At 33.4% G+C, this 279,101-nt stretch overlaps 3 protein-coding genes across 3 annotated transcripts; all 3 read right to left on the reverse strand.

Annotated features, from left to right (window-relative positions):
* Nucleotides 1–21,275: 21,275 nt before the first annotated feature.
* LOC145321684 (uncharacterized) lies at nt 21,276–187,228 on the reverse strand. Its single transcript, XM_080163205.1, has 34 exons — nt 187,197–187,228; nt 183,146–183,214; nt 182,718–182,777; nt 169,096–169,169; nt 165,750–165,840; nt 164,821–164,924; nt 152,911–152,961; nt 151,307–151,421; nt 130,442–130,539; nt 128,716–128,835; nt 123,221–123,309; nt 120,163–120,235; nt 119,435–119,484; nt 118,473–118,526; nt 100,986–101,182; nt 99,631–99,721; nt 92,475–92,514; nt 84,575–84,721; nt 72,765–73,042; nt 72,191–72,274; nt 71,325–71,383; nt 70,629–70,716; nt 68,885–69,030; nt 62,465–62,610; nt 48,499–48,604; nt 47,892–47,937; nt 47,235–47,279; nt 43,589–43,704; nt 42,859–42,904; nt 33,912–34,002; nt 31,365–31,458; nt 26,326–26,392; nt 25,902–25,990; nt 21,276–23,376 (listed from the first exon to the last, which is right to left on the reverse strand). The coding sequence occupies exons 5-34, from the start codon at nt 165,794–165,796 to the stop codon at nt 23,115–23,117; spliced, it is 3,039 nt and encodes a 1,012-aa protein (XP_080019331.1). The 5' UTR covers nt 165,797–165,840; nt 169,096–169,169; nt 182,718–182,777; nt 183,146–183,214; nt 187,197–187,228; the 3' UTR covers nt 21,276–23,114.
* Nucleotides 187,229–187,973: 745 nt separating this feature from the next.
* Nucleotides 187,974–204,966, reverse strand: LOC145321678 (uncharacterized). Its single transcript, XM_080163199.1, has 7 exons — nt 204,901–204,966; nt 195,818–195,852; nt 195,430–195,502; nt 194,981–195,018; nt 189,047–189,134; nt 188,374–188,440; nt 187,974–188,035 (listed from the first exon to the last, which is right to left on the reverse strand). Exons 1-7 carry the CDS (start codon nt 204,964–204,966, stop codon nt 187,974–187,976), a joined length of 429 nt encoding a protein of 142 aa, XP_080019325.1.
* Nucleotides 204,967–205,662: 696 nt separating this feature from the next.
* Nucleotides 205,663–235,514, reverse strand: LOC145321685 (uncharacterized). The gene is made up of 9 exons (XM_080163206.1): nt 235,435–235,514; nt 233,669–233,755; nt 232,234–232,412; nt 221,925–221,958; nt 215,001–215,068; nt 212,970–213,040; nt 212,508–212,594; nt 206,317–206,459; nt 205,663–205,704 (listed from the first exon to the last, which is right to left on the reverse strand). Exons 4-9 carry the CDS (start codon nt 221,940–221,942, stop codon nt 205,663–205,665), a joined length of 429 nt encoding a protein of 142 aa, XP_080019332.1. The 5' UTR covers nt 221,943–221,958; nt 232,234–232,412; nt 233,669–233,755; nt 235,435–235,514.
* Between the last annotated feature and the right edge of the window lie 43,587 nt (nt 235,515–279,101).

A 279,101-nucleotide genomic window follows, 5' to 3' on the forward strand; every position in this document is an offset into this window, starting at 1 on the left:
TTTTTATGTAAGTGTTTTTGAAGGGATCGACTTTTTAGTCGACGTATATTGCATATAGTTGGTCTCCCCTGCTGAAGAGAAAAGATGTATATTTTACCACTGGATATATAACCTTGAGTGGGAAAATTTACATGAATATGATAACTTAGTTATCAGATTAGAATAACATATTATCATATTGTTCACAAGTTTACAGGGTAAATGGAAATGTAAATTATGGTTGTGAACTTGTGCCATTCCGAAATCTGACATGTCTATCATTTATTTTCCTAAGTCGTCGACCTCCGGTAATAAATACGGAATCGAGTGTCATGTCCTCATCGGCACTTGAGTCCTCTATGTCCGAATCAGAGTCTAATGGTTTCTTATTTTGTGACGCTTGTTTTCGTGTTTCTAAGGGTGAGTGTGCGCGTATTCCTGGTTGTGGATCCTTTGAATCAACCGGGAATATAAGCGGAAGTGTGTCATTTTTAACTAATGTGGCTATCTCTTGATTTGTGAGTTTATTATAAGGCTTTGTAATAATTCCCCTTATTTCCTCTGGGAGGGTGTCAAAATGTTCGTCCATAGGCTTGAACTTTTTGATTTCGTTGAAAGAGTATTTAAATATTTCAGTTCTTTTGTCTGAAATTCTTTCAAGCTTGCAACTGTTAGGGCTTACATCCAAAACTCTATAGGGTGAAATATGATAGATAGGAGTAAGATTGGGGTTAACACCAGGTGTAATAGTGTTATTTCTAACCAAGACAAGATCTCCTATATCAAATTGTTTGTGTATGCGGGTTTTGTTAATATACTTTAGTCTTGCCTCCCTTCCCTTTTCAATAGCTTTTGCTGAAATGTCCAAGTTTTCTTGTATACCGTCCGAGAGGTCTTGCACATAGGCTTCTGTGCGAGCTATTTCAGGGTGATATTCATCCGGCTTTATTGCTCCAAAGAACAATTTAGACAGGGAGCTACGTGTCCCGAATAATAATTCCATGGGTGAAAATCCAGTTTTTGGTATTTTAGTGCAATTATATTGTCGGACTATTAACGGTAGTAGATATACCCATGAGGTTTTTGAGTCTTGCGCCAAAATTTTAATGATTGGCCATTTTATTACTTTGTTGCTAGCTTCCACCAATCCTTTAGAGGGTGAAAAGTACGCAGTAGAATACAAAACTCGGATGCCAATAGAAGCAAAGAATATCAAATTTTGCTTTTCTAAAAATGATTTTGCATTGTCGCACAATATTTGTTTGGGGGAGAAATTAGGATAGAAATAAAACATGAATTTGTTTATAAATTCACGGGATGTGAGTGATTTCATGGGATATGCAAGAATCATTCCTGTTAGTTGGCAGACTATAGTGAGGATATGATTGTAACTACGATATGGGGGCAAGGATTGTATATAGTCAATACTTACACATTCAAAAGGTCTTGAAATTGTACTATAAGTTCCTACTTGTTCTAGTTTTGTAGATGAATTTTGAAGTTGACAATTTAAACAAGATCTAGTGTAATTTCTAACATATTTCTTAAGGTTAGGGTGGAAGAAATTTTGCATATTCAAAAGCATTTTAATTTCTCCACTATGTACTAACAAAAGATGAGTATAGCATACTAATACTGGTAATAGTTTGGTTGGGAGATAAACCTTTAAATCTCCTTTTATTTTTGTAAACAGAATCGTGTCTTTAAGTTCGTAGTTCTGTCTTTTATAAGTGTAGGTGTTTGATTTAGAGGTTAGACAACGTGTGTAAATATCAGAGTATTCCTCTTTTTGGTTTGCAATTATATTTTCTATGCTAATCCTTTCTTTTAGGATTTCCAAGGGTCTTAGTACTTTGCCTATAACTCTATGTTCTGCGGCAAGTGAATTTATGGTGATTTTGGGTTTTTGTTGCTTTGGCTGTGGGGGTTGTTCATCATAACCCAAATAGTCGGGGTTATCCATAATGAACTGTGTCCATTCTTCAATAGTCCAAACTTTATATTGGGGTAAGTTATCTTCAAACCCAGATTTAACAAATTTAGGTAGGGCTACCTTTTTAATGCTTGGTAAAGTAGCCTTATATGCCCTTGTTAAGAAATCTGCCAAATTGTCTTCTCCTCTCAAGAAAGACATTGTTAGCTTCGGTATTAGAGTTAACAGAGTGGTATTCCACCTCTTCAGTTTATTAACGGCTGTTAATGCTTTAGGATTGAAGAGATAATAAGCACACTTTGCGTCTGTTAACAAAGTACATTCACAGCTTGGACCTATTAGAGTTCTAAACGAGTTTGCTGCATAAATAATTCCTAGGATTTCAATGTCTATGATATGTAATCTTGACTCAGCAACGGTAATTTTCTTTGAGGTGTATGCGATAATTTCAAACATAGACGCTAAAGATTTTAAATTAAAGCTATTGGTTGATGAAACCATTGCGGGTCTTACTATGTGTTGCTCTTTGTGTCCATATAGTAAAAATACAAAAGGGGGTTTTGTTTTGTCTGAACAGTGTTGAGTGACAGGTTTGGCACCCTCTATATTTGTGATAACTATCACAGGACGGTACATAGCTACACTAAGAGCTTCAAATATGAGTTGTTGCGGATCTAGATATACATATCCATGCTCTAGTTTGCGAATAAATTCTAAGAATTTATCCCTATCATTATTAAATACAAATTGAATATACTTTTGTCTCAACATCGTAGAACGTATAATTTTTGATGCTCTTTGCAGGATGGTGGTCAAAGGTGTTTGAACTTTATTTAGTTCTAAAAGCAATTGTAAAGATATCCCAAGACTATTGTGTACAGTGTCTTCAGGATAGCCCAAAGTTTTACTAGCCAAATATTCAAACTCGGGTGGTCCATCTTCAGACATACGCTTAGCATAATCCTTAATGTTTTCACCTTCATTCTGCAAAGGTAGGGGTAAAATTGGTAACCTATTATCATAAATAACATGGTGTACAGGATCATCGAAGTTTAGCCCAGGGGGTAGGGTTTTAGCCTGTAATTCTGGTGTCACTATTTGCGCTAAGACTGCTGAATATGAGCCAGTTGAGGTGCCGGCTGCATCTGACAAGATAATCTTAGGTGCCGATAAGTTAACTAATTTGCTAAAAATTGGTCCTGAAGCTAAAGCTTTCTTAATGTCTTCGAATGCTTGTCTTTGTTCTGGAGTTGGGACAAAAGTTTTACCTAATCTAGTAGATGTAAGTGAAGTTAGAATATGTGTAGGAGCCATAATATCAAATCTTAAATGTTTATGCATACTTTGTAGTACTCCCATAAAAGATCTCATTATAGTAATATCAGTAGGCATGGGAATATTTAGAAGTTTTTGTACTCGCCTTTGATCTACACAGCAATAATTATGTGAAATGAAGAACCCAAAGAAATTTACCCTACTTTTAAAAAGTTGTGATTTCTTTAAGCTAATCTTTCCTTTATGCGTGTGTATTCTCCCCATAACTTTCTTCAAAATCTTAAAATGTATATTCAATGATTCTGATCTAGTTTTAGCTAGTTCAGTTGAGACAATGAAATCATCATAAATGTGTTGGACTTCTGGGATAGGTGAGTATATCATTTTGGCTAAATCACCGTCCATTACAACATTACCATTATCATCATAAACCAATTCCCAGTGTAATATCTTTTCCATAAAGCGTGATAGACTTTCAGGTGAAGTCTTAATGCCAGTGGGTAAGGATGCGTGTCTAAAAGCTCCTAATGGGGTTGCAAACAATGTTAGGTCTCTGCAAGAAGGTTCTAGCGTTATACTATGAAAAGCGTTAGCCATATCACTACTACTATGCACAAATTTATCCCTTAGTGACTGAATCAAATTTTCTGCTGTGGGTAGCAGTGCAGGTTCAGACTGCAGACAAGGATTCAATTGTTGAAAATTTACAATTAAACGAGGACAGCTCCCCTGATCCGACTTTGGAATCAGATAAGCTGGGCTTGCATAGTTGTTATAGGAATCCCCATCCAAATTAGCTCTTTCAATGGTGCCGTTCTTTAACAAAAACTCTAAGATAGATTGCATTTGCATTTTCTCTACGGGTGATAAATAATATAATTTCTTATGCTGGGGTAAAGTTTGACCAGGTTTCAGCCTAATTGTATAATTGCCCAGATATTTACTCATGTTACCTCTATCGGTAGAATGTGTGGATATGATATCGGGGTAAGATTTTAGGAATATGTCTTCTATATAATGTCTTACCTCTGGTGGATAGTCTGACAGCACCACAAGATCCTCTGGTTTAACAAACTGGTCCTTTGGCACACTATAGCCAGTAGGTTCTGTTACATAGTCCATGAGGTTATCAGATTCAGCTATATGTTTTAAGCCAAGTTCAATAACGTCATCACTATTCTCAAAGAGTTTATTCTTTTCAGGATCTGGTGTAGTTAGAATTTCATCAATATTAGAACGGTAGTCAGATAAGGCTACTCCTGGTACTGGAGTGTCATTGTTTATAGCTGTAGGATTCGGTATATATCCATCAGCTAAAGGAAAAGATCGTTCTACCAGATTGATGGCGCTGTATTTTGGTAGCTATAAGAGTTGAACTGAGTGGTTTCTGGTGTCTAGTGAGATCTGATTGATGGCTGGAGCCGTAGCTTTTTTTGCGTGTCGCTCCAGGGCTTGTACAATCTCATCTAGCTCAGTTGTCACAGATACATTGTGTAAGAATGATTGCGTAAAATCAAAGTCTGTGGTGATCTCCTTGACTACAAATTGGTTGCTTGGTTCCAAGTATCCGGTGATAACAGTGTTAGTGATTGCATGTTCAGTGACATTTGTTATCATTGCTCTTCCACTAAGTTGTCCTCGGTTGTTGACAGTCAGTTGCGTTTGTCCAGGTTGAATTTTAATTCCTCCATTTCTATCATTGGCAATGTGGTCATCGCTGAGAATGACTTTTGTTCCAGGAGCTAAGTTGAAGAAATGGTTGATGTTCATTTCTATAGTCTGAGTTTCATTAGGGTCAATTTTGTCTATTGTCCCTGTGCAGAGTTGTAACTCATAATCAGAACAGAACAGGCTATCTAGTACTCTCCCAGGATGGAACATAGAGTATAGATATGGTGCTGGCGGGTGGTTGTCCGCAACGAAAGTCAACCCTAATTGGAGATCTCTAATGCCATTCATTCCGATGATCATAGGTGTGACATTCTTGTGTTCCTCAGGTACAATCATAAATGGTACTGGTCTATAGATGCCTGAGAATTGTGTGAGACGAATCATGAGAGTTATTTCTCCAGCTACTGGGATTTTGTGTCCAGAATAGCTGACAAGAACCATGTCACTCTTTTCCAGATGGTTCTTAACCTCATTTTGTTGTACTCCAAATAACATACCAAAATAGCTGGTTGACATGATATTTCTGTCTGCTGCTGAGTCAAACAAAGCTGTCATGTATACATCGTAGTTTCCATTTGACATACAGCCGGAGCAGTTCAGGTACATTTTCCTATTTTCATCCATGATAGCTGCAGAACTATCTACCGCTAAAATCTTGGGGTCATTAGGATCCATTCGAACGGTGATGGCGTTAACCCTACTTGTTCTGCCACGCTCTTTGGATTGTCCATTAGCTTTGGCTTCAACCCATTCTTCATATGCCTGTTTAAACACACCACCAGGTCTTACTTTACCACTATGGTACAGTTCCATCATCGCTGGTCGTCCAGGGCATAGGTGTTGAGCGTGGTATAGGTCTTTGCCATACTTCTTGTGACAGCTTGGGCAGTATCCGGATGTTAGTGCTGTTTGATATTGTCGTCCTTGGTCATCGCACAGTAGTCTGCATCCATCTGATATTTTGTGTGAATTTTGACCACATGCACCGCAGTAGCGCTTATTGGATGTTCCATAGGAGATATGATAATCTTGTTTAGTGTTCTTTTGTGGTTGTCTATCTCTGTTATCCCTGTTTTCTCTGTTGTAGGTTTTAGGATAGGCTGGTTTAGCAGTAACTTCCCTAACTGTTGGCCTTTTATAATAGCTCGACGTAGCGGCAACTTTAGCAGGCTGTTTGTCTCTATTCATTCTTGTATCCCTGTCATGTGAGTAGTTAGTGTTGTTTGTCTTTGAAGCAATGCTTGAGAGGGAAGGTTCCATTGGCTAACTTAAGCTTTTGATCGTTGCTTAGGGTGCTCTTGCTTGCATAGCTGCTTGGTGGTTTAATTCCAGTTTGGTTGGTGAAGTTACTGAAGTGTCGTTGAGTGCGTTTGTCATTCTCCTCCTGTACAATACGCTGGGCTTCTAACTCAACTTCACGCCTTTGTTCCTCTTTGTATTCCCTCATACTCTGTGTGTAGTTGGTACAGAAGTTCCTCATCATTTCTGAGTCCACACGTAGGTTGGGGTTACAAAGTCTTATTGTATCCAGGAATTGTGGGAACAGGAAATTTCCAAGAGGGTCTGATAGTGTTGCTCTAACATATCGATCTCTGATCAGTGCATCTGGTGAGTCCTCGCGCATGGGTATGGATCTTACTGATTCCGTGTCTGGTTCTGGCGTCTTGGTTCTCTCACCATTCTGTTCTGGTTCCTCCTGGTTGGGCATTGGTTCCTCTCTTCGTGTATCATCTCCTGCAGAAGCTGCATCAGCTGACGGAGTTCTTCTTCCAGGCGTCGTCGAGCGTCCTCGACGTGGAGTGTTCGCCTTTTCAGCGTTGTCATCTTTCTTTCTTTTATTAAATAATGGCATTACAGCTAGCTTAAAGCTTTTAAACTTTCTATGAGTTCTTTAAAGAAGCTTATGAGATGTTGTACTATTTTAGGATTTAAATAGCAGAGGTACAAGAAGAAACTGACTAATGCGCCTAACGTTAAAACAATCAAGAATTGTTTACAATAACAAATTTTTCTTTTAAAATTGTTAAATATAGATGAGTATGTATTGTCTACTCCACCTACAGTTGTTTCTACGTCGTGAATGCTTGCGTGTGAGCTTTGAATCTTACTCTGGAGTGTGCGCTAATGCACTCTTATCCTTAATTAAGCTCAACTGTAGAAACACTTCTACTTAGATTTATTCTATATTTGCCTATAAAGCTAATGTGGGTTGTTTAGCTGTATAAATTAGCTATAAAGTTAAATAGAATGTTAAGGTTTGCAGCGAAGTTAATTTGGGTATGCTAATATACTATCACAAATTAACTGTTATTTGCTTAGGCGTCGACTTTTCCTAGCAAATGTTATTGTTGAGAAAAACAGCAATTTATAATCCTTGTTGAATTCTTACTCCACTCTAAGGATATGTAGCTTACAATCTGCTTATTCCTGTAAGGCTTTATGAATATAACTTACTAAGGTTCACTCCCAAAGGGTCGTCTATATTCTAATAGTATTGCAACGGTTTTGCCTGAATATCAAAGATCTCGCACCAAATACTTATAGTTGTATTAGGGTATGCCTACCAATCCTACTAAGTATTATTCGCGAATTATTATGGGGCTTCACTTGTGATTTCAATCCTTATAACTATGTTATTGAGACTCAATTTAGATTGTCCTATATATATATGAATATAATCAGTTTGTTTTCAAGGTTATTATAGACCGGATGTGCTCCACTTAATTAGTGAGAACACAAAATTCTATGTGTCTTACTGAAGTGTGATATCCTACGCAAGGTGATCAATCTATACGCTGGAAGTTGTCAATCAAACTCTTTAAAGTAGACTACAAGGTTGGTGTTATTATTTGGTCAAATATTATTGAAAATCAAATTAGCTGAATTAGTGCACCTTTTTTTTCTAAATGGTAACAATTTTAGATTATAAAGATTATAAACTATATGTACACACTTTATTTTACTTGGTTATAGTCTTTATGCTAATAATCCTAAGTAAAATTAAATTTTCTCAATGGTATAAAAAGAAAATGTTCTTTCTTTGTTTTAATCCGGATTTTTATAAAGACAGTAGAGTACTTCCAATATTACTTGCTACTTCTTTTAGAGACGTCCCAAGACTCCCAAGATAGGCTGCTGCAACCTTTTGCTGCGTTTGGTTACTAGAACTTTGTCTCTTATAAGTGTGCTTTTAATTACATATAGGGCTTAGGTTGTTGACTATACTTTTAAATCACTAATATTCACTATCACTAATGATTGATGGTTTATAACTCTTCTCAAGTTGTCTGTTGAATTCTGGCGGCACATGAAATAGAAATTTTAGCATTAGCAAAGCAAGTAAAAATTTAGTTTTCATGTCCTACTTATTGTTGAGTGAACTGTTTATTGTATTTATGTTTATGTTTGTAAGGAACATACAAACAAAAGAAAATTTTCTAAGTTAAGATTGAATTAAAAACTTTCTAAGTCAAAATAAAATAGAATCACTCTAAGTCCAAAGTTGGAAAATTTTGACTAAGTCTGAAAAGTTTCTAATGAAATTATTCTAAGTACAAAATCAAAAAAAATTTTTTTCTTTTTTTTGCTTAGGAAAAAAAATTCTGAAAATATCTTAAGTGCAAAATTAATAAATTTTGACTAAGTCAAAAAAAATTTCCTTTCAATGAAATTATACCAAGTACAAAATTAGTGAATTTTGACTAAGTCCAAGACTTTTCAATGAAATTATGCTAAGTACAAAAATAGTGAATTTATCTTGAGACAAAAGAAATAGAATTACTCTAAGTCCAGACGTGGAATATTTTGTCCGAGATGAAATTTCCTAACAGTTCATTCACAAAGCTACTTTAGAGATTGCCTATAAGTCAAAAGAAATAGAATCACTCTAAGTCCAATGTTGGAGTATTTTGACTAAATGCAACTCTCGCTAAGTTAAGGATTTTAGAATTATAAAGTATTAGAGTGTTAGAATTATCCTTCACCAAAAGAAATAGAATCTCTCTAAGTCCATAATTGGAATATTTTGGCTAAGACAGAAATACTCTAAAACAAAAATTTTCTTTTAAGTGTGGAAAATGAAATTTGTTAATCTAGTTGGAAAAATCGCAATTATTACAAGTCCGAATTTTGGTAAATTTCCAACCAAGTTCACAATTTCATAAAAATTACTATAAGTCCAGAAATTCAAGATTCTCTCTGTAACAAAAGAAATAGAACGGTGCTAAGTCCAAAAGTGGAATATTTTGCTCAGAGTCTCAGGAAATCTCTGGAATTATTTCTGATTTCATACAGTAATTTGTTTATACTTATATCATTCCAACCGATCGATGTTGAGAATATCTTTGAGACTTTGAAATATTTTGTTTAACTCAAAATTTTGGAGGCAATAGTTATTTTGATACATCCGCATATAAATCAGAATTGCATTAAGAATATAAGTCCTAGGCATGTATAAGTAAGTGCAAATCTCAGAAAATCGGTTCTAACGGCACCAAAGTATTAGTACAGTTTAACTTGAGTATAAATGCTACAAGTTTGTAATAATCTTTTGGCCCTTTACTACGACTCAAGAGTACTAACTGCTTTCGGCATATTGTTTCAGAAACATGGCTCCAAAGACAATATGTATCCCAACTAACAGCGTTTCCCGTGTTCTATAGGATTTGCTCCTAAGTTTTCATTTAATAAGACAGTTCAAAATGGTCCTTTACAAATAGTATTTTGATAGCTTATAAATGAAAAGTTACTCCATGCTTGATTCTTAATAAGTTCTGGTTTAAGTATCAAAGATTCAAGTATTTCAACACTTAGAGAACTTTTGAATAAGTAAAAATCATACTAAGTCCGAAGATTTATATATATACTCCGCCACCTAGCACAACTCCTAAATTTCAAAATTCTGACTAAGTCCAAAAATCAAAATTTTGCACATAGCTCAATCATAGATTATTCCAACCCAAGTGTTTTACTAAAGAGAGGCGGACATGGAGGTGCCGGTGTGCTGGTATTCTCTAGGGCCTCTAGAGTGTCAACCAGTGCGAGTGTCCTTATAGGGCGGCGACCAATGGCCACAAATATGCTAGCATTCTCTAGGGCCTCTAGAGTGTCAGCTAGTGCAAATGCTCGTACACGAGGCTCTCAATTGCATTTGTGTCGTGCCTTTCAGTCCCTATCTCTTCAAACGCCTCATAGTCCTAACCTTGCTCTCAAATAGTTTCACAGGTTTTGGTAAATCCGATTTTGCCATAACTACAATTATTCGATTTTGGTAAAAATACCTGCCTTAGGCGGTTCGGGTACGGTAAGGAAAAAAAAGAGAAAAAAAAATTTATGAAGTATAATTTTTCCAAGATACAACCGGTAAGTTGCACCATTGTGTGTGCGAATGGGGCGTTTGTCCATAGTTAGGTATGGAGACCGCTCTTCTATGAGTACTACTAAAACCTAATTTTAATGCAATACACATAGACATTCTCATCGTCGGTTCGTTTGTTTAGAATGCTTAACCCTCTATTCCCACAAGTATAATACGAATTTGGTTGAGCTGGTGGAAGCTCAACAAAAGACCCACGCGAAGTATTATGTTGCTTTAACCTAAGAATAAATGGTTGGTTTTGATATTCGATCAGAATTATATAAGTATATTAAGTATTAAGGAAGGAAAATGTTTTTATAAAGTGTATTTATATTACAAGTGCATAAGTTAAGTATGAAAATATTTACAGGATAAGTGTTAAAATTATAAGTAGAGTAGGACAGAAATGTGCCCTAAGTCCCAAGCAGTGAATTGTGCTAAGTGTTAGAGTTCTAACATAAGGCCTGAGCTCAATTCATGCTAAGTACTAAGGGGCCTAAATTTAAACTACAATGCATGCCAAACAACTAAGTCATTACCTTTTAAAGCCAGAAAGAGAAGTTGATGGTAGGAGAGTTAATAAATAACTGAATAAATTCAAGAGGTACATGCTATAACATTAGCTCTGGACCAGGATTTTAGTGTTTGTCTGTGCAATTAAATATCTGTGTGTTAATATGTGACGTAAATCAGGCATGGTTGTAGGCATACATATTTGAACTGGTTGTTTATATGATTACATTAACTATAAACATAATATCTTTAATAAACATATACTATTAGCAAATCACATACAGATTACCATGAATAGGCTAGCGTTACCCATATATGGTGTCATATAGGTAAAGATAGGCCTATGAATGCATAAATTGATACAAATAATGCCTTGGGCCTAGCTAAAGTAATTGTGTCTTGCCCCTGAGTGCTACTAGATAATTGCAGGGCACGTGTCAATCAAAGGTTCATAATATGATCTATAAAGTGTTGACTTTATATCAAGCATAGATAGATAGTTGTGGATGCGAAGCATTTCTGTAAAAGTCTCATATGTACGTTCAAAGAATTTGAAAATTGAGGATCGCATCTCCATCCTTTACACACACACATACACATACACACACATACATATATACAGGGTGCTCTGTTTCTTGGATGTACTAATACAGGGTGTTTCATACACAGTTCAATATTGAAGACAGATATATCCTTTAAACACACACACACATATATATATATACAGGGTGCTCTGTATCTTTATTTATGTACTAATACAGGGTGTTTCATACAGTTCAATATTGAAGACAGATATATCAGTTCCTTTACACACACACAAACACACATACACACATATACAGGGTGATATGTTTCTTTATGTATGTATTAATACATGGTGTTTCATACATTTCAATATTAAAGAAGTTTATCATTTTTGTCCTTTTCAAGAATCACAGGAAATCCTTCCACATATGTTTGTTTTGATCTTTGATATTTCAATACCAAGATTGTACTAAATGCGTTGCTAAAGTCTAACTGTAGTTAATTAAACAAATTTTGATAAGAACAATGTTAATTCTAAAAATGGATTTATAATGATAGGCCAGTATACATTGTGATTGTAAAATGTATAATGGCCTACCATTGGTAATTTGTATGTATTGTATGATGTCATTTTTAGGCAATATTCAATCCCTTTAATTATTCAAGACTGCTATGTCTTATTATTATTTTATTCCGTAATCACACAACTTAACTTGAATAAGCTTTAACTCAGATAACTTTAAACTTAAAAGTTGGAAAACTTTGTTTGAGAGGCACAGGGACAAAGGCAGAGGGAGAAGAAACAATAGGCTGTTTATTACACTAGTCCCAAAATTTTTATAATACAGTTTTCTTATTCGTTGCCTTAACAACTTTGGGGACTTTAGTAAATTTGATTGGTTGATTCATAAAGTTGAAATAGGCAATAAGGAGACAAAAATTATCATGTTATACTTTTTGGAAGTTCTTGTCAATAAATCACTGAAATTTATGCTTTTAGATTTTTCTAATCCATTAAGATCCATCGTAGTAGATGTTGTCAATATAGATAAACTTTAATATATCCCTCCACCCCTGTAGCTAGTTGGGGGGAAGATATATTGTAGTGGGTATTACTAATACAAATAATCTTTAATTTACATATCCCTCCACCCCTGTAGCTAGTTGGGGGGAAGATATATTGTAGTGGGTATTGCCAATACAAATAATCTTTAATTTACATATCCCTCCACTCCTGTAGCTAGTTGGGGGGAAGATATATTGTAGTGGGTATTACCAATACAAATAATCTTTAATTTACATATCCCTCCACCCCTGTAGCTAGTTGGGGGGAAGATATATTGTAGTGGGTATTGCCAATACAAATAATCTTTAATTTACATATCCCTCCACTCCTGTAGCTAGTTGGGGGGAAGATATATTGTAGTGGGTATTGCCAATACAAATAATCTTTAATTTACATATCCCTCCACTCCTGTAGCTAGTTGGGGGGAAGATATATTGTAGTGGGTATTACCAATACAAATAATCTTTAATTTACATATCCCTCCACCCCTGTAGCTAGTTGGGGGGAAGATATATTGTAGTGGGTATTGCCAATATAAATAATATTTAATTTACATATCCCTCCACCCCTATAGCTAGTTGGGGGGAAGATATATTGTAGTGGGTATTGCCAATATAAATAATATTTAATTTACATATCCCTCCACCCCTGTAGCTAGTTGGGGGGAAGATATATTGTAGTGGGTATTGCCAATACAAATAATCTTTAATTTACATATCCCTCCACTCCTGTAGCTAGTTGGGGGGAAGATATATTGTAGTGGGTATTGCCAATACAAATAATCTTTAATTTACATATCCCTCCACTCCTGTAGCTAGTTGGGGGGAAGATATATTGTAGTGGGTATTACCAATACAAATAATCTTTAATTTACATATCCCTCCACCCCTGTAGCTAGTTGGGGGGAAGATATATTGTAGTGGGTATTGCCAATATAAATAATATTTAATTTACATATCCCTCCACCCCTATAGCTAGTTGGGGGGAAGATATATTGTAGTGGGTATTGCCAATATAAATAATATTTAATTTACATATCCCTCCACCCCTGTAGCTAGTTGGGGGGAAGATATATTGTAGTGGGTATTGCCAATACAAATAATCTTTAATTTACATATCCCTCCACTCCTGTAGCTAGTTGGGGGGAAGATATATTGTAGTGGGTATTGCCAATACAAATAATCTTTAATTTACATATCCCTCCACTCCTGTAGCTAGTTGGGGGGAAGATATATTGTAGTGGGTATTACCAATACAAATAATCTTTAATTTACATATCCCTCCACCCCTGTAGCTAGTTGGGGGGAAGATATATTGTAGTGGGTATTGCCAATATAAATAATATTTAATTTACATATCCCTCCACCCCTATAGCTAGTTGGGGGGAAGATATATTGTAGTGGGTATTACCAATATAAATAATCTTTAATTTACATATCCCTCCACCCCTGTAGCTAGTTGGGGGGAAGATATATTGTAGTGGGTATTGCCAATATAAATAATATTTAATTTACATATCCCTCCACCCCTATAGCTAGTTGGGGGGGATAGCCTGATATCTAGTTGCCGAATGTGTACGCAGTTTCCTGAGTGTTTCCTCATTCTAGCTCAATATTTACTACTAGCTAAAAAAGCTTCAAACTTCAAAAAAAAAAATCAAAATTTAAAAAATTCAAATTTATAATGTATATTGTATAAATCGTTTACACATTCAAATTTTGATTTTTTTAAGGGAAGTTTGAAGATTTGTAGCTAGTAGTAAATATTGAGCGAGGATGAGGAAACACCCAGGAAACTGCGTACACATTCGGCAACTAGATATCAGGCTATCTTGGGGGGAAGATATATTGTAGTGGGTATTGCCAATATAAATTTTCAATTTTCTCGCTAAGAGTTTACAAACAAACAAATAATAGACAGCCATGTTAAACTTTAGGGTTGCTATTGGATCAGCATTAAAAAAAAACCAATTATTAGAATAGAGTTATAAAGGGATATGGATATGAACAAAAAAGTTGGCTGATTGAAATTATCAAAGCGATAGTTTAGTCTATAGTTCTCTCTCTCTCTCTCTCTCTCTCTCTTTCTCTTTCTCTCTCTCTTTCTCTCATTCTCTCTTTCTCTCTCTCTCTCTCTTTCTCTCTCTCTCTCTTTCTCTCTCTCTCTCTTTCTCTCTCTCTCTCTCTCTCTCTCTCTCTCTCTTTCTCTCTCTTTCTTTTTTTTCCGCAGTAGATATAGGGTTCTAATATTAATTTATAATGTAACCCAACGTTGACATTAAAATAGTACTTTATAATAATGTTAGCCCTGAGATCTTTTACTTAATAAACTGTTAAAATTGTATGTCAATACTATGTTTCAAGATTAACTAGGAAAATGCGGTAGGGGTTCAGTAAAGGGGGTAGAGGGGGAGGGGGGGAATAAATATGTTCATATAGAAAAGAATAAGAATTTACAATTCTCAAGCTTTCAAGCTTGAATTTGTTGAGAATCCCCCCCCCCCCCCCCTTAGATAAAAAAGTATTAAAAATTCTATTTAAAACTGATCTAAATTGAGAAATATTTTGCTAGTTTAAAATGAATGTACTGTATGTGCTAAGAAACATAAATATAGATATGTATATATCATTGAAGATATTCTAATAAGAATAAATAGGCTATATACCTTAAAATATAACTTTGGCGCATTCTACCCCCCTCACTCTCTTCTTCAACCCCTTCCCAAATGATAAATTTCCACCTTACCCTGTTAAATATTAGTATATTACTGACTAACAATTTTTATTGTATTTCGACAACTTGGTGTTTATAAAAGTAATCATAACTGACAACATGGAAATATGCTATAAATTAATAAAACAAATTGCACTATAAATAATTCATACTAATAAGTCTTTTATTAAAAATATATGATGATTATTTGTATGTGTGCAACCGCTGAACAAATAGGGTTTATTGCAAAGCTTTTAGGTTTATGGGAGGTTTATAACTATTTTGGATAAGGGTAATTCTACCCTCCTCAGAAAAAAATATCCCTAAAAAATACTTTCCCCACGATTTATTTCGCTTAATTATTATCCAAAGTGGAGATTCGAATTCTCCTCTTTCTCTTAAGTGTCACTTACGTTTAAGGGCGTAGCTGCTAGTACATCATAAATGCTTATTTTTGGTGTATAATATCGACAGAAAAGAATAACAGGGTAGCTATGCAGCTCTAACTATCTTTCATACACACCTGTCTCATAGTATATACCTTTATACAGGGTGTTTCAAGGGACTTCAAAGTTTTTATAACTTTTTTTATTGTGGCAGTTTTTTACCTCCCAAAAGTTTATACTCAGCTGGTAAAATTATTAAGGGGGTAGGGAGAATTACCTCCTATAATAAAAAAATAAAATATTGGGTAAAATCCTTTATTTTGTGTATGAAATGTAAAATTTTTTTCCCTATTTTTTAAGACTATGGACATTAAACCCCTTTACCCCTCCCCCCCTCACTGCAGTGCTCCTCAATTTTCATATATAAAATACTAACTCTAGTTATAAATAAGTCGAGAGCCTTATTTTTTTTTTTTTTTTAACTGGATTACCAACATTAGATAATTTTATGGGTTTAAAATATAATTTCAGTAAAAAGTTATATTATTCTTTTTTTTATATATATGTATTTTTACATTGTTTTCCTAAATGTCTTGGAGGTTGAGTTATTTTTCTCGAGGCCATATCTCCTTTAGGGAGGGGGTCGTAAAACAATAATTTTATTATGATATATTTTATAGTACACCCTGTACAGTAAGGCAAAAGCAATATTTCATAATTGATATCTTATAAGGGCAATGCAATTGTTTTTATTGGCGCAACTATTCTATAAAAAAGTACATATATACAAGATTTATATACAGATAACTACCTGCCTACCTTTTCGAAGAACTTTTTTCGTCTGCTACCAAATTGATTTCTGCTATTGTGCTGTGTAATATTCTTTAGTATTGGTTGATTTTCAAAGACCCAATTGAGAGTCAGCAAAAGCTCCTTGGGATGAGGACACACAGTTATTTAATTCCTTCCCCCTCTAGTGTTTTACAATAATAATTTTTAACATAGTTTTGTTATTTTGAATAAGCTGAATAAGGTTCATTCATAGAATTTATAACCTTTAATTATTACCCTCTTTTATCTAATAACTAGCTATTAGATTGAATAATATAATGTCCGAAGAAATCACCACCTACAAAAGTAATACAAAATTTGTTTTTCTATGACTTATCTCATACCCCAACATGTAAGCACTAAAGCTGGGATATAAATGGATAAGACAATGGTCAATATATTTCTGTACATCCCCAATGATTATACACAAAAGTACACAATCTGTCAGTTACAGATGGTGGTTGACACGTTTGGACACTCAACTTAATGAAACAACCAATCAAAATTCAATAAAAGTCCCCAAAGATTTTAAAGTAAACAAATAAGAAAACGTTATTATAAAACTTTTGGGACTAGTGTAATAAACAGCCCATTGCCCCTCCCCCCCTTCCTGGTACTAAAGTCAACAAAAACAAAAACAATTTTGTCAGGTTTTGAAATTTATTTCTGATAGTATGATGTCATCACAGATATGTATAAAGTTTACCAGATTCAATGCAAACAATCATATGATTTTGTACACTTTTAAAAAGTCTGATTCTTTTACATGTTACAAAAAATCTCAATTGAAGTATAATAAAAACTTAATGGTTAGAATCTCAAGCTCTTTATAGTGCTTAAAAAAATGACGTCATACAATACAAATAACCAATGATAGGTCAATAATACACTGACTAAATTACCAATGGCAGGCCAGTGTACATTTTAATTGACCGATGGTAGGCAAGTAAGACGTCATTTTGTACAGGCATTATAAAAAGCTTCCTTAAGTATTCATCAATTTCGTCCTTTTCCTTTTCCATATCTAATATTAATTCTAGTATCTAAATTTAAGATTCTTTATACCTATCATGCAGGACACCTAGCTTGAGGGCGGCCTTTGTCCTATCCTAACCTAACCTAACTTGATTCGATTGTTTAAAAACAAATTTGATGAACTTAAGGATTTGAAGGTTTGTTTTTATTGTCTCTTTCATAGTCACCGGGTTCTTCAAATAGGAACTAAAAATTCTTTTTTTGATTGGCTAAATTATTTAAAAATATTCTGAACAGGGTGTACAACAAAAGTATGATTGTTCACAATGAATCTTTTACCAATGATGCAGAAGAGACACAGGGTGCTACCACAAATGTTCCAAAATCAGAATTATAACTAATCACAATAGGAATCTTAAACAGTCAAGTTATCCCATTACACTGGGTACATTTTTGATACATTTTGCCTCTGAAGGATTTTTGGACTTAGGGATTGATTAATACTTAAACCATGGTTAACCTTATCTTCAAACTGGGGGACAAAATGTTTATTGAAATTTTTAAAATCATCACCGGGTTATCAAGAGCCAAAAATTGTAATATAGGTTACTATTGTGGTTAATTATAATTATCTTTTAAAAAAACAAACAAATGTAGTTACACCCTAAGTCAGCAGCAATAGTTTAGTCAAAGGTAATAAGCATAAAAAATTACTTTTTCTTGTTCATTACCTTTAATAGGATACAAAAGATTAAGCATCTTAAAATGAAATAATTTGTAGGTTATTAAAAATACCCCTATTAAAAATGAGAAAAAAAACAGGAAGGTGTCTTTCAGCTGAAGAAAAACTAAATTGCTTTTATATTTAATCAAATGCAAAAAAATTGTGTAGTTTTCTGTTGGGACAAATAAGTAATTTAGATTAACTTTTGGGTTATTTTAAATTTTAGTAGAAAAATCCTTTTTTCTTATTTGTATGATAAATATTTTAATTTAGACACCTAATCTTTCTTACATTATCTTATAATACATTTAAAAATGTTTCTTACCAAATAATTTATAATATTTAGGTTTAAAATGATAAATATGATACAATGTTTAGTTAAAAAATTGGGTTTATTTTTTCATCCTATTTTTATGTTTTTAAATTTTAGATAAGGCATTAACAATGAAAATTCCTTTTTTAAAATTATTTTAATACATAATTGGTTATTTAACTTCTATAACAAAAATAAAAAAGCAATGCGCACATTTTGAATAACACTAAGAAAAAGGTTAAAATAATGAAATCTTTATATGATATAATAACAATTTGCTTAAACAATATGTAAAGCATCAAATTCTAAATATAAAGAACAAATATATACAATGATAAATGATTTAATCAAAAGGATTTAATAATTCCAATCAACAATTTGATAATTTCATTGTTAACAAGTTTGCATTTATATAATTTGTATTGATCATAGATAGATTAGAACTTAAAAGAGCTTTTAGGACTAGATAGATAGACACTTTCTAGATTGATGACAGACAAAATAAAGTACCTAGATATAAAGACAGACTTGCAGACATTAGTAGACATATAATAGAATAACTTATGACAGGTTGGACAGATTGTTAGAAATATAAGGAAAATTATTAGTCACATAAGAGAATTGGTAGAAATTAAACTTGAAATAGATTGAAAAATTCAATAAAAGTTACTAGGAATATATTGAGGATAGATTGATATACATTTTAAAAAGTGGTTAAGGATAGATTACTGGATACCTAATAGGGTAGTTATTAATAGAGGGACACCTAAAGATAGACAAACAGACAAACCTTAATACTTTTAAAAACTCCTAAACAGTGGCGTGGGGCATTTTGAAGATTTTGTAAAATTTTGCCCCCCCCTAAAACAAAGTGCCCCGGGGGGGCACTTTGCTTTAGGGGGGGGCATTTTGATTATATATACTAATTTTAAATAAGGGCGTTTTAAGGGGTGGGATTATTTGATTATGGGCCTCCTAGTCCTTATCCCTTCTTCCCCATCCCTTCCCCCATCCCTATTTCCCATTTATATCCCCCACCTCTTCCCCCCCCCATCTCTTTCCCCCCATCTCTTCTCCCCCATCCCTTCTCCCCACCCTGCAATGACAGAAGGGAAGGGAGCTAGAAAGCATTTTTGAAAAAATAGTACAGAAGATAAATTAACCTTTCCCCCCCCCCCTCCACCACAACACATTTTTAATGGGTGGAAGGGGATGTTATAAAATCTCAGCAGGAAGGATGAATAACCCCATTAAAAAAAATTGGGGGGGGGAGATAAAAACACTCATTTTGGAAATGATTTACCAAAAATTAACCTAATATGAAAAAATGATATTAAATATTTCTTTATTGTATGACAACATGGATGACAACATCTTTAAGTAGCAAAGCACCAAAAATCATTAATAAGAATACAGACAAGTAGATTTAAAGAGCATCTGTTGAAATAAATATATATTTTAGTTAGAAAAAGTCACAAATCCTTTTTCCTGTATGTTGTGTGATGACAGTCAAAGTAAATTACATACTGGATGCTCGAAACAGCGAGAAATTTTATTTTTTTTAATATTATAATCCACAAAAAAATTTATCGTACCATAAAAACCAAAGATATAAAGAACTATGTAAAAAATAAAAAAAATTACTTGTCCTTTCATTGTGATAAAAAGCAGAAACCATTTGGAAGGGTGCGAAGCACAAATTTTTTTCTTCAAATATACAGGGAGGGAGGGGTTTTTGGGCTACTTATTACACTAGTCCCCAATATTTCATAGCAGAAACCATTTGGAAGGGCGCGAAGCGCAAATTTTTTTCTTCAAATATGCAGGGAGGGAGGGGTTTTTGGGCTATTTATTACACTAGTCCCCAATATTTCATATAAAATTTTCTTATTCGTTGGCTCAACAACTTAAGTCGAGTTTCCATACATTTCATCCACTAATTGTAATCTATATAAGGGGTAATTTTGTGTATCATCATTGGGGATGTACAAAATTTCTTTGGTAAAAAGTTTATATTATACAAAATAAAATACTTCCTATAACCTGGTTTGTTATGTTCAGTGAAAAAAGATTATAACGTAATTTCTACACCAATCTAAAAATTTGGTAAGGTTAAATGAATAGTAACTGTCTGTTCGGCGCGAAGCGCCAAAAATTTTTTTTTGGAGTATTTCTTGATCTTTTTTTTGGAAACTGGGATAGTTTTGCTTTTTGTAGGGTAGGGGCAAAAAGGGGCATTTTTGTTGACCAGGGGGGGGGCAAAATGGGGCATTTTTTAACATTTAGGGGGGGGCAGGGGGGGCGGTTGCTAGGGGGGGGCAGGGGGGGGCGTTTTGGTCGCTAGGGGGGGGCGATTGCCCCAAATGCCCCCTTCGGTTCGCACGCCACTGCTCCTAAATATAAATATAATAGAAGATATATAGGGTAAACTTTAAACAATATAATATTAGGATAATTTAAAACATAAAAATAATATATGATATATTTAAATTGTTGATTAATAAAGAACTAGAATTAAAACCAGGCATATTCAGGTTTATGCATAGATAGATACTTTTATAAAGGCATTTTCTTTATTTGGTCATTATAAACCTAAAATTTTTATACCAAAATATTGAATTTTGATGAGTATGAAATCTATGTTTTATATGAGAGGATATGAAATAGTCATTTACCGCATCGTGTTATAGACAGCTTTCCGCGGGTAGCAAAATGAAAAATTATAAGATTAAAACAGTTTTGTTAGCTCCGAGAGCCAGAAGGCCCGGGCTAGCAAATCTGGTATTATTTTATCAATTTGATATTTGTGGAAAATTACCATGCTATACATGATTTTTTAGCATGGCTGAGAACCAGTTCTAATGCAGTAGATATTTAACGGTTTTAGAGTATGTCTTCCACATATTTAAGTGACAGAAAACTTGTTAGATTTTAACCTAAATATAAATATTTTGGTATAAAAAATCATGTAGACTTATTGTTGATTTGACAACTTTTTAGTATTTTTTAATGTCAATTTAATTTAAAATGAAACAGATTATGCTTATAATATTGTGTATATATAATAGAAATAACTATATGATAATAATTAATGATATTAAAATAAGAGTTAAGTCGAGAAAGTACAAATTTGCCTCATTATTTCAAAGTGAAACATCGAATAGTTTCCAATAAAAAATTACGTCATGCAATTCAAATTACCAATGATAGGCCAGCATACAATTCACCATTGGTCAATTACAATGTATACTGGCCTCTCATTGGTCATTTGTTTTGTATGACGTCATTTTTTATTGGACACTATACGCTGTTTCTTTCAAATTTACCAAAGACTACATTTGTGGTCAGCTGTTTGACCGTTTGCAGCTTTTATAGCCGTGTAAAAAGACCGCACCCCGTATCTCGACTTAGTCCAATAATAATAATAATAAAAGCGCATATATAATAATACGATATATATATATATATATACAGTACATAAGAATTTTGTGCTAGTTGCGATATCAATAATATGAATATATTCAATTTCTGGACAAATTTACATTATCTCCATTTATTTTAGTAGGGGTTATCAGTACATCAGAGTTCACTGAAGCAGCTCTGTTAATATTTTTTTAAAGATATCTCTTTATGATAATTGTTACAGAGAGAGAGGTGGGGCAATGGATTGTTTACACTAGTCCCCAAAGTATTGTAATAACGTTTTCTTATTCATTTGCTGAGCAACTTTGGAGACTTTAGTAGAATTTTGATTGGTTGATGCATTTAATTGAGTGTCCAAAAATCTCAAGAAGGAGTAATTTTGTGTATCATCATTGGGAATGTATAAATTTATCCCTTTATATCAATGATTGTTTTAAGTTGTTAGTGAACAACAAATATCTAAATAAAAATGCTTTAGTGGACAAAAATGTACTGATTACCCACTCTGTGTTTATTATAGTATATTAGTGTTTGTATAATAATTTCAATACTAGATAAACAATGATAAAATGTCGTTTCTCGCAGTTGTACGCGGTCATACGCAGTTTTGAAAGAGTAACGCAAATTTCAGATCTTACTTTTTTCTATTTGATTTACTTATGTTCTCTGTATGATAAAAGCATTGCTTGCAAGATTATTTTTAATAAGATATCAAGATAATTTTTTCTCTAATCGTAAAAACTGATATCTGAAATTTGTGTCACCCTTCCAACATTGCGTATGACCGCGTACGACTTCGAAAAGCGGCATTTTATTACTGTCCATCACTAATACAATGCAGTACCAAAATTAAGTCACTATTTTTCTCAAAAAAACTTTGATATAACTAGAAACTACTTTGTGATAATATTTCATGGTAACAATTTAAAAATTTAAAAAGTGTTCCTATCTAAATTTAATAAATTCAAATTTTATACAATTTTTACTATTATTTTTAACAATATGTACAAGTTTATATGTTGTAATTTTATATAGGCAACTCAATGAAAAATAATGAGTAATGTAAATCTAGCTAAAGTATAAATTCAACTTCAAATTTGAATAATTTAAGTTTTGATTATATTTTTGTTTGTAATACTTCTAAGAAAGTATAATTTATACTTCTTTTTGGTCTCAAAATAGTTTAATAATCACTTATTATAATTGTTTTTTCTTTAACTTTTTATATCTTTCATTTTTGGAAGAATTTAATATTTTTTTTTACATTCTAAATTGGTCAAATATGATGCTTGGTCAAAATTATGTAAAACTCCTCTCATTGGTCAATTCTAATATGACGTAATCTACGCCATTTTTAATTTCAAATGTCGTATTTGTTTTAGCATAACTGATAATTTGAACATAGCCTGGTTCAGAATTATGCCCGACTATATTATCTAACAATAGTGTCACATTTAGTGCCGGTATAGCCCGGGGTACACCTACACACTGCTGTCCGAAAGTGGTGAATGCACTGGCCCCCGTTGTCGCACGTGTGCCGGTGGCAGGGAGCGCCGGAGTACACGCGCACGCCGTGCTTCTCTAGGCTGACCGACCACAGGTTGGCCAGCACCTCGCCGTTGATGATTATCCGCTGCACGGCCCCGTTCAAAGGCAACATTACTCCAGAGTTGGGGCTTAGAATGCTTGGGTCACTGAAAAAATAATCCATTATTGTAGCGTATTATAGACAGCATTCCGCGGAAATCAAAAGGAAAAAATATTAGATTAAAACCAGTTTTGCTATCCCTGAAAAGTTGAAGTCTTGGGTTAACAAAACTGGTTTTAATTCTATGATTTTCCTTTTGATATTCGTAGAAAATTGTCTGTAATGCGATGTTAAACATGATTTTAAGTTATGGCTGAGAACCGGTTTTAATCCAGCGGGAATTAATCGGTTAAGAAGCCATACTTGAAAAGTAACGGATATTTAAATCAATTTTCTTGTTAAATTGAAGAAAAGAAGGATATCTTTGGCTTGTGGCCTACAATGAACAAATAATATTGGAGATTACTTTTAAAATCCTCAGTTTATTTTCAGTCCAATGTCACCTCCCTCTATTAGAAAAGATCAGTCATTAAGATTTATTATTTCTTTGATCTTACACCAGATTATCATGTACTCTAATAAAGAAAAACTTAAGCTGCCTAAAATAACGCTCCACCCTATCAACTCCCTTTACCCCATCCACTTATATTCTTGGATGAACATTTAACAAACTGACCAACAGGTCCTTGTTAGCAACCATTAGCTATAGGCAGACCAGTTATTAAGTCCTTACCCGGTAACAAGGGTCAATATTTCGGAAGATTTTTGTGTATGAAATATTTATGAATGATTCAAGAGTTTGTGGAAATAATGCTAATAACCCCAAAAACTTTGCTCTAAAATGGAACAGTCAGTGAAATAGAAAAAGTTATACAGCCAAAATATTAAATCATAATTATTCATTATTTTTGTCTATATTATAACTGCTAAATAAAACAACTTGAGACGTTTTTTTGTGAAGTTTTAATAAGTTTAACAATATGGCGATATGCGGATTTTCTTCGACATTTTTTTGGGGTAAATTAAGTACAGATATAATTGGTTGAAGAGTAGTTTTGCAACTAATTCTAATTTGTCATCGAAACCGATTAATATCCGCTGGATTAGAGCCGGTTCTCAGCCTAACTGTAAAATCATGCTTCGTATTTGTATTATACCCAATTTTCTACGAATATTTAAATAAAAATCATATCAGTTTTGTCAGCACGGTCAATATGCCCCTCAGTACAAACAAAACTGGTTTAATTGGTTTAATCTTATAACTTTTCATTTTAACGTCCGCGGAAAGCTGTCTATAATATGATGCGATAAATAAATTAACTTGTTAACTTATCCTTCAATTTATCTCTGATAATTCCCAAACAAGTCCAAATATCAAACAAAGCAAAATTGCATGAAAAGGGGGAGAAAAGAAAAGTAAGAAGGGAGAGAAAAAGGACTAGAGAAGGAAGGATTAAAGAGAGCGAAAGGCAGGGATCTAAAGGGATAAGACGATAGCTGATAAATTGATGTACATCCCCAGTGATACACAAAATTACCCCTGCTTTAGATTAGTGATTGAAAAGTTTAGACACTCAACTTAATTAACCAACCAATAAAAATTCAATAACAGTCCATAAAAAATTGTTGAGCCAACGTAATTATAAAACTTTGGGGACTAGTTTAATAAACAGCCATATATCCCCACCCTCCCTGGACGGTAGGGCAAAGTTTTATTCTAAAACAAATCTGTACAAGGAAAGTTTGTTTTGGTGTTTGCAATAGAAGAAATCATTAAAAGCCTGTATAACGCTTCCAATTTAGGCAATATTGTAACTTTAGGATTGAACCGTGGACTAAAATTTCTTAAAACATATTCAATAACCTATGAATCATCTTGCAAAGTTTGAATTATTAATTTCTTATGTATAACAATCAAAGGAGGAAGGTGGCATTAAGCTGTTTATTATACTAGTCTCCAAATTTTTATAATAACGTTTTATAATTGTTAGCTTAACAACTTTGTAGATTGGTTGCTTCATTAAGTTGAGTGTTCAAACGTTTAAACTACTAATTTTAATCTAGTGTTTTTTTGTGTTTGAGATGTACATCAATTTAGCGGCCATTGGGGAATTTTATTGAATTTTGTATTATTGGTTCATTAAGTTGAGTGTCCACTAACATTTCAAACATTAAAATTGTAATCTACAGAAAGGGTAATTTTGTGTATCATCATTGAGATGTACATCAATTTATCGGCCATTGGGGACTTTTATTGAATTTTGAATTGTTAGTTCATTTAGTTGAGTGTCCACTAACATTTCAAACACTATAATTGTAATCTACAGAAAGGGTAATTTTGTGTATTATCATTGGGGGATGGACATCAATTTAGATCCCTGTTAATTAAGAATCTAAACAATCTGTTGCAGACTGACTTTGATGGAAACGCCTCCGTTACATTACATAAAGGATGGACTAACAGCCAGACAACATTATAGTGTTGATGCAATGCAACAAGGATGACAACATCCATAAAAGCGAAGCTCTGAAACAGTAGGACAAACGGACATTGTCATTAAGAGTTAACCGTTATGGACGTACGGACCGACCCTAATTATAGAAAAGCTTCGCTTTTGAACTTTTGCATACCTGAACCCACCCACATAGATGGTATCTCTCAAATTCAATTCAGTCATTGGGGGCGGAGATCTTCCCTCTATCAATGGGTCGTCATTAACCTAGAATTGGAAACATTAGGTTTAAACGATTATATACTTCCAAATTGAAATGAGAAATAATAACTAAGGTTAATAAGTTGGAATCAAATAGGATTCAATCTACTAACTCCACTCAAGCCCATTGCCCTTTTGGAAGCTCACCCCAGCCCTATCTGGTCTGAACCCTTGAAAACGTAACTAAACTTAACCTTTTTATTGGTAATTATATAACTTTATAAAACAGGTGTAAAATTTTCTTTTTAACCAATTTAATTATAGCTCTAAATCTATTTTTCTAATTCCAACTAAAATAATTATTATCTCGGCTATTATTTGAGATAGATGTGTAAGTTTACCTGTAAGGAACCATAGGATTCTTGTCTCCCTATTCGGACTTTGTGCCAGGTATGAAGAGTTACAGGTCTGAAAAATAACAATTTTTTTTTTTTTAAAACCAATTTTAATTCCTTAACGTTTATTTGAACTCTCGAGGTCAACATCTGTCCTTAAGAATGATATTTTCTAAATTATCAATTTTGAAAATTCATTAATGTCTACCTAATATCATGCTTAAGAAACATTAATGTAGAAACCCTTTCAATTAATTTAATTTTACAGAACCAAACTAAAAAACGGCCGATACATTGATATACATCCCCAATGGTGATACACAAAGTTACCCCTATTTCTTGATAACAATTTGTGGTTGAAACGTTTGGACACTCAACTTCATAAACCAACCAATCAAAATTCAACAAAAGTCCCAAAAGATGTAAAGTCAACAAATAAGAAAACATTATTATAAAACTTTGGGGGCTGCTGTAATAAACAGCCCTGCTTTGTTTATAATAGTTAATTAAAAATTGTACATTATTGTCTTTGTTTCAACTGTGGCTAGCCTTTCATAAAGAATATAAATATTGAAAAATATATAGATTCAAGGAAAACCTTACCAGAATATCTCGAAGGGAGGGGACATTGGGCTGTTTTTTTACTAGTCCCCAAAGTTTTATCAAAACATTTTCTTATTCTTTGGCGTAATATCTTTGGGGACTTTTATTGAATTTTGATTGATTGTTTCATTAACTTGAGTGTCCAAACGTTTCAACCGCTAATTGTTATCTACAGAAGGAGTAATTTTGTGTATCATTTGGGATATACATCAATTTATCTGCTATTGACTTATCCCTTTAGATCCCTGAGAGGAATATCCAACTAAAGACAAAATTCAAAGTTTAGCAACGATCCACCATCCAATCTAATTTAAATTTAGAATTTTCTTTAAAACAACTTTAGGCAATTTGGGGTTGAAAGAGTTTGCAAATTTGATTGATTAAAACCCAGTTTTGGAGCCTAGCCAGAAAATTTAAAACATGAATCGATATTTGCAGTCAAAGACTTTAAGAGTTGGGTTCTAAGGACCATATACACAACAACATGATGCGACGATTACAACCAATGCAATGATTTCTAAGTTTTAGAAAATGTTAGAAAATTTAATTAGACTTAAATACAGTATTATTATATATCAGTAGACATAATGCTTACATTACAATAAGTTATGTAAGTAGTAATATATGCAAAGTTGTTTAAACCTCGTATCGATCCTTATATAAAAGTAACAGGATCTGTGTCTGTCTATCTGTCTGTGATCTATCTAACCGCTGAACCGAGGGTTGTTTTTTTACTGTATATGTACAGGACTCTAGGGGCGTAGCGCTGTTACATAATCAGTATTTATAGGAAAGTAGATCAAATGTATGCAACACTAAAGGTTTAGACAATTTTGATGTCTTTTATGAATGAACATACGATCTGACTGATAAACATTCTAGTTGCTATATAATAGCTGAACTATTAAGGTTAGGTGTGATGATAGAATATACTATACCTTTAAACCCAAATTTAAAGAGCATTCAACTATTAAAGTGAACCCTGGGATAAAGGGATAAAACAATGGACAACTGATTAAGCCATACCCTCAAAAAAGGCAACTCAAAAAAGGCAATGGTGTATTCTGCATTGGGAAGCTTGAAATTATTATGGGAGAAAGAAAGTTAGGTAGATTACTATTAGTATATTGACCACAACTTCCCTGAAGTGAACCAGAGAATAAAAATTCTATTTCTCAAAATGAAATCAATTAATATCTACTTGCAGATATCCTTATATTGACCCTTAACCACCCATTCCCCACCCCCTCCCCACAAATTTGGGGAAACTTTAAATATTGTCTTCTTATAGGTTATCCTGGGTTATATTAATTATTGAATATGGCTATTGTACCAAAGATTCTGAAGGGATATTACATTGGCCGATAAATTGACGTACATTGTCAATTAATTTACACAAAATTACCTCGTCTGAAGGTTACAATTTGTGGTTAAAGCGTTTGGACACTCAACTAAATGAACAAACCAATCAAAATTTAATAAAAGTTTCCAAGGTTGTTAACTAATGAATAAGAAAACGTTGTAATAACACTTTGGGGACTAGTGTAATAAAAAGCTCTATATCCCGTCCCTCCTTATATTGTACCACTAGAGTCTTGATAAAATAAAGGAAGAAAGATCAGCTGATTGATTGTTATTAAAAAGGATTTTACCCTACCCACTCTTTAACTCGCTTCTTACATTAAAATAGATTACCAATGCACTGTACATTTAAGATAAAAATGCATTTAAAATACAAATAGACAATAATTTAAAACAAAAATTGTTAATGTTTAATATCAAGAAAAACTAACTTTAAATAAATCCATCTATTACACTATTATAAAATTGTCGATATAAAAAGCATATGTTAACACCATACTTCACAGTTCAACAGTGTACCACAAACATACATAGATGCATCTCTTGCCAGGGAGAGAGGGGACATTGGACTGTTTATTACACTAGTCCTCGAAGCTTATTAATACCATTTTCTTATTCGTTGACTCGACAATTTTGGAGAATTTTATTGAATTTTAATCTGTTGGTTTATTAAGTTGAGTGTCCAAACGTTTCATTCAACCACTAAATTTAATCTACAGAAGGGATACTATTGTGTATCACCATTGGGGCTTTACATAAATCTATCGGCCATTGTCTTATCCCGTTAGAACCCTGATCTCTAGCAATCTTGGGTAAAGATGAAAAAAGTTTCATCCACAATAAGTTTTCTCTTCAATATGCAGTTAGGGAGTTGAATCCATTTTTATAGAAGCAGAAATATAATCTATGATTATGGTTTGGACCCTCTAAAACTGTAATCTACCTTTCCACTTTACCCTCTCTTGGTGAAGATATCTTCAACGTCGATACGATTTTTGAAATGTAAGATTCTACTTTCCCTTCTCTTGGTGAAGATATCTTCAACGCCGATACGACTTTTGAAATGTAAGATTCCACTTTCCCCTCTCTTGGTGAAGATATCTTCAACGCCGATACGATTTTTGAAATTTAAGATTCCACTTTTGCCTCTCTTGGTGAAGATATCTTCAACAAGAGAGACAAAAGTGGAATCTTAAATTTCAAAAATCGTATCGGCGTTGAAGATATCTTCACCAAGAGAGGGGAAAGTGGAATCTTACATTTCAAAAGTCGTATCGGCGTTGAAGATATCTTCACCAAGAGAAGGGAAAGTAGAATCTTACATTTCAAAAATCGTATCGGCGTTGAAGATATCTTCACCAAGAGAGGGGAAAGTGGAAGGGTAGATTACAGTTTTAGAGGGTCCAAACCATAATCATAGATTATATTTCTGCTTCTATAAAAATAGATTCAACTCCCTAACTGATATGCATTTTAACTGCGAAGATTTTTATGCGCTAGTTCCGTATGTCTGTCTGTCAGATACAATACAATATTTCATGAAACTCGTGTTATGATTATTAAAGCGGAGAATGTAAATTGATAATGTACATGTCAAATGATGAAAGTCATAATTACCCCATCTTTAGACTACAATTAGTAGGTGAAACGTTTGGACACTTAACTTAATTAACCAACCAATCAATATTCAATAATGGTCCCAAAGTGTTAAGGCAACAAATAAAAAACCGTTATTATATAACTTTAGGAACACGTATAATAAACAATAAAATTAGGAAAATTTTAGACAATTTATAGCACATAATATCAGATTCTCACCTTTCTTACTTTAAAAGTAATTCAAATAATTTTAGAAGTATCTCAATTTTTAATTACTTAAAAGCATTCAAATATGAAAAAAAATAATTGAAGGTACCGAAATTAAAAATTAAATTATGATCACTGTTTTTCTTGTTTGAAAACTATTAAATTTGTAAGAGGAGGAATGAACAATTACAAAAATTTAATGGAAATTTTTCCATCACAAAAATTTAAAGGGGTTTTCCTTATTATTTGTAAACATTTTCTTTTTATTAATATTTTTAAAGTTTACTTAACAGCTTTTAAAAATACAATAATTGAATGTTTATTAAAATATTTGGATCAACTGCAGTTCACGGAAAAAATATTCCTGGTAACGAATATTTCCAAAAATCTATGAATTTTAAAGGCTGCTAGCTGCCAAACGGCTGAACGTACAGATCATACCCGCACACCATTTTAAGTGGCGTAAGAAGGCCTACAAATAATCTGGAATAAGCATAAATCAATAATGCATAATTATCTCGCAGTGCAGAGAAATGCGCGAAAAAGACCTATTTTACGAGTTATTCTCCAGTGAAGCTTTCCCTGTGCATTATTGGATATTGGCTATTCCAGATTATCTGTAGGCCTTCTTATGCCGCTTAAAACAGTGTGCAGTGCAGGTATGATCTGTACGTTCAGCCGTTTGGCAGTTAGCAGCCTTTAAAATTCATAGATTTTTTGAAATATTCGTTACCGGGAATATTTTCCCGTGAACTGCAGTTGATCCAAACTAACTAACTCTTGTAAACTGTTCAAAAAGACAAATTACTTTAAATTAGAATACTTTAAAAATACCCACAAAGAAATAGTGTAAGAGGGCGTCGACACCGCCTTAAAATTGAATTTAAAAAATGACTTATCTTTCATATAATTCATAGTTCATATAATTATATTAAAAATAAACGTAGCATATACAATAAAAAGAATACTCCAATTCACTGCTGGAAAATACTTAACACCACTTGCTTTTGTTTAGTGTCTTGACAAAAGTCAATTGTATTAATTGTTATAAAGGGTTCCAGGACAAACGAAGGATTGACAAACGTCAGAGTGGACAAATGCAGGAATGTCTAAAATATTAAGTAATATTATACAGGTTAGGTTAGGTTAAGATATGAATTTTAAAAAAAAGCCCCCAGTAGGGGTTAGCCATTTATTTAAACGATTGTTTAAAATAAGTGTCCGCTTCAACGTTTTTCACTCCTGCATTTATCCTAGGACCTTATAAAGTTTACCTATGAGTTTTAATGCTGACATATCCGCTTCCGAGATCATATCTAAAGTCTATGAATCCTTTGTCCAGGTTCAACGCGAAAAAATCACCGCCACCTATGAAATAACAAGATTAGAGTAAAGCACTAGAGGAAGAAAGGGTTAACTGTATCTCCCCATCGCTAGCACCTTGTGCATCCTTTCTATCAGGTCATTGAAAATCAACCAATATATATTACACAGCCAAGTAGCAGAAAATAATTAAGTAGCAGACGAAAGAGGTCTTTTAAAAATGAAGGGAGGTAGTTGTATGTATATACTATAGATCTGTTATAACAAGGATGAAACTACACAGTGGGAGTAAGTAGAACTATGTAAAACTATGGAAATTTTATTTTCTACAACACTAGACAGACAGAAATACTTTTAGGATAGGTTCCTCTGTAAATATATACATAGATATACAAATTAGTTTCGCCCCTAGAGGCCTCTAGATTTTAAAGAAAATTTGTTAGGGGAGGGGTGTAATTTTATCCTAGGTACGATTTCCCCACTAAACAAACATACAAAATGAATAGAATCTCCCTGAACCTATGAGAAGCTTCAAAGTTATGAAAAACCATATCAGTTTAGGGGTTAAACAGACAGACACACATCTTGTTACTTTAATATAAAGATAAAACTATATAATGCTTAACAAAAAGATGATTTATATATATTTTTATACTATGCATTTAGATCCAACATTAAAAAGATCTCAATAAAGAAAGAACATTTAATTTTCTTTAATATCTACATTTACATAAAAGGGAGAATATTCCTAGGGCACGACAGCCGCTTATTGGTTCGATCAGCTATCTCCAACTGCAGAATTTTAACAAAAAAAAGGCGGATAGACTGCAAATTGTCGAACGGGCTTGGCGGGTGCGGTTTAATTTTTGCTATTAAACGTTGTGAAACAATAGATTTAAAACAAATTACGAAATATCAATATTTTCAGAATGGCTTTGAAACCGATTCTCAGCCATACTGAAAAATTATGTATAGCATCGTATTACAGACTGTTTACCACGAATATTAAAATAAAAATAAGATTTACACTAGTTTTGTAATAACTGGCATTCGGCCAATCGGGGCTTACAAAACTGGTTTAATTTTTCATTTTAATATCCGCGGAAAGCTGCCTATAATACGATGCGATAATTGTTGGAAATCTAAAAAAACTTTTCTACCTTCGTTTTAAAATTTGACTAATTCGGTTGCCGAGCCTCTGAATATTCTGTAGTTTAAACTTTTATTTTTAAAGATTTTCAATAGCTCGAGAATATTTAGTGAAAAAATGTGTGCATTTTAGCACTCTATAAAAATCAAGTAATATTGGAAAGAATAAAAATATTGTGAATTTATAAAAATAAACTGTTGAATAAGTATATGAAATATTCTAACAATTATAAGAACTTGAATGATTTCTAGGACTATTAGACACGATTTTGATAGAATCTTAATATTATGTAACATATTAATTTATTTTCCAACAAAGATAATTTATAAGATAAAGCATTAGATTCCTTGCTATTTTATAATTGATGATAATTGTCGATTTGTGCTTATTAAAATTATTTTCCTGCCTATACATATAGTGCAAATATTCATTATCGCTTCGCTCCTAGCCTCTAGGGATGGGGGATTTCCCCATAAATAAAAATTTTAGCTGAAAACCATTTCATCAAAATTAGGTTTATTCCTTGGAAATAACAACCCATTGGTTCAGGGGTTAGCGAGATCTTTAGCTTCAGATGGAAATACAGACATCCTTCTACTTTGTGTTATAGAAAATGCTTTAAGTTTAAATTTTAACAAAATTACAAAACAAATTTAACAGGAACAAATAATTAAAATAATTTGTTTGCATTATTTTGTTTTATGAAAAATAATACAGGAAATTTAAAAATAATACATATCTAAAGCTATCTATCATCATATCTTTTTACTAGGGGCTACGCCCCAAGAGGCATCTAGGAAAAAAAAGGGGGGGGGGGAGGAGAATCCACTCTCCTCTTTCAAATTTGATTTATAAAAAAATTAAGAGACATTTGATGGTGCATTTTTTTCATAAGATGTTACTCTTTTGATGGTTGTGGTACCCTTCCTCAAAATGGTTATAATCTTTCCCTGAACTCACACACAGACAAACAGACATCTTAATACTTTTTGTAAAGGATTTATCTATCTATCTATCTATCTATCTATCTATCTATCTATCTATCTATCTATCTATCTATCTATCTATCTATCTATCTATCTATCTATCTATCTATCTATCTATCTATCTATCTATCTATCTATCTATCTATCTATCTATCTATCTATCTATCTATCTATCTATCTATCTATCTATCTATCTATCTATCTATCTATCTATCTATCTATCTATCTATCTATCTATCTATCTATCTATCTATCTATCTATCTAAATCTGACCTGTATGCGTAGCTGCGCTATAAAGAACACAACCGTCCAGTGATCTGACTATCTATCTATCAATCTATCTATCTACTTATATATCTGACCTGTATGCGTAGCTGCGCTATAAAGAACACAACCGTCCAGTGATCTGACGTACAGCCAAACTTCTATTTTAAACTCGGTTGCCATGCCACCCTGAAAAGTATAGTAGATTAGATTAAAAAATTAAAAAATGGATTTTTTATTACTTGGATGTTACACCAGATTTTCATGTTATCTAATAAAGTGAAACTCGCAGTGGGCTAAAATAACGATACACCCATCCACTCCATCTCCTCCCCTCCTTCTGAATGAGTTCCATGTTAAAAAACTAAATTGAAGACGATTTTCCACCTGGCACAATAACCATGTATATTCTATATCCATTAATTTAAACTTAAATTATAATTGTTATTGTACTACATTATACTCTTTTTTTCTATTACAAAATATTGGTAATTGAAATTATTTTACAAAGTTTCTAAGAAAAAGTTCAACTTGTACCACTTTTGCACCGCTTTTGATTCCTGTGACGTCATACAAATGAGGAAGATGAGAGGATAAGTGGGAAAGAAAATCCCTAAAAAAGAGAAGGAGAAACCCTCATTTTTATTACGTCACAGGAATCAAAAGTTGTACAGATTGGGCTTCGTCAGTTTCTAACCACTCTCTATAATTTGTTAGCCTAAAATTTTGGATTTAGGATGATTTGTGATTGGTCAGTCTACTAGTAATTAATCTAAATATGTGGTATTTTTGAACCCAGTAAAAGTGTCTGACTATGACGTCAGAAAAAATTAACAATTAACTAATGAGAGACCGCTATATATTTTACCATTGGTCAATTACAGTGAATACTGGCTTCTCATTGGTTAATTGTTATTTTTTCTGACGTCATAGTTCGACACTTTTACGAGGTTCGGTATTTTCTATAATCTGGGGTCCCTTAATTTATCATCCATTGGCCTATGATCCCCTGGTGATATCTATTAAAATGTAAAATAAAAACAAGAGATGAATGAGATTATCCCGACACCACTCGGCTTTAAATAGTTTATTCAATTTATTCTGGTTGTGGATTCAGGGATCTAAAGGGATAAGACAATGGCTGATTTATTGATGTACATCCCCAATGATATAAAATATTAACCCTGCTTTATGTTACAATGAATGGTTGAAACTTTAGGACACTCAACTAGATGAACCAACCAATCAAAATTTAATAAAAGTCCCCAAGGTTATTGGGCCAACGAATAAGAAAGCGTTATTATAAGGCATTGGGGACTACTGTAATAAACAGCTCAATGCCCCCTCCCTCCCTATAGTAGATTAAACAAAATTAGTATGGCAGTTCTCACAAATTCGCTTAGAAACTTTATTTTGATCTTAGCTAGTTCTAGGTCAGTTTAATATAATTGGCACTAGTTGTTTCAATAACAATATATGCAAAAAATAATTTAAGTTCTTGCTTTTTTTTAATATATTAGTGTTGTAACTTTGTTATTACAATTGTGAAAAAGTGCACTTTGAGCTTAATGCTTTACACATAGATGCAGAGGCGAATTATACTATCCACACCTTTCCGCAAGAATCCGCAAAGTGTGGCGATAAAATTAAGGCCTATATTTCATGTTTTCGTTTACAGTTAAATCCTTCTTTCCCCTTCTTCAGAGATATTTAATTTTTTAAAAAAAATTAAAATCCTTATCATTAAAATCACTAAGACGACTTTCAATTTTTAGGATTAATATATTGCCTATCAAAAATATATTATATTGAAATACGATTATTGACAATTAATTAGATTATCTTTCGAAATGAAAAAAATTCTAAACTTATTTTTTATATCCCTGAAAATTTTACCTTTGTAATATTGAAATCAATAATTGTCTGCTAATATGTTCATAACATTCACATAAATAACTCCCAGTGGTAAAAAAAATAATATTAATTTGTTGTAATTTATAATAGATTTTTAATGTAATAGCGTTCGTATTTGATTTTATAAGATATAATCATTTATAAAAAAGTGGTATTAGGCAATTAGCATTGGAGTTTTTTTATTACATTCATAGCAGTGCCGCATTATTTTGCGGTAATTAAGACGAAATTTAAATTATCTCCCGCAAACATGTATTCAATTTGCAAATGAAAAAATAGGGCCCAGATGCAGTAGTCAGAAAGGATAGTTTGAATTATCTAGGTTAAATGTTAAAATTTTTATAAAAGGGGGGGGCGGAGTTCTAACACTTTTACGTAAACAGTGATTATAGGCTTTGTCTTTGGGGTGAGAGGATAAATTATTTCACAAAAAAGTTTCCTTTTGGGATGTAGTTTTCCTATTCAAAAAAATTAGGATTTGCCTCCAGGTCCAGGTACTGCAGGCCTCCAGGTGGATTCTGGACAGGTAAAAAAAGTTCAAGTCAAAACAAAACTTATTTAACAAAAGTTGCTACTTTATGGGCAGTATGAACTTATTTGAAGAAAATTTTGAAATCATGCTCCAGGTTCAGGTACTGCAGGCCTCTAGGTGGATCCTGGACAGGTAAAAACTGAAATTTTTTACTTTTGAAATCAGAATAAAACTTATTTAACAAAAGTTGCTACTTTATGGGCAGTATTAACTAATTTGAAGAAAGTTTTTAAATCAGGCTCCATGTACAGGTACTGCAAGCCTCCAGGTGGACCCTGGACAGTTAAAAACTGAAAATTTTCACTATTTAAGTTAGAAAAAAACTTTTTTAACAAAAGTTGCTACTTTATGGATGGTATGAATTAACCTGAAGAAAATCTTGAAATCAGGCTCCATGTTCAGTTACTGCAGGCCTCCAGGTGGATCCTGGACAGTAAAAAACTGAAAATGTTTACTATTTAAGTTAGAACAAACCTTATTTTAAAACCTGCTACTTTTTAGCTAGTTTACCTAATAAGCTTAAGATCTCGGTAACCACTGAACCGATCGGATTCTTCTCTTCAGGGTATCTATTTTCTTTGGGCGTGGGACACCCCCAACCCCCCCAAAAATAAAAAAATTCCCCCTCATTTTTTTTGAAGATGTAGAGCCAGTGCCTCAATTTTTTTTTTTTTTTGATGATGCAAATGATGAAGATGAAGATCCACCCCATGTACTAGATTTTTTAAAATTACTTCTTGGGGCAAAGCCCCTAGAGGCTAGGGGCAAAGATGCCAGTAAATTAAATAGTAGAAATTTTAGTTTTTAACCGTCCAGGATCCACCTGGAGGCCTGCGGTACCTGAACATTGAGCCTAATTTCAAAATTTACTTAAAATTAGTTCATACCATACATAAAGTAGCAACTTTTGTTAAATAGGTTTTGTTCTGACTTCAAAAGTAAAAATTTTCAGTTTTTACCTGTCCAGGATCCACCTGGAGCCCTGCAGTACCTGAAACTGGTTTTAATTTTTTTTTCAAATCAGTTCATACTATCCATAAAGTAAGTTAAATAAGTTTTTTTCTAACTTGAATTTTTTTTACCTGTCTAAAATCCACCTGGAGGCTAGCAGTATCTAAACCTGGAGGCCAAATAGATTATTTTTTTTAAAATAGGAAAACTAAATCCCAAAAGGAAATTTTTTTGTGAAATAATCTTTCCTCTCACTCTAAAGACAAAGCTTATAATCACTGTTTACGCAAAAGTGTCAGAACTCCCCCCCCCCCTCTTAACACTAATTGAAAGGCCATAGTTTATTGAATTAAAATGTGATTATCTTCCTATTATATAAAGCAGTAAGCGTTTTTTGTCTGTATCGAAGGATCTCGCGAACCGCTGAACCGATATTGTTCTCCTTTACAGTGAAGCTTCTTATAGGTTCTGGGAAGGTTTTAAACTATTTTTGGAGAGGGTGTCTTCACCCCACTCCCCCCCCAAAAATTTTTTTTATTCTTTTGAAACTCAAATTTTATATGGGATGAGGTCGACTTTTCCCCCTCCTAAATTAAGTGCTCCTAGAGGCTTCTAGGGGCGTAGCCGCTAGTATTATTTAAAGTAGTAAGCTTCTTTTGTCTGTAGCGAAGGATATTGCTAATCGCTGACCCGATATGGTTCTTCTTTACACTGAAGATTCCTATAGGTCCTGAGGTGGTTTTAGGCTATTTTATTTTATAGATAAAGTCTGGGTATGGTGTAAGGCTATTTTCTGCCCTTATTTATCCTTTAGAATAGAGCTTCTAGATGATAGTGGCGCAGCCGCTTGTATATATCAAAGAGCGAAGCTTTTTTATCATTATTAAACTGTTTTTAAACTATTTTTGAATGGGGGGTCAAAAATATACTAGGACACCTATAGAATCAGACTGCAGAGCCCAAATTTGAATTAAGTCCACAATAAACTTTTTTTGGGGGATTTAAAAATTAATTTTTACTGTTGCTCTGGTCATTTTTACCAGATAAAAGGGTCTTTTTTTACTTCGTGTAATATTGTAACTTAGTGAACAATTTTATATAATTCACTTTATACTGATACAATAAAAAAAACATTACTCTGTTCAATGGAAATAATTTTTTTTCTAAAACAATCAATTTCATTGAAAAATCTGACATAATACAATAAAAAACATAAGGCTGAATTTAAACCAATTAGAAATTAGAATTTCCGAAAGAGTGTTTTCACAAAGTGACTTATTTCAAACGTAATTAAATAATTTTATTTAATAAAAATGAAAAGAATGAAAACCCTACTCATAAAAGATACATACTTTTTAAAAATATTTTTAAAAATATGTTTGAATAATCTTATTTTATATCATATTTGTATATGTGACAAAAATAAATTTGTTGTATTGCATAAACATTTGTTGTCATCTTAATTTATTTAACCCTTTACAGCCAATTTTTATGTGTTTTAATGTATAATAAACATGAAACATTTTTATGTTAATTCATTGATATATTGTAAAGAATTAATTTTTAATTAGTATTGATAGATAAAATCAAAAGACCTAACTTTACTGTATACTAGCATACAATATTTACGAAGCAAGACACTCTAAAAGCTGAGTATTTTACCTCCAAAGGGAAGAAACAACACGATTCAGTAAAAATTATTTAATCCATAGTAAAAAATAAACTTTAAAATCCTAATAAAAGTTGATGTGGGCAATTGTTCTCATTTTTGGCTTTGCAGTATGATTCTACAGATGTCAAAGTATATTTTTAATATACCTTTTAAAAATAGTTTAAAAACAGTTTAAAAGCGAGTTTTTCTATGATTAGGGTTGGTCAGTCTGTTCGTCTGGAACGGATAGCTCATTTCGTTAATTATGGCATGTTAGAGTTGTCCTATCAATTTGAAACTTCATATGTTGATTCCTTTCATAGTAAGGTACAATTTAGAAAGCGTATGTCCATTTTAAACATGTCGTTTTTTTACTTTTTTTAACAACAAATTTGTATGTGATGTTATTATCCGATTGATCTGATTTTTGGACAATCTACAGGTGTTAAACTTCGTTTTTCAACTGTTTCAGAGCTTCGCTTTTAAGGATGTTGTCATTCTTGTTTTTTAATTGAAATTAACAGGGTTTTGAAGCTGCGGGTAAGCCTCAGTGAAATCGTCATATTATAACTTTAAAATTTACCTGGATATCTAAACATGTTTCTTAACAGCCATTCTCCTTATTAAAATCTTTATTTTGCACACCTGCGGAATTTGAGGCTTGTGTGCGGCTGTCGATCCCTTGAAATTACTATTCTTAGCCCAACATAAGAAAACTGTATATTCTTTGATAACAGCTGATTTAGTAAACAAAACTTCCTTTTAATGAAAAATTATCTATTTTTGCAAAAATCGTGTTATAAATTTTTTTTAAAAGTTAGACAGCTTAAAAAATAAAAATAAATTATTTTTATTTCACACCTTTTTTTATTTTGCTGCCTTAATAAGGAAATATTTAATATATTTGAATCGGCTTAATGCAATTTTTTTACTTTTTTTTATGATTATTCAATACGTATGAAAAAGTGACATTTAAAAATCTCGCCACAAGAAGATTTAACAAACAAAATATTGATTTTGAGTACAATTTGATTTTTAAGTTTTAGAAAAACTATAGAAATATTCAAAGTTAAGTGTTTGTTTACATTTTGAAAAAATTATTTTGCTCTGTTCTATTTAATTAGAACTTTTCAAAAAAAACTTCATTTAATAAAAGATTAATATTTTTTAATGTTTTTTAAAACATATTACCTTAGATTGGTCAAAAGTTTATTTTTCTATGTGATTTAGGGGTTGCAATTTTTTTGCAAATTACGTTTTTTGGCTTTTCATTCAAATAAGTTGCAAAATTCTGGTTTTTACGGTTTAAATTTATTAAATGACTTCAGAAAAACATATTATAATCCTTACATTTACTTTTTTTTCTAACAATCTATTTTTTAGGAGACTTTTTATATCGCTGACAAAAATGGCATTATTCTGCAAAAAAATATTTTTTTTTGCAAATTTAAAGATATGAAAGTATTTAATAAATGGTTAACTTTAATTTTTGTTTTAGCAAAATGGATTATTGTTTCTTATAAGATAAAAATAAGGTATCGCAAATATTTGTTGCAATTTTAATGCGATTTTATTGCAAATAGGAAGACATAGGATTTTAGTTTTAACAGATTATGATTCTGGACCCAAAATTACATAGGACTGAAGTTTTCGTTTGTTGATTGCTGAAAGTTAAAGTTTCTTGCTCTAAAATCGCTATGTGTTTAGGATCTAATAATATAATAAACTCAGAAATGGCTGTCCATACATCCATGAAATTTTCGTTGAATTGACAAAACTCCCAAATTAGTTTATAATGTTCTCCAATGAGAGATTAGAGTGTTGTAAACCTGGCTTTATTTCCAGAGACAAGAGACAAGTAAACCAAGATTTATTTCTAGGGACAAGTGACAAGTAAACCGAGCTTTATTATCAGAGACAAGTGACAAGTAAACAAAGTTTTATTTCCAGGGACAAGTAACAAGTAAACTAAGCTTTATTTACAGTTACAAGTGACAAGAATAAACCAAGCTTTAATTCAAGGGTCAAGTGACAAGTAAAGCAAGCTTTATTTCCAGAGACAAGTGACAAGTAAACCATGCTTTATTTCCAAGGACAAGCAACAAGTAAACCAAGTTTTATTTCCAGGGACAAGTGAAAAGTAAACCAAGCTTTATTTCCAGAGACAAGTGACAAGTAAACCAAGCTTTATTTCCAGTTACAAGTGACAAGAGTAAACAAAGCATTATTTCCAGGGACAAGTGACAAGTAAACCTAGAGTTATTTCCAGAGACAAGTAACAAGTAAACCAAGCTTTATTTCCAGGGACAAGCGACAAGTAAACCAAGCTTTATTTCCAGAGACAAGTGACAAGTAAACCAAGCTTTATTTCCACGGACAAGTGACAAGTAAACCAAGCTTTATTTCCAGGGACAAGCGACAAGTAAACCAATCTTTATTTCCAGAGACAAGTGACAAGTAAACCAAGCTTTATTTCCACGGACAAGTGAAAAGTAAACCAAGCTTTATTTCCAGGAACAAGTGATAAGTAAACCAACCTTTATTTTCATTTTTGTTTTTATTAAATGTTCCTCTTAAAACTAATTCATGTTCTTATGTTCCTATGTCTAGACTTCGTTAAAATTAAACAATGTCTACATATAAACCTACAAATTTAACAAAATAACAAATTGTATTACAATAAAAAACACTTGCAAAAAAATTTGAGATAAGTTCAATTGACAGAAAAGGATATAACAGTTGAGGTGAATTTAATAAAAAAAAATTAAAAGGTGGAGAGGGCAATGGCCAATAATTCAATCACCTACAGTTTTCCTTAAATTACTTTTAAACTAGATTTCTCTTTAAAAGTTTTAGATTATTGGAGAAAAAAAGGTGTTTAGGATAAATTTTAGTGGTATTGAACTATCCATTTTGATTGAAACTACAGTTTAGTTAATTATTAAACCATTAAAAGGATACTCCTTAATTTAATTAAAAACTATTCCTATAGGCTTTGATTTAATAAATTACTAATTAATAAATTAAAACATTTAGGATGTACATCAATTAGTCGGCCACTGTCTTATCCCTTTAGATCTCTGATTATTTCTATTAACTAAAGATATAAAATGTGAAAACAAAATAATGAGAATCTTCATTCTCTTAGAATATCTATATAGTTGCTGAAATAGCCGACAATCTAAAGTTGAAGAAGTTCCCTTTAATTATGTAGAACTATTTAAAACAGTATAGACTTACAACGCAGTTGCAAACCCAAAATATGCCAGGGATCTGAAAGAATAAGACAATGGACAATAAATTTATGTACATCCCCAATGTTAATAAACAAAATTACCCCTTCTGTAGATAACAATAAGTGGTTGAAACGTTTGGACACTTATCTTAATGAACCAACCAATAAAAAGTTAATAAAAATCCCCAAAGTTGTTAAGCATCGAACAAGAAAGCGTTATAAAAACTCTGGGGACTAGTGCTATAAACAACCCAATGTCTTCTCCCTCCATGAAAATATGCACACAAACACACAAATTACCAGTCGACAAATGCAAAACATACACACACAAATAATACCTTTATGCATAGACAGCTTTTGACAAACACACAAGGAAAAAATATTTGTTGCTAATATCCCCTCCAAATGAGATTCACGTAAAATACGTTAACATCAAATAATTATAAAAATACAGTGTTGCGCATTGGCTTATAAATTATACTGGAACCAAAAGTTTATAACAACGTTATCTCATTCTTAGGCTAAATGAATTTTAATATTTTAACATAAGTTTTATTGCTCGGTTATAATCCAATTGTGTCCCAACTTTTCAACCAAAAGCTTGAATATAATGAAGGTGTTGTATCCCATGAAATCCATAGTTAAAATCAAAAGACAAGGGACATTGAACACTAAATTTATGCTGCACCAAATATTATCGATCTAGCAAAATCAAAATTCCAATGTCCTATTCTATCCCTTTATCAAAAGATAAAAACATACCTTCAATCTGAGCGTGAGGTAGGAATTTCCAGAAAAATCAGGTACTCTGAAATTATTAACATTGATAATGTTAAACAATTAACATTAATTTGGCATTAATGACAATGTTGACAATGTTTTACAATGCCTGATAATGTCTGACATACGCAGGAGTGACAAACCTCAAAGTAAACAAACGTCTGATTGGACAAACGCGGGAGGGACAAATGTCAGAATAGACATAACAGAAGTACAACACGTTTTCCTACTTCTACGATTGTCCTTCCTGCGTTTGTACTTTCCGACATTTGTCCAGGAACCCTTTAAATTGACTAGCAGTAGTAGTAAAAACCTTGTCATGGTTAGCAATTATTGCCAATTCTGTCTGATAATTAGCAATATTTTAGGTTACCCAAAATGCTTACTAATGCATAGATAATGCAATAATTAGCACAGCTTTGCTTACACCAATGTTCAACGAAGCTCAACAATGCTTATGAAGGCTAAACAATGTTTATCAGTTCTTGGCAATACTTTTTCCATTAAAAATGAATAATGTCAATAATTTTCAATGTATATACCTGCAATCATCTGTACATACAACACAGTGTGGTGCGCCAGAATTAATGTTTTTCGATGCTTTTCAATGCTTTTCAAATGCTTTTCAAATGCTTTTCAATGCTTTCAATGCTTTTCAATGCTTTTCAATGCTTTTCATTAAATTATTGTTATAATTTTTAAAATTATATACCTGCAATCATCTGTGCAGACAACACAGTGTGGTGCGCCAGGATTGAGCTGGCAGTAGGATGGTTGGACAGGGGACCAGCTATCAACTTCTTCACATCGGCTGCCACGGTAACCACCCTGTAACATAACATCAAATAATTTATCAGATTTTTTTCTTTTGTCTGATAAGTTCTTGTTAAATACTAAATCAATTAAGTTTTTTTTTTTATTTTAGGGAAGTTTTACATAATGGTTTTAGACTATTTTGTTTTTAAATTTATACTCTAGGAGGTGCTGCCACTCAGGTTTTAAAAATGAAGCTTATTTTAAATGCAAATAATATTATAAACTCTAAATATTTTCTATATATCCTTAAAGTATTTTAAAGTTTTTCAAACATTTTTATGCAAATGTTCAATGGTGAAATTTAATGGGTTTATTAAGAATATATTCAGAAGATTTTCACATACATAAAATAATTATCCCATCTCCAAGTTTAATTTTTTTATATATATTAAATATAATTTTGTGTTGCATGTTAGTGTTTGCTATATGTTTTTATCCTGGATAAACATTAAGCTTATACTTTTTATTAGATAAATATATTTTTTCTTGCATCATAAAATAAATAAATGTACAAAAAATAACATTCATGAATTAGCCTTACATAAAGGTAAATAGAAAAAAGTACCTCCCCCCTCCCCATTTTTTTCTTTTTTTTTGAAACTTGAATATAAAATCAAGATTGTATTATACTAAACATCAAGTTTATCAGTTTAAGATATATACTTAAATATTCTTTTTAAAAGATATTAAGGGACAGACAAATAAGTAGTTTTAGAGATCAAAAGCAGCACACTGCCACAGGGGCGTCCAAGCTTTTTTTTGGGGGGGGTAAAAATTTTTTAAGGGGGGGGTAATTCGTTTTTTTTGGGGGGGGGTAAAATAGCGCGCGAAGCGCGCCGCAAATTTTTTTTTACCCCCCCCAAAATTTTTACCCCTGGGGTAAAATTTTCTTGGGGGGGGGTAATTACCCCCCTGAAATCTGTTGGCAGGGGTAAATTTAGTTTCCCCCCCCCCAAAATTTACCCCCGGGGTAAAATTTTTGGGGGGGTAATTTAAATTTTATTAAATATATAGTATCAAAAATGCGCGTGAAGCACGCAAAACTTTTTTTTATTTGAGATTTTTTATTTTGGGGGGGTATTTATAATTCGGTGTCAAAGCTATACTGGAAAATATATTTTTAAATATCTTTTTAAGAATGAAACTCAGAAAAAAAATCCGGCTCATACAATTTCATGTTTCATAAAATTGAACTGCACCTTTGCAGAAATTTATTAGCCTCATTTTGCGAATTCATATACAGTTTTGAATTTATGTGTATATGAGCATATGCAAAAAGAATATATAAAGGTTTATCCAATTTAAGTACAGGGTGCGGCACATAAATCCGGACTTTTTTTAAACAGCCATAGCGCCAAGACTACTTGACCGATCAGGACGTTTGACCCCACTATGAAAAGCTTAGGTAATTTAGGTAAGCTTTACCCATAAAAATCTTTGGACGATGTAGGACGTGTACTACGAGCTGGCAGCGCATATGTTCAACTAGGCAAATTCGAAGTGCGCAGGTTGCTCATGAAACTTGCTAAAGGTACTGTTAGATACATAAGTTAGGTATTAGAAATTACTAGCGTTCTTTTTTCAAGTTGGCTTGGCCGTAGTACTCCGGCAAATTGACACGTGGCAGATTGTAAGATGTTAAAAACGCCAAAAATCTTGAAAATTTCACGATTCTCGTCTACAGGGGCCCATATGGAACCTTGAATCTCATTTTAGACTATGGGTTGCGCTGACAACCCTAGCTAAATCTTCATGCCATTTCCAAAAAGGTATAAAACGTTGTTCTAGCTCAACTGTGGCCCAGATAAGAACCGCCGTGTCGAAGGGTAGCTTGAAAGATGGGAATTTAGATCCTGCGGTTACTCACGTCCCTAAGGAAATATTGCCTCCTAGCAGCCCAGATCTTAATCCATTAGACTATTTGACCCAGAGCTACTTTGAAGCATGCACCAATAGACGTGCCTATACCACAAAGACCTCCCCCATTGCCACTATCAAGGAGAACTTCGCCAGCTTGTACAGGGACATGGTGACCAGGGCCTGCGGGCGGTTCAGGGGGCGGGTAGGGGTGGTAATTGAGGCTAGCGGCGGTTTTATTGAATAATCTAATAGTCATATACCTATTTTGCCTCTTAGTTTTTAAAATTCGATAAAATCTTTAAAATTGACGATTTTATGTTCATTTGTTTATAAATTAGAAAAAGTCCGGATTTATGTGCCGCACCCTGTATTTATTACCCGTTTTGTAGAGATTTTAGAAAGCTGTTTATATTGCCTATTAAAAAATGACGGCATATTTGCCTACAAAAGGTCAATCAAAATTATACTGGCCTGCCATTGGTTAATTAAAATGTCATTTGTATTTCATTTTTTAAAGGCACTTAATAGAGCTTCAGATTTTAGTGTTGATAGGCCTAACTAATTCCAGATTCATTAGAAAGGGGACAATGGACTATATTTATTGCACTAGTCCCCAAAGATTTCTTATTCGTTAGCTTAACAGCTTTGTGGACTTTCCAAACGTTTCATCTACTAATTATAATTCAGTGAATGGGTAATTTTGTGTATCACCATTGGAGATACACCTCCATTTATCAGCCCTTATCTTATCCCAAAGATTTCTAGTTTACTCTGAGCTGGATCTTTAAATAATTTTAGTGGTGAGCCAGATCGAGGTGAGCCGAATTTCAGCCAATCCCAGCGCGGCATTTCATAAAATGTTGTGCTCTCATTGGTGGAAAGTTGGCTCAGGACTAAAAGTTCCTCAAAATCACAGAGTACATAGAATATAGAATGTTTTTGTTTTTGTTTGTCAATTAAGATATCACTAACCAATGTATTATTTGAAGTCAATGAAAGTCCAGATCCTGGAATGGATGTGGGCTGTTTTTTAGTCTTTGAATCGCTTTTGTTCTTGCCTTTTTATTCTTTAATACAATACAGAGCCTTTAGATGCCAAGGGCGCACCCGCTAGTTTAAACAGAGATTTTAAGAATAACAAGGATGACAACATCCATAAAAACGAAGCACTGAAACAGTAGGACAAACGGATATTAACACTTGTTTAGTGTCAGCACTGAATAATCAGAATATAAATGTATGTACAAGAGTCGAAGCAAAATTGTACGTAAATTTGTTGAAAACTACTTGATACAGATTATTGTTTATGGACATACTAACATTTTTAGGACTTGATTATAGAGTTGCTTCGCTTATAATATTGTACTTTGTTGTCACAAGAATCAGTATACCAAAAATCAGATCAATCGGATGATTAGATCACATAATAATTCTATGTTAAAAAAGTAAAAAAATCATCATGTTTAAAATGGACGTATGGACATTCTGGTAATGATTATAGAGTTGCTACGCTTTCTAAATAGTACCTAACTACTAAAGGAATCACTATGCAAAGTTTGAAATCAATAGGACAATTATAACATGCCTAAATTAACGAAAAAAGCTATCCGTTACGGACATACGGATGGTCCGACCCTAATTATAGAAAATCTTCCCTTTTAAAAATTGCATATATAACTAACCTGACATTTACAAACAGGGCTTCCGTTAACTTCTTGACATTCTCCCTGAAAAAATATACATTACGGGTGGGGACTTTGTTTTCAGTAGTCCCCAAAGTTTTATACTAATTCTTAATTGTTGGGTAACAACTTTGGGACTTTTATTGGATTTTGATCGATGGTCCATTAAATTCAGTGTCTAAACGTTTCAACCACTTATTTTAGTCTTTATTTTGTAATTTCATACAGTTTGACTTTAGAGTGGCGTTTAAGTATATATAATGACCAAATTTATATTTGTTAAAAGAACGTGTCCTAACTTTTGTGATTTTTAAAAAGAAAATAGCTAGTCGGTGCTTTTAGTAAGTAGTAGATGTAAAATGATCCATAGAATTTAGATATACAATCGTTTTATTGTAATAATTTAAGTTTTTTTTCAGAAATTAAGTTGGTTTTAAGGTACTAACGCAACAAAAAAAAAGAAATTGATATTATGAACAAAAATAGTAAGATCTTCAATTTAACACCTTTTTTTAATTCTGTTGAGTAATTATTGAAAAAAATCTATTTTGTTGAAGCCCGGAGAATCAAAACGTTGAGCTTTGGGAGCTCGACACAAATGTGTTAAAACAAAACTACGAAACTTAGGACACGTTCTTTAAAAAAAATTATATTTACCTTATTAAGGCAAAAGTTTTCTCTACAAGCTGTTGATGAGCAGTCACTAAAAAAAAATTATTTATATCTATGATTTTAATTTAATTAAAGCAACGTTTCTTGAACTTAATTCTTAACAAGTAAAAAATATATCCTTTGCTCAAAACATTACATACAACAAAAATCATAAAGATGATTGTCTAGCCTGCTAAAAAGTGTTCATAATTTAATACAAACCCTCCACTAAACAAATTAAAATATTTTATGATAAACTAAGCTTTATTGAACATACTTTGCGTGTTAATATCAAAAGTAACTATAAAATTCTTAATTGATTGTAATTGTAAAAAACAATTTAATTAAATACATACAAAATGAGTAAACTGTAGGCTAGGTTTATAAAACATACTTTGCGTGTAAATATAAAAGGTTGTATCATGGATAGAAAACGAAGTATCAGTTTTCGTCGTATTTTCACAGTAGCTTTTCTTATATTTCTAGCCACTGCGGGGGGCTGTAACCCTACGGGGCAATCATAAACATTAATCTTACCTAACCTACCTATCAAAAGCTACCTACGACGAAACTACTTCAATTTCATTTCATGATCCAAAATATCTATTCTTACTTGACTTGATGTTTGGATAGGAAAAGACTGTCTTTGTTGGAGAATAGGAAAGTTTTGGAATTAATCTTCAACCTTCGTATACACCCATCAAAGCCATAGGTTGTCCCTAAAATAAAATAAAAATATTTACAATAAATATATCAAAACAAGGATGACAACATCCACAAAAGCAAAGCTCTAAAACTGTAGGACTTGTATCACTTGAGTGTCAGAACTGAATAATTAGAATATAAATGTATATGAGTTGAAGCAAAAATGTAAATTTGTTTAAAAATTGCTTGATGCAGGATAATGTTTAAGGACATATTCACATTTTTGGGACTTGATTCTAGAGTTGCTTTGCTTATAATATTGTACTTTGTTGTCCCAGAAATCAGTATACCAAAAATCAGATCAATCGGATAATTAGATTATATAAAAAAATGTTGTTAAAAAAGTGAAAAAATCAACATGTTGAAAATGGACGTACGGACATTCTGGTAACGATTATAGAGTTGCTACGCCTTCTAAATTGTACCTAACTACTACAGGGATTACCATGTAAAATTTGAAATCGATAAGACAATTCTAACGTGCCTAAATTAACGAAAAAAGAGATCCGTCACAGACGGACAGATCCTAATTGCAAAAAAGCTTCGCTTTTATAAAGTAAAAGAACTGGAGATTCCGAATTTATGCAGGAATCTTTAGGGATAAATTTATATATATTCCCAATTATGATTCACTAAATTACCTCTTCTGTAGATTTAAATCATTGCATTGGTTGAAAAGTTTAGACACTACTAGTTTGGAACCAACCAGTAAAAATTCAATTAAAGTACCCAAAACTTTTAATTAAAAATTTTTGGGTACCAGTGATTAAGGTTTATTGGGGTTTTATGGAGCTTAAAGTTGTATTTAAAAGCACATATTTCACCTTTTAAAGAGATTGAAAGAGAAACAAGGATGACAACATCCATAAGTAGCGAAGCACAAAAATTGTGGATGGGAATACGTAGAAGTAGATTTAAAATCAATAATAGATTTATTGGAGAAAATAAACATGAAACCTTGTTTTATTTTGTATGATGAAGATGGTTAAAGTAAATTGCATACTAGATGCACATAACAATGGGAAAAAATGTTTTGAAACTGTTAATGCAAAAAAGTTTTAAAATTGGACCAAAAATGCCAAAGATATGAGGAAGTATATCAACATATAAAAATAGCCAAAAACCTGCTAAAAGGCAGTTTGGCCGCTATTGTTTCTTTTCATAAAACGCCAGAAATTTAATTTTAATATCTTTAACTGAAAAATTTATGAAAATTGAACCATAAACACCAAAGATATGGGTAAAAATGTGAAAAATATAAAAATAGATAAAAACCTGCAAAAAGGCAGTCTGACTGTCATTGTTGTTTTCTTCAAACGACAGGAAATTTAATTTTGATATCTTTAACTGAAAAAATTTCGAAAATCGGACCATAAACACCAAAGATATGGAGAAAAATGTGAAAAATATAAAAATAGCCAAAAACCTGCGAAAAGGCAGTCTGACCGTCATTGTTGTTTTCTTCAAATGACGGGAAATTTAATTTTGATATCTTTAACTGAAAAAATTTTGAAAATGGGACCATAAACACCAAAGATATGGGGAAAATTTGGAAAATATAAAAAATAGCCTAAAACCTGCTATAAAGCAGTACGACCGCCATTGATGTTTTATAGTTAATTGTGCTCCTTAATGATGGGAATGTTGTCAAAAAATTTCAGCTCTCTATCTTTTATAGGAGCCGAGAAAATCACGTTTCCCCCAATTCATTAATTACGGACGGACGGACAGACGGACGGACAGACGGACGAACAGACAGACAGACGGACGGACGGACATTGTGAATTATAGAGTAGCTTCGCTACTAAAAAAAATAACATCTAACATACAGCAATCTAAAAGGATAAGGCAATAGCCGACAAATTGATGTACAATGTACATCCCCAATGATGATACAAAATAATTCCCCTTTTAGTGATTTAAATTAGTAGTTGAAACTTTTGAATACTCAACTTAATGAAACAATCAATCAGAATTCACTAAAGTTCCCAAAGTTTTTAAGCTGTCGAATAAGAAAACGCTATTACAAAACTTTGGGGACGAGTGTAATAAACTGCCCATTGTTCCCTTTCTCTCTGCCAAACATCTATCCTAAAATTTGTAAAGCTTACATATGTGTTCTGTAAATAGCTGTGAATGAAAGATAAACTATTCTAACTTTAACTAAAGAACATCTATCTCTGAATACAAATAAGATTACAAGCGTCATACAGATCTCTTTATAAAGAGTAGGAATTTTTTTTGAAAGCTTTTTGAAATGCGAAAGTTTTCTAAATTAAGTTATTAAACTTGTATAATATTCTTATAATAGTTATAACTGCTAGTCCTCAAAGTTTTATGATAACGTTTTCTTATTCGTTAACAACTTTGGGGATTTTTAGTGAATTTTGATTGGTTGGTTTATTAAGTTGAATGTCCAAACGCATCAACCACTTATTGTAATCTACATTAGGGGTAACTTTGTGTATTATCTTTGGGGATGTACATAAATTTAACGGCCATTGTCTTATCCATTTAGATCCTGGCTTTGTGTTTTGCATACTTTGGTAGAAAATCTCTTTGAAATGCTAAAATTATGACATACTGCCGTTGTAATGAACAGATATTATAAAAGCTTCGCTTTAAAAAAAGGCATCATTAGTTTGTATCTACGAAACTGATCCTAGCATATTTTATCTTCGGCATGGTGTAGCTAGCATAAAGTATTGGTAATCAGGTATTTAAAGGGATAAGACAATTGATGTACATCCCCGATGACGATACACAAAAGTGTACCTTGTATATAATACAATTAGTAGTTGACACCTACTGAATTGGAAATACTACTGAATGACCAACCAATAAAACTTCATTAAAAATCCCCAAAGTTGTTGAGCCAATGAATAAGAAAACTTTATTATAAAACTTTTTGGACTAGTGTAATAAACACTAAACAGCCCTATGTCCCCATCCCTCTCGGATTGGTAACCCATACATCCCTCCACACATCTACTCATTCATGACGTCATTCATTCTAACTATCTGCACTGCATAATATTAAAACAAGGATGACAACATCCATAAAAGCGAAGCACTGAAACGGTAGGACAAACGAACATTTTGTATAGTGTGACAACTAAATAATCACAATATAAATGTATGAGAGTCGAAGGAAAATTGTAAGTAAACTTGTTGAAAAACTGCTTGATACAGGATAATGTTTATGGACATACTTAAATTTTTAGGACTTGTTTGTAGAGTTGCTTCGCTTATAATATTGTACTTTGTTGTCCCAGGAATCAGAACCAAATATTATATCAATCGGATGATTAGATCACAAAAAAAATTAGTTGTTAAAAAGTAAAAAATCAACATGTTTAAAATGGACCTACGGACATCACCATGCAAAGTTTAAAATCGAAAGGACAATTCTAACATGCCTAAATTAACGAAATAAGGTATCCGTCGGTGACGAACGTACGAGCCGACCCTGATTATAGAAAAACTTTGCTTTTAAAAACACTGTAAAAAGATCTTAATCTATGCTTTGAAGTAAATAAAAGTCTTACAAGTGTAAGAATGAACATTAATTTTGAAGTGATTTTGGGCTGTGATAATTTTGAAGGGATATATGGCTGTTCATTAAATAATCCCAAAAGTTTTATAATAACGTTTTCTTTTTTGTAGGCTTATCAACTTTGGGGACTTTTTATCGAAATTTGATTGGTTGGTTCAAAGAGTTGAGTTTCAAACGTTTGAACTACTGATTGTAATCTACAGTAGGGGTATTTTTGTATCTCTTCATTGTGGTATATCAATTTATTGGCCATTGTCTTATCCCTTCAGATCGCTAAATAGTATGAAAGCTTCTCTATAATCATGGTAAACTCGTAGTACTATTAGTTGTGACTATTTCTATTACATTTGCATGTTTATCTTATAAATTTTGTATATACAGCGAATTTTTAAGCTCTTTTTAGTACCTATTAAAACAACGTCAAACATTACACATAACCAATTATAGGCCAATACACAGACAAAATTACCAATGGCGGGCTAATATACATTACATTGACCAATGGTAGGCCAGGATGAAGTCATTTTTATATTCACAAATTATTGTTATTAAATTAGTTTATAAAATGCAAATCTAAAAGTTACTTTTTTATAGTGCATATGTTTCAAGTTATACAAGGTTTAAAGTTTGAAAAATGAGCGAGGTAAGAGTAAGCTAGTGGTATCTTTTCTAACTTAAAATGCACTCAAAAATAAAGTATATAAGGGATGAAGATATATTTTATATTTATATTTGCAGACAGAAATATGTTGCACAGAAAAGATTTAAAATAACAGATGAACAATCCTATTGTTTAAGATCTATAATACTAAGTACAATGATGTATATTGGTCTTGCGATGGTTTTTGATGTATTTATATGGGCAGTGGAACAGCCACATCCTCTTAAAATATCTCCCTAGAGGTAAGGGGTGAAGCCAATAGAAAAATATAAAATATTCAGGTTTTTGTCTGAAGCCCAAGATCTCAGAAATTAAAATTCTTATTGGTTTTACTTTTCAGACTAACTAAATATACAATACAATTGGGTGGTTTTAGGCTATTTTTTAACACTACAACTTTCTATTAAAGACTTATTAAATGTTTCTTTAGAATCCTTATTCCTGTGAGTGCCTGTACTTAAATGTTTTTAAATGTTTGTATGTAAGTATCTAAGTGCATTAAACCACTTTGCATAATTACATCCTCTACAGTAAGGTCATTCAAGAATATTTCACTCAGGATTATAAACTTTTTAATCTTGTAATATCATAAAGCAGTACATTAATAATTTCTGGAAATCTTAAATGCAAATATTAAATATGTATTATAATGTTTTTCATTTTCTCAATCCATATATAATAAATATCATTGAAAAATATCAGTGAATTTTCATTTGATAATGTAGTTGGTAATGTGTTTGTCATAAAGTTCATCAAGACTTTAAAATAAATAAATATCTAATTTGAAAAATAATAGTCTATGTTAAGATCAGCTGTTTCTTATTCAGTTTTCTACTACCCTGGCGCCGTCTATCGTGGAATTTTAAATATTTTTGGGTACTTTCTGGCGAAAAAATAGTTGTTAACCTTCTCAGGACTATGAGAAGCACCCTTTTAAAGGAGAAGCATATCGGTTGAGTGGTTAGTGAGATCCTTTAATACAGACAGAGAGACATATAGAGATTCTGTTTCTTGTTATAATGATAAAGAACACAGATCTTTAGAACATTCATAAGTTGATTAGGATTAATGTTATTAAAATCATAAAAATAAAGTAAATGTAAAACTGGTACTTGAATGAAGATGATAATGTAAAGTAATATAGTATTGTGTTCTCCTAAGCATCTTGCTATTTCTTCAAACCTCTAGTAACAACAACATCACTGGATTATAAGGTTTGTCAAGGTAAATATTCAATTGTTATAAAAAAGTTTAGAGTATATCCAGGAACTGATGATGTTGGTGTACCACACAACACACTCACAAATAAATTGCTGTCACAGTGAAAACTAATTCAATATTGGATATTGTAAATTCTAATATCCTACTACACCACAACATCAGACCTTTTTATTTGAGTGTGGCTGTATTCTGGAATTTAGTTAGAGCACTAAAAGTAAGCTCAGGACTTTTTTAGAGAAAAAAACCCCTTATGAAAAGAAGGAATGTTTCTGGTAAGAACTCTAAGTCCTGAATTCAAGGATGCTTAAATACCAACTCTCTTTCAACCCTAATCTGTGTATGTGCAAGGTGTCTTTCCTTAAACCACTACACCCATAATGAATAGTACAAATATTTAGTAAGAAATATGGGAAATCTTCCCACATCAACCCCAACAAATTGTAGATAAATGACCTATCCACTAACCCTCCAAGTAGAGATACATCTGAATATTCTTACTCATTTCTCTGATATCAACTATACAGTCTTAGTCTGAATTTACTAATAAAAAATTTGTATGTTCCTGATATTTAATTGTATCTATTGATTATTTTTTGTCTGTGAACTGTTCTCTCATTCCTGATGCCTCTTCTCTGAAACTTAGAACTTTGCATCAAAACAAATCCAAGAGAAATTAGTTGAGGCTTGATCAGACTTTATATACATTATCTTAGGTAGTACTATATTTGTATTAATTTTTTACATGGTTACAACCTTTTTGTTATGATTTTCTATTAACTAATTAAATGAAGCAATTTAGAATTTTTTTTATATTGCATAGACTTAAATTTTCATATAAATTGCATAAAGCAAGATCAAAATTTCTTTCATATTAGTTTTCACCCATAATTTTGATACAAACTAACACACACATGATTCTGATAAAATATATGAAATTTGAAGAAGAACTTTCCTCGCGGAAAGTTATAAATTAAGATTGACAACATGTGGTGGAGATGGCTGGAAGATGGCTGGATGAGGATTAAAAGTGAAAGTGGTGTAGATGTGAACCAAAAATTTGTTTTGAAACAAAATTTCTATTAATTTTTCTTTTATTTTAAATAATTATCTAGTATCTTGAAATTTATATGTAATTTATTTGTAATTTGCCTAAATTAAAGATTAACACTAAGATAAAAGAAGCACATCAGCAGTTATTTTTCTTATCTCACTTCACAGTTAGTGTTTTATCGTGTGGATATATTTCATTTTAATTATCCTTTTTAAATTTTATTTTTAATATCAAATTTCATATTTTTACTTTTTTGGTAAACAGATGTTTCAGGCAAACTTATTTAAATTTCATTACAGACTTTGAAATTAGGGTTCTCTACCATTATACATAGATGGACAGCCTAAAATTAGTTTTAAAATATTCCATAAATGTTTTATATTAAATTCCTAAACAGATTAGCCTAATATACTTCTTTTATAGGATTTTTAGCATATTTTTGTTAGTATTTTATACTGCTGAATTTGTCATATTTATTCTTGCAAGTTACAAACATGTACATTTACATAATAAACATTGTTGTGTAGGCTGAACAACAAATATCTAATTTCATGGGTAAACAAATGCCAACACACAAATTTTGACCTTGTTTGTTTACACATTATTTTATGATTTGGTGGTGGGACAAGATGTGTTTACCTGATATCAAAGATTTGGCCATATTGAATTACAGCAGAACAAACATAAAGTGGCATTGAGTATACACTTTCAGGGGTACAGAGGGTAGGCAAATATTATAAAAGTTATCTATATCATCACAGCTTTCCGTGGATATTAAAATGCAAAATCATAGGATATGATGATATTCATGATTTTTGAGTAATACTGAAAACCGGTTGTAATCTACCGGATATTAATCGGTTTCGAATGAATAAGAGAAAAGATTTTAAAGTTGAATATCATTTATACGAGGAAACTTTTACTTATTAAACAAATATCTATTCCTAAATAGCTGTTTTGTTTAATATTTTTAAATTAAAAAGTTCTTAGTGTATTATCTTACTTATGGACATAATTTTCCTTGTAATTTTGGTCAAACCTTTGTATAAGGTATCCATTTCTCCCCCATGAATAGGGGACATTCACACTAACCAATTTTCCCTTGTTGACATTTTCATGAATATATAATAGTGGAAAGATATACTGGAGACAAATTTCAATGGCCACTTCTTTACAAAATATTTACCTTATTGTTTTTTGTTGTAAAGTGAAGCTACTCTATAAGTCCTCTCTTTTGAATCTTTTACTAAAATGAGTTTACCTACAGATAACAAATTAAGAAAGGAGAAAAGAAAGTAAGATTTCATAAAGAAAGTGGCATGTTGTTTCACTCTTTTTATTTCCTTCACTTCATTAGTAATATTTTCAAGCTGATTTTATTAATAAAAAAGTTTATATAAAATTTTATATATCAAATCATCTATCCCAATCATAGAATATTCTCCCCTATTTATTAAAGTTTTATCTATTTGTTTAAATTTAAATGTTAATTTTAAAATCTAAAGACAACAAACCATAGTAGGATTTTAATTTAATTTGTGTTATAAATTGTTAATCTATCTTAGTTTATTGCTTCTATTTTTCCATTGTCATTTTTAACCATATTTTGTATCTCAGACATTTACCTATTTTCTCTTTTCCTCACTTTTTAATTCAGATCACCCAACCTTACATTTTCTCTTAGATATCAATTTTATTGCAATTTTTCCATTGTATAATATTCCTTTTAATCTATTTACTTATCCATCCCTTTATCTCTAGTGTTGTTAGTTATGAATGAAGTTTTGAGACATGATACATGGGGCAATATTAGCATAATTACATTTTCAAACAAACACATGAGAGTTGGGGCTGAGAGTTAGCTGGGTGTGTTGTCCTTGTCTGGGAAGACTGTACAGTCACGAATCTTTTATAATAAAAGATTGAGAGTCAGGTGGTTGTTTCTGGTTTGCTATCATACATGAATTTAGATTAATAGTCATTTTTTTCTATTTATCCTATTATAAAGTAGTAATTTTTTTTCTGTCTGAAGCTTAAGATGTCAATAATTGCTGGAGTTCAAAATTTTAGAAATGCATCACATAGGTTCTGGAATGGTTTGAGGCTATTTTATATTGTATATAAGTCTAGGGGTAGCTTTAGTCTATTTTCTGCACTTCCCTACACCAACAAACACAGAGCCCCTAGATGCAAGGGGCGCAGTAGCTAGTAGCTAATATAGTAGAATATAGCTTTGTTGAGTCATTTACTTAATTTAGCGGGTAAATTTTGTAATGCCAAAATAGATTTTAAGATGGTAATTTTGCATAGCTTGCATTTTACAGGTGAATTTTATAGCAGAAAAAAATATTAATGGAAGACATTTTTTGACAATTATAAATTGAAGGTAAAGTAGTATATTTAAGAATTATTTTTATTTTTATGCAATACAGTAAATAAAAACAAAAACAAATGGGGAAGAGGGGGGAATGAGTATCTGTCTAATAATTAATGAATATGAAAAGTCTCATTTACCTTATCTGTGTAACTTATAACAATGTATATTATTATTTAATAATAAATAAATTCACCCTTGGTTTTAGTCAGAGAATTTATCAAATAGGAATATTGGGCTGCTTATCACACTAGTCCCCAACGGTAAATTTTCATATTAGTTAGCTTTTCAACTTTAGGGACTGTTATTGTATTTAAATTGGATGGTTCATTAAGTTACGTGTCCAGTCCAAACATTTCAACCTATAATTGCTATCTACAGAATGGTAATGTGCAGTATCATAGGGGATGTACAATGTACATTGTACCTCAATTTATTGTATATTGTCTTATCCCTTTAGATCCATGAAAAAGATCCCTTGCACGCTTAATTAATATTTATCAAACCCTTAACCTATTCAGAGCTACTATATAAGCAACTAATATTTATATGTTAAACTTTACTGAATTTGGTTTAATAAGTTTAACTTTAATTTTCAAATACACTGAGAATCAAACAGAAACCTATTGCACACAATCTTACAAACACATACAGACTTGTACACATGCATACACACACACACCCACACATACACTCACACAAACACACACACACACACACACAAACACACACACACACTCACACAAACACACACACATTTACACACACTAACGTGAGGTAGACTGCAATTTATAAATTGTAATTGGATCTTCAATAAATCAGGCGTCTATCCACCAGACGCTGCCGTTAATGGGGTCTAAATTTATCCAAGTGACTATCTACCATAAGCTTTTGTCTGAAGGCTGCTCCTCAATAAGCCAAGTGTCTATCTACAAGAGGCTGCTATTAGTCATAGCTCTTCAATAAATTTTGGCATCTATCAAGTGAGGGTTAATGATGTATTGATGTTAGCTTTTAGTTTTTGGCCATGAATCATACTAAAGCAAACCCACTGACGATAGCGCTAATACAACCCTAAGACTAATATTGCACCACCCACGGCTGCCTTTATCTAGACCTCTTAACTCTTCGTTAGACTTTCCTTTGAGAGAGACAGTTGCATTGGTTTCCTAATTACCAGTATGGCTTTGAAACAGATTAATATCTACTGAATTAGAGCCGGTTCTCATCCATACTGAAAAATAATGTATTGCATTCTTTTATTGAGAATTATCTATGACTTATAAAATAAAAATCTTTAAAATAAAACTGGTTTTAATTTTATTATGTATAGTTTTAATATCCGCGGAAAGCTGACTACAATATGGTGTAATAAATAACTATTCTTTTTCCGACGAGCAATGATCTAGTCTTACACTATATCTCAATTCGTCCGTATGTCTTTTTTTAATCATAACACTATGATTGAAATGGAATTTGTTCGACTGCTATAAGATTTGATAGTGAAAATTCCTATAAAATCTAATTTACTATGTCTGTCCATTTATGTTTCGCATCCTACGAATGCTCTCATCCTTTTTTCTATATTAATTGAATCAATTTAACTTACACAACTATCCAATAATCTATCTTTCTTTTCTATACCTATCCTTTTTATCTACTTTCTTTTTACAGTTTCTCGGTATCTTACATTATCTATCCATTTATCTTTCTTGCTATCTATCTCTTGGATGCAAATCAGGACTCAAGGGTCAAGTAATTTAACCAAAAAGGTTTCCAATCAGAAGAATAACTATATAGCCCGTCTTGATATCATGATTATCTGGTAGAAATCATACATGGTTATGGTTTACATTTTATAGACAAGTCATCATTCCAAAAAATACTATTGATATTAGTCTATCGACTATTAGAGTTTGGACCCCTAGCTTGCTATGTATATGATAGGGTAGTAGGGGGAAGAACAATATCCTAAAACCACCCCTAAGACTTAAATTTTTAAATAAAATAGCCTAAACCCATACTGGGACCTCTTTAAAGCTTCTCTAAAATGGAGAATTCAGATGCTTCATACAATAAAAACCTTACTTCTTTATAATATAGGATAAAATAAATAAAAGTGGCAAAGTTTTAATTACAATTAACATACAGAACCAATTTTTGTATTATTTTCTTATCCCTTTCCGCCTGGTGCAAACCCATTTCCATTTTGCAATTTCTCCTTTTCCTATTCTCTGTGAGATTAGCACATAACAAGAATGTATCAGCTACAAGACACCGAAGCAAAGAAAAAGTTAGTAAACAACATGATAATTCTATTTTATATTAACGTTTTCTTAGTCCTTGGCCTAACAACTTTGGGTACTTTTACTAAATTATGATTGGTTGATTTATTAATTTGAGTGCTCAAGCGTTTCAACCACTAATTTTAATCTACAGGAGGGATAATTTTGGGTGTCAACATTAAGGTAGCCATAAATTTGTCGGCCATTATCTTATCCCTTTAGATCCCTGGCGAAATACTATGTTTAACATAGGTTAGATTAGGTTAAGTTAGACGCAGGGTATTAGGAAAAAAGTTAATGAATAAGGGATACAACTCATTACAGAGATGAAACTCATATATCTTCTTGGAATGGGTGCAGGAGAATATTTCAGAGCTAGTAAACAAAATAATTCAAACTAAATTTTTCGTCTGTATCCTAATGTAACAAAGGAGCAATTAGATTTATTACAGTTTATTAGAGCTGCTTTAAAAAATATAATCAATGAAATATTTTTTCCAACTTTATCTCAAATAAAACAGTTTTTTTTTCAAAAACGTTTTGGATATTTACATTAGAACTTGAGTTCGGATTGTTCAATAGGTTGGTAAATTAAAGATAAGGGAGTTTGTAGCTTTATTGTAGTATCAAATATGGTTCTAAAATTGTTTCAGATGATTCATATGATTTATTACCATCCACTAAATATGTTACTTTCTGTTTATTTTGCTTGTTTTCTAGACATATTTTAATAATTTGTGCTTGTCTATTAAAGGAAGTTGTCATCCTTGTTAATTATGGAAATAACAAAACTTCTCTATAAATATAAGATTTTTTTTCTCTCATGGGTTTATAACCTGATACAAAATGTTTTCTTTAATAAGTTTTTTTTAATAAAGCATCAAAGAATTCGATTAAGATATTTTAGAAGATAATAAATATTGTTGTTTCAATCAATCTACATCCAATACCAACTACAAAGAATATTAAAATAAATTAAAACTGCTAGATTACTTTAATAATGAAATTACCGCAATTAATGCTTTGTTGGGGTAAATTTTGCTCATAACTTGTTTTTTAATGTGACTGAAGGGAAGAGGGTATGGAGGTGAGTATTCAGGGAAGAGGGTTGTGGGGAAATTTTTCTTAAGAATTGTTTGTCAAAATCACATTCCCTTTTCCCTGATTTAATCTTTATTGTCTTATTCCTTCATTTTTCCGGTACAACGACAAACGTCCTACTACGACAAACGTCCTAATGCGACAAACGTCCTAATGCGACAAACATCCTAATCCGACAAACCACCTAATGCGACATCTTTTAAGTAAAACCCCCTAAAAACTTTTTCAAGTGATATCACATTTATTAAGTGGGAGGTAAGGGTCGATATTTTTAATGCAAGGTTGTATCGGGTTCGAAACCATGCCGTTGGGTAGCCAATACCGACTTTGGGAAAACTGTCGGACGGATTTTTAAATTTCACCCTGTGGACAAAGTTATTCAAGAAAGAAATTTCGGTTTTGAATTTCGTCCCTGTGTGTTTTATCGCCATATTGGATTTTATTGTTCAACTTTTTTTAACAGCAGTGGTGGATTTTGTCCTTAAATTTGGAAGATTTTTTATTTAATAACTTTTGAAAAATTTTAGGACGTTTTACTTAAGAAATGTCGCATTAGGATGTTTGTCCCTTTAGTTGGTTTGTCGCATTAGGGGGTATGTCGTTTAGGAGGTTTGTCGCATTAGGATGTATGTCGCATTATGAGGTTTAGGACGTTTGTCGCATTAGGACGTTTGTCCCTTTAGGAGGTTTGTCGGTGTACCATTTTTCCAAGTAGCGTAATTAATTTATAATTCTTGTTTGTCCGTACTTATCCTCGTTTTACATATTACTAAAGACCTCTACATAGGATTTTTATTGTAAGTTTTCTAAGAAAATGAAAAAACAGTATTCTGGTTATACAAGGCTGAGAAAAAAAATATTTCGGCCTTAATCATTGTATAAACTTTAAATTCCATACTATATAAACAATCAAATACCAGACAAATATAATTGGATAAAAAAATCGAGACAAAATATATTTATATATAAATTAGGGAAAATTTAGAATTTTGTCAGTAGATTTATATAACAGAAGTTCTGTAAAAATTAGGAAAGGTTTGCTTGATGGTGGTAAAAAGGAAGTGTTAGAGAGATATGCCTACAAACTTTGGAAAAAAGAAAAAGACAGCCCTTTCAAATTTCTTGTATTAATGGGGTGAATACACACCCGTTTCTCATGCCCCTAGTATAAAATAATATGATGTTACTGAGATCATAGAAACAATTTTGCACTACCCAGAGAAGGAGGGGATATTGGGCTGTATATTACACTAGTCAACATAGTCTTTTATTCGTTGGCTTAACAACCTTGGAAACTTTTTAATAATTTTGATTGGTTGTTTCATTTAGTTCAGTGTCCAAACGTTTTCCCCACTAATTGTAATCTACAGAAGGGATAGTTTTGTGTATCATCATTTGGGATGTACATTAATGTATTGGCCATTGTCTTATCCCTTTAGATCCCAGGCTGGCAGTACCTGTATTCATGAAGACTTGATTGGAAGGATTAGGTACAGATCCCAGGTATAGAGGACTGGACAGATCTATCTACCTATCTATCTATCTATCTACCTGTATTCATGAAGACTTGATTGGAAGGATTAGGTACAGATCCCAGGTATAGAGGACTGGACAGATCTATCTACCTGTATTCATGAAGACTTGATTGGAAGGATTAGGTACAGATCCCAGGTATAGAGGACTGGAGAGGTCCAGGGACTTTAGGTAACCGTTGGTCCGTCCCTTCAGCTCCAGGTCGTCATTCAGCTTCAACATTCCATCCTGGTGCCATCTAGATAGATAGATAGACATAATATATATTTTCTACAAAGAAGTTTGTTCTTACTGTGTAGTTAGCTCTAGCCGCGCGTTTTTTTTTTGAGATTATAGATATATGGAAGGATAAATAGATGTAAACAGTTAAATTAAGTTGTTAGATAACACTAACTATGTCAGTAATTGTTATATATTGCTTATTTCGCATTATCTCAGCAAAAACTGACAATGTTTACGTAAAATAAACTTCCTGTTTGTTAGACTGGTCAGTTGATACAACTTCTATGGGGAAAAACAGTAGAATATTATTTCCAGTATGGCTTCAAAACCGATTAATATCCGCTGGATTAGAACAGGTTTTAATCCATACTGAAAAATCATGCATGGCATTGATTAAAAACAATTTCCAACTAATAATAATAAAAAGGATAAAAGTAAAACATGTTAATTAGCCCAGCCCTAAACTGGTTTTAATCTTTTAATTTTTCATATTGATATTCGCGAAAAGCTGTCTGTAATACAATGCTATAAATAACTATTAAGTTTTACAGTCTAGCAAATGCATATAGCTTATTTTTCCTTAAACGTATTTAAAACTGATATCTCAATATAGAAGAATTTAGAATTTATTTTCATTTAATAAACTTTTTCATCAAAAAGTTTCAGATATAATTAAATAGTTATTTATCGCATCGTATTATATTAGACAGCTTTAGTCTCAAGGATGAAAAAACTGGTATTAACTTTTTAACTTTTCATTTTAATATTCTTAGAAAATTGTAATACAACATGTTCAATATAGACGTACAGACATTTTGCTAATGATTTTAGAGTTGCTACGCTTTGTAAATCGTACCTAACTACTAAAGGAATCACTATGCCACATTTGAAATCGATAGGACAATTCTAACATGCCTAAATTAACGAAAAAAGCTATCCGTTACGGACGGACGGACCGACCCTAATTCGCTTAGCTTTTAAAAAAATGATGTATAATATTTATGAAAGCCATTCGTTTACTTATCAGTGATATTTAAACTCTTGTTGTAGAGTAGCTGTGCTTCTAAAAATGGTTTCAGGCAGGGGATCATGGGCTGTTTATTTCCCTAGTCCCCAAAGTTTTATAATACATTTTTCTTATTCCTTTGACAACTTTGGGGACTTCAATTGATTGGTTGGTTCATTAAGTTAAGTGTCCAAACGTTTCAACCATTAATTGTAATCTACAGAAGGGGTTATTTTGTGAATCATCAATGGAGATACACATCAATTTAACGGCCATTGTCTTATCCCTTTAGATCCCTGGGTTTAAGAGCATTGCAAGATGCATTAAATATAAATTATAGATATTATGAAAGCTAAAATCGTCGCCTGAATGCTTTTTCTGGTCGTGCATGATCTGGTTCAAATGATGGATGACACTGAAAATGCATTTTGTTGCACTTTTTTCCACATAATTTCCGTTAGGGGGGGGGGGATGCTCCAAAAAGTGTTCAGATGTTATATAACAAGGATAAAAACATTCATAAAAGCGAAGCTCTTCAACGGTAGGACAAACGAACATTAAAAGATGAAGAGCGTCAGAACTGAATAAGCATAATATAAATAAAAAGTCTAAAGGAAAATGAAGAAAGTCGCTCAAAAAAATTCTGACGTAATAAAAATGAGAGATGAGGAGAGGAGGAGTGGGAAAGAAAACCCCTAAATTTTGCGACTTAGTTTTCATTGTACCTTGTTGTATTAGGAAACAGTGTGATAAAAATCAGATGAATAGGATAACGATATTACATAAAAAATATTGAAGGTTTAAAATCAACATGTTTTACATGGCCGTACGGAATTGCTGGTAACGAATATAGTTTTGCTATGCTTTCTAAATCGTACCTAACTGTATCAGGAATCATGATGCAAAGTTTGAAATCGATAGGACAATTCTAAAAGTATAGAAAAGCTTCGCTTTTATAAAAGGCCATTGGCTAATAGGGAAGGTAAATCATATGGTATTATGTGAGAAAGAAAAGGGTAAAGGAAAAGAGAAATAAAGAGAGAGAGAGAAAAAGAGAAAGTGATCTTCTATCTTTCCCTTTCATTCATTCTTAATGTGACAAGGACAATTCTCTACCTAAGGAAACATGAAAAATAATATAAATTAAAGTAGTAAAGTTTTTGTCTGTAGCTTAAGATTTCGATAACCACTGAACCGATTAAATTCTCCATTTTATGGAAGCTTCTTAAGTTCCATGAATTGTTTATATCTAACTTTGGCTTTAAGCTATTTCTATATTTTCCTTACTCCTTCGAATACATAACTCCAAGATGCTAGGAGCGTAGGCACTAGTATACATATACTTTTTTAGTATACAAAATATTTCATGTTTTAGGTACTTTTTTCGTAGATGTTTTAATAAAGCAATGAAATTGAAAAATGCTTTTATGTTTTATCTTATATGATCAAGTAAAAGTCATGTTTTAGTAACTAATGGAATTACCCTAGTTGTATAGTAGCTGCGCTCCTAATAATAAAATCACTTTCTTCTCTAATAGAAAGTAGTAGGGGGGCATTTAATGAGATTTTATTTGAAACAGTTTTAACCAGGGATCTAAAGGGATAAGACAATGGCAGATAAATTGATGTACATCCCCAATGATGATACACAAAATTCCCACTTCTCTAGATTTCAATTATTGGCAGAAACGTTTGTACACTCAACTTAATGAATCAACCATTCAAAACTCATTGGAAGTCCCCAAAGCCAACGAGTAAGAAAACATTATTACACATTTTTAATGACTAGTGTAATAAACAGCCCAATGTCCCTTCCCTCCAAGGTTTTTACAACGAAAATATTGGGGAGGGGGAGAAGAAAATTGATATTTCTTGGGGGGGGGGGGGGGGAGTATAGATAGATAGATAGATGTAAAATAAGAGAAAATAATGGCAGAAACAAAAACCCTGAGTAATACTTTCTCAGATCTATGAAAAGTGTAGATAAGGATCAAAACAAATATTTATTCTTATATAAAAGTAACAGGATGTCTGTGTGTATGTAGGATTACTAAAGTATCTTACTGAACTGACATGAATCTCCTTTATAATGTAGCTTATCATAGGTCCTGGGACGGTTTATAACTATTTTTGGGGAAAGTATTGCCATCCTTGTAAGAAATATTTGCCTTTTTGTTAGTTTATTTTACAGAAATTTACAGAATTCAAAGGTTATGTTACTGATTTTAAACAGGTTACTTCTTGAAGCTTAATAGTAAAAATTTGGCTTTTTCATTATAATTTTTTGCTGCTATTTATGTGTCCATGATAAATAATCGTATATTATAATGGAAAATAAGGGGTTGATAATGCTTTGAATATGCTACATAATATTATTGAACATCTTGAGTGGTTTATGGTTAACCACTGAATAATCTTAATATAAGTATTCAGGTATACAAGTTGGTGAGTCTAATAGTATATTTGCCAATATTTTTCTTGATGGTTCTTTTATGAATTCACAGAAGTCAAAAAAAATGTTGGGGGCTGTCTTTAATTCCTTTTATAATTCTATTATCCGAAATAGTAAGGTTTTTTGTCTGTAGCTTAGGATTTCAATGAGTACTGAACTGATTGATTTCTTCATTATATGGAATCTTCATATTAGTCCTTGGGTGGTTTTAGGCTGTTTTATTTTATTAGATTAAAGTATTGGAAAGGTTTGAGGCTATTTTTATGCTCTTCTCTACACCTGCCAATTCATATACTTTAGATTCTAGGGGCTTAGCCGTTAGTAGAATATAAAATAGTAAGTTGCTTTTATCCTGTTTACTAATAATCTGCCAGTAAAAAAAAATCCAGTTTTCTTTAAAAACTTTTATTGCCTAATACCCATTGATCTGAAAATACATAGTTGTTGTATAGTTTATGTATAATTGTATCCCACTTCAGACATTATTAATACCAGAACCACAAACACTTAAGTTTATCTCCTTTTAGTACATATTTATGTATACAAGAAAATAAAAATCTACCATTGCAAAATAGTTTCCATAAGTATACTTATACAATTGTTAAAAGAAAATTGATGTAATTGTTAAAAATACCTAATAATAATACTAATTCATTTTATATTCAGCAACACAAAATTTGAAAAATATGCAATAAAAAGAAGCTTTTTAATATTACGTAATACTGGCCTACCATTGGTCAATTAAAATGTATAATGGCCTGCCAATAGTAATTTAGTCTGTGCATTGGTTATTTGTATTTTATGACGTCATTTTTTATAAAGACACTATAAAGAGTAAGAGTGTACTACTTCAGTGAAACAACTTTTTTTAGTTTATAAAGATATTCCAAAAATTTTTTGAAAAAAAACAAGAAAATCCGTCACAAAATTGACTTGATTTTAGCTTGGTTGTGACTTAGGTCAGCACACTTCTCAGAAATTCTTGATAAACAATTGATATGAAAAGAAAACATCTGACCATTGGTGGCTGCTGCTTGTGCCAGGGATTGACCGGGGACATTGGCCTGTTTATTACACTAGTCCCCAAAGTCTTATGATATAGTTTTCTTATTCGTTGGCTTAACAAACATGGGCAATTTTGATTGGTTGGTTCATTTAGATGAGTGTCCAAACATTTCAACCACTAATTTCAATTTACAGAACGGGTAATTTGTGTAGCATTATTGGAGTTGTTCATCAATTTTTTGGCCATTGTCTTATCCCTTTAGTTCCCTGTGTTTTGACAGTGGGAATAAAATATTAACAGTTACCAATAAGTAAAATCATTTACTTATTTTTCTGCTCATAAATATACTTAGATAGATTATCATATATCAGCTAGATAATATCAGATTAAACATGAAAGTTTTTGAACATTTACCAGCAATGGATTTATTATTACTTGGATATTATATCAGATTATCTTGTACTCTAATAAGGTGAAACTTGTAGCTGGCTAAAATAACAATCCACCCCTTTTACCCCATACCCTCTCCTCATTTTAAAAGAACGAACTGGCCAATAAATGATATCTATGTTAGCAACTTAAATTGAGAATAATTTTTCCCCTGTTATAATATCCACGTATTATACATCCATTTTTCCAGTATATAGTTCAAAATGTTTGTATTTTTGTTAGGGTATTAGGAGTGTCATGTGCATTTTAAATCAAGATAAAATAGTAAAAAAAAACTGTAAATTGCCATGACCTTAAACTTTTATTAGTGATAATCCAATATACATATTGGCAGGCTCATACATACACAATAAACAACATCCAAAAACAGTAATAGTTATTTCTCGGATCGAATTGTAAACAGCTTTCCACGGATATAAAATCTACAATTTTAAGACTAAAACCATTTTCTTTAGCCCCGAGATGCTATTAAAACTAGTTTTAATCTTATGATTGTACATTTCTATATTTGTAGAAAGATGGATATGAAACAATGCTAGATATCATTTTTTCGTATAGAAAACCGGTTCTAATCCACCGGATGTCAATCGGATTTGAATGAAATAGGATTGTGAAAAGTCTAATGAAACAAAGTATGGCAAATTCTTGTTTATATTCCCAACTGAAAAATTGCCCACGTCACCTTTGTCTTATGACAGCAAACAATAACACAACAATACAAAATAAAATCAATTCAGGATTTACTTTCTAGAAATAGAAAAGTAGGTCTTAACAAAAAGGATATTTTCGGTTTCTTTATTGTAAAACGTAAAAGGTGAAGTTTTATAAACATGATATTCATAGCCCAGTGTTAATTTTTTACTAATTTTTTTGTGGTAACTGGATAAAGTGTCTCAAAAATTAGCCATGTGACGTCATAAAAATGACGGAGATGAGAGGAGAATTAGAAAACCAAGCCCCTAAAAAAGACATGGAAATCCTTCATTTTTATGACGTCACATGACTGATTTTTGAGACACTTTTACGTTTTGTGTGTTTTAATAATCGTATTTATTGTTAGTTTGAACTTAGCAAAGTGTTTGATAATAGAAAAAAAAATGTATAACAATGCATACTGGTCTATCATTGGTAATTTATGTATGACGTTATTTTTTATACATTTTTCATAACTTGGTTAACATGAAAATTAATGGCTTCTGAACGAAAAAAAATGTTTGTTCTTTCGAGTAAAGATCTTCAAATCCATATAAATAAAGAAATTATTTAATGATACTCAAATAAATCTGATGAAATGTAGCTAAGATACGCAAAATATAATTAAAACATACAAACATACATCTCACTACTTTACAGAGAAAAATTTAAATGTTTCTTACCTTTTAATAATGATTGTATTCCATTTGCCCAGTGCAACAGGATTCATAGATTTGATGAGAACAAAGCCGTCACCAAGATTAAACTTTAGCTCAACATAGCCGTCGAGTAGGGAGATAGCGAGATAGTCGCCCAGTCCGTCTTCAGTCTTAATAAATATATAACATTAGTAGATTAGACGCGCTTCTTATAATATAAGGGCGGAATATGTCTAAATTTAAAGTAATAGGGGACGTCAAAAATTAAAAAAAACTTGCATAAATTGCAACCCAGAGGAATCTAGTAGCAATTTGAAAAGGGAAGGGGTGGTCGATGCAATTTTTCTAAAAAGATAGTGTCATGCACTGTAAAGATGAAATGAACCATAGGTTAGCCAAATTTTCGTTAAGAATATAAAGATAAACAAATAGGCACTTTTTTTTCAAATCAGAAAAATAATTAAACATAAGCATTATAAAATAACTTTGCCTAATAGTACACTTTATTCATATGCATGTAATCAAATCTCCAATCTGTTGATTACCAATTAAAAATCTTATTGCACGACTTTTGTCTCAAAGTATGGAAAGTGTTAATTCTACAATGTAATTAGTAATCTGTTAGTATTTTAGATCAGGGATATAAAGGAATAAGACAATGGGTGTTAAAATTATTTACATCCCAAATGAATATACACAATATTAGCCCTTCTGTAGATCTGCAGATTAAGTGGTAAATCGTTTAGACACTCAACCTAATTAACTAACCAATCAAAATTCAATAAAAGTCCCCAAAGTTGATAAACCAATGAATAAGGAAACGTTATTTTAAAACTTAGAGGACTAGTGTATTTAACAGCCCAATAACTCTACTATAACTCTATTATAATAATAACTCTACTATAACTCTATTATGATAATAACTCTACTATAACTCTATTTTAATAATACCTGCTGGGAATAAAGTATGGTTCCAGTATCAGAATATGGCTTCATTTCTAACTCTATTATAATAATAACTCTACTATAACTCTATTAAAATAATAACTCTACTATAACTCTATTACAATAATAACTCTACTATAACTCTATTTTAATACAAACTCTACTATAACTCTATTATAATAATAACTCTACTATAACTATATTATAATAATAACTCTACTATAACTCTATTCTAATAATACCTGTTGGGAGTAAAGTATGGTTCCAGTATCAGAATATGGCTTCATTTATAATTCTATTTTAATAATAACTCTACTATAACTCTATTATGATAATAACTTTACTATAACTCTATTATAATAATAACTCTACTATAACTCTATTATAATAATAACTCTACTATAACTCTATTATAATATTAACTCTACTATAACTCTATTCTAATAATACCTGTTGAGAGTAAAGTATGGTTCCAGTATCAGAATATGGCTTCATTTCTAACTCTATTATAATGACAACTCTACTATAACTCTATTCTAATAATACCTGTTGAGAGTAAAGTATGGTTCCAGTATCAGAATATGGCTTCATTTCTAACTATATTATAATAATAACTCTACTATAACTCTATTTTAATAATACCTGTTGGGAATAAAGTATGGTTCCCGTATCAGAATATGGCTTTATTTCTAACTCTATTATAATAATAACTCTATTCTAATAATACCTGTTGGGAGTAAAGTATGGTTCCAGTATCAGAATATGGCTTCATTTCTAACTCTATTATAATAATGACTCTACTATAACTCTATTCTAATAATACCTGTTGAGAATAAAGTATAGTTCCAGTATCAGAATATGGCTTCATTTCTAACTCTATTGTTGTTCTATGCTCAAGATGTTTCAATATCCTAAAAAATATTAAAATATTATAATTATAAGGCATAACATATGAAGCAGCTTTATAAAGTCCTTATAAAAAAAGACGTCATACTGGCCTACGATTGGTCAATTAAAATATTTATTGGCCTTCCATTGATAATTTAGTCTGCGTGTTGGCCTATGATTGGTCATATGTATTGTATGAAGTAATTTTTTTTGGCACTATAAAGAGCTTCATAACATATATTTTAGATATCAAAAAAGATAGCATTACTTTCCAATTAATCTATTGCTTATTAATAAACAAACTAGTCATTTAGATTACCAAGACATACTAAATGTATCTTAGACCTTTCTTAGACCTTTATGTTTTCGCAGAAATGGATATATTATTACTTGGATTTTACTCCATATTATCATGTTCATTAATAAAGTGAAACTCACAGCGGGATAAAATAACGATTACCCCTTGTATCGCCTTTCCTGCACTGAATGAACGAACTTACAAATAAATAAGTTCCATATTAACAAGCTAAATTTACGGCAATTTTTCCCCTGTCATAAAATCCACGTATATTTTACGTCCATTATTATAGAGTATCTCAGCTGCAAAAAGTTAGTATATATACATATTTACCTGTATTTAATAAATGAGCTCCCAGTAAAACTTGGCACCTCCAAACCATTCTCCTCCAACTAAAATTCAAAACCAATAATATTGTCTGTCTGTACTTATGGATAGCTTCATTTTTAAAGCTTTTCTATAATTAGGGTCGGTCATCAATTTAGGCATTTTTAGAATTGTCCCATCGACTTCAAACTTTGCATTATGATTCTCATAACAGTTAGGTACGATTTAGGAACTCTATAATCGTTACCAGAAAGTCCGTACTCCAAATTATTCTCCTCCAACTAAAATTTTAAATCAATAATATTGACTGTATTTCTGTCCTAATGGATAGCTTTATTTTTAAAAGCTTTTCTATAATTAGGGTCCGTAGGTCCGTTTTCAAAAGGGTTAGCTTTTTTGTTAATTTGTTAAAAATGTCCCATCGAATTCAAAATTTAAATGATTATCCCTATAACCTTTAGGTACTATTTAGGAAGTTTAGCAACTCTATAATCGTTACCAGAAAGTCCGTACATCCAAAAAAAAACATGTTGCTTTTCAATAACAATTTTTATGTAGTATAATTATCCAATTCATTTGATTTTTGGAATACTGATTCCTATTACAACAAGATAAAATGTTATAAGCGAAGCCATCTCAATAATCAAGTCCTAAAAATGTAAGTATTTCCTTAAACAGTATCCTGTAATGAACAAATTTTGTGGACAGAAACATGTAAAAGTTTGGAGTACCCTACCTTAATATCACAGAGTTGGCCGGCCCTATTTTGTGGACAGAAACATGCAAAAGTTTGGAGTACCCTACCTTAATATCACAGAGTTGGCCGGCCCTATTTTGTGGACAGAAACATGTAAAAGTTTGGAGTACCCTACCTTAATATCACAGAGTTGGCCGGCCCTATTTTGTGGACAGAAACATGTAAAAGTTCCATCATGGGCCTCACAGGTACCACCTCCCTAAAAAAGTTTTTAAAAATATTTAGGAAATCTCCAGAAACCATCATTTAAATTGTAGGTTAGCATTTGTTTTGAAACTCATATTTTAGTATTTTATATTATGGGTTTTAATTCTAAAAAAAAATATTAAACTATATCCCCGTAAGGTCAATCGCCGGTCAAAAATAGTAATATAATAATTTGCTCTCTTCTTTAGTATAGAAACCTTCTTGTAAAACTGGTATTAGTTATATGATTTTTATTTTAATAATTAATGGAAAATATATGCTTTATATGATTTTTCAGTAATGCTAAGAACCGGTTCTAATCCAGCGGATATTAATCGGGTTCGAAAGCATACTCGAAATGACTTTGATATTTAGAAGAAATTATTATTATGGTGATTTTTTTCACTTTATTTCGATTAAAGCCTGTTTTTTTTAGCAAACATCTTCTTTAGCTAAGTTCTGTCTGTATGTCAATCAGTCAGTCTGCGAACTTTAATTTTTACCTGACAGGGATTAGAGGCACAATCTCCAACATGGTACACCCCATTATTACCCTTCCCTCCCCCTGCCCCATGATGATCATCCACCTCACCCCTGTATCCCCCTCCTCCTCCTCCCCCTGAAGGGGGCTGTTGTTGTTGTGGCGTAATGATGATTGGAGGGGGCGGTGGTGTGTAGGGGGCGTGGTGAGTGGGGGCTGGCGGGGTGGTGGACCGGGGGGCGGGGGGCCGCGGCGGAGGGGGAATCACAATGGTGTAGTTAACAACAGATTTAGAAATATCTGAAATAGAAATAGATTTTTCAGAATGCTCTTCTCATTAATTTAGACATGTTAGAATTGTCCTATCGATTTCAAACTTTGCATGGTGATTCCTGCAACTCTTTAATCGTTAACATAAAGTCCGCAAGTTCATTTAAAACCAGCTTATTTTTTTTGTATATGATATCTTTATCCTATTCATCTGATTTCTGGAATAATGATGCCTAGGAAAACAGGATAAATATCATAAGCAAAGCATCTCTTTAAACAATTTCTTAAATATTTTCCTGTGACATTTATTTTAGATCTTGTAATAATTGTTTTTATGTTTGTTTCTCCTTCCCATTAGCCCCAAGAAAATCAATAAAAATCTATATAAATATAAGTAAACAAAAAAAAGAAAGAAGCAAAAAAGTATACATGGACATAATGTAGCACAACATTAATAAGCTTTAAAAAAGAAAAACGGTTATTTCACTCAAACATTTTTTGACAGACACCACAAAAAACACATTATACTATATGAATAAAGAATATTATTTATTTCTCAGTTTATAGATTCCAGGAAACTGAAACGTTTTTTAAACGACTCAAGCGGGCAGACGTACAGATATATAATTTTGAATAGCTGCGCTCCTAATAATGGTTGGGGCATGGTGGGCAAGCAATGGAATCCGGGAATGAAGGGGACATTGGGCTGTTTAATACAATAGTCCCCAAAGTTATATAATAACCTTTTCTTATTTGTTGGCATAACAACCTTTGGGGCTTTTATTGAGTTCTAATTGGTTGTTCAATTGAACTGACTGTCCAAACGTTTCAGCTACTAATTGTAATCTACAGAAGGGATAATTTTGTGTATCATAAAAGAGAATTTGCATCAATTTATCGGCCAATGTTTTATCCCTTTAGATCATTGGCATGGCATGCAGCAATTGATTGAATCGTATGCATTTATACGTACCAGTAGGTTCAATTCCAAACTTTCTTAGTTTGGGCAATAACATGGATATGAATATAACGGAGCGAAAATATGGTATTAGAAGTAGTACAACATGATACACTCTATTAGAAGTCATGTCTTATTTAGAAGTTTAGTTTTCCAAAATGTACCTTTACAACATTCATTACTATCTAAGATCTTTAATCAAGTTTGCTAAGTTTTCAAGAAAAATAAAATTTATGAAATATAAATATCTTTGTTAAATTAATCTAATTTTAAATGTAAAACTGTAGGACTTATTATTCAAGTCATAATTTCTGGATTTTGAAAAATAATATGAAAGTGATTCTAACAATTTAAATTTATTAATCAATTATGCATTTAATTTTTAACCATAAATTGTTATTTTCAACTATTGCCTAAACTCTTAAATGTATTGGTATCGGATAAAGACATAGTGTGGTATCCGCCGAGGATAAATGGCAGACACCGGAGTTCAATTAGATTACGGCAGTGTGACAGACGTGGACACCTTACTATAGAGAAGCTACGCTTCTCTAGCATTCACTAAATAATAATCAACATCTATTTCAGTTGTCACTTTATTGAAGGTCTAAAGAGTACTAAAGCTATATACAACAAACAATAACTACACAGATAGGAATAAATAATCATAACATAAAAGCATTATAATACATATACAATAGTCAGTTTGGGCAATAATGATCCCCCATCCCTGGAAAGGGTGGGGGATTTAACAATACAGTTAACCATAATAAAGCTTGTCAGATTCAATCATTAATTTTAGACATAGGGAGGGGGTCGGCAGACCCCTTCCCCAGGACTCGGGGGAGGGCCGTTGGCCCTTCCCCGAACCCCGGTCAGGGGTGCCATAGGCATGGCTCACGGTTGCCGAATACCACAACTCTCCCCTCGGAAGGCTGGGAGAGGGTTTCCATACCAGACTTCCGACAGTGGTTGAGGCCTTCGGTCCGCTCCTTAGGGCTAAGATATATACAAATGATAATGATTCAATGGAATCCTAGTGGTGAGTGTTTCTCAGGGCTGATGGGCTCCCAACGTGGGGTAGAAGGCAGAGGCTGGCTTTGGTTGGACATGTAGTTCAGCGCCGGCAGGTGTCAGGTTGGCTGGTGGCACAGTTGTTGCTGGGACGGTCAGCAGCGGGGCATTCTGGTTGTTGTTGGCCGCGGCTGGGGCACTGGCGGCTAAGGTGACCGTCTGGGTGGCAGCCTGACCTCCCGAGGGGCCGCGGGGTCTTCCAGAGGGCGGTCCTGGCCTGCCTGGGTGGTCATGCCCGCTATCGGCTGATTGCATGGACACCATTTCCTCGGCTGCTTCCCGGCCGATGGGAATGGCATCCCAGTCCACTGAAAAGTCCCGGGACTTGGCATGGGTGAGCCGGGCTCTGGCCAAGGCCTTCCTGTACAAAGTTGGATGGTACAGGAACACTTGTGACATCACATTCATGGCTGCCCGTACACCTCCTTGTGCGGCTGCCAGGGAAATGATGGTCAGGTCCCCCAGCAGTTTGAGGATTAACAACAGCAAGCACAGTATGGCTGCGCCATCTCCCCACTCGTGAATAGCTTGTCTGAATCCAGCCCAGACATCCAGGGCGGCCTCTCCTTCCTCCGCCAGTCGGTCGATGTTGTAGGACACTATCCCATGGTCCCCTGTGGCCAAACAGCTACCTTGCTGAACGCATGAGCCATAGGACAGGCCGGTCAGCATGGCGCTTTTATACGCTGGGAACGCCAGCAGTTGCTGCCAGTCGTTCAACTCTGCCTGTGAATACAAACCCCCTGAACTGAAGTCATCCAAGGGTTCTGTCAGCAGCTGCTTGGGCGTATCCAGCGGAGGTGGCCTCTTCTTAGGAGCGGGGGTTAACTCTATCCAGCCTTCCTCCGCGTGCACAGTCAGGGGGTATGTGGAGGAGCAGGGAATCTTGGTGGCGTGGCCGCTATACACTCGTGTCACGGCGTCTACAAATCCTGTGGGCTCCACTGGTACTTTGTCCCAACACTCCTTGTGTTCACGGACAACATATTTGTTGCGTTGGCAGGTAAGCTGGAGCAGGACATCTCCCCTCAGCACCGAGAACGTGCTCCCCTGGACACGCACCGGGTGGGCCGGGTCTAGTTGCTGGAGCTTCCAGCAGTTGGCCACTACTTCTTCTGCTGCTGTGCTTTTCATGCGTGTCTCCAGAGTAAATCCAATATAACCTGCATGGATCTGGGCCTGCAAGGGGACATCAACATCCCTGGCCGATACTCTGGGCAGCGCTGCCGCGGCTGGGTCAGCTGCCACGAACAATGCTGGGTGGTTGGTGGCATGGGCCTCAAAGTCGCAGTTCACTATTGAGGTGGGGTTGGTCATGGTGATGAAAAACTGGGCTTGATGGTCAACCAGGAACGCATCCATCACTAGGCTAGGCTGGAGGCTGCGGATCAGCCTCAAGGGGCAATCTCTCCCCAGGTGGTCCCACACGTAGGTTGCTTCCCCAGTGATGCAAGACAGCTCAGAATGGGGACATTCCAAGGCCAGGTGGTCAGATTTGGACTCCACCCGTCCATCCTCTACTACGTAGGTCTCTTCCTTGACCAGCAGCCGTCGCTCCTGGAGCACTAATTCATTGCGGTACAGCTGGCCCTCGAAGTGGACGTCCTCCCCTTCACAACCCACCCCCTCGGGGCTGTTGACGAGGGCGCCCACCATATCGAGGGTGAAGAACAGGGGATGGTTCAGCTGGAACGTCAGTGGCTGGGTCTTGCCTGGCAGCGTGTAGACTCGGTTCCTGGCCAGGTCTCGGCACGTTTCTGGATCTATCTTGGTTGGCCTCATGAGGGTGGGGACCGAGGTCACCTTGAGGTGACCCCATACCCCACACCTGAATGTCCACTGGGACACAGTGAGCTGGCAACTGTATCCTGTTGTTTCCCTAATCTTGACTTGCTGCAGGACGTGTACTTCATGGCCCAGGGGCACCTCCTGGTGTAGAGGTTCCGTGTTGCACATCTTTTCTTTATTGTAGGCTGTGACGTGGGTGGGGTTGGCACAGTCCCATCCCACCAGGACGTAGCTGGTTGTAGGCCACACGGCTGCCAGCAGTAGTCCCCACAGGACCATCCACCAGTGTGAGAAGCTGCCAGACAGCCATCTACCTCGCGCACGCTGCTGGGGATCTTCGGCTCGGGTCACAGCTGCTTCTCGGGGCTGGACACGGCTGGGCTGCTCCTGGCTAGATACAAGTTTCCATTGAGTGTTATCTTGGTGTGGCCGGGGCACCCCAATACCCTCCCCAATGACAGACTGGCAGGCGACTGGCGCTTGCCTGGGTGTCGGCTCCCCTAGCCCCAAGGGGTCCCTTCCCTTGTCCATGGCATGCCCAGTGGCATGGGGCTGAAGTGCGTGTGGCACAGGCTCGCCCTGACTCACGTCCCTCCCCTGCCCTAGGAACTCAGGTGCATGTGGCACAGGCAAGTCCTTATATCCCCAAATTTCAATCTCCCCAGCCTCTGGTGCAGGGGGCACAGGCAAGGCTGGGGTTTTACAATGGTTTGGATACAACACATTTGTTAAATTTAACTTATCCTGGCTCGACTGGAAGTGCTGGGCAGCTGGGTTCCTTGTGCTGGCTGGGGGCGCTGGATGGCGTGTAGTTGGGCTCTCCCTGCAGGCTGGTGGCGCTGGCTGGCTGGGGGTGACGGGTGTCACCCCTTCCTCTGGGACTGCTGGCTCGTTCCAGGATCCAGGTCTCTCGGTGGCGGCAACGGTTGTCGCCCCAGGCACCAGGTTGGAGGCTGGCTCGTTCCAGGATCCAGGTATCTCGGTGGCGGCGACGGTTGTCGCCCCAGGCACCAGGTTGGAGGCGCTGGATAGCACCCCCCAGTCATCGCAGGTGGCGGCGCCGAGTGGCGCCCCATACATCGACTCTGATGCGCTGGCTAGCGCCTCCTGCCTCTCTCGTTCAGCGGCCGCCAGGGCCTCCCCGTACACCGTCTCAGTGACGCTGGGTAGCGCCCCTCCACTCTTGCTGGGTAGGCTCGGTCGAGCAGGCTCCATCATGTTGAGGCTAAAAGGCTGGGGCCTCAGAACTTCTGGCTCGGCGATGTTGTTGGGTTGCACAAACTCCGGCCCCAGGTGGTTGAGACTGAAGCCCAGGCCAACCCGGTTGGGTTCAGCCGCGCCGCCCAGTATGTTGATCCTAGCTGGAACGGTCCCAAACTGCGGCATCCCGTCGGCTCGGCCCGCGGCGTTGGGGGCGGCTGCTTGCTGCGGTGGTGCTGGGGGCGCACTCCCTTCCATATGGGCCACTCTGCTGGGCTTCCCTGAGGGAGCACCCTTGTCTGCGGTGCGCCTGCGGCCAGCTACCTGGTCCCAGTCAGCTCTGCACTCGGCCGCCATGTGGCCGGCATAATGGCAGCGCTCGCACTTGGCAGAACGGTCACGGCGTGGCTGGGTGCGTCTCTCCTCTAGGCTGACTTCCATAGGCGTCGGGCAGTCTCGAGCTCGGTGGCCTTTCCCTTGGCAGCGGAAACAGCGGCCTGGAACCTTGTCATCTGGAGCGACCTTCCCCATCTGGTGGAGACCCGGAGCCAAGGCGCCAATCTCCATTGGCTCCGACTCGTCATATTGGGGCAACTGGATGCTGGCTGATCCTGTGAGCCCGTCGGTAGCGTCCACTAGGCACACACCCTCCTTCAGCTGCTTGGTAATCATTGTGACGGTGAACATGTCTCTCCGTGTGTACTCAGGTACACTGGTGATCTCATGACTCATCATTTCACGTTTCACATTAGCGTTACGAATGCCACGGTTTAATTCGTCCACTAACAACTCGAGATCCTCATGGCTGTAGGCGTCCCTATACAAGGCACACTTGGTTGATATGTATGCTTGTATAGGTTCTGTCGAGTGTTGCCTGTAATCCCTAAACGCTTGTTTAAGCGTCTGGGATTCAAAGGCGGGACGAAATAACATTTCACACTCGGCCTTGACCTGTTCGTAGGTCAAGGCTTGGCCTGCCTCGCCAAACAGATGAGAAGCCATTTCCACCGCTTGCCCTACCAGTGACAGTAAAAGGGCGTTGCGGCGGTTGAGGGAGTCATGGGGCGGCACGCGGTAAGCCGCCCATGACATCTCGAGTCTGCGGATGTGGGAGCTCCAAGATTGCTTGGGCGGTCCTCTATACTCCGGCAGGTTACTCAGCATCAGCTTGCGGTACTCGGCTGGAGCCGGCTGAGGGTCATCCTGGAGCCATCCTAGGGCTTGGTCGCCTCCTGGCGCTTGCGGCTGTTCCATCGGGTCAACGGTTCAACAGCGGGACACAAGGTTATAAGGCAATATTATAAATGGTTTGTCACTTGAGGCTTCTAGCCTAACAGCCAACACTGTTGTATCACTAGGTTGGTAGTTTAGTTACAAAGATATAACTTAGCTGTACTTATCACTAGTTGGATTCTGAGGTTGTAGAGTAGGCTGGTAGGGGTAGATAGGTGTTGAGGGTCTGAACTGCTGTCAGGAACTGATTTGGTTTTCCTTTTATCACACTATAGATAGGAGGAAGAAGCTTGTAATTCTTTGTTTTCTAAAAATACCTCTGTTAGATGCTATGGAATAGCTCCGCTCCGGTGTGTGTGTGTGTGCGTGAAATCTCCTGTCCTTACAACGCGCTTACGCACCGTCAAATCCGCGCACACAGGTAAAACGCGCACTTATCCCTCAACTCGCTCTCTCATTGGTCCGCTTTGTCCGTTGAATTTTATGATATTTCCGCACTCCGTTGCGCTACCCGTAAATGGCGCTCTGTGTTCCTGGTCACTAGCTCCACACCGTGGGCGGACTTAGTCAAGTGTGGGTAGGAGGGGGGAAGCGCGTGAGGGGACGGGGTAAATCCGTTTGTTCCCCCTGTGAGGAAGGGGGGAGTGCTGTGGGTTTGAGGTAACTGTGTGATGAGGTAATGGTGCCCTTTCTCCTTAATCCTAGGCTTATCTGTTATGTCACCTTGATTGTATTTCCTTCAATGGAGAGTGGGCCCCTCCCTTTCCTCTGAAATAAGGGGTGTATTTTTGTTGTGCTGTAGGCTTGGGGTGGTTAGATTGTTTATCAGGGCATTTGTTATATTACATCTAGCTTCTATTTTTGTCCTTATCACAATACATAACAGATTTGTTTACCAAACCTGTTCTATTTTTAGTTGTTATCACAATACACAACAAATCCAAGCCTGTTCTATTTTTAGTTTTATCACAATACACAACAAATTGTTTGCCAATCTTTGCTCATAAATCTATTGTTTAACCATCACACCATGGTGGTAATCCCTACAATGTGATATAATATCTGTTTTTCTAGATGGGTGGCTGCGTTGTAGCCTCTCAGGATACTTGGAGTTGACGTAGTTTTCTCTGCTTTGGTGCACTACACTCGTATGTTGGCTCGCAGCTCGCAGCTATGTGGCGTGTTTCAGCCTATCGGCGGCAGGGAATGTCCCGTCCTGCTAGCGCCGCTGATCCAAATCCGGCTGATGGCGGCAGGGAATGTCCCGTCCTGCTAGCGCCGCTGGTTCGGATCCTGCTATCTCTTGCAGTAAAGTTGGCCTATTTTCAGCCGTTTGCACTTATTTGGCTTGTTTCAGCCAGTCCGCAGGCCTGCTTCAGCCCTTTGAGCGCTCAATTCTCCGTTAGATGTCGGCGCTTCTCGCGGTTCTTCGTCAAGTTTCGCTGTTTCACTTCCACAACTGCCGGATGCAGAGTTAGACCTTGCTATCCAGGGTGGGTAATTCAGGTTGCTTGTGTCAGTTTTGCCAGTTTCACTGCTGGGAGTACCTTAGCCTCAGCTGCGCGTCTGCTCTACACTTGTGGTTTGCCGTAATCTCACACAGCTGTCACCAAAAGTTGTGGTATCCGCCGAGGATAAATGGCAGACACCGGAGTTCAATTAGATTACGGCAGTGTGACAGACGTGGACACCTTACTATAGAGAAGCTACGCTTCTCTAGCATTCACTAAATAATAATCAACATCTATTTCAGTTGTCACTTTATTGAAGGTCTAAAGAGTACTAAAGCTATATACAACAAACAATAACTACACAGATAGGAATAAATAATCATAACATAAAAGCATTATAATACATATACAATAGTCAGTTTGGGCAATAATGATCCCCCATCCCTGGAAAGGGTGGGGGATTTAACAATACAGTTAACCATAATAAAGCTTGTCAGATTCAATCATTAATTTTAGACATAGGGAGGGGGTCGGCAGACCCCTTCCCCAGGACTCGGGGGAGGGCCGTTGGCCCTTCCCCGAACCCCGGTCAGGGGTGCCATAGGCATGGCTCACGGTTGCCGAATACCACAATAGGTTAAAAATAAAATAAAGTCAAAACCTGAAATAAAATATCAAACCCTCAAATCCAAATTTTTGTTACTGTATAATTTTCATCTTTGAAAATGGATAATTGGTATTTATGATCTATACAAAAAATGTTTTAAAAATTAATAATGGATATATTATTACATGGATCTTACAACATAATTTCGTGTTCACTTCTAAAGAGAAACTAGCAGCGTTCTAAATTAACGATTCCCCACCTTCCACTGCCCTGCCCCCCTCCTACTGGATAATCGAACTTACCAATAAACGAGTTCCATGTTAGCAAGCTAAATTGACGACAGTTCTTCACATGTCATAATATTTACGAATATTCTTATTATTGAATTAATTTTAATCTTTTAAAGTTTTTATAGTAAAGTAGCATCCTTTTTTGCTACTTTTTGCGTGATAACACACACATACACACACCACACACACATACACACACCACACACACATACACACACCTCACACACACACACACACACACATACATGTATATTGAAAATGCAAAATTGAAAATAAAGTTATTTGTTACACGGAATGAATTTGAATTGAAATGTAGCTTTCCTAAGAATAATATAAGGAGTGCGTGTGTGAGTATGTATTCTCAGGCATCTAAAGGGATAAGACATTGGCCGATTAATTAATTTTCATTCCCAATGATGATACACAAAAATCCCCTTCTGTAGATTGCAATTAGTGGTTGAAATTAATAAAAATTAAGCAAAAGTCGGTTGTAAAGCTTATGAATAAGAAAACTTTGTTTTAAGACTTTGGGGACTAGTGTAAAAAACAGCCCAATGTCCCCTTACGCCCTGATGTATTCTAGTAATTCAAAATAAAATCTTAATCTTATTTAGGTCAATACAGAGAATCGTGTATTTCTTGATAAACCAGATTACACCTATAGCAAACTTTTCTTTTAAAGAATTAAAAAAAAAGTTCCAAAATACAAAAAAAATATTCTATATTAGTACAAAAAAATATCAAAAATAGGTGTCCAGGTCAATTTAAGGTTAAAGGTTGATCCTGCAGGTCTTAATCCTCCAGAAATTTCAAAATAACTTTAAAAATCAAGTAGGAAAAGACCCCAAAGTTACAGGATGCTAAATTTACGTGGTTAAGGAGCAAAATATGATGTTGACTCTTTTATAGTCGAAACAGAAACAAGATACAACAATTTCTAACCCTCTAGGTCTATCAGAAGCTGAGATAATGGTCCGAAAGGGGGCCCGACTATTAAGGAATAAAATGAGAGATGTTTAATATTTTATAGTTTGGTTCGCCAGGTATATAAAGGGATAAGCCATTGGTCGTCAAATTGATGTACATCCTCATAAAATTACACCTTCTGAAGATTACAATAAATGGTTCAAAAGTTTGGACACTCAACTTAATGATCCAAACAATCAAAATTCACTAAAGTCCCCAAAGTTGTATAGCTAACGAATAAGATAACGTTATTTTAAACTTTGGGGACTAGTGTAATAAACAGCCACTTGTCTACTCTCTCTATCTGGTTTTATTTGCACAAATGCAAACATATCAAACATTGTATATTGTTTGAAATTGTTATTGTGAGCCCCAGTTTTAAAAAGATGTATTCTACAAACAATATTGTTTACACAGCAAAGTAGAGTCCTATTAATTTAATTGTTGTTTCAGTACAGCAGTTTGGTAATTTGTGTGGATTTCTAATCACTCGAGTGACAATTTTCTTAAGACATTACTTTTTAATGATTCTCTAGAAGTTATCAAAATTTGTTTTTGGATATAGTAAGTTGCAAGCATAAGCGAGCGAATGGGGAGTGTTGACACTCCCCTAAAACAGGACATTAGAAAAAACTGCCTTCCCACCCCCATATTGGTTTTACACCCAACTAAAAAAAACCTTGTGAACTCCTTGTAAATATTTTATAAGACAAGTATATTCAAAGTTTCTTAAGGGTAACTGATTTTTATACCAACTTCCAATTGCTTTTCCTGATATTAATAAATCTGCAATTTACTGATAAAATATTTGCCTGTGTCATCTAAGGCCTTTTGATCATGAAAGTTATAATGGTATAATTAAGAAAAAAAAAGATCAAATGTATTTTAAGGCCAAAGAAACATTATTTTCATATTTTGTTATAGGATAAAGAAAACAATATGTATGAGAATGCTTATAAGAATGAAACCTAAGCAATTTCACTCCAAGAAAAAATCAAAGTAGGCACTTAAATACTTGTAATCGACTCAAACTCCCGACTATTAAAGGGAAAACAAACAATAATACAGACGGATATTTTACTTGATACAACTTCCTTCCAGGGATCTAAAGGGATAAGACAATTGTTGTTGATAAATTGATGTACATCCCCACTAATCAAATGATACACAAAATTAACATTTCTGTAGATTACAATTAGTGGTTGAAACGTTTGGACTTTATTGATAAGCCAACAAATAAGAAAACGTTATTAAGAAACTTTTGGGACTAGTGTAATACACAGCCCAATGTCCCCTCTCTTCTCTTAGTTCTATTGTTTTCTTTTCATACTGAAATAATTCTAAAATATTAAGTAGTTTAGATTTTTGTCTGTCTGTGTGTCTGAAGGAAAATATTTTAACAAAGACTGCAAGGTTTTTAATTCAAAATACTTGAAATTGGAAGTTTAGTTACTACTTAATATAACGGGTAAAATTAGTTTTATATTAAGTAAAATATCTCTATGCTTAAAATGTTGTCCTTTTTAGGGATGCTTTCTATATGTGCGTATGTTTTGGTTATTGTGCTATAAATTGTTACGCAAAGGCGAAGGAAAAAAAGAATATCCTAAAACATTTCTTAGGCTAATATATTAGTTTTCCTACGACTTTCATAGTCCTTTATATTAATCAGGAAAAAGAGAATGTGATTCTGACAAACATTTCTAAAGGAAAATTTCCCCACAACTCTCCCAATAATTTTCTCCCCTTCTTACCCACTCAAATTCAGTTACGTGAAAAAAAAACTAGTTTTACTCCAACTTTACTCCAACAAAATATTAAATTTTGCGGCATTTTCAATTGGAATTAATTAGCTGAATAGCAGCCCCTGATAAAAGGCTTTGGAAACCTTAAGAAATTTTATAGGCTTTGGCCTATTAATTAACTTACTACATAAGGTGACGTATGGAAGGTAACATATTATTGATTAGCTGCGCTACAAAAAATGTAACTTACCACAGTCATTGAGAGGTTGTGGTCTAATATTGATGTTGGTTGAGCAAGCGGTTGATTTGAGCTGACAAACATTGTCATACACTCCAGAATTACCACAAACAGGCACCCATTCATAGCTGCACCCCATGCAGACACAGCTAGACTCTCCTAAATATAGTACATACAGTACAAACAATATAATACACTCCAGAATTACCACACATAGGCACCCATTCATAGCTGCACCCCATGCAGACACAGCTAGACTCTCCTGAATATAGTACATACAGTACAAACAATGGCGTACACTCCGGAATTACCACACACAGGCACCTATTCATAGCTGCACCCCATGCAGACACAGCTAAACTCTCCTGAATAAAGTACATACAGTACAAACATTGGCGTACACTCCAGAATTACCATTCACAGGCACCCATTCATAACTATGTGGTATGCGGCAGCTCTGGACCATGCAGAAACCAGGACATTATAGTGATGCTACGCACCTAGCTAAATCCTGTTATTCTACAATTATAAGGCCACCTGAAAATATGTCAGATAACGGTACTGGTTTCATCTCTCAGTTGTCCTGCAAATGGAGGGAGGGGGTGTTACCCCTCCCTCTCCCATCTTAAGCACCGGAACCTTCCCCTTCCACCACCAAGTTATCAGCACCACCTCAACCCTGAGGATAAAGGATCTAAACCTGCCCTCACCTGATAGAATCACCCCCACACAGACTGTTGTTGTCACAAGTAATCATCAAACCTTCCCTCTTTAGTACCCAGACCTACCACTCAACCCCTCTATGCTTATCTACCTATTGTGCTGCTCCATGGGCTATCCTGCCTGCCCCAGACAGGGATAGCCATCTACCTAACCATTGCAATTATCTATGTTTTACTGTATGATTTATCTTTAACTATCTTTATTCCTAATCCATATGTATTTATATTATGGTTAACTGTATTCTTAATCCCCCCCACCCTTTCCAGGGATGGGGAATCATGATTGCCCAAACTGACTATTGTATATGTATTATAATGCTTTTATGTTATGATCATTTATTCCTATCCATGTAGTTATTGTTTGTTGTATATAGCTTCAGTATCCTTTACACCTTCAATAAAGTGACAACTGAAATAGATGTTGATTCTTGTCTAGTGAATGCTAGAGAAGCATAGCTTCTCTATAGTAAGGTGTCCACGTCTGTTCACACTGCCGTAGTCTTTATTCGAACTCTGGTGTCTGCCATTTACCCTAGGCGGATACCACAACTTTGGTGACAGCTGTGTGAGATTACGGCGAACCACAAGTGTAGAGCAGACGCGTATCTGAGGCTAAGGTACTCCCAGCAGTGAATCTGGCAAAACTGACGCAAGCAACCTGAATTACCCACCCTGGACAGCAAAGTTTAACTCTGCATCCGGCAGTTGTGGAAGCGAGACAGCGAAATTTGACGAATAACCGCGAGCAGCGCTGATATCTAACGGAGAATTGAGCGCCAAAAGGGCTGAAACAGGCCTGCGGACCGGCTGAAACAAGCCAAATAAGTGTAAACGGCTGGAAATAGGCCAATTTTACTGCTAGAGATAGCAGGATCCGAACCAGTGGCGCTAGCAGGACGGGACATTCCCTGCCGCCATCAGCTGGATTTGGATAAGCGGCGCTAGCAGGACGGGACATTCCCTGCCGCCGATAGGCTGAAACAAGCCACATAGCTGCAAGCGGCGCTAGCAGGACGGGACATTCCCTGCCGCCGATAGGCTGAAATACGCCACATAGCTGCAAGCTGCGAGCCAACATACGAGTGTAGTTCACCAGAACAGAGAAAAACTACGTCAACTCCAAGTATCCTGAGAAGCTACAACGCAGCCACCCATCTAGAAAAACAGATATTATGTTACATTGCAGGGATTACCACCCTGATGTGATGGCCAAACAATAGATTTATGAGCAAAGCTTGGCAAACAAATTGTTGTGTTGTGATAAATCTAAGAATAGACCAGGCTTGGATTATTGTGTATTGTGATAACAGCTAAAAATAGAACAGAGTTGGTAAACAAATCTGTTATGCAATTGTGATAAGGACAAAAATAGAATCTAGATGTAATGTAATAAAGATCCTGATATACAATCAAAACATCTCAAGCCCACAGCACAATAACAATACACCCCTTATTCCAAGGGAAGGGGAGAAGCCCCTCTCCATTGAAGGCAAATACAATCAGGGTGATATAATAGATAAACCTAGGATTAAGAAGAAAAGGCAATATTACACCAGCCCACAGTTACCCCCCTCCCTCACAGGGGGAACGGACGGAGTTACCCCCGTCCCCTTACGCGCTTCCCCCTTCCTACCCACACTAGACTAAGTCCGTCTGTAGTGTGGGGCTAGCGATCGGACACACAGAGCGCCATTCACGGGTAGCGCAACAGAGTGCGGAAAATATCATAAATCCAACGGACGAAGCTGACCAATGAGAGAGCGAGTTGAGGGGTGAGAGCGCGTTTTCCCCGTGTGCGCGGATTTGACGGTGCGGACGCGCGTTGCAAGGACAGGAGATTTCACGCACACACACACACACACACACCCACACAGGAGAGGGGCCATTCTATAGCATCCATCAGAGATATTTTTTTAGGAGAAAAACTTGCAAGCTCCTCCCTCCCTGTCTACAGTGTGATAAGGAAAACTAAACCAGTTCCTTGAACCCGCTCAGACCCTCAACATCTCCTAGCTCTGCCAACCCTACTTCAAAGCTGAATGGTTAGTGAAACAAATATATGTATATATAAATACCCAAGTGATAAATAATGTTGTTTTTTTTGTATCATGGGTACAATCAAGTGAATACTAACCTCACCAAACAACACTGGAAACTGATATGGTAACTGAACGAAAGTACGCCCACCCTGTGGACATAGCCTGACTTGCTGCCCCACACTGGGCAGTGGTGGTGTGTACCTGGACCATCGACCCTCATAGTTGTGAACTATATACAGAGGAAGCGTGATTTTTTTGGAGCAAGGAGGAAAAGCTAGCTAGCTCTGGGGATATTCCTATACACGTATATATATATATATATGGGCGTGTAGCCATGTATATGTATAGATAGCCTACCTATCCATATATCTACTAGTGGATACGCTCCTAGAGACATCTGTGGATGCCTAACATATTCCCTGTTACCTTTAAAGGGCGAATATAGCTAAGATCCGCTGGTTACCACAGAAATCAAGAGCTATACTGGAAAGGAGAACAACTCAGGCTCAACAGTTAAACAAGACGCTGGCCCCAACAGACCAACACCCTGCTACTTATCATGGGGGCGCGCCAGCCACAGAAACTCTTGAGCCAGGAGGACCGAGCCTACGGCTACGTGGACTACCACCCTAATTACACAGCTATAGTATTTATACTAGGGGTGAGCCGGCTCGAACCTCCTTGCGGCGCGGCTACTCTACTCTGCTTCTATATCTACAAGATACTACTTCTGTTATTACTTTGGCCTACTGTGTTGAGTACAGTGAACATCAAACACATGCCAGGTCACAGACCCCTGGTCCCTGAGATGCCCTTGTCTGGAAGGGTGACTGAATGTCCGCTGCACAGCTCCTGTTCAGTTGGTGCTCCACGCACGAGAAATAGCAATACTGGACTGGGGATTGCTGAACCTGTAGGTGTCCTCCTGGGGGTGTTGAACGATGCAACTGAGCCTAATGAGAAGGTGACAAGCTTCAGAGACTTAGTGGCCAGCCCCAAGATGGACACTACCACCAGAACTGAGACTCCAACGGGGCCCAGCCCTAGGGCCAGTACCACCTGTTTCTGGGGTGGAAAGGTCCTCCCTGGCGCTGGCCTCACCAAGCTGGAGGATGGGGAGCTGTCCCAGGGGAATAGGCTCTTCACCCAGATGCCCGACGCGTACCTGGGGGTGGGGGAGCCGCCACCCAAGCCTCCCTGGGAGCCCCCAGGCATGGAACGACTGGGGACCGGCCTAAGGATGGGGACTGGTGACCTGCTGCAGTGGAAGACTTTACCCAGCACGGAGGGAGCAGGGTTGACCAGCAGCAGTGAGGCTGTTCCCCCACACTCCAAGACCAGATGCCGCTACTCTGTTGAACCACTGCACATGTCCCAGCCAAGTTCCCCCATGCTGCTGAAGATGGAGGCCCACCAGGATGCAGAGCTCCAACCAGGGAAGTCAATAAGAAGGCCACCCCTTGCCAAAACCAGAACCACCGCAGGGGCTCCCCACCAGCAACTGACGGAGCCTGGCAGGGACGCAATACCAGCTGGCAACTCTGGCCCAACTCAGGTGGCTACCAACAGTCTGCTGACAGTCCGGAATACAGTTCAGGCTACCATCAGTATGGCATCTTCTGGGCCTTGCTGGTCCACCTGTGGGTACCTGTCCACACACTGGCCACAGGTACCCCCCAGAGATCATAGCCCCCTTTCCGACTGGCACCATCAACGGCCTTTGCTACCAACCACCTGGCATACCCAGAGGCAGGATCCCTCATGTGGAGAAGCACCTGCAGAAGCTAAGGCCGAGGCTGGCCTCGCCACCCAGGGGAGGAGAGCCGCTGTTGGATGGAAGGAACCTGTGTGTATGGGGAGGAGGCTGAATGTAACCAAGGAGCCACCACAAGCAGCCCGGCACCGCCTGACCCCTAGTAGGGGAGACCCTGTTTGTCAGCTGGTGCCCCAACTGGAGGAGGAGAGGCCTGGCAGGTTGATACACCCTGGGGAAGCCGGCCTGATGGGACTCAGCTGGACGAAGGGGCGCTGCCGCTTCAACGGCCACACAGCCGCCACGTGTAGAACCGGTTGGGACCGGGCAATGAAGAAACACCAGGCCGCCCAACAACCTGCATGCAACCAGTCTGCCACCCAGGTCCACCTGGAGGGAGATGCCCAGCCGTCACCCCAACTAGCTGCCGCCGCTGGGGCCGCGGCTACCCAGGAGTCTGTGTCTCAGATTGGGACCATGGTGGCCAGGATCAACGTGCTGGGAGGAGCGGCTGAACCCAACCGGGTTGGCCTGGACCGCAGCCGCAACCACAGGGGACCGGTGTCCGTAACCCCTGTCACCCCCAGCAAGAGCCGAGGGGCGCTACCCAGCGCCACCGGGACGGTGGACGAGGAGGCCCTGGCGGCCGCCGAGTGGGAGAGGCAAGAGGCGCTAGCCAGCGAGTCTGAGTCGATGTATGGGACGCCAACCGGCGTCGCCACCTGGAAGGAACGAGAGGTGCTTCCCTGCACCACCAAGATGATGTCTGGGGCGACAACCGTCGCCGCCACCTGTGAAGACTGGGGGGTGCTATCCAGCGCCCCACGCTGGTGCCTGGGGCGACAACCGTCGCCGCCACCGAGAGACCTGGACCCCTGTGAAGACTGGGGGGTGCTATCCAGCGCCCCCACACTGGTGCCTGGGGCGACAACCGTCGCCGCCACCGAGATACCTGGACCCCGGAAGGAGCCCGCAGCCCCAGAGGAAGGGGTGACACCCGTCACCCCCAGCCAGCCAGAGCCCCCAGCCAGCAGGGAGAGTCCAGCCGTCCCACACCCTCAACTGCATCCAGCTGTCTACCTCCCTCAACCAAGCCAGGGTAATTGTATTGCACTGGTGTACCAGGAAGTTTGGGCTGGGCCAAACTTGCCTGCGCCCCCTGCATCTGCCCCAGGAGCCAGGGTATCAGCCATTACCAGCCAAACTGAAGAAGCTTTGACCGCTGCCTGGGGAGTAACACAACTAGGTGCGCCAAGTGCCGAGCCTAACCATAGAAGTAGAGGATCTCCAACAATTATGTCTACCCAAGATGGAGACAATGTGCCTGGACCCCTTCAGGCTAGGGGAGGAAATCCGGAGCCTGGTGCCTCCAGTCCACCAGCAGCAGTGTTCGTGGATGGGCCTGTCTCCCAGCCAACTAGAGCGGAGCCACCCTTGCAGATCCAAGACAGCCGCCGGCATAAAGGGGGGACTGTTACCTTTCCCTACCCCGCAGGTCGGACTGCCATGCACCACCCTGCCAATGTCCAGAATGAGCCTGAAGGAGGCAACGCTCCTACAGTATGGCAACCACCACCTGCCCGCGTTGACAGAGACCCTGGAAGCCGAATGAACCTGACCAGCCCCGAGGGCGAAGAAACTGCGCCTGCATCCAGTAGCCAGCCTGCCAGCAGCAAGGTGACCAACACGATGGAGACCACCAGCCCAGTGGAGAAACCTGAAGAGGTGTATACCAGGCGGCTGTTGGTCCAAGCCCCCTCATGTGCTGTGCCACCCCTGGAGGTTGACAGGGTGGCCTCAGAGGTACACATCCAACGGCCAGAATATCCAACAGGACCAGCTACTCCAGCAGATATAGCCGATTCCGTTAGACCTGGGGAGGGCTGGAGTCCACCACCGTCCAGCAACTGGTATCCTGGCGGACCCATTCCACAAGGACAACAAACTGAAGGCCGCAACCACTGTCGGAAGTCTGGCGGTGCAGACAACCCCTCCAGCCTTCCGAGGGGAGAGTTGTGGTATGCGGCAGCTCTGGACCATGCAGAAACCAGGACATTATAGTGATGCTACGCACCTAGCTAAATCCTGTTATTCTACAATTATAAGGCCACCTGAAAATATGTCAGATAACGGTACTGGTTTCATCTCTCAGTTGTCCTGCAAATGGAGGGAGGGGGTGTTACCCCTCCCTCTCCCATCTTAAGCACCGGAACCTTCCCCTTCCACCACCAAGTTATCAGCACCACCTCAACCCTGAGGATAAAGGATCTAAACCTGCCCTCACCTGATAGAATCACCCCCACACAGACTGTTGTTGTCACAAGTAATCATCAAACCTTCCCTCTTTAGTACCCAGACCTACCACTCAACCCCTCTATGCTTATCTACCTATTGTGCTGCTCCATGGGCTATCCTGCCTGCCCCAGACAGGGATAGCCATCTACCTAACCATTGCAATTATCTATGTTTTACTGTATGATTTATCTTTAACTATCTTTATTCCTAATCCATATGTATTTATATTATGGTTAACTGTATTCTTAATCCCCCCCACCCTTTCCAGGGATGGGGAATCATGATTGCCCAAACTGACTATTGTATATGTATTATAATGCTTTTATGTTATGATCATTTATTCCTATCCATGTAGTTATTGTTTGTTGTATATAGCTTCAGTATCCTTTACACCTTCAATAAAGTGACAACTGAAATAGATGTTGATTCTTGTCTAGTGAATGCTAGAGAAGCATAGCTTCTCTATAGTAAGGTGTCCACGTCTGTTCACACTGCCGTAGTCTTTATTCGAACTCTGGTGTCTGCCATTTACCCTAGGCGGATACCACAACTTCTCCCTATACAGACACATCTGAAATTCTTTATAGTGCCAATAAAAATGACGTCACACAATACAAATTACCAATGACCAGCTAAAACACAGACTGAATTACCAATGAAAGGCTAGCACGAACTTTAGTTGACCAATAGTAGGCCAGTTTGATGTCATTTCTTAAAGGCACTATAAAAAGCTATGACACAGCTAGATTATCCTACATACACACATACAGGTTTTTTAGAAGCCACGCATTTGAAAAGATTAGTCAAACATGTAAATGCAACAACTTATATGGGATTTGGTTTTATGGGTCATTCACTCATACTCTTTCTTTCCTTGTAGACCAATATATGAGAACTATATTAGCAACTTTAATTAACGACAAAAATTCCACGTGTCACAATTACAGTCAACGCAGTTTATCACTTGTCAATTTGTGTAAATTAGTTTCTACAATGTTTATAAATTACAGTTTAATGTTCCCTTTTTTAACATTATTAGCTTGTTATTGTTGCTCTATTTATGTACACAGCTTGTTCTTGTTTAACTTTATTATTATACTGACCTAAATAATCTACTCTACACTCTGAATACGGAGGACAGTTCCTGGACAAAATCTCTTTTCAAAACAGGTATAAGACTAGGGGTATGTCTTTTTCTGTTGGGTTAACCTCAATGGGAGCATACCAATTACAATATAAGTTTTTTTTTAAATACACCTTTCTTAATTATTGGGCAAAAGACAATCAACCCTTCATTGCATGGCATTTGTCCGAAGTTCCTGAAGGTATACAGTAATGAGTTAAGGTTATTTATAGATTATGAGCCAAGGCATTCCATCTGTAATCACTATAAATTGAATGCAATTTACATAGCGGTAGAAGGGTCCATTTTTAATATCTTTAGTTATTGTTATTGACATTACAACAGCAGTATAAGGAGAATGTAGTTCGAGGCAGGGATCTAAAGGGATAAGACAACGGCCGATAAATTAATGTACATTCCCAACAATTAAACAACAAATCACCCCATTACAATTATGGTTGAATCGTTTGGAACATAATTTAATGAACCAACCAATCAAAATTCATTAAAGTGCCCAAAATTGTTAAGCCAATAAATAAGATAATGTTATTATTAAACTTTGGGGACTAGTGTAATAAACAGCTCATTGTCCCCTCTCTCTATAAATTCTCCTCTATCTTTTAACTTAATTCTCTATTGAAAAGAATTCAAGGAATCCTGACGCGAGATAAAATTTCAAAACCATAATTTTCTTTTGTTCTACCCGGGTTTAGATTCTTAAAAAAAGGATGACAACATCCATAAAAGAAAAGCTGTAAAGAGATAGGACAAACGAACATTAACACTTATAGGGTGTCATGACTAAATAAGCAGAATATTAATGCATAAGCCTAAACAAATTTGTTGTCCTAGGAATCTGTTTTCCAAAAATCAGATTATTTAGATAATTATAACACATGAAAAAAAAACAAATATGGACGTACGGTCATCCTCTTAACGATTATAGAGGTACTACACTTTCTAAATCATACCTAACCACTACAGGAATCCCCATGCAAAGTTTGAAATCGATAGGATAATTCTACCATGCCTAAATTAACAAAAAACGCTAACCGTGACGGACGTACGGACGGACCTACCCTAATTTTAAAAAAGCTTCGATTTTCAAAACTGAACAGTTCCACTTCTATTTACTATTTCTGAAAATGCTTACTGAATTTTATTTTAAGATTTTATTTTTAGGAAATGCTTAGAATTGTAAGTAGTGGTTCTGAGTATACAAAATAAAAATAACAAGGATGTGTATATTAGGAGATTGGGGACAATGAGCTGTTTATTACACTAGTACCCAAAGTTTTATTATACCGTTTTCTTATTCGTTAGCTTAACACAATTTGGGGACTTTTAATTTGAATTTTGATTGGTTGGTTTATTAAGTTGAGTGTCCAAACGTTTCATCCACTAATTGTAATCTACAGATAGGGGTAATTTTGTGTATTGACATTGGGGATGTCCATCAATTCATCAGCCATTTTCTTATCCCTTAGATCCCAGATGTGTATATCATTAAAGAGCGTAATAACATCGATAAATAAATCAAGAATTTTAAAAGAAAATCCAATTATATAAAATAAGTTTTTTTTGTCTGAAACTTAAAATTTCACTAACTACTGAACTGATCGAGTTCTTCTTTTTTGAGAAGCTTCACATAGGGCCCAGGGTGGTTTTAGACTATTTCATTTTTAGATTTAAGTTTTTGGATAATTTTAGGCTATTTTTTATGCCCCTTTCTTACTTATCCCTTTGAAAAGAGAGCTCTTAAATGTAGGGGGTAGGGGGTTGGGGTATTCTTTACACTTTAATGGGATTTTGGGAAGCTTTCCTTGTATAATAATGAAGAATTTGTCCAATAATCTTTAATTAAGGCACAACAATCAATATTTCATGTTCACAAATCATTAACTACAAAAATATCATTTTTTTTAGAGGGGGGAAATGCATGCAGGAAGAAAAGGGACATTGGGCTGATTATTGCACTAGTTCCCAACGTTTTATAATAACGTTTTCTGATTTGTTGTCCTAACAACTTTGGGGACTTTTGTTGCATTTGATTGGTTGATTCAGTTATAATCACTAATTGTTATCTAGAGGGGAGTTAATTTTGTGTATCATCATTGGGGATGTACATTTTTTTATCTGCTATTGTCTTATCCCTTTTGTTCCCGGGGGAAAATTAATATTTTATGGGCAATATTATTGCACTTGTTCATTAAGTATGACTGGATTTTTTGTAGAAATCTAAAGGGATAAGACAATGGACGATAAATTGAAGTACTTTCTAAATGATGTAAAACAAAATATCCCCTTATGTAGTGCATAATTAGTGGCTGAAACGTTTGGATCATTAACTTAATAAACCAACCAATCAAAATACAATAAAAGTCCATAAAGTTTTGAAGCCAAGGAATAATAAAATGTTTTTATATAACTTTGGGGACTAGTGTAATAAACAGCCCAATGTCTCCTCCCCCCTGTGTTTATTTGTAAATTAAAGCAACTCTATGATTTTTAGATCAATTGTAATTATTAAATTGTTATGTATTTGACAGAACTTTGGACTGTTAATTGTACTGGTTCCCAAAGTTTTACAAATACACGTTAGCTTATTCTTTGACTTAAAAACATTGGGCATTTTGTTAAAATTATATTAGTTGGTTTTATTGAAATATTGTTGGAGATTTTGTGTAGTATATAGATTTTAAGTTAACTTAAAAACCATGTAGGCTTTAAAAGCTTTAAAAGCTTTTTCTTTAGGGAAAACTGCTGTCTTATTTATTCAGAAAGTCAGCTGATAAAAGCGGCAGAAGTTCTTATAAATGTAAGCCATTGCAAAAATGAGATGAACTGATTTTAGTTTCCGAAAGTGTGCGTAGCTTCCGCGTCCTATCTCAATATTTGCTACTAGCTAAAAAAGCTTCAAACTTCAAAAAAAATCAAAATTTGAAAAATTAAAATTTTTGAATGTATAATGTATAAATCGTTTATACATTAAATCGCTTTTCCATTTGACCGGAGTCGCTGAAAATAGGGTCTGCAATAATTGGGTTATCTGCTGTACACTTTAGGAAACTAGGGCTCGAATAGGAAATTTATTTCAGCTGATCAAAAATGATTGTCCCAATGTCCATTCAAATTAGCACAGTTTTGACTTTCTCAAGTTCTGCAAAAATTACAAACTTAAAACTAATGTTTAAAAAATCTAAAATTAGAGTAAAATTTGGATATTTGCATATAGGGAAGGACGTTAATGTCCAATAGATACAGATCTTTGCCAGTGAAGGAGGGGACTTTGGGCCGTTTATTACATTCGTCCCCAAAGTTTATAATAGCGTTTTCGTATTCGTTGCCTCAACAACTATTTGATTGGTTGGTTCATTAAGTTTTACGACCATTGTCTTATACCTTTAGATCCTTAGATAATTGCATTAATGACAGAAAAAACAAGTACTAAAGAGTAGATTATCTGAAAAATCAGGTAAATTTGCGAATTTAAATGGACATCTAAAAGTGTTGAGTTAATCAACTCTGACATAGCAACTACAAAACTTATACAACGATCTAGAATCCCCCCCCCCCCCCTCCAACTAGGGTGGTGTCATACAAATTTACTTATATATACTATACATTCAGCTTCCCATACGAATTTTATACATATAAGGGAACTAAAGGGATAAGGCAATTGACAGAAAATTTATATACATCCCCAATAATGATAAACAAAATTACTTCTTCCGTAGAATAATTGGACAAAAAAATTGGACACTACTGAACAATCAAAATTCAGTAAAATTATCCATAGTTTTTAGGAGACCATAACATTTTGAGTACCAGTGTAATTAACAACCTAATGTCCCCTTAAATAAATACCTACCCTAATTTTAGGACATTGTAGCAAAAATGTACATTAAAAGAAATTGTTCCTGTAGCCTTTTCTAAACATTCTAACTAAACACTGTACAAGGGCGTCCAAGCTTTTTCATTTAGGGGGGGGGGGGTTAATCTTAAAATAATATAGGCAAGGATGTCCAAGCTTTTCAATTTTTTTTTTGGGGGGGGGGGTTGAAAATCAAACTTCAAAATTCATTTAAGGAAGGGGGTTAATAACCCCTTTACACCCTCCCATCGGACGTCCTTGACACAGTACATTTTTTCTACAATTCCATTTCTTTTTTTTCTATTTGCAATTTTCTCTTTTTTTTCTGCCCCCTATTCAAAATTGTTGGTAGAAAATCCAGGGATCTAAAGGGATAAGACAATGGTTGATAAATTAAGGTACATCTTCAATGATTATACATCAAATGACACCTTCTGCAGATTACAATTAGTGGTTTTGACACAACTTAGTAAACCAAGCAATCAAAATTCAAGTCCCTAAATTTGTATATCCAACGAATGAGAAAACTTCATAATAAAACTTTAAGAACTAGTGTAATAAAAAGCCCAATGTCCCCTTTCTCTATCTTCTTTACGGTTGTGTCCCACTATTGTATATGTATACTTTATTAACGGATAGCTCTGATCATAAATAGTGACCAGTAAATGTAACACAGGCTTCCTGAAAGATACAATTTTAAAAGCTTTTGAATTCTATAATATCATTACCAAAAGGTAATATAAATTTATTTAAAATTGATTTTTAAATGGCTATTACTACGGCGATAAAGAACAGTGTTATAAGCGAAGCATTTAAGTAATTAGCTCTTAACATGATTTTTTTTATGTTTTCATTTTTTGAAATATACTAGCTCTGCTTAAAAAGACTAAAACATACTATATCAAAAAAAAAGAAAATCCCCAGTAACTTATAAACAATCATCAAATTGAGCTAAAAGTGCATCCCCCCCAAAAAAGTGATAACCTTATCCCTGGTAAAAGCTAAGAAGAAGTTGTGTTGAAATTTTGTGCAAAAATTGTATGTTCATTCACTTCAGCTAACTTTTTTTTTACATAGCACAAATCTATCCATACTGTGATATTGTAGATGACAGACTTATTTGAAGAATGGCTACGCTTCCTTTGATAATAATTTTCTTGTATTTCGATTCCTTTCCCCAAAATATATAAAGCTTATGAATTGTAATCCTATTGAACTCATCCTAATTATGTAATTCTGTGGATATCTAAACTTGTATATAAAACCTCTGTGCTATTGGGGATTGAAGCGAAGCTTCTCTACAGTTAAATTTAGTAACGTACGTCCGTCGCTCGTCCTTGTCACGCTAAAAAATCATTATCATTGCAGCAAAACTTCCCTACATCATATACCATTGCATACCGCTCTTTTTATCAATTTGCTATGGTGTAATTTTCGGCTATTCAACACTTTGCTATTTTGATATTTTCGCAGTTTAACATGGAGCCCAAAAAATGAACGAAAATAAAACTGTTGAACCATTTTGATCAGTCCTAGTTTTTCTTTGAAACTTTGTAGCTAAAACGGTGACATGGGGCCTAGTTGTCTGAGAATGTACGCAGGTTTAAAGAGTACAAGGACAAATAATACTGCCTATGATAGTTAAAATAATATTGAGTTTTAAAAATCTCTTAAAAAATAAATGTAGAAAAAATATACTTAAAATTTGAGAAAAAACCCATTTGTAACATATATGTACTGTACAACAGAGGACCTCAAATTTGTTAGTCACCGCTAAACCAGAGGGGGATAGTTAACCTGGAGAAAATTTAATTGCTTTGTTCTTTAAAACATAGTAACAAAATATGTTATTTTATTTTAATTTTAAATCATACTATTGCATAGTGGGACAAAGTCGGATTAAAGACAATTTTAAAAGCCTAATTTAGCTTCATTAAACACTGAAATATTGATATACATCCCCAATGATGATACAAAAAATTACACTTTGTGTAGATTACAATTAGGGTTTACAACGTTTAGTTACTCAACGAAATGAAACATCCAATCAACACTTAATAAAAGTCCTCAAGGTTGTCAAGCCAAAGAATATGAAACGTTATTATAAGATTTTGTAGACTAGTGTAACAAACATCCCTATGTCCTTAATTAAAGTAAAAGAATAGATAGGGTATGGGTTAAATAACTGTATGTTCACAGGGTGGGGACCTCTGCCGACTTTCAAAAGAGCGAAAAACAATTTGTTAGCAGACTATAAAGGTCCCCATCACTAGAACCAGGCAGTTGTCTGGGTTATACAATATACATCTATTGTTATATTAATTAATTTTATGTTTCTACACCCGATCCATATATTACTGGTTTGAAACAGGCAAGGCTTATAGGCAAGAAATTGATATCAAAAATCAGAACTTCTAGATGTGAATATAAAACAGCCAAAATTTAATGTTTTGGTGGATTTTTTAAATCCTGAAATTTAAATGAAATATACGATAGTACCTTTTCAATATGAAAAATTATTTTAATATTGAGGACAAGTATTGAAAATCTAAATTTCTAAATTTAAAAGATTTGCTAATTTCAGAAACACTGAGCCAAAAGGTAAAAATAGAATCAATGATTGGTAACTGCAGCTATTTCATATATTTAGAAATATATAAATAGTTTAATGCAGTAAAATAAACAAATTATTTTTCTTTATATTAAATTAAATATTGAAATAATCACGAAAATTAAATGAATGAGGATTAAGTCAACATAAATTTTTATAGTAATGTCGACTAAAAGGAATTAACTAAAAGTGTTAAACAAAGTTATCATAACGCTGCTTTATGTTATGATATAAAAAAAATTTTACTTACTTTAGCAGGGTATTTTAAATATTTACATATTTTATCGATCTTCCTATATAATACTCTGCTAATATTGGAAGTAAGTGTCCTTGTTTTTACTTGTATTGTAATTGTAATTATATCAAATAAGAGGGGAGTGGACAATGGCAATACTTAAAACCTAAATTATTTACAGAATATTTGGGGGGGGGGGGTGAGATTAGTAACTTTATTATGAAAACTAAAATATTTGATTAAAAGAGATTTTGTCGTGGCTTTGCAGTTTTGTCTTCACTCCCCGAAATGAGAAGCTACTCTGTAAAGGAGAACCATATAGGTTAAGCAATTAGCGAGATCCTTCGGTACAGACAAACACCCTTTTACTTTAGTATAAGGATATCCGTATTGTTTAATTCAAAGAGATTTTTTTCCCTGGCTTTGCAGTTTTGTCTGCACTCCCCGAAATGCGCCAGTTCTATGAGTTTACTCATCTCGCAACCTCGCTGCTTCATGTGGCATAAACTAAAAAAATGGATATATAATTACTTGGATATTGCACCAGATTTTCGTGTACTCTGATAGAGTTATACCCTCAGCTGGCTTTATTGACGATTACCTCTATCAACCAGCTTTACCCTATACCCTCCCCTCCTAATGGATGAACGAACCGACCAATAAACGAGTTCCATATTATCAAGTTAAATTAATAAAAATTTCCCCTGTCAATATGTCCAATAATATTCTATATCCATAAAAAAAACATTACTGATGACAGGTACCCAGTAGACCGAGAATGTACACAATTTTAAATAGTATAAAAGAATCAACCACTATACTACTGCATATTTTCTTTTTATCGATGTTTGATTTAACAATCTCTTTATAATATTTGTAAAACTCTTGAAAAACCCATTTGAAGTACTATATAAAATAAGACCCTGGATAACAATAACAGAAATAAGAAGAATAAAGGAAGGAGTTACATACTAACAGACCGATGTAACTTAAATAGTAGAATGGCCACCCAGATTGTATTAATTAAATTCAACCTCTTTGAGACAAATGGGTTTTCTTACAATCTTTTCCGCGAGCAATAACCCACATTTTCTGTCAGTATAATAACCATAACTCCCCAATTGACCAATAAATTGAGGTACATCCCCAATGATTATACACAAAATTGCCCCTTCTTTAGATTACAAATAGTGGTTAAAACGTTTGAACACTCTACTGAATGAACCAACCAATCAAAATTTAATAAAAGTCCCCAAAATTGTTCAGCCAGCGAATAAGAAAACTTGCTTATAAAACTTTGGGGACTATAGTGTAATATATACATTGTCCACTCCATTCCTGGAGAAACACTATAAGGAGGGAAGGGGGTTTTGTTATGGTTGACTGACAAAATTGTGGATTTGGCCATTCTTTTTATTCTCTTTTAAACCACAAAAAGGTAATAAAAAGAAACATTATGTTTAATTTCACTTTAAGAATTATTTCCCAATTATAAAACTGAATAAAGAAGGAAAAGATTTCTGCAATGAAATTCATTGATACATGATTAAATAGGGAAGCTGTTTATAGTGCCTGTAAAAAAAAGTCATACAAATGACCAATGACAGGCCAATAAACAGACTAAATTACCAATGGCAGGCAAGTATACATTTTAATTGACAAGTGGTAGGCCAGTATAACGTCATTTTTATAGGCACGATAAAAAGCTTTTTAAACAGGACTGATTATATTTCCTTCAACTTTTCCGCAAATAAAAATTATAAATGAGTACCTGGGATATGTGACATTATCATATCCACAAACCGGATCCTGAATAGGCGGGCACTGGTTGCACTGGCAGCGTGGCTCCTCATCCTCCGACAGGACGCACTCCGCCCCCTCTACACACTGGAGGCGGCCACAGGGGTCCAGACGGTGGCACTCACCAGAGTGGATGACCTGCAAGTCAATGCCGAGGCGACAGGCATCCTGAAAATATGAATTATTATTTAGTTGTCGTTGTAATATTAGGATAAAAAATAGAGGGTAAGGGGTTAAATAACTGTATGTCCCCAACCCGAGGTCCCTGTGCCAACTTTCAATTTGGTCTTTAAAAATCAACCAATACCATCGGGAATATTAACAAAGCCAAGTCGTTACAAAAGAGCAGAAAGTAATTTGCTAGTACACGATGAGGTCCCCTACAGAGGGATCTGCAGGCAGTTTCTGGTTATACATCTACGCTTATAGATTTATTTCCTACAGATACAAGAACAGTTTTGTTCATTAGAAGAAAAGCAGCTTGCAATATAAAAGCTAAAGTGAGAGATGGAGTTAAAGGTAGAATTAAATAGAATCGTGTAGAGAGTACCAATATAAAAAAAGACAATCGAATAAAAGGGAGGACAGAAAGACACACATACACGATAAACTGGAAAGGAGTTTCTTACAAATAAACTATTGAAATTATAGAATTTTATAAAAAGAGTAAGACGCTTCAATACAAAGAACTAGGATTGTTTTTTTTTACATACTTAGTTTTAGATTTTCATGAATGCAATCTTCTAGTCCTATGCTGGTTATTGCTATTTTCTACATGGAAAGACCCGCCCCCCTCACCCCCCCCCCCAATTACACTGGTACCCAAAGTTATTTAAATATGATATATTATTTGTTCGCTTAAAAACCTTGGGTACTTATATTTTATAAATTGTGATTGGTTTCTTCCAAATTACTAAACTTTTTTATCAAAGTTTTGATATATAATTATATAATGAATATTTTTGGATATTTACATCAATTTATCATTTATTGTCTTATTCCTTAAGAACCCTGTGTGTAATGGCTGTGCTACTTATAATTGTCTTAACCAGAAATGCACTGCTATACCATGTCATGGGTTTATACTTGAATTAGATGGTTAGAACTTGTGACATGCGTCCTTGCACATTATATTATGCACTTAAAACAACAGGGTCAGGGGGATATACAATATTGCAAAAAAAGGTTTTTATATATTTTATACAGAAAAAAGAAAATGATTATTGCATATTATTTTCACCAGAAAGAATTCAAAAAAAAAGATTTCTTTAAAAATATTGCGAGGATTATTTCTAAATTTCTTTTGGGGATTTTTACAAAATATTTTGAAAGATTTTTATGAATGCCTACTTTGATTTCTTTATATGTTTTCTATCTTTTTACTAAAATTTTTTAAATTTTATATAGTTATATATCTATCTAGTCTCCTTACTTAAAAAAAAATAATAATTTTTAATTTACTTAATTTAAAGTGTTTAATTAAATTAGGGTACCTAATAACATTACTTAAAAATAAAATCAATGGGTTATAAATGCTTTTTAAATCATTTTAAAACATAAAAACATAAATTGCAATATTCAAAGAATTAGAGGACTCTATATTATTTTGTCTATGGACATAACATGTATTTGATTGTGGTTGACATAAGAGGATTTAACACTGGATATGTTATTCTTAATCATTATTAAGGATTTATATTCATTCATTCACATACACGGGGTGTCCACATAATTCTTATTCTTTTTAATTCTTTATTCAGATATACAGGGTGTCTACATTGTTTTTTATTGATTTTATTTATTTTATTTATTTTTATACAGATATACAGGGTGTCCACATTATTCTTATATATTTTATTCATTCAGACATACTGGGTGTCCAGTTTATTGTTACTCATATATAGACATTTTTGATTGTTTAAAAGAACATATACAGGGTGTCCGGTTTGACTTACTCATTATCAAGAACTGTATCTGTTTATTTAACATAAACTGGGTGTCTAGATTATCATTAATTTTTATTACTCAGTCATACACATATTCATTCATAATATAGTTTTTAGATTATAATATAGAGGTGTAAATACGACAAAAAAACCAAAAAATTTCATGGAAAAGTACTTTTAATTTTTGTATCAGGAAATATAAAAACTTAAAGAAAATGTTTAATATGAATATCCCAAAACACAAAAGGTTTGAATAAAGTTCACAATTTAAATATTGTGAAAAGTTATTCAGTATTCATATTTTAAAGATGTAAATTGAATTTGTGTTACATATTTAAAATGTGAAGAGACAGACATTATTCCAACACCTTGCAAATTTTTAACAAAATTTTAACTTGCTTTAATCAATTTAAAACTTTTTTTTCATGAATTAATTAAGTTTTTTAAAAAGAAATATTTATACTATGAATAAAAGGTAAGTTATTAAAAAAAAAAAAGCCAACCAAAAACAGAATATTCAATTATATCCTTATTCCAGAGCAAAATAATTATAATCCTTTTAATAAAGCAAAAGGGTGTCTGTCTGTACAAAAGGATCTCTCTAAATGCAGAACCATTATGGTTATCTTTTAAAGTGTAATTTTTCATAGGTCCTGGGATGGTTTATAGCTATTTAAGAGGAGGATATTAAAACCCACACAAGAGAAATTCTAAAAAATCAAAAAAATTTTAAAAATTGGTAAACAGCTGATCTTAATTTAGATTGAAAATGAAACATTAAACTAGTCCCCAGTATCTATATATTCTTCTCAATGATCTATTTTGAATGATTTGTAAATGAAATAGCCTTTTACCTAATGCATAAATACAATAGAAAGATTCAAAATTGATATTTCAATATAATCTAAATTTTAAATATTTGGAAAGGAAATAAATAAAATAAAACTAACATAAATATATGATGAGAACATTATTTTAGGATAACATGTAGATATATATTTTGTCAGGGATACAGGGAAAGGACAATATGTTTAATATTCAATATTCCTTAATGCTGTTTGAGTGGGGGAATAGATTGATAAATTTACTTTTTTTTATTATGTTGGGGGAAAGATTAAAGTCAATAAACATGCTGTATATCCAACAGTATAATTAGATAAATAGACAAACCTTCTGTAAAAAGGGAGTTTTTTTTGGGTTTCAACCTTATCTATTTTTAATAGTTCCTTTACAAAGATACCAACATCAAATCATACAGAAACATTCTTGAAAAATCTTAGAAAACTATACTTATTTGTACATCTTTAAACAGATTCTTTTAAGATATGGAGTTTAAAAATTCAAAACTAAAAGTAAATCCAAAAGGAGTTGACTCAAAAACATGTTAAGAAAAAGCAAATATTTTAAAATTCCCTTTGTTTCTGAATTTAAAAGTTTAGTGAGCCTTGTCTGTAAAAGTTGTGCAGTGCTATTAGAGGTAAATTCCCCAGGCATTTGTGGCTTACCTTAGTTTACAAAAAACTTAAAACATAGTAAACATAAATAGACATATGTAGTATAGTATAGTAAAACCAAGGTAATATTTAGTAAAATTCAACTTTGGAAGTTAAAATCTAACCTATTTTTTTACTTCTAATACTTTTATACTTTAGCATGAAATCATTGCTAGAAGAAGGTTTTTTGTTGTCATTCAAATTGCAATTCAATCTAAAGTATATAAAGACATAAGAATGAGCATATGGAGTTAAACATAATTTATATTTAAACAAGGATGACAAACATAATAAGATGCAAAAGGCAGAATATCAAAAGATGTCAGAAAACAGAAAAATATAGAGTAAATGCTAATAAAACAAAGAATTAGTCTTTTAAATAATTTCAGAAGTAACATGTACTAAAAAAGATACCTTTCTTTTATCTACAAACAAACAACTAGAACTTAAATTCTAATGTTAAGCTTCTTGTCTTTTCATCTATTGTCCCTAAATTTTCTTAGAAGGAAAGAAATTTACTTTTTATACTACTATCTTCAAAAATTTAGAATGAGAATCAAAGCACCAAAAAAATGTCAATATAAGTGAAAAATAGAAAATATATGCACAAAAATGCCTCAAAAGAATGTGGAATTTAATTTTCATACTGTTATCAACTAAATTATTGAAAAACAGACCTGAAAAAAACAAAGATATATGAATGTCAGTTGACAGCAGCTTGAAATCAGTTTAACCGCCATGGATGTCTTTAAATTTTTTTTAGAATATACAATTATTTAAATACCAACAAGGTTACTTAGAAAAAAAAGAATTAGAGTTCAGAAAACAATATAACCAAAACTTAACAAAAAAACTGTGCATGAATTTAAAATTCAAAATTCAAGCAAAACAGAATGCATATCCTGTAAAACTTAGAAGCAGTATGTTAACATAATATCAAATCGGATATGTTGCAAATAATACAAATGCTAATAGTGTTAAAGGCTAAGATGAGACATATTAGCTGTTATATTCTTTGGCCACATGACAATATCTTAACTACAAACTTATTTCTGCTATGGAATACTAATTTCATTATAATGAAAATGTGACCACTGTTTGTTGATAAAATAACAAAACCCACATTCAGCAGGGTAGGCATTGTTGTATGCTCTGAAAAGAACTAGAGAAGGCATATAACATGTTCTAGTGTTTCAACAAACTTTTTACAACATTATTTATTCATGTTTCACTACACCAACTGGTAATACCCCTTCAAGAACCAAGTGAACAACAACTAACCACCTGACATATCTAATAATTGCACTGAATTTGTTGGAACAAGCTTAGGCTAGGTTAAGTTGTATATAAAATACTGATATAGCTCTCCCTAAATCAGATAGAAATAAGAAAAGTATGGTTAACTTTCACTTTGATTTTCCAATCAAATTAAATGTTCATTGTAATTACACCCTTTAAGATTATACAAATACCTATTTTGGCCCTTTGCTCGTTTTCTCTAGTCCACTATTTTTTCAATAATTTAGCCACTGAAATAGGTGGGTTTAAATCTGACTCACTTACAAAATGAGAGAAATTTTACTCTAACTTTTCTTTTACATCTTCTTATTTTTCTTACTTTTAAATGCAATACAAGTATTGCTCTACCCATGTTAAACTTTCAAGTTGGCATTACATCAACAGAAACTTTTTATAAAAATTCATTGATAAAATATTTTTATGATAAAAAAATGTTCTATAACATGTTTATTACAATGTAATGCCAAACTAAGCATCAGCCAAGTTTGCTACTATAATTCATACTGAATAATCAACATACTTAATTATGATTATATGTCATTGCTATTCTTTTCTGGCTAACAGGATTGATTCAAAATTTAAATTTATGCTTAAAATTTCCTTTTACATACATTTGCTGAGATTTATTTCTAGTGTAAATTAAAAGTATTCAAAATGCAAAGCAATTAGTTTTACAGTCAATTCTAAAAAAGTAATTAAAATCAATTTTGTGATATAACAATTAGTTTCCTTTCTTCTATGTGTACTTTCAGACTAAGGTTTAAAAGCTAGCAAGAATATAAAATTTTTTATAAATTTATTAACAAAGTAAGTAATGATATTAATTTATATATTGTCCTTTTTTTAATTACTTTTCATTTTATCAACCACATGTAGTATTTTTTTTTTGATGAAAAATCTTAAATTAATATTTATATTTTGCATAGATATGAAATCTTAGAAGAAGATTTATATAATATTATTTGGAAAAAATATAAATATATATTTTATATTGGTGTGACAAGATGAAGATATCTGTATCAATCAGGGATACATGGATAGGCCATTGCTTGTAAAATTAAGTATTTTGATCATTTTGTTGATAAGTGCATATTTGATTAAATGTATAGGGAGAAATATGCAATTTAAATGGCTCCAATTCCTTAAATGTTGCTATTTTTATTACTGATATCGAATATTCAATATTTTAGGGGTCTCAAAATTCGGGGACCTACTTAAAAGGTTCATGAAGGATTTAGCAAGTTTTGACTGACTTTGGAAACTAGCGCATAATTGCCGCAGAATTTGCTATGATCCCAGCAGACAAAAAAAATAAAATAAAAATAATTAGCACAATTTCTAGCAGACAAAAAGTTATGTTAAATAAATGGTTCTCATGAATATTTCTTCCCAAAAAAATTTCATGTAAAGAAAATCTACTGTGATATTTGTATAGTATACAATCTAAGAAATTAAATTCTAATTTGTTTAAATTCTTGTTTTCTTGAATTTTGGTGGCAGTTAATAATATTGGAGAAGTGATGATGAAAGTCTAAGGGCGATTTTTCAAATGATTAATTAATGAATATTTACTTCATTGAGATGTACTGGTAACCTTATTTTCAAGTAACTAATATTTTTCTTAGAATATTTTTCTCATTTTTGAGTTTTATAAATTACATAACCATTACTATTTTTTTCAAATTTTCTGGATAATCTGGTTTTCATGGCCTTTCAGCGAAAACTCTTTAATTGAATGAATTGCCCATTGTCTTCTCCCTTCCTCCCTGCATCTATATTCTGATCTATACTCTGAGATAAGAAAGATTATTAGATCAAAGTAGTACCATTAAGCGCACACACGTCCCCCTTTTTATTTTACACAGAATACACACACACACAGATATCAGGGATAAGACAACGGCCGATAAATTGATGATATCACACAAAATTTATCTTCTGTAGAATACAATTAGTGGTTGAACCTTTTGGACACTCAACTTAATGAATCAACCTATCGAAATATAGTTGCTAAGAAACCAAATAAAAAAGTCATTGTAAAACTTTGGGGGACTAGTGTAATAAACAGCTCAATATACTCTTCCTTCCTGCATAGATACATAGACTTACAAAAACAAATACCCAGTTAAACCTAGAAGAATTATGTTGGCAAATAATTTAAGGAGCACTTTAGTAAAGGGGGGTGGTGGAATACCATCTCCCAAAATAGTTATAAACCTGTTCTGAACTTAAACCTTAAGAAGCATTAATGTTAAAAAAACTAAGGCTACAGACAGTAGACATCCTGTCACTTTTAAGGATCAAGAATTAAAACTAAAAACCTAAAACTATCATATAATACAATACTAATATTGTTATTTTGACTAAAAAGTCATGCTGATATAATAATAAGACAACAGTTTAACTGGGAAAACACAAAATATTAAGCTACCCATAGAAATATTAAACTTTCATAGTTTATCTTCATTGGTTGATTCATTAGTTTTCTTTCAAACAAAAGTATGTAAAACATTTTTTTTTTAAATTTGCAGGGATCAAAAGGGATAAGACGATGACTGATAAATTGATGTACATTTCCAATGATCGCACTCAAAATTACCCCTTCTGAAGATTAAAACATTTGAACACTCAAATTGATGAATCAACCAATAAAATTTCTATTTTATTAGAGTACAAGATAATCTTGTGTAAGATCTTAAAAATAGCAAACAAGTAAAGGAAGAAATAATTGATAAACAAAAATTGTTACATCCCTGAATCTTACCTACACCTTAAAGTAACAAATCCAATTTTATCTAAAAGGTGTGCAAAAAAATGCCGACGTTTTTAAAATTCAAATTGCGTGGCTTGTATTAATAGTAGAAAAATGTTATGCATACCGTTAGAACCGCTATAAACTCTATTTTTTTAATATATAAAAATGATTCCTATGCTTCTTATACAGTTAGGAAACTGCGTGGTAAAATGACCCATCTGACCTAAATGCTAAAAGCTCTTGGTTTTGAAAATATACAAATGGTTTCTGTGCTTCAAATAATGTAGGAGCTAGGTGGTAAAATGTCCCAAAATTTACCCACCTAAAAGTCAAGTTTTACAAGTCAGTTGGGACGTTTTACCACGTGACTCACTAACTATACATAGCATAGGAATTATTTTTATATTTCCAAAAACTAAAGTTCATAGTTGTTCTAACAGTATGCATAACATTTTTTCTACTATTAACACAAGCCACGCAATTAAAATTTTTAAAAAAGTCAGCATTTCTTTGCACACCCTTTACATGTCATACTAACACAATATGATTGAAACAAGAATTATTACGTCCATAAGTGACACAGAAAATATTATTCAACAATATTTTTAATAATAAATTAACAACATCGTATTAAACAAACAGTATAGCCAAAAATGAAACGACTAGTAAAGATGGTTGAAATTGTATTGTCAATAAATCACTAAATATGGCATTTTTCATCAAATTTTCAGAAACTTCAAGTTGTAGTCAAAATATTAGTGAAACTTAAACAGGCAGGCTCGAGTTACACAGAAGCTGCTCTTTAAAAACTAAAACAGGATATACATGACAGGAGTACCTAAACGGGGGAAGATAGGCAATAAAGTAGAGGGACTTCTTTTGGATCAAGTCGGGTATACAAAGAAAAAAATTTTTAGTAGCTTACGACAAAACGGCTGGATATTCATTTACATAAGTTCCCAACCCATTAGAACAACACCTAAAAATAACATTAATAACAAGGATCTAATAATGCGCTAGGCGGGAGACGAAGAAAGTCTCTCAAAAATCAACATAAGACGTCAAAAAAATGAGAGATTATCCATCTCCTTTTTTCTTCGTCTACGCTAGGCGTGCAACTTTGGAAAATACAAAATTTAACACATTTGCTTATGATTCCTTTTGCATTATTTCGTCTATGTTGTGACTTTTTAAATGCTTTGCAGCAAACTTAAGCTACAATTCCAGCCGTTTAACTATTAGCAGCTGCCGAAAAAATACTGTTTTTGCATTTTAGACTTGGTGCGGACTTTTTTTTTCTAGGCCAGTGAAAACTTATTCAAATTCACCAAACGTCACAGTAAAAACGTCGAAAAGTTTTGCCTTGCCAGGCGAAAACTTTTGAAACTCACTTCTTTTTTCCCCTGTTATACCTTTATACTGTTATTGTATCAACATGATTATTTATTAGAATAGTATCATCCTAAAGTTTATTATTCTTTCAGTCTGTGTGTGTGTACCGAAAGATCTCACTAACCGCTGCACTGATTTGGTTTTACTTTACAGTGTAACTCATAGGTCCTGGGAAGGTTTATACAATACCCTCCTAAATCTAAAAGTGGAGGATTGAACAACCTCCCCCCCCCCTATCTTCTTCTTTTCATGCATGTGCCCCTAGTGGCCATAGACGTAAATATCAGATTTTCCGATAACATTTTGGCTTTATGAAGCCCAATTGTATTATAGTCAAAATAAACTTCTTAAATTGTATGTCAATACAAGGTGTTTATGTTCAACAGGGTTTCCAAACCTCCCTCGACTTTTGTCAACACCTGTCCCACTTAATTTTCTATTTCTAACCATTGTCATTCCATTCCCCCCCCCGGGCCCCCCCCCCCCCCCCCACCTTTTTTAGCTGCATAAGTTAATCATAATTGCATTTAAAATATTTTCGTAGTAGTGTGGTATCCGCCTAGGGTAAATGGCAGACACCAGAGTTCAAAATGACTACGGCAGTGTGAACAGACGTGGACACCTATACTATAGAGAAGCTACGCTTCTCTAGCAATCACTAAATAATAAACAGCATCTATTCAGTTGTTCCTTTATTGAAGGTCTAAGGATTACTAAAGTTATATACAACAAACAATAGCTACACAGATAGGAATAAATAATCATAAATAAAAGCAATATAATACATATACAATAGTCAGTTTGGGCAATAATGATCCCCCATCCCTGAGAAGGGTGGGGGGGAATTAACAATGCAGCTTAACCATAATAAGGCTGTCAGATTCAATCATTAATTTTAGGCATAGGGAGGGGGTCGGCAGACCCCTTCCCCAGTACTCGGGGGAGGGACTTTGGCCCTTCCCCGAACCCCGGTCAGGGGTGCCATAGGCATGGCTCACGGTTGCCGAATACCACAGTAGCGCAGCTTCGCTATGATTAGAGTCCATCCATCCGTATGTCAAAGTATCAAAAATGACTGATAATTCTTACAATAATTACATATATGCATATTATCATTGGAAATATTACCAACAGCCACTTTGACAGATATTTTATTACATAAGTGTGCGCCCCTTGCATCTTAGGTATCTGTATTTAAAAAGGTCAGAAAAATAGCATAAACCCATACAGAGACCTATGTAAAAACCCCCTAAAAAGGAATCAATCTGTTTATTAATTATTAAAATGTTAAGCTTTTGACGAAAATTTCTTACTACTTTATATAATAGGTTATTTGATTAGATATTCTTCTTAGAGATTTAAGTTTAATTCTTTTCTAAACAAGCCTGTAAAGATTTAAACTGAGTTAAAACTTTGTACACTATTACAATGTATAAATATACTTGAAAAATGTTATTTTTCCCAAAACTTGTTGAAAGAAAACTTTTAAGCTGATATATAATTCAGGAGGACAATTATTTTCTACTTTATTTCCTACTGCTGTAGTAATCAGGGAGGGAGGGGACATTGAGCTGTTTATTACACTTGTCCCCGAATTTTTTTTAACAATGTTTTTTTATGTGTTGTCTTATTAACCTTGGGGACATTTACTTAATTTTGATTGGTTGATTCGTTTAAATAAGTGTCTAAACGTTTCAACCACTAATTGTAATCTGAAGGAGAGGTAATTTTGTGTATCATCCATTGGGGATGTACATCAATTTATCGGCCATTGTCTTATCCCTTTAGATCCCTGTGTAGTAATGCATTTAAAGTAGAATTTGTTCTAGAAAAGAAGTATGCATTAATTCTTTAGGTAAAAGGCATGTTTGACACTCGTCCCATTTAACACGGTAAATTACAGGGATAAGACAATTGCCGATATATTGATGTGCATTCACAATGATAATTCACAAAAATTTTGTAGATTACAATCAGTCGGTGAAATGTTTGGAGACTTAACTTCAAATCAATATTCAAAGTTGTCAAGGCACTGAATAAGAAATTATTACTTTAAAACTTTGGGGACTAGTGTAATAAAGAACCCATTATCCGCTCTCACTCAAATAAACTATGCCTATTAAAAAAGTCCTTATTTTTATTTGCTGCAAATTTTTATATTTTAATATTATATACTTGCTGCAACGATCATAGAGGTCTCTAGGGGCACTAGAATGAAGGGGGATGTTAAGTTTAAATTCAGTTTTTAAAAGAAACATTTGTTTCTAGGCTATTTCTTGTGAAATTTTAATGGTATCCTCCCCTAATTTGTAATAAACCTTCCCTGGTCTATAAGAAGCTTCACTGTACAGGAGAACCATAGCAATTCTTAAGAAACATACACACACACACACACAAATAAATATAGACATCTCGTTTCCTTTAAAATAATGGTTACTTAACATTTATGATTGTTTAACCAATTATTTAAAAGTAAGAAAATCAACATTTTTTTATTTATAAAAAATTCAGAAGGCTTTAAAAAGTCGCCATGTAAGGAACTAGATGGTTCTAAAAATAGTAAATTATTCCCCAGAGTATTCTTATTCGGAAACTTATAGAGAATAAGAAATAAAGTACTTTAATTACTCTTTACTACATTTTTAACATTTGTACTGTTTTTTTTCATTTTGTATTAAGTTTTTTGAAGGAGCTTACAGTGCCTAATAAAAAACGACAATACAATACAAATGACAATTGATATGCCAGTATACATTGTATTTGACTAATGTTAGAATCTATGTTGGTCATTGGTCATTTGTATTGTATGACGTCATTTTAATTAAGCGCTATAAGCTTCTTCATTTTTTTTGTCTAAAGTAGATAGTAAAAGTAAAATTTTAAGAGATTTTTCATAAATATTTTTGCTTGCTCAAAGTGATAATAATTAGAAAGATTTATCTATAAAATTTATTTTTAGCTTAATTAAAAGGTATTTTTTTATTTATTACGTTTAGTCGTGTCTAAACAATAATAAATTACTAACAAATTCTTTTGCTAATTGTAATATTGATTTGTCATTTATTAATATAATCCTAATAATTAATCTATAAATATAGATGTATAACCAGACCTGGATCCCCCTGTTGGGGACCCTTTATTTTGTTTTGTAGCGGCTTTACTGTTTTAATATCTATGATGCTATTGCTGATTTACAAAGACCCAATAGAAAGTCGGCAGGGGGTCCATGGAATGGCGACATACAGTAATTTTACCCCCCCCCCCTTGTTGATTTACTCTAATATCCTATTTTAAAAAATATTATACAGTATGACCCTCGAAAAAGTACTTTTTAGCATCTGCAGCCCATATTTCTCAATAAAATATTAAAAGATGCATATGTACTTGTTCTCTATAAATTTTCACAGCAGAGGATATCAAATTATTTTTTTACATCAATTAACAGCCAAGATTTTTAAAGCCAAAGTTAAAGTGCTTGAGAAACTGGATATTGCTAAATATTTCTTAGTTTTTTATTAGTATATTACTTTTTTTAACCAATTAAAGAAGCGCAAGTTTACAATTGAAACATTTTTTATTGCATTAAAAAATGTTAGTTTTACATATAAAAAATTACTTTTAAAATTTTATATAATGCAGTTTTCTTATAACCATTTAACCACAAACCTTATATTATCCCCTAATTCTTTATGATCTGGAATGAACCCCTCCCCAATTTATGCTTACAACCGAAAGGATTAGCGCTACTTTGACCCATTAAATTCACGCCCTCTCATACAAATTATTTAAAGACACAAAAAATCATGTAAATTGTTAAATGGTAAATAAAAGTTTTAGCTGTATTTTTTTGTTTTTTTAACTTATTTTAATAAAACAAAAAGTGTTTGATTTCTTTTTATGTAAACTTTTAATCTGATACTATATTTTATAGGATTTCCTTGTGTAAGGGTGTTTTTGCAATTTACACTATTCTAAAAATGCCTTTTAGAACAAGTGAAAAAGTGCTTTCAGCATGAAATAAATTTCTTGGATACATCTTTATATAAGTTTTATAAAAAAGTATTGAAAACACGTCATTTCACTTTAAAAAAGCATTTTTCTTGAATAGTTACTTTTTCCTCAGCCACCTTTTCAAAACTTTAGCTCTAAAAATCACAGCTGTTAATTGATGTAAAAAATATTTTTATATCTACTTATGTGGAAATCTATAGAGAACAAGGACATATACATTTTTTAATAATTCATTGAGAAATATGGGCTGCAGAAGCTAAAAAATACTTTTTCGAGGGTCAATCTGTAGATCTATGTAAAAACTTGAAAAAAATGCATGTTTCAAATTTGAGAAAATGTGAGCTCATCATTTCCTTGTCGAACCTGCTAAACCTAGAGTATGTTATTGACATTACATCCCAAAAGCTTATGTTAAATTTTAAATTAATATAGATGCCTATAACTTTCTTAACAAGAGCTGAATCGTAAAGATGTAAATCTAGACCTGTCAATAAAGGTATAAGTATAGTTGTATACCCAGACAACTACCTGGTTCCAATGGTGGAAAATTTTTTCGTATGCTATCAAATTGCTTTCGGCACAGTCGGCACAGGGTCCCCATTCTGTTAACATACTGTTATTTAACCCCTGCTTCCTCTATTATTTTAATTTAATGAACTATCATAGATCTATTTATCCTAAGAAATTATAAAACACTTATAGATGACTTATCATATATGTATGAAAAGAAAAAGATAACTTCCCTTTAGTGTTAAAATTTGTACATGCGCGAACCAATAATATGGACGGATTGTTCCACTTTAGTAATTAGGGATCTATATCTACTATAATAATAACGTATGTTGATGATCATAAAAGCACAAAGTTTACCAGAGGGAAGCATGTGACAGTATCAAAGAAAATGGTTTATTTACTCAGTTTGCACTTCATTCATTTCAGATCATTCATATCAAAATATGCTTTTCCTTAAAAGCGAATCATCTCTATATCTCTATAATCAAGTCCCAAAAATGTAAGTATGTCCTTTAACAGTATCCTACATGTAAGAAGTTTTGCAAAAAATTTAGTTACAATTTAGTTTAGACTTATTTATTAATATCCTGCTTATTCATTCTGACACTTATAAGTTTTAATGTTCGTTTTCCTTCTGTTTCAGATATTCGCTTTTATGGATATTGTAATCATTTTTTTAAACTTCAATATGGGGCTAAAACTGAAACCATCACATTATACACCTTTTAATTAATCTAAAATATCCTTATAATAAAAAGTATATCTGTATGTCTGTTTGTCTGTGTATACTGAATTAAGGATATCGCTAACCACTGAACCGTAATGGTTCTCCTTTACAGATTAGCTTTTAATGGGTCCTGAAAAGGTTCGTTACTATTTTGGGGGATGTTACCAACCCCCATCGAAGATAAAGCTTCCCCCCATTTAAAAAAAAACTACAATTGAAGTTGGGCTGGTAGTGAAGGGGGGGGGGTGGTCGACTACTCTCCAAAGAGACCCTAGAGGTCTCGAGGGGCGGAGCAAACAAAAAAAAACCTACCTTGTTTAAAAAGAAATACATTAAAATATATTTATTTTATTAAAGGAACCCTTTTCACGAAGAAAAGCTGTTTAAAATAATATTAATAAAATGTGACGATACTAAGAAAGTGCATTGTTTAATTCATTGGACTTAAATGTTACCGTATTCCCGGATAAATTATGCATATTTCAGGATATAATAACTATTAAATATACATTAGGGGTCCCACGGATTTTACAATGTTACAATGCGAAATCCTGATCACAGCAAAAAGGCAATAAAAAAGACCGATAAATTGATGGATACCCCCAATGATGATGCACATAATTATCCCTACTGTAGATTATAATTGGTGGTTGAAACGTTTGGATACTCAACTTTGTGAACAAACCTTTAGAACTAGTGTAATAAACAGTCAAATGTCCTCTTCCTTCCTGGCAAAAAGGTCCTTTATCTTGACGTTTTTTAAAGAACAACATAAATCTAAATGAAGAGCTTTTACTCAAACCTATTTCTTTGACTTTGAGCCTTTACCCATATATTTTTAAAGAAAAATATTTATGTTTACAACCTGTTTTTGGCTATAAGCTTGTGGGCTATTAACTCTACGATAAACTCTAGGGGCTTTTCTTACCTTTACTTAACCTAACCAAATAAGGCATCAGTTTTTTTACAAACCGTATATTTTTGGTCCAGATGCACTATGACTAAAACTGTCTTAAAGGGCCTTTTATTGAAGCTTCTGTCAATCAATAACCTAACTTTTACAAATTTTTCTATCCGTTTTCAGTAGTACAACATTGCAAAATGCATGGGTCCCCCCTCCCCCTCCCCATATATACATGTGGAGCAGAACCACTGCTAATTTAGCAGATGCATAGTTTGCACAAATGGTTAGAAATGAGTGTTTAATAGTCGTGTGTGTGTGTGTGTGTTTGTGTGTGTCTGTGTGTGTATGTGTGTGTGTGTCTGTCTGTATGTTATAGATACTATAATCAGGGTTCTAAAGGGATAAGACAATGTCCGATAAATTAAAGTAATCCCCAAATATGCTACACAAAATTACCCCTGTAGATTAAAATTAGTAGTTGAATAAGACGTTTGGACCATCAACTAAATTCCAAGTTTTTTAAACCAACGAATAAGATAAAAGCTTTGGGGACTAGTGTAATAATCAGCCCAATGTCCCCTCCCTCCCTGCTAAGTAATGCATATGTCTGTTAGTTTGCATGAATGAAACTGAGACTAGCATGGGGGCGAAGCGCTGTTTATTCAACTCCTTCAATGTGTATATACCCCCTCTTGGTATCTCTTTATATTACACAAAAGTGTAATTATAAATATATGAAATAGGATTTGTATATAACGAAAAGTCTTTTATGGTATAGTCAATAGTCATTAAAGTTTTAGATAACCTTACCTAAACAAAAATTACAAAGAACAAGAAGAAAGTATCATAAAAAAGGCGTTTTTTTCGTTTGAGCCATTGCTGATAACGTATTGACAAACGGTCAGACAAATAAACTGACAAACAGACAGTTGGGCATCTAAGAACGCTGTCCTTGTTTATATGTTTGTATTTTGCACGTATGCATCGAGCGTGTATAGTGTATACATACATATCAATATTTTGTATATATGTTTCTATTTCAGGGAGGGAAAGGGTATTTGGAGTAAATTAATTAGTATGTAACTCCACTAGTAAAAGAATAGAGGGAATAGGGGTTAAATAACTGTATGTTCACAGTGTTTGGACTCTATTCCGATTTTCAATTGGTTCTTTAAATATCAGCCAATAGCTTTGAAAATATTAACATAACTAAGTTGCTATAAAAGAGCAGAACGCAATTTGCTAGCAGACAAAAAAGGTTTCCACCACCAAAACCAGGTAGTTGTCTATATACGGGTTATAAATCTATACAATTGTGAATTCAATGTCCTATTGTCCTATCCCTCTATCCCTAGTGTGTTTAGTTTTATTAGAGGGATAAGACAATGTTTTATAAAGTGATTGATACACAAAATTACCCCCATCTATAGATTAAAAATAGAAATTACAACGTTTGGACCCTAGACTTAATTAACCCAATCAAAATTCAATAAAAGTTCCCAAAGTTATGAAGCCAACGAATAAGAAAACTTTATAATAAAACTTAGGGGACTAGTATAATAAACAGTACAATGTCCCCTCCCTCCATGGTGTGTTTAGTTATGTTACTTGTTTCATGGTGCACTGATTTCTGTAGGATATTCCGTTAGAGAAGCTATATTTTGCAAGATTTTGCTATGTGAGGACAGAAAAGCTATATTTTGCAAGATTTTGCTAGGTGAAGGACAGAAAAGCTATATTTTGTGAGACTTTGCTATGTGAAGGACAGAAAAGCAATATTTTGTGAGGATTTGCTATGTGAAGGACAGAAAAGCTATATTTTGTGAGATTTTGCTATATGCAAGGACAGAAAAACTAGATTTTGCTATGTAAGGAAAGAAAAACTATATTTTGTGAGACTTTGCTATGTGAAGGACAGAAAAGCTATATTTTGTGAGATTTTGCTATGTGAAGGACAGAAAAGCAATATTTTGTGAGGATTTGCTATGTGAAGTACAGAAAACTATATTTTGTGAGACTTTGCTATGTGAAGTACAGAAAACTATATTTTGTGAGATTTTGCTATGTGAAGGACAGAAAAGCAATATTTTGTGAGACTTTGCTATGTAAAGGACAGAAAATCTATAGTTTGTGAGATTTTGCTATGTAAAGGACAGAAAAGCAATATTTTTTGAAGATTTGCTATGTAAAGGACAGAAAAGCAATATTTAGTGAGGATTTGCTATGTGAAGGACATAAAAGCTATATTTTGTGAGATTTTGCTATGTGAAGGACAGAAAAGCAATATTTTGTGAGATTTTGCTATGTGAAGAACAGAAAAGCAATATTTTGTGAGGATTTGCTATGCGAAGGACAGAAAAGCTATATTTTGCAAGATTTGAACTGTCCCTGTATCCCTGGGATGTTTAGTTATGTTACCTGTTTCATGGTGCACTGATTTCTGTAGGATCTTCCGTTAGAGGCACACACCACCTAATATCATTAAATTAATATATTACAACACAAAGTAAACGGCTTCAAATGTTCGGACAATTCGTACATATTTCAATAGCATTGTATTATAGACATCTTTCTGTGGATATTACAATGAAGAATCTTAAGATTTAAACCTGTTTTGTTAGTCCCAAGGCGTCGAAGGACCGGGCTAACAAAACTGGTTATAATTTCATGATTTTGTTTTTGATGATCGTGGAAAATTGTGTGTAATACGAAGCTATACACGGTTTTTCAGTATGCCTGAGAACCGGTTATAATCCAGCGGTTTTGAAGCATTATTTGATAAAAATATTTGTTAGTCTATCCTCATTAAAGATTTGTCTTAATTTACCCAAATCACCTGTTTTATGCATAAGATATCACTAGGAATATATAATTCAATAGTAACAGAATGTCTGTCTGTATGTAGGTAAAGATCTTGCTAACAGCTTACAAGATATGGTTATCATTTCCATGGAAGGATTATAATATAAAATCTCCCCAGAATAATAAACTTTGAAAAAATTATCAAACCCATTTTTTTACTTTTTGGCTTTCAAAATTAGTATTTTTAATGGATGTACATCTTACTCATTTTGAACCACTAACTAACAAAGAAGAATTTTATATATATGAGTGTCTTTATTATGACACAGTTTAGAGTATTACACTCCTGATATAGTTACTTATCGCATCGTATTAAAGACAGCTTTCCACGGATATCAAAATGAAAACTATAGGATTAAAACCAGTTTTGTTTATCCCGAGTGGCCTAAGGTCTAAAACTGTTATAAATTGTATGATTTTAATTTTAATATTCGTGCAAAATTGTCTGTAATACGATGCTTTACATGATTTTTCAGTGTTAATAATCGGTTTCGAAGCCGTACTGGAAAATTCATTACCTGTATAACATCTGTACAATTAGCTATACAAGAGCAGGACGGATTTCTATCTGCAAATTCAAGAAACATATGTATTTTAAATTTTTCATTGTTGATGAATTTTTATTGAAATTTTTTGAAAAATATTTATTGAAATATTTTTTTTTTATTTCACTTTAAACTAGCGGCTGCCCCCCTAACATCTAATGACTTTTTATTCAACTGGGTGAGAAGTTAGCAGAAAAGTAGCCTAAAACCGTCCCAAAGCTTAAATCTAAAAATTAATTTGTTTTAAACAATCCCTAGATCAGTTTGAAGATTCCCTTTTATTAGTATTTGAAATCTTAAGCTTCATATATAAAAAATTACTTATACTCTATATAACTGATTTAGGGGCATTTAATTTTAAAATGTTAGAAAAGTTTTATTTTTCTGATTTTGGTAATATTATTCATTGCTTCCTTTCATTGAATGCATTGTTAAAATACCAGAAAATTGCCAACAAATCATTCATATAAAATCCTAGTTTTTTTAGGAAACAGTTTTGACCTAATATTTTGAAAATTGATCCTATAATTTTTCATGTTATTAAACACGGACAACTGTATGCCCCCATTAAAAAAATATCTTTTTAAAGGACAACTATTTTTGTTTCTGTAAAGTTAAATGTTTTTTTCCTATAAAATAAACATTTTTTTGCTTTTTATTTTTTTATCAAATTATTGATTTCATATAAAATAAATATTCTCCTTGGTCAACAATGCAATGTTTGTTTGGCGGGCAGCTCATATGTTTACAAGGATCACAGGGACCATCATATATCTAAATATATTATTTATGTTTACAGGGATCAAAGGGACCATCATATATCTAAATATATTAGATATGTTTACAGGGATAACAGGAGCCATCATATATCTAAATATATTATATATGCTTACAGGGATCACAGGGACCATCATATATCTAAATATATTATAAATGTTAACATGAATCATAGGGACCATTATATATCTAAATATATTATATATGTTTACAGGGATCACAGGGACCATCATATATCTAAATATATTATACATGTTTATAGGGATCACAGGGATCATCATATATCTAAATATATTATTTATGTTTACATGGATCACAGGGACCATCATATATCTAAATATATTATATATGTTTATAGGGATCACAGGGACCATTATATATCTAAATATATTATATATGTTTACAGGGATCACAGGGACCATCATATATCTAAATGTATTATATATGTTTACAGAGATCACAGGGACTATCATATATCTAAATATATTATATATGTTTACAGGGAACATAGGGACCATCATATATCTAAATATATTATATATGTTTACAGGGATCACATGGACCATCATATATCTAAATATATTATATATGTTTATAGGGATCACAGGGACCATCATAAATCTAAATATATTATATATGTTCACAGGGATCACATGGAACATCATAAATCTAAATATATTATATATGTTTATAGGGATCACAGGGACCATCATATATCTAAATATATTATATATATTTACAGGGATCACAGGGACCATCATAAATCTAAATATAGTATATATGTTTATAGGGATCACAGGGACCATCATATATCTAAATATATTATTCATGTTTACAAGGGTCACAGGGACCATCATATATCTAAATATATTATATATGTTTACAGGGATCACAGGGACCATCATATATCTAAATATATTATACATGTTTACATGGATCACAGGGACCATTATATATCTAAATATATTATATATGTTTACAGGGATCACAGGGACCATCATATATCTAAATGTATTATATATGTTTACAGAGATCACAGGGACTATCATATATCTAAATATATTATACATGTTTACAGGGAACATAGGGACCATCATATATCTAAATATATTATATATGTTTATAGGGATCACAGGGACCATCATATATCTAAATATATTATATATGTTTATAGGGATCACAGGGACCATCATATATCTAAATATATTATATATGTTTACAGGGATCACATGGAACATCATAAATCTAAATATATTATATAGGTTTACAGGGATTACAGGGACCATCATATATCTAAATATATTATATATGTTTACAGGGATCACAGAGACCATCATATATATAAATATATTATATATGTTTACATAGATCATAGGGACCATTATATATCTAAATTCTAAATATATTATATATATTTACAGGGATCACAGGGACCATCATAAATCTAAATATAGTATATATGTTTATAGGGATCACAGGGACCATCATATATCTAAATATTTTATATATGTTTACAGGGATCACAGGGACCATCATATATCTAAATATATTATATAGGTTTACAGGGATTACAGGGACCATCATATATCTAAATATATTATATATGTTTACAGGGATCACAGAGACCATCATATATATAAATATATTATATATGTTTACATAGATCATAGGGACCATTATATATCTAAATATATTATATATGTTTACAGGGATCACAGAGACCATCATATATCTATATATATAATATATGTTTACATGGATCACAGGGACCATCATCTATCTAAATATATTATATATGTTTACATGGATCATAGGGACCATTATATATATAAATATATTATATGATTTAACATAGAATGAATAACAAAAAGTTATAGGTAATACACTGTGTTTCGTAATGATACTCTTCAGTTACAGGGATCACAGGGACCATCATATATCTATATATGTTATATATGTTTACATGGATCATAGGGACCATCATATATCTAAGTTTATTATATATGTTTACAGGGATCACAGGGACCATCATATATCTATATATGTTATATATGTTTACATGGATCATAGGGACCATCATATATCTAAGTTTATTATATATGTTTACAGGGATCACAGGGACCATCATATGTCTAAATATATTATATATGTTTACATGGATCATAGGGACCATCATATATCTAAATATATTATAAATGTTTATAGGGATCACAGGGACCATCATATATCTAAATATATTATATATGTTTACAGGGATCACAGGGACCATCATGTATATAAATATATTATAAATATTTACAGGGATCACAGGGACTAACATATATCTAAATATATTATATTTGTTTACAGGGATCACAGGGACCATCATATAACTAAATGTATTATATATGTTTACATGGATCATAGGGACCATCATATATTTAAATAAAAATAAAGTACTATTATATAAATCAAAGATTTAAAGTAAAAGGCGTAGAAAGTACGCGCTTTGTTTCTTTAAAAGTAGAAAGAATTCCTTGAAGATATTTTTTGTTATTTGATACAGAATTCGAAGTTTGAACGTGAGTGGATGTCAATACAAAGTATGAGAACCAACAACTTATCATAAACTAAAAACAAGATAGCTTTGTTATGAAGTTGCATAGCTTTAGGAAAAGATATCGAATAGTTATGATTTTAAATCATAAGAGAAGAAAACAAATATTAAATTTAGGTTGCTATTTCCCCTATAATTTATTTGTTCATTCAGTAGGAGGGAATGGGATAGGGCGTGTTTCACTTTGTAGAGAGAAAATGGATTTATCAATACTTGGATCTTACACAGATTTTCATGAGCTCTAATAAAGTAAAATACGCAATAACCTTGGACAACAATTCATCTCTTCCCCTCCCTTTCCAAATCCTCTTCTCTCCTACTGTATGAAAAAATTGACCAATAAATGAACGGGGAAATAGCAACTTAAATTGAAGACAAGAACTTACTTTAGAAACATTTCTCTCCATCTGACAAGAGTCCCTTTGCAGGTGGCACAACGACGTGTAGTCAACTCCATCTGAGCCACATACAGTTTCTAAACAAAGATAATAATTGGTTATTTTTGAGCAACACTCAGAAAAAAAGTTCATTAAATTTTGCACGATTTCAAACCATTAACATAAAGATATATAACTATTAAATTATTAAAAGAATTTGAGCCCCATACAGTTTCTAAACAAAGATTATATTGGTAATTAATAAGCCACATGGAGTTTCTAAACAAGGATAATATGGGTTATTTTTGAGCAACACTCTGAAAAAAAAGATCATTAAATTTTGCACGATTTCAAACCATTAAATTACAGACACAAATAAAAAGATTATGACACATGAATTACATGTATAAGTGGTAAATAAAGACATATCAAGGTATGATAAGCTTTTTAGAACACACATTGTACAATAAGATGTAAGCTTGGCAATATGCATATTTTAGAAGCTCCTTATAATGCCTATAAAAATGACGTCATATTAATATAGTCAATTATTCTCAGCCAATTTTTTTTTAATTTTTCCCTTTTTTATAGGCACTAAATATAAAAGCTTTTTGATCCCCAATTACGTCACATTAGGCACTATAAAGAGCTTTATATTTTTAAATTTTATTTAATTTTTTGTTTGTGTGTTTATTTATGTACGCATATATACAAAGTTTTAACCGCATTAGTTTAAAACACTGAAACTTGTCTTTGGCCACAGGAAAATAAGATACAATCCAAGGAGGGAGGGGACATTTGGCTGTTTAATACACAAGTCCCCAAAGTCTTATAATAATGTTTTCTTATTAGTTAGTTAACAATCTTGGGGACTTTTTTTGATTAGTTGGTTCATTTAGTTGAGTGTTCAAACGTTTCAACCACCAATTGTAATCTAAATCAGGAGTAATTTTGTGTATCATCAATGGGAATATACTCAATTTATTAGCCATTGTCTTATTCTTTAAGATCACCTGAAACAATCCCTGTTATACTAGGAACTTTTTCGTTGACATAAAATTACTTTGGCCACAGGAAAATGAGATACAATCCAGGGATCTAAAGGGATAAGATAATGGCCGATAAATTGACGTACATCCCCAATAATGATAAAAAATTATCCCTTCTGTAGATTACAATTTGTGGTTGAAACGTTTGTACACTCAAGTAAATGACCCAACAAATCAAAATTTAATAAAAGTCCCAAAGATGTTAAGCCAACGAATAAGGAAAAGTTACTACAAGTCTGTAGAAACTATTGTAATAAACAGCCCAATGTCCCCTCCCTCCCTGGATATAATCCATGTTATACCTGCATTTTTTTGGTGACATACAATCCTATGGAACATGTCGATGTTTTGTAATCAATGGGACATAATTATAAGTGTGTCAATATCAAGAAAATTTACAAAGGGGGGGGGGGGGAGGTTGTGCTAAAATTCCGTAAATGTGTGAGTTTTATGGCTTAAAAACAGTAGTGGATCGATAATATTCACTAAATATGTGTATTCCCTGTTAAAAAGACAAAAATATTAGTGAAAAATATTCAGTGAATATTATCGTTCTATTACTGTTTTTAAGCCTTAAAATACTTTTACGGAATTTAGCACAACCTACCTCCCCCTTTGTCAATCTTTAAATGATATTTCGATGTTAAATACTGATGTTCAAATAATTACAATATAAGACAGTTTTAACAGATATTAGGTTTCTAAATTTCTCATATTGTTACGAGAATAAAACCAACAAGTAGACTTAAATAAAAACATTTCTATTTATGTTTTAAGATACACGAAGAAAACAAAATTTAGATGATTCCTACTTTAGCATTAACCATATCTATATATATTCAATAGTTACTCTATTTTTATTCTAGTAAAAAGCTTAATAACACAGGATATAAAGAGATAAGACAATGACCGATAAATTGATGTATATCCCCAATGATGACAAAATTATCTCTGCTATATATTAAAAATAGTGGTTGAAACTTTGAAAACTCAAATTAATAAACCAACCAAAAAAAATTCACTAAAGGTCCCCAAACTTGATAAGCTAACAAATAAGAAAACATTATTATTAAACCTTGGGGAATAAAGCCTAGTATAATAATAAACAGCCTATTGTCAACTCTCTCTCTCTCTGTTAATTACACCTTTTTCTTTACTGTCAAAAATATTGGAATACCTTTTGTTTGAAAATAGCATCGAATTTGCCAAGTTCAAGTGCAAATATAAAAGAACACTCCTTCATAATAGTATGTGTAAGCAATAATCTCAAAGGATAAGACGAAAGAAGATAAGTTGATATACATCCCAAAATGATGATAAACAAAATTACCCCATTTCTTGGTTAGAACTATTTTTATTAAGGTGGACTTTACTTGTTCGGAAACAACCAATCAAAATTCTTTGCAAGTATCCATAGTTTTGAATAGTTTTTTTTTATAGAAAAGTATCATTATAGTTTTCTGCAAATTCCATCTCCTTTTTAATACCAATCCCCTAGATGCTAGGGCGCTGCAGTTAGTCTATTATATAAAAGCATCCCAAGAACGTTTGATTTCTAAAATTTAAAAGCTGAAAGTCATTAGTGTCTTTTAAAAGTTTGTTGTTTGTTGAAACAAAACAAAATTTTCTGCAAAGAATTGCAAGAAAAAGGTCTTGTTCTGAAAATTGTAAAAAAAATTGTAAAAATTTTGCAAACTGATTGCCATTTATTTTAAAATCATTAATTATGATTGATTTTAAGAAAAACAAGGATGACAACCATCATTAGTAGCGAAGGACATGCCCATAAAAAAAGTGTTAAATTATTGACAGACAAACGAAGTAACACAATCTCTACAACAAATGCAGCCATCAATCTATCTTTAACAAAAGTAAAGAAAATAAACATTACAATGAGATAATATAGCCCAAAAGTGCCTGAAAGACATACCGACAGTTATATACTTGATTCTGATTGCTAAGGGGAATTTTTACCAAAAAAACGAGTAATTCACTGAACCGTTACGGATGAATAGACGAAGTGAGATACAGACTAACTTTGATAATAAATCTATAAACATGCCAAAAATGCCAAATCCCCTTGAAAATAGCCTTATATCTATAAAAACTATTCTGACAATTTATGTGAAACTTTACATTTATTCTGGGATGGTTTAAGGCTATTTTCTACGCTTCATTACCCCTACAAATGTAGCCCATCTGTACATCTGTTAGTATACTAAAAAGAATTAAATCTCTTTTCATGCCCCTTTTTCACATTAATTATTTTACCTTGCTCGTTTTTTTCTTCAGCAAGGTGAAATATGCATTAATGCAACCAAGAATTAAGGAATAGTAAAAATAAAATGCATAATCCTGAATTTTCTAACCCGGGTTAAATCTGGTAAAAGTGTAGCAGCTTAAAGTGCCTATGAAAAATAACGACTTTCTATACAAATGACCAATTGTTACAATAATGTTTGGCCAAACTATTACTCGAAAAAAATATGAAGAAAATAGGTATACTTTAACTAAGAGTATCTCAATTCGTCCACTTTTTAGGAGACACTTTTACCAGCTTCATTAAGTTTTTTTTTTGCTGGTTGTTCAAGCAGTTTATGCTTAATTAATTTATTGCTTTTTTCATGACATATGGCAACCAACCGTTAAAATGTATTTAAACTCTTGGCTGAATAACGATGTTTAGAACAAGTGAATCCTATTTCTTGACGGATTTATTAACGTCTTAAGTTAAGACACGATAAGTCAGATAATACACTTATTTATAATTTATATCCCAGAAAATTTTTTTTTTATGTATGTTGTTTACTCTTTATCCCTGTGGCATGCACACACAAGGTTTTATTTGAGATTAGGATTTGCCCAGGGATGATTTAATGTATCCGACACAAGAAAGGGTAAAAAGAGTTGAGATTCAGGGAGGTAGGGATAGGAATAAGACTATTGCATGAAAAATTAAGTAGTTTGTAACCAGGGATCAATTTAATGGGCAATGGTTTGTAAATCTTTCTTTATACCTTATGTATCCAAAGTTTTATAATAATGTTTTCTTATTCAGTGGCTTAATAACTTTGGGGACTTTTGTGATTGTTGATTGGTTAGTTCATTAAGTTGAGTGTTCAAACGTTGAAACCACTAATTTTGTGTATCATCATTGAGATGTATATCATTTTATCGGTCATTGTCTTATCCCTTTAGATCCCTGGGGTTTTTATATTAATTAAAACTTTAAGTTTCATTGTCCTCTCCCTCCCAATATTTTTCACTGATTGACATATCCCATATCCCTGTTTAAAGGTGTAAGAAAGCGAGGGAATGCATCTTAACATTTAAAAAGTTGCAATTCAGTAATTTATAGAAGAATTTTCACGGATACTGTAAATTTTGGAGATATAGGGAATCAATTTTCTATGTTTTAACACATTTGTGCATTATTTTAAATAAATCATACTAGTTAAACTAAGACGCTACAATCTTGCAAGTTTACGGAAATTTGTAAATTTAGTTTCTAGGTTAGTTACATAATTTTACAATATTTAACACTAAAATGACGTTAGTTTAATAAATTAAAAAGATTAGAATATCCAGTTTAAAAAAGTCTTAACTCATTTCTTTTCCTTTGTCATAGAGTAAATAAATGAAATCTTTACTACTTTTTACAATCCAAAAAGAAATAGCATATCCTAAAAACTATTTTGTTATGCTGAAACTTATCATTAATATTCTCCTTTAGGCTAAAAATCAACTAAAATTTTTTACTTTTGGACGATAGAGTTTTAGAGAAAGTACATGATTTTTATCTTGCGTACATAAGTACATGCGTATGAGCATGAATAGGGCGCGGCGAGAGAAAATTTCTGGAAAGACTGGAAAGTATGTTTAGTTGTAGCGAGGATACAAATAAGCGGGGGACAAAATTTTCAACGGGCTTCGATCCTGATGTTACAAATATAAAATATGCTTAAAATAGAACAGAGAACAATAGTTTCAGGTTAAATTTCCAGAGAGTTCTTTTAATACTCAAATGTGAACACTATCACTTACCATCCGATTCTGGACATGGCCCCTTGCAGACACACCTGGCAGATGCCAGGTCGAAACTAGGCAGGCACATTTGGTTGAGTGTCTAAACGTTTCAACCACTAATTGTAATCTACAGAAGGGGCGTAATTGTGAATCAACATTAGGGATGTACATAAATTTATCGGCCACTGTCTTATCCCTCTAGATCCCTGATAATTTCACTTACCATCTGAATCTGGACATGGCCCCTTGCAGACAAACCTGGCAGATGCCAGGTTTGAAGCTAGGCAGGCAAATTTGGTTGAGTGTCCAAACGTTTTAATTACTATATGTAATCTAGAGATGGGGTGAATTTACGTATTAACATAAGAGATGTAAATCAATTTATCTGCCACTGTCTTATCCCTTTAGATCCCTGATAAGTTCACTTACCGTCTGAATCTGGACATGGCCCCTTGCAGACACACCTGGCTGAGGCCAGGTCGAAGCTGGGCAGGCACATTTGGTTGGAGGGACACTCCACATTTAGGCACGGGTCTTTCACACAAGGACCTACAAATAAATAGATAAAATAACAAGAAATACAGCATGACCCTCGAAAAAGTATTTTTAAGCATCTGCAGCCCTTATTTCTCAATGAATTATTAAAAAATGCATATGTCCTTGTTCTCCATAGTATTCCACGTAAGTAGATATAAAAATATTTTTTTTACCTCCATTAACACCGGAGATTTTTAGAGCTAAAGTTTTGAAAAAGTGACTGAGAAAAAGAATTTTTTTTTGTTTCTCTTATTTTTTGGATGGTTATATTATGTTTTTCTGGCAATTGAATAATGAGACACAAAGAAAAACAAGTCAACTAAATATTTCTTTTTTATTCCACCAAAAAATATAAATTTTTAATGGCAAAAAATACTACTGAATGAATTGATTATTTGCAAATTTTAGGTTATTTATTAACCCTTATTTATAGAAAAGGATTAATTATGACAGTTGCTCCGCCTACTTTTTGACATCTCAATTATTTAATAGGGGGTAAATTATGCTTTTTAGACTAAAAAATCATTATGTTTATTTTTATTTTCTTTATAACTTTTTTGTTATTAAAGTTAGGATTGTGAAACAAAAACAATTTTCCTGCTATATTCATAGAGATTTATTTGGTTTTTTAATCTTAAACAATTTTGCCTAATAAGTAAGTTTTTCAAAATATCATTAAACTAAAAAGACTCAAAAAATATGTGTAAAAAAATGCTTTTTACTCAAAAACTAAATTTTTTATTTCATTTTTGTATAAAGTTTCTGCTAGTAACAAAAATAAAAGGATTTCTAGCTTAATTTTGCTAAAAAAGTTGTTTCATGTTAAAAGTTACTTTTTCCTCAGTCACTTTTTCAAAACTTTAGCACTAAAAATCTCCGGTGTTAATGGAGGTAAAAAAAATATTTTTATATCTACTTACGTGGAATACTATAGAGAACAAGGACATATACATTTTTTAATAATTCATTGCGAAATAAGGGCTGCAGATGCTTAAAAATACTTTTTCGAGGGTCATGCTGTATAATTTTTTATTCTTTATAGAAATACAACATATAGTGAATAATTGGGTCCTAGGACCAGTGCATGAGTGACAAACTTCAGAATAGACACCTAACCTAACCTATTTAAAACTATCTTTTTTTTTGTATTATGTGTACTCATATATTAACCTAGCCTAACCAAACCTTCATAGAGATACTTAATTAACTTGATATTTAAGACACTCCAGCATTTGTTCGCTCGACGTTTGTCCTTCAACCGTTTGTCCTGGAACCAATATTTGCACTCTTATAATATATAAATGTTAATTTATTGTCTATGAACGGACTGATTGGCTGATTTCATTTTGTGCTAAAATCATGAATCAACCGCCGCTCCTTAGCCACAGCCGTTAGCTTTTAGAAAATCGACTTTGTATAACTGAATTCAGCTGTAAGTCTAAACCTGTTCTTAATAGTTTGGTTTTATTTTATATTAGATGTTATGTAACTATTAAGGTTTATGCGCGACAGACGCATTAATTTTCATACTTAGATTACAATATGCTACTCTAATGGCTCAATCCCTAAAAAAACTGTTTTATAATCAAACAAGATCATATAGAATAAACCCCTATACCTGTCTGTACAAGTTTAACAGGTTTTTGAAGTCTGCACTGTGCTTGTTGTCTCAGGCAGTCGTTGTCATACGTCAACCCGTCAGAACCACACACAGGCCTAAACAAAAATTGATCATCTATAGGCAGCGCAGCAATAACAATTCATAGAAAAAATCAATAAAAAGCACCAAATTGTTTTTGAATAGTAATCAAATGCTTTGTTGAAATCGAAAAATCATTAAAATTGTTAATGTTAGTGTCATATGTCAACCCGTCAGTACCACTTAGAGGCCTAAACAACAATCGGCTATTAACAAGTAGTGCAGCAATAGTTGTTAAAAGGACTGTAGTCATATTTAATGATTAATTTCAAAGATCTTTTAAGTGTCTATAAAAAAATGATGTCATACCATACAAATAACCAATGATAGGCCAATACACAGAATAAATTACCAATGGCAGGCCAGTATACATTTAATTGACCAATGGTAGGCCAGTATGACGAAATTTTTTTATAGGCACCAATAAAGCTTTATTAATATCACAGAATCAAAAGCACTACATCTATCTAAATTAATCAAACGCTTTGTTAAAATCGAAGTGTCATTCCAACTTTTATTGTTATCTATATATCAGTATGTTAACCCGTGACCGTGGCTCAACACGTAGTGCATCCGCTCGTCGTCGGAAAGGTGATAGGTTCCAATCTCGGCCCGAAACCGTGGTTCCTACTGCTTCTATGTCAGGTGCACGACATTACTAGTAAGAGTAGGAGGAATACCTTAGACCATAAACAGGCGCAACACACTACCATGCACAGTTAGGACTTATATGACAAAAGTCGCGCAATCAAAGGGTGTCGTTTAGATGTTATTTAACAATTTATTAATAAGTAGCGCAACAAAAAATGATATACATTATCATACATAAACAACTCAACATCTATCAAAATTCATCTATCACTTTGTTAAAATCGAATTGTCATTGTTATCTATAAATGGGTGTATATTTTACCTAAATTTTTTCTACCACTTTATAGAAATTGAATATGTGTAATATTTTGTTTTATGTAAATTACAAAAAAAAATTTATTAAGGGAATCTACATAATTTTTTCATAATTAAAAAAATAAAATTTTAAACAATAAGATTATCTATCCTGTATAGAAGCTTTAATAATTACAAATTTGTTTGGATTTGAGCGTACAGACAAATACACTGTGTTTATATAGTATCCTGCCGGCATTACAAAAAAAAGTTTTAATTGTTGATCTAAGCTAGATCTTTAAATCATTTAGTGGTGCGCTAAATCGGGGCGATCACCCCGGTTTGGCGCGGCAATGACACTTGTTGAGTGCCATTGCCGCGCCAGTACCGCGCCACTGGGCGCGCTGGTTCGCCCATTCCATTAGATTTAAAGATTGAAATCTAATAATATCTAGGTGCGCCGAACTGAATTACCCCGATTTAGCGCACCACTAAACGATTAAAAGATCCAGCTTTATATAATATTGTATTTCTAGTATGACTGTTTATAAATGTTGCTGCTGGTGTGAATAGTAAATACACAATCTTTATGTCTGCTAATGAAGATAGATTAGCAAGGAGACAGCGAAAAAAGAAAAAAGGAAAGAGAGAGAGAGAGAGAGAGGGTGTGTGTGTGTGTGTGTGTTTATGTGTGTAAATGCAACAACTATCTTGTGTATATATATTTTTTTTTTTTTTTTCGGAAGCATGGCTATTCTATAATTTAGGTATGTCCGTTCGTCTGTAACGGATAGCTCTCATTATGATTTACAATTGATAAAACTTTCTATAAATTTCAATAAAGTTATAGGAAGTCTGAAAGTTCTTAGTTAACTAGTTCCTTCAATCATATTAACTTTTTTTGAATGGTGATTCTCAAGACAATTAATCACAATATCATACTAAAAATATCTTTAAAATTAAGTCTTAAAGTATAAGTACATCACATATTATAAATTTGTGCATCAAATTACATATAATTTTGTTAATATGTCTAAAAATATAAATTGTTTCTCTATGGATGTTGCCATCCTTGTTTTACTATTGGAGTACTGTACTACTGGTATAAGTGGATTATCGCATCTGTAAAAGAATAATATAAATAGAATATATAGTTTCTCTATCATTTTTCATCTTTCAAAATGCTACCACTGTGATAAAAGGATGTGTAAACTATGTGTAAATTTTGACAAGAACAAATATAACCATAAATAGCAAAGCACTAAGGGCGGTTGGGGTGGGGAAAGTCGACCACCTCCCCCCCCCCCTCTACTTTCAATTCTATTTGTTAAAAAAGAAAAGTAAAAAAACTTTTTTTTCTACAGGCGATTTCTCTTGGGAGGGTGGTGGTATCCTTCCCCAACATAGTTAAAAATGTTTCCAGGACCCATGAGAAGCTTCACTATAAAGAGAATCATAACGATTCTTAGATACACACAGACAGACAGACACAGTTTGTGTTACTTTTATTTATTTATTCAGAAAGAAATTGAATTAGATTTTTTTCGGATCATTTATTTATCTTTTTAATTATCTACAAAACACACACACACACACACATATATATAAATGAAAAAAGATATTATCATCTTAACTACATCTTTTTTTCCTTTTCAATATAACTCTGATATAGTTCGGTGCAAATGGTATTTTCTTTTCCTTTATTCTATATGCTAAATGGCAAAATCTACACATATTCATATTAACAAAATATAGATTTTAACATATTTTATCTTCCTAATATAAAAAGTAGTAAGCTTCTTTTGTACTAAACCGATATGGTACACCTTTACTGGGAAGCTTATTATAGGTCCCAGGATGGTTTTAGTATTATAAATAGTAGTTAGTTTTTTGTTGTCTGTAGCTTAAGATTTCGATAACTACTGAACCTTTTGAATTCTCTATTTTAACAAAGCTTCACATATGTCCCGAGGGGGTTTTAGGCTATTTTATTTTTAGATTTAAGTCTTGGGTAAGTCAAATTTCTGCTTTTTTAATTCAGAGCCCCTAGATAACCGCTAGTGTCTCAACCATGACACTTTGGTTGAGCTTGGACTTCCGAATTAGCGGGAAGTTCACGAGATCAGTTGGCGAACATACAAACCCCCAATACCAGGAACCATCAAGTTTCAACAGCAGGTTTGAATATAGATTTATTGATGAAATTATTTCAAAGACCTGAAATTACAAGATCAATTAATAAACAGAATAAAATATTATTCGTTATCTTAAAACTTTGAGCACTAAAAAAAATCTTTTTCTTTTCTTATGGTTAAAGAATCTTTGGAAACTTTGGCTTTAAAGGAAAATTATTTGGTTTAATAAATCATTGTTAAATGCAACAATAAGGCACATAAAAATTACTAAAACATATATTAATCATAATTAAGTTTCATGCTTAGCTGGCTAAAGCCTTTTTTAAAACTACATATAATCGTCCTATACACCATACTTCTTAATCAAATTAACAAATTCTACCTGAAGCTCTTATGGTTTCAAATCCCTGATATACTAGGGTCGTTCGCACACAATGAGACCAATGATAGGCCCAATTTTGTTCTCCGCAATCTTCACACTCTCATATCTCATTCAAAAGTAAAGAACGTGCGCTTCAAAATAAACAAACACTCTATGCCGCGCCACATTATGAAAGGAAAGCCCTAAAAGACGACATTTGCGCTTTGTTTTTGGTTTAATGATAAGGAATTTAATTTCGAACTTGATAAACACAAAGCTTCCTCGAAAAGAGGTTAAGACACACCCCCCGTTTGAAAGTCAAATTAACTTCCTTAACGAGATTCAAGGTTTTTTTCGCGCTGAGCACTAGCAACATTTCTCACTAAACTCAACTCACCATAATCACATGAGAATGGCCACATCCCGAAAACGTGACAATTTTGCTCCTAACTAAATGAAACCCCGTGAAATGCATACACAATATTATACTCCTCACTAGGACTCATAATACCTCACATTTAGGATAGAAGGATGGGGATTGGTTTGTACCATACAACATTCCATGCACATGACAATCACAAGATCACATACACAATCCTAAAATGGATAATCCTATTAATCATGATGTTGTAATATAACAACTATACTAAATAATCATTTCATAATCAATAGGTAATAAATCATTATTAATAAATCAATAAGTACCTACGAAATCAGGTTGAAATGTAAATGTAAACAATAATGGTAAAAATAAAACGAAATAAATCTTAGACAAGAAAATTAAGATTTATAGGTACTTAAAACTAAATTTGTTAAGCATCAAAAAGAGTAGTAAGAAAAAATTTTTCAAAATCCTTGGGCAGAAAGTTTTTCAAACCTAATGAATAAGAACTGTAATATCTTAATCAACAATAAAACTTTTTAATACTTAAAGAATAGCAAAATAATAATATCTTCTTTAGAATTTTCATCGGAATTATAAAAAAAATACCAGTTTTTTCTTTGTAAAAAAAAATGAGACTTAAAATATGAATTTTCAATCATTCCTTGATCTGAATAAAATGTTTTACTTGATTGAAATTCATATATAATTTTAAAAAAAATCTGCTAAAAATACTTGATTTTTTTCTTAGAATAAATATCGAATCACGCAACCTCGACACATTTATTCCTTTTTGTTAAACTTTTCAGGTAAGTTTTAAAATGAATTGTACTTTTGAAAAGAAATTAAACTCAATAAAATTAAATTTGAGCATATGAAATAGAAGAATATTTAATCGCATTTCATTTGATTCTTATTTTAGGCATAAAATAGGCATATGAAAAATGTGGCTTTTTACTAAAAAAAATCTCAATTTCCATAAAATAAGAATCAATTATTAATCATAATTTTTAACAACTGCCTGACTGATACAGCATGTTCTTCTAGGGGAGATTTATCTGTCAGTCTGAACAAGACTCTTGCCGTCTTTCTTCCATCCTCAATTCTCGTCACTCGGCCCATCCTCAAACATCTCATCAGCGGATTGGTACTCGTAACCAGAACTACATCTCCATCAGCTAGTGGCTCTGCCATCTCATCCTTCCACTTGGACATCCGTAATATCTTCGGTAGGATCTCCTGGCGGTAGGCAGTCCAAAACTGGGCAGATAAATCTTCCAACAACTTCAACCTGGAGGAAATTTGGTCCTCCGGTTTCATCGCCACATTGCACAACGGCTGGCGGTCAACATTTCCCAGCAGCTGGCCAGGGGTAATCAGCCGCCAATTCTCCACGTCGTTTGCAGCTTCAATCGTCAGTGGTCTGCTATTCATAATTTTGCTGACCTCCGCCAACAGCACCAGGAGCTCGTTGAAATTAACAGAACTATTCACCAACTTCTTGGACAGCAATCTCTTGGTTAATCCCACCATTTTCTCAGCCTGCCCAATATAATGGTGGGCTCGGGCCGGGATCTGAGACCAAGAAAACTCTACCTGGCTGCCCAACTTCTGCTCTAAAACCTTGCGAGCACCGGATAATTGTGTGCCCATGTCGCTTACTATGATCTTCGGCAGACAATGAACAGCTTCCAACTTGCGCAGGGACAACAGGATACTGCTGGTATCATACTTTTCCAAGGCATCTAACCACAACGCCCCTGAGAATCTGCAGACCACCACGAACACCCACACCTTCTTCGTTGCTGTCTGACTCCTCGTTTTGGCGGCAGCTCTCCTCGTAACCAGCGGACCCATCAGGTCGACTTGCACAGCTTCAAAAGGCCTGCTCGGAACCAACTTGTCAGGTAACACCTCCTTCATGGTAGCACGACATTCCTTAGCCCTCTCAACACTGCAGGGCCAACATTTCTTCACTTCCATGATGGCCAACCTCCTTGCCTTCACAATCCAGCACCAACGGCGGCTCTCAGCTAAAGTTCCACGGACACCAGAGTGAAGCTCAACATGCGCTTCTCTCATAAAACCAGCAGCTAACCAATTACCAGGCTCCAAAATTATTAAACCTGGCATGTCTTCAAATATCATTTTACGGCCGCCAGTAATGGCGTCAATGACTGGCTGTCCACGACCAACCATTTTAAGAATCCTCATCTCCCTGGTCACATAATTTCCTCCGGGACCAACGACAGGCCAGGTCAATGATACTTCATGCACTAATGGATTTAATGACGCATAATTGCCTTTAGCGTCATTTATCCACTCATCCTCTTGGCTTCGCGACACAATGAAAAGTTCCGCCGCCGCCATAAAATTGTACAAAGACGGCTTGTACACAGAATCTGCGGCTGCTACATGACTACCAGCGGCTGTAGTCTTACCTTCTTGTCTGCTCTTTAGCTTCTTCAACCAGGTGTTCGCAACTTGCAGGACAGCTGCCATAATACGTTTGGCCTGTCCAAATGATCTCCTGTGCTTAAACCTAAAGACATCTTCAGCGGCTTCTCCGGCAACTTTCATTGAACATAACTTAACCATTTTGGTATTCAACTCCTCTGGGGGTAAAACCTGCTTGACTTCTTCAGCAGTTTTCACCGGCCACGCACTTTCATCCTGGCGCAACCATTCTGGGCCCAATCTGTACCTGGAACCTGGTCCCAAATCTGATACCTTGCAGGTGCTTCTGGTGCCCAAATCTGCAACGTTTTGCGTCCCGGGGACCCACCTCCAGTCATCCTTGTTGGTTGCAGATTGAATTTCTCCAATACGATGAGAATTAAATGTGTTCAGCATAGCACTGTTGGAAACTATTTGTGACAAAACACATGATGAATCAGTAAAGTACATCACTCTGATAATATCAAAGGGCAGGGCATCTCTGACGGACTTTGCCAACCTTGTGGACATCTGGCACCCCATCAATTCAAGGCGTGGAATTGATTCACACTTGACCGGCGCAACTCTTGACTTGGTGGCTAGCAGAAACGTTTCAAATCCTTGTCTAGTTGGCCACCTCAAATATGCATTACTTGCATAAGCCTCTGATGACCCATCCGAAAACATCATCAAGGATGGAAGGCCAGTTGGTTCATCCGGGACCACACAACGGTCAAACTCCAATTTAGCGACCTCAGCTCTGTCCTCCAGCGACTGAACAAGTTCATCCCGTAGACTTTTTGGAATGAAATCTTGCCAGCCCAAATTCAGCAAACAGGTTTTCCGCAGGACAAGTTTAATTCTCAACAGAATAGGGCTGCAAAGCCCGATCGGGTCGAAGGTTTGGGCGGCGAACCTGTGGACCATCTTCTTCGTCAGATTCTCGTCCAAGGCGTCCTGGAGGTTGTACAAATCAGCATCCTCTTTCACCTTCCTTCCCTTGACTTTACCATCTTGGTTGACTCTTGTGGCAATGGACAACACATCGGTGGCTGGCTTCCATATCAGCCCGAGAACCTTGGTAGGCTGGCAATCATCTCCAGAATAAATGACTTGTTTGAAGGAAAAACTACCTTTGCCGATAATCCTGTCGGCCTCTTTCATCATCTCCTTGGCTTCTGGCTTCGATCCTGCTCCCGAAATAACGTCATCTATGAAGCTGTGCTTCTCAAGCTTGACTGCAACTGGAATCTGAGGTAACTTGAATTCCTCATCAGGGTAGGTAGGTATTTGTGGCTCCTTCCATAATTCAGGTTTGGCAACAATTTCACTACCGTTTATTTGTCCCTCTCCATACATCTCCTTGACCTCTGCTTCACTCTTTCCGCCAAACAGGCGGGACGTCAACTTCAGGGCTGTAACTGCCAAATTTCCCGCAGCTAACTCGCCGAAATTTACAACTTTGGTCAGGTAAATTTCAAGTGGACCATCTGGCGTCGGGGAAAATAAAACTCTCTTCATCTGGCTGTCGAACTCTGTGGCCAGAATGGAGTTATAAAACTTGGAGATATCCGCGGTTATACCAACCTTGTAACCGCGGAAAAGCATCAAATGATAAAATATCTTCTGCATTGGCGGCGGGCCTCCCAGCATTATGTTATTAAAACTGGTACCCTTGAACGTCAGAGAACTATTTGCACACAATCGCATGGGTGTGGAACTTGAATCCTCCTTGAAAGCAACCACTATTGATGAACAAGACTTAGGTCCTTCATACTGCAATTCTTCAGGCGTGGCTTTTTGAAAAACGCCTCTTCTTATGGCGTCGTTGAATACCTCCACATACATTCCATAGGTACCTTCCTTGACCATCCTGGCACGATCCTTTTCAGCAATTTTGCGGGCTAAACTCTCATTGTAAGGTAAAGTGTGAGGATCTTCAATATAAGCATATTGACCTGTCCACTTGTTGGACTGCAAGTCTAGTGTTAAACCTGCCTCAATTATCCTCTGCCTCTCACGCTGGTCCCAGGTAGTGCCGTCGGCCATAGCCTTGCACTCTTGACAAGCAGTACATCCTGGACAAAGTGCTTGCGGCTGTACGCCAAACGATTCAGACGTCAGAAAGTCTGGCAAAGTGCCTCCACTGACACTGACAGCCTTATAAGCCGACTTTTGATCTCCAGCTCCACCATCAGCACTCGTACAGATAAAACCACTACCAAAAATGGTTCGCCACAACATAGACTGGCCCACTTTCTGGTAGGTTGAAGGAAACACGTCAGGATGTGTATTTCCAATGATGATATCTAAGCCTCCACTAATATATGTAAACCTTTCTGGCGGCATTTTAAATATTTCGGCGGCAGTTTCGGGGTGGACCGAGCGCATCTCGTTGGCCCCGCCGAGGGTAGGCATGACAGCTGCCTCAAACTCCCTCAGATTGCCGTCCCTATCCTTCAGATAAAACACAACGTTGCGGCAGGAAGATTCACTGCCATCAGCTACAGAAATAGTTGTATATCTGCCAGTAGATTTCAGCTTCAACTTGTTGGATAACTTCTCAGACACAAGTGGCAAATTTGCCCCGGAGTCAAACATTACCGTGGCGTGGCAGGTGCCGCCGCCAGGTGCTACAACAGGAACTAACTGCAGTAAGAAAGTACAGGGGCTGGGTGCAGAACTTGACTTGTAAACTGTATTCACACCAGCACTAGCCTCATGGAGTAACCTGGAATGGTATCTGTCGCAATTATTAGTACCACAAACACCAAGCTTATCAGACTTATTACACTTGTCAGCAGTATGGCCGTCACATAGGCAAAGTTCACATAATTTCTTCTGCTGGACAACTTTCTTTCGGTCAACCACGTCCATCTTCTTAAACGTGAGGCAACGGAAAATCGGGTGTTTCTCCTTGCAGCTCTCCACAGGACATGCACTGTTCCACTTGGAAGCCTTGTCCTTTCCAGCCTTTCCATTCTTATTGTCGTTGCGGCCAGATACTTGCGCGGCGGCAGCTCTGTCACGATTTCTCTTGCCGGCGCCATTGTCATAGGACATATCACCAGCCAACATGGCACCCCTGGTCCTCTCCAGCAGTTCAACAATCTTCGGGATGTTGGGTTGGTTCATGCTACCTAGCTCCATCATAATTTTGTCTCTCAAATTTTCAGGGCACTTGTCTTTAAAAATATGAATAAGAGTTAGGTGGTTGTAATCCTTAGCTGCAGAACCAACGATGGCTTCTACCTCCTGCATCATGCTCTTGAAGGTAGCAATTGCGCTAACCACGTCCACAGGTTTATCCACAGGTTTCATCTTGTTCAACTTAGTTAAAATCCTCATGAACCGGCGAGTGTTTGATAAAAACATCTGATCAAGAAACGCCCATTGTTCATTATGATCTCTAATCGCTGACACTTGCTTGCGTAGTTCCGGGTTGGTTATCACCTTCTCCATACACAACATCAGACTTAACCTCTGGTCAGCAAATCCATAACCAGAACATAGATCTTTAAAGACCTGTTTAAAGTTTGGGTAATCCGTGTCAGTACCGTCGAACGACGGCAACAAACTGTTGTCCCAGCGCCCATACTGCGGGTTGGAACTCCGAATATCCACGGCAGACATACTTCTGGAGAGCATGGCAGGTGTCCCACTCTCATCCAGGTTAGATGAACGACGTTCCATCTCTCTAAGCCTTCGGTACATATCACGTACTTCTTGGCGCAACTCCACGGAAATTTTAAGCACTCCCATGTCCATCTTCACCTTCTCAATGACGTCGAGGTTCCTGGCGACAGTGCTTGACCTCGCGTCATCTGAATCATTGTCAAGCCAGTACAGAATTTTTGTACACTGCTCCAACGACGCATAAACTTTATCTGCAACAGTTTTCTGCTCACTAGCTTCATCCAAATCACGCTTGAACTCGCGCAGCTCACTAGTCTCCACGGCAGGTTTTAGACTTTTTATTAGGTCAGATTGGTCCTTGACCTCACTAAAAATGTCACGAATTGATTTTACAGTCACATTTTCACATGAACTAAAACTTTGGCAGGCTTTTAGATTGTCATAAAACACTTTTAACTGTTCATCAAAAACTTCTAGCCTTTCACTGCCAATAGCGATAGCTCGCTCAATTTTCTGCTTTTTGGTTAGTGGCATATTGATTCACTAGGTACTTATTTCACAGAAAAATTGTCACAGTTTATTGCATCAATAATTCACTGGATGCTATTGATCTCTTGATGAATGCTAACGCCTATTCATCAGATACTTTGAAATTGTCTCAACCATGACACTTTGGTTGAGCTTGGACTTCCGAATTAGCGGGAAGTTCACGAGATCAGTTGGCGAACATACAAACCCCCAATACCAGGAACCATCAAGTTTCAACAGCAGGTTTGAATATAGATTTATTGATGAAATTATTTCAAAGACCTGAAATTACAAGATCAATTAATAAACAGAATAAAATATTATTCGTTATCTTAAAACTTTGAGCACTAAAAAAAATCTTTTTCTTTTCTTATGGTTAAAGAATCTTTGGAAACTTTGGCTTTAAAGGAAAATTATTTGGTTTAATAAATCATTGTTAAATGCAACAATAAGGCACATAAAAATTACTAAAACATATATTAATCATAATTAAGTTTCATGCTTAGCTGGCTAAAGCCTTTTTTAAAACTACATATAATCGTCCTATACACCATACTTCTTAATCAAATTAACAAATTCTACCTGAAGCTCTTATGGTTTCAAATCCCTGATATACTAGGGTCGTTCGCACACAATGAGACCAATGATAGGCCCAATTTTGTTCTCCGCAATCTTCACACTCTCATATCTCATTCAAAAGTAAAGAACGTGCGCTTCAAAATAAACAAACACTCTATGCCGCGCCACATTATGAAAGGAAAGCCCTAAAAGACGACATTTGCGCTTTGTTTTTGGTTTAATGATAAGGAAATTAATTTCGAACTTGATAAACACAAAGCTTCCTCGAAAAGAGGTTAAGACAGCTAGTTTGAAAGACTTCATGAAGATTTTTAAATCTACTTGTCAGAAACACTAAAAAATATGACATAAAGTTGCTTTTAATCATGATGATCTTTATTCTAAAGACTGTAAGTTAGCTGCGGCGGTATTGATTTTTTTAAAAGATACAAACACTATAGAATTTTTAGGAAAAAATCGAACTTTTATGGATGAAGATTTTATAAAATTGGGCGACTGACTTGCAGCTTCAGATTTTTATTAGCATTATTGTTTTCTACTTTTGGAATACAGAACCCTTGACATAGCTTATATATTTTGCGTATTTTAAGTAGTAAATTTTGTATTTATTGGTAAATAATTGGCAAACACTGCGTTAGTTAATGAAATATTGGTATGCACTGCTTTACTTGACAAAATTTTATCATACTATGCTTTACATGATCTACTTTTTATGATTAGCAACATAAGCTACAGCTGTCGAGCCTTGGGTTTACCAATGATACAAATAAATTTGAAAAAAATTAGCCTTTTTTTTAAATTCAGAAATTGCATAACCAAGAATACATAACAATAAAAATAATATTTAAAGGAAATAACAGTAAATGTTTTACCTTCAAAAATGCAACCAATAAACCTATTGGAATTAAAGTTAGACATGCAATCACCCACCCGTTTTCTTAATTTATTAAAACTTTTAAAAAACGAAGCTTTTCTACAATAAGGGTCGGTCCGTCCGTACGTCTGGCACAATAAGCTCGTTTGTTAATTTAAACAGGCTAGAATTGTCATAATGAATTCAAATTTTGCATGATGATTAACAAAACGGACATACTTAGAAATTTTTCTTTCATGTCTGCCAAAATAGAAATATTGTCTTCAAGACAAAATATTTTAATCAAGAAAAGTGTCAATAATATGGTCTAATTCAACATAAAAAGGTTTTTGCAAACTGCTTATGATTGTTTTGCACTATCTGTGTATTATTTGCACATTTAACCAAAAAATACATTTTGTGTTTTTTTCCTTTTTTCAATTTTTTGGTGACTATATTTATTCTTAAAGGTAATGCTACTTTTACATTTGCTTAAACTATTTTACTACTATTTACAAGAAATGCAGGCATTTCTAAAATATGGTCTGTCTATTTCTCCAAATGACTATTTGTTTAATAAAGGATTTAAAATCTTTACAAAAATAAAAGATATGAAAAATTTAAGATCTTTAGATTTATTGACAACAAAAACAAGTTACTAATGATCAGACTTGTTTATAAAAACTAATTTATTAATGCAATAATTCATAGAAAATTGAATTCTTCTTTTTTATTAATATACAGTAGAATGCATAGACGTCCAAGAGTGGGGATAAAGGGGTATTTGTTTAGCTTCTCAAACTTTGAAACCCCTGAAGTAAAAAAATGTATTAGATAACCCCCCTAAAACCTCTAAAACCCCTAGTAGAAAATATAGTTATAATCATCTTTAACACATTGTACAAAAAGAATTGAATTAAACTTTGTGAACTTTGAAATGTATTTTGAGTCATATTTTGATAAGAGTTTAGAAGAAAAGTTTGAGTTATATAAATAAACACATTGTGGCAAGCAATAAAGTTGATACAATAGATACAATTATTTTAGGTTTTTTTGTGTATCATCACAGGGGTTGTATATAGTTTATCGGCTATTGTCTTATCCCTTTAGAACCCTGCTCCAAATCAGATTAAATTAAACTGGATTAAAATCAGTTCTGAGCCATACTGAATGATTACTTATCATACCCTATTTTAAAGAATTTTCCACGAATTATAAAATAAAATTAGATTTAAATGATTAATCCTTATTTTGTTGGACCATTGGACCTCAGAACAAAAATTACTATTTATCCTAGTTTTTATCCATTTTACTATTGAAAGGTTCATTGCATTTTAAAGTGAATGCACATCTATTCTCAAATATCTTTTGTGCAAGCAGGGTTCTGTTTTTCTTAGCGGATTAGTGTAATGCCATTTTACAACTTTTTCTTAAACATTCTTCAGTGTGGTATATAGGTTGGTTTGCTGTTAGCTCATCTATCTATCATCTACGCAGGAATGACAAACGTCGGAGTGGACAAAAAACCTAACCTAACCTATTTTAAACCGTCTCTTAGGATTTTTAAATGCCTAACCCCCGAGGGGACAGGTTTATCTAAACCTAACTTAACCTGTATAGAAATAATTAAATTACAACTCCTGCGTTTGTCCACTCCGACGTTTGTCACTCCTGCGTTTGTCCTGGAACTCTATTAGGAACTTTATGTTAGTATCTTATCAAATAAGTTACTTGTTTTAATAGACATCTTTAAATTATCTTTCTTTATGATATTCTATTTCTATTATTCAAATTAATCATTTTAAAAGGGATTTAGAACAATCCTTAAAATTTCTTTAAAATGCTCCTAATTCTACACTTTAAATCGAGGGTAAATTTTTTTTCTATTTCCTATCTCATAGTTCTTGATTAGTCCTTAAGTAATTCTAATAATAGTTATTCATCGCATCGTATTATAGACAGCCCTCCGCGAATATAAAAATGAAAAAAAAAATCAAAATCAGTATTGTTAGCCACGAGGGGTCGAAGGCCTGGGCCAAGAAAACTAGTATTGATTTTATGATTTTATCTTAATATTCGTAGAAAATTGGCTTTAATAAGATGCTATACATGATTTTTCAATATGTGACAGCTTAAGTAAATCCTAATACTCTCAAATACTCTACTGTACTGTGAATTGAATTGAAGAAAGAGTCCTTCTATAAGACTACTTCTTTGAGGAAAGACATCTAGTAGACGGAGAATGTACGCAACTTGCAAGTATCAAGGACTTATAATTACTTTTTTATGGCTTCTAAAAGTTTAATTAGTATTTTCTTTTTAGAATTTCTTTTATTTCAATTTTTAGTATATGAGAATTTTCAGTATTTCTAAAAAATGGAATAAATTAAATGTGCAAAATGTTAAGAGTACAAAATGAGACCCTGAATCAATCTTATTCTTATTCTTTTTGTTTATTTCTTTAAAAATGGGTAGGACCATTTTTGTAAATTAATCCTTCCTATCTCGCCCCTGCAATATTTGCATATTTGTTTGTTCCATAAGCTGCGTAGGTTCTTTGAATTATACACGGCACTCACTGAATCCCAATTTAAAGAGTCAAAAGTATGAAAAAAAACAAGGATGACAACATCTAAAAAGCGAAGCTCTTAAATGGTAGAGTGATAGAACTGTATAAGCAGAATATAAATGTGGAAAGTCTAAACAAAACTGTTAGCAAAGTTGTTGCAAAACTGCTTAGATAAAGGATAATATTTAAACACATACATATTTTGGACTTGATTATGATTATTGAGAAGCTTCGCTTATAGCATTATACTATGTGTCCTAGGAATCAGTTATCCAAAAATCAGATGAAAAGGATAATCAAATAAGCCTTCTTTTTCACTTTTAAGAATGATTTCTTTTATATTGATCTATCCTTACATCCGTGAAAGTTTCCCCACAACAAAAAAAGTATTTATCTTTGTAGAAAACTAGAAGTCTAGTTATTTCTGACAATTAATTGTTATTAATTGCTCCGAGTAAAAGTAGAACAAATAAAACAGTTTATCAAGATTTTTTCATACTTTTTGTTTTGTTTTCATTGTAAACGAAAGTAAAATTATTCGTATGTTGATAATATATTAGTGGGAACTTTAGCAGAGAAAAAGGGGACAATGGGCTGTTTATTACGCTAGCCCCCAAAGTTTTATAGTAACTTTTATTTCGTTGGCTTATCAACTTTGGGGACTTTAGTGAATTTTGATTAGTTTGATCATTAAGTTGAGTGTTTATATGTTTCAAGCACTAATTTTAATCTACAGAAGGAGTTATTTTGTGTTTTATCATTGGGGATGTACATAAATTTATCGGCCATTGTCTTATTGCTTTAGATCCCTGGAACTTCAGGCAAAGAAAAAAATAAATACTAGTGACTTGATTTAAGTAAAGCTATTTTATAATTATGGTGTGCCGGAACCATGTCGAAAGCATCTTAAAGTGCCGAACAATAAATGACGTCATACAATACAAATGACCAATGATAGGCCAGTAATTACATTGTAATTGACCCATGGTAAAATGTATACTGGCCTATTTTTGCATCCCATATTGATCAAGCGGTGAGTAAATTCATAACCTACAGACACACAAACATCCTATAACTTTTATGTAAGAATAATTTTATTGCTGATATCATCATCTTAGTTATTCTATCTTTACAAGTATGACTAATATTCAGGGAGGGAGGGGACATTGGCATGTAAATTTTATTGTTACCCAAATATTTTTAAACATTATCTTTCATAGTTTGGTTTAGATCTTTTGATATTTCATTAAATTTTGATTGGTTAGTGTTTAAAATTTTAAACTAACATATTTATCTACAATAGGGTAATTTTATTTATTTTCATTGTGGGTGTCCCTTAAGATTCGTGAAAATATTAAACTAACACATACACATTTAAATACACACCCCCACCACACACACACATTGACAAATACACACAGACACACACGCACACATACACTTACACACAAACACACACACACACATACACAAACTTAAGAAAAAGCTCCAAGTACACATTTTGCATGACTTGATCAGAAAATACAGGAAAATTCTTAAAACTGTTGTATTTTTAATATAATCCTACATGAAACTTATAAATTATTTATTTTAACATTAAAATAGTTGTGGAGATGGTAATAACTTGTTAACTTAATCTTTGACTTTTGTTCTCTCTCTCTCTCACCAAAACTGTAGATACAATTAAAAAGAATTTCAGATCTACTGCAGTTCACGGTAAAATATTGCTGGTAACGAATATTGCCAAAAATCTATTAATTTTAAAAGCTGCTAGCTGCCAAACAGCTGAACTTACAGATCATGCCCGCACACTGTTCTTAGTGGCATAAGAAGGCCTACAAATAATCTGGAATAGCCATAAATCAATAATGCATAATTATCTCACAGTGCAGAGAAATGCGCGAAAAGGCCTATTTTATGCGTTTTTTCTTCAGTGAAGCTTTCCCTGTGCATCATTGGATCTTGGCTATTCCAGATTATTTGTAGGCCTCCTTATACCACTTAAAATGGTGTGCGGGTATGATCTGTACGTTCAGTCATTTGGCAGCTAGCAGCCAAAATTCATTGATTTTTGGCAATATTCGTTACCAGCAATATTTTACCATGAACTGCAGTATATCCAGAATTTCACTTTAAAAAAAAAACGCGCCTTCTATAGATCTAACAAAATATTATATTTGATTTTTTATATGTTACAAGCTGCTACGCCCCTAACATCTTGAGGGAAAAGGAGAAAACTAGGGCTTTGTGATAGCTTAAAACCTTCTAGAGTCTTAAATCTAAGAATAAAAGAGTTAAAATCAGCACAGGACCTGTGTAAACCTTACATAAAATAGAGAACTCAATCTGTTTAGTAGTTATTACTTATAAAGATCTTAAGCTTCAAACAAAAAACTCTTTCTACTTCATATAGGGTAATTTATTTTAGTAATGATTTCTTAAATGTAAAGTTTCAAACCAAAGCTACTATGAAATTACAAAAACCATTCTTATACCTGTAGTCATATTTACCAAATTAAGAGAACTGAAACAATTTTAACATCCCAACTATTAAAATATAATAAAAAGATATTCTTTTTTATTATAAATTGTAATATTTTTCACAATATATGGATTTATTATTTAACATTATAATGCCTTTTTAAAAGCGAAGCTTTTCTATAATTAGGGTCGGTCCGTCCGTAACGGATAGCTTTTTTCGTTAAATTAGGCATGTTAGAATTGTCCTATCGATTTCAAATTTGGCATTGTGATTCCTTTAGTAGTTAGGTACGATTTAGAAAGCGTAGCAACTCTATAATCATTATCAAAATGTCCGTACGTCCATTTTAAACATGTTGATTTTTTTACTTTTTTTAACAACAAATTTTTATGTGATCTAATCATTCGATTGATCTAATTTTGGTATATTAATTCCTGGGACAACACTGTATAATGTTATAAGCGACGCAACTCTATAATCAAGTCCTAAAAATTTAAGTATGTCCAAAAACATATCCTATTTTAAAACAAATTTACTTACAATTTTGCTTCGACTCTTATACATTTATATTCGGATTATTTAGTTCTGACACTATATAAGTGTTTATGTCCGTTTGTCCTACCGTTTCAGTGCTTCGCTTTTATAGATGTTGTCATACTTGTTTAAATAAAGGTGAAACAGACTGGTTGACAAATAAGAGAGGAATATTTTTCCTGTGCCTAACTTGCAGTGCTACCCAGTACCCTTTGCTCGACTAGTCATTTTGAGAGAAACTATGATTGACATTACACTAGAAGGTGTTCTTTTGTATTTAAAAAAAACGTAGCTTTTCTATAATTAGGGTCGTTACGTCCGTCCGTCCGTCCGTCCGTCCTAATTTAGGCATGTTAGAATTGTCCTAACGATTTCAAACTTTGCATGATGATTACTGTAGTAGAAAGGTACGAAGCATAGCAACTCTTTAATCGTTACCAGAATGTCCGTACGTCTATTTTAAATATGTTGATTTTGAACTTTTTTACTTTAACTTTTTACTTTTTTACACATTTTATAAGATGTAATTATCCCATCGATCTGATTTTTTGAATACTGAATACAATTTAGACTTTTTATACATTTATATTCTGATATTCAGTTCTGACACTATACAAGTGTTAATGTCCGTTTGTCCTACCGTTTAAGAGCTTCGCTTTGATCAATGTTGTTATTCTTGTTTTTTTTTCTGTTTTATCCATGAAATTCCCCGTAGAGGAATTACTCTGAAATTCATCATAATTTCTGTCAACTTTTTGTATTTCTTAGCGTCAACTTGTAAAGACAAATATGAGGAAAATCAATCCATAAGATGTAATATTACCAGAGAGAGAGAGAGAGGGGACATTTGGCTAAATATTACACTAGTCCCTAAAGTTTTATACTAACGTTTTCTTATTCGTTGCATCGACTTTTGATTGGTTAATTTATTAAGATGATTGTTTGAATTTTTTAACCAATAATTTTAATTTATAGAAGGGGTAATTTTGTGTATCATCATTGGGGATTTACATCACTATATTTGCCATTGTCTTATTCCTTAGATACCCGAGTATAATTAATGAATCAACAAAATATTGATGAAAATATTTATAAAATGAAGCAACTTAATTTGATATATAAGATATACAACCGTCTAAATATGTAATACGATTTTCATACACTTTCCTTGCTAATACTCGCCTCTGTTATTGAGCATTTGATGTTTTTTACTTCATATATCATAATAAACCAATAACACATACGGAAGGATGTGGTAAATGACAAGGATTTTCAGGGATAAGACAATTGACGATAATTTATGTATACTCCCAATTACCACCTCTGTTCATTAAAAAAAATTATTTGTGGAAAAGCTAGGACACTGAAGTTTTGTAAGACTAAATCATGTACCTAGGCCTAGCTATTGTAACAATCAATTCTGCAAAAATCTCGAAACCTTTGTAAGTTAGCTGGGGGTATATCTTGTTTTTTCATTTAACTGAAGAGGGGTGGGTAAGAAGGAGATGGTAAGGGGAAGAGGGTTGTGGGGAAATTTTCCTTTAGAATTGTTTGTTAGAATATCATTCCCTTTTTCCTGCATGTACCCAAAAAATAATATTTTTTAAAAGTAGAAGTTTAATTTACAAGGCCTCTATGCATAATACCATATACATTTTTGGTGATTTCTCTAGGGATGGTTGTAGTATCCTTCCCCAAAATAGCTTTAAACCTGTCCAGGACCTATGAGAAGCTACACTGTAAAGTTGAGAACCACATCAGTTCAGACAGACATACAAACATCCTGTTACTTTATTATAAGAATTGGTTTAAAAATATCATTATATTTAAACTAAATTTATTCAAATAATATCTACTTTTATTTTTATCACTATCTTTGGTTACTTTTGTTCTTATTTGTCTATGAAAGTATGCATAAAAGTTAAAAATAGAATTTAAAGAAAAATGTATAAATTTTTCATGAAACCTGTAAGTATAAAAAACAACACCCATTTAGAATTGAAATAATAATAAAGTTGGCTAGGTGTAGAATATTTTTTAAGTAAGCAATTTTATTTTTGATTGTCAAAAGTAATCACTATTTTTGACATGCGACCCTGCTATGTCAGGTGCGCGACATAAATAGTTAAAATAGGGGGAGTATCCATCAATAGGCGCAACTCACTACCATGCACAGTTAGGACTTCTCAGAAAAAGGTCGTGCAATCAAGGGGTTGGATATCTGCAATATCCTTGTACGTTCGAGTATCACATCCTATTACCTTTGTATGATGCTCTGGGTTCTCTATATGCTAACATAAAAATCGAAGGAAAATTGTTAGGTAAGTCTATAACTACTGTATGTTAATTTACACACGTATGAATTAAGCATGAGGGGTGGGAGATAGGTAAAATAAATCACAAAAAATGGGATGCTACCATATTTTTTTCATGAATGAAATGCACATAAGGACTTTAACATTTATATACATTATACATGGGGAAAAAGTTTCAAAAATACATAAATTTTACCCACACCACTAGGTTGAAAATGCTAAAAAAGGAAACTAAAGAAATTTGACGTTATCAGAATGAAAAAAAATTGTTCTTTTCGATAAGTCCGACTGTTTATGAGAAAGATCTGTTAAGAACTAAAATCGTACATAACAACTAACAGAGATGCAACACAAACAAAAATATGCATTAGAACATGTAAAAAGACGTTTTTGAACATACACCTCAAATGAAAAACCAAGGGAAGATATTTTTTGTAAAGAAACCTATTTAGCATCCAAATTTCCTCGGATTTAATACAAAACAAAATCTTTTGATAGTAGAAAAAATTTGATACCAAATAGTATTCTATAAATTTTTTTTATAATGCTTATTGACCTTTGTATGTAGGTTGGAACAGTTTCACCATATAACATGACCATCGCTATCCGGATATCCAGCAATTACTATCCGGATATCCAGCCATTACTTTCCGGATATCAAGCCATTACTATCCGGATATCCGGTTTAACCCTTATTTTGTGTTACCTGACAGAGGAGGAACATTTCATCATACACTTGAACACCTTCTTATCCTCCTCTGTTTCCGCATGACAGACCGGGTATCCTGCAATTACTATCTGGATATCCGGCCATTGCTATCCGGATATCCGGCCATTGCTATCCGGATATCTGGCCATTGCTATACGGATAACCGCCCATTGCTATCCGGATATCCAGCCACTACTATCCGGATATCCGGCTTTACCCTAATTTTGTGTTTACCTGACTGAGGAGGAACATTTCATCATACACTTGCACACCTTCTCATCCTCCTCTGTTTCCGCCTGTTTCTGTATTTTGGAAGATTTTTCTAGTTGAAGGACAGAAAAGCTATATTTTGCCATGTAATGACAACTATCCATGTTTACCTGACTGAGGAGGAACATTTCATCATACACTTGCACACCTTCTCATCCTCTTCTGTTTCTGCATGACAGACCGCACCGAAACTGCACACCGCCTCCTCGCAGGGTATCGAACTGTCTGAAAAGTTTATGCATATTGAAACTCTGCAGGGTTGGTTTACATGCAGGTTAGAAAAATACAAGAATTCTCAATTTTTTTGGGGTGATAGGGAGTAATTTTTCCTAGGGGAGAGTGGTTGTATCCTCCACAAAATTAGTTTTACACCTTTCGTTGACAACCTTACTGTAAAGAAGTGCCATTTTGGTTTAACGATTATCGAGATCCTTTGTTAGACAACCACACACAGAGAAAAACATAAACATAGACATCTTGTTACTTTTATATAAGGGTATTGCAAGTAACAAAGTGATAGGGTTTAAGAATATGAAACAGTCTCTCGCCGGTTACTAAATATTATATATAAAATTCTGACGAAAAATTAAGCTTCTGCGCTCCCAAAGTATTATAATACACGTACTGTGTAGATTTATAGGACGAATTACGACAAATCATAAATATGATGCCCCTTAATTTAAATCTTTTTCTAACCTTTTGATAGTTAGATCCATGAATGTAAGAAAATAGGTACCTATGCACTTTAGTTTGTATGTGTTTAAATCCTTCAGCTAACAAGCTTGTCTAACATTTAAAAGATAACTCTTTAATTTAGGTTTTTTTTCTTTGGTTTTGATATATTTCAATATAATTATCGAACGCTTTGTTGAAGTCTAAATTAATTACAATATTTACTTATTTTACTCTTATTTTCCCTGGAATAGTCAACAATCGAAATAAATCTAAATTAATATTTGGGGGGCAGATAAAAAGGTCGCCAATTCAAATATGCATTGCTCCCCAACAACAGCTGAAAATCACGTGAAAGTTTTATATTTTTTTTTCAAATTGATTTCGTTGTTGGTGTAAGCTGTATTTTCCTCTTCATTTCAAAGACAAAGTCCAAATTGCTGCAAAATTGTGTCAAAATGATCCATGTGACGTCATAAAAATGAGGGAGATGAGAGGAGAAGTGGGAAAGAAAACAACTAATATAGACAAGGATAATCCATCATTTTTATGACGTCACAAGATGATTTTGACACAATTTTGCAGCAATTTGGTCTTTGTCCATTTCAAATTATTTTAAAATATTTTCATCAAGTAAAAGTTTTTGTATACTAAAATTGTTAAAAATGAAGCATATTATTACATTATATTAGTAAAACTATATCGATTTGGTTTTGTATAATTTACTGACAGACGGCCCAACAGAAGTAACTTGTAGCAGGAAGGGAGGGGATATTGGGCTGTTCATTAAAACTAGTTCCCAAAGTTTTTCAATAACGTTTTCTTATTTATAGGCACAACAACTTTGGGGAATTTTATCAAATTTTGATTGGTTGGTTATTTTAGTTGTGTATCCAAACATTTCAACCACTAATTGTAATCAAAATATGGGTAATTTTGTTTATCATCATTGAAAAAAATCAATTTATCGGTCATTGTCTTATCCCCTTAGATCCCTAAACTTGTAGAGTGACGTGTCAACAAAGGATAATTTAAAAGTTACCTAAAGCTGATGTTATCTCCTTGGCCGGTGTCTCATCTGGTCCCCCTGAAACTATTAGAAATTTTAATACAATATTAAACACTAGCGGTTGTGCCCCTACCATCTAGGGACTCTGTATTTGTAGGGGTCGGAAAGGACCCAAAAATGGCCTAAAACTATCCCAAATTAAAAGCGCAAAATGAAAAAGTCTAAATCCATCACACAATATAGGTTCTTCTAATTATAGAATCACAATATACCGATTTGACTTTAACAAAGCGCTTAAAAATAATTAAAATACATAAATCTATTAAGTCTTTTTATTGATCTATAAGTATAATAATGATAAAATCGTCTTATCTGTTTAATATCACAAGTTATTAAGTCTAAATAAGGTGAATGGTATAAATTATTTACTACTCGAAAAAAAACTCTAGAAAAATGTTTTGTAGTAATGCATAATGATTGAGTAAGTATATTGTAATGTATTGCTTTATTATTACTATATTTAAATATAACATATTACTATAATCACAGAAAGAGAGGATAATGGGCTGTATATCACACTAGTCACCAAAGTTTCATAATAACTTCTTCTTATTAGGTGGCTTTACAGCTTTGGGGACTTTAGTAAATTTTAATTGGTTGGTTAATTGATTCGAGTGTTCAAACGTTTTAACCACTAATTTTAATTAACAGAAAGGTAATTTTGTGTATAATCAATGGGGTTGTACATCAATTTAAGGACCATTGACTTATCTCTTTAGATCCCTGATTTTTTACTATAATTCAAGGTAAATAGGTACATGTTGCTACATTCTAAAGGTCGCACTTTTGTTAGAATTTATTCGATTTTTAGCAAATCAAAAAAAAAATATTTAGAAAGATATAAATAAATCAGTGATTTTTTTATATGATTGAAATATTTGTTAGCTGTTTTAATGTTCTTCTGTTTAGAAATATTTCTAAATTGGTTAAACTAAAAGCAACTCACCACACTTTTCTGGGATCTTGCTGTGTCAAGTATCAACTGTTGGGAATATCAAAGGATGACTCCATGCAAAATTTGAGCCGGATCCGGCCAAAACCGGCCGTGAATTTTATGAAAAACCGGTTTTTTCCGGTTTTTAGTGGGTATCTGTAAATTGATTCAGCTGGAGCAAAACCGGTTGGAGGTACAAAACATTTTACTTCACATGAAATTTAGCCAATGCAATTGCCTACAAAAATGTACTTCATCATCAACTTGATTGGACAACTCTTTCCCCTCCTAAATGTCCATTAAAACATCGAAAACGGCAAAAATCGCCAAAAATCTAAAATAAATTTACTCTACTTATTTATGTACACATATTTACATGATATATTATACATAATACAAATTTTCTAATTGCATGTTATGAACAACTTTTAAGACCCCGATATAATAAATCCTTTTCTAATGTGGCAGGGTGTGTGTTTTTGTTTGTTGCTTAAAATCTTGGAATAGTAAATTAGCTTGTAAGCAGATATTATTGTTGATTTTTTTCTTCATTAGATATTATAAACACTACTAAAATTCTGTTTCAAAAATGTTTGTAAAAAGTTTGCCAAAATTATAATAATTAAACCCTGAAATAGCCCATCATAGGGGGGGGGTAGATATACCACACTTTTCTGGGATCTTGCTGTGTCAAGTATCAACTGTTGGGAATATCAAAGGATGACTCCATGCAAAATTTGAGCCGGATCCGGCCGAAACCGGCCGTGAATTTTATGAAAAACCGTTTTTTTCGGTTTTTAGTGGGTATCTGTAAATCAATTCAGCTGGAGCAAAACCGGTTGGAGGTACAAAAAATTTTACTTCACATGAAATTTAGCCAATGCAATTGCCTACAAAAATGTACTTCATCATCAACTTGATTGGACAACTCTTTCCCCTCCTAAATGTCCATTAAAACCTCGAAAACGGCAAAAATCGCCAAAAATCATGCCTTCGGCGGCAAATAACGGCTAAACGGTCAGCCGGAGGCGAATGAAACATAAATAAAGAAATGTCCGCCTCAAAGAGTTGTTCAACATCAAATAGATGCTTGAAGTCTCTAAAACGACTCCTTCCCCTCCTTTAAGGGGAAAAACTGAAAAAACGTGATTTTTAAAAGTATGCCCACTTCGGGGGTGTGGGGGGCACTGAACCCGTCACCCCAGGGTCACCAAATATAAAGTCTAGGCGGCCCACAATGCTGAATTTTCACCAAGTGAAAGTCTTATGTCATTATCTCTTATGAGAAAAAAGTTATTAATTAATTAAAATTTCAAATTGTGATTTTTTGATGGATTTCTTTGATGAAATGACAGGCTGGTCAATTTTTAGGCCATTTTTTGCTGTTTTCGGCCCGCCACGCCCAAACGGTTTGAGATAATCTCACGGGACCTTTTGCCCAACCTAAGTCTGGTTATTTGTGAGGTCTAGGAAAAAAAATCCGACTTACGCAAAAGATTATAATTATAATCTTTACACAGAAAAATGGCACGAGGTGAGGGTTTGAGGGGCCAAAATGAGCCGACCAGCAATTTTAGATGGCACACAGCGACGTCGTGCTTCATCCAATCCGGAATTTTTTTCTTTCTCAGACCTCACAAATAACCAGGCTTAGGTCGGGCAAAAGGTCCCGTGAGATTATCTCAAACCGTTTGGGCGTGGCGGGCCGAAAACAGCAAAAAATGGCCTAAAAATTGACCAGCCTGTCATTTCATCAAAGAAATCCATCAAAAAATCACAATTTGAAATTTTAATTAATTAATAACTTTTTTCTCATAAGAGATAATGACATAAGACTTTCACTTGGTGAAAATTCAGCATTGTGGGCCGCCTAGACTTTATATTTGGTGACCCTGGGGTGACGGGTTCAGTGCCCCCCACACCCCCGAAGTGGGCATACTTTTAAAAATCACGTTTTTTCAGTTTTTCCCCTTAAAGGAGGGGAAGGAGTCGTTTTAGAGACTTCAAGCATCTATTTGATGTTGAACAACTCTTTGAGGCGGACATTTCTTTATTTATGTTTCATTCGCCTCCGGCTGACCGTTTAGCCGTTATTTGCCGCCGAAGGCATGATTTTTGGCGATTTTTGCCGTTTTCGAGGTTTTAATGGACATTTAGGAGGGGAAAGAGTTGTCCAATAAAGTTGATGATGAAGTACATTTTTGTAGGCAATTGCATTGGCTAAATTTCATGTGAAGTAAAATTTTTTGTACCTCCAACCGGTTTTGCTCCAGCTGAATCGATTTACAGATACCCACTAAAAACCGAAAAAACCGGTTTTTCATAAAATTCACGGCCGGTTTCGGCCGGATCCGGCTCAAATTTTGCATGGAGTCATCCTTTGATATTCCCAACAGTTGATACTTGACACAGCAAGATCCCAGAAAAGTGTGGTATATCTACCCCCCCCCCCCCTATGATGGGCTATTTCAGGGTTTAATTATTATAATTTTTGCAAACTTTTTACAAACATTTTTGAAACAGAATCTTAGTAGTGTTTATAATATCTAATGAAGAAAAAAATCAACAATAATATCTGCTTACAAGCTAATTTACTATTCCAAGATTTTAAGCAACAAACAAAAACACACACCCTGCCACATTAGAAAAGGATTTATTATATCGGGGTCTTAAAAGTTGTTCATAACATGCAATTAGAAAATTTGTATTATGTATAATATATCATGTAAATATGTGTACATAAATAAGCAGACTAAATTTATTTCAGTCGAGTTAAAGCTCTTCATTGACTTTATATTACTCTATTTTTATCATATTTACTCTTTTTCTAGTCTTCAGGACACCATTTAACATTTAATTACACAAGTTTTATAGGAAATCCTGTCTATGTGTAAAAAGTCACGAATTACAATTTGAGTGATGTAAAAAATCCGTCATGCCATCAAAAATGTGTCATTTTTACATCTTTGTTATGACATGGTTAAGATGGTCATTTTTTCGCGATTTTTCTGTTAAGTTGTGTGTTAGCGTTTAGTCAAATGCGCTTATTATGTCAAACTTCTCTTAATTTTGACCAAATGTGTCTAAATGAATTGACTTAATAAGAGCATGTGACTCAACGGTTACGTACATCTTTATGGAAAATAAGCGAAAAAAATATCCACTTTATCCTTGGTAAAACTATTGCTTTAACTATATTTCATGATAAAACTAAATTGGTTTATAATATCCATGTTGACAAAAAAAAGCACAACACAATAATATCAATACTTACACAGAATTCAAAGTCATAGTCAGACTTTGGCAAAATCCTATATTTTTGCTTTTACCCCCCACCCCCTTTCCTCTTACTATGTAGTATTTATCAGGGAGGGAGGGGACCTTGGGGTGTTTGTTTCACTAGTCCCCAAAGTATTACACTAACGTTTCTAATTCTTAATAATCTTGGGAACTTAAATTTGATTTTGATTGGCTGATTTATTTAGTGTCCTAACGTTTCAACTACTAATATCAATCGACATAAGGACTAATTTTGTGTATTATCGTTGGGGGTGTACATTAACTTATCAACCATTGTCTTATCCCTTTAGATCCCTGAGTATTTATGAATTTTCTCTTAAATTAGGTTAGGAAAGATATAAGTTTTTAATACAGCTTGTGTAACAGAAAATAATTTAACCCCACCCCAAAATAATTTTGCCTCCCTTACTATTTAGGGCTAAAATGGCAAGTGGGTAGCTTAGAGGTGGAGCTTAGGGGATGTTAGTCCCTAAAATGGGTCTAGCTATAATTCTATTCTAAAAGGGTCTAATTCTTCTAACCAACCCTCCTTGTACTTATTTTTTTCAGGTACAAGTCATCATGATAGAAACCATGGACAACTCTATATTTTAATAGACTTGCTTTGCTATTGAATTATAGCTAGTAATTAATTGTTATCTATTGTGTAGTAAATTATAAGTATCAATTGGCTAGTAAAAATAACTATTTAAGATTAAGGGTTAAAAGCTAATTTTTTGAAAAATATAGGAGAGGTGAGGAGGTTCAATTGGTCTTTTAGCAAACTGCCATAATGAATTTGATAATTTATATTTGAATATATCTACTGAAAATGCACCTATAAAACAAACAAACTTTAAAAAATTGGTTTGATTAAAAGTTTATCAATCTTTTCACTGTAAGCCCTTTTTTAAATCCTATTCTAAATCCTTGAAATACACTTATAATTCGAAATTATTTAAAGCAATAGTAAATTTGTTTTTTAATGTCTTGAAGATGACGATGTCTTCGCATGTACACGAACACCCTCCGATTATATGAATTATATATGAAATATTTTTATTTCCATTTTGAAAAGCAATGCTAAAAAAATAAATCTATTTTTAACACAATTCTATTGGAAAGACTTAATTCCGGGAAAATATAACAATGAATAAAACACAATAGACGATAGATTAAAAACATCCCTAATAAGAAGAAACAAAATTACCCCTTTTGTAGATTAAAGTAATTTGTAAAAAAGTTTTAGAGCCAATAAATCAAATAAAATAGATATAAAACTTTGAGTACCATTGTAATTTACAGTCCAATGTCTCCTCCCTACCTGATATAATACCTTTTATAGAAGATAGGCATATATTGGCGATACAATACATATATGGTAAAAACAAAGTTTTTTACTTCAATTTTATATATCTTTAACTTAAAGTTTTAGAAAGATACTATTGATTCTTTCAAAACAAATTGGATGATTTTATCAAAAAGTTTTAGGAGATTTCTGTAATTTTATTATTTTATTTTTCATATTTACATACTCACGAAAACATTATGATTAGAGGAAGTTTTGCTTCTCAAAATATCATAAAATCAGGGTAATTTAAACTGCAGGAAAAGTAGAAGTCATTTCTGTATTCAAAATTATGATTAAACGGTCCAATAAAAACATGAAGAATAAATATTCTGTCTAATTTTACATGAAATTGCTCATTTTATATCAAAATTATTGTATTTTAACATTTTTTAGCGCGATAAAAATTATTCCATAAAAACTTAAATTGTGTAAATAATTTTATTTTAAATGTTTAAGCCTAATTTTGACTTTTTTCTTTTTCGGTTTACCAAAAACAAATTTAGTTAGTTTTACATTTTTTGTGGGGCTAACACACCCTCCAAATTCAGAGGTTGCAATGTATTCCACATAATAATTACTGAACATAGTGAGAGCCGTATTTAACAGGAATCTAAAGAAATAAAACAATGATTTATAAATTGATGTAAATCCCCAATGATTACACACAAAATTATTACTACTGTGAATTACAATTAGTGGGTGAAAGAAATAACAGCCTCCAAAGTTGTTAAACCAATGAATAAGAAAACGTTATTATAAAACTTATGAGACTAGTGTTATAGATATCAAAGTTTAATTTAAATGAACAAAAAAAATAAAAATAAAGAAGAGATGCATAAAAAGTTCAGCTAGGCTTTTCATTTGATTTGTGACTTTTTTTGTAGAAAGAAAAACTAAAAGATGAAACTAAAGATGAAGTTTAAGATTATTCTTTTTCTGGAACAATTTTATCAGAAAAGGGGACATTTAATATGAAGGAATAGTTATTTCTCACATCGTATTATAAACGGCTTTCCGCGGATATAGAATGTACAATTATGAGATTAAAACTAGTTTTTTTAGCCCCGAGGTACCGAATGAATACGAAAAAAAACATTTAATGTACTTTTTCATTAGATTTTTGACTATTGTACTAAAGTTATTATTAAGAGTTTAGATATCAAAATAATCAAAGTTCTCATACTTTCCAGGGAGGGAGGGAGGCTAAACCCTAAAGTTTTAAGATAATGTTTTCTTATTAGTTGGCTTAATAACTTTGGGGACGTTTTAGTGAATTTATAAAAGTGTCTAATCGTTTCAACTATTATTTGTAATCTACAGAAGGTATATTTTTAGGTATAATCATTGGGGATGTACTTCAATTTATCGGTCATTGTCTTATCCCTTTAGATCCGTGAATAATCCTTTTAATGACGTGTCAATAATAATTCAGCTATTAAAAAAAAGACAAAAAATAAAGTTCGTCAACAAAGAGGTTTATATTCAATATTATTTGGGAACAGTCCCTTTCTTGGCAATGCCCCTTAAGGGGCGATTCGTCGTATTTTTCAAATGGCTTTTTATAGGTTATTTTAGGTTAGGTTAGGTGATTGCCCCACAGGATTAGGCAATTTGCCCCGCAGAAATAGAAATAGGAGAAAAGCTACTGTAAAAAATACGAAGAATCGCCCCTTAAGGTGCGTTGCCACGAAAGGGACTATACCCTATTATTTTTTACATAAAGGCAAATCTGTTATTTATGCAGATGCCCTATCCCTGTCCTGGTTTTTATATCTGGGTTATGAAGAAGAAGCTAACCCTTTTCTCAATGCACTCTGCTACCAGGATAAAGCTTATCCATAGTTCAAATTTCATAAGAATAAAATGCAAAAATAAGATTTGAAATAATGTAGAGAATAAAGACGTCACTGTCATTCTTATATTTAAAGATTAAAATGTTGATAAGAGTTACTTTGGCTTAAAAATTGGCCATAGCTGACATAACATCAAAAATTCGGCAATGCTAATGATGCTAAATTTTTTTACATACTTTTATTGACCTAATAACGACACGATTTTTGACATTGGTAGTCTTTGCATAGTTTACAGTTTTACTATCCTTATAGTGAATTCACTGTGGGCTAGAATTGAATCAAGACAAAAGTAAGTGCCGAGCCCTGGGACCTATGTATGGTAAAAATAGACATAAAACCATGATGATTAGAGGTAAAACCAAAATATTTCAGCGGGGGCTTTTTGAGAAAATTAGATTTGAAAATTTCAAGTTCAATTTTCACCACCTAGGAGTTGCCGCATAATCATGACAAGAAAAGCAAATATTATTTATTTTAAATTTTGAACAACTTTGCTTTTATAAAGTTCTTCATAAAACCACTCCTGAAGGGAGTTAATAAATGGTCATTTTTATCACTTGCTTTGCAAAGGTCACGAAAATTCAGCCTAAAATAAATCATATATATAGAGGTTTTAAGAAGGACTTCATAAAAGCAAAGTTGTTCATTATTTAAAATAGATAATATTTGCTTTTCTTGTCATTATTTTGCGGCAACTCCTAGGGGGTGAAACTTTGAAAGGTCCCAGGGCTCGGCACTTACTTTTGTCTTGATTCAATTCTAGCCCACAGTGAATTAACATGTTCTGTGTCTGTGTGTCTGTACCGAAAGATATCGCTAACCGATAAATATATTGGGGGAGGGTACCAGCACCCTACCATGAAAAATTCGCAAGTTGAATAATTATGTTTGTATTTCATAGTTCAAACCATATAAATCTTTAGTTGAAGCTTTCTAAAGTGTTTATAAATAATGAAGTCATACTGACTGACCTACCATTGGTAATTTAGTGTTTGTTTTGGCCTATCATTGGTCAATGGTATAGTACGACGTCATTTTTTAGATGACTCATTTAAGATCCACTTGTAGAGATGCCTCGCATCCTTGAAAGAGAGAAAAAAAACTGACAATTAGTGCACATTTTTGCCATGGCTCGTAGCAAGCCAATTTCACACATTAGCTCTTGGATACACACACACACACACACATAGAGACACACACTCACTCCCACACATCCACACCAACAAATAAAATGTTGTGAAATATATATTTAGTATTTAGTGAGATAAAAAGGAAAAAAGGATAATTTATCAGAAGAACTATTGAACCAGTGAATAAAAGAAATAGAGACTCCCCTTGCATATCAATACAAGAAGTCATTTTAATAATGCTTAAAAATTCTAACACCTTATGGAAAGGAAAATGATACAAAATTGTAGGCTTTTTCCCTGAAGAGTTGATTTTGACCTTATTTAGCTTTTTTTTACTTTCAATGGGGTAGCATAAAACAAACTTTGAAACTCCTGTTTTTACCATCTTTTATTTGTAAAAAATACTTTACATTACCCCCCTTAAAACTTTTGAAACCCCTTGTTTTACCCCCCTCAAAAATAAAGCTTGAACGTTTTTGTAATTTAGGTAAATCTCATCGACAGAAAAACCATTTAAAATTTCTAGAAGTTTAGCTTGACGATCAAATCCATATAATATGATTCATATTTTTTTTTAAAGAAAAAGCGACATAAATACTTGAAGCATTGGAAAATTTTGATCACAGAAATATCAACATTTATTTAGGATATTATTTCCTGTCCTATAGAATTAAAGACTAAATTATTCCAGCTTTTGCAAAAGCAATAATAACTGTATTAATAATAACAAACCTACTCCATAACTTTAAATGGCCTTTTAGGATAGAGATCTGCCTTTTAAGCTTGTATTTGTTAAACTGTAATAGATCCAGTATTTTAATACATTAAATTTTCATCCCTATTGCTGGTAGTACCAAGATGATAAGAAATATAGGGATAGGACAATGGCTGATAAATTGATGTACATCCTTAATGATGATACACAAAATTACTAATTATGTAGATTGAAATTAGTGGTTGAAACGTTTAAACACTCAACTTAATAAACAAACCAATAAAAATTCACTAAAGTCCCCAAAGCTGTGAAGCCAACGAATAAGAAAACGTTATTATAAAACTTTAGGGATTAGTGTAATAAACAGCCTATTGTGCCTTCTCTTTCTGTAAATTAGGAATATGGGTCTTATCATTTTATGTGTAAAAACTTTCTTTTGGTAGCTTTCCTTACCTACCCTGAGAGAGATACCTATTTTCTAATTTTGTTGTGTAAGATAATTCCGAAAGCATTTCTTTAAATTGGCCCCTTGTCTCTCTCTAAACTAGGCTAATATGTACAATAACACACACACACACACACACACACACACACACACACACATACACACATACACAAACTCAAATGCAACCAATAATGAAACACTCACACAAACATTAAGAATTAGATGCACACATAATCACACACAGACAGACACAAAATCACACAGACACGCGTGTTCAAAAGGGATAAGGCAATGGCCGATAAATTGACGTACATCCCTAATGAAGGTACACAATATTGCCCCATTTTGTAGATTTCAATTAGTGGTTTAAACGATTGGACATCCAACTTAATGAACCAGCTGATAAAATTAAAAATCAAGTCTCCAAAGTAGTTGAACCAATGAATAAGAATATAAGAATTATAAAACTTATAAGGCTAATATATTAAACAGTCCAATGTCTTATTCCTTCCTGTTAAGATGAACACATAATCACACACACAATTACACACAGACACACAAAAAATCACCCCCACACGCCAACTTTAACACTCGAAATGCACATAAAAGTGTATTTACAGAAAGGTTCATCTTTCCAAAAAGTGGAACAATTGCAATATTCATAATTTTCTAGACATTTCAAAAACGATTTTTTTAGATATTCTTTCGAAAGGACAGAAAAATAGACTAAAACTATCCTAGACTTTAATATTAAAATAAAAAAGCCAAAAACCATTCTAAGACCCTTGTTAAGTTTCCCTATAATAGAAATAACACGCAATAGGTTCATTTGTTATTGAAATCTTATCTACTAACAAAAAAAGGTCTACTCTATATAATAGGATAATTATGCCTTATTTATCACTCGCGGCTTCGCCCCTTGCCTCTAGGGGCTTTGCCCCAAGAGGTAATTAAAAAATTAAGTATTTCTGGTATTGATATTTATTTTGAAATAACGAACCTAGTAATAGTGTCTAACTTTTTATCTTTGTGACGTAACAAAAATCCATCTCTTTTTTAGGGGTTTCCTCATCCTTCGATTTTTGTTACGTCACAAAGATAAAAAGTTAGACACTATTACTAGGTTCGAAATAACTGACTAGAAAAAAAATTTTGCGGGTATTTTTTTGTTTTTTTTGGGGGGGTGTAGGTGTCCAACCCCCCAATAAGATAGCCTAAAACCACCACAGGACCAGTAGGTATATTCCCTGAAGAGTAGAATCTTAAGGGACAGACGGACAGACATCATTCTACTTTGTATTATAGATATATAATTTCAAATATTGTTTATTAATTGTATCAGAAGTATTTTATAATTTCCAAATTTTTAGAAACACGTTACCTCATTTAAAAAATGTTTAAACAAATAAGGATTGGTTGGTATAAACTAGCAGGGTATAATTTTTTCCATCTCAAATTTTTATCTACAGAAGGGTTAATTCTGTTTTAGATAATTGGTGATGTAATTTTTTATCTAAAGGGATAAGACAATGGTCCTAATTTTACAACCCTTAACTTTAAAATCCTTGATGCACATAAATGGTGGAAAAGGAGTTTTAGGTCATTTCTGCAATAAAAGTTATTTAGCCGGGAAGCTGCAGATTGGACACATTATTATCAAGATTAGGCAGCTTTACATCTCCTCAACAGGGAGGGAGGGGACATTGGGTACTAGTCCCCAAAGTTATTTAGCTGGGAAGCTGCAAATTGGACACGCATATCTAAAGAAGGGTAGTTTTGTGAATCGTTATTGGGGATGTACAACGATATATCACTTCAATAAAACATTTAAAGCATAATTAAGCCAAAAAATACGTATGTTGTCTTAAATATGATTATTATAACATAAATATAATATTTTATTTAAATACCGCACAATACAAATAAAAGTTTACTGGAACAGCGTATAGTGCTCAATACAAATGACCAATGATAGGCCAGTATACAATTTACAATTGGTCAATTACATTGTATACTGGCCTATCATTCATCATTCATTTGTATTGTATGACGTCATTTTTTATGGGCATTATAAGCTGCTTTCATAAATGTTCCGCAAAAAACACATTTTGTCTCGATTATGATAATTTTGACATAGATATTTACATAGCACACAACAAAATGAAATTCGACTTACTTTTGAAATCGACAATGACTCCAATACAGAGTAGGAAGATGACAACTCCGATGAAAATGACCACCATAAGGAGTGGAAGACGACCATCAAAGCATCCCTCGCACCTGAATAATAATGTTATACCTTCTCAATATTATTTTACTATTTTACTCAACATTGTACTTAGGACTTCTCAGACAAAGGTCGTACAAACAAAGTGTTGGTTGTTACTTATCCTAATACCCGGGTGTTTGGACAGAATACCGCGGATATTTCTCTCAATACAAGATAAGATACATGGTTTCCTGGCCTATTTCGCTTCCAAAAGTACTAAGTATCATTCTGTTTACTTTATTATTTACTAGCAGCTGCACCCCTAGTATCCAGGGGCTCTATTCTAAGGGATAAGGAAGGGCAGAAAAATAGCCAAAAACCATACCCAGACTTTACTTATAAAAATAAAAAGCCTAAAACCACTTCAGGATCTATTAAGAAACTTCACTGTTCAGAATATCGGTTAAGCGGTTAGCAAGATCCTTTGCTACAGACAAAAAAGCTTACTACTTTATATAATAGGACTCTGTAGAGAACCTAGTAATAGGGTCTAACTTTTTATCTTTGTGACGTAACAAAAATCCATCTCTTTTTTAGGAATTTCCTTTCCCACCTCCCCTCTCATTCTTCGATTTTTGTTACGTCACAAAGATAGAAAGTTAAACAATATTACTAGTTTCCTCTGTAGATAGTAAGTCTAAAATTATCTGGAGCAGCCAGACTGCTACTGTATATGTGTAATCTGGATGGATCATGCGCATTGATTTGTACACTGGTGGATTGAACCGTTAGCGTCAGGACATAAAATAATTATAAAGTAGCTTCGCTACTTTAAATCTGTAGACGTAAAGACATAACCTAATAATAAAGTAGCTTCGCTACTCTGAACTATTTACCTAGATGGTTCATGCGCAATGATTTGAACGCTCGCGGATTTGCGCATGAAATGTTCTGAGTCGGCGGTGTAGTTACTGCGGGGCTGCGGCACTAAACAAATAATTAATAAAGTAATAGGATGTCTATATGTCTGTCTGTTTGAGTCGGCTGTGGTTCTGTTAAAAGTGATATTTACATAAATTTTATAAATTTAAAGATTTTTTTATGTTATAATGACATTTTTCAAAAAAATTATGTCTAGCACCGTATTATATCCAGTTTTCTACGAATATGAAAAAAATGGTTTATATCTTATAAATGTTTATTTTATATCTGCGGCAAGCTGTTTATAATAAAATGCGAGAAATAATTATTACCATATTTTGTTAATTATAGCCATTTTGACTTAAACATGACATTTGCCAACTATATCAGCAGATAACTTGCCTTTTATTATATAGCAAGAAACCTTTTGATTTCACGGCCTTTGTTTGCAAGACCTATGTTTATATTTTTATTTAAAGTATATTTAATTAAGCAGTACCATTTTTTGGGATGTTGTATCAAATATTTTTCTTAAAAGTTAATTTGTTCAGTTTAAAAAGAACATTTCAACGTAAAAGAATACAATTATTATTTTTCCTTTTGAAGTTACTTCTATACAGAAAAAAAACATTTAGAACTTTTTTTTGTGTGTGTGCTAAATAAGTTATTAAGCTAACCAAATTATCATTTTAGAAATAAACATTTTAAATATAGTTAATGTGCGCAAGTATTTAAAGGGATTAGACAATGACTGATAAATTGATGTACAAGCCCAATGATGACAAACAAAATTACCCCTTCTGTAGATTTAAATTAGTGGTTGAAACGTTTGAACAAGCCTTTAAACGATTAATATGTTTTAGATTTTTTACTTTACTATTCTGAAAATTCTCCTCCTTAAGCACCTAATTATGCAAACCATTAGATAAAAAGTGTTTAGAATATTATTATACCAATAAATATTCACAAAAAGCCCTATTTTTCACACACACAAACACACACACATACACACACACACACACAAACACACACAACTCTCCCCTTCCACAAAATGTTTTCTGTTTTCTTTTTTTTCCCCTGAAGGTAATTGAAAATAAATTGGTTTCCTCTCTACCCCCCAACCCTCCCTCCACGGTGGTATAGGCCCCCACATCCTCTCTCTATTTCTGATATTTTGGTATTAATCACTTGAGTCTCATAAGCCATTAATATATAATATCTGTTACACACAGACATACCACAAGGATCAAGTTCAGTTTAGGGATACACACAGACATACCACGGGGATCAAGTTCAGTTTAGGGATACACACAGACATACCACGGGGATCAAGTTCAGTTTAGGGATACACACAGACATACCACGGGGATCATGTTCAGTTTAGGGATACACACAGACATACCACAAGGATCATGTTCAGTTTAGGGATACACACAGACATACCACGGGGATCAAGTTCAGTTTAGGGATACACACAGACATACCACGGGGATCATGTTCAGTTTAGGGATACACACAGACATACCACAAGGATCATGTTCAGTTTAGGGTTACACACAGACATACCACAAGGATCAAGTTCAGTTTAGGGATACACACAGACATACCACGGGGATCATGTTCAGTTTAGGGATACACACAGACATACCACAAGGATCATGTTCAGTTTAGGGTTACACACAGACATACCACAAGGATCAAGTTCAGTTTAGGGATACATAGAGACATACCACAAGGATCAAGTTCAGTTTAGGGATACACACAGACATACCACAAGGATCAAGTTCAGTTTAGGGATACACACAGACATACCACAAGGATAAAGTTTAGTTTAGGGATACATACAGACATACCACAAGGATCAAGTTCACTTTAGGCATACACACAGACATACCACAAGGATCAAGTTCAGTTTAGGGATACACACAGACATACCACAAGGATCATGTTCAGTTTAGGGATACACACAGACATACCACAAGGATCCTGTTCAGTTTAGGGACAACTTGAAAAAAATATAGGTATGTTAACCCTTTACAGTCGGGCCCCTTGCCGCACCTTAATCGGTTGGGGGGGGGGGGAGCGTTCAACGCCCTCCCATATTATCTCAGTTCATATTAAAGCTAGAGGGCTAAAAATTTTTGTGCAAGTCCCTTGTTTGATAATGAATTTCCGACATTTCATAAGTCTAAGTCAATTTTCGCTTCCTTCGCCCTTTTATTTAACAACCTTTGTTTTTAGGTCTTTTTTTACTTAAAAATTTCAAAAGGCTGTAATTTTCTTATTTTGAAGCTAGAAGAACAATTTTTACCAGAAAATGTTTATCTTTATGTAAATTTTACATTAAAATATCAAAATATAAATTTCAGCGGCCGCAGCTGTACTTGGAAGCTGCCAGCCGCCGCAGTCGGCGGTCGGCGGGAAAACGGCGGCGGATCTTTATGAAATTTTTAAACGTTATGTAGACATGTCATAAAAGCTTAAGTTTTAAAATTTGAAGTCTCTAAGTCAAAAATTGCGGCCACAGGAGCCTTTCAAAGATTTCTGGAGACCTGGAGGCTCAGGACCTGCAGGATCATACCTGGAACCTGAAAGTGACTTGAACACCTGTATTTCATATAAGGATGTACTACTAGAGGATATTTTAGCTTTTTGGTATGATAAAATGCTTTGTTTTAGTCAAAAAAATATTTTTGCTCTTTACCTGGATGACCCTGCCAGGTTTGCTGGCATCCTGTGCCCGCCAGGTGGAGATATTAAAAGTATTCCAACTCCCAGTTATATGTCATACACATACTTAAAAAGTCACGCAGTTTGGGCTCTTTATCTTTCACACACAGAAAATGAGATAGAAAAAAAACGGATTGTACTTGTAATGCCATAACCCTGTAGGGGCACCAAGTACCGAAAAAAAGCCTAACCTGACCTAAATTAATAAACAAAGGGGAAGGGGGATTATGTGCTTGATTATGTACTTTGCCATAATTCGCCGGATATTTTAAAACTTTTTATTTTTTTACTAGATTCACACAAAGCATCGGACTACTCACATTGAATTTTCGATATTGCTACGAATCCGATTAATATCCGGTGGATTAAAACCGTTTATTATCTATACTGGAAAATTATGTATAGCATCGTATTATATCCAGTTTTCTACGGTTATTAAAATGTACAAGCATATGATGAAAACCAATTTTTTTTAGCCCGTGCCTTCGGTATCTCGGGGCTAAAAACTAGTTTAAATCTTATAATTGTATATTTTTATATCCGCGGAAAGATGTTTATAATACGATGCGATACATAATTATTATACCCTACCTGCAGCTCCATTACTAAGGACGGTTCCATTACTTGATTTGGTTGACTTCCACCCATCCTCAGATTTATCATCACTAAAATAAGCGCATATTAGAATCGTTCTGTTTGTCAAAAACTTGTATGAATAATTCTGAAATTCTATGACAGCTTATCCATTATAATGACGGTAATTACATCCTGATTCATTTAAAAGCCTAAATTATGACACAATATCATCATAAACCTTTTATCTTTTTTGAATATCAACAGTAAATTGGTATATCATTCATCCCAAAAGCTTCAATAAAGGTTATTACCCACCGCGCCGGAGGAATAAGGAATAGGAAAAAATCTACCCTACCTCCTAATTTTCAGTATATTTTTAAAATTATAGCGAAGAGGGGGCGGATTATCAGTGTTCAACGGGCACTTTGAATGAATGTACCCAATAAAGATAATATTTTATGTCCAAAATGAATATGTTTATTAAAATATTTACTTTTATGCAAAATATTTGCAAAAAAACTGTTAAAGAAAAAGTATTTATCCAATTTTTTTCTGCGAATTGTTCCAGAGAAAGAAAGGGGAAAATGGGCGGTTTAATACACAAGTTTTATAATTTTTGTTAATCGTTGGCCTAAAAACTTTGGAGACTTAAGTGAATTTTCATTAGTTGATTCATTAAGTTGAGTGTACAAACGTTTTAACCAATAATTTTATTTTACTTAAGGGGTAATTTTGTGCATCATCATTAGGGATGTACATCAATTTATCGGCCATTGTCTTATCCCTCTAGATCCCCGGAATTGTTCTCTTTTGAAGGTTTGCAGACAAATGCTTTTTACTTGGAAAACTTTAATCCCCTTCCTCTCTCTATACTATTCTATCCTTCATCTTATGTATGTATGCGAATCTCAATTTTTAAAAGCGAAGCTTTTCTATATTCAGGGTTAGTCCGTCCTTACGTCCGCTTTTTTTGTTATTTTATACAGGTTAGAATTGTCCTATCGATTTCAAACTTTGCATGCTGATTCCTATAACAGTTAGGTACGACTTAGAAAGCGTAGCAACTCTATAACCGTTACCAGAAAGTCTGTAAGTCCATTTAAAATAAGTTGTTTTTTTACTTTTTTGACAACAAATTTTTCTATGTTAAATTTATCCTATATATTTTTCTGACATGGTAAAGTGTTATAAGCAAAGCATTTCTATTATCAAGTCCTAAAAATGTCAGTATGTCCTTAAACAGTAACATGTATTTAATCAGTTTTGCAACAAATTTACTTAAAATTTTGTATAGACATATGCATTAATATTTAGTTTATTCAGTTCTGATACTCTACAAGTGCTAAATGTTCGTTTGTCCTTCATTTTTAGAGCTTTGCTTTTATGGATGTTGTTATCCTTGTTGTTTCAATGTATAAAAGTGAATCTTTTATATAGTAGGGTCGTTCCGTCCTTACGTTCTTGCGTAACGGATAGCTCTTTAATCTAGGCTTATTATCGTTACCAGAATGTCCTTTTAAAAAATGCTTAATTTAAATTTTTTGACAACAATTCTTGTATGATGTAATATTCCAATTCATCTGATTTTTTTAAATTGTAATTCTTAGGACAACAAATTCTTTTAAGCGAAGCATTTCTATAATCAAGTCCTAAAAAATAAATCATATGGTTGATTTTGAACAGCTGTGTTAAATCATGCCTAAATTATGTATAAATTTTATAAACCTAGAATTATGTCCTAAATTCTATAAAAACAAACTGTAAATAATATTCTATTTTATGTTTCTTTAAAATAGGCAATACAGTTGTACTTGTAATCATTGAACTAAAGGGATAAGACAATAGCCGATAAATTAATGTACATCCCCAATAATGATACACAAAATAATCCTTATGTAGATTATAATTAGTGGTTGAAGCGTTTAGACATTCAACTTAGTGAGCCAACCTCATTAAATTCATTAAAACGGCCCTAAGTTTTAACGCCAACGAGTAGAAATATTATTATAAACTTTGGGTACTAGTGTGTAAAACATCCCAATGTCCCCTCCCCCCCTTTCTTAGTTGTACTTGTAATTGCATTCAATAAAGTTAATTCTCTAGGGGGTGCGGGTCAGGGAGGGTGGGGACACTATTTATTACACTAGTCCCGAATATTTTACAGTAGCGTTTTCTTAATCGTTGTCTTAACAACTTTGAGGACCTTATTGAATTTTAATTTGTAAATTCATTAAGTTAAGTGTCCAAACGTTTCAACTGAAAATTGTAATCTACAGAAGGGGTAATGTTGTGTATCATCATTGGGGATGTTCATCAATTTATTATCCAATGTCTTATCCCTTTATATCCCTGGGTGCGGGGCACAATATTCAGAACAAACTTTATTCTCAAGTCAATGCAATCAATGATGCAGTAAACACTCAAATCACGCAGGAATCTAAAGGGATAAAACAATGGTCGAAAAATTTATCTACATCCCCATTGATGATACAATTACCTCTTCTGTTGATTACAATTATTGGTTGAAAAGTTTAGACACCCAATTAAATGTACCAACCAATCAAAATTCAATTAAAGTCCCCAAGGTTGTTAAGCCAAACGAGTAAGAAAACATTATTATAAGACTTTGGGGGCTAGTGTAATAAACAGTCCAATGTCCCCTCCCTCCCTGCAGCTCAAGTCAAACACAATCAATGAAAAACAGGCGTTATAAATATTCTTCATAAAGCAAGGATAATTTTATCATTTATGGTGCATTTTTAAAAGGAAAGCTTTTCAATAATTAGTGTCAGTCCTTCCGTCCGTCCATATTTCCGCCCGTAACTTAGGCAAGTTAGAGTTGTCCTATCAATTTCAAACTTGGTATTATGATTTAACTAGTAGATAGGTAAAATTTAGAAAAGGTAGCATCTTTATAATAGTTGCAAGAATGCCCGTACTTGCATTTTAGAAATGTTGAATCTTAATATTGTTACAAAAATGTTTTATGTAAAATGATTAGATTTTTGGAATACTGATTCCTAGGACAATATAGTACAATGTTATAAGCGAAATTTCTTTATATTTAAGTACTATGCTATGTTTCATTCGTAAAAGTAAGAAAATAATAAGTTTATTAAAAGACATATATTTCATTCTTTTTGCCAAGCTTTGTCAATAAATTACAAAAAAATTTACATAATCATTGGATGGATAAGTCAGGGTTCGGAAGCTGCGCCTCAGCCGCGCATAAGCCTCGGTTTTAAACCTGCTTGTGAGCAAAAAAAAAATTTCAGAAAGAAGGATTGTCTGCTAAAGAGCAGTTTTATACATCTAACAGAATTTTATAGTGATAACATGAAGATTTAACTGAGGCTTACACGCGGCTTACGCGCGGCTTCCGATCCCTAGGATAAATTATTATAGTAGAAAAAAACATTGCTTAAAATGACAGATCTATAGTATAGATATATATACAGATAACTACCTGCCCCACCGTTTACAAGGACCTTTTTCGTTTTCTAGCAAATTGTTTTCTGCTAATTGGCTGTGTTAATATTCCCGATGCTATTGGTTTATTTTCAAAGACCCAATTGACAGTCGGCATAAGGTCCTTGGGATGGGGACATACAGGTATTTAACCCTTTTCCCCTCTATTATTTTACTCTAACCTTTAAATATTGTTTTAAAAGGGGTAAAAGGCGACGTGGAGGGGGGGGGGATGTTGGTAAATTGTAACGCTGGAGGGTTTAATTTATGCAAACTTAAATTCAAGATTTATTTCCAGCCACAAACATTGAAAACTTCAGTGTGTAAATTCATTGTAGCTATAATCTGTACAATAAGTATGGGGTATTCCTATCCATTTTTTTGTGAATAAATATTCATTCCTAAATAAAAAACTGGATAGGAATATCATTCTCATTTAAACAAAAACTCATTTTTATGCAAAATTTTTTAAATTTTCATATCTATCGAATGGAAAAGGTTTGAAACCGATAGAACATTTCTTTATACTAAAACATATTTTTTCTCACGTTTTTTTCCCATGCTCAGGGAAAAAATGATACCGGGAAAAAAAATGACTACCTCAGGGAGAAAAAAAGAATATTTACATCTACAATTTAAGGGGTCGTTTATATAAGAATGTTCTTTTACATTCTTGAAACTTCTATTCTTTATGGCATTTTCAGAGAAAGTAACAAACAAACGGACAGACAAACTTATGTTGGGACCATCATTTTGGATGTTCCACAGGCCATAGAATTTATGAGAAAGTATTGAAAAAAAGATTTTTAATTTGTGAAAGAAGGGAACACTAAATGCCTTTTTAAAGGCATAAAAATATGTAATTGAAATTAAACGAAGAAACACTCTGAGAAACTTATAGTTTTGTATTCCTTGCTAAGTTTAAACTCGGGGGCTAAAACTTTGACAATAAATTGTGGTGCAAGCACTAATAACAAACTAAACAGTTACTAAGATTAAATAAAGTCATCATTATGCGCCCAGTTTAGCAGTGTTCTACATGATGCATATTTTATATGTTCATTAGACTGGGTCTTTTTGCGGTTATTTTACTATTTATTCGGATAGACTGTCCAAAAATGCCATACATGTCACTAAATATATTTAAACAAGGAGTTTATTATGAATTAAACATTTAAGTGTCAAGTAATACTAACTAACATAATTTTTTTCCCCACTAATCGTCTTTACAAGTCAAAGCTTAAAGCTAAAATAATGTTCAGTTTTTTTCTATTTATTTTTTTTATTTTATTATTTGGTGGTAAATAAATAATAGATTTTGAATAAAAGAATTTAGGATTTAAAAAGTAAAACATAAAAAAAATCTATGCGCATATTTTCTTGGAGGGTAGTGATAACCAACCACAAAATATTTATAAACCTTCCCTGGAACTGTAAGGAGCTTTATTGTAAAGGAGAACCATGTCGGATTAGCGGTTAGTGAGATACTTTGCTACAGACAACAAAAAGCTTACTACTTTATATAATAGGATAAGACATATAAAAAATTATTTGGATCATGTTACTTGTAGGTTTAGCGCTAAACCTACAAGTAACATGTTTAACTTTGCTTAACCTACAAGTAACATGTAACATAAAGGGAGATAAAAAAAATGGGAGATAGGCAGACAATGTTAGTTATATTTATATTGAAAATAAGCTATTGCTTAATTTATTTTATTTTATTTGATAAATAATCAAATTATTTTTAATAGAACAAGTATTTTTATCATTGATTAATCATATTGCCTTTTTTTGATTAACTTAATGACTATTGTCCTATTGTAAAAATACAATCATTTTAATAATTAATGGAATGGAACATAATTTGGTAGATATGCATAGCTGTATTGGAATAAAGTTAACCATAATCGATACTTAATTCAATATAGACTCTGTAATTTATATATTAGCAAAAAAATAAGTTAAACTCGGTTATATGACAAATTGAAGCTTCTTATATTGCCTATAAAAATGACATCATTCTGGCCTAATATATACTGGCCTGGCATTGGTAATTTAGTCTGTGTATTGAATTTTGAAAACTTAACTTCACATAGTACACAAAATGCTGACTATCTAATTTACATCTACGTAAAATGATACATATAGTTTCACGAAATGCATTTGAACTTAATTTAGTGAACCGCATATTTTATCCTGGTTAAATGGTTAAAATACATTTATATGGCATATGTTTGAAAGAATTTCAATTTTCTACCTCGTAGTTTTTAAATTATCAAGCCTTGAAAATCGTCTTTTTAAATTGCATATATCACAAAAAGACAATTTTCAAGTCTTGATATTTTAAAAACTACGTGGTAGAAAATTAAATTTATTTCAAATATATGCTATATAAATGTAGTTTAACCAATTAACTAGGAAAATATATGCAGTTCACTAAATTAAGTTTAAATGCATTTCGTGAAACTACCCCTTTATTATTCTACAACTAACAGAATTACATACAGACAGACATAATTAAAGTCACAGACAGACGAACATACAGACAGACATACATAAGGACACGCACATTGACAAACGTACATAAATTCAGAAATAAGAAATAGATATGTATACATAAAGGTAGAAATACAGACAGAATATATTTGGATCAGCTACATATAATCCGTGTCAACCTTCTATAGTCATTTCTGTACAAAAGTTTGTTTGAAATTGACAAACTAACAATCAATCTGACTGACCTACAAACGTACTAACAGAATGTAAACAGACAGAAAAAGGCAAGAACTAAAAATAACTTATATCTAAAGTTTCATAGTATCCCTTTATAATTATACTATAATTTAAAACTACTTAGTACATGGAAGGCGAAAAATAATTTTCTTGCAAAATGAAAAACGGTATAATAATCAATATAAATTTAGGTATAGAATATAAATAATTCCTTAAACATATCAGGAAATATTAGGTAGGGAGGGGTCATTGGATTTTAAATCATACTTTTCCACTTTCTATTAATATGCAGGGATCTAAAGAGATAAGACAATGGCCGATAAATTAGTGTTCATCCCTAATAATGACAAAATTACCCCATTTGTAGATTACAATTAGTGGATAAAACGTTTGGACATTTAACTTTATGATCCAACCAATCAAAATTCAATAATAGTTCCCAACTTTGTTGAGTCTACTAATAAGAAAATGTTTTTATAAAACTTTGGGAACTAGTGCAATAAGCAGCCCATTGCCCCCTCCCTTCCTGATCAATATGTTATTTTAATCTATAAATCTTGAATAGATTTTAAAAAATCAAATTTTTCTAACAATTATTTCAATCTAAAGAAGGCTTGATTTTGTATAACATGATTGGAGTTGTACATCAATTTATCATTCGTTGTCTTATCCCTTAAGATTCTTATTAATCCAGAGGTGTGCAAAAGAAAGGAGTTTCTACCCCATAGCAATTTTTTCTCAGTTATTTGCTGCGCTAATTACATTTACAATTACCCTTGTTAATGCGTTTTATTTCTTCTAGCTGATATTGTTTACATAGGAGAGTGTAAAGAACTATCAGGGATTTAAAAGGATAAGACATTGGCCGATAAATTGATTATCATCCCTAATGATAATACACATCATTACCCTTTTGTAGATTATAATTAGTGGTTGAAAACTCTGAACACTCAACAACCAATTCAATAAAAGTCTCTAGGGTTATTAACAAACAAATAAAAAAACGTTTTTTATAAAATTTTGGGGACTAGTGTAATAAACAGCTCAATGTCCCCTCCCTCCCTGATTTTGAACTATACATTGGTGTCTGTGTGAATGGTTTTCTTATTCGTCGGTTTAACAACTTATGGACTTTTAATGAATTTTGATTGGTTGGTTTATCAAGTTTAGTGGTCAAACATTTACAGAAGGGGTTAATTTTCTGCATCATCATTGGGGATGTACATCAATTTATTGCCTATTGTCTTATCCCTTTAGATCCCTGACTATACATTGGTGTCTATGTGGAGGGTAAGCATGGAGAATACAAAGTAGCATAAAGTGTTCTTACATTGCGAGTATAATTATCTTTTTATGAGTGAGATATCAGACACCCCAGGCCTGATGTACCCAGTAATAGTGAGATATCAGATACCCCAGGCCTCAGGAAACCAGTAATAGGGGATTATATATTCAATAAAAAATTACGATCTCATGAAAATACAAAAAAAAATACATTATATTTATGAAATATTTATTATTATTATTATGTATTTTATCTTTGGCAGATAATTGTCCAAGATCATGGGTAGTGATCTAGATTAAATAAATGATTTGAATAAATTTATTTTTATGACCAACGTAGAATTGACAAATATAGAATAGGACAAACGCTAAAGCAATACACATTGGATTAAGACAATTCAAGAAGAAGCACAAACAGCCAAGCTTTTTATAGTGCCTAAAACAAATTAGACTATACTGGCCTACCATAAGTCACTTTAAATGTATACTGGCCTGCCATTGGTGATTTAATTTTTGTTATTGGTTATTTGTAATGTATGATGTCATTTTTTATAGACACTAAATAGGCCTACTGAACAGCGGATTTCTTAGGACACACATAGGCTATGCCAAAATCAGGAATTACTTAAAATTAAATAGTAAAGTTGGTATAGGGTAGGGTAGTTAAGATATTCTTACATTAATTAGGTTAGGTTAAGACACATATACACAAATAAAACCCTGTATGGGTTAATAAATTTCTTCAATTTATCACTATAAACATCAATGAAGTCCAAGCTTTTTTGTATAAAAAAGAAGGTTTTTTTTGCGTGGGGGGGAACTAGTTCACTGAAAGTTGTCAACTCATTGGACTTTTAGCTGGTGTCGCTAAAATTACAACTTATTTTAATATCAGTTTTTGTATTTGGACACAGTATAGAAACATATCTGTGCATATATTCATTCATTGAAGGTATACACTCTAGATTTATTCATTTATTCAACTTATATATTCTTTTTAAATTGTCTCAAAAAGATCTTAAAAAACAATCTTAATAATAAAGTAAAAGGATGTCTGTGTGTGTGTGTGTGTGTGTGCCAAAGAATCTCTACAGGGAAGCTTCTCATAGGTCACGGGAAGGTTTTTAATTATTTTGGGGGAGGTTTTATTTGATGCTAGTTTAAAGTCAAACTGTTTGTAATTATTAGATAGAAAGATGAAGATAAAGGAAGAAAAAGTAAAAGGAACAGAAAAGATAGAAAAGAATAAGATCAATTACAAAATATATATCCTATTATATAAAGTAGCCAGATTTTGTCTTGTCTGAAACTTAAAATCTCAATAACTAATGAATTTGTTTGGTTTTCTATTTTATGTAAGCTTACATAGTTCCTGTGACGGTTTAGACTATTTTATTTTTAGATTTAAGTAGTAGGAGTGTTTTTAGCTGTCCTCTCACAGCCTCTTCGAATACAAAGTCCCTAAATGCTGGAGGCGTAGCCGCTAGTTTATATTTAAAGAACTAGCGGATTTGCCCCTAGAAGCTTCAATGGGATCCTAAGATTTGGGGTGGGGGAGGAAAGTCGACTCCCCCACCCCCCCAAAATTTGAGTTATACAAAGAAAACTTTTTCTTGAGGGGGTTATATTTTTTCTAGGAGCGATTTTTCTTTGGAGGGTTTAGCTACCCTTCTCCAAAGCAGTGTTATTCCTCCTTTGGACCTTCAATGGAAGCTTCAATGTAAAGAAAGACCGTATCAGTTAACGAGATCCTTCAATAACTACAAAAAACTTACTACTTTATGCTTTAGAACGAAAGAGGTAAATTAAAAATGATAGCATAGATGTACACAATTTAAATTTTACTCCATATTAATTTGTGTCAAAATGTAAGTGAATTTCACGTTTTAAACACAGGGTAAACAGCAAGGATCTAAAGAGATTAGACAATGGCCGATAAACTGTTTTACAACCCCAATGAGGAAACACAAAACTATCCCCTCTTTATATTACAACAAATTTTTGAATCGTTTGGACACTCAACTTCATTAACCAAAATCAAATATCCCAAAAGTTGTTAAGCTAAGGAATAAGAAAACGTTATTATAAAAGTCTGGGGACTTGTTTAATACAGCCCAATGTCCCCTCCCTCCCTGGTAAACTGGTACCACCGAACACCTTATAATGTAATGAATGGATAGGATTAGCAAAGGATTTTCAGTTCAAGGGTTACAAAATATTAAATCACAAAGTCGTAATGATTTTTAAAAGCGAAGCTTTTCTATAATTAGGGTCGGTCCGTCCGTCCGTCCGTCCGTCCGTCCGTCCGTACGTCCGTCCGTCCGAGATAGATAGCTTTTATTCGTTAATTTAGGCATGTTAGAATTGTCCTATCGATTTCAAATTTTGCATGATGATTCCTGTAGTAGTTAGGTACGATTTAAAAACCGTAGCAACTCTAAAATCATTACCAGAATGTCCGTACGTCCATTTTAAACATGTTGATTTTTCTACTTTTTTAACAACAAATTTTTATGTGATCTAATTATCCGTTTGATCTGATTTTTGGTGTATTGATTCCTGGGACAACAAAGAACAATAGTATAAGCGAATCAACTCTATAATGAAGTCCTAAAAATGTAAGCATGTCCATAAACATTATCCTATATCAAGCAGTTTTCCAACAAATTTACTTAAATTTTGCTACGACTCTTTCGATACTTTTATATTCTGATTATTCAGTTCAGACACTATACAAGTGTTGTCCTACCGTTTTAGTGCTTCGCTTTTATGGATGTTGTCATCCTTGTTCTAAAACGAACAAAAAATAACATTTTTCGATTAGGGCTTCTTCGAAACTGATTGATATCCGCTGGATTAGAACTAGTTATTAGCCATACTAATAAATCATATATAGCATCGTTTTGCAGAAAATGTTCCACGAATAATAAAATAAAAATCATTAAAACCCAGTTTTGTTTATCCGGGCCTTACAAACTGATTAAAACTTAAAATTTATCATTTTAATATCCGCGTAAAGCTGACTATAAGACGATGCAATACATAACTATTAATAACAAGGACGATCAAACTCGTATTGATATAACTAAATTGTAATATAATTTTGCTAGAATTTATAAAAGTAGAGTTTATAGTTGAAATTATGGCACTGGTTGACGTAAGGCATGCTCTAATAAAAAAGTAGCTTACATTAGTAAACCCATGCGTTCTTTAGAGAATCTTACTAAAATGCAATAGAAGTTAATTTATAACCTTAAACATTCTAATCCTGAGTTTTAAGCCTGATATTGATGGTAAATGCACCGAGAAAATCGGGGGGCAAACATTAGAAGTAAGTTTAGTAGAGTAACTAACCCTAGTATTTCAACAAATATATAAAATTGAGGAGCTGTTTTTGTTTAAAGCAGAAGTAAAGTTACTAGATTAACTAACCCTATTAGTTCAGCAAATATATAAAATTGAGGAACTGTTTTTGTTCAAGGCATACATTTTGAATAAATATATGACTAAATAGAGAAACTTATGATACCTCCACTTAAAGCTATCCTATAATATAAAGTACTAGCGGCTACGCCCCTAGAAGCCTCTAGGGGCACTGCACTGGTAGGAGAAGGAAAAGTCGACCTCATCCTATTTTAAATTTGAGTTTCCAAAGAGTTATAAAAATTATTTTTTGGGGGAGAGGGGGGTTAAGACACCCTCTCGAAAAATAGTTTAAACCCTTCACAGGACCTATAAGAAGCTTCACTGTAAAGGAGAACAATATCGGTTCAGCGGTTAGCGAGATCCTTCGGGACAGACAAAAAACGCTTACTACTTTATATAATAGGATTATATATATAAACACAAGTTATTTTTTTAACATTTTATTGATGGAAGACTATTGTTTCACTACTAAATAGATCATCAGTTCCAATTAAGATGTATAAAATGAGAGTAAAAAAAAACTATTGTCTTTGCATTTTGAATCATTTCAAAAGTATAAGCGTTTTTCTGAGCGAAGGATCTTGCTTTTATACATTGAAGCTTCTTATCGGGATGGTTTTTTATTTTATAAAAACAGTCAGTGTGTGGTTTTAGGCTATTTTTTGGCCCTTTCATATCCCTTTGAATATAGAGCCCCTAGTTTATTAAAAGTCAGTTTTATTAAAATTCAGTTAATTTATTTTAGACAATGCTTTTAAAGTTACTACTGAATTATTTTTTATCAGTGATTAAAAGACTGTTTAAAGGACATACTCGTAATTCCTTTTCTTCAGAAAGAAATAGTTAAAATGTTTCTTTATTTCATGATCCAATGGCATAGGCCGTTTCCCTTTCCAGGTAAAGTTTGAACGGGTGTTTTTCCTTAACAGCAATATTTTTTTCATCTACTAGAATTCTCGAAAACATTTCTGTTCTTCTTAGGAAGGTTATAATTATACATATATGATAGGATTCCTAGATAATTGGTCGTGATTCAAGAAACATTGTAAAGATCTCATAGTTTTTAACTTTGAAGTTAATATGTGATTTTTCCTAGTACATAATGTAGTAAGGTTTTTTCGTCTGTATCTTAAGATGTCGGTAACTACTGAACCAATTAAGTTCTTTATTTTATGGAAACTGGATGGTTTTAGGCTATTTTATTCTTATATCTATGTTTGGTTAAGGCAATTTAATTAATGTACTCCTTCGAATACAACAGCTAGTTTTTTTTTGATTGTTTGCAAGTAATGGAGAATTAATCTCTTGTTAATGCATTTTTTTGCTTTGTTTTTATTTTGTTAAAAAGTATTTACACCTCTATGCTAGTAGGAAGCACTAACATATTTTACAATTTCTAAACTAAATATATAAATATAGGTTCTTGTATACAAGCATTAAATATAGACAGCAGATATTGGTCAGAATTTTGGTGGGTATAAAAACCATTGAAAGAGGTCTACAAAACCCCATTTCATTGATAATTTTAACAAAAAGAAGTTGTATCAACTTTTTTTTTATAGCTAGCCGGTCCTTTTAGTAAGTAGTAGATGTAAAATTTTTCATAGAATTCAGATATGCAATCGGTTTTTTTGTAGACCTCTTATTTTTTAAGTAATTTAAGTTTTTTTAAAAAAAATTAAGTCGATTTTAAGGTACTAAAATGCAACAAAAAAAAGAAAGAAAATGGCCATTATGAACAAAAATAGTAAGATCTTTAATTTGACACCTTACTTTTTCAATTCTGTCAGGTAATTATTGAAAAAATCGATTTTTTTAAACCCACGAGAATAAAAACTTTGAACTCAATTTTATCATTTCACAAGTAAAAAAATATGGGTTCATATATACCTTTAGAATCAGAAAAATATTACGAATCCATTGTAAGCAAAATTGAAAAAAAAAGTTTACAATATAGTATATAAACTACAATAAAAGGAATTATATGAAAATATCATATTATATTGTACAGGCAACGTCTTAACTTTTGAATTGGGTATAAAAATGGGAAGGGGGTATAGAGGGGGTAAAGAGGGGGTAAAAAAGGGAAGACGATAGTGTTGCCAGAACAAAAAATACAATTGGCCATTTTTATATCTTTTTATTTTTTTACTTTTTTTCAATTTTGCTTACAATGGATTCGTAATATTTTTCTGATTCTAAAGGTATATATGAACCCATGTTTTTTATGTCTGTTTGAGAAAATATTTAGGTCTAAAGTTTTTATTAAACCGAGGTTAAAAAAATAGATTTTTTCAATAATTACTCAACAGAATTTTAAAAGTAAGGTGTCAAATTAAAGATCTTACTATTTTTGTTCTTACTGGCCATTTTCTTCTTTTATTTTGTTGCGTTTTAGTACCTTAAAACCGACTTAATTATTTTTTTTTAAAAACTTAAATTACTTAAAAAATAAGAGGTCTACAAAAAAAACCGATTGCATATCTGAATTCTATGAAAAATTTTACATCTACTACTTACTAAAAGGACCGGCTAGCTATAAAAAAAAAGTTGATACAACTTCTTTGAAAATAATTGTCCTAATCAGTAAAAAAGAGCTTTCCTGCAAAAATTCGAAACCGTAGCAACTCGAGGCTTAAAAAACTGGTTTTAATCTTAAAATTGTACATTTTATATCCGCGGAAAGCATTTTATAATAAGATGCGAGAAATAACCATTATTACCTTATTTTATTGCCGGACTGAGCAATTGGAAATGTAGTTTTGTTTGTCAGTGAACTGTAACCCTGATTATCAAAAGCATATATTTATAATAACTGAATGAATAAGCAAAAAACTGGATATCATTTTGTTGTTCTTTGATTTAATACAATTATCTAGAAATAAAAAAATGGAAGCACTTTATGGTGTCTATAAAAATGACGTTAAACAATACAAATGATCAATGATAGGCCAATACCAATGGCAGGCCAGTTTACATTTTAATTGACCTATGGTAGGCCAGTATGGCGTCAATTGTTATATGCACTGTAAAAAGCTTCATCAAAATGCATTTTTTGCTACTTTTCCCCAAGTGAGGTCGATCTAAATTTGATGCTTTTTTCAAATTGAACTTAATTTTTTTAAACTTTTTTATTAGAATATTTGTGCTTCCCTGATTTGTAACTCCATTCCCTGTCAACAATGGTGGTTTGGTCCCTCCGTTTGCACAACCAGAATTTCTAAAATAATATAGTTGTATACCCTGTTAACAATAGTGGTTTGGTCCCTCCGTTTGCACAACCAGAATTTCTAAAATAATATAGTTGTATACCCTGTTAACAGTGAAGGTTTGGTCCCTCCGTTTGCACAACCAGAATTTCTGAAAAAATATAGCTGTATACCCTGTCAACAATGGTGGTTTGGTCCCTCCGTTTGCACAACCAGAATTTCTAAAATAATATAGTTGTATACCCTGTTAACAGTAAAGGTTTGGTCCCTCCGTTTGCACAACCAGAATTTTTGAAATAATATAGTTGTATACCCTATTAACAATGGCGGTTTGGTCCATCCATTAGCACAACCAGAATTCCTAAAATATTATAGTTTTAAACCCTATCAACAAATATGGTTTTATTTCTTTTTTTTGTTAAAGTTTATTTTCAAAAATAGTTTAACTTTAATGTATATAAATTTGTATAATTTTCCTATTTTTTTAGACTATACAAAAATAAACAATTAAACTTTTTGGAATATATCTAAAAAAAAAACAATGTAGTCTTCTACTTTAATTACTCTCTTCTAAATCTAAAACATTTTTATTATTTGTGTTATTTATAAGAAGGTACAATAAAGAAAGAAAAAGTAGCCGGGGAAAAAAAGTTTGATCGCCCAGGATAAAAAAAAAGTGTTGTTTTCCTATAATTTTGTATTGTTTGTTTGCTCTTCTACCTTAGAAATCTAATTATCATCAGGGAGGGAGGGGGCATTGGGTGCTATTATTACACTAGTCCCCAAAGTTTTAATTATTATTCGTTGGCTTAATAACTTTGGGGACAACTTAATGAATTGTGATTAGTTGATTCATTAAGTTAAGTGTTTAAACTTTTTAAGCAATAATTTAATCAGGGGTAATTTTGGGAATCAACACTGGGGATGTACATCAATTTATCGGCCATTGTCTTATCCTTTTAGATCATTGCGGACACCTCTCTACCCGAGACCAATTAGACACCTTTATACTATGCACCCATCCCTCTTTTCTACCACTCTTCCTCACAGTTAACTTAAGCAAAATGTAGGTATTTTAAACAGTAACAAAACAGAGTATGTTAAAGAAATAGATATATGTAGAATTATCGTGGATATTATGAAAGCGGAAAAGTATCGTCAGTTAAGGTTGCAAAAATGTAACCCCCGTATTAGTCAGTTCGTTATCCAGTAAGAGCTGATTGGATGGGGCAAAGTGGGTAGAAGCAGGGAATCGTTATTTTAGCCCGCTGAGTATTTCATTTTATTATGGAACATGAAAATCTAGTGTTAGATCCAAGTAATAATACTTCCATTATTGGAGTATATAAATATTAGAATCTAAATGTAACACTTTCGCTTTAAATCATTATCAAAAACTTAAACTTAGCTTAATAAAATATTCCTCTGCAAACAATACATTTTATATTTGTCTACCAATCTAAAAATAATTTCGGGCATCAAATTAAAGATTTTACTTTTTCCCACATTATATGGCAATTGAAAAAATTTAGCCTTTTGGTCTTGTAATTTAAAATTCTCAAAACTATAAACATATACAAATGAAACAAACCATCACTAAAACCCTTTTTTCTGGCTAATCTCTTCCAGCTTCTTAAACCTTATTTTAGATTGGATCAACTGTGTTAAACACACACCTCACCCAGGGATCTAAAGGGATAAGACAATGACCGATAAATTGATGTACAACCCAAATAATGATATACAAACTTAACCCTTCAGTAGGTCACGATTAGTGGTTGAAACGTTTGGAAACTCATCCTAATGAACCAACTAATCTAGGTTCAATAAAAGTCCTCAAAGTTGTTAAGCCAACGAATAATAAAACATTGTAATAAAACGTGGATGACTAGTGATGTAATAAACAGTCCTTCCTCCCTGTTTCCCCCCCCTCCACACACACACACACACACCCTCTGCTACCCTGGAGCATATAATCAGAAAATGATTATACAAAATTGGCTGCGTATTTTCCTAGCACTGTAAAAAAAAAAATTATTTTTTTAGAATTTGTCTGATAAAACCGGTTATTGGTCTTCAGATAAAAATCGTTACCCCCTTGCTTATAAAAAAATTTCAAAATTAAAAAATCCTACGAGGATATTACCGGATTGAAATTCTAATTAGACCTGTTTTCAGAAATCTAAATGGATAATACAATGGCCGATAAATTGATGTACATTCCCAATGATAATTTTACAAAAATTCCTTCTGTACATACAATTACAGGTTGAAATGTTTGAACCCTATAAACGTATAAACCAACCAATCAAAATTTAATACAAGGTCCCAATGACCCCTAACTCCCTGTTTTTTAGAAATGACAAAACATTCAACATTTTTTTCAGTACTTAGTAGTAAACATAATACACAATAAGTAAAAGTTTATATGTAATTTTCTAAACATAATCCTTATTTTCGTTTCCTTTTTTTATATAGGCAAAATAAATGTTCTTTTTTGGTATTATATAAAGAGGAAATATTTTAACAGGTAAGATATTTAAGAAAAATTCCTCACAACTTTTATGCCATCTTTTTAAAAAAACAAGGATGACAACATCCATAAAAGCGAAGCTCTGAAACGGTAGGACAAACGGACATTAACACTTGTATAATGTCAGAACTGAATAATCAGAATGCGAATGTATAAGAGTCAAAGCAAAATTGTAAATAAATTTGTTGAAAAACTGCTTGATACAGGATAATGATTATGGACATACTTTCATTTTTAGGACTTGATTATAGAGTTGCTTCGCTTATAATATTGTACTTTGTTGTCCCAGGAATCAGTATACCAAAAATCAGACCAATCGGATAATTAGGTCACATACAAATTTGTTGTTAAAAATGTAAAAAAATCAACATGTTTAAAATGGACGTACGGACATTCTGGTAATGATTATAGAGTTGCTACGCTTTCTAAATCGTACCTAACTACTAAAGGAATCACCATGCAAAATTTGAAATCAATAGGACAATTCTAACATGTCTAAATTAACGAAAAAAGCTATTTAAAAAAGTAAAAAAATCAACATGTTTAAAATGGACGTACGGACATTTTGGTAATGATTATAGAGTTTCTACGCATTCTAAATCGTACCTAACTACTAAAGGAATCACCATGCAAAATTTGAAATCAATAGGACAATTCTAACATGTCTAAATTAACGAAAAAAGCTATCCGTGACGGACGGACGGACGTACGGACGTACGGACGGACGGACGGACCGACCCTAATTATAGAAAAGCTTCGCTTTTAAAAACATTTTAAAATATACTTTTTCATAACATTCTTTGACTGACATAAAAGTGTGTGGAAAATTTCTTTAGATGATATATCACTGACATGTTGTACCTAACAGGGCTCGACAGCGCTGCGTCAGATGCCTGTAAGCCCCAGGAAAATCAACCTTTTAAAATTTTAAAAATCAACTGGAAGTCTCAACCTGACTAAAATATGCAATCCCTCTGTTTAAGAATAGTTATTTCTCGCATCGTATTATAAACAGCTTTCCGCAGATATAAAATTTACAATTACAAGATTAAAAACAGTTATTTGCCGAAAACGCGGGCTAAAAAAACTGGTTTTAGTCTTATAATTGTGCATTTTTATATTCGTAGAAAGCTAAATATAATACGATGCTAGACATAGTTTTTTCGTATGGATGAGAACCGGTTCCTATCCACCGGATTCGAATGAATACGAGAAAAAACTTTCAAGCATCCAAATGAGTTTAAATTAGAGTCTTAGCCGTGGCTGGTGCGTGGCTGCCGAGCCCTGGCATATATAACCTAAATAACCTCCATTGATTGGATGGTTTATTAAGTTGAGTGTCAAAACGTGTCAACCGCTTATTGTAATATACAGAAAGGGTAATTATGTGTATCATCATTGAGGATGTACATCAATTTATCGACCATTGTCTTATCCCTTTAAATCTCTGTAAATCTTACCTTGAAGTTGGTTTACTTTCAAAGTCTTTATTTCCTAAAGTTTGAGCAAAAATTATCTATAATTATTGTGGTTGCAATTATACAGGCATAAACGCATTTTTAATAGTAGTGCAGCTACTCTACAAAAGAGGTATGTTTGTCCACCTCTCCGTCCATACAATCCTTGTTAATATCTTAATGTTTAAGATAATATATATTTAGAAGTCCTTGTTAGCAGCAATGCTAAGTTACATAGTTTACTTTGTCTGACCGTTCACCAGTCCGTAACGGAATAAGGAAAATATAATTTTCTCGGTCGCCATTCAAGATTGACGGCTGATTTTTTGTGTTTAAAGATTCTCCATACCAATGATAATCTACCAAATAATTTACATAGACCGTGATCTCATCTTTATTATTCAAAATATAAAGATAAATGTGAAAGTTTGTGTGATTTCTATATATTTGTTCTTGATTTATAACCACTAAACATGTGTTTTTTTAAAATCACTTAGCTGTATCCATCCATGATTTTTTAATGCTTGGCTACTTTTGGATGTTGTCATCCTTGTATATTAAGATTTTGTAAAATTTTTGCTTTCCTAAGGCAAGATGTGAAGAGTCAGGAAGTGCGAATCCTGTTTTTGAAACAGCTTATAGTACAATAAAAATTACCAATGAAAGGCCAGTATACATTTAACCATTGGTCAATTACAATGTTTACAAACCTATCATTTGTCCCTTGTATTTTATGACGTCATTCTTTATCAGGCACTAAAAGCTGCTTCCCTGTATTGTCTATGAGTATCTGGTTGTTGGATCCTCGTATCTGCTCCCCTGGTATACAACCGATTCCATCCCTGTCAGTTAAATTAACAATCATTTTTGTATTAATTTTTGAAGAAGAATAAATGGGTTAAGTATAAGCTCATGCAGTATTATAATGTTATTAATCCTACTGCTGCTATGTCAGACGTATGACATTAACTATTGATTTGACGGAAAATTTCTTTGTCTACCATACTATAACTACCATGGTTTTGCCTTAGGTGTTAAAAACTAATTGACAAAAAACTCCAATATAAGTCGAATATACTAAAATTTTAAAGTCTTTCTACTATAATTTTTTATTTGGAATAAAAAAAACAAATTTTACGGGTTGGCAAACATATAAACAAAACGGCTAAACTTTGAATACATAATTTTGATTGTTTATTATTCCTGAGTACTATCTGTCTATCAGAAAGCTGATTCTCATATACATTCTAGAAAAAAAACATAGATTATTAATCAAAGCAAATAAATATAGTAAGCACAAAAAGAACATTTTCAAATAAAATCCAAGCACTGCAATTATAGAATAGGATAAGAGTAATGCATTTGATAGCTATGTGCAAGACTTTGAAATGTTAAAATCAGAAAAGTGTAAACTAATTTTGCAAAACATACCATTGCAATAGCTAAAATAATAGCAGTTACGTCCTAAGAAGCCTCTAGTAGGACTTGAGTGTAGGGGTGGGGAGTCAACCCCAGGAATAAGGTATAACCAACAAGCGAAATAAATCTAAAATAATATTTGGGGGGCAAATGGAGAGGTCGTCAATTTTACGATGTGTTGCCCCCTAACGACAGCGGAAAAACACGTATAGGTTCGTAATTTCTTTCCGAATTAATTTCGTTATTGGTAGAAGCTGAGTCAAACCTCCCTTTTTTAATTTCAGGTTTATAAAGAAAGAGTTTGAAAATTTATGTGGGGAAAAAAATTTCTCCGTGATTGTACCCTCCCTCAAAATAATTATAAACCTTCCATGGACCTATGAGAAGCTTCACTGTAAAAGAGAACTATATCGACACTTCTAAATAATGATTACCTTATTAAGTGCAATGAAGTCAAGCTGGTCACTGTCAAAAGATTTAGGCTCGCTGTCAACAGGGGAAGCAAATTTTACGCTATTTCTACTAAAAATTGTCACAAATGTAAATAAACTGGTTCATAAAAAGAACTTTAAAATCAGCTAATAGTGTCGGAAATATAAACACTACAAAAGGACAGAAAGCAATTTGCTAGCAGATGAAAAGAGTCTCAACCACTTGGGGCGGGTAGTTGTCTTGATTATACATCTATACTTATATATTTATTGCCTAACACTTTATTAGATGAATAAAAGACATTAAAAAATTCCATAGAATTATATTTCGTAAAGATAAAGATAAAATACAATTTTGCTTTTTGTAAGCAAAATTGCAGACTTTTTTTAAAAATTAGATTATATATCACGTAAACATTTGATCCAAAATAAGTTTGTAAAATGTAAAAAGGGCAAAATCTCGCAATTGAGGACCATAGATCTCTACCTTTACTAAAATTTTCCAGAGAGAGATGGGACAATGGGCTGTCTATTACACTAGTCCCCAAAGTTTTAAAAGAAAGTTTAATCTACAGAAAGGGTAATTTTGTGTATCATCAATGGGGAAGTACATCAATATATCGGCCATTGTCTTATCATTTTACATCACTGCAAATTTTCTCTATTTTTAAAAGTATTTAGAGGATTCTTTTTGGGTTAGGTTACGACGGGTTAATAAGACCCCACATGGTTGGATCAGAGGGGCCAATAGTTGGTCTACTGGTTGTAACAATGTATCTACCTAAAGTTATGTATGTATAATATATCTGTGAGACTGCTCCCAAATCAATGATAAAGTTTTTACAAAGATAGAATACTAATATTTACTTTAAGTCAATAAATAGCAGAAGTTGATATTATAAAAATCAATAAAAATTTATAGAAATATATCTTTCGCCAAAAATTTTAGTTAATGTAAGAAAAAATTTTAAATTTTTTTAATTTTATGTAATTTTAGCCATTTCATATTTGTTAAAATGCATTTAAAGGTCTCAAGAATAAACAGCCATAAAATGAAAGAATACTTTCCATTCGGAATTCTGTACGTCTTAAATTTTAACAGACTTTAAAAAATTTTTTCCAAAAAAAAGTACTTTTTACCATGTTATAGCAACACTATTTTATCTGCATTCAGGCCCTATCATATTTAAAACTTTATTTAAGACTGAATTTTATTCAAACTTAAAGAAAGAGGTCAACTGGGTAAGTTGAAAGAAATGAAACAATTTATCTTGCATAAGTCAGACTACAGTTTTAAACATGGAGTAAGAACATTTATTTTCATTAAAAAAAACACCAGGTGTAATATTATATATAAAAAGTTGTCAACAACCATAAGTAGCAAAGCAAAATATATCATGGCTATGAAATTTTAACAGAAAAATCGTTCATCATTTATCTTGAATAACAGATGAGAAAATTACATTTCGCCATTAGAGTTATGGGCTGATTTGAGGATGGACAGACAAAAGATTCACTATTAGCAAGTAGATATCGTATTAATTACACCTGAGTAATTTTTTTAGGACTTTGATAGAGTATATTTATCACATTTTAGTAGTTAAGCTATTCTATTATTTATTTCCTTCTGTAATTTTGCAATTTTACTTTTTATTTCCACTTTCTTAATTATTATTATTGATATTAGTTTTGTTACAATTGGGGCATAATCATTCTTGTTGAAAGCATACAAACTTATTATGATACTGTAATATTCTAAACACAGTTTCATGACTAATGGGTTGACTTAAAACTTTGGCAATATAAGCCAGCATGTTCAAAACAGCTCTTAGATGCTAGGCCTCTGTCTGTTGCATGAGTCTAAGTAATTTTTTTTTGTCTTTATAAGAGGAATGCACGGTGGTTTGGGGTTTATGTTTGTCAACATATGTCTATTTATGAAATTGAGAATTGGTATAATTGTGCTGATGATATGTTTTTTAATATTTTATTTTGTATGTTTTATTTAAAATAAATTTAAGTCTATAACACAATAAAATATATATACCATTACAACTTTGACTAAAAGCAGATGCCAATTGGTTACACTACAAAAAAAAATCTTAAAAAGCTTTGTTTAACAACTGAATTATGTAGGGACAGCTGTCATAAAATTTCAATATATGATTAGAAGCTTCTTTATGCTTCTTTGGAATATGAGTTTAAAAAGAGTTCCCCCCCCAAAAAAAAAAAACTACTAGAAAGTGCCTTTTGAGAAATTAAAATTTGATAATTTGAAGCCATTTTGCAACTCCTGACTCGTTAACATTTAACATATAGTAACAAAACCACCTACTTAATCCAAAAGCAGGTTCTTTCACTGTTTTCAAAGTTGTGCCTCAGGGAGCAGTGTTTCTTATTAAATCAATTCTTAAAATAACATAAATCGATGCATCCTAAAACAGTGATGACTGAAGTTAATGTATGTATTTTGTAAGAAAGGGAACAATTGGTACTGGAAGGAGTGGGTAGGGTTTTGTTGAAGAGGTGGAAAAAAGAGGAAAAGTAAAGGGAAGCAAGGAAAAAAAATGATTTTGTCCAGTAGTCGCAGAGCTTTCTATTATTTCAAAGTGCAATTATAACTGTAGTAAAAAGGTATGTATTATGAGTTAAAAAGTAAAGTAAAAATCATAGAATTTCCAAAGTTTATGAAAAATTGTAGCATGAAAAGAGTGTAAAAGGAAATAAGAGGAAAAAAGGTTTCGTTAGACATTAAAAAAAGGCATATGTTGTGTTCGAAAGCATATTTTAAACATGAATTCCAACACTCACACTTACAGACTAACTCACTTGTAGAATCTTTATGCTCCAAAAAATATGTGGAATTCTTTATGCCAGCACTTTATTTATCTTGGATGAAAAGTATAGAAGCAATATTTTATTTCTTTATTTATATCAAGAAGCTCCAATCCTCGGGGATCTAAAGGGATAAAACAATGGTCGATAAATTTATGTACACCCCCAATGATGATACACAAAATTACCCCTTCTGTAAATCACAATTTGGGGCTGAAACGTTTGGAAACTTAACTAAATGAACCAACCAATCAAAATTAAAGAAAAGTCCACAAAATTATTGAGCCCAAAAAAAGAAAACGTTATAATAAATCTTTGGGGACTTGTGTAATAAACAGCGCAATTACCCCTCCCTCCCTGTCAAATCCTACAAAAATAAACCCTCAACACTTGGTACAGAGCACAGCTAGCTTAAGCCAGGTACAGGTTTACCTGAGCACGCCATAGAAACTGACTAGCAGGGGTGTTCTAGGAAGGTATTGTGAGTTCATAACCACTCTTACTTAAATCGTAGCTGTAGCTTCCCTACTATGATTTTTTTCAAAATACATTTTCTTGGCTGCTGGGTTTCAATTTTTCTTTCATGAAATGAATTGTTTGTTTCAGTGAGCTAGTTTACAAAGTTTAAAGAGCAAATCTATCTGTTAACTGGATATTTTAGTCATATAATCCAATCTATCAATGAAAAATAATAAAAAAATTCATATTCTTTTACTAATTATAAATTTTAAAGTAAATACTTTCAAGTTTATATAATCTACATTTAGGCTAATAAACCATCCTTATCTTTAATTTAATTGATGAAAGCAATGATAAAAGCCTGGTGAATCTGTATTGATTGTCCCAAGATATTTCTGAGACAATTCTGAAACACCTAGTATATTTTTAATTTCTCTACTGCAAATTATATCTTTGAAGTCAAAGATAAATAAGATTATTTTAAACTTAATCATCTAAACTATAATATGTCTGAAACAAGTAAACTGAAATAATCATAACACAACAAGAACAAACTTCTTAGTAGAAATTATATTTTGATTTATTCAAGCCTGCAAATTATATCTTCAAAGATAGATGAGATTATTTTAAACTTATCATCTAAACTATAATATGAAACATGTAAACTGAAAAAATCCTTACACTAACAGGCAAATATGGCATGGTCTGTGTCAATTGTGGCAAAAAAAATAATGAGAGTAGGTGATACTGAAATAGTTTACATGGTATGTTTATTTCTCAAAAAACGCGCGGTTAGAGCTATACTACACAACAAGAACAAACTTCTTAGTAGAAATTATATTTTGCTTTATTCAAGCCTTCTCAATTCTAATCATTTGGGAGCTTCTGTATATTTATTGAATGTGAAATATAACATTAACAACCCTGTGTTTCCAACTGGCAAATGCAGTACTTGTTGAAATATCTTAAGTACTGCCAAAAAATACTGGTAATTTAACTGAATTACTTGCTAGCCTAATAATAAAGATCTTATTCTGCAAAGAAGTACCTGTTCAGATGATAAAACGGAGCAGAAATGCAATTGTAATATTTGTTTGACTGCAAGATTCCAAAGATAGAAAAATGCAGGTCTGTAGAGATCATCTGAATTAGTTTATCAGATTTTAAAAAAGAAGAGACCTTCTTTAATAATTTGTTCAACCAACAAGAAATTGGTTCTGGTATCAATTATTAATGTAATTTGAGTCAATTATCTGATCTATTGTTAAACATGTACTGATATTACCAGTCAGTAACTCTCAAATGATCAAAATTGAGAAGGCTTGAATAAATCAAAATATAATTTCTACTAAGAAGTTTGTTCTTGTTGTGTTATGATTATTTCAGTTTACTTGTTTCAGACATATTATAGTTTAGATGATTAAGTTTAAAATAATCTTATTTATCTTTGACTTCAAAGATATAATTTGCAGTAGAGAATTGAAAAATATACTAGGTGTTTCAGAATTGTCTCAGAAATATTCTGGGACAATCTGATACATATTCACCAGGCTTTTATCATTGCTTTCATCAATTAAATTAAAAATAAGGATGGTTTATTAGCCTAAATGTAAATTATATAACCTTGAAAGTATCTACTTTAAAATTTTATAATTAGTAAAAGAATATGAATTCTTATATCATTTTTCATTGATGGATTGGATTATATGACTGAGATATCCAGTTAACAGATAGATTTGCTCTTTAAACTTTGTAAACTAGCTCACTGAAACAAACTATTCATTTCATGAAAGAAAAATTGAAACCCAGCAGCCAAGAAAATGTATTTTGAAAAAAATCATAGTAGGGAAGCTACAGCTACGATTTAAGTAAGAGTGGTTATGAACTCACAATACCTTCCTAGAACACCCCAGCTAGTCAGTTTCTTTGGCGTGCTCAGGTAAACCTGTACCTGGCTTAAGCTAGCTGTGAGAGGGGAATTTTATTTTGGCACAACTTTTTCCTTCTTGAAATTATATTTTTGTTTATTTTTAAAAGTTGATTTGTAAAACTAATTATATAGTATTTTTAAAGGTTTAATCGAAATATACTAAGGCCAAAGCAAGTAACAAAAAGTAAGCTTTGTTTCTGAATGAAAGGTCTTTTTCTGATAATAATTACTAATCATATTTTAGTACGTGAGGCTAATATCAATTAAATTGTTGTACTATTGTTGTTATAGATGATACAACTAAATATACGAAAACACATGGATTTTAAAGGATAAGACAACGTACGATAAATTGGCGTACATCGACAATGATAACATCTAAAGAGTGAACCTAACGAATGAGATAAACGTTGAGTGCCATAATGAATTACAGTCCAATGTCCCCTCCCTACCTGACCAAAACGCCAACAGAAGATTAAAAATGTAACTGGACAAATTGTCTCAAAAATAAGCCATGTGACGTCATAAAAATGAAAGATTATCCATCTCTTTTTCATGTGTTTTTCTTTCCCACTTCTCTCATCTCCCTCAATTTTATTACGTCACATGGCTGATTTTTAGGACAATTTGTCCAGTTAATTAAAGAATACATATGAAAATCGAACAAGATCGTGTTATTGCAAAACAGTATAATTTGTGAACAATTCTAGTTCCTGAATGAATATCCTCTTGGTAGTGAAGAATAGGAACCTCCTGTGGAACAATATATTTTTTTTTTATTTTGAATAAAGATTAAGAAATTAAGAATAGGATAATCATTACATTAAAAGTAGAGAGAGGTGATAATTAATATAGGTTGAATTCATTTTTCCTCTGTCGATTTTTATCAAAGGTGGTGATCATTAATAAATTTCCCGGAAATTATATAAAAAACAGCCATTACGAAAACCATTTCAACCTAGTATATAGAAAAATCCATTGATAAAAATAGATAGACAGACAAACATCATATCTTTTATACTCAAAGATGACAGTATGATTCTTTTTTTCATTTTTAGGGAACATTTGCTAATTAGATGCCTATTAATACTGAAATGATTTAGAATTGGGAGGGGAGGTTGGAGGTATCCTAATTCCCCCCAGATCAAAAAATTTGAATTGTTCCTGTATTCTTCAGGATTGAGTCTGGAGGTTTCCTGTGGCGCCTATGTGAAGGTCTCTGTAAACTACTAAATCTAAAATAATCATGCATTTATCACCAGATCATCAAGAAAAAATAACATTTTTAAAATCGTAATGTTAGGCAATTTTATGCCTGCATAAATGCATAAAACCTATAAAACGACTGAAAATGCTTTAAAACATAAAAAATTTAAAATAATTTCAAAAAACAGCTAAAATTCTCCAAACTATTTAATTAAACAAGCGCAAATAATGAAATAATTTTTTTAATGAAAATAACTTTTATTCGACAAACTGACTCTGGCGTAACTTATAAAAAAGCTTTTGTAATCAGAATAATATATAGTAAAAAGAAAAAAATCCAATACCTTGCTTTTTCAAATTGGTCATATCTTGGGAAACTCTGAAACAAAAATATGACTGCTTAAGATAAAGTTAAGATGGGAATATTGGCGTGCACAGGATTTTGTTAAAGAGGTGTAGAGATAGGGGTAAAAGGAGTAAACTCTTAGTGGGTGTATTTGTGGTATTCGGCAACCGTGAGCCATGCCTATGGCACCCCTGAACTGGGGTTCGGTGGAGGGTCAATGGCCCTCCCCCGAGTCCTGGGGAAGGGGTCTGACGACCCCCTCCCTATGCTTAAAATTAATGATTGAATCTGTCATGTTTATTATGGTTAACTGTATTCTTAATTCTCCCCCACCCTTTCCAGGGATGGGGGATCATTATTGCCCAAACTGACTATTGTATATGTGTTATAATGCTTTTATGTTATGATTATTTATTCCTATCCATGTATTCATTGTTTGTTGTATATAGCTTTAGTATCCTTTAAACCTTCAATAAAGTGACAACTGAAATAGATGTTGATCATTATCTAGTGAATGCTAGAGAAGCGTAGCTTCTCTATAGTAAGGTGTCCACGTCTGTCACACTGCCGTAATCTAATTGAACTCCGGTGTCTGCCATTTATCCTCGGCGGATACCACAACTTTTGGTGACAGCTGTGTGAGATTACGGCGAACCACAAGTGTAGAGCAGACGCGCATCTGAGGCTAAGGTACTCCCAGCAGTGAAACTGGCAAAACTGACGCAAGCAACCTGAATTACCCACCCTGGACAGCAAAGTTTAACTCTGCATCCGGCAGTTGTGGAAGCGAGACAGCGAAATTTGATGAAGAACCGCGAGCAGCGCCGATATCTAGCGGAGAATTGAGCGCCCAAAGGGCTGAAACAGGCCTGCGGACCGGCTGAAACAAGCCAAATAAGTGTAAACGGCTGAAAATAGGCCAACTTTACTGCAAGAAATAGCAGGATCCGAACCAGTGGCGCTAGCAGGACGGGACATTCCCTGCCGCCATCAGCCGGATTTGGATCAGCGGCGCTAGCAGGACGGGACATTCCCTGCCGCCGATAGGCTGAAACACGCCACATAGCTGCAAGCTGCGAGCCAACATACGAGTGTAGTGCACCAGAACAGAGAAAAACTACGTCAACTCCAAGTATCCTGAGAGGCTACAACGCAGCCACCCATCTAGAAAAACAGATATTATGTCACATTGCTGGGATTACCACCCTGGTGTGATGGCTAAACAATAGATTTATGAGCAAAGCTTGGCAAACAAATTGTTGTGTTGTGATAAAGCTAAAAATAGAACAGGCTTGGATTTATTGTGTATTGTGATAACAGCTAAAAATAGAACAGGGTTAGTAAACAAATCTGTTATGCAATTGTGATAAGGACAAAAATAGAAGCTAGATGTAATATAATAAAGACCCTGATATACAATCAAATCACCTCAAGCCTACAGCACAACAACAATACACCCCTTATTCCAAGGGAAAGGGAGGAGCCCCTCTCCATTGAAGGCAAATACAATCAGGGTGATATAATAGATAAGCCTAGGATTAAGAAGAAAAGGCACTATTACACCAGCACACAGTTACCCCCTCCCTCACAGGGGGAACGGACGGAGTTACCCCGTCCCCTCACGCGCTTCCCCCTTCCTACCCACACTAGCCTAAGTCCGTCTGTAGCGTGGGGCTAGCGACCGGGAACACAGAGCGCCATTCACGGGTAGCGCAACAAAGTGCGGACAATATCATAAATTCAACGGACAAAGCGGACCAATGAGAGAGCGAGTTGAGGGATAAGAGCGCGTTTTCCCCGTGTGCGCGGATTTGACGGTGCGTACGCGCGTTGCAAGGCCAGGAGATTTCACGCACACACACACACACACACACCAGAGCGGAGCTACTCCATAGCATTTAACAGGGGTATTTTGAGCAAATAAAGAATTACAAGCTTCTCTCCTTCTAGCTCCAGTGTGATAAAGGAAAACCCAATCAGTTCCTGACAGCAGTTCAGACCCTCAACATCTATCTACCCCTACAACCTCAGCACCTAACTAGTGATAAGTACAGCTAAGCTATACCTTTGCAACTAAACTACCAACCTAGTGATACAAACAGTGTTGGCTGTTAGGCTAGAACGCCTCAAGTGACAAACCATTCATTTTTTAGTACTGTATAGCTTTGTGCCCCGCCGTTGAACCGTTGACCCGATGGACCAGCCGCAAGCCCCAGGAGGTGATCAAGCCCCAGGATGGCTCCAGGATGACCCTCAGCCGGCCCCAGCCGAGTACCGCAAGCTGATGCTGAGCAATCTGCCGGAGTATAGAGGGCCGCCCAAGCAATCCTGGTCGTCACATATCCGCAGACTCGAGATGTCATGGGCGGCTTACCGCGTGCCACCTCATGATTCCCTCAACCGCCGCAACGCCCTCCTACTGTCACTGGTAGGGCAAGCGGCGGAAATGGCGTCCCATCTGTTTGGCGAGGCAGGCCAAGCCTTGACCTACGAGCAGGTCAAGGCCGAGTGTGAAATGCTATTTCGTCCTGCTTTTGAATCCCAAACGCTTAAACAAGCGTTTAGGGATTACAAGCAACACTCGACAGAACCGATACAGGCGTACATATCCACTAAATGTGCCCTGTATCGGGACGCCTACAGCCATGAGGACCTTGAGTTGTTGGTGGACGAATTAAATCGTGGAATTCGTAACGCCAATGTAAAACGCATCATGATGGGACATGAAATTACGAGTGTACCTGAGTACACTCGTAAGGCCATGTTTACCGTCACCATGATCACAAAGCAACTGAAAGAAGGTGTGTGCCTAGTAGACTCTACTGACGGGCTGACTGGATCCGCCAGCATCCAGTTGCCCCAGTATGATGATTCGGAGCCAATGGAGATTGGCGCCTTGGCTCCGGGTCTCCACCAGATGGGGAAGGTCGCTCCAGATGACAAGGTTCCAGGTCGCTGCTTCCGCTGCCAGGGGAGAGGCCACCGAGCTCGAGACTGCCCAACGCCTGTGGAAGTTAGCCTAGAGGAGAGACGCACCCAGCCACGCCGTGACCGTTCTGCCAAGTGCGAGCGTTGCCACTATGACGGTCACACGGCGGCCGATTGTAGAGCTGACTGGGCCCAGGTAGCCAGCCGCAGGCGCACCGCCGATAAGGGCGCCCCTCCAGGGAAACCCAGCAGAGTGGCCCACATGGAAGGGAGCGCGCCCCCAGCACCACCGCAGCAAGCAGCCGCCCCCAAAGCTGCGGACCGAGCCGATGGGATGCCGCAGTTTGGGACTGTCCCCGCTAGGATCAACGTACTGGGCGGCGCGGCTGAACCCAACCGGGTTGGCCTAGGCTTCAGCCTCAACCACCTGGGGCCAGAGCTGATACAACCCAACAACATCGCCGAGCCAGAGGTTCTGAGGCCCCAGCCTTTTAGCCTCAACATGATGGAACCTGCCCGACTGAGCCTACCCAGCAAGAGTGGAGGGGCGCTATCCAGCGTCCCTGAGACGGTGTACGGGGAGGCCCTGGCGGCCGCTGAACGAGAGAGGCAGGAGGCGCTAGCCAGCGCCTCAGCATCGATGTATGGGACGCCACCCGGCGTCGCCACCTGGGATGACGGGGGGGTGCTAGCCAGCGCCTCCCACCTGGTGCCTGGGGCGACAACCGTCGCCGCCACCGAGATACCTGGACCCTGGAACGAGCCAGCATCCAACCTGCTGTCTGGGGCGACAACCGTCGCCGCCACCGAGATACCTGGATCCTGGAACGAGCCAGCCTCCAACCTGATGTCTGGGGCGACAACCGTTGCCGCCACCGAGAGACCTGAGTCCTGGAACGAGCCAGCAGTCCCAGAGGAAGGGGTGACACCCGTCACCCCCAGTCAGCCAGCGCCACCAGCCTGCAGGGAGAGCCCAGCTACATGCCATCCAGAGCCCCCTGCCAGCCGAAGGAACCCAGCTGCCCAACACCAGGATAAGTTGAATTTGTTAAATGTGTTGTATCCAAGCTCTTGTAAAACTCCAGCCTTGCCTGTGCCCCCTGCACCAGAGGCTGGGGAGATTGAAATTTGGGAAAATAAGGACTTGCCTGTGCCACATGCACCTGAGTTCCTAGGGCAGGGGAGGGAAGTGAGTAAGGGCGAGTCTGTGCCACATGCACTTCAGCCCCATGCCACTGGGCATGCCTTGGACAAGGGAAGGGAGCACTTGGGGCTAGGGGAGCCGACACCCAGGCAAGCGCCAGTCGCTTGCCAGTCTGTCATTGGGGAGGGTATCGGGGTGCCCCGGCCGCACAAAGATAACGCTCAATGGAAATTTGTATCTAGCCAGGAGCAGCCCAGCCGTGTCCAGCCACAAGAAGCAGCCGTGACCAGAGCTGAAGATCCCCAGCCGCGTGTGCGAGGTAGATGGTTGCCTGGAAGCCTCTCCCATTGGTGGATGGTCCTGTGGGGCCTCCTGCTGGCAGCCGTGTGGCCTACAACCAGCTACGTCCTGGTGGGATGGGACTGTGCCAACCCCACCCATGTCACATCCTACAATAAAGAAAAGATGTGTAACACGGAGCCCCTACACCAGGAGGTGCCCCTGGGCCATGAAGTGCACGTCCTGCAGCAGGTCAAGGTGAGGGAAACAACCGGGTACAGTTGCCAGCTCACCGTGTCCCAGTGGACATTCAGGTGTGGGGTATGGGGTCACCTCAAGGTGACCTCGGTCCCCACCCTCATGAGGCCAACCAAGATAGACCCAGAAGCGTGCCGAGACCTGGCCAGGAACCGAGTCTACACGCTGCCAGGCAAGACCCAGCCACTGACGTTCCAGCTGAACCATCCCCTGTTCTTCACCATCGACATGGTGGGCGCCCTCGTCAACAGCCCCGAGGGGGTGGGTTGTGAAGGGGAGGACGTCCACTTCGAGGGCCAGCTGTACCGCAATGAATTAGTGCTCCAGGAACGACGGCTGCTGGTCAAGGAAGAGACCTACGTGGTAGAGGATGGACGGGTGGAGTCCCAATCTGACCACCTGACCCTGGAGTGTCCCCATTCTGAGCTGTCCTGCATCACTGGGGAAGCAACCTACGTGTGGGACCACCTGGGGAGAGATTGCCCCTTGAGGCTGATCCGCAGCCTCCAGCCCAGCCTAGTGATGGATGCATACCTGGTTGACAATCAGGCCCAGTTTTTCATCAACATGACCAACCCCACCTCGATTGTGAACTGCGACTTCGAGGCCCATGCCACCAACCATCCAGCGTTGTTCGTGGCAGCTGACCCAGCCGCGGCTGCGCTGCCCAGAGTGTCGGCTAGGGATGTTGACGTCCCCCTACAAGCCCAAATACATGCAGGTTATATTGGGTTTACCCTGGAAACGCGCATGAAAAGCACAGCAGCAGAAGAAGTAGCGGCCAACTGCTGGAAGCTCCAGCAACTAGACCCGGCCCACCCGGTGCGTGTCCAGGGGAGCACGTTCTCGGTACTGAGGGGAGACATCCTGCTGCAGCTGACCTGCCAACGCCATAAATACGTTGTCCGCGAACACAAGGAGTGTTGGGACAAAGTGCCAGTAGAACCCACAGGATTTGTAGACGCTGTGACACGAGTATATAGTGAGCACGCCACCAAGATCCCCTGCTCCTCCACATACCCCCTGACTGTGCACGCGGAGGAAGGCTGGACACACCCCACCCGAGGGCGTGTTAGGTTAGAAAAAACCCCCCGTGGAAACGGTTTACACAGGCTGTACCGGGACCTTATGGTAGTTTCAGAACATGCTTTCCCTAAATTGAGTTAGTAGCTTCCCATAGTAGATAATTTTAAAATTACTTTTTGTGATCAAATTTTACTTTTATTTTTAGACAACCTTCACCTAACCTCCTTTATTGTCTTATTTTGTCTTTCATGTTCATCATGCAAATTCCTTCACATCACGGTTGAACTGACAGATATTGGAGCTTTCTAAAAAGGTCTCTAACAATTTTCTAGCTCTAATACTTTTTGAGATATCTTATTTCAAAGTATTGCTATTAAATCATCTTTTACACAACAAAAAGGTGAAAAATAAAATTAGATATTTTAGAGAAAATTACAAGTATCTTCATATAAATCTCTCTAGTATCGCTTAAAATTGACCAAATTGGACAGTTAAGGTACCTAAACCTATCTACATTCAATGGAAAATCCAAATTCATACTTACAAAGACTATATAAGCCAATAGGAGTAAGCTGAAGTGATTTTTAAAAATACTAAAGGAAAAAAAAATTCCTGTTTTATTTAAATAAATTGATATTTAATAAACTTTAGCAAGGATTTTAAGGTAAGTTATGGTGTATAAAGTTGTCACTTTGTAATAAGAAAGCCAATAAAACACAATCATCTGATATTTTGAACAAATAGAAACATATCTAAAAAAAATAGACATAATCATCGTAAATAAACCAAAAATTGATTAGAACTTTAAGCATTTCCAAGCAGTTTACAACTGTAATTTACTAATTCTAGTAATTTTAATCTAAGAATAGTTGATTGGACTCTTAAATTCTTTACAACCTCATGAAACAAAATTATTTTTTGCCACCTTAACTAAGAAAACATAGTAATTAAAAGACTTTCATGGATGATCTCACATGTAATAAAAGAAACAATTTATTCTTAGGGAACAATTTTTTGTTAATATACACCATTAGTTACTCTAAACTAGTACTGAGATGTTTTAAAATATTAAATCATTATCAGATATGAGTTTCTTGTTCCTTAAAACACCTTTTACATTCAAAAAAATGTCCTACAAGTGATTTTAATTAAAATTAAATTACTCTTGTTTCTTTGATATTACATTCTAGCATCCTCCTGTCAACTTATAAAGTGTTAAAAAGTATTTATTTGGATTGTCCATTGAATGTAGATAGTTTTAGGCACCTTAATTGTCCAATTTGGTCAATTTTAAGCGATACTAGAGAGATTTATATGAAGATACTTTTAATTTTCGCCAAAATATCTAATTTTATTTTTCACCTTTTTGTTGTGTAAAAGATGATTTAACAGCAATACTTATAAATAAGATATATCAAAAAGTATTAGAGCTAGAAAATTGTTAGAGACCTTTTTAGAAAGCTCCAATATCTGTCAATTCAACCATAATGTGAAGGAATTTGCATGATGAACATGAAAGACAAAATAAGACAATAAAGGAGGTTAGGTGAAGGTACTCTAAAAATGAAAGTAAAATTTGATCACCAAAAGTAATTTCAAAATTTTCTACTATGGGAAGCTACTAACTCAATTTAAGGAAAGCATGTTCTGAAACCACCATAAGGTCCCAGTACATCCTATGTAAACCGTTTCCACGGGGGGTTTTTTCTAACCTAACACGCCTTGGGGTGGGGTGTGTGGATAGAGTTAACCCCCGCTCCTAAGAAGAGGCCACCCCCGCTGGATACGCCTAAGCAATTGTTGACAGAGCCCTTAGATGACTTCAGTTCAGGGGGCTTGTATTCGCAGGCTGAGTTGAACGACTGGCAACAACTGCTGGCGTTCCCAGCATACAAGAGCGCCATGCTGACCGGCCTATCCTATGGCTCCTGCGTTCAGCAAGGCAGCTGTTCGGCCACAGGAGACCATGGGATAGTGTCCTACAACATTGACCGACTGGCGGAGGAAGGAGAGGCCGCCCTGGATGTCTGGGCTGGATTTAGACAAGCTATCCACGAGTGGGGAGATGGCGCAGCCATACTGTGCTTGCTGTTGTTGATCCTCAAACTGCTGGGGGACCTAACCATCATTTCTCTGGCAGCAGCACAAGGAGGCGTCCGAGCAGCCCTGAATGCAATGTCACAAGTGTTCCTGTACCATCCAGCTTTGTATAGGAAAGCTCTGGCTAGAGCCAGGCTCACCCATGCCAAGTCCCGGGACTTTTCAGTAGACTGGGATGCCATTCCCATCGGCAGGGAAGCAGCCGAGGAAATGGTGTCTATGCAATCAGCTGATAGCGGGCATGACCGCCCAGGTAGGCCAGGACCGCCCTCTGGCAGACCCCGCGGCCCCTCAGGAGGACAGGCCGCTGCCCAGACGATCAACCTGGCAGCCAGCGCCCCAGCCGCTGCCAACAACAACCAGCAGGCCCCACTGCTGACCGTTCCAGCAACAACGGTGCCACCTGCCAACCTGACACCTGCCGGCGCCGAACAACGTGTCCAACCAAAGCCAGCCTCTGCCTTCTATCCCACGTTGGGAGCCCATCAACCCTGAGAAAACACTCACCACTAGGATTCCATTGAATCATTATCGTTTGTATATATCTTAGCCCTAAGGAGCGGACCGAAGGCCTCAACCACTGTCGGAAGTCTGGTAGGGAAACCCTCTCCCAGCCTTCCGAGGGGAGAGTTGTGGTATTCGGCAACCGTGAGCCATGCCTATGGCACCCCTGAACTGGGGTTCGGTGGAGGGTCAATGGCCCTCCCCCGAGTCCTGGGGAAGGGGTCTGACGACCCCCTCCCTATGCTTAAAATTAATGATTGAATCTGTCATGTTTATTATGGTTAACTGTATTCTTAATTCTCCCCCACCCTTTCCAGGGATGGGGGATCATTATTGCCCAAACTGACTATTGTATATGTGTTATAATGCTTTTATGTTATGATTATTTATTCCTATCCATGTATTCATTGTTTGTTGTATATAGCTTTAGTATCCTTTAAACCTTCAATAAAGTGACAACTGAAATAGATGTTGATCATTATCTAGTGAATGCTAGAGAAGCGTAGCTTCTCTATAGTAAGGTGTCCACGTCTGTCACACTGCCGTAATCTAATTGAACTCCGGTGTCTGCCATTTATCCTCGGCGGATACCACATATTCTCTCCCTTAATTTGGCCAGGGGTGTTGACAGTGGACACACTATCCTATATCCTTCAGCCTGCCTCTGTACAATTTTGTTTATCTCTTTTGTTGTATTAAACATTGCTAATAGCTTATTTGATAAGTAAGAGAAATCTTAAAAGAAGATTACTGCCATTATTTTAATTTTATTTAATATCAAAATGGACGTACTGACTTTCCAGAGTTGTAAAGTAGCTACGCTACTTAATAAGTAAACTCACCGTAACATCATAATTTGACCCATAACTGCTTCGCCTCCTATCTGCTGATCTTGTTCTAGTGTACATTTATTATTCCATTTAGGGTTGTGTCGAATACTTTTTTTTGCCAAATACTGGATATCGGATATCTGGCCGTATAACCAAATATTGAAGTAGCCAAAAAAATCTTCATAAACTGGTGTTTTATTATATGAAATTAAGGTTAAAACTTGAAAACTAAGTAAATATTAAATGATCTTTCTTCTAAGCAATTAATCTAATAAACTATTACTGCCCTCAATCTGTAATATTAATGGTTGAAGGATGGCATTAGGAGAAAGGGTTTTGATACTCGATGAAAACCTATTTTGTTTCCAACTTTTCTGCTGGCTAATTTGAATAAATATCATCAAATCTAATTTTAAGAAACTGACATAAAGGTTTTTTTAAACCTAAAGATACAATTGTCTCACAATTAGTACAGCAACAATGTAACAGAATTTTAATTAAAACAGTAAACTACAATACAGAAAAAATTCTCTGTAAGGAAAAAAATACCAGTTCTTATAAAGAACTATAACGTAGAGACTGTATAAAAAAGAGCTTCTGTAGAGACTGTGTACTTTCAGTGACTAGCCGTCATATATACGCACAGACAAACCTTAGCTATAAAGTAGCTGCATTACAAAAAAAAGTAAAATGTGTATTTTCAAGTTTCCAAGTTAAGTAAAAATATTTTGGTTGATTCTTGTAATTCTAAATTGAATTTGTGAATTTGACTTGTCACGATGTGACACGGTCAAATTTCTTATCTGCAGCATTTATCTTAAATATGTTTACATTTCAACATTAGAATTTCCCTATATGTATAGTAAGAGGAAAAGTATTGTCTGTAAAGAATTAAACCAATAATTTAAATAAAATTAGGTTGACAACATCCAAAAAAGTAAAGATGAAACAATAGGACAAATTAACAATAACACTTGTAGATTATCGAGACTGAATAATTAGAATTTAAATGTAGAAAAGTCGAAATCAAATTGTAAGTCAATTTGTTGAAAAACTGCTCAAATAAAGTTTAAGGACATACATACATTTTAAGGACTTTATTATAACATTGTACTTTGTTGTCATAAGAATCAGTAGTCCAAAAATCAGATCAATCGTAAAATTATATCACATAATAAAAATTTGTTGTTAAAAAGTTAAAAATCATCGACATGTTTAAAAGGGACATACGGAAATTATGTTAACAATTATTAAGTTAGTATGTTTTCTAAATAGTACCTAACTACTACAAGAATCACCATGCAAAGTTTGAAATCTTACAATCCTAAATCAAGGAAAAAAACTATTAGTTCCTTCCGTACTGGCGTACGGACGGACGGATGGACCAACCATAAGTATAGAAATAAAATTATAGAAGTTAGCAAAAACCGTGGCAATATGAAGAATAATCCTAATTGGCAATAATAAATTCCTGGTAAGTGGAGGTCTTCTTGTATTAAGCTGGCGTACAACTCTATTTTCTATGGGGGGCAGGGACCTTCCCACCCCTACCTCGGTGTAGCTACTTCTTCCTAAATAAAACATATAGTACAACTCTATTTTCTATGGGGGGACAGGGACCTTCCCACCCCTACCTCGGTGTAGCTACTTCTTCCTAAATAAAACATATAGTACAACTCTATTTTCTATGGGAGGCAGGGACCTTCCCACCCCTACCTCGGTGTAGCTACTTCTTCCTAAATAAAACAAGGATAGTACAACTCTATTTTCAATGGGGGGCAGGGACTTTCCCACCCCTACCTCGGTGTAGCTACTTCTTCCTAAATAAAACATATAGTACAACCCTATTTTCAATGGGGGGTAGGGACCTTCCCACCCCTACCTCGGTGTAGCTACTTCTTCCTAAATAAAACATATAGTACAACTCTATTTTCAAAGGGGGGCAGGGACCTTCCCACCCCTACCTCGGTGTAGCTACTTCTTCCTAAATCTATCATACAAAGTAGCTTGATGTCTGTCCGTCTGACCGTCTGTCTGTCTGTCTGTCCCTTAAGATCTTGGTAACCACTGAACCAATCGGATTCTACTTTTCAGGAATAATACCTACTGGTCCTGTGGTGGTTTTAGGCTATTTTCTTGGGGGGTGGGACACCACCAACACCCCCAAAAATAAAAAAATCCAACCCCCGAAGTTTTTTTTTTTTATTTTTTGTAAAATCTCAGTAACTGCTGATCAAATTGGGCTCTACCCTTCTGGGAATATACCTACTGGTCCTCTGGTGGTTTTAAGCTATTTTCTTGGGGGGTAGGACACCCCAACCCCCCCAAAAATAAAAAAATCCCCACTTCAAAAATTTTTATTAAAATTTTTTAAAAACAAAAACCAGTAATTGGGGTGGGGGAACCCCACTGCAACATGGGGCGAAGCCCCCATGAACCCCCCCCCCCCCTGAAAAAAAAAATGAAAATATTTAATTTTTAATTTTAAATTTTGTGTATGCAAACAACCTAGGTCTAATTTTTACGAATGGAAATTTTTCTGTATACGGCAAACAACCTGGGTTTAATTTGTACAAATTAACATTTTTGTGCATAAAGCGCACAACCTGGGTTTAATTTTACCACAGAGTAATTAAACAAAGAATAATTTTTTGAATATTTCTATTAAGGAGGGTTGACTTCCCAAAACTATATAGTGCGAAGCCCTTAGAGGCTAGGGGCGAAGCCGCTAGTAAAACATATAGTACAACTCTATTTTCAATGGGGGGCAGGGACCTTCCCACCCCTACCTCGGTGTAGCTACTTCTTCCTAAATAAATCAAAGAGTACAACTCTTTTTTCAATGGTGGGCAGGGACCTTCCCACCCCTACCTCGGTGTAGCTACTTCTTCCTAAATAAAACAAGGACGGTACAACTCTATTTTCAATGGGGGGCAGGGACCTTCCCACCCCTACCTCGGTGTAGCTACTTCTTCCTAAATAAAACAAAGATGTGAGTTGATGTCATAAAACTTTTTTTAGGTTTTCCATTGAAGTACTTGCAATTGGCTTTGATAGTGCTTTCATCCGTAACTATAAAGGACCCCTGAAATCCACCATCCTTAATCTATTTTTTAGAGATACTTTGTCTGGCATTGGCACGTGCGGCGCCCTAATCCTACGGAGTCTTAGCTCTTCTAACCCATACCTAACCTTACCTAACATATTGTAAGAAACAAAATTATGCAAAACTTGTTTAATAGTCCGTTCGCGATATGTCAAAAATCGTTAAAAAGTTATCTAATCATTATAATTTAAATTAATAGTTAATTTCAGTCAGTTTGACTAAAGTAAAGCGTTCGATCTGTTGATGTATACTTAAGAAATTTTTACCTTCATATATTCACATTTTATAAAGGGGGGAGGGGACATAGGGCTTTGTTTATTACATAAGTCTCCAAAGTTTTTATTTTTTGTATTTTTGTTTTGTTGGCTTAACAACTTTGGGAACTTTTAACGAATGTTGACTGGTTGGTTAAGTTCATTTCATCACAAGGGATGTACTTTGATTTACCAGCCATTGTCTTTTCCCTGTATATTCTTGCATAAATTCTCATTTTATACATTTTATATAATAAAATAAACCCCGAACAAACATATTATGCAAATCTGAATTTTCAAAATAGCAGCTTTATTATTCATTTAGGATGATTTTACAATAAATATGAAATGTAGATGCCTCTTTTGGTTACAAAATTCCACTGTTATTTTTTAATTAATCAGCACCAATAAAGCACAAGATCTCAAAAACAGCATTTGGGGGAAATACTGGTGAACAAACATAATATGCAAATCCAAAACAAAGCAATAAAAAAAAGGTTTTATGGCCCTTTTCACCTCTTTTAAAGATTGATTATGATAAAATAATAATTTTTTAAGGGATTTATGCATTAATTATTATGAAATATAGTATAAGGTAGAAATTAATGATTTTTCTAAATAAGAAATGTTTGGAAAAAAAAATTTGATCCCTATCACTTTAGAGGACAGCTGCTGACCCCCAGTTTTATGGATGAACCTAAATACATGTTATAGATAAAAATTACCCTGAAAAGTATACAAAAATGTTTTTTTATGTGTTAAAAAAATTCATTTCAAAATCTTGATTTTGAGGATGCTTTCAGATGCTCCTGTTGGTGGTGATGGTGAGCCAAATGTTATCTAAGTACATGCCCATTACAACAACTTGTCTATTAACCTATGTACCATTTTTTGTAGTCATAGCAGCCTCCAATGGAGCCTTCCAACAAGAAATATAACCATCTTCTAAAAACTACAGTATTCACCTTATAAATTGAAGTAAATAAAATTGCAATTCTTTTGTCATCATGGACATGCACTTTGATAACATTTGGCTCACCATCACCACCAATAGGGGCATCTTAAAGGTCATCATCCTCAAAATCAAGATTTTAAAATTGATTTTTTCAACACACCAAAAAACATTTTTGTATAATTTTCAGGGTAATTTTTATCTTTAACATGTATTTAGGTTCATCCATAAGACTGGGGGTCAGCAGCTGTTCTCTAAAGTGATAGGGATCGAATTTATTTTTTTCAAACATTTCTTATTTAGAAAAATCATTAATTTCTACCTTATACTATATTTCATAATAATTAATGCATAAATCCCTTAAAAAATTATTATTTTATCATAATCAATCTTTAAAAGAGGTGAAAAGGGCCATAAAACCTTTTTTTTATTGCTTTGTTTTGGATTTGCATATTATGTTTGTTCACCAGTATTTCCCCCAAATGCTGTTTTTGAGATCTTGTGCTTTATTGGTGCTGATTAATTAAAAAATAACAGTGGAATTTTATAACCAAAAGAGGCATCTACATTTCATATTTATTGTAAAATCATCCTAAATGAATAATAAAGCTGCTATTTTGAAAATTCAGATTTGCATAATATGTTTGTTCGGGGTTTATATTACTATTTTACATATATTACTTTCTTTCCTGGAATAACACTGTACCAATTTCAAGCTATTATAAGCTCATATCTATTGAAGAATAGTGAGGATATTAGGGCAGGGATATAAAGGGATAAGACGACGGCCAATAAATTGATGTACATCCCGAATTATGATACACAAAATTACCTTTTTGTCGTTTACAATAAGTGGTTGAAATGCTCAGACACTCAACTTAATAAACCAACAAATCAAAATTCAAAGATGTTGAGCCAACAAACAAGAAAACGTTGTTATAAAACTTTGGGGACTAGTGTAATAAACAGTCCATTGTCCCCTCCCTCCCTCATGTTAGGGTATTATATGGCTCTTACAAAAGTTTATTGTAAGTAGTTACCCAACATTGAATTCAAATAGATTTTCATTCAATAGAAACTGGGTTAGCTTAGAGCTCAATGTTTTTTAAAGTAAACTCTTATATTTAACTTCTTCCTGTAGCTGTCTGTAATGCCCTAGCAAAATGGGGATAGATGTCACCGCGTTTGGCTTACATGTTCTATTGACGTCATAGTAGAGGGAAAGGGAAGTAGGAAAGAAACCCCCTAGAAAAGAGATGGGATATAGGGTATTTTATGACGTCAATAGAACAGGCATGTCAAAAGTGGGGACATCTATCCCGATTTTGCTTGGGTACTATTGACAGCTTACTTTTTCCTTCTTAACCTTATACACTAAATAAACAGGGATGTTTGTATCTCTGTATATTTAAGGTAGGTTTTAGGCTATTTAGTAAGTTAGTAGAAAACCACTGGTTATTTACAGGGATCTAAAGGGATAAGATAATAACCTTTAAATCGTTGTACACCCCTAATGATGATACACAAAATTACTACTTCTGTATATCAAATTTAGTGATTAAAACGCTTGAACACAAAACTTAATGAACCAACCAATTATAATTCAGTCCACGAATTCGTTAAGCTAAAGTTATTACAAAACTTTTGGGACTAGTGTAATAAACAGCCCAATGTCCTCTCTTTCTCTCTCTGGATTATTACACAATAAAGTTATAAATATCAGACAAGAGCTTCTCTTTAACTATACAAAGAGATTTCACTGTTTAAACTCATTTCCTCAAATGCTTGCACATCTATTTAAAAATTGTTTGCTTTACTGATATCAATATAAATTTATATGCTATAAGTATTTGGATGTTTGTGAGCCATATACCTTTCTAATATCATTTAATTCCCCATTAAAGCTTTGTAAACTATTTTTGTCTGTTTATTTCACTAGTCCCCAAAGTTTTGTAATAACGTTTCTTGATTACCAACTTTGGGGACATTTATTGAATTTTATTGGTTGATTCATTAAGTTGACTGTACTACAAGCGTCTCAACCATTAATTGTAATCTACACAAGGGGTAATTTTGTGTGTCATCATTTGGGATGTACATCAATTTATCCGCCATTGGCTTATATCTTTAGATCCCTGATTTCAAGCTACCCAATTATTCATATTACCATCCTTGTTTCTTATTGTTTCATTGCAAACTTGACCATTACCATAGCAAAGGAATAGTTTTATGAAAGGTATTTTAGATGTTTTGATAATTAACCTTTGAATAAATTTGAATAAGACCTACTGTATTAGTTATATTAGAAAAGATCTGCGGGTGGAATGCCTTAGCTTGTGTAGACCACCTAGGATTTCATATATAAATCTACATAAATATTTCAAATGAATATTAATAAATATAAGAGCTGAAAATATTCCAATGTTTTTAAATCTCTTTGATGAAAGTATCCTTTTATATAATAAACTATGGAGGGGAAACAAGTTAGGTTTATTCAGGGATCTAAAGGGATAAGACAATTTCTGATAAGTTGATGTACATCCTCAATGATGTAACCCCTTCAAAAAAATAAATTAGTGGTTGAAATGTTTGTACATCCAAGTTAATGAACAAACCCATCAAAATTCAGTAGAAGTCTCCAAAGTTGTGAAGCCAACGAATAAGAAAACATTATTATAAAAAATTTGGGGACTAGTGTAATAAATGTCCCGATGTCCCCTCCCTTCCTGGGTTTATTCCATTTAAATTAGGGGGAATATAACAAGTTTATCTATTGTTGATTCTTATAAAAGTTGACCTCGTAGGAAATATTGAAATTGAATAAGATATTAAGAAATTATAAATTTTCAGGGAGTTTCAGGGATCATTTATTTATATTCAGGTATCTAAAGGGATAAGACAATTGCCCATAAATTTATGTGCATCCCCAATAATAATACACAAAATTATTATTTCTGTAGAATACAATTTGTTGTTGAAACGTTTGAACACTCAATTTGATGGATCAACCAATGAAAATTAAATCAAAGTCCCCAAAGTTTTTAAGCCAACGAATAAGAAAATGCAATTATAAAGCCTTGGGGACTATTGCAATAAAAAGCCCAATGTTTTATGAGGTTTCTTAATGTAAATTGTCAAATTTATGTATGTTTTACTTCATTTATATTAAATTTGAAGTATTTACTGACTTTATGCAATCTTTAAGTGTTATTAGGTCGTTTTGTGCGCTATTTACACGAAAAATCACTACTTCTTTACTAGGGGAGTTTTGTCCAAGTAGATTTTGGCGATGTAGATTTTGACATACCTGTTGGGAAGCTTAGCCTTCCCTCATCTTTTCCAAACATGGATAAATGATCCGGTGGGATGTCACAGTCATCACTGGGGTACAATCCTTAAACAATGATTTTGACAATTGGGTACAATCCTTAAATAAGTTTTACAAAAAAAGAAACTAACTATTCACGGATTTGTTTCTTGTTTAAATGAGGTACAGTACTTAAAAATGGAAAGTCTCTTTGAGTGCATAATTTAAATCTTCATTTTAAACTACAATCTTTAAAGTTTAATTATTATTATTTGGTATAGTCCATTAAAAGTATGAGATAGATACATTCAATTCACATTAAGAAGCTATTAAGTTAAATGTGTACTGGTCTGTCATTGGTTATTTACTTTGTGTGTTGGACTTTTATTGGTCATTTGTATTGTATGACATCATTGTTTTATAGGCACTATAAAGAGCTTCCATAATTAAAACCTGTCTTACCTGGTTCTCCATGAAGTAAAGTTTGGCCGGCGCCATTACAAGAACCTTCTGGACCTGGTGCTGCCTGCCATCTAAACAAAAAATCAATGATTAGCAGTGAGTGTACATTGGGCTATTTATTACTCTAGTCCCCAGAGTTTTCTTATAACGTTTTCTTAATTGTTTGCCTGACATCTTTAGGGACTATCAATAAATTTTGGATTGGTTAGTTCATTAAGTTGATTGTTTAAACGATTTAATCCCTAATTGTAATCTACAAAATTGGTAATCATGTGTATCATCATTTTAGGAATGTACATTAATTTATCGGCCGCTAGTTAATAAGACATAGTTGACGTTACTACCTTTACAATGTTAGGCTAACCAATGTCAGAACGTATTTTTTTTTTTTGGGGGGGGGGGATAATTTACATTCCCCAGTTCCTGGTATATACAAATTCTTTAGGAATGTAATAGTTATTTCTTGCATCGTATTATAAACAGCTTTCCGCGGATATAGAAAGTACAATTATGAGATTAAAACTAGTTTTTTTTAGCCCCGAGGTGCCGAAGGCGCCAGCTAAAAAACTGGTTTTAATCTTATGATTGTACATTTCTATATTCGTAGAAAACTGGATATAATACGATGCTAGACATAGTTTTTTCGTATGGATGAAAACCGGTTCCTATCCACCGGATTTGAATGAATACGAGAAAATATTTTACCCCCAACATATTTTAAAAATTTGCTTTAAAAAAAACATGAATAAGTAAAATATTTAATTTGTAATATATTATGTTCCAAGAATTTGATAAATTTTCTACTCTTCATGTTTTTAAAATTTGACGGCGTAGCCACCTTACAATTTGTCAAGACGCCATACTTGATTTATATTTGGTTGCTTTAAATGGGTAATTGCCATTTATAAGATTGGTTTAGACGTACAGCTGATTTTAATATTATAGAAAGACTACCATTCGTCTAATAAGTTGATTTTTGACGTAGTACGTGCAGAAAAATCCATGTTTATGGAGAAGATTTTCTACAAAATATCGTATTATAATGTGTTACATTTATGACTAGAAGATACGCCCCTAGATGCCTCTAGAGGGCCCTTGAGGGTGGGGGGCGGGGGTGAAGTCGACCATTTCGACCTTTTCGATTGTAGTTTTTAAAAAAAAAAGTACCCTCCCACAAATTACATAGTTATAAACCTACCCAGTAACAATGTGAAGCTACTCTTTAAAGGAAAACCATATCGGTTCAGCGGTTAGCAAGATCCTTCAGTACAGACAGATAGACAGCCTGTTACTTTATCATAAGGATATATATTGGAATCAAATGTACCATCCTTGTTTACACGAAAGAGTTAATAATAAAAATTCTTTGAATATATTAGACAGCCTCAGAATGAGATATTTCGTCTCAAGAAAAACTATTTTCCTCAATTTATTCCGCCTTTTATAAATATCATCGTCGTGGTTTGATAGAAATTTGAATGTATGAATTCAGAAACAAATTGTTGTAGGTATTCTACAGTAAGACATATAGAATTTGTTTTCTCGTATTTATTCGAATCCGGTGGATAGGAACCGGTTCTCATCCATACGAAAAAACTATGTCTAGCATCGTATTATATCCAGCTTCCTACGAATATAAAAATGTACAATCATAAGATTAAAAATAATCATAAGATATAAAAATCTTATAAATGTACATTCTATATCCGCGGAAAGCCGTTTATAATACGATGCGAGAAATAACTATTCCAGTAGATATGGCTTCTAAACCGATTAATATCAGCATAATTAGAACCGGGTGTCAGACATACTGAAAAATCATGTATAGCATCGTATTACAAAAATTTTCCACGAAAAGTACAATAAAAATCATAAAATAAATACCAGTTTTGTTAGACAAGGCGTTTTAATCTTATAATTTTCCATTTTAATATCCGCAAAAAGCTGTCTAATATAAGATGCGATAAATAACTATTAATTCCATCGATGGCAATCTACAACTAAATTACTATGAAACGAGAAGATATTCACCTGTTTATAATTCCAGAAAGGTTTGAAAGTTGAATATTTCTTTCTTCATAGTCTGCATCGGTCTCCCACTAAAATAGATAGATAGATAGATAGATAGATAGATAGATAGATAGATAGATAGATAGATAGATAGATAGATAGATAGATAGATAGATAGATAGATAGATAGATAGATAGATAGAGAGATAGATAGATAGATAGATAGATAGATAGATAGATAGATAGATAGATAGATAGATAGATAGATAGATAGAGAGATAGATAAATAGATAGATAGATAGATAGATAGATATTTTTACATAGTTTGCATCGGTCTCCCACTAATAAAATATCATAATATTTGGGATCAAGTGACTTATGTGACCTTGGGGGTTGCAACGATCAAACGGCTGGCTTCACAGCCTAAGTTTCCACAGCATTGGAACCGGTAAAAATCAAATAAATTAAAGGAAGCACATTGCTTGTGAAATGGGCATAAAAATTTTACTTTTAATTTTTACATGTTATTTTTTGACTCTCATATGTTTTTAGGTTTGGAAGAGCCAATTCGAAATATGTAAGGACCTAGCAGTGACATAAATTTCATTTTTCATATAGAATATTTAATAACCTCAAAGGTGGTCTAAAGTCCATTAAGATCATCAAAACATAAATGGCCTTTAGAATTTCGTTGCTGTGGAAAACTGTCCAAAAACTATTCGGGGAAAAAATATCCCAATTCTTGTTTGTGTGTGTAACCTAACATGGTTTGGTGGAATCTAAGTTAATTCAGGGAGGGAGGGGACATTGGGTTAGTCCCCAAAGTTTTATGATAACGGTTTCCTATTTGTTTGCTTAAATTTAGAGGACTTTTATTGAATTTTTAAAGGTTGGTTTATTAAATGTCCAAAAGTTTCAACCACCTATTTTAATCTAAAGAAGGGGTAGTTTTGTGTATCATGATTCGGGATGTACATCAATTTATCGGTAATTGTCATATCCCTTTAGATCCCTAAAGTAAATTTGTGTTTTCCCGGGAAGTTACTCAAGATTCTAAAGTTTAGAGACGAGACCTTGAAATCAAATAATTTTCAGGTTTAATATACACATGAGACATATCCTTATTAAAAAGTGAAAGGATCTATATGGCTGTGGCTGTTTCCAAGTATCTCGCTAAATGCAGAATCGATATGGTTCACCTTTGAAGTGTAGCTTCTCATAGGTGCTGGGTAGGTTTCTTAATATATTTTGGGGAGGGCACAACAACCCTCCCAAGAGAGATCGCCAAACAAAAGTTCGCCACCTAGCGGCTGTTTTGATATATTTTTTGTTGTAAACAGCTTATCTTAACATTGAGATCTTTAGAGGCGTAGTTTCATTTATGGTATAGTTTCATAGTATGTCTCAAACAAAAATATGTTTTCATCTGACATCTGTGTGTCAAGCAGTGGCGTGCGAAGCACTTTGTCTTGGGGGGGGGGGGGCATTTTGAAGATTTTGTAAAATTTTGCCATTTTTTTTTGGGGGGGGGGCATTTTGATTATATATACTAATTTTAAATAAGGGCGTTTTAAGGGGTGGGATTATTTGATTATGGGCCTTCTAGTCCTTATCCCTTCTTCCCCATCCCTTCCCCCATCCCTATTTTCCCATTTATATCCCCCATCTCCTCCCATAGGGAACTAGAAAGCATCTTCGAAAAAAAAGTACAGAAGATAATTTAACCTTCCCCCCCCCCCCACCACAAAACATTTTTATGGGTGGAAGGGGATGTTATAAAATCTCAGCAGGAAGGATGAATAACCCCATTAAAAAAATTATGGGGGGGGAGATAAAAACACTCATTTTGGAAATAATTTACCAAAAATTAACCTAATATGTAAAACTGATTTTAAATATTTCTTTATTGTATGACAACAAGGATGACAACATCTTTAAGTAGCAAAGCACAAAAAATCATTAATAAGAATACAGACAAGTAGATTTAAAGAGCATCTGTTGAAATAAAATATATTTTAGATAGAAAAAGTCACAAATCCTTTTTCCTGTATGTTGTGTGATGACAGTCAAAGTAAATTACATACTGGATGCTCGAAACAGCGAGAAATTTTATTTTTTTAATCTCATAATCCACAAAAAAATTTATCGTACCATAAAAACCAAAGATATAAAGAACTAGGTATGTAAAAAATAAAAATAAATTACTTGTCCTTTCATCTACAGATATAAAAATCTCTTAGAAATATTGAAAACTTTGGGGTATAGTCTCTTTTGAAGCAACGCCTCTTAAGGGGCATTTCGTCGTATTTTCATAGTAGCTTTTAATAGGTTATTCTAGGTTAAGTTAGGTCAGGTGATTTCCCCGCAGGGTTAGGCAATTGGCCCCGCAGGAGCTATAAATAGGTGAAAAGTTACTGTGAAAATACGACGATATGCACCTTAAGAGGCAATGTCACAAAAGGGACTATACCCGAAATTTAAAAGATACAAAAATAGCCAAAAACGTCCTGAAAAGCAGTCCGAAAAGCAGTCGACCCGAATTTTTAATAGTTAATTATACTCCATAATGATGGGAATGTTAACATTAAGTATTAGCCTTCTATCTTTAATTGCAGTTGAAAAAATCACATTTCCCCCTTAGCATTACGTACTGACAGCCATAGTGAATTATAGAGAAGCTAAAAAGTTATATCAACATATCCTACCCTCTTTAAATGGCACTTTAAAACTCTGCTAATTTTTGATTAAGTGGTGTTTCCAATGATTTATAAGGGCGGTGCGTGAAGCGCACCTAAAAATATTTACTCCCCCTTTGAACTAAAATCAATTAAAGACAACAAGAGTGGCGTATTTTATCAAGTTAGGAATATAGAGTGCAGTTAGTTTTAAGGGTTTTTAATGAAAATTGCCATAAAAAAACATGTCTTTTTGTAAGGGTATGTACACAAAAAAATGATAAACTTATCCTGAAAATAATATGACATCATATATAGTTATTTATTTAGACAGACATACAGTGTTGAGAAAAAGGCTTAGATAAATATCAACGCTGTTTCTTTTTTATATAAAATAACTTTTTGATTAAATATTTGTTGTTTACACATGTTTTTATAGGAATAAAAACAAAATATATAATATGATAAAAAGCAGAAACCATTTGGAAGGGCGCGAAGCGCAAATTTTTTTCTTCAAATATGCAGGGAGGGAGGGGTTTTTGGGCTATTTATTACACTAGTCCCCAATATTTCATATAAAATTTTCTTATTCGTTGGCTCAACAACTTTGGGGACTTTAATGGAATTTTGATTGGTTGGTTATTTAAGTCGAGTTTCCATATATTTCATCCACTAATTGTAATCTATATAAGGGGTAATTTTGTGTATCATCATTGGGGATTAGGTAATTTAAAAAAAAAAAAATTTTTGGTCGCGGTTCAAATACCTGTTCTATACATAAAAATAAGCAATACTATGAATTTTTTTGGTGGTAGAAGGAAAAATCAAGGTTTTTCGAAAATACGCGAAGAATGAATCTTTAAACTTGAACATTAAGGTTATCGGTTACCGGTCTTTAGGCTGTCCTAAGGGCACCGGTTTGTCATTTTAGACTATAAGTTCAAACAGTAACTGCCTTTCATTTGCCTTGCCATTTCTAAAAAGATATAGAACGCCTTTCTGGCCCATCTGTGGTCTGAGATCTGAAAAATTTGTCAAACCAAGGATCCCTTTGTACTCTAAAGTCATGTATCGAGAACTGAAAAACATCAAAGTTTCAACCTAGTTTTTAAGACAATAACTCTAAAATTGGCCACAGATGAGCTAGAAAAATGTTCTTTAGCATTTTAGTAATGGCATTGGATTCTACTAGGAGGTACCATTTGAACATATATTCTGAAACGACATGAAAGGCATTAAAGTCGAGAACTGAAAATATTTTAAGATTCTTGGATTTTGGTAATTATTGGGTTAGTATATTGGCCATAGAATCAGTTATAGGTGTCCAAATCACTTCCAAAGGTGTTTTTGTTGTCAGGGTAATATGCTGGGTCAGATATTTTACCTAAGACCACTAAAACTGACCCTCTAATGACTTGACTTGGCGATATGGTATGACCTCCCTGTAAGAGATAGAGTATGTCAGTTAGTATGTACTAAGACATTGATTTATCCATTAGTATCTGTATTCCTTTTTTAAAGATATTTCAATTTTAAAGCGTTTTACAGCAATTCTTTAAAAAAACCGAAAATGGCAAATTATTGCAAATTTTCATCAAACAAGGATGACAACAACCATAAAAGCGAAGCTCCAAACTGGTAGGACAAACGAACATGTGTGGTATTCGGCAACTCTGGGCCAGGCGGAAACCAAGATATTATAGTGATGCTACGCACCCAGCTAATCCTGTTATTCTACAATTGTAAAGCCACCTGCAAATATGTGAGATAACGGTATTGATTTCATCTCTCAGTTGTCCTGCAAGTGGAGGGAGGGGTGTGACCCCTCCCTCTCCCTTCTTAAGCACCGGAACCTTCCCCTTCAACCACCAAGTTATCAGCACCACCTCAGCCCTGAGGATAAAGGTTCTAAGCCTTCCTTCACCCGATAGATTCACCACCCACACAGACTGTTGTTGTCACAGTAATCATCAAACCTTCCCTTTTAGTACCCAGACCTACCACTCAACCCCTCTATTCTTATCTACCTATTGTGCTGTTCCCTGGGCTATCCTGCCTCCCCCGGACAGGGATAGCCATCTACCTAACCATTGCAACTATCTATGTTTTACTAATATGATTTACCTTTAACTATCTCTATTCCTAATCCATATGTATTTATATTATGTTGTACATCTTTAGTAAACCTTAGACCCTGAATAAAGGAACATCTGAATAGACTCTGTTTATTATTTAGTGATTGCTAGAGAAGCGTAGCTTCTCTATAATATAAGTGTCCACGTCTGTTCGCACTGCCGTAGTCATTAGAACTCGGGTGTCTGCCATTTAACCTAGGCGGATACCACACATGAACACTTATTGAGTGTCATAATTGAATAAGCAGAATACAAATGTATAAGTTGAAAAAATAGTACATTGTTGCAAAACTGTTTAAATACAGGATACTGTTTAAGGACATACTTAAATTTTTAGAACTTGATTATAGACATGTTTTACTTATATAATTGTACCTTGTTGTAATACAAATCAGTATTCCAAAAATCAGATGAAAAGGATATTTACATCATATAAAAATGGATATACGGACATTTTGGTAACATTTATGGAGTTGCTACGCTTCCAAAATCATACTTTACTGTTATATGAATCATTATGTCTAAATTAACTGTCTTGGAAAGACGGACAGTCGGACCGACCCTAATTTTTGCAAGACTTTTGCCCTTCTGGTGTAAGTTTGGTGAGAAATAGACTTTCAGCCCTTAAAGTTTTCTCTTTGTTATGATAATAGCTCTCTATAGACACATTAACAACAAAGATTGGTCTACTGTCTTTAGCTCTCCAGGCAGACCTGGCAAAGTCAAAACTTGGATTTTGAAGGCAAAGGTGAAATATTGACATTTTTTTGGTTACCCGTCTTCAGGGTACGAATTTTAGACTAGGCATCCTTTAATGTTATCTCCTACTCACAATATGACCTTTCTCAAACATCTTAAACACCATTCTAGCCCAACTCTACCGGCTGTGTCAGCAGGCAGGTTGAAAGATGGTCTTTTCGAGCTCCATGGTTTCAATCCTTCAATGGAGCCTTGGTAACACTTTTTTCAGATCTCAGCTCACAGAAGGGCCAGAAAGATGCTCTTTAGCTTTTTAGAAATGGCTAAGAAGAATGAATGGCTGTTGCCATTTGAACTTATAGTCTAAAATTACTTTAAGTTGCCTTTAGGGCAGCCCAAAGACGGGTAACCAAGAACCTCGATGTTTTAGATAATTCGCGTATTGGCAAAAAAAATGCAAAATCACCTTCTACCAATAAGAATGCTTCTAGAAAGCTAAAATTGCATATATAAGCTTATATTTATGCATAGAACAGGTATTTGTACCGCGACCTTTGATTTTCTTCATTTGGTTACATTATGAAATTACCTATTGGGGATGTACAAAATTTCTTTGGTAAAAAGTTTATATTATACAAAATAAAATACTTCCTATTGCCTGGTTTGTTATGTTCAGTGAAAAAAGATTATAAACTAATTTCTACACTAATTAGAAAATTTGGTAAGGTCAAATGAATAGTAACTGTCTGTTTTGCGCGAAGCGCCAAAATTTTTTTTTTGGAGTATTTCTTAATATTTTTTTTTTGGAAACTGGGATAGTTTTTTTTATTTTTGTAGGGTAGGGGGCAAAAGGGGCATTTTTGTTGACCAGGGGGGGGGCAAAATGGGGCATTTTTCAACATTTAGGGGGGGGGGCAGGGGGGGCGGTGGCTAGGGGGGGCAGGGGGGGGGGCGTTTTGGTCGCTAGGGGGGGGCGATTGCCCCAAATTCCCCCTTCGGTTCGCACGCCACTGGTGTCAAGCATCTAGTGTTTTTAAATTCTAAGAGACAGGGAATGAAAGAAAAAAGAGCCTAAAATTAAAAAGGAGAACGTTTAAAAGTAATCTTAAGCTACAGAAAAAAAGCCTTCAGTTTAAAAACAATTATTCATCGTTTTTGGTCAGTTTATAATATTGTAAAGTAGATAATAAACAATGTTTCAAAGGATGTATAAGAAAACTAGCGGATACTCCTCCAGCATCTAGGGGCTCTGTATTCGAAGAGGCAGGGAGAACAATACATTCAAAGCTATTCTGAAAATAAAATAGCCTAAAACCATCACAAGACCTATGTGAAGCTTACCTGAAATAGAAAACCTAATCGGTCCAGTAGCTATTGAGCTCTGAAGCTTCAGACAAAATAAACCTTACTGCTTTATATAAAAAGGATAATGTTACCTGTCCGGTACGGTGCATCAGTCATGGAGCATCACTGATAAACAGACAGACACACAGACAGATAGACAGATAGACAGATAGACAGACAGACAGTATGATAGATAATGTTACCTGTCCGGTACGGTGCATCAGTCATGGAGCATCACTGATAAAAAGACAGACAGACAGACAGACATACATACAGATAGACAGACAAACAGACAGACAGACAGACAGTATGATAGATAATATTACCTGTCCGGTACGGTGCATTAGTCATGTAGCATCACTGATAAACAGACAGACAGACAGATAGACAGATAGACAGACAGACAGACAGACAGATAGACAGACAGACAGTATGATAGATAATGTTACCTGTCTGGTACGGTCCATCAGTCATGAAGCATCACTGATAAACAGACAGACAGACAAACAGACAGACAGACAGACAGACAGACAGACAGATAGACAGATAGCATGATAGATAATGTTACCTGTCCGGTACGGTGCATCAGTCATGGAGCATCACTGATAAACAGACAGACAGACAGATAGACAGATAGACAGACAGTATGATAAGTATGATAGATAATGTTACTAGTCCGGTACGGTGCATCAGTCATGGAGCATCACTGATAAACAGACAGACAGACAGATAGACAGATAGACAGATAGAAAGATAGAAAGATAGACAGACAGACAGACAGATAGACAGATAGACAGATAGAAAGATAGACAGACAGACAGATATACAGACAGTATGATAGATAATGTTACCTGTCCGGTACGGTGCATCAGTCATGGAGCATCACTGATAAACAGACAGACAGACAGATAGACAGATAGAAAGATAGACAGACAGATAGACAGATAGACAGATAGAAAGATAGACAGACAGACAGATATACAGACAGTATGATAGATAATGTTACCTGTCCGGTACGGTGCATCAGTCATGGAGCATCACTGATAAACAGACAAATTAGTTTTTTATTATTCAAATTATAATATTCATATAAGTCAAATCAATATGACTGTACGTTTTTTCACATGGATAAGACAATGAGCGATAAGTTGATGTACATATCCAATGATGACACATTTTACCCCTTCTGTAGATTAAAATTAGTGCTTGAAACGTAAGGACACTTTTGAACCAACCAATTAAAAGTCCCCAAAGTTGCTAAACCATCGAATAAGACAACGTTATTTAAGGACTTTTGTGTAATAACAAGCCCATTGTTCCCTTTCTCACTCTCTGGGTCAAACATGTGATATAACTATTTAAATAAATAAAATATGTGAAAAGAGAAATGTTGTAATATGTATATACACAATTGGAAAATGTAATTACCTAACTTAGAAACACATTAAACCTATTCAATTCTTTCATTTATTGCTTTTGATGTGCCCCTCTTTATTGCCAATAGATGTATTAGAATAGATGTATAATAAAAAATCTACCTTGGGATGAAACTCATAGACCCCCTTTGTAGCAGACAAGAAATTGTGATGGGTAACAAAAAAAAGATCTAGGAAGGGCTTACCAGGTAAGAAGAGAACATTGGGCTGTTTATTGCTCTGGTACCCAAAGTTTTATATTAACGTTTTCACATTCGTTTGTTTCACAATTTTGGGACTTATATTGAATTTTGTTTAATTAGTTCATTAAGTTAATTTCCAAACGTTACAATAACTAATTGTGTAACAGAAAGTGTAATTTTGTGTATCATGATTGGGGATTTATATCCAACTATCAGCCATTGTCTTATCCATTTAGGTCCAGGGTTATGTAGTCAAATATACTCTATATCCATTACCTTTATTTTATTACCAACAGTCAAATTATATTTCCTGGACTTTTCTACTTACAGTACATCACAATGTTTAAATATTATGTATTTTGTTGAATTTTTAATGGAATGCAGATTTTTTTTCTTTTAAGCAAGAATGGATTACTTATTATCTGTTTTTTGTCCGTTTGTCTATTGAAATACAGATACTAGGTTGAAACCATTTTTATAAAAGCAAAATATAATCTATGATAAGAGTTTTGTTCCTCTAAAAAAGTTAATGTATGATTATATTATCCCCCCTCTTGGTAATGATATCATCATGGCCGATTTGATTTTTGTAATATATTATTCCTTTTTTGCAATCCTATCTTGATGAATTGGAATCAAACATACAAAACCATAATCAAAGATTATATTTCTGCTTTTATAAAAATTATTTAACACTCCTAACTGTAATATGTAACGAATGCAGTCAATGCTTTTCATAAATTACTTACAAAGAGGCTTTCTTCATTTTTATTGCAAGGTCTTAAACTTTTATCATCAAGATACAAAAAATAAAATTTAACTATCATTCATTTGTTTGTAAGTAAGTTGAAAATTTAAAGTTAATAGCAAATATAAAATATATTATAAATTTGTGAATTTTACACATAAATAACTTGGCCCATTTAGATAAAAATTTATTTTCAAAGGATTGACCAAGAAAAAGTGTTGTTTTTGTATATGGCTAGATTGATTTATAACGGTTAGACTTCATTTCCGCCATATTATCTACAACTCAAATTGTTATTACAGCGAAAATTGTATATGATTAATATGTCAAATTATCAAAAGGCCGGATATCATTTTTTTAATCAATGATTATATTGAAATGTCAAATAAAGCAAAATGTGTACTAACTATATATATTACGATATTAGGTAGGATCATTACATTTAGATAAAAGAATTTTTTTTTAAATCATTATCGCTTAAAACCTCCCAAAATGTTAATGACAAAGCTGCTTTAGATATTTTTTTAACGAGAAAGGGGATAATGGGCAGTTTATTACACTAGTCCCCAAAATGTTTTCTCATTCGTTGGCTCATCAACTTTGGGGACTTTAGATCGGTAATTTAATTAAGTTAAATGACCAAACGTTTCTACCAATCTACAGAATAGGCAATTTTGTGTTTCATCATTTGGAATGTACATCAATTTATCGGCCATGGTCTTACTCCTGTAGATCTCTGCTATTTTTTTCCTACTTAAGAAATACTATATCAGGCAAAAAAATACCACCTAACACTTTACACTATATAAATAAACTAAATTTTAGGTATAAATAAAATATTAAATACATTTTAATAAGAACCCTGCGAACTTGCAAAAAGTCATTAATGATGTTGTTTGTTACTTTACTGCTATAATTTGGATGTAATTTGGCGGGCCTATTTTTACACAAGTGTCGAGTGAATTATTGACACAGACATGCAAGCACAGGGATATAAAGGGATAAGACAACGGTTGATAAATTGGTGTACATCTCCAATGATGATACACAAAATTACCCCATATGTAGATTTAAATTATTGGTTGAAATGTTTGGACACTCAATTTAATAAATTAACCAATAAAATCAATGAAAAGTCCCCAAAGTTGTTTAGCCAAGAAATGAAAAACATTATTGTTAAACTTTGGGGACTATTGTAATAAACAGCCCAATGTCCCCTCCCTTCCTGACGCAAGCCATGAATTTTCAATCAATTGCGCTTTTGCAATTGAAAAAACATAGGTTTCTGGGGGTATTTAAACTGCAAAAGTTTAATATAGATTTATATTTCTGTATCAACAAAGAAAACTACTTTTTCATCATTTGACATGTATTAAACCTGCGCGGAAGTAATTGAACACTGTTAGCCAGGGAAAAAGGATGAACAAAAATAATAACATAATAGTTATTTATCGCATTATATTATAGACAGCTTTTCGCGGACATGAAAATAAAAATTATAAGATTAAAAGCAGTAACAAAACTAGTATTAATTTTATGATTGTTGTTTTAATATTCGTGGAAAATTGTCTAATAAACAGGTTGGTATTTCTACATTAAGGTAAACACATCTTGATATCTTATCTTTTTATCTTTATCTAACAATCATTATACTTTTCAAAAAAAAAGAACAAAATACTTCTAGAAATGCATAATTTTCAACTATTATCATAATATTTAAAAGAATGAATGAAAGGTTTTGATATTTTTTCCTACTTTTAAAATGGTAGAATAGAATCATGTAAGATATTGTGTTAATAAAAACAAATCAAGATAATGATTTAAAAAATATTATAAAATAAGTCAAATTTTCTGACCTAAGTATTAAAATTAAGATTTAGAGTTCTAGAGGAACTTTTTTCTGTTTACATCAGTTTAATTGAATGGGAGATTTGTTGGTGAATCATAGACTAAAATGTTCTATGCTATGTTGTGGTATAATAGTACCTACATGTTTTGCATAGAAACAAAGGGAACTCAATCTAATCAATGTTAAACTTTAACAAAGTAACTGTAAAATCTATGAATTTCATCAAATAAATCTTATTTAAGTAAGATTTGCTTAATCATAGTTTATTTTAAACTATCCTACTATATAAAAAAGAAAGGTTTTTTTGTAGGAAGCTCAAGATCTCAATAACTGCTGAACTACTGGGGTCCTCTATTTTAAGTAAGCTGAACATAGGTCCAATGATGGCTTTAGGTTATTTTATTTTCAGATGTAAGTCTTTGGATCGTTTTAAGCTACTTTTTAAGAGTTTAGATACTAGTGGTGTAAGTTTGAATACTAAACTAAAAGAAAAGTACAAGTACAAGTACTGTGAATCCAGCTATAGTCTCTACTGTTTATTATTCTATTAAGTAAGTAAGCATTACTTAAACACAGCCAATTCTACTGTTCACTATTCTATGAAGTAAGTAAGCATTACTTAAACACAGCCAATTCTACTGTTTACTATTCTATGAAGTAAGTAAGCATTACTTAAACACAGCCAATTCTACTGTTCACTATTCTATGAAGTAAGTAAGCATTACTTAAACACAGCCAATTCTACTGTTTACTATTCTATGAAGTAAGTAAGCATTACTTAAACACAGCCAATTCTACTGTTCACTATTCTATGAAGTAAGTAAGCATTACTTAAACACAGCCAATTCTACTGTTCATTATTCTATGAAGTAAGTAAGCATTACTTAAACACAGCCAATTCTACTGTTCATTATTCTATGAAGTAAGTAAGCATTACTTAAACACAGCCAATTCTACTGTTCACTATTCTATGAAGTAAGTAAGCATTACTTAAACACAGCCAATTCTACTGTTTACTATTCTATGAAGTAAGTAAGCATTACTTAAACACAGCCAATTCTACTGTTCACTATTCTATGAAGTAAGTAAGCATTACTTAAACACAGCCAATTCTACTGTTCACTATTCTATGAAGTAAGTAAGCATTACTTAAACACAGCCAATTCTACTGTTTACTATTCTATGAAGTAAGTAAGCATTACTTAAACACAGCCAATTCTACTGTTTATTATTTTATGAAGTAAGTAAGCATTACTTAAACACAGCCAATTCTACTGTTCAATATTCTATGAAGTAAGTAAGCATTACTTAAACACAGCCAATTCTACTGTTCACTATTCTATGAAGTAAGTAAGCATTACTTAAACACAGCCAATTCTACTGTTCACTATTCTATGAAGTAAGTAAGCATTACTTAAACACAGCCAATTCTACTGTTTACTATTCTATGAAGTAAGTAAGCATTACTTAAACACAGCCAATTCTACTGTTCACTATTCTATGAAGTAAGTAAGCATTACTTAAACACAGCCAATTCTACTGTTCATTATTCTATGAAGTAAGTAAGCATTACTTAAACACAGCCAATTCTACTGTTCACAATTCTATGAAGTAAGTAAGCATTACTTAAACACAGCCAATTCTACTGTTCACTATTCTATGAAGTAAGTAAGCATTACTTAAACACAGCCAATTCTACTGTTTACTATTCTATGAAGTAAGTAAGCATTACTTAAACACAGCCAATTCTACTGTTCACTATTCTATGAAGTAAGTAAGCATTACTTAAACACAGCCAATTCTACTGTTCAATATTCTATGAAGTAAGTAAGCATTACTTAAACACAGCCAATTGCATCTAATGGAGTTATACAACCATCTAAACTTCACAGGTTCTCTTACAAAACATCAAATTTAAAAATAAAAAAGAATTTTGGGTCATGTAAAGAAAATGAAGTTGCGGGTTTCGTCGTATTTTCACAGTAGCTTTTGAAAGGTTATTTTAGGTTAGGTTAGGTTAAGTTAGGTTAGGTGATTACCCTCAGGGGGACAGGGGCTAGAAATAGGAGAAAAGCTATTGTGAAAATATGACGAAACCCGCAATTTCGTTTCCTTCACATGATCCGAGGTTTTTAATAATTAGGAGCAGTTGAAAGATATTCTTATTATTAAACTTATTAAAAAGGTGAAACTTGTATGGCAATTATAAAGGCTCCATATTTCAGAAGCATCAATATTGCATCACAATGGAATCCATGATAATGTAGAAATACTATGGGAGCTTAAAGCTGCATAGAATGCTCTGATATTGTCAGGAATGCATCAGATTTCAAGGTATAGCAAATATACACAGATAAAAATATTTCTTTTTAGAAAATCTTAAGAAAAAAATATATATATTACCAGACCATTTTAATTATTATGTAGTTTCAAAATTGATTTCCTTAAAAAAGAAAAAATATATGTACCTTTTTTTTGAGGGGGGGGGAGTTAACCTAAACCCTCCTCTAGGGTGAAACCTTTGATCAGTGTTATATCTTTAACTTTACTGTTCCTAATATCTGAGGATACAAAAAGCCTAGTGCATTTTAGTTGAACAATAGATTCCTTTTTGAAAATGATTGTTAAAAAAATTTCTTCAAATAACTACATAAGTTGTTTTCCTTCATCAATATGTGGATCATAATTTCTATGACAAAATGAAATAATGATACATTTATCTGTCTTTTGTTCTCATATTAAATCTCAACTGCGGAAAAGCTAACATGAATTACATACTAAAACAGAAAAATTGAATAGTGTTTTTGATTCAGATAATTATCATGTTTCATATTTCCTGTGAAGTTTATGATCTTAATGTTAAATTATTGTTTTTCATACATAAACTCCATATGATAACGTCATAACTTCATCATTTACAATTCTCTCCAGGAATCTAATGGATAGGTCACTGAATAATATTTTAATTTACCTCCCGCCCCTCCCCACATTTTATCATAAAATAAATTGAAGTTATTTGAATATGTTTTTTCATATGATGATTTAGTAACTTTATTTTACAAAAATAAATATTACTGTATAAGTATTTTTAGTTGTACTTTTGTTCTATTATAGTACTTGACAATAATAATATTAGTGTATCATTGCTTATGTTTATTTTATTTTTTTATTTACATTACATTTATTCTTAGAACTTTCTACTTTTTACTGTACTATAATAATTTTTAACTATAGATCCTTTTATATCTGAAAATGTTACAACGTATTTCATTTTTCAATTTCTCAATAAACTTCACAATTCTTACTTTAAAAATTACATTTTACTTATATATTTCCCATATGCAATATACTTTAACATTTTCAATTCTAATTCAAATATGTAAAGATTCTCTATAATCCATATGTAGGTGTAGAGAAAACATACATTGGCAATTGATCAACTCGTTATCATAAGATAAAGGAATCAAAAGGTTGTTTGTTGTCTTTATGTTAAACATCCACTTATATTTCTAAATAAGTTTCTAATATGGCTTTATTTATAGAAAGCCTACTAGTATTGTTATTAAAATATTTTTTTCCTTAAATGAAGAATGAAGATACCTTCATGAACAAGCTGATAATCTAAATAAAATTAACTTTTCGGATAAATAATTTTCAAACTATCTAATATTTATCTAAAGATACTATATTTCAAACCATTTCCATACAATCTGCTTGACAAAGATATGAAAAATGTGTGCACATTGAATTGAAATGTAAAGGCTCATTTTGGTATATAGCAGATAGCCAGAGCATTGAGAAGAAGAAAAATGATTTCTTCTTTTGTTCACTCAACATATTTCTAGATTTATATTTGACCTGGACCTTGGGTATTTATTTCACAAATCTCAACTTTACATTTTCATTTTTCACATATGTGATTTATTTTTTTATGCTCAAAAGTTATTTTTACATTTAGTTTTAATATGAAATAAGATTAATGGAAGTTGATACAGAAATGTACCTTTTATGACTTTTGCCTTTTAATAGTTAAAACAGTTTTTTTGGAAGTATTTTTTACTAAATGATGATTTTTGAAAAAAAGATTACTTCAACAGTAAATCTTTTATTTGTGTTTCTAAAAATTACTCCTGTATTATAAACCCTTAAGATAAATTTACCATCCAAGGTATATAAGTACCTTGTGAAGAAGCAGCTTATAGTGCTTGGAAAAAAATGACGTCATAGAATACAAATGACCAATAATAGGCCAGTGTACATTTTACTATAGGTCAATTAAAATGCATACTGGCCCATCATTAGTAATTTTTTAACCTCATTTTTTATAGGCACTATAAGCTGCTTCCCTTGTGAATAACCAATTTAGTGAGAGACACTAAAAAAGACTTCAGCTTTTTTTTTTATGTAAATAACTTTCATAAATGTTTTTTTTACAAATACATAAAAACTTAAATCTAACTATATTATTACTAATTTGTTTGTTCTGATAAATAGAAAGGAAATAAAAAGTGATATTATTAGTGACTAGACAATACTAATTTAACCTTAATAATTATACAAACTATTTATTTACTAAGCACATACAGTGTGTCCAAAAAAACTGTGTAGATTTAAAAAAACTGTGTAGATTTAAAAAAACTGTGTAGATTTTAAAATTACCCAATTTACAGAGAGCCCAACTAATAATATTCAAAATTACGAAGAAAAGAAATTAAATATTTCAGTATTTAAGCACTTTTTTACACTTTAGAGAGAAATTTTCTGTTTTATTATTTGAGAATAAAGCATAAATAATAAATAGCGAAAGAGTATATTTCTTATTTAGCTTACTTCAATTAGGATTGGTTACCTAGCCAAAACCTTTTTTGAACATACTGTATTTTATAGCTATAAATCTTTAAGACTAGCCTAAAATATTAGTTATAAATTAAACAAGGTATGCATTTTAAATTATGATATCATTAAAATATGTTCTTTAAATTTACCATATCTATAATGTTAAAAGTGAAGCTATTAAAGTTGGTCCGTCCGTACGTAGCTTTTTCCGTTAATTTAGACATGTTAGAATTGTCCTATTGATTTCATTGTATAATGATTCCTGTAGTAGATAGGTACGATTTAAAGAGCGTAGCAACTCTATAATCGTTACTAGAATGTCCGAACGTTCATGTGTTGATTTTGAATTTTTTAATAACATTTTTTATGTGATAAAATGATCCGATTGATCTGATTTTTGGTGTACTGATTCCTATTACAATAAAGTGCAATGTTATAAGCGAAGCATCTCTATAATCAATTCCTAAAATGTCAGTATGTCCATAACAAATATTCTGTATTTAAGAAGTTTTGCAACAAATTTACGTATAATTTTGTCAAAACTTATATATTTATATTTTGTATATTCAGTTCTGACACTCTACAGGAGTTAATATTTGTCTGTCATACCGTTTTAGAGCTTTGCTTTTATGGATGTTGTCATCCTTGTATAATTTACAAATAAATATTTTAAATATCAAGTAAAAATGTTAGATTTTCATATTGAAAAGATTTGAAAAATATCATAAAATGTCAGGATACTATAATAAAAAGGCCATGAATGATATGCGGCATTAGCTTGTAGTGTAATACGGCAGGGAGGGAGGGGACATTGGGCTGTTTATTGCATCCAAAATCTTATAATAACGTTTTCTTATTTGTTGGATTAACAAAATTGGAGGCTTTTACTAAATTTAGATTGCCTGGTTCATTTTGTTAAGTGTCCAAACGTTTCTAACACTATTTGTAATCTACAGAATGAAAAATTTTGTGTATTTTCATTGGGAGTAACATCAATTAATCGGCTAATGTCTTACCCTTTAGATCCCTGGTAATACAGTGGTGAATAGTTGCATAATTTGAATTCAGTAAAAGAAGATTTTAAAAAATGCTTAGCATAGTAATGACGTTTAGATAAAGGTTTTGTAATCAATGTATGTAGTAATCTTAAAACAGCCAACAAAATGTAAAAAACTTACACATAAAAAGTCAATATGCAATCAAAAATTGAAGAATAAAGAACAATTCAATTAATAAATCAATAATAACCATATAGGAGACTGATATTGATGTAGCCTAATGTAAAATTACTTACTTTTAGTCATCTACTTCTTAAGGGTTTTATTCTATTTTAAAACTAATTGTCCTTGCCTATAACCAGTTGAGTGACCCCCAGCCTCTTACACATCAACTAATCATCACTAGTAGTACACAGCACACAACTTCATTACGCTCAGTTAGATGGTGCTTGTCCTTGTATTTGCAACAGCTGTTGATATCGGGTAGGCAGATGTAAGTAGCTTTAACCACATCTAAGGCATACAGCAATTCTAAAACAAAAAAAATGAATTGTTAACCTTTTTTTAAAGCGAAGCTTTTCTATAATTAGGACCAGTCCGTCCGTAAACGATAGCTCTTTTCGTTAATTTAAGCATATTAGAAAAATAATAAAAAAAGAAAGTATATTCTTTTACTGTATCCTATATTTACGCAAATTTTTAATAATTTTCGTTTAGGCTTAGATATTAATGTTTTGCTTATTGAGTTCTGACACTTTAAAAGAGTTATTGTTCGTTTGTCTTTTATTCTGATTTTAGAACTTAGCTTTTATGGATGTGGTCATCCTTGTTTGAGGGGGGAGGGGGAAAGCAGTTTTTGAGATCTTATGCTACATCTGAGTGGACAAACATACAGACAGACTTCTTTTTACTATGTATTACAGAAATAAAATGACATAAAAACATAAACTTATGTCAAAATAAGCAGTATTTAAAAAACAGAATGATGTTTTGATCTTTACACATATCCAAATTTAAGACATCTGCCGAACTAAAAAAAAGGCACATTTTCGGAAAGTAAACCAACCTTATAGAAAATACTTATGTAAAAAAAAACTATTTTTTCTAGGGCAAATATGCTTGAATATTTTACCAAACTTGGAGTAATACAAACTTTTTTTCTTCTCGGCGACCAAAGAAAAACTTTTATTACACATTTAAGTCTTTTTATTATTGTTTTTAAGAAAAAAGTTTGTCTAAGTTTTTGTAAAGTTGTAAGTATGAAGAAAAGTGGACAATGCGAATAAAAAATGTTTGTTTGTTCTTTTTTGCATTTGTATATAAAGTACACTTCATACATTTATTAACTTTGATTACTTTTATTGGTTTTAGTAAATTTCAATAGATGTAGAATATACGCGGATATTATGACAGCAACAAGGGGAGAAAATAGCTAAATAGTGACAAAAACCATAGAAGATAGAATTTAAGGTATGAAAATGATTAATGGATCTAAAGGAATAGGACAATGACCCATAAATAATACATCCCCAAAATGATACACAAAATTATCCTTTTTTATATTACAATTAGTGGTTGAAACGTTTGAACAAACCAAACAAAATTTATTGTTAGTTACCAAAGCTTTCAAGCCAAACAAATAAAAAAACGTCCTTATAAAACTTTTGGGACTAGTGTAATAAACAGTCCAAATGTCCCCTCCCTCCCTAATTAATTACAGACAACACAGACATAATGAGAGAAACTAAGCTTCATAGAACACAATTTTAAATTCCATCTTAGTATACCTGGAAATTTAGCAGCCTGCTTCAATTTGTTTGCAGACCTCAAGTGCTCACTCACACGAGCAGATAATGCGCGCATAAACTCTCTCACTAAAATGAATGGATAATTTATATGGGTGAGGATACAGAAACCCAGGCTACAGATAACCAGCAATAAACTTTATAATAATATTTCAGAATTCCTTTAAATAATTAGATATTTGAAATAGGAAGAATCTTATTATGTTAGTTAAACCTATTTACTAAGATAGCTACACTTATGATGTGACAACTCACACAAGCAGATAATTCTCGCATAAACTATCTCACTAAAATAATTGGATAGATAGTATAGGTAGAAACCCAGGCTACAGATAACCAGCAATAAACTTTATAATAATATTTCAGAATCTCCATAAATAATTAGATATTTGAAATAGGAAGAATCTTATTATGTTAGTTAAACCTATCTACTAGATATCTACACTTATGATGTGACAACTCACACAAGCAGATAATTCGCGCATAAACTATCTCACTAAAATAATTGGATAGATAGTATAGGTAGAATCTTATCATTGTTATGTAAACCTATTTACTTAGATAGATACACTTATGATGCGAACACTCACACACGCAGATACTGTGCGCATAAACTCTCTCACTGAAATGAATGGATAAGTTATATGGGTGAGGATACAGAAACCCCAGCTACAGATAACCAGCAATTAATTTCATCATTATATTTCAGAATCTCCAAAAATAAATAAATATTTAAAATAGGAAGAATCCTATTATTGTTAAGTAAACCTATCTTTTAAGATAGTTAAACCTATGATATGAACACTTACATAAGCAGATAATGTGAGCATAACTATCTCACTATGATTAATGGATAGTTAATATAGGTAGAAACTTATGATTGTTAGGTAAACCTATCTACTAAGATAAATATAATTAGATGTGAACACTTATAGAAGCAGATAATGCAAGAATAAATCTTCTCACCAAAATAAATATATAGATAATTGTACAATTGCATAGTTAGATGGTATATTATTATACCTAGTTTGATAAATTATTGATAGCAATTTAAATGGATTTTTATATTAGTAAATTCTGCTTCTAACTTAGGTTAAAACAGATAGATATTCCTAACTTTTTATTATTTCTTTTTTCTAATCCTTATGAGGTATTACCGCATGTAATTAAGTTATTTAGAAACTTTGGGAACCTATAAACAATAAACATCCCAATATCCCCTCCCTCCCTCATTAAAACAACACAAACTGAGCTTTCAATGTTTGCTTTAAGATAGAATTCAAATCTTAAACAACTTAAAACAGCAATCTAACCCATATTCATGTCTATTTTTTTGTTGCACAAAAAGGGTGAAAAATTTAGCCTTACATGTGGGCTAATAATCTAAAAAAGTATATATATGAGTGTTTTTTTGGCGTATTATCCTTAAAGTTGTGTGTAACTGTGTAGTCAAATGCACTTATTAATTCAAACTGTTCTTAATTATGACCATTTCATATATATATATACATTTGGTCATAGTTAGTAACAGTTTGACTTTATAAGCGCATTTGACTAAACACAGTGCTACGGAAATACACTGTAATTGGTCTCCTTCATTGCTCAATTATAGAATGTTGGTTTCCTTATCCGTATGTCGTGGGTTCGAGGCTCTCCGAGAGGGGCAGGGATTTTGTTGTTGATCAAAATTGGGTGTTTCTGTGTATTAAAAGTTGTCGCAAATATAGGTATTACATAATAAAACTTACCTATATAAGGCAGACAGACAGACATACAGACACAATTATTAATTAATAACTCTCTTCTACATTATATTCATTTCATTCTGAAAAAAAAGATTATGTGATATAATTATCCTATTCTTCCTTTTTTGAATACTGATTTCTATTACAACAAGGTACAATGTTACAGGCGAAACATCTCTACATAAGTCCATAAAATGTAAGTATGTCCTTATACAGATTCCTCCATTTAAGCATGTTTTAAACAAATTTACTTACAATTTTGTTTAGATTATAAACATTTATATTCTGCTTATTCATCAGTTCTGACATTCTCCAAGTGTTAATGTTCGTTTGTCCTACCGTTTCGGATTCTTTAAACCTTGTCAATGTCTATATATGTTATATTTAAAAATAAGAATATCAATACGTAGAAATTAGTAGATTTTTTACAAATAATTTAAAGGATTTTTTAATGAGCTATTTCAGTATTTAAAATTTTGTATATATGTGTCGACCTAAATCGTTTTTTTGAAATTTTTAGGAGCTACATAAGATTGATTGCTATTCTGAAAAACTCTATGTATCCTTTGCTTGAGGTTATCCTGTCAAAAACTATACCTAACCCAGCCTAACTTTAGATATAAGATACTATGATTTACCAGTAACTAAAGTTTAACAACTCGTTATAAACTCTTGTAGGTGTAAGTTAAGTAAATATTTTCCAATATTGCTTCAAAACCGATTAATAACCACTGGATTAGAACCGGTTCTGAGACATAAAGAAAGATCATGTATAGTATCATATTACATACAATTTTCCATAATATTAAAATAAAATCGTAAAATTGATATCAGTTTTATTAGCCTGTGCTTTAAATCTTATAATTTTTCATTTTTATATCCGCGGCAATATGCCTATAATACGATGCGATGAATAACTATTACGAGTTAGGAACACTAAGCTTTACTTATCATATGTTGCCTTATAAGTACATAATTTTTCGGTAAGATTATAGAAAATAAAAACTATAAAAAAGTATTTTATAATAAGGTTATAACATTAATCAGCTAAAATTTGAAGTAAACCGCTTGTTAATGTAATTTTGTATTAATCTAATAGATAATAATATAATAACCGATATTGGAAATATACCATGGGCTGCTGGCACAACATATCAGGGATCTAAAGGGATAAGACATTGGCCGAAAAATTAATGTATGTCAAGTCCTCAATCATTATACACAAAATTAACCCTTCTGTAGATTACAATTAGTTGTTGAAACGGTCGAATACTCAACTTAGTAAACCAACAAATCAAAATTAACTAAAGGTACCCAAAGTTGTTGAACCAACGAATAATAAAACGTTAATATAAGACTTTGGGGACTATTGCAATAAACAGAACATTGTCCCCTCCCTTCCGAAATGTATAGTGTATACTTTAATAAACTTTATAGTTATTATTATATCAACAATTAACATTACACTATATAATAACGAATCTTTGCTTGAAAAAAGTTCAGCTAACAATAAACAAATGAAAGTAATTGCCATATTTAATAGGTTAAGCTGAAAATCTATTTTGTAAATAGCTATACTTTTATACTTTTAAAAGTTAAAATATAGGATCATGGTAAGAGAACGAAGTAGCAGGTTTCGTCGTATTTTCACATTATTTATAATAGATTATTTTAGGTTAGGTAAGGTTATGTAAATGTTAATGATTATCCCGCAAAGTTAAAGCCACCCCCACCCCTAACAGGGGCTAGAATACTTTGTTTTCTTTGACAAAGCCCAAATTGTGTTAAAATTGTGTCAAAAAAGATCCACGTGACGTAATAAATTGAGGGAGATGAAAGGAGAAGTGGGAATGAAAAAAGAGATGGATAATCCCTTATTTTTATTACGTCACATGGATGATTTTTGACACAATTTTAACACAATTTGGGCTTTTTCGTTTTCTTTCCATGATCCAAAAACTATTATCTAAAATATGGATTTCACATGCTTAAATTTAAATTAGATTATTCAGCTATATGTGTTTAATGTAATTAGTTAAAATTTGAATTATGTCCACTTTAAATTTTGTGTAGTATTAAATATCCAACCAGGGCCAGCAGGGAAGAGGGGACCATGGACTGTTTATTACACTAGTCCCTAAAGTTTTATATAATCTTTTCTTATTCGTTGGCTTAACATTTTTGGCGACTTTTGCTGAATTATGATTGGTTGGGTTATTAAGTTAAGTGTCCAGGCGTTTTTCAACCACTAATGTTAAACTACAGAAGGGATAATTTTGTGTTTCATTATTAATGATATACATCAATTAATCGGCCATTGTCTTATCCCTTTAGATCCCTGGAGCCAGGCTTAATTTATTTTGTCCATCTATAGATGTATCTACAGTGGGAACTATGAGTTTACTCCTGTCAACTAAAGCCAATAATTTAAGAAAAAGTTCAGCAGAAATATAACAGGAATAGGGTAAGGTTTTTAATGGAATTTCTCCTAAAAAAGTTATTCATCGCATAGTATTATAAACAGCTTTCTGCAGATATAAAAATGTACAATTATAAGATTAAAACCAATTTTCTAGCCCCGAGATGCTGAGTGCAGGGGCTTAAAAAACTGGTTTCAATCTTATGATCTTTTTATAGTAGTAGAAAACAGGGTATACTATGATGCTATACATACTTTTTCACAAAAAATAAGAGTTAAGTCACTTAAGTATATTACATTTTTTCACATTACATACTAAATATGTACTATGTAACAACTCAAGCCCCAATATTTAATTAATTTTCATAATGAATAGAGTGTTAAATTTCAGGGAGGGAGGGGACAGAAAATAATCTACTTACCTTCGTCTACAAATACTTGTAATCAACCCAAGGCATGATTTCCAAATAGGAAGGGGACATTGATTACTCTAGTCCCCAAAAGTTTAAAATGAAGTTTTCTTATTCTTTGGCTTAACAACCTTGGGGACTTTTACAAAATTTTGATTTTGTTGGTTCATTAAGTTGAGTGTCTACACGTTATTTTTGTGTGGTATAACTGAGGCTGTAAACCAATTTATCGGCGATTGTCTTATCCCCTTAGATCCCTGCATAATTTCACAATTAAAAAGTATATATTAATTTAAAGTCCATTGTCCTATTCCTTTTTCCCTGGTAAAATTTACATAGGTTATGTAAATAAGGTTAAGCTTTTAATCCTTTTATATTTATGGTAAAACAAGAGTAAATCAAAAAGATAATATTTTGATATTTTAAATCAAGCTTAAAAGCTTACTAGCTATTTAAACTTTAAACAAGGACAATAATACCTATATGGTAGCGCAGCAATAAAACTTCGTATAAAAACAATAGTAAACTGTAATTAGGGAATAATATAGATATAATTATGACATATTAGATAAATCTAAGTTTTAAATTATATGATAGATAGATTCTTCAAATTAATTGAACCATTTTACAAAATTGTTTTTGAATTTCTGAGCTAAATAGTGTTCATAGCAATATAAATATAAAATACATCTACTTCTATTTTCTATCATAATATATAAAGTAGTTTTTTTGTCTGTTGCCTAAGATTTCGATTAACCGATTGAGTTATACATTTTAAGGAAGCTTATTTTAGGTATCTGGATGATATTAGGCTATTTAATTTTATCTCATAGTTTGGTTTTAGGATTTTTTTGTTTTTCTATGTTTCCTTACACCCTCGAATACAGAGCTCCTAGATGCTAGGAGCACAGCCACTAATTTTATCAAATCTATAATATAAAAATGTAAATGTATAAATGTAAATTGCAGTATTAGTTAAATATTTTAATTTAGAACAATACTGTTGTTCCCATTCATTAATTTAGTTTGAGTGAAAAATTGTAGCAGTGAAATATTGGTAGCAGAGAACCAAAGTTGGTTGCAAAACTAATTTAGAACAAAATTTCCATATTTTATATGAACTAGTTTTCTTACCAGATTACAGTTAGATAATTCTAGGTATTTTGGTTTGCAAATTTTTAATAAAATTTCATATGGCAAAGCTTCTCAACAACTTGTTAAAACTGTTTCTATTTGCTTTAATGGATTTTAAGAGCCTTTTGGAAGCCAAGGATCTCTAAAATGGGTTAAATTATTCTGGGAAACTTGGTGTATTTCTTTATTTTGATGTAGATTAGTTATCTCTCTTAAGTATGTCCTATTATATGAAGCAGTGAGCTGACCACTGAACCAATATGGTTCTCCTATATTTGAATACGTTTGTCCTAAACTGGTATTTTCAGCTTATGCAACGGCCAACCCAGGTCATGAAAGTACCAAACTATGCATAAAAATATGTTAATATGTGTAATGATTTTATTACTATTATTTTGTATGCTTATGTTGAAATACATATCTATCTATCTATCTATTCAGTGAAGCCTTTTATAGGTGCAGGGAAATTTATAACTATCTTGGGGGAGGGTATCTCCAACCTCCCAATATGAATCGCCCCTAGATAAAACTTTCCCCAAACCCCCAAAAAACTTAATTTTAAAAACTTGGGTGAGGTTGTTCGACTATCCCTCCACCTTTAGTGCTTCTAAAGGCTTCTAGGGGCGTAGCCGCTAGTTCCCCTAAAAGCAAATACCACAGATATTCATTTGAAATCTCTCTGATTTTCAGGTTTAAGGTTATGTGAGGATGCAATTTTCAGGGGAAAATGTTAATGGATTATGCAATAGTTGGGTTAAAATGGTTGATGTAACAAAATTAAATGCATATCTATTTTACATTAACACCATATGTGTAATATCAGGGATCTTAAGGGATAAGTCAATAGTCGAAAAATTGATGTACATCTCCAATGATTATTCACAAAATTATTCCTTATGTATATTACAATTAGGGGTTTAAATGCTTATATACTATACTTAATCAACCAACCAATCAAAATTTATTGGAAGTCCCCAAAGCTGTTGAGCTAAGGAATAAGAAAACATTATTTTAAAAATTTGGGAACTACTGTGATAAACAGCCCAATTTCCCCTCCCTCCCTGAATATATATATACATATACACATGTACAGTTGCTAATCAGAATCTAAACCTTATATAAAATCTAATTAAAGCAACATGAAAGATATTAAATTGAACAAATTGGCTTTCTGTTCATTTACAACCAGCATTAATTATTTACAACCACTATTACATCAATTTCTTGAATTGCTAATAAAATATTCCAAGGAAAATAGAAAGATAAATAGAACTTTCAACACAAGTTGTGCAAAATTTAAGATATTTTGTTTAAGTTTTGTGCTTGTAAACTGAAATTGAACTTGTCCCAATTCAGGCATGACAGGTACACTGCTATCAGAGCTGGATCTTTAAAACACAGCAATTCTACTACCGATGCCTCTTGTGAGCCAATTTTTAAAGCAGCTAACTTAATAGCAATCTTTAAACTAAAATGACAACCACCGGCCTAGTGGCAGTTGGCATGTTCAAATGCCAGTGATCCTGTGTGTGTTTTCAAATTGTTTCCCTGCACACCACTGTTATTTTGGTTTAAAGATCCATGTTTTATTGGCATCACTAGCAGTGGCAGTGTCATCAGCTGTGGCAGTGTGCAGAGCTGAATCTTAAAATTATCTAGTGCTGTCCACTGCAACTGCCGATGCCAGTGCTGCCAATAAAACACGGATATTTAAATCTAAATGACAGTGGTAAGCCGCTAAACACTCTGGAAACACCTACCAACTCAGTGGCAGTTGTCATATTTAGATGCCAGTGAGACAGTGGGTGTTTCCAAAGTGTTTCCCAACTCACCACTGCCATTTTGGTTTAAAGATCCATGTTTTAGAGGCAGCACTTACAGTGGCAGTGGCAGTGTGCAGCTGAATCTTTAAATCATTTTGTGCTGCCCACTGCAACTGCCAACCCCGCTGTGCCAGTGTTGCCAATAAAACATGGATCTTTGATTCAAAATGACAGTACCAAGCTGGGAAACACTCTAGAAACACCTACTGGCTCAATGGTAGTAGTAATTTAGTAATGCCATTGAGCCAGTGGGTGTTTCTACAGTGTTTCCAAGCTCACCACTGCCATTTTGATTTAAAGATCGCTGTTAGGTGAGCCATCTTCAAATTTGGCTCAATAGAGACATTAGTAATTTAAAGATCCAGCTCAGGTCTCATCACAAGGTGGTGCACAATTTGACACATTTCCTATGGCGCAACTATTATAGTCTTGACAACTGTTGGCGCAACCTTTATCAAGTTTTTACTTTCATTCCAACGTTTTGGGGTATTAGTCAGAATTATAGATTTTCTATGTCATTAGATTGCACTTGGTACTTTATTTCTATTTGCTGTAAAATATAAAAAGACCATATATCTTTAATCATACAACCAGAAGAATGTTTTGATCTGTAAAAAATGATCTAGGCAAATCATTGAAGGTCATACAAAAAATATGTGGTTTATGTTTAAAAAAAGAAAAGTATTTACTATGAATATTTTATAAAAATTAGAATGAAAACTTAAATCTTGCAATTTATCTATAGAATGCCCTGAGCTGTGAGTTTAGAATCAAAAATAAAAGTGATCCAAACCTGCACAAACAAAAATATTGGACTTTTACTTTTTTACTTTCTTGCAATGGAAGAAAAATATTGCAATATTTGCATTTGAATCATATAAAAACAGAATTGCTTGTTATTTTTTTTTAGGCCATTAAGTATGATCTTTTTGAATGGGACAACTTTACATCTTGAAAATGACATACAAATTTGTTACTTGAGTATCGAGTGTCTTTCAGAACAATTTGAATACACAAAAAAATCATTATTTAAAATATAAGGTTATGGGTAAATATTCAATCAAAGGAACAATTTCCCTTTTAATCAAATAGTAACTTTCATAATTAGTATGATTAAACCTTAATGAAGACCTAATTACCCTTTATTTGCTAAAATGTAATCATTATACCCAAATATGAAAGGTATACAAAAGTCAATTGGTTTACATTAACACAACTTTATGATATATTCCTATATTGGCTATTACTCCTCACAAATTAGGTTAACAATGGAATATATGTCTTTGAACATATTTAGACTAGGATATAGACATATTTCTATTTACATTGCCCAGCCATAGTAAATGTAATATGGGTTTTAGTAGAATATATGTGTTTGATATACAGTGTGATCTAAAAAAAATACATTTTCTGAGAAAGAAAACAGTTGGAAAATTGAAAAAATATTCCATATAAAAGTTACGATACTTTTTTGTGATGGTATTTATTTTGGTAAAGTTAGTTAAAGTACCTTACATATAAACTTATGCTTAGTTTTAAATCATTTTTTTAGTTTATCTGAAAAAATTGTAAAGCATAAATTTTTTTAATCTCCCTGTTCATATATCTTTATTATATAGTGTTATATTACACAAATATATATTATGTTTAGTTGGAGAAAATGTATCTATTCAAGAATATATTGTGTGTGTGTGTGTATGTGAGTGTGTGTATAGATAATCTAAAGTTTTACCAAATATTGTGGTCAAATATTATCTAAAGAAAGTATATAAAGATATCCTCAAGGAGAAACTTCAAGTACAACAAGGATAACTTATTGCACAGATTAAAATCAATTTAAGTTCACCTTGTATTGAAAACAATTTATACCTAGCTACTCTGTAAGTTTAGTAATTTGCCCTGTATATCACAAACAATTTGTTAGGGGCTTAAATACTATTTATCAAATTTATCTAATGAATTTAAAAATGTCATTTATTTTATATAACAAACACTTTTATCTAGGATATAATTAAATATCATTGCTTGCAATGATTAGTAGAAAAAGTGAATTAATCAAGCATTGCCAATTGCAATTGAACATTTTTTTGTCTAATTGCATAGATATAAGCTAAAATTAATCAATCCTAATGGCTTTTCATCATGATAAATAAGAATTATATTACATCAAATGCTGAAATTAATTAACAGAAAAAAGTTAATTTTTAGATCATTTGCCAACTCCAAGTAAAGTCTTTGTCTTAGATAATTAGAAACACTTGTTTTATCATGGTGTATGTTCTTCTCAGACAAAAAAAAATCTGCATTCTTAATTCTCATAGTTATTTTTTTTTATAGTTTAATGACCATAATTCCTAATTATATGTAATAATTTATATACTTAGATATTTTGTACAATTTAAATTAATTAAAATTAAATAGTGATATAATGGCATGGTCTAAATACAGGCTATCCAATATAATATTTGTGTAATGGCTCCTCACACAATTAGTCCCTTGGGAATTTGTATTTCCTGAGATGGGCAGACAACACATTGGAAACATTTACCAAATTATCTCTGGTGTGGTGTCATCTCATCTTAAGAGGAGGAAAACACAGTTCCATTTGGAAAGGTCCTGAGATAATTATCTGCAAAACCTGAGATTTGGCAAACATTTGTGTTTTGTGGCTGACAATGAGAATACTTTGCTTCATTCACAGTTTTTTTGCACATGTTAAAAAAGCAATGCACATTGCTTGCAAAAATATGCTCTTTATATAGTTAAAAATGTTAAATAATACTCTGTTCCACATTATGGTCTTTTAATATTAAAAGATTTAGATATGTACAAAGTTTGACAATTTAAAACTGTAACAAGATTAACTAAATTGCTTTTTGTGAATTTTAGGTTTCATTAGGGCAAAGATTTAAAATCTATAGCTTATAAACACATTATTTTCATTAAAAAATTTTTTAGAATACAAAAATGAAGATTAAGCCTTTAAAGCAATTTTGTCCTTGATAGGTGGCACCATAAAACTTGGTGTATGTGTATAATGAAATATCCAACTAACAGGGAAAATATATGGATTGTTTGTACTTCATCAAAAGGTCCTTGCCATAAGCCCATTATTAAATTTCAATTTTTAATAAAGCTACCAATAACTATTAGAAGAAAAGACACAAATGTTTTTATTAGTGGCTTGACCAAACAATTTCCAAAGGGGTAAAATGATGAGAAATTAGCCAGTCAGTAAGTTAGAAAGATAATAATTTGTATTTATTTTTTAAAAAATAATTTGATTACATATTTATTGTAATAAACTTAACATTCAATGATTATTTTGTAATTTCAAGTAAAAATAAACTGTTTTAAGAGTGTCATTAAAGGGAGAGTAGAAATTACTGCAGTAACAGTCTATTATTCTTTACTACAATCAAATTACACTGTATTTTAACACAGTTAAGGATATTGTAATACAATATACTCCTACTTTAAGTATTCTTTTACAATTAATGATATTTAGAATTAAATTGTTATATATACTTTTAATTACAGAAATAAATAAGTGCTTTAAAGTTTACAGCTTATTATTAAGGAATAAAACAATCAGTGGAACTATAGTGTAAGGTTTTTAAATTAGTATTTAAAACAAAATTTAATTTTACTCTTATTATAAATTTGTGTAACATTAATGAACAATAAGATAATGAATTCAATTAAAAGACAGGAAAAATTTGCTTCATAATAGATACAATGATCCAAATTTTACTGTTAGACAAAAAAGTTATGTTACTTATTTGGTATGTGTCTTTATGTCTGCAAATTTCAAATGATAGCTTTAATCATAATGAAAGCCTGTAAGGCGTGGAAATCCATAGTAATCCAAGGAAGTATGTACATCTATATTTTCCAAAAATCATTGCTCATAGTCTTTAAACAAATATTGCACTTGGAGTGGCGATTCCTGTGACAATCAGTTAAAATAATCATAAAGCATAAATGTATTATCTATAGATGTGTACAAAACCAAAAAAAAGTACATTAACATTTTAGTAACTTTCAACATATTTAGCTATATTGACAATAACAATTTAAATGATTTTATAATTTTAACCAGAATAGGCGCAGTGTGAATGTATAAGAAAGATAGAAAGAATTTCAGTACAATCCTTATAATCAAATATGAATCTTTTAACTACCTTTCTTAAAACCTTTTTCTCCCTTAGGGCTCTCCAGAACCTGTCTTAACCTGACACAACCTATAAGAACCATTACGTACAACTATAAGGGAAATGTAGGAAGGAGGGGAGGGGTTGTTGTTGGATCACCGGTAAAAACCTGGATTCTGATGGAATTTCTTGTGCACTAATTTAATTTAAGATAATCAGAAATAGGAATAAAAACCTGCGCAAAATCCATCAGTTACAAATTATAGAGATATATCATATGTTAGAAAGAAATCTTTATGTCCGTCGGTAGCGTAACAACCACAAAATATCTTTAAATAACATCCAGTTTAAAGAACATTAAGACCTGCTGGTATTTTCTATAGTATATGAAATAGAAGCATGTTTCCATCTATCCTTATTACCAGAGATCTAAAGGGATAAGACAATTCCGATAAATTATGATACACAAAATTACCCCTTCTAATCATAAAATTATAATAAGTGGTTGAAAGGTTTGGACATTCAACATAATGAACCAATAAATCAAAATTCAATGAAAGTCCCCAAAGATGTTAAGCCAACGAATAATAAAACGGCCTTATAAAACTTTAGGGACTAGTGTAATAAACAACCTATATATCTTTGATCTTAAATTATATATAGATGCATGTTATTTTTGGCTTGGGTTCCATACCCTGATTATATGATAGATGTGCTACTAAGAAGTTAATTTACTTTAAATTTGTACTTTTATCTTGTACTTTTATACAGAGAAATAGAATTAACTGATTTTACTGACTCTTAATAATTTTGGTGTTAAGCTTTAAGATAATGATATATTTAAAGAAAAAACTACTGTTCACCAAAATTACAACCAATCATTTATCATTTTTGAGATAGAAAGAAGCTTAGGACAAATAATACTATGACAATTGTCTCAAAGTTTGAGATTTTTTAAGATATATTTTACTGTAATTATAGTCATTTTATGAGCATTGTTATTGGAAGATTCCTGCAACAAAACGGTATAATCTTGTTTTGTAAAAAAATATATATGATAAATTTAAAAGACTCGAAAAGCAAAACTACAAACGGCTAAAATTATTGTATAAATTTTAGAGATACTAATTTATTTTTGGCATAGAAGAAGTTCAATATTATATTTTCTTTTCTTGTTCTAAAATTCGATATAGGCATTCTACCCTGCTAAACCTAATGCTGCCATTATATCTACATAAGAACATTATTAATATATGAATAGCGTTACAAGGTAAATAAAGATTTATATAATAAACATTTTTAAGTCGAAATTTTCTTATAATTAGGATCAGTCCGTCCGTATGTCCGTATAAGATAGATCTTATCATCAATTTCTGCATGTTTCTGATGATTCCTATAACAGTTAGGTACTAATTAGAAAGTGTAACAATTAATAATCATTACCAAAATATTTTTTTCTGCTTATTAGGTTCTAACACTCTACATGTGTTAATATTCGTTCGCAATTCTCAATTGAATTGAATCTATAATATTAACAAAACTCCTCCAAGTTAAACAGGTCCTTACGAGTGGGGGGGGGGGGCGGTGGGGTTACTGCTAAAGGGCGTTGTAACCCCCCCCCCCCCTGAGCCCTGAGCATATATCTGAGCACATCAAATATAGATTCTATTTGTGTATTCTCTCCCAGGGAGGAAGGGGACATTGGGCTGTTTATTATATTAGTCCTCAAAGTTCTATAATAACGTTTTCTATGTGTAGTCTTAAGAACTTTGGGGACTTTTACTGAATTTTGATTTGTTGTTTAATTAAGTTGAGTGTTCAAACGCTTCAACCACTAATTGTAATATTCAAAAGTTGTAATTTTGTGTATCATCATTGGGGATGTACATCAATTTGTCATCAATTGTCTTATCCCTTTAGATCCCTGCTCTCTCCACTATTCTGTCCTATTCTTTTTCTTGCCAAGAGCAATATATTTTGCCTAATCTGTCTCCAAACAGGGAAACAGGGATGGCACAATGGACGATAAATTAATCACCCCATTCCTATTAACCAGAAGAAGGGACCAGGATCTTTTTATATGGAAGATTTTAATCAATAAATCAAACACACTTTTTTTCCTCTACATTAATTTATCCCCAAGTTTTACTCGGCTTTACTCTTAAAATATTTTTAAAAGCAAAGCATTTCTATTATTAGGGTCGGTCCGTCCGTCCATCCGTCCGTACGTCCGTCCGTACGTCCGTCCGAGACAGATAGCTTTTATTCGTTAATTTGGGCATGATAGAATTGTCCTATCGATTTCAAACTTTGCATGGTGATTCCTGTAGTAGTTAGGTACGATTTAAAAAGCATAGCAACTCTATAATCATTACTAGAATGTCCATACGTCTATTTTAAACATGTTGATTTTTTTACTTTATTTAACAACAAATGTTTATGTGATCTAATTATCCGTTTGATCTGATTTTTTGTATATTGATTCCTGGGACAACAAAGAACAATATTATAAGCGAAGCAACTCTATAATCAAGCCCTAAAAATGTAAGTATGTCCATAAACATTATCCTGTATCAAGCAGTTTTTCAACAAATTTACTTACAATTTTGCTTCGACTCTGAGGTATACTTTTATATTCTGATTAATCAGTTCAGACACTATAAAAGTGTTAATGTCCGTTTGTCCTACCGTTTCAGTGCTTCGCTTTTATGAATGTTGTCATCCGTGTTTTTTTACTTATGAATAACGCCTACGGGAGGGCAAACCCTTTATGGCTTATACCTGCGGTAACCTAATCCTGTGGAGCTAACCTGTACCCAATATAACCTAATATTAGGTTCAATGACTCTTACAATAATCTACATTACTTTTATCCACTCAGAAATACCAATGACAAAATTTGACACATTATTTTCCATTACCCTATCTCTCTATCCCTAGTCTACCAGATGTCTTTTGATTTGCACATTAGATTTGATAACAAGTAGAGTAGCAGACAAAATATATGTAATAAAACCAAATTGGATATATTATCACTTATATATTACGCAAGATTTTCATGCTCTCTAAAAGAGAGAAACTTGCAGCAGGCTAAATTAACAATTCCCCATCCATCCCCTCAACTCCTACTGAATGAACAAATTGACCAATTCTTCCCATGTCATAATACCAACTTATATTGATATACAATATATGCATCCTACAGTGTATTCTACATGCAATAAACTAAATGTTATATAATTAAAAAAGAATAAATCAAGTTACAGCAAAGCCTTTTGAACATGTAAAGACTTAATTATACCGCTCTTTGGTCTGTCAGTCGGTAGAACTAAAGCACCCAAATTGTGTTACATTAGTTCTAAAGATTATTAAGTAAAATCAAATCTTCTAAAACATTTTAAATGGGATAAGCTTAAGCTTAATTGGAATTCTAACATCTATGAAATATAAATTCTATTGTATGTTTACCCCTTCCCTTTCCAAGATAAAACACCTCTCTAAAAACAATCTTCTCAAGTCTACCCCTCCCCCCCCCTAAACCCCCTCCACCCTTACCAGGGAGAAAATGTATAAATTTTTTTGTAGGATATATGTCTTTTTATTTTGTTTTATCCTTGTGTGTGTACCGAAGGATCTCGCTAACCACTGAACTGATATGGTTCGTCTTTAAAGGGTAGCTTTTCGTAGGTCCCGGGAAGGTTTATAGCTATTTGGGGGATGGTACCACCACCCCCTCAATTAAAATATCCCCTACAAAAATTACCCTTCATAATTTTTTTTTACTTTTTCTTTGAAAAACTAATTCCCTTTTGAAGTTAATACTAAACTTATTCCAACAATAAGCTAACATTCATGGAAATTATAACAAAGAGACTTTTGAATGAATAATAGTCACCAAACATAATTTGTAAATATATAGCATATATTTCTTTTGCAATTAGAGATATGCTTAGTTTAGTGTATGGGTTTATTATATTAGTGTTTTCATATGATTAATTAAACGTTTATATATCAGTATAATTCAATGTGTAAGGTGTTTGTTTATTGACAATTTACATTTTGAAAGTATATCCTATTATTCTAATACAAACGTTGCTGAAGCTTATAAAAAAATCTACGTATTTCTGGCCTACCATTGGAAAATTAAAATGTATTCTGACCTGTCATTGGTAATTTAGTCTGTGTATTGGTCTATCATTGGTCATTTGTATGGTATGACGTCATTTTTTGCAGACACTACAAAGAGCTTTATTTTTAATACCCCATTTGTGTGACTGTCAAATTTAAAAAAATCCTGCAAGCATCCCTTTTTATTTTTTTTTTGAGATATCTTAGTTTCAACTCGAAAGCCTCTAAATCCATGAATGCAATGGTAAGCTGCAGAGAGAGGGGACAATGGCCTGTTTATTACACTAGTCCCCAAAGTTTGTTGGCTTAACAACTTTGAGGACTTCTGATGATTGGATCATTAAACTGAGTGTACAAACTTTTCAATTGTAATCTAAAGAAGGGATAAATTTATGTATCATTATTGGGGAAGTGCATCAATTTATTTACCTTTGTCTTATCCCTTTAGATCCCTGGATAAACTAAGATTGATGTGTTTTACATTCGTCTTCTTTTTATTTCTAGTCTTAACCTTTTTATACTCCACACATAAAACAGGGGAAATAAAACCACTTAATTGACCATAAAAAACATCGTTTTGCAACCTTAAATAAATTTTCTAAAAATTATGTATAATATCTTTTTAATATCATCCTATTATTAAGCTTTTTTTTGTGTCTAGCAAAGGATCTTGCTAACCGCTGAACAGATATGTTTCTCCTTTACAGAGAAACGTGTGCAACTGAAGTTTTATTTTTATTTTCTTTTGTAAAATCTTTATAGTTTCCCTTGCTTTTTTCTCAAATACATATATTTTTGTTAAAAGTGACGTTTTTTTGTTTTGAAATGCGTACTTTTTCCTTGTTAAAAGCGAAGCTTTTCTATAATTAGGGTCAGTCCATCCGTCCGAACGTACATAACTGTAAATTTAGGTATGTTAGAATTGTCCTATGGATTTCAAACTTGATGATTCCTATAACAGTTAGGTCTGACTTAGGCTTATTAAGTTCTGGCACATATTTTTTGTTCGTTTGTTGTGCTTCAGAGCTTCGCTTTTATGGATTTTGTCATCCTTGTTATATTATAAAGAATAAAACGTATATAAAGATGTTATAAACATATTAAATTGCCTCCAAAACGAAAACACAAATCCAATGAAATGTGTTGGTTATCATTTATATTATTTATAATAGGGCTATAAGTATCAGTTAGGTTCTTTATTGTTTACATCAAATTATTTTGTCTCGCATGTTCTATATGAGCTTAACATCCCTCACTCTACAATTTACAATATTTTATTTAATACCTATATTTGCGACAACTTTTACTATTCAGAATCTTCCATTTTTAAAAATTTCCAAAATGCCCTGTTTTGCATCTAAAGCATGTAAGTTTTAATTCAAATTGTAGCTTTTTAAACATTAAAATATCAATAATAGGCAATTTGACTTTGATTCGATATTAGTTTAAGATCTAATTTTGTAAATCTAAGATTTTGTAAATTAAAAATATACAACATCCATAAAAGCGAAGCTCTAAAATCAATAGGAAGGACAAAATAACATAAACACTTGTAGAGTGTTAGAACTGAATAAGCAGAATATAGATGTTTGAAGAAAATTTTATGTAATTTGTTGCAAAATTTGATGCAAAATAACAGAATACTGGGGAATAGTCCCTTTCGTAACATTGCCCTATAAGGGGCGATTCGTCGTATTTTTAAAATGGCTTATAGGTTATTTTAGATTAGGTTATGTTATATTGGGTTAGGTGATTGCCCCACAGGATTAGGTAATTGGCCCCAAAGGGGCTAGAAATAGGAGAAAAGCTACTGTGAAAAATACGAAGAATCGCCCCATAGGGGGCAATGTTACGAAAGGGACTATACCCGGATACTGTTTAAAGACATAATTGCATTTTTAAGACTTAAGTGATGCCTTTGTTGTCCTAGTAATCAGTATTCCAAATATCACATGAAAAATTGTTGTCAAATAGTTAAAAATCAACATGTTATCAATGGACATATGGATAATAGATTTGCTATACTTTCTAAATTGTAACTCTTATAGGAATCATCATGCAAAGTTTGAAAAAGATAGGACAATTCTAACTTGTCCAAATAAAAGAGCTAACAGTTATGGACAGACATACAGACAGACGGGCCAACACTAATCATAGAAAAGCCCCACTTTTCCAAAAGAAAAACACATAGATTTTATATTTGCAAAGCACATTTTGGTTGAATTGTTTGCAAATATTAATATTGCTAAAATACATAAAATCAAATTGATATTTTTATTTTCCTGTTTAGGTTCAAGGATGTGGTTTCAGGGAGGGAGGGGACATTGGATTATTTATTATACTAGTCCCCAAAGTTTTAAAATAATATTTTCTTATTAGTTGGCTCAACAACATTGGGGAGATTTATTAAATGTTGATTGGTTTGCTCATATAGTTGAGAGTTCAAACGTTTCAACCACTAATTTTAATCTACAGAAGGGGTAATTTTGTGTATCATCATTTGGGTTGTACATCAATCCGTCGTCCATTGTCGTATCCCTTTGGATCCTTGATGTGTTTTACTTTTATAGATTTTACTTTTATTTTGAATGAAAAAAGTATTGCTTTTCCAGTATAGCTTCAAAATCTATTAATATCCGATGGTTTAGAACCGGTTCAAAGCTATAATGAAAAATTATGTATCTTATCATATTATATCCATTTTCTACGAATAAAAAAATGTAAAATCATAAGATAAACCAGTTTTTTTAGTCCATGCCTACGGCATCTCGGGGCTAAAAACTGGTTTTAATCTTATAATTGTTTTTTTTATATCCGCGGAAAGCTGTTTATAATACGATGTGAGGAATAAACTTACTAAGAATAATTTGATATTGTAATTAGATATTTAGCTCTCAGAGACAGAGATACCAGGGATCTAAAGGGATAAGACAATGGATGATAAATGCATATACATCCTCAATAATAATACACAAAATTAACTACTCTGGAGATTAAAATTGATGGTTGAAGCGTTTAAGCACTTAACTTAATGAAGCAACCAATAAAATTCACCAAGGTCCCCAAAGTTGTTAAGGCAACGAATAAAAACGTTATTATAAAACTTTGGGGACAAGTGTAATAAACATCCTATTGTCCCATCACTCTCTGAGTATAGATAGAGATAGGTTACAGACATTTGACATTTCTATTATCTTATAACAACGAGCTAAGTAATCTTTTAATTGTTTAATTAAAATCTTATTATTAAATTATAATATCTAGTATTGTAAGCACATGACTTTTATTACTAGATACGTAATTTTTCGAAAACAGTTGTATTGATTAAAACCTTGTTTTCACATTAGATTTTGATAGGTTAGGTTAAATTGGGTTAGGTGATTGCCCCTCAGTGTTAGAGCCCTCCGCAGGGTCGAGAAATAGGGGAAAAGCTACTGTGAACATACGACGAAACGCCCCTTAAGAGGCATTGCCACGAAGCGGACTATACCCCCTTTTTATTCAATACAAAAAAGTTCTTTTGTAGAAGGGGGAACGACGTCCAAGACTTACTCCCCTCAAACTTTTAAACACCTAATTTTACCACCAAAAAATTAATGAACAAGGATGACAACATCCATAAAAGCGAAGCTCTGAAATGGAAGGACAAACGAACATTAACACTTGTAGATTGTCAGAACTGAATTAGCAGAATATCAATGCATCAGTACAAACAATATTTTAAGAAAATTTGTTGCAAAACTGCATAAATAGTTGATACTGTTTAAGGACATACTTACATTTTTTGGACTTGTTTATAGAGATGCTTCGCTTATAACATTGTATCTTGTTGTAATAGGAATCAGTTTTCAAAAAAATCAGAAGAATCGGATAATTTTAACATACAAAAACTTGTTGTCAAAAAAGTTAAAAATCGACATGTTTAAAATGGACGTACGGACATTCTGGTATTGTTTATTGTACCTAACTACTATAGGAATCATCATGCAAAGTTTGAAATCGATAGGACAATTCTAACCTGTTTAAATTAACTAAAAGAGCTAACTCTCTGTGACGGACGGACGTACGGACGGACGGACCGACCCTAATTATAGAAAAGCTTCGCTTTTAAAAATGCATTAGATTATCCCCCTCAAACATTAAAAAAACCTCTCAATATTCCCCCTTTTAAAAAAGCTTGGAGTTTCATGGGGGGATGGGAGAGTTATTATTATCAGGGAGGGAGTAGACAATGGGCTATTATACTAGTTCCCAAAGTTGTATATCAACGCTTTCTTATTCGTTGGCTTAACAACTTTGGGGGACTTTTAAATTTAGATTAGTTGATTTATCAAGTTGAGTGTTTAAACATTTCAACTACTAATTGTAATCTACAGAAAGAATAATTTTATATATCATCATTGGTGATGTAAATCAACTTATTACTTGTCTTATCCCATATCAATATACTTGATGAATTGTAAGCAGGCCAGGGGCGAAGCAAATTTAGTATGATTAAAATTTAAAATAAATTAAGTTTAATTAGTAAACAACTATATATAGTATTGTATATATGGCTTTGTTTGATTGTTGAAAATGAATTCTATATAAAGACTAATGATCATTAATTATGCATAGCAGGGGAAATTAAAGCAATAGTAAATTAGATAAAGTTAGTCTTTTTACACAGGAATCTAAAGGGATAAGAGATTGCCCGATAAATTGATATTTATCCTTATGTAGATTACAATTAGTGGTTGAAACGTTTGGACACCCAACTTAATGAATCAACTAAGCAAAATTAAATAAAAGTTGCCAAGCCAACAAAAAAAACATTATTAAAAACTTTGGGGACTAGTGTAATTAACGGCCCAATGTCCCCTCCCTCCCTGCTTTTTACGAGCAAAGCTACATTATATGTTCGTGTTTCTGTGTAGAAAGTTTATGAATAATTCTTTCTGCTATTAAAGCAATAATGGCTTCGCCGCGGCCCAATTGGGGATATAAGAAAAACCAATTCTCATTTTAGGGAAATAATATAAAATTGGTCTAAATTTGGATTGAATAGCAGGTATGTTCCCTGAAAATCAGAACCTTATCAGTAATTACATTGGTATCCAAAAGTTTAATAACCACATTATCTCATTCGTTGGCCGCGAAACTTTGGGTACTTCTATTTAATTTTGATTGGTTAGTCAAAACTAAAAGCGTCCAAAGTTTTCAACCATTAATGTAATCTACAGGAGGACTAATCTTGTTTATTATCATAGGGAATGTGCAGTACTTTATCATCCACTAGAGGCTTCGCATCTCTCCTCTAGGGGCTTTGCCCCAAGAGTTTTGATCAAAGTAATTTTTCGTATTTTAGATTTTTTTAAATTTAAAAAAAAAATTAAAATGTTGTTTTTTTTTTGGGGGGGGGGTTAGTCGACCCCACTATTTTTATTTTAGTTTTAAAAAGAAAAAGAAAAATTTGGGGGGTATTTTTCATTTTTTGGGGGGTTGGGAGTGTCCCACCCTCCAAGAAAATAGTTATAAACCTTCCCGGGACCTATTAGAAGCTACCCTGTAAAGGAGAACCCGATCGGATTAGCGGTTAGCGAGATCCTTCGCTACAAACAGACAAACAGACAGACAGACATCGTTTTACTTTATATTATAGCCTTATCCCTTTAGATCCCGATCTGACAGACAAGAAAAACTTAATCCCTATATAATGCATAAAAAAATAAAAGTTATAATAAAAAAACTAAACTGTTAAAATTAATTTTGTTGAATTTAATATTTGTTTTGCTGGTACTTAGCAGTATAACAATTGATGTCAAGTATTCTAAAAGAAAATGTCTATTCAACAATTTTTCAACATAAAAACCATGGTTCAACGTTTTGGGGGATTTTTTCATGGATATAGGATTATGTTAAAAAGCTAAAACATCATTCGTTAAAGATTTAAACATTTTTTTTATAAAAAAATTATTATAAAAATCAGTTGTCTGATATTCAAAGCAATATTAAGCCCAATATTGCTACTAGAAACCTAGAGAAACTGTTATGTTGATAAAATAACAGCCATGGATCTAAAAAGATAAGTCAATAAATTGAAATACATCCCAAAAAATGATACACAAAATTACTCTGTAGATTACAATTAGTGATTAAAACGTTTGGACACTCAGCTTGATAAACCAACCAATCAAAATCCAATAAAAGTCCTCAACGTTTTTAAGCCATGAAAAAGAAAACGTTATCATAAAACTTTGGGGATCAGCCCTTATTTCCTTCTAAAGTAACAGCATTATATGTATTTTATGTGGGAATCTAACAACACAATTTTACAAAAATGTGAGTTAATATAGGATATAAAATGCGAACTATTCATAAAAATAAGCGAGAAAGGGAGGGAGGTGACATTGCACTGTTTATTACACTAGTCCCCAATGTTTTAGAATAACGTTTTATTATTTGTTGGCTAAAAAACTTAGGGGACTTTATCGAATTTCAATTTGTTTGTTGAGGGTTCAAACGTTTCAACCACTAATTATAATCTACAGAATGGGTAGTATCATCATTGGGAATGTATATCAAATTATCCCTTTGAGCGATAAATGTGGGTGGGAGGCATTTTATTACCCCCCCCCCTTTTAACAAAAACCCTGTGTACACCCTTGTACATAAATTGGCCAGGACTGTATGTTTGCGCTAGAAAAAGGAAAAACCATAAATCTAATTTTATTTATTTCCCAAAATATTTATTTTTTTCCTCGCGTCGTTCGTGTTCATAAAAGTATGAAACAAAAAAATAAGGGGGACAGAAATAAAGGAATAAGTTAATGGCCGATTAATTGATTTACATCCCCAATGATGATACACAAAATTGCACCTTCAGTAGTTTACAATTAGTGGTTGAAACATTTGTATACTCGACTTAATAATCGAACCAATCAAAATTGATAAAAGTCCCTAATAAGAGGCCAACAAATAAGAAAACGATATTATAAAACTTTGGGACTAGTGTAATAAACAGCCTAATGTCCCCCTATCTCTTTGACTGAAATCAGTATGGCTATAAAGATTTATATAAAGCAGATAATGACAATATAATAGGTAAAACAGTTTTATTCTGTTATACATCAAAATAGAAATGGCTAGTTCAATTAGGTTTTTAATCATAAGGGGGCTCATATTTCTAAACCATAGCCCTTTTAGGCTAGGGACAAAGCAGCCAGTTATCTTCAGAAATCTTTAACATAACCAAGCTAATTTAGTTATTTCAAAGAATTATTATCTTTTAATCAAAAAAAAATTCTTTTCTATTCGCGCATCTTTTCTTTAAATCTGTTCAATGTTAAAATATGTTTCAAATTGATAAAATTTTAAATTACTTTCACCTTTATCTAACGTTTTTGACTATTTCATTGTTTGTTAACCTAAACTTTAAGATAAATATGGAGGATACTAACTGTATTTGCTGCGCTTATTTTGAACAATTTTGTTCTTGTATGATGAAAATATTGCGTATAATATGTATATAATGTGAGGTTCGACCTACATTTATATTTTGTAAATAAGAAGACTAATCTGGTTGAATCACTTAAATCACAAGTGGACCTCCTATGACGATCATAATTTTATCTAACATAGATAAAGAAGTGAGAATTCTCTGAAAATAATACAATATATTTATAATACAATACCTATCGAACCTTTTTAGTCTTTTTTTTTGATGAAAATATTAGTTAAATTGTGGTTGTTGTCAAATACATGATCTTATTCTTTCAATTAAAATCTTTTGTTAGTTTTATTAAATCTTCATTTGTTGGCTCAAGTTTGCAGTCTTAGAACCTATTAAACAATAATTTGTATACAAAGGAAGGGTAATTTTATTTATCATCATTTGGAATTACATAATTTATAGCCCATTGTCTTATCCCTTCATATATCTGGGCATTACTTTATGTCAATAAAATATGGAAAGGTGTGGGGAGGGGAGGGGTGGGGTAGTCTACTAGAATTTATAAGGGATTTGTGCTCCTAATCTTATTGAATCAAAGACTAGGTCAATATATGAATGCTGGGTATATTAGTATGAACAAATAACTAACATCAACATTATAATGTATATTAATACATAGTAATGAATTTATTATTATTTGGATCTTACACCACATTTTTAAGTTTTGTAATAAAGTGAACTCTGTAGCGGGCTTAAATAATGATCTCCCCCATCCCCCTCCTTTTCCCCATCCCCTCCCCTCGTAGTAGATAAACGACGCGATCAATAAATGCAATGGGATATTGCAACCTATATTTACGACAATTTTTCTCCTGTCATAATATCCACGTATATTCTACATCCATTTACAAGTGTGCGTATTGATACTATATGTAGCTTTTATACAATATATTTATTTATATATAAGGACTGATTTTATTTGTATTTATTTCAAAAAACCAATCCTAAACCTAACTTTTTAGCATTAGGGGTAGTTTTGTTTATGGTGATTGGGGATATTTTTCAAATTTGCATTTATTTATCACTGTATTTTTACATGTTAAGTATATAGATTTTTTTAAATGTTGTTTTTCAGAAATTTCAAGTTTTTTTTACATTATAATTTATTGTTTGTAGTAAAAATTGTTTTCAATTTATTTAAATACTTTTGTATTGCAGTTGTATTAATATTCTAACACAAACATCATAACTAATTAATTATTTTTCACAGTATTACTTCAAACTGTAAATAATATAAAATAAAAAAATATTTTGTAATTTAATTAAATAATAGGTGGATTCATAAAAAAAGATTTATTCAGTTTTTCAGTATGGCTTTGAAACCAATTAATATCCGCTAGATTAGTAACCTTTGCTATGTTTCTTGGCTGGTTTTAGGCTAGTTTTTGGTAAGATAAGTCACCCCTTTGTACTCTACAAAAAGGTTTAAATGATTGATATATGGAGTATACACTCCTCTTGACTACGCTATTATTTCTAATTGATGTTGTATTTAGAAAACTTTTTAATTAGTTATCTAAATAAGTTGGAGGGTAAAAAATACACAAATCCAAGTTGCTTTTAAATTGTTTTCTATGTCTGATTTTCACCTTGTTAGACTTTAGGGTTGTTGTTGACTCAACAAAGGACTATCTAAAGTGCAGGGAGGAAGTCCCCAAAGTTTTATAATAATTTTTTCTTATTCGTAGGTTTAACAAATTTAAGGGTCTTTTAATCAATTTTGATTGGTTGGTTTCTTAAATTGAGTGTCCAAACGTTTCAAGCAATAATTGTAATCTACAGAAGAGTAATTTTGTGTATTAACATTGGGAATGAAAATCAATTTATCGGCCATTGTCCCATCCCTTAGATCCCTGACAGGGTATGCTTTTCCAAATTGCAGATATTTCAGCCATATTGTATGAAATTATTCAATTAATAATTAATTTGTACAAATATTTGTAAAGCAATATTAAGGTTCACAGGTTTATGTGTATTTGTTTTATTTTATTTTATTGCTGGTTAATTTATGTTCTAGTTGGCTTGTCACAACTAAAGGGGTTATTTTATGAAGGTACTTAATAAGTTTAAAATTGTTAGCTTTTAAATGTTTGTTTTGTTAATATTGCTAAAAATATGAAATTAATATATGTACATATATTCTTAGATAATAAAAAAGGTGTATGCAATGGCAGCGTTTGTTGATACAATTTTAACCAGATTTTCATGTTTTCAAATGAAGTAAAACACGAAGCAGGCTAAAAAAAACAATTTTCAACTTTACCCCATCCCCTTAACACTTTTATTGGATGAACAAACTGATCATTGCACCAGTTTTATGCTAGCAAACTAAATTCACAACAATTTTGCCTGTCATAATATACACGTATGTTCTGTATTCATTATTTTAAATAGATTTAATATAATTAAATTTTAAGAAATTTAAAATTGAGAAAATCCAATTTTAATCATTTTTAATTAAAAACTATAAATGTATGGATATAGGATATACTGACAGGGGAAAATTTGTCGTCAATTTAGCTTGATAATATTGACCTCATTTAATGGTCAGTTGGTTCATCCTGTAGGAGGGGAGGGGATGAGGTAAAGGAGGTGAATGGGGGTATTGTTATTTTAGCCAACTGTGTATTACTTTATCAGGGTACATAAAAATCTGGTGCAACATCCAAATAATAGTATATCGATTTTTATGTAGTAGATCCGCCACCAAAATTGTATATTTGTGTATGTGATAGAAGAGTAAATGAAAATGTTATCAGTGAAAATTTGAATTTGGATTTACTTCAAGTTTCCCTTGTTTCACACTGTGCTACAACACAAATAAAGGTTATTGTTACACAGATTTTTTTCTAAACAATTTGGCTTTCAAATAATATAGCCAAAGAGTGAAAAGAATATTATTTTAATTTTTACCACTTTCATCAAGTACTTTATTTATTTTGTGAAGAAAAATAAGTAAGGCAATTATATGCAACTTGTAGAAGAAGCTAATAGTGCCTAAAAAATTGACGTCCTAGAATACAAATAACCAATGATAGTTCAGAATACATTGTAATTGGCCAATGGCAAAAATTATATTGGCCTAGCATTGGTCATTTGTATTGTATGGAGTCATTTTTTATTAGGCACTATAAGCTGCTTCTAACTTGTAGCAAATTTGAATGGAAAAAAGAATAAAAAATTAAATTAAACTGAACAAAAATATTTTGATTTATTTCCAAAATGTTAAAGCACATAGTGTTGTGGAACCTATCAATATCCAATTGATTGGAGAGATAAGTCTGGCAAGGACAAGTTTTAAATAAAAACTTTCAATATTTAATCTTATGCAGGGGGGGGGGGGGGGGGTGTTCAGGTTTTATAAATTTTTACTTACAACTTTACCGTCGAATTAACATAAAAGGTAATAGTTTAATTCTATTTTTTTGACATAATTGTCAGAGAGAGGGGACAATGGGCTGTTTATTACACTAGTCCCCAAAGTTTTATTATAACGTTTTCTTATTCGTTGACTCATTAAGTTAAGTGTTTAAATCCACTAATTTTACCTACAGAGTAATTTTGAGTATCATCATTGGGAATGTACATCAATTTATCGACCATTGTATTATTCCTTTAAATACCTACATAATTGTCCTTTCTTAAAACTACTTTGATGTACTTAATTATGTTACACCAAAAAATATTATTGAACAAATTTATTTTATAGGTTTTGGAAAATGAAATTTCCTATATTTTACAATGTAAGTCTAAATCCAATATAAGACTAATGTCACTTTGTTAATAGCAGTTAGACTAAAGCAAAATATTTGATAGTCAACATGATAATTTGAAAGATTATTGAAGAACTTTAAAGTGCAGTTGAAAATTTTCCTCTATTTACTTAACAATATTCTAAAACGAACGTTCTATATACAAAAGTCACTTTATAATATACTTTGGTTGCATAAATGCAACTTTTGGGCAAGCGCACTAAACTAGTGCAATGAGGCTACGCAAAACTATATACAATTCTGTATATCACATGGTTTTTTTCGCGGGTAATTTAATGCACTGTACGTACACACACACCCACACACACACACACAGTGTGTGCTGTGGCCCTCTGTACAGGACAATGGTCGGACTAGCACTAAACAGAGTAAACCAAGGCTTCTCAGAGAAACAGTATTCACTCAGTGCCATGAAAGAGAGATAGAGAAACACAAAGGAAATAAGAGAGAATTGTGTATTCTCTAGAAAGAAAGAGGGGAGGGCAATGAAGAGAAGTAGAGTAGAGGACATGTATCTAATATATATACAATCTAGCGGGCCATTGCTCACTAGGACCCTGATTGTCTTTGGTTTATGATGTCTACCCTCCCCCCTTCCCCATTCCACTCTTTGACACCGTTTTCCCCCCTATTTGGCCCATATTATCCCCCATTAATATATCCCTTCTCTCTCTCTATTGCCCTTTCTAAGTGGAATCCTTTTAAAGCTGTGTATTGAAGGTATGGTATGCACATTACAGGATGGTTTGTCCAGCAATTGCTACTTAAGGTGATACTCCCCTCTCTGAAACCCACTTCCTTCCACCCAAAACCCCAACCCTCTCTGCTTCAAGCCTATAAAGCAAAATGCCTTATTTAATCAGTTTACTGCTTGCTAAACCTTATCTTTCTATCTTTTTTCTTTCCCTTTCGCTTTTCAGTTAATGAGAAACCTAAAAAAGACATTAGACTTACTAATTATGTCTGATTGCCCTACTTCCTTGTTGGACCGAGAGATGTTGTGTTGACATAGAATTTCCAGTATGGCTTCGAAACCGATTAATACCCGCTGGATTAGAACCAGTTTTCAGCCATACTAAAAAAACATGTAAAGCATCGTATTACAGACAATTTTTCACGAATATTAAAATGTTAATCATAATATTAATACAAATTTGGTTAACCTGGGCCTCAAAGTGTCTCAAAAAATCAGCCATGTGACGTCATAGTCAGATGAATAGATTCCACAGAGAGCAATGCACCTCTATAAGTAATCATATGGAAACATTACACATGAGGTGAGTTTCGTGCGTTTTTATTGTTGATAAGTGAATAATTTCAAATAACAAAAATTAACAACAAAAAATATTCAGAAAAACTTACATACTAAACATTTTGATAATTACATAAAAGGCTTTATCAAAAAGCTTTTCTGCCGTCAGGACAGTCATAAAATTGAGGGATTATCCATCTCTTTTTAGGGGTTTTCTTTCCCACTTCTCCTCTCGTCCTTTATTTTTATGACGTCACACTGACACTTTGTAGAGTCTCTAGTATTGGTAAGACGTCATTTTTCACTGGACACTATAATCTGTTTCTATAATAACAGCACATAGTTAAGCAGGGTTTATTCCTTTTCTTTTTGTTGATTTCTCTTTTGTCTAATTACAAGTGAAGGATTAATTATTTACCTAAAGCATTTCTTTTTAATAGCATTTCTATGATTTGCTTTCCTGACTCTATGTCTATCCTTATAATAAACTAACAGGATCTCAGTCTGTCTGTACCGAAGAATCTTGCAAACTGCTGAACCAATATGGTTCTCCCATACAGTGTAGTGCAGTGTAGCTTCTCACAGGAAGATTTATAACTATTTTGTGAAGGTACCACACTCTACCAAGAAAAATCGCCATCAGAAAAAAAATCAATTTTCTTTTAAAAATCAAAATTAGGCATGGGAGGGCTTATGGGCGTAGCCGAAAGTTTGTTTATAAAGTACATCGCTTTTTAAGCATACACATACACAACACAAACTTCTGGAAAAACACACATACCTACTTTTACTACAGTTGCGCTTTTTCTAGCTTTTTTCATTTAGTAAAATTCATTTTTATTGGATATGCCATTTTTGTATTAACGTTTACTATATTTTTTTGTATTGTTTCATGTCTTATATTTCTACATGATTACCCTTTTATTCAAATCATGATTGACTTAATTTTTCATTCTATATACATTTATCATAATTAACAGTAGTTAGACTAAAGCAAAGCATTTGATAAGCATTAAAAAAATTCTTAGAAAAAGTTGAACAAAACTTTCTTGCATTAAGTAAATAAATATTATAAAGTAAGGGGATGTATGTCTGTCTGTTTCTATGTATGTCTAGTAAGATCTCGTAGACTGCTGTATTAATTGTTTCTCAATTTTTAGGGAAGTTTAGTAGTTGTCGAGGGTAGGTTTTAGGCTATTTGTTAAGAAAAGTTCGTAATTTCTCCCCTACTCCTAAGATTAATGATCAAAGAAAAAAATGTTTAAACCCCTCAAAATATTTTTTTTAATTGAGAAGATACTCCACCTCCTCTTTAGGCAAAGTCACTTGAGAGAAATAGTAATATCCTAGTTTACCCAATGATCTAAAGGGATAAGACTATAACCGATAAATTGATGTACATCCCAAATGATGATACCCCTTCTGTATTTTAAAGTTAGTGTTTGAATACTCAACTTAATGAGCCATCCAATCAAAATTCTCGGATCAACTGCAGTTGACGGTAAAATATTCCTGGTAACGAATATTTCCAAAAATCTTTGAATTTTAAAGGCTGCTAGCTTCCAAACGGCTTAACGTACAGATCATGCCCGCACACCGTTTTAAGCGGCACAAGAAGCCCTACAAATAATCTGGAATAGCCAAGATCCAAAGATGCACAAGGAAAGCTTCACATAAGAAAAAACGCGTAAAATATGTCTTTTTTGCGCATTTCTCTGCACTACGAGATAATTGTGCATTATTGATTTATGTCTATTCCAGATTATTTGTAGGCCTTCTTATGCCGTTTAAAACGGTGTGCGGGTATGATCTGTACGTTCAGCCGTTTGGCAGCTAGCAGCCTTGAAAATTCATAGATTTTTGTAAATATTCGTTACCAGGAATTTTTACCGTGAACTGCAGTTGATCCAAATTCTCTATAGTCCCAAAAGTTGTAAGCCAACAAATAAGAAAACGTTATTACAAAACTTTGGGGACTAGTGTAATAAACAGCCCGTTATCCCCTCTCTCTCATTATTTTACCTATGCTTGTAATATTGTAAAATAAATAGATTTGTAATATCCAGAATTAATATAGCTATATTTACACAAGAAATTGTTACACTTAAGTATTTAATTAAATAAGTGAGTATATCTTGGATAAAATTTTAAAGCATTGAATATATTGTAAAAACTGCAAAAACCAGCTTATTAAAGTGATTTATTTGATAACATATAAAAAAATATTAAGAGGTCAATGTAACCCCCAAAAAAATACTTATACTACCTACGGGATAATATACTCAATAAGATATAAGTTGAAAGTAAGTTGTATGATATGTTGAAAAAAATAATTGGATTCCTCTGTTTAAAAATTTTTAATCTTTAACTTTGCTGCTTTCATATAATGTAAAAATTCCTTGTAAAGCATTGAAAATTATTTGATTGATTTTGGATTTATCCTATTATATAAAGTAGTAAGCGTTTTTTGTCTGTCCCGAAGGATCTCGCTAACCGCTGAACCTATATTGTTCTCCTTTACAGTGAAGCTTCTTTTAGGTCCAGGGAAGGTTTTAAACTATTTTTCGAGAGGGTGTCTTAACCCCCCTCTCCCCCAAAAAATAATTTTTATAACTCTTTGGAAATTCAAATTTAAAATAGGATAAGGTCGACTTTTCCTTCTCCTACCGGTGCAGTGCCCCTAGAGGCTTTTAGGGGCGTAGCCGCTAGTAAATATATATTGTAATATTTTTTTTTATTCCTTACCAATGCAATGATTAAAGATAATCAATAAATTTTATTCTAAATCATAGTATGTAAAAATAATATTTCATTTAGTAGTAGAAAGGCAATAAAAAGAATAGAGAGGGATAAAATTAAGATGTAGATTCTATTGGAGAGGTTCTAACTCTTCTTATGATTGTTTCTTGCAAACTAAGCTATCCCTAGTAGTTTTTAAATCTGACAAGTAGTGCCAAAACCTTGTCTAATCTGAGTTTTGACAGGTTTTCCTCAGGTTTTAATCTGCCCGCCCCTCATCAATCAACTCTGACATTTGATTACATTTCGTCAGATTGTAATCTGACAAAACCTGTGTTTTTGCGCAAAAAGGTACTAAAACTCAGATTACTCAGGATTTGCCGCCAAATTTTTAATCTGTCAGGGGGGATTTCAGATTATAATCTGACCAATCTGACTCAATGTGAGCAAAGTTCAGGTGATTAAGATCGTAATCTGTGATTAAATTGACCCTCAAAATTTGCCCAGTTAATCCCTTATCTGACATTTGATGACAAACAGTCATACTCTAACCTGACATTTAATGACAAACAGTCATACTCTAATCTGACAATTGATGACAAACAGTCATACTGTAATCTGACATTTGATAACAAACAGTCATACTCTAATCTGACATTTGATAACAAATGGTCATACTCCTAACTGACTTTTAGTGACAAACAGTCATACTTTAATCTGACATTTGATGACAAACAGTCATACTCTAATCTGACATTTGATGACAAACAGTCATACTCTAATCTGACATTTGATGACAAACAGTCATACTCTAATCTGACAATTGATGACAAACAGTCATACTCTAATCTGACATTTGAAGACAAACAGTCATACTTTAATCTGACATTTGATGACAAACAGTCATACTCTAATCTGACATTTGATGACAAACAGTCATACTCTAATCTGACATTTGATGACAAACAGTCATACTCTAATCTGACATTTGATAACAAATGGTCATACTCCTAACTGACTTTTAGTGACAAACAGTCATACTCTAATCTGACATTTGATGACAAACAGTCATACTCTAATCTGACATTTGATAACAAATGGTCATACTCCTAACTGACTTTTAGTGACAAACAGTCATACTTTAATCTGACATTTGATGACAAACAGTCATACTCTAATCTGACATTTGATGACAAACAGTCATATTCTAATCTGACATTTGATGACAAACAGTCATACTCTAATCTGACATTTGAAGACAAACAGTCATTCTTTAATCTGACATTTGATGACAAACAGTCATACTCTAATCTGACATTTGATTACAAACAGTCATACTCTAATCTGACATTTGATGACAAACAGTCATACTCTAATCTGACAATTGATGACAAACAGTCATACTCTAATCTGACATTTGATGACAAACAGTCATACTCTAATCTGACAATTGATGACAAACAGTCATACTCTAATCTGACATTTGAAGACAATTAGTCATACTCTAATCTGACATATGATGACAAACAGTCATACTCTAATCTGACAATTGATGACAAACAGTCATACTCTAATCTGACATTTGAAGACAAACAGTCATACTCTAATCTGACATTTGATGACAAACAGTCATACTCTAATCTGACAAACAGTGATACTCAGTGACAAACAGTCATACTCCATACTGACTTTTAGTGACAAACAGTCATACTCTAAACTGCCTTTTAGTGACAAACAGTCATACTCTAATCTGAATTCAAGTGAAAAATAGTCATACTCTAATCTGACTCTTAATGACAAATAGTCATTGTCTCAACCATGACACTTTGGTTGAGTTTGACTTCCGAATTAGCGGGAAGTTCTCGAGATCTGTTGGCGAACATACAAACCCCCAATACCAGGAACCATCAAGTTTCAACAGCAGGTTTGAATATAGATTTATTGATGAAATTATTTCAAAGTCCTGAAATTACAAAATCAATTAGTTCATAATTCCAGTTATTTATAACCACGTAATCTTAATTGCTTTTTAAAAATCATTTTTCTCTACAGTTAAGAATCTTTGGAAACTTTGGCTTAAAAGGAAAATTATTTGGTTTAATAAATCATTGTTAAATGCAAAAATAAAGGCACATAAAAAATTACTAAAACATATATTAATCATAATCAAGTTTCATGCTTAGCTGGCTAAAGCCTTTTTTAAAACTACATATAATCGTCCTATACACCATTCTTCTTAATAAAATTAACAAATTCTACCTGAAGTTCTTATGGTTTCAAATCCCTGGTATACTAGGGTCGTTCACGCACTATGAGACCAATGATAGGCCCAATTTTGTTCTCCGAAATCTTCACACACTCATGTCTCATTCAAAAGTAAGAAACGTGGGCGCATATAAACAATCCATGCCGCGTCTATTACTGAAGGAAAGTCAAACAAGACGACATTTGCGCTTAGTTTAGGATAATGATAAGGAATTAATTTCGAACTTGATAAACACAAAGCTTCCTCAAAAAGAGGTTAAGACAGTCATACTCTTTATTTAAACAAATAATAATTCTGATATTTTGATTTTAATAGCAATAAATTTTACAAAATCAAAAAATATTTAATTAAAAAATATTTAATTAAAATAAAACTATAAAATTAAATGATGGTACTCTTCAAAAGATTCTGGTTGTTCTAGTTGTGCAAATGGGTCAACAGAAGTAACTATCATAAACGATTTTGTACTTATGTAACAATCTTTTAATTAAGTTATTCTATTGAAAATTGTCTCTTTCTTGGTTTCTCATTTCTTTGTTTGTGTGGTAACTGCATCAAAAACTGTTCATCAACAATTTAAAAATAAGTTATGATGTAGTTTTAAGATTTTCAAAACCACCTCAACACCAGACTAAAAAAAATAACAACCTGACATTGAAGTGATTCTAAAATTTTGTGTTATATTAATTTTTGACAATAGGTATACTAATTACAAATGATTACAAATAAAAACATATAATATCTAAAGGGATAGTTGCATAAAGTGCATTAAAAAAGTTTGATGGCAAGCATAAGTTACAAAAATACCATCTACCATATATAATTTTCAAGTCTTGATATTTTTAAAACTACCTGGTAGAAAATTTAAGTTATTACAAATGTATGTCCTCTAGATAAACTATTGAAAATAAAAAATATGCAGTTCACTAAATTCAAGTTTAAATGCAATTCTTGCAACTACCCCTTTGATGCAAAAAATAAGGAAAAATTTAATACTATTAATTAGATATCTTTACTGTAATTTTTTACTCCTAGCTGTCACCAATTTTTTTGCACGAAAGACAAAGTAACATTGATTGTAATCCTACTAAAACCTTTTTTAAAATGACTAAGTACTTATAATCTAAAGTGTTCTTCTAACTTTTACACAATTTTTAATGAAAATTTTTAAAACTTTCAGTCTGTATGTTTGGCATGTAACATCCAATCAATATTTTTAAATAATATTCAAAGATTTTAAGCCAACAAATTAGAGATTATAGAACCAGTATAATTTCCAGTCCAATGTCCACTCCCTCTGTGGTTTATGCAAATAACTTGATTGTTATATAACACAAAAATTTAACCACAAAAACGATTATCTAGAAAAAAACTAACCGAAAAGGATATCTAAACAAGGATGACAACATCCACAAAAGCGAAGCACTGAAACGGTAGGACAAACGGACATTAACACTTGTATAGTGTCTGAACTGAATAGTCAGAATATAAAAGTATAAGAATCAAAGCAAAATTGTAAGTACATTTGTTGAAAAACTGCTTACATTTTTAAGACTTGATTATACAGTTGCTACGCTTATTACATTGTTCTTTGTTGTCCCAGGAATCATTATACAAAAAATCAGATCAAAAGAATAATTAAAACACATAAAAATTTGTTGTTAAAAAGTAAAAAATCAACATGTTTAAAAAGGACGTACGGACATTCTGGTAATGATTATAGATTTGCTACGCTTTCTAAATCGTACCTAAATACTACAGGAATCATCATACAAAGTTAGTAATCGATTGGACAATTCTAACATGTCTGAATTAACAAATAAAAGCTATCTATCTCGGACGGACGGACGGACTGACGTACGGACCGACAATAAAGGTACTAAGAAAGAGAGGGAATGTCTGATTGAGCCAATAGGAGAATCGCATCGGAATTTACATTGGATCTCATTGGTTGAAATTATGTACACATTTTCCTACGAAGGCATGTTTTTTTTCATTTCATACATACATAAAAGTCAGCTGTTAACAGTATATTTTCTTAGTAGAAAGCTTTGCGGAATCAGAATTAATTGCCCAAAAATTTCGTTTACAATTTGAAAGCTTGAAACAAAGTTGGATTCTTAAAAAAAAATTAGGCTGGCAACTCGCTGGTGAGGCAAAATTATTTTTGTGAAAAATCCTCCAAAATCGAATAAAAAAATTTACAAAAATGAAATAAAATCTTAAGAGGGTTATTAACATATGATTTTGTTTAATTTTTGTAGATTTTTAATGTGCTTTTGGATGATTTTTCACAAAAATAATTTTGCCTCACTATCGAATAGCGAGTCTATCATTTTTTAAGAATCCACATCAGCTTGAGTCGAAAGTAAACAATACTTTTGTCTGCTAGGAATGTTCTCTCTTAGATTTGACGAAAAAAGGGTTCAGAATATTCTTCTACTCTCCTATTTCTATTGGACCGACCCTAATTATAGAAAAGCTTCGCTTTTAAAAAAGAAAAATGGAATGATCTATAATATTAAGGAAGGTGGAAATACTAGATAAAAAGAAACAAGGATGACAACATCCATAAAAGCGAAGCACTGAAATGGTAAGACAAACGGACATTAACACTTGTATAGTGTCAGAACTGAATAATCAGAATATAAAAGTATAAGAGTCGAAGCAAAAGTGTAAGTAATTTTTTTGCCAAACTGCTTGATACAGGATAATGTTTATGGACATACTTACATTTTTAGGACTTGATTATAGAGTTGCTTCGCTTATAAAATTGTTCTTTTTTGTCCCAGGAATCAATTTACCAAAAATCAGATCAAACGGATAATTAGATCACATAAAAATTTATGTTAAAAAAGTAGAAAATCAACATGTTTAAAATGGACGTACGGACATTCTGGTAATGATTATAGAGTTGCTACGCTTTCTAAATCGTACCTAACTACTACAGGAATCACCATGGAAAGTTTGAAATCGATAGGACAATTCTAACATGCCTAAATTAACGAATAAAAGCTATCTATCTCGGACGGACGGACGGACGGACGTACGGACGTACGGACCGACCCGAATTATAGAAAAGCTTCGCTTTTAAAAAGATACAACACAAAATATTTTCTCAAACTATTTAAATTTAATATAGTTTTTTAATATATTAAACTTTACTATCTATCTATTGAATGTAACATTTCATATATTTGTTTCTCCTTATATAAAAGTAACAGGATGTCTATATGGGAGTGTCAGTTTGTCTGTTAATACAATGGGATTTCTCTAACTGCTAAACCAGTATGGTTCTAATTAACGACGTAGCTTCTCATAGGTCCTGAAAAGATGTTTTTTACCTTTTCTTTATAAAACTAAAATTGAATATTAAGGGGAGTTGATTCGTCCCCCCCCCCCCCCCCCCATTAGAGGCTTTTAGGGGTGTACCCGCTAATTAGAAACAAAATACAGGGAGGGAAAAACCATGGGCATTTTAATACACTATTCCCCAAAGTTTTATAATAACCTTTCCTTGTTCTTTGTCTCGCCAGCTCTAGGGATATTTATTGTATTTTTATTGATTGGTTCATAAAGTTGAGTGTTCAAACGTTTCAACCACTTATTTCAATCTACAGATGGGTTAATTTTGTGTAATATCATTGGGGATATACAACAACAATTTATCGGCCCTTGCCTTATCCCTTTAGATCCCTGAACAAAATAGCAATATCTATTGATACTCAGGAATCCAAAGGGATAAGACAATGGCAGATTAATGGATGTACATATCAATGGCACACAAAATTACACCTTCTGAAGATTAAAATTAGTGGTTGAAACGTTTGAACACTCAATTTAATAAATCAACCAATCATAATTTTGTAAAAGTTATTAAACCAACGAATGAGAAAACATTATCATAAAACTTTGGGTACCAGTGTTATAAACAGCCCAATGTCAAAGTAGGGAATAAGAAAGTACCCAAAGTTTTATCACTACATTGTCCAGAAAGAGAGGAAACAATGAGCTATTTATTACACTGGTCCCCAAAGTTTTTTAATAACGTTTACTCATTCGCGGATTTATCAACTTTGGGGACTTTTACTAAAAAAATTGTGTAAACAAAAAAGTGGAAAATCAACCCGCCTTAACATACATCTCCAATGATAATGCACAAAATTACCCCTTCTGTAAATTATAGTTAGTAGTTAAAACATTTGGAGACTCAAAATGAGTAAAAAAGTCCCTAAAGTTGTTGTGCCAATGAATGAAAAAACGTTAAAGATTTAACAGGAATTCAAGGGATAATCAATGGACAAAACATTTATTCATATCCCAAATGATGATAAACAAGATAATCCTACTGTAGAAAAAAATTATTGGTTGAAAAATTTGCACTCTTCTAATGTAAAAAAAAACATTTAAAATTTAATAAGAAAAACCTGTAAGTGTTGTCAACCGAAGATAACTTTGGGTGCCAGCGTAATTTAAAGCCCAATGTCCCCTCCCTCCCTGGTCAAAAAGAGAGGGAGGAGACATTGAACTGTATATTACAATAATACCAAAGTTTTAATTTATTCGCTCTACACTTTGGGTACTTTTATTAAATTTGATTAGTCAATTAATATACCAGCAGTGTCCAAACGTTTTAACCAATAATTATAGAATTTAGAAGGGGTATTTTGATGTATCATCCATTGTTTTATCCCTTTTATCACTGACAATGTTATACGTCTCTGAAAAGCAGGTATATTCTAAGCTGTGAAGGATTAATTGTAGTATTAATTATAGACAGTTGACCAATGATATTGGTCATCTTTTAGCTAGGCTACTTCAAGTAAGAGCATCATCTAAAAATCAGTCTACCAAAATGAATATCAGAAATGCACCTCAGCCCCCCCCCCCCCCCCCCTTATATTCAACTTTCCAAAATTTCACCTAAACAAACATACCAAAGGACACTTGAACTTAATTGATAAAAATAAAATGTTTTAAATGGATGTGTGGACTTTCTGATAAAATTTATAAAATAATTATGAAAAGTTTGAAATGGATAGAACTTTCTAAAATGTAAAATTAATGAAATATAACCATTATGTACAGACAAACAGACCCTAACTATATAAAAAGCTTCTCTTTTGACGAGGAAACATACAAAAGTGAAGCTCCAAAGTAGTAAAACCAGGGAAAAGGGATTGGATACTAACAAACAATTCTAAGTGAAAATTTCCCCACAATCTCCTTCCCCTTTTTCTGAAGTTATTACCCACTTCCTTTCATTTATATCAAGAAACAAGATTTACGCCAACTCTACGCCAACAACATATTTATAAAAGAATTTAATATTTGTTGATTATCAATAGGATATTTCTAGCTAACCGGACCGACCCCAATTATACAAAGTCGCTTTAAAAAAAAACAGGGATTTAAAGTTATAAGACAATGGCTGATAAATTGATGTACTTCCCCAATGATGATACACAAAATCACCGTTTCTGTAGACTAAAATTATTGGTTGAAACGTTTGAACTTTCAACTTAATGAAACAACAAATCAAAATTAACTAAAGAGCCCAAAGTTGAAAAGCCAACGAATAAGAAAACATTTTTATAATAATTTGAGGATTAGTGTAATAAACAGCCAATTAACCCTCTTTCTCTGAAAAAAAACAGTATAGTAGTTGGGGAGGGAGGGGACATTGGGATGTTTATTACTTTAGTCCCCAAAGTCTTATGATAATGTTTTCTTATTCGTTGCAAACTTCGTAGAAAACTTTGGGGACTTTTTATTGAATTTTGATTGGTTGGTTCAGAAAGTTGAGTGTTCAAACGTTTCAACCAATAATTGTAATCTACAGAAGGGGTAATTATGTGTCCATCATTGGGTATGTCAATTTATTGGCCATTGTCTAATCCCTTATGTACGCTGAACAGATAGCACTTTTCAATAATTAAGACATGTTATAATTGTCCTATCGATTTTAAACTTTTCATGATGATTCCTAACAGTAAGGTATGATCTAAAAAGCGTAGTATTCAATGCGTTTTTACTTTATAAAGATGCATGTTTGTCATTCTTGTTGAAGGGCGTGCAAGCTTTTTTAAATGGGAGGGGTGAATGATTTTTTATTCGTTGGATTAAAAACTTTCGATACTTTTATTAAATTTTGATCCAAATGTTTCAACTAATAATTTGTCTTTACAAATGGTAATTTTGTTAATTAATTATATTTGTCTTATCCCTCAAGAACCTGACAAATTACCCATTCTGTAGAAAAATGAATTGTTGAAAATTTGGGACCAAGCTATTAAAGTTTAATACAAGAATATTCAAAAAAAAAAACAAATGAAATAAAAGCGAATATCCAAAGCAGATAATTAATCACATCATAAAAAAATGTTTGTAAAAAATGTTAAGTATAATCAGCATCATTAAAATAGATGTACGGACTTCCTAAATTGGTTTCTTAACTGTTCCTAACTCTTACAAAATAATTATGTAAAGTTTGAAATCGATAAAACATTTCTAACATGCCTAAATTCTCGATTAAATCCATCATTTACGTAAGGACATAGTACCCCATATCGCTAACAGTATTAGTAGCCAGGGATTTGAAGGGATAAGACTATGGCAGATAAATTGATGTTCATATATCACCAATGATAATACACAAAATTACCCTTTCTGTAGATTAGAATTACAATTAGATTACAATCAAAATCAATAAAAGTCCCCCAAAGGTGTTAAGTTAAGGAATAAGAAAACGTTTTTGTTAGACTTTGGAGACTAGCACAATGTCACCTCCCTTACTAAAAAGTAAAGTATCTTTGCACTAGCAAAAATTTTCAAAGTAAAGCTTTTCTATCATTCTTGTCCGTGCGTCCGTATGTCCGTCTGAACGGATAGCTCTTTAGGTTAGTTTAGACGTGATATAATTGTCCTATTGATTTAAACTTTTCATGGTGTTCTTATAACAGTAAGGTACGATCTAAGAATTGTTGTACAAAAAATGTTGAGCACGAATTGCGTTGTCACTTAATAATTGTTTGTCTGAAAATTTTTTATGAATATTGTCATTCTTGGTCAAAGTGAAGCTACTCTATCAAACCAAAAACTGTTCTCTAAGAGGTTTAAGTAAGGGCGTGCAAGCTTTTTAAGTGGACGGGGGGGGGGGGGGTAAAATCCTGATTTTAAAAAATACTACTAGGCTTAAAGCGGAGCTGAACATTAATAATAACAAGGATGACAACATTCATAAGTAGTGAAGCACGAGGCTTTATTATTTTTGAAAGGATGTTTAGTTGATGTAAAAAGAAGAATAGGAAATAAATTATAAAAAATCACTTAACCCTTGTTAATACAACATGTATTTTAATGCATGGCGGACAAACTAACAGACCAAGTAAATTATATACTAGAAAATACTTGGTTTGCTGCATCAGCGTGAAGCATACTGCACCAAAAATTTACGCTGCCTAGCAGTTGATAAAATTGCATTTCCTCCATGGCGTTACGGACGGACTGACTGAAAGATAAAATGATAGCTTCGATACTAAAAAGAAGTGAAAAACATCTTCCAGTATGGCTCCGAAACCAAAAAAAATCCGCTGGATTAGAATCAGTTCTTAGCTATACTCAGAAATCATGTATGGCATCGTATAGCTATTCCACTCATATATCCCTGTTAAAATTGTCTCTGTAAAATAATTAAAATGATTTATGTCCACGATTATATGGCTTACAAAAGGTATTCATAGCTGACAAAATATCAACAACATATTTCTCAAGGAATATGGTAATTACTTTCCTAAAAACAAGGATGACAACATCCATAAAAGCGAAGCACTGAAACGGTAGGACAAACGGACGTTAACACTTGTATAGTTTCAGAACTGAATAATCCTAATATAAATGTATAAGAGTCAAAGCAAAATTGTGAGTAAATTTGTTAAAAAACTGCTTGATACAGGATAATGTTTATGGACATACATACATTTTTAGGACTTGATTATAGAATTGCTTCGTTTATTACATTGTACTTTGTTGTCCCAGGAATCAATATACCAAAAATCAGATCACATAAAAATTTGATGTTAAAAAAGTAAAAAAAATCATCATGTTTAAAATGGACGTACGGACATTTTGGTAATGATTATAGAGTTGCTACGCTTTCTAAATCGTACCTAACTGCTAAAGGAATCACCATGCAAAATTTGAAATCGATAGGACAATTCTAACATGCCTAAATTAACGAAAAAAGCGTTACGGACGGACGGACGGACCGACCCTAATTATAGAAAAGCTTCGCTTTTAAAAACTACCACACTATAACTTTATGTTTTTTCTAGGGAGGTAAAGGAATAAGACAATGGATGATAAAGGGGGGGGGGGCGAAAGTGACACTTTTTGAAACCAAAACTAAAAGTCAACAAAGGAACTCAACTAAAAAAAGAGTTACAGGTCTGAGATTTTGCATGGCAGTTGCTTTATAGGGGTACAATATGGAACTGTAAAGAAACGGCGGCGCAACCGCCGAAAACCGCCGTTTCCTGCCGAATTTTTTTTTGCCTTTTCTCGGCGGTTTTCGGCGGTTGCGCCGCCGTTTCTTCACAGTTCCATATTGAACCCCTATAAAGCAACTAACATGCAAAATCTTAGACCTGTAACTCTTTTTTTTAGTTGAGTTCCTTTGACTTTTAGTTTTGGTTTCAAAAAGTGTCACTTTCGCCCCCCCCCCCCCCCTTTATATACAATATACAACTCCAATGATGATAAATAAATAAAATTACTCCTATTGTTGAAAAGTAACCAACCAATCAAAATTATAATTTTTTGAGTCAAAAAATAAGATAACGTGGTTATAAAACTTTGGATACCAGCACCATTTACGGACCAGAAGCCCCTCCCCCTCCCTGGGTTGACTCAAAAATAGTCATCATATCAAAAACTGTCAAGAAATTATGCCAAACATTAACTATAACCAACACTGGAATTAATCGGTATAGTAGCCAGGGAGGGAGGGGACATTGGACTATTATTACTTCATTCCCCAAAGTCTTATAATACCGTTTTCTTATTCGTTGACTTTACAACTTTGGGGACTTCTTATTGAATTCTGATTGGTTGGTTAAGGAAGTTGAGTGTCGAAACGTTTCAACCAATAATTGTTATCTACAGAAGGTGTAATTTTGTGTATCATTAATGAAGATGTACATCAATTTATCGGCCATTGTCTTATCTCATTTGATCTCTGAATAGTAGCGTAGCTTTGCATTAGCAACAATTGTTAAAGGCGAAGATTTTCTATAATTCGGGTCGGTCTACCGTATGTTCGCTGAAAACGGATAGCTCTTTTCATTAGTTTAGACATAATATAATTTCCTATCGATTTCAAACTTTTCATGATGAATCCTAACAATAAGGTACAATCTAAGAAGCGTTATTTGTACAGAAAATTTTGAGTAATCAATACGTTTTTAAAAGCGAAGATTTTCAATAATTAGGGTTGGTCTGTACGTCCGTCAATGACAGATAGCTTTTTTGCGTTAATCTAGACATGTTAGAACTGTCCTATAGATTTCAAACTTTGCATGATGATTCCTGGATTAGTTAGATTAAATATAGAAAGCGTAGCAACTCTATAAACCAAATCCGTACGTCCATTTTAAATGTTGATTTTTAACTTTAAAAAAAAAATTATGTAATATAATCATCCAAATGATTTATGGAGTACTGAGTCCTATTACAATAAGGTAAAATATTATCAGCGAAGCATCTCTATAATCAAGTCCTAAAAATGGATAAAATGGGGAGGGGGGGGGGGGAGCAAATACCCACAACATTAATAACCAGAAAGATAACATCCATAAGAAACAAAGCACAAAAATCATTATCATAGAGAGGATGAACGGCTGATAAAAAAGAAGAAAATATTATATAAATTTTAGTACCAAATATTGGGCAATGGTATAGTCCCTTTTGTGGCAACGTCTCTAAAGGGGCGTATTTTCAGATTAGTTTTTTATAGGTTATTTTTGGTTAGGTTAGTTTAAGTAGGGTTAGGAGATTGCCCCACAGGGTTAGGCAATTCGCCCCGTAGGGTTAGAGCTCCTCCCAACGGCTTAGAAATAGAGGAAAGGTATTGTGAAAATACGACGAAACGCCCCTTAAGAGGCGTTGCCACGAAAGGAACTATACCTGTTAGTTTACAATATTGCATCGCTCCCTCCATATAGTTACGGACGGACTGATGGACAATGAGGATTATAGAGAGAATTGTAGAGTTCTACACAACTTTAAAAATATACCAGCGGCTGCGACCCAAACATTTAGGGGCTAGGGAACGGAAGATTAAAGCATGAAACTATAACAGGACCAATAAAGAACTAAAATCGGTTATGTAGCTTTCTAGATCTTATAGCCTTAAGGGATAAGACAATTATACATTGAACAATAACTTGATCTACAAACCCAATAATGAAAACAAAATTACCCCATAAGTAAATTGCCTACTTTTATTCCGCCTTCCCTTTCTTTGTGCTGTGTTAATGACCCAAGCTAACTATTGTACCTCCACCCTTATCCTTACCAACCCACAAAACGTTTTAGATTATTGTGATAAACTTAAAACAAAGATAAATATATTTAACAAATTAAATATATCATTTACTATATTGTTCTTACCTCTCAGTTTTTTTTAAAGACCATGTTGGCGATTTCTGTTTTAGATATTATTTTTTTTTGATTACGAAAATGTGTCATGTTTAAATTTTGCTAAATAACAATCAAAATTCAAAACTTTTAATTTCAGTATTTGAATCTAACTGTTTAAAAGCACTATTTAAAATAAGAATTTTGATTTTAACTTCTAGGAATTTCTTATTCTATTGTTTCTATATATTAATTAACTTATTATAACTTAACACTGAATCTGAATCAAAACTCGCGTTATATCTTCACTCTCTCACTTGTATTTTATTACTGAAAGGTATAGTTGACCCGCGCCAGTACGCACACACACACACACACACACACGCATACATACATACACACAAACACAAATTATATATCTATAATACAAAGTAGAACGATGTCTGTCTGTCTGTCTGTCCGTCCGTCCGTCCATTAAGATCTCGGTAACCACTGAACCAATCGGATTCTACTCTTCAGGGATCATACCTACTGGTCCTGTACTGGTTTTAGGCTATTTTCTTGGGGAAGGGACACCCACAACCTTCCCAAAAATAAAAAATCCCCCGCCCAATTTTTTTTTTCTTGCGGAGGTATTTTCTTTTTTCTTATGGGGAAGTACTAATTTTTTTTTAATTGCCTCTTGGGGCAAAGCCCCTAGAGTGTGGGGCGAAGCCGCTAGTTAATAATACAAAGTAGAATGATGTCTGTCCGTCCCGTAAGATCTTGGTAACCACTGAACCGATTGGATTCTACTATTCAGGTAATATACCTACTGGTCCTGTGGTGGTTATAGGCTATCTTCTTGGGAGAAAAAAAATACCCCCAATTTTTTTTTCTAAAATCTTTTTAGTATAAATTTTTTAGTACTCCATAATTCACTTTGTCCATCAGTCCGTCCGTAACGCTATGGGGGAAATGAGATTTACTCAGCTCCTATAAAAGATAAAATGCTGAAACTTTTTGACAACATTCCCATCATTAAGGAGCAAAATTAACTAAAAATCATCAAAGGCAGTCAAACTGCTTTTTAGCAGGTTTTAGGCTATTTTTATATTTTTCACATTTTCCTCCATATCTTTGGTGTTTATGGTCCGATTTTCAAAATTTTTTCAATTATAGATATCAAAATTTAATTTCCCGTCATTTAAAAAACAAAAAATGACGGTCAGCCTGCCTTGTTGTTGTATCTCTGGTGTATATGGTCTGATTTTCCAAATTTGAAATGTCCGTCTGTCTGTCTGTCCGTCTGTCTGTCCGCCTGGCAATCCGTCTGTCTGTCCGTCTGTCAGTCCGTCTGTCTGTCTGTCCGTCTGTCTGTCCGTCTGTCTGTCTGTCCGTCTGTCTGTCCGTCTGTCTGTCCGTCTGTCTGTCCGTCTGTCTGTCCGTCTGTCTGTCCGTCTGTC

The sequence above is a fragment of the Acartia tonsa genome, chromosome 6, assembly GCF_053477335.1.
Source record: "Acartia tonsa isolate MP-2025a chromosome 6, ASM5347733v1, whole genome shotgun sequence".
Classification (NCBI taxonomy): Eukaryota; Metazoa; Arthropoda; class Copepoda; order Calanoida; family Acartiidae; genus Acartia; species Acartia tonsa.

What these genes read in the sequence shown, in the direction of transcription:
- LOC145321685 (XM_080163206.1), bottom strand. An exon ending in CTTTCTGGAATTATAAACAG is followed by an intron (nt 213,041 to 215,000) that starts GTGAATATCTTC and finishes TTTTTTGTTTAG; the next exon opens with ATGGCAGGCAGCACCAGGTC. An exon ending in AAGGCTAAGCTTCCCAACAG is followed by an intron (nt 206,460 to 212,507) that starts GTATGTCAAAAT and finishes TGTTTTATTTAG; the next exon opens with GAAGAAGTAGCTACACCGAG.
- LOC145321678 (XM_080163199.1), bottom strand. Translation starts at nt 204,966, where the DNA reads ATGTACACTAGAACAAGATCAGCAGATAGGAGGCGAAGCAGTTATGGG. An exon ending in GACCAATTTGAAAAAGCAAG is followed by an intron (nt 195,503 to 195,817) that starts GTATTGGATTTT and finishes TGATTATTTTAG; the next exon opens with ATTTAGTAGTTTACAGAGAC. An exon ending in CCAAGAGGATATTCATTCAG is followed by an intron (nt 189,135 to 194,980) that starts GAACTAGAATTG and finishes GACAATTTTTAG; the next exon opens with TAGAAATAGCGTAAAATTTG.
- LOC145321684 (XM_080163205.1), bottom strand. Translation starts at nt 165,796, where the DNA reads ATGCGCAAATCCGCGAGCGTTCAAATCATTGCGCATGAACCATCTAG. An exon ending in TGTTAAACTTGTACAGACAG is followed by an intron (nt 128,836 to 130,441) that starts GTATAGGGGTTT and finishes ATTTATTTGTAG; the next exon opens with GTCCTTGTGTGAAAGACCCG. An exon ending in GTCAGCATTAAAACTCATAG is followed by an intron (nt 26,393 to 31,364) that starts GTAAACTTTATA and finishes GTTATTTTTCAG; the next exon opens with ACCTGTAACTCTTCATACCT.